The following is a 238,821-nucleotide window of genomic DNA, read 5'->3' as shown; positions in this document are numbered from 1 at the left end:
GGGCACAAACTGGAACCCAGCAGGTTCTGTCTGAACAGGAGGAAAAACTGGTGTAAGGATGCTGGAGCCCTGGAGCAGGCTGCCAAGAGAGGTTGTGGAGTCGTCTTCTCTAGAGAGATTCCAAACCTATCTGGACATTGTGATCCTGGGCAACCTGCTCTGGGTGACCCTGCTTTAGCAGGGGGTTGGACTGGAAGATCTCCAGAGGTCCCTCCCATCCCCCACCATGCTGGGATTTGGGAGGTCCAAGCCCAGAATGGTGGTGAATGGTGCCACATTCAGCTGGAGGCCACCCACTAGTGGTGTCCCTCAGGCATCAGTACTGGGCCCCATCCTGTTCAATATCTTTATTGTTGATCTGGACAAGGTGATTGAGTCAGTCATCAGTAAATTTGCAGATGACACTGAGCTGGGAGCAGGTGTTGATCTGTTAGAAGGTAGAAGAGCTCTGCAGAGGGCCCTTGACAGGCTGGACAGATGGGCAGAGTCCAACAGAATGAGATTTAACACATCCAAGTGCCAGGTTCTACACATTGGCCACAACAACCCCATGCAGTGCTACAGGCTGGGGTCAGAGTGGCTGGAGAGCGGCCAGGCAGAAAGGGACCTCGGGGTACTGGTCGATAGTAGGCTGAACATGAGCCAGCAGTGTGCCCAGATGTATCAGGAATAGTGTGGCCAGCAAGAGCAGGGAGGTCATTCTGCCCCTGTCCTCAACACTGGTTAAGCCACACCTTGAGTCCTGTGTCCAGTTCTGGGCCCCTCAGTTTGGGAAAGATGCTGACTTGCTGGAACATGTCCAGAGAAGAGTAACAAAGCTGGGGAGGGGTTTGGAGCACAAGCCCTGTGAGGAGAGGCTGAGGGAGCTGGGGTTGATTAGCCTGGAGAAGAGGAGGCTCAGGGGAGACCTTTTTGCCATCTACAACTACCTGAAGGGAGGTTGTAGCCAGGTGGGGGTTGGTCTCTTCTCCCAGGCAACCAGCACCAGAACAAGAGGACACAGTCTCAAGCTGCACCAGGGGAGGTTTAGGCTGGATGTTAGCAAGAAGTTCTTCACAGAAAGAGTGATTGCCCATTGGAATGGGCTGCCCAGGGAGGTGGTGAAGTCACTGGAGGTGTTTAAGAAGAGACTGGATGAGGCACTTGGTGCCATGGGTTAATTGATAAGATGGTGTTGGGTGGTAGGTTAGACTTGATAATCTCAAAGGTCATTTCCAACCTGGTTAATTCTATTCTATTCTATGTCAGGACACTTCTAGACATTGGTCTCTGCCTATAATGGAGTCTGATGTTAGAACTGAAGTAAGTATTAGGTTTTAGAAACCTAAATTTGGGAGTCCACTTAATTATCTTGTCCCAAGGGTGCAGGTAGCTGGAAGCCTGAATAATAGGAGCTCCCTTCTGGTAAGGAATTAAGCTATTGGAGTTTTTCACATCCCCTAAACAACATAAAAGCTGCTATTGGGGTTCTGAATTGGTTCCCATATCTTTCCTCAGGTGGGACTATGTTGGGGCTGGAGTTAGTGCCAAGCTTTGGATAGCTGAATCTCTAAGAACTTGGTGGATTTTAGTAACCCTAAAGAGTTAAGAGGCATGGCAGCAGTAAGGATTGGGAATTTTCTGTTTAAATGAGTCACCTCCCTTCTAGACTTTGGATTAATTTATGATTTGAATTAAAGTAATATAGGACTAATGATTCAACTTTGTGGCTTTCAGTTTTAGGAAGGTGTCTGGCAAGGCCTGTTTACTCCCATGTAGTGTAGGGATAGAACAATATGTTGATGTTATTAAGCATATATTTGGGCTCAGAGGTGGGACTTGTGGTTTTGAAACTCAGGTACTAAGAGGTTAAAAGGAGGGCTGAGATTTGATGAAGACCTTATCTTCTGTGTTGTTGCAAGAGTTGAACTCCAAAGGAAAATTCAGGTTGTGGGGTTCATTTCAAGGTACTTCATTAACATGTATTTATATGTTTCAGTCTCCATTTTCAGACATTTATGTTTCAGTTGCTTCCTGTGTCACTTGCTCCAAAGACTGACCTCGTTCTCATGACTGAGAAGGATAAGGGTATGGACTGGAGTTAACATTTAGGCATTTATGGCTTTAAGAACCAGTAAGTGTGGGCAGACACAAACCACAGCCCTGTATTTTACTTTTGTAAAGGGATTCATCTCTAGCTATAAAGAAGACTGGGTTTAAGTTCCAAGTAGTTAACGTTTTAACACATCAATATATGTTTTCTTGGGAATTCAGTCCAACTTAAACATCCCTTGGTACAACTTGAGGCTATTTCCTTTCATCCTGTCACTTATTTCCTGTGAGAAGAGACCAACCCCCCACCTCACTACAGCCTCCTTTCAGGGAGTTGTGGAGAGCTAGAAGGTCACAGATCATAGAATTGCCTTGACTGGAAAAAAAATCTGTGAGATTGTCAAGTCCATTGAGTGTTCCCTCAGCTGCTCCTCACCAGACCTGTTCACCAGACCCCTCATCAGCTATGTTGCCCTTCTCTGAACCTGTTCCTGCATCTCAGTGTTCTCCTTGGAGCGAGTGGCTTAAAATTTTTGTTGTACCTGGCATTTCAGAACAAGCAAAAATAAGTCTCTCCCCTGTGCATCTACCAATTTTAGCACAAAGAGTCATAGGATGATTCAGGTTGGAAGGGACCTCCAAAGGTCATCTAGTCCAGCACCCCTGCAGTCAGCAGGGGCATCCTCAGGTTGCTCAAAGCCTTGTTGAGCCTGATCTTGAATATCCCTAGGGATGGGGCCTCCACTACATCCCTGGGCAATCTGTTGCAGCGTTCCACCACCCTCATGGTGCAGAACTTGTTCTTAACATCCAATCTAAATCTGCTCTTCTGTGACCCTCAACCTATCACTGCAAGCCTTTGGAAACAGTCTGCAGCCTTCTCATGGGCCCCCTTCAGGTACCAGAAGGCCCTAAGGGAGATGTTTCTGGAGGATGGGATGTCTTACTTTTTAGAATGAGTCATGTGTTTGTGTCAGTAAAGCAGTTGGTCTAAAGATTAAAATCATAAAGAACTCTTAAACCAGCTCTATTCCAGAAAGAGTAAGACCCTTGGTATCTTTGTAGCGTCCACTGGACTCTATCCAGTAATTCCCTGCCTCTAATATGTGGTGAGTGGAGAGTGTACACTGTTGGCAGTTGCCTTCTGTGTTGACCAGCTGCATCTTTAGGTCCAGTGACAAATTTGGCCAGTTAAGGTAAATGTTAAAGATCAGATGTTATCAAGGAGCTTAGCAGCAGTGTTGGAAGTAAGCTTGAAGCTGGAGCAGTGAAGTTCAAGGAGACATTAGAGGATGTAACTAAAGACTGAGAGACACTGAAGGCACAAATGAATCCCTCAGTACTGGTGGAGATGATGTATTGGTTTGTTTAGCCAGCGGGGCGTTGATGGTAATGGGTTGGGCTGCAGACACAGGACATGTGAGGAGAAGTAGAATTTGGCATCAGTGAGCAGCTACCAAACTGCAGGCAGTGGGCCCTGACTGGAATATACAGTCATGAAGGAACTGGGAATGGCCCTGCTGCCAGCAGATAGTTCGGTGTGTTTTTGTCTTTGGGAATCCTGGGGGGGTTGGATGAGATGGCTGTGGAATTTGCAAAGATTGCAGAAGTTTGGCATCGGTTTAGGGCTGATGTTATACTCATAACATTCTGTTCCAGGGCTCTGGCTTGGGCTGATGACTCTGCTTTACTTCATGGTAACGCCCTGGAGTTCTTTTCCTCAGGGTCTGGGTTACTCAGCAAGTGGCCAGATAAAACTTCACTATTATTGTGACATGTTGTTGAGATCTTTCTGGTGACATTTAGATCAGCACACTTAAGACATTCAGGGTCCTGGATTCAGTGAACATAGAGAAAGTAGTCTAAAAATATTAACCAGACCCCATGGCTTTACAGGGAATATTGGGAGCATTTCTGGCTGCCCATGCATGAGTTACTGAAACTAAGACAGGTGGAAAGAGAGGCTGCCATAATAAAGAAAGTAGTGAAGAGATGCAAGTGGAAACTACAGAAGAGTTTAATACTAGCAAAGAAGGGCTTTGACTTCTGTGTGCTAACACCTCCAGGAGATAAGGATGGGGGGGGCTGAAAGGAAGAGAGCTATTTGAAGAGCAACAGCAGCCAAAAGTCAAGCAGTTATAAGCAGTTTGTGAGTAAGATTATACAGGAAATTACAATCAGGTTATTAAGGGTTATATCACTGAGTCTTGAAACAGCCTGCTGATCAAATTGGACGTGGCACTGGGTGCCATGGTCTAGTCATGAGGTCTGTGGTGACAGGTTGGACTCGATGATCTTTGAGGTCTCTTCCAGCCTTGGTGATACTGTGAAATGAGTTCTAAGGTGTAGCTGGATGCATTTTTGAACAGTGAAATGCTGTGGGAGAAGGACCTTGGTGAAACAGGAGTTCCTTCGTGGTCTCTCCCTTGCTCTCGTCCTGGTCTGTATCACCGAAAGGGAGCCGTGGAAGTGAAGCTGTTGTTGACCTGTTGTCATTTTGTGTTGATGTTACTGTAGGACAGTAGAGCAGTGAGTTATTCTAGAGACATGACTTCACTGTCAGTGGTTCTGGTCCATTTACTAAGCCATGTATCATGGCCATCTGTTGAAAAGTCCTCTTTGGGCAGCCAGTAAAACTTTGCCATTACATAATTATATGAAGAGGCAACAACAGTCATTTCCCAGCTCCTGGCACTGGAGCATGAGCACAGATGGCCCCAGTATTTTACTTTAATCCCTTTCCTACTGGGGGTACCTGCAGCTGTATTAGAACTTTAAGGTACTTGGGATGAGGAAAGGAAGGCTCCTCAGTCTGAGCTTTGGTATAGAATCATCGAACCATAGAGTTGTTTAGGCTGGAAAAGACCTTTAAGATCTTCAAGTCCAACTGTTAACCCAGCACTGCCAGGTCACCACTAAACCATGGCCTCAGCACCACATCTACTTGTCTTTGAAACCCCTCTGGTGCTGGGGACTCCACCACTGTTCTGGGTGGCCTGGTTGGATGGGTGGCTTCCAAGGAGATGGAGACTCCCTTTGTACAAGAGAAGACAAGAGGCAGTGGGAACAAGTAACTGCTGGGGAGATTCCCGTTGGACTTGAGTAGAAAATGTTTCCCCATCAGAACAGTTAGGGATTGGAATCATCTCCCAAGGGAAGTAGTAGATTCCCCTACACTGAATGGTTTGAAGACTCAGCTTGACAGGGTGCTGGGCCAGCTCATTTCAACTACACTATCATCTGGAAAGGTTGGGCCAGGTGATCCTTGAGATCCCTTCCAACCTGGCATTCTGTCATTCTAAACCTCCCATGGCACAACTTGTCCTTCCATGTGTGTGAGCTATGTGCATCACTTACTGCTTTCCTCTTGCTATCCATGAAATGTAAGCAAATTCTGATGGAATAAGAGTAAAAAACACTACAGGGGTGAGAAAAGATCAGAGATCATCTGCAGCTTTCTGTATCATATAAAAAGTCATAAAATAGCCATTCTTGCTGTTCAGCAACACTCCTACCTGCTGAACATTTGTAGATCAGAAGGAATGCATAAGTTGATCATATTATTGCTGCAGGTGATGCTGTTACAGTGTTTTGATCACAGTACAAGGCTGTCTTTTAATCCAGTTTTGGAACCAAAGCTGAATTTAAACTTTTTTTATCTTCTTGGTGACCAAGATGATGCTGAACTGTAATGTTGTACATTAGTATCTCTCTGAAATACCATTTTAGGATAATACAAGATAATTTAAATGCAGCTTTCCCAGTTCATATTTTGTAGCAAAATCACATCACTAAACAGTGAAGGGATGAGGGCCACAATGATGATCCAAATGCTGGAGCACCTGCCCTATGAAGACAGGCAGAGAGAGCTGAGGTTGTTCAGCCTGGAGAAGAGAAGGCTCCAGGGAGACTTCAGAGTAGCCTTCCAGTATTTGGAGAGGGCTACAGGAGAGCTGGAGAGTGACTTTTTGCAAAGGCATGCAGTGACAGGACCAGGGGTAATGGCTTCAGACTGGAAGCAGCTTGATCTAGATTAGCCATTAGGAAAAAGTTCATCCTTATGAGGATGGTGAGGCACTGGAACAGGTTGCCCAGAGGACTGTTGTGGAGGCTTCAAACCTGGGAGTGTTCAAGGCCAGGTTGGATGGGGCCTTGAGCACCCTAGCATAGTAGGAGGTGTCCCTGACTGTGGCAGATGGGTTTAGACTAAATGATCTGAAAGGTGCCTTCCAACCCAAACCGTTGTAGGATTCTTTGAAGTGTGAGAATATGTTGATGTTTGCCATTAGTCCCTTCACATAACTGCTGAAAGAAAAGAAACGCTCGTGTTGGCCCAAGTGTAAAATAAGGTCATGTTCTTTTTGAAAGCCCCTCCAACCTACATTTGTTGGTGGAAGCAGTTTAGTTCACAAGTCTCTTGGCTGTCTCAGTTAACCTATGAATAGTTATTTGGAGAATGAAGATGTCCATAGAGCACAATAACTATCTGTTGTGGTTTTTCTTTAATTTCCTTTTCCCTTGTTGTTTTCCCCCTGTGCACACCATCAATGTTCACTCTTTGGGACCTTTGCCTCACGCCAGGACAGTAGTTGACTTGTGATTCATATGTGAACTTCAGAAGATATGGATACTTGGTGATGAATTTGGGGATGTGGTGTTGCTTCCACCCTTTGAAGCTTTTTACAGTTCTGTAATCACTGTGTCTGGAACAATATTAAAGAGCACTGCAAAGAGCATTGACTTGGAGAGATTGCTCTTTCTCAAGGCTGTCTGGCAGACTGCAGGCTTTTACCAGATGTTCTCATTTACAAGTACTGTTGCTCATCTCACAAATAAACTTATTTCAAATCAGACCAAAACAGCTTTTAAAAACCCTACTGCATAATAGGTAGAGCAACCAAATATTTCCTTTGCTTACAGAATCAATCTGAAGAAAACTGGAGTAGAGAATTGGTTGAATAATTGTGGTATCAATGTGGCTACTGCAGCAGGAATGGCAGCTTTTATAATGTCTGATTATGATGGTTGGGGTTGCAGTACATTGGGTATAAATCAATGTCTTCTGAGAGCATCTATCAGTAGAAAATATCTACCCTGTGATAATACAGGCAGTGGCAATGATTATTTTTCTCCTCAGAATCTGTCAGGAACATAGGGCCAAATACTGCAAATGAAGTTGTATAGCAACTAATAAAAAATGGAACAAGTAGGAAGCTTTTTCCATCTTTTAACTGCTGATCCTCAGTAAATGCATCTTTAACCAGGCATCAGGCACAATTGTATTTTCCTGTCTAGTGTGTGAAGTTTTGGGTTTGTCTTTGAACAGCATCCTGGTTTGGGGAGGAGCATTTTCAATTGACCAATTTTCTTCGCAGCCCGAACCCTATATTTGGCCTCTGTTTTTCAGGTCATCATTTTGAGGTGCTGGAATGTATCAAAAGAAGGGCAATGGAGCTGGTGTGAAGGGTCTAGAGCACAAATCCTATGAGGAGCAGCTGAGGGGACTGAGGTTATTCAACCTGGAGAAAAAGAGACTGAGGGGAGACCTCCTGGCTGTCTACAACTCCCTGAAAGGAGGTTTGAACCAGGTGGATGTTGGTCTCTTCTCCCAGGTAACAAGTGATAGGATGAGAGGAAATGACCTCAAGCTATGCCAGAGATGTGGTGCTGAGGGATGTGAGCCTTGGTAGAGTTAAAGAATGGTCAGACTAAAGAATCTTAAAGGTCTTTTCCAGACTAAATGATTCTTTGATTCTCTGATTAATGAGCATTGGTGAACCTCAGTGTGGTGCTGAATGTAAAATCTCACCTGGAGCAGAGGTTGAAGCCCAAAAGGGTGGAAGGAGCCTTCATCGCCCCACAGCTTTCATGAGACCTTCCCATCAGCCCTCACCCATCTATATATGTTTGATCACCACAGCATGTGGGCAGGGTTTGGTGTGCAGGGAAGTGTGCTAGACAGCTTTCTTTTGCCTTTCCTGGCCTGGGCGGTTAACCACAACCGGCATGGTGCTGGTGGTACTCCTGAGAGTGCTGCATGTCCTGTGCCCCCATTGTGTGCAACAGGGGGGCGGGTGGCTGGATTCCAGCCTCATCAGCTAATCCCTGGCTTGCAGAGGTGACGTGTCATTTTTCTTGGCAGCAGCCTTAGACTTGAGCTGCCAGATGTGGAAATACCTCAGAAGTCAAAGGGTACCAGAGCTCCCACTTGTACCCTGAGAGCAGAGTCCTGCTGGTAATCACCACGCTGCTGTGAGAGATGACGACCACTTTACTCAGTTTCCTTACCCTCCAAGCTCTGCTACTCTCATTTTTTCTGATTTCTCACCTAATAACCACTTTTCCTTTTAACCCACAGCACTCTGTATTCTGCATCCATTCATTGCTGTACCTGGTCACAAGCTTTTAAATTCAGCCAGCTCACAAAGGAAAACAAAAACCTGGTGGAATTTCTCCTCAAGGGATTGGCAAGGTGGGTCTCTGAAGCAGGTGTGACGGAGGAACCTTACTTGTCTGCCACGGAACAGGGGGTGGTTGCAGCGTTTCCTATGTAGTAATTTGCCCTGGTTTTGTCCCTGACCTCCCTTTTGTGCCTTATTCCTCTGCTAGAATCTAAATTTGGAAGGGATTGTGCAATTTTTGTGCAAGGTGCTGCATCTTGAGCAAAGGGCTGGGGGAAAAGTGGCTGGAAAGCTGCCCAGTAGAAAAGGAACTGGAGCAGTTGGTCAGGAGTGACTGAACATGAGCCAGTGAGTGCCCAGGTGGCCAAGAAGGCCAACAGCATCTTGGCCTGGATCAGCAACAGTGTGGCCAGGAGGACCAGGGTAGGGGTAGTCCCCTTGTACTCAGCACTGGTGCACCCACACCTCAAATACTGGGTTCAGTTTTGGCCGCCTCACTCCGAAGACATTGAGGTGCTGGAGCAGGTCCAGAAGAGTGCAACAAAGCTGGTGAAGGGTCTGGAGAACCCTTCCAGAGGGTGAGGAGTAGCTGAGGGACCTGGGGTTGTTTAGCCTGGAGAAAAGGAGGCCCAGGGCAAACCTCCTGGGTCTCCACAACTCCCTAAAAGGAGGCTGGAGCCTGGTGGGATTCAGTCTGTTCTCCCAAGAAACGAGTTGTAGGACAAGAGGAATGACCTCAAGTTGTGCCAGGGGAGATTTAGGTTGGCCATGAGGAGCAATTTCTTCCTCAAAAGGGCAGCCTGGAAGAGGCTGCCCATAGCAGTGGTGGAGTCCCCATCCCTGGAGGGTTTTCAAAGCCATGTAGATGTGGTGCTAAGGGATGTGATTTAGTGGTGGCCTGGCAGTGCTGGGTTAATGGTTGACTTTAAGATCATCAAGTTCTCTTCCACCCTAAATGGTTCTATGGTTCTATCTTAACATGTCATTGCGTTTGGGCTTTAGTAAAGGAGGATCCTTTGCAGGAAGGGAAGTGGGTCTGGTTGTGCCCTGGCAAAGGCTCAGGACTGCAGGGTATTTTCCTGGAGTATGCACAGGGGCTGTGCGCTCTCAGGTGGCGCTGCAGCCAGCAGGTAGTGGCTGGTGTCTTGTGGGTGCTCACCTGGAGGGGAGCTTCATGGAGACTTGTGTGACCATCACCATCTGTAAATCAGCGCCTGCCATGTATACACCACACTTGCTGTCTCTGCTGGTTGGACTCTATGATCTTAAGAGGTCTCTGCCAACCAACACCAATCATTGCTCTGCAAATGGGAAAGACTTTTTTTTCAATGATACAACTCAACACGGTCTCACAGACAATGGGAGCCTTTATTTGGATTATTTTCACTGTACTGACATTGTCCTCTTATGCAACCTTAACTGTAAAACACTCTTGAGATACTGCTTAGAAAATACACATGGAAAAAACCCCAAACACAACATATATACACTTCCATAAAAATAGAATACATCTTGGCAAAATCACTTGTGTACAGTGTATTGACATTATTGAACCAAACTGACATCATCTGGGGAGAAGAATGGTTGTTCCATTTGCCAAAATAAGAAAACTAACCCCAGACATGTGTTAAGTGAGCTGGGAGTACTGCAATGAATACGGGTTGGAGCTAAATAAATGGCTATAGCAGAACATCAGAGTAAAAAACCAAAAAGTTATAAAATACCTGCTGTATAAAGTAGAAGTAGCCATGTTGGGTTTTACTTCCAACAAATCATGACACCTCTAAGTTGCACAGAAACCAAACAGTGCCAAAAGCAACTCTAGATTCTCTGGCTGAGTTTTCATATCTCTTGTTTCACCGTTTGCAACCCTTAGGGGTTGTGGTGATGGTTGTAGGGAGCACCTGACAGAGCATAGTATAGCCCTCATTGTATCAGGTATTTGAGAAGACAGAACCACATCTAATAGAGGTGACACTGGCAAACACTCGGCAACCTTTAAAAGATGGGGACTGCTGGAAGTTACAGACTTGTTTTCTTCTGACTTGCTTTCAGCAGAGGCTGCTCCTTGCTTACTGCTTGACCACATCAGCTCATACTTTGATTTTCTGCTGGGAAGTGACTACTCCAGTGTAATAAATAAAGTAAGTGGGAACGGGTTCTAAAAGTCGTGGCTTTTCCTCCTGAATTGGAACAACAGGGCTGAAGGGGCAGCCCTGGGGCAAAGAAAAGAGCATAGCACCACTTCCAAGTGAGGTGTTCACCACTGTTTGGCAGGCAGCAGAGTCAGGCTGGCAGTGGTGATGCCCACTGGCATTTGAGAAGGTAGTTAAGATAATGAGGTGGGTGTTCAGTAGGGGTAGGCTGACACAGCTATATAGACAATGAAAGTGGTCTGGTACTCGACGTTCCCATCAGCGCTGTAGGACAGGGCCCTGACTCCCATGCGGTAGGTCTTGGGCTCTCGCAGCGGGCGGGTGGTGAACACCACCCCTTTCAAGTTCTCATCTCTCAGGGCAAAGGGGATGGCTGGGTCCTCATCTGCCATTAAGAAAGTTGTCCTTGGGTGCACAACTTGATCGTGAGTATAGGCAACCAGCCGGATCAAATCCTGACCGGCAGCTATGCCGAAGGGGAGGGAAAGGAGCTTGTATTCCAATGCGTAGGTGCTTAGATCACACTCCAGGTCGTTGGCTGGGCAATTCTTGAGACAGAACCTAGGAACAGCAGAGCATGTTAGCCCTGGAGAAGGCAGCATTGGTCTAAAAGGAGAAATTCTTCCCCTGACCACCCTGTTTCTGCATGCAGTTTGCAACCTCTCTATCAAGGTAGTATGTTCATACAATCCTTAACCACTGACCCTTTGAAGCTGCAGCTTTCATGTCCCAGTTTGCTCATGTGTCCCATAGATGCAGTTTAATGTCCTATTTTCCCTCAACAGGATCATGTCAGTAAATATCAAAGAGGTAATTTAAAGATATTGGATACAGTATTTGTCATCAAAGTCAATGGTGTATGTTGTAGTGACCTCTCTCTTCATGTTGAAAAGGTTGGTTTGAACTGTACTGGGCAGTGCCATTTGAGGTGTCTGTGTTAGATCATAAAATGAAGACTTGGAATGAAGAAGGGCAGAGTAAATTGTACTTTGTTAACCAAAAGTCAGGATAGGAGCTCTTAGCTGGCTCTGATTGTCAGGGCTAACAAAGGTCAAAGAACATTACCCATGTCAACTTAAGTCTCATTCCAGTTGAGCTTGGTCACACAAGGTGGTTTGTGACTACGAAGCAAGTTATTTCCTTGAGTATATTAAAAACCAAATTAATATGTTTTTCTGGAACAGGGAAACAGAGTAACTTACAAACAACAGAAGTTACTGTAGCCTTATTGTGATGACTAAAAGAGTATTTTAAATGTTTTGCAACTGATGGTGAGGGTCAAGAAGCCACCAATCATCAGCCTTACCTTTTGCTACTGTGACCTTTACTGCTGTCAATCAAACTTGGGTACGGTTTCTTCTGATGGATACAAGTTAAAGATGATCTTGGCGTGAGCAAAAAGAGGCTGCAAAGAAAACTTACCCAGAAAGAGGCTCTCGCTGGTAGTTTGGTGGACAAGGTGTGTCTATGCACTGGTAGCTTCCCCTCATGTTGAAACACATCTGATTTGAGCCACAATTAATGTTCTGCTCGAGGCACTCATCAATATCTGAATGTAAAAAAACATACAAATAATCAGCTGCTGGTACTTGGATGAATTCATCACAGACTGCTTTGGGTTGGAAGGGATAATTAAAGCCATCTAGTCCAACAACCCCCAGCACTAAGCAGGGACAGCTACAACTTACTCGGAGCCCCAAGCAACCTGACCTGGAATGGTTCCAAGGATAGGGCATCTGCCACTTGTCTGAACACGTTGTTAAGGGTTAAATCTAACTGGGGCAGCAAAGGCTGAGCAGACAGCAGAGTGTACCTCTGCACATAGGGAAATCCTGTCATGGTGTTTGAGACACAGGAGCCACTAGTTCCAGTAATGTCCATTCATTGCTGTTGGCATTTTACCACTGTGCAGGATGGTGGAGTTGTGTAAGAGCTGCCCTACAGCAACCATCCAACATAAACCATAGCTGTCTGGTCACCAGTGGCTAATTAGGCCAATGTTATTTTATTTTGTGCACCAGACAACCTGACAGTATCATTTATTGACTGAGGTGGGTTAAGGATGTTAATGAGTTTGCCTCTAGAGCTGCTGTCTGCTTGGCTGGAGTTCAGTGTGTAACATAAGGTCATATGAGGGAACACCAGAGATGCGAAGGTCTAACTGCCTCATTTGCTGCTGGGTTATGAAGTGTGAAAGTATGAAATACAAGCACGTCTGAAACTTGACATTTTGAAGTTGAGTCTCATCTAGCAGACTCAAGGAGGTGGCACAAACATGAGCTGAACATGGTTTGTGTCTTGTTTATTTACAGCTTGCTTTGGGCACACCCAAGAGGATCTCCATACCTTGACAGGTTTTGCCGTTGGGCATCAGGCGATAACCAGCTGGACAAAGACACTGGTAACTCCCCAGCGTGTTCCTGCATTCATGCTGGCAGGTATCTCTAGTTTCACATTCATCAACATCTGTGGAGAAGAAACACAAACACAAGCAGGTACCCATCAGGATTATGTGAAGCTGGAATTGAACTCAGGTATTTTTTGTACTATTTATATACAAGCTTATGAACAGAGTTGGTGGAAGCTGTCTGGATCTCGTTTTCTGGTGGGGGTGGAATGTGTGACACCAGCATGTCTTTTCACACCTTACTTTTTGATAGAATCATGGAATCAATTTGGTTGGAAAAGACCTTTAAGATCATCCAAGTCTGGGGCTAAACCATGTCCCTGAGCACATCTCTGCCTCTTTAAAACAGCTCCAGGGATGGGGATTCAACCACCTCCCTGGGCTGCCTGTTCCAGTGTTGGAGAACACTTCCAGTGAAGCAGTTTCTTTTCATGTTCAACTTAAACCTCCCCTGGTGCAACTTGAGGCCATTTCTTCTCATATCACTTGTTACTAGGGAGAAGAGGCCAACCCCCACCTCACTCAAACCTCCTTTCAGGGAGTTGCAGAGAGCAATAATGATTAGTCACCTCAAGTATTAAATTATTAGCCTCACCTTTTTTGATAGCACTCGTTCTAGCTGAAGAGACCAGTCCTGATACAGTTCTGGGAAGAAAGGGGTGTGTGCAATCTGTACACATCATTGAGGTCATGCAAAGACCTCTCCAAAAAGTGAGCTGGGCTGGGCTGCCTGCTCATGAGGTTTTAGTAATGTGCTCAGGCAATGCCCAGATAAGTTATCTCAGAGGAAGCCCTGACAGTGCAGGAGTTGTTCTTACAGTTAATCCCTCCTCCAGTGCAGTTCTTTCCCTTCTAGACTGATATTCCTCATGCCATGGGGAGGATTTAAGCTCCATATCTGAGAAGACTATCAATAAGTGAGGCTGGAAGCCCTCTGCTGTGAGGACTGGCTGAGAAATTAGGAGTTGTTCAGCCTGGAGAAGAGAGGGCTTCAGGGAGACCTTATGGGGCCAAGAAGAAAACTGGAGACAGACCACTGAGCAGGGCCTGCTGTGACAGGACAAGGGGTGATGGTTTGAACTGAAAGAGGGAGATTTAGACTGGAGAGAGTGAAGACATTTTTGACACTGAGGGTGGTGAGACACTGCCCCAGGGTGCCCAGAGAGGTGGGAGATTCCCCATCCCATTTGTGGCTCTCAGCAACCTGCTCTAGTTGCAGGTGTCCCTGCTGACTGCAGGGAGGTTGCATTAGATGACCTTGAAAGGTCCCTTTCACCCCAAACCATTCCATGATTCTGTGGTGAAATATTCTTTCAAACTTTGTTTCTAACCTCCCTGTCAAATGGGAGTACCAGAGCACCTTATGTAAAATGTCCAAAGCAGCCCACATCACACAGATCAGGCACACATCATGTAGAATTCTGATTTCTTCTGAAACATCTGCCTAGCTCAGGAGAGCAATAGGTACCCCACTTGAGTTAGTCTTGTGCCAGAGTAAAGACTTGCACAATTAGAACAGTGGAAGGAAATGTTTTGCTTCCCCTCTTCTGGTCTGATATACAGGGTCATTTGGGTGTCCTTTGCAAACTAAGCAGTACTTTTTCAATTCAGATGTTTGTTCCAATGAAACAGAAGGATGAGAATATTCACCAATTCCAACTGGAAGCTGGGGTGAAGACCATGGATTGTAGCTTAACCCTTTCAGCAGCAGTAGCAATATTCCTAGGTCTGTCAATTAAACACATACTAGCACATCCTATGGCTACTGCCATCTCTTTAGAATGAAGGTACAGGTTTTGATGTCTAAGTACCTGGACTTTTTATTCATAAAAGTGTATTTATATTGTTTTATCATTATATACTGGGAGATAATTGTAGCAATAACTCTGGCTATTAGAATCCAGCTGTCTTTGTCCTTGAAGGATATTGTGTCATTACTAAGGGTGCTAGGCCACAAACTGGTGTCTTAAACACACTGGGCCAAGCACTAGTGAGCCTCACGCTGCGGAACCTCAGCCCTAAACTCTGCACTATTAGCACAAGACAACTTAGATGAAAATGTATTTTTTTTCTCTCAAGATACTCAAAACATGAGCAAGTTGGCAAAATCTGGCTTAAGAGAAGCATATTTCAAAAGATGCCTCATTTTTATGTCACTGTCTGTGTGTAAAGATCCCTTCCTGCAAGACAGAGCAAACCCTAGCACAGAGCAGGGCACAGCCCAGGTCTGTTTGGCTCTCAGGGCAGGACATGGACATGCTTCAGGGAGGCTGGGTGGTGCGAGTACCTGGCTCTACACCAGCACGTACAGAGGGTCCGGATCCACAGACACCAGATACTGCTGCAGAGAGAAACCTGACATCTCTAGCTTTTTAGCAGTGGTTTGTTGGGGTCTTTGTTGCTTGCTTTGGTTTTAACAACTTGATTTAATTTTGTCACATTTAGTACAAATCAGTCAAGCGCTGCAGGCTGCTGTTCCTTTTGCCTTTCACCAGTGGCTGAATCAAATTTTCAATACCTGTAAAAATGGCAGCACTGAAAAACCCCAGAAAAGCTCCTTAAGTAAGAAGTGAGCTAAATGCCTGGTAGTTCCAGGTGCCAAATTCCTTGGTCTCCTGTTGGTCTCAGGGTATGCTCTGAGGGTTTGCACCTCTTGAAAAGCAAAAACTGGGGAACATCTTGCCCGTTCCCACAACTACTCTGCTCTCCTCATAATGGGACAAGAAGGGGCAGTGCTGTCATTGTCACAAGTCAGGACAACCCCCCTATCTGTGCACTTAGAACCACTTTGAATGTGTTACAATCCACTCTACACAGTAACTACCGGGAGTTGCTAAGCTTCTGTCTCTATAGCCCCTATGGACCTGAGCAACAGTGCTGCAGCAGTGCTGGCACTGGCCCTAGTGTGCCCAGGGCCAGTGCCATCAGTGGCAGTCTGACAGAAGCTACATCCCCAGGATTAAACTGGGCCTACTGTCGTTTGTTGAGGTGCGATAGAATGCACAAAGGTGAGCTGCTGTAAGCAGAAGAGTGAGAACAGCAGGGAGAAACAAATTACAAACACAACAAGCAGCACAACCAAAACAGGTTACAAGGAGGAGGTTTGAAAACATTTTTGCTATGCCATGCTCAGGAGAAAACAACATGCAACTCTGACTGTTTATCAGGACACCATGGAAACCCCACAGCACCACAAACCATCAACCCCTGGTGCATGTGAAAGAGCACCTTCTGGGTAAGGCCCAACACAAGAGAATTGCATAGATGAGACTGACATTTACCTACACATCTGCCATTTCTTGCCTCATAGCCTTCAGGACAAGTTTCTCTAAGGTTCCTTCTAGTCCTGGAGAAGGGGATTCTGCTGTTCCTATACTCTGAGAAGGAGCTGTAGAGATTTGAGGAGTGCCTGTAATACTGTTGAGGTTGATAGTTGTCTCTCAGAGGGGAGAATTGAGCACGGTTATAGCTATTGTAATAGGCAGTGTAACTGGGCAATCTCTCCAGTCCAGCGCAAGATTTCCCATCACCTAATAACTGTTGCCCAGGCGGACAGACACACTTGAAGCTGCCGGGGGTGTTGGTGCACTGAAAGGCACAGGGCTTAGGCACTTGTTCACATTCATTAATGTCTGCTCATGTGACATGATCCAGAGCCACAAACCATGTGGAGAGGAGAAAAAACAAACAAACAACAACACGTGACTATACATCTGCATATACATTTGTACTTAGCTCAGGCTGTGGAACAAACTGCAGACAGACAAGTCAGAGCTTGAAGGCAGCAAAACATGGAGAACATGATGCCAAGTAGGCAGGTGAGGCTGTCCTCTACAGTAATACTCATTCATTCTTCCTCTAAGGCTGCTTGTGATGGAAGGAAGGACAAGAAGTCTTGCCTTGAGTGTTACTGAAGATTAAGTGTGGCTATAAACTGGGAATCCAAGTCTGCTCCCCTGCTTTTGAAGAAGCAGGGCTGTGTGATAGCTTGAAAGCTGCTGGCTGTGGTTCCTGCTGGATATCAGAACAGATGCACCCTAAGAAAGAACTGACCCTTAGGCTAGTCATAGTGCCAACCATAGTGCCGGCCATAGTGCTCCACAGATGGGTGGGAGAAGCTGTCAGGCCCTTCTTTAAAGGAGGCCACTTACCAGGGAGTATTCTTGAGAAGTACAGCATGAGAAATTCACTCCAGCTGGCAGAGAAGGAAGTTTCAATGCTCTGATGGGGTTACTGTGCTCTGCATCAGGGGTAAAGGTGGGTCTCAAGGAGGTGTCACAAGGCCACAGGGCGAGAAGGTCAGGTATGTTCTAACCTTTGCTGCTGTTACGGGGCGCTCTAGCTATGGAAGAGTGAAGCCTTAACTGGAAATATTAATTCACTTTTGTACAATTAAAAAATAGATTTATTTTCCCTAAGGAATTTTGTGTAGGTTGTTTTTGTTAAAGCTCTTTTCCCTTTTAAATTGTAGTCCACAGTCATTTGGCCACCTTGCGTCAGAACAGAGCAGTGAGCATACAAAGGAATGGAAAGGATATAAGGTGCAACATGGTGAGTGTCCTTCACACAAAGTAAAGTTAATGTGAGTGCCCTCGGCACTGTAGGACCAGGGCTTCTCCCACACACCAGCAGAGACATGTCCTAAGATTGTCAGCAGGCCCAGGTGAAAATTTGACACATATGGTGTTTCTTTCCAAACTTAGTCATTCTTCACTAGAGAAAGAGAAAAATCTCATTCCAAAGAGGCATGTGCACCTCCACAACGGCCACAAATAACCTGTTACTAACCTCCATAACAATCTCTCTAATGCTGACATCCACTAGAAACCTTTTCTTACTGGAATTGAAAGATCTTAGTAGTGGCTCAAAGTAAGGGTTGAATTATTTAGTATTTGTGGAAAGTGTGTGTCCTTTAAATTATTTACTATTATTATAGTTGCTAATAATTTTAAGTCTTATTTGTATTGCTATTATTAATAACAACAATTACTTTATTGTAAATATGCCATTGTGTTATTGCACTTCATTTTGGATGCCTCTGAGCACAGATTGTACCTCTCCAAGGCACATGATAATGGTATTTTTAAAGTAATCCTGTTCAGAAATGCAGTAGAATATTAGATTGTGGTTTTATTAGGTGTTTGATACTTACTCTGTTTTAAAGTTTTAAACAGTTTTTCACAGAATCACCAAGGTTGGAAGAGACCTCAAGGATCATCGAGTCCAACCTGTCACCACAGACCTCATGACTCAACCATGGCACCAAGTGCCACGTCCAATCCCCTCTTGGAGGCACTAACAATTAAATACTTAAGAGCTGGAAATCCAGGGATGAATGCTATGATTCCACAAATCACTGCAGAGCATTGCAGCTCCTCCCAGCTGCTCTTTCACAATCACACAAGTGAAATGTTCTATACTAGTTGAAATATCATTAGGGTGATATTGTCAGGTCTTTGTTACAAACAGGAGGACTTAATTTTTAGTGCAGACTTTATGTTCTTTTGTTGTGGGCTGAAGATGAAACACTTACTACTCGTGTAAAGCAAAAATACTGAACCTGGCTATTTCCTTAGCACTGTTTTCTAACTGCTGAGTTGAACATTCTTTACCTGCACAAAGCAGACAAGAGATGTGTGCTGTACAACAACACGAGTCCTTGGAACAAGTTGTGGGTAAGTAATACAGAAATATTATAGAAATAACAAAAGAAAACTGGTGAAAAATGGAGCAGTTTCTTTTGTAGGATGGCCCTGTGCAACAGAAGCAAAATGCAAAGCAGCAAGTGGCTTGCACCGACCCTGTGGCCGTCCCTGTGAGCAGTGATCTCTTACTGGTAAGCCTGAGTCTCCACTAGGCAGCATCCCTTTGGATACACACTGTGGATATTAAATACTTGCAAGAACAAGGGAAAAGAAATGACACTGAAGCTGAAAGAGCTAAACCTTCCTGCATTCTTTACCTCAAAGACTACAAATTGATTTTAAACTCCAGATAGCCTTGCACCTGTCACAGGCCAAACTGCTTTATATCAGCTTTTGTCGATGCCCTTCCCTCTGTGTTATGGGATCCTGAGTTCCAACATCTCATCTGGGTAGTATCTATGTGTGTTGTGACGGCAAATGAGCTTCTTGTCTTCATTGTACAAACAGGGAGCTGAGGCTCAAAGAAGTTTATACAAGGCAAGAGTGGCACAAAGTTCAATTCTGCTTCAGTCTGGGGCCCAGTTTCTTTTCAGCTGTTCCTTGTGTTCATTGGAAGAATACAATCCAGAATACAATCTGGCTTTTATGAACATATCTGAACTAATATCTTTGATGCATTTTCAATCTGCTTTTAAGCAGAAAAAAATTCAAAGGTGCATAAAGGTCATACTTTAAAGAGGGAGCATTCAGTGGTCCTTGATCAGAAGACAGTTTTAGGGCAGCTGCTAATGTTTTATGTAAATCTGTAGCCCTAGACTCTCTCTCATTACTGTCAGAAATTTAAATGGGTTTAATACATGTTAAGGAGCCTGGGATTGATTTTTAGTTCAGCAGAGGCACAGTTGATGGAAGTAATGTCTTGGTCCATGGCCAAACAGTTTCTTGCTGCAATCTAATCTCTGGAACTGGAATCAACTTCACTTAGTGTCACACACCATCATTCATCAAATCATTATCAGGACCGATCAGCTACTCCCCATTCTACATAAATACAGAAAGAGTGACTCTACCTGACCCTAGTGCCATCCTGAGGGTTGTTAAATGCCAGGGAAAGTGTTTTATCTCTCTTGCTATCCCTATCAGAGCTCTGAGAGCACCTTTAAATGTGGGGGAGAAAGCTCCACAAGTTTTTCGTCCAAGGCTTCTGCGTAGCTAGCACAGGGGAGTAACTACATGGCCAGCATTCCTCCTCCTTCCCTGCTGTGACCCCACCCAGACCAGGAAGAGGAGCACTGAGTGATCAGTGTGTAGCAGCTTCCTCCACCCCAACCACAAGGGAAACACCATGGAATCACAGAAGTGGGTTGGAAGAGACATTAAAGATCACCTAGCTTCAATCCCCCTGCCATGGGCAGGGACACCTCCTACTAGGCCTTAGCCATCCAGGCTCAGAAGATTTCCAGGCTTGGAGCCTCCACAATTTCTCTGTGCAGCCTCTTTCATTTCTAGTAGCTGGTGAGTGTGTTTGTGCTGTTTGCCTGTAGAGGTGAGTTCTGGGTGTATCATGCCTCTGGTGACACACTCCCTTGGGATGTTCCTTAGGGAAATCCACACCACTCCCTGCTCAACTGCCTTCAGGTGTGAGTCACTGCAGTCCAAGGTACAGCCAGACAGGCACATTCCATTGTCCAAGCAACTAATAAATCTGGCTGGATTTTTGCAAGTGAAGCTTCATGTGGAGCCAGTAGCTTGCCACCAGTGCTCTGAGACCTTCACATGGTTTCTTTTCAGTGTCTGGACTTGTTACCATGTCCATTTGGAATAACTTATTTCCATTTGTTTTGAATGGGCCACTTTGGGCAGTTTTGAACTTCAGAGCAAATCTGTCCCTATAGCACAGTCATCCAATGGCAGAGCACTGTTGGATGTGTTAGAGCAGAAAGGCCAGCCAAGAGCAGCAGCAGCTGTGACACTGATGTGACTGGACAGCTTACCCACACAAGGTCTTCCAACTCCCTGGGACCGATATCCCCTGGGGCACACGCAGCGGTAGCTCCCTCGTGTGTTCTCACAGAGCTGGTTGTAGCGGCACTGGTGGGTTCCATCCCGGCACTCATCGATGTCTGCAAGCAGCAAGGCAAGGGCAAGGAGTCAGGAGGCTTTTCTTGAAGCTTCCAGCTTAAAACCTCTTCATTTAGGAAGAATGCAGCTGAGCCACAAATGGATTTGGCCCTCCAGATAGATTTGTGCCTAAATATGTGCAAACCTAGAACTAGCTTGTGTCCCAAGATTACTTTAGGGCAAGACCTGACCATTGTGCCCATGTTTACCGCCACTGTGCAGCACATCAACACTTCTACTCACCAACACAAGTTCCATTTTCTGCTTTGGTCATTCCACTGGGGCACAGATCGATGCACTTATAGCCACCACGGGTGTTTTTGCAAAGCTGATCAGGCCTGCAGACGTTCTGCCTGCACTCATTCACATCTTGGTCAAAGAGAAACAAGAATGGAAATGAACTTGCTCCCTGTGCTCCACTCCTACAGAGCAGAGCAGTCCCACTGTGTGCATGCATTTCATGCATACTAAGGCTCCCTTCCACATCACAGGTTTCATTTACAAAGGTTTCTGATAAAAATATAACAACAAACACATGAACTATGTCCAGGGGGAAGTGGGAATGAGTAGGCAAAGATCCAATCATACCCATGCATTTTCTGCCCTTGAGCTGGTATCCTGGATCACAGCCACAGTGAAAACTTCCTAGAGTGTTGAAGCACCGCTGATGGCAGGGGTTGGACTCCTGACACTCGTTGACATCTGTTGAACAATAGAGATCCTTGGTGCCACAGCTGGGAATTGTCATTTACCTGAGTAGCATTTTGGCTGAGTCACCATTTGGGACTCTGCTTTGAGCTCTGGTTATTACCCCAGGGTTTGCTTCTCTCACTTCCTTGTAAAATAAAATGCAGGTGGAACACACAAGTGTGACCGTTTGAGGTGGTTTCTTACTCTGGGGGGGAGGGAGAGCTAGGCCCTCTCTCACCTTACCACAAGCAAGAACATTGGGTGATCCCCTGATAAGATTTTAAACTCATTTCTAAAGGAGGAAACAGCAAAAGGCTTAAACCCCCCCAAACTCAAAACAAACAGCCTCCCAAAACTCCAAGCCCCCCAACCCTAATAATGAACATTTAGAGACACCATATTGAGAGCTGCATCTATTAACAAGTTCCTCTCACTTGCGTGAAGGACAAATGCTATGAGTTGATGACAGGTGACACCAAACCCCACAGGGCTCTCCATACCTTGGCAGCTGAATCCATCAGGTGTCCTCCTAAAGCCACTCCTGCATCTCACCACGCAGCGGTATGAGCCAATGGTGTTCTCACACTCCTGGCCAGCATGGCAGCTGTGTCCACCTAGGCCACACTCATCAATGTCTGCGATTAGAAACAAGCTGTAAACCTCACTGAATCGCCATGAAACACAGGGGAATGGTGGCATGAGCATGCTCAGCTGTGAAATGCTTCATTGCAGGTATGTTGGATTTAGGAACAAGCAGGCATTGGAACAGCTGCCCAAGGAGGTCATAGAGTCCCCATGCCTGGGGGTGTTCAAGAAACGTGTGGACATGGCACTTTGGGGCATGGTTTAATGGCCATGGTGGTATTAGGTCAATGATCTTAGAATTTTCCAACCAAAACAATTCTATGACTCTATGCAACAATTAGAACATCACCAATAAAGTATGGTAATGAGGGAACCCAAAGAGAAACATTTCCCCAGCAATTTAAGTGTATCCAGCCTGCCCACAGCAACACTTCTCTTACCCTGACATGTTCTGCCATCTGCAGAGATGGTGAGGCCTTTGGGACAGGAGCAGTAGTAGGAGCCCATGGTGTTGTGACAGGTGTGGGAGCAAGGACTCCACACAGCACATTCATCTTCATCTGGAACAAGGAAACGTTTGAGAAACCAGGGAGGTGGTGTAAGATGACAGACTATGAGGGCAGGCTGAGAGTTTGGGTTAGTCAGTCTGGAGAAGAGAAGCCTCCAGACAGACCACCTTGTGGCCTTTCAGTGCTTAAAGTGTCCAATCAGAAAGCTAGGGCCAGACTTTTGACTAGAGTCTGTAGGGGCCCTGGTAAAGAGCCAGGACAAGGGGTGATGGTTTTAAACTATGTGAGGGAGATTTACACTGGAAATAAAACCCATGATTTTTTCCCATGAGGATGGTGGGACACTGGAACAGGTTCCCCACAGAAGCTGCTGTCCCATCCCTGGAAGTGTTCCAAGCCAGGTTGTGACTCGGTGGTTATACCCTACCCTTCTCACCTGAGCAGTAAGGCCCCACTGAGTCCAAGCCAAAGCCAGCAGGACACTGATTGCTGCGGTCACCTGCAGGGTAAAGGAAGCACATGTTACCTGGGGAGGAAAATGGGCTCCTTTCATTGCTTTTGAAAAGCCTTTAACACTTAGCATTGCAGCCCAGCTATTTGTAAAAGATTTCTTACCCTTGGACAATAAAAACTTTTTAAATCCAGACTTGGGTGGATTTTACAATGAGAGTGGTCAAATACTGGAACAGGTTGCCCAGGGATGAGATGAGGCCCCATCCCTGCAGACATTCAAGGTCAGACTTGACATGGCCCTGAGCAACCTGACCTAGTTGGACATGTCCCTTGCTCACTGCAGGGGGATTGGACAAGGTGACCTTTGGGGGTCCCTTCCAACCTTCTGTGATTTTCTACTTGGGCATTACAAGCATTCAGCAGGTGAGGGGAGTTCCCTCAGACTGCTGCAAGTTGCATCCCGTTCTTGCACATCCTGCACAATTCCCCCATAAAGTTTTCATCATCAGAAGAATAAAACCCATTCAGTTTCACTTCATTTAAAAGAGGGAAATAAACCCAAAGCAAACCAATCACCATGTGGGAAGTCATAGTAGAAGAACACAAGTGCATACTGTGAACAGCCTGGCAGAGGCTGCTCAAGGACCATTTCTGCTCCTTGAAAATGGATTCAATAACTATGACATTTTAAAGACAAGCAGCACATCCATTGCTGGAGGAAATAAATGCAAAGTCTGTCAAGGTTTGGCCAGATTTATGCATAGGCATAAGCTGACTTGGAGACGTCCTTTTAGCAGGCCTCTTGTTAAAATGGGCAAACATCTTACTTGGGTTTCACAGCATATGATGAGTTCCTAGGCTGGCAAGTGGGGAAATCCTAATTTACTCAATTTAGAATGTTGCCATTGAGAAGGAGGACTGAGACAGGCAGTGCCACTGCTCTCTGGCTTCCAAGCCTGAGCCATTTCATTTGAGAGGTGATGTTAAACCTTGCTGTGTGAAAACGACCCACACAGCCCTTCAAAGATAACAGGAGCCTCTGATAACCAGTGACTTCTCTGAGGAAAACCTGCTTACAAAGTTATTCCTATCTGGCCTGAAAAAAATACATCCAGAAAGAACCAGCCAAATTTGCAAGCTGCAGATTAGCATCACATTTTCAGCACATGCCAAAGAACTCCAGAGAAGTTCAGTCTGAGACTGAACTGGGACATTCTACCATTTTAGTGCTGAACTTTGAATGCTCTCCCACCTCATTGCTGCTTTACACCAATGGTTTTTTGAGATGAGAATACACAATCCTTTGCCTGGCTAGGTAAGCAAACCCAAACACAAAACCCATTAACACCTCATCCTCCACAAGACTGACAGGAGTTTCCTTTTAGACAGTCTAAGGTACACTCCTTAGGAAATGGAAAATCTGTCAGTTTGGTTGTCTGAAGCTCCTGGTGATGCTGGCAGCAGTGTCATCAAGTGCAGACATACATTAGTGATGAGGACTGCAGGTGAAGAGCAAGTGTAGACTGCAACAGCTTTTACCTATCAGCCTGTGGTACATTAACAAGACAAGGAGGTCCTGGGGTCTACAATGAAGTTACCCAAATTTCACAGCATTCCCACTTTCAAGGCCATAACCAGCTTTTGAGAATACAGGGAATGAATTCTGGGAAGTCAAGAGATTGTTATTTCCATTGTTTCATGTCTGTGGGAGGTCAGAACAGCACCCTTGGTGGAAGGAAGGTCAGAACAGCACCCTTGGTGCAAGGAAGGTCAGAACAGCACCCTTGGTGCAAGGAAGGTCAGAACAGCACCCTTGGTGGAAGGAAGGTCAGAACAGCACCCTTGGTGCAAGGAAGGTCAGAACAGCACCCTTGGTGCAAGGAAGGTCAGAACAGCACCCTTGGTGGAAGGAAGGTCAGCACTGTACCTTTTGCAATGGACGCGTGGATTTTGAAAGCCACAGTTTCCTCCAAGGGGTTGTACTCTGATGCAATAGAGGAAGCATGGAGGGTTTCCACCAAGAAAGGCATCTTTCCTTTGGTGTAATCATAGGTGATGGTGTGGTTCCACGTGTAGGGAACACTGACTCCATCAGCAGTGAAGAGACGGGTAGAATGGGCGTACAGCTGCCCAGGGCCAGTCTGAATATAGTCTTCTGTGTAATCCTGAAATAGCAAGATCCAGGTGTCAGCCACTGAGGAGAGCCACCACCACTGGGCTTCTTTGTAGTTTGATCTGGTTTGAACGCCCTCCCAGGGGAGGGTTAGATGGTTGATTAGGAACAATTTCTTTACTGAGAGAGCAGGGATATGGTGGAGAAATGTGTGGATGTGGCACTTTGGGACATGGTTTAATGGCCATGGTGGTGCTAGGTCGATGGTTGGATTCAATGACCTTAGAGGTCTCTTCCAACTGAAACAATTCTACGATTCTGTGTGTTCTGAGAAGGGCTTTTTTCCTTAACAGCGAAACAAATCAGATTTCACCCCAGAAATGCTCTTATTTTAGCTGTTGAACATTAGAAGCATCTGCTGTATTTCTTTCTGTATGAAACAGGCAGTGGTGGTGAAGGTCCTGATGATGGGGGCCACAGCAGAGCACTGCCCAAACCTCTAAAATTATCTTGTTGTTCAATACCAGTGTTTTTAGTTCTAAATGTTATTAGTTTTATTTTAACTCAGATGTTGATAATCTGTGATAAATAAACAACTGGCAGAGAAAAATCCTACCACTCACTAAAAGCCAGGATCTTGGCCATGCTACATATTGGACTGTATAAAAACATCAAGAACTTTATAGATGCTTATAGTGTATTGTGGGATTAATACAGTAAAGCCTTAAGAGAGCAAAACATTTGCACTGGTCACTAATTGTCACCTTTACAGGAACAGCTTTAAGGAATGTTCTTTCTTGTACAATAAAACCAATTACAATCATAGAAGGGCTTGAGTTGGAAGGGACCTTACAGATCACCTAGTACCAACCCCCACTTTCATGGGCAAGGACACCTTCCTCTAGGCCTGGTCACTCCAACCTGGTCCTAAACACTTCTAGAGATGGTGTCCACACCTGGGCAACCTGTTCCAGTGTTCCACCACCCTCAAAGAATGTCTTCCTAATATCCAGTCTACATCTACCCTGCTCTAGTTTAAAACCATTCCCCTTTGTCCTATCACTACAAGCCCTAACACGAAGTCCCTCCCCAGCTCTCCCATATCTCCCTTCAGGTACTAGAAGGCTGCTCCAAGGTCTCCCTGGAGCCTTCTCTTCTCCAGGCTAAACACCTCCAACTCTCTCAGCCTGTCCCCACAGGGGAGGTGTTCCAGCCTTCTAATCATCTTCATGGCTCTCTTCTGGACCTGTCTAACACTTCCATGTCCTTCTCGTGGTGGGGACACCAGACCTGGATGCAGTACTCCAGGTGGTGTCTCACAAGAGCAGTGTGGAGGGGCAGACTCCTCTCCCTTGACCTGCCGGCCATGCAATTATCAAGTTAAAACCAATAATCTGGTTTTAAACTAAAACTTTAATACCACACATTATATTAAGCAAACAGTTTTTCACATCTTAACACTAAAGCAAGATGTAGTGTCTGCTGATTTACTATAGATGAGAGAGGACTTGTGTATGGGGGAGAGAAGGGGCTGATGTCTCGAGCAGCATTACCTTCACGCTCACGTCGGCTACCGACTGGAGCTGCAGCAGGTGGCCGCTCACCACAACATCCAGCAGCAAGGCTCCGTCTGAATCCACCCCCCGGGCAATGTGAGTCATCCGCAGGACCTCCCCTGTGGGTGTGAAGAGCACGCTGATGTCTGAACCATCTGAAGCAGAGGTCTCTGTTAGCCACAGCTGTAGCTGAACTGAGATCCCTTGGCCAGTTCTATTTTATAAAAGACACCATGCCTGGAATAGAAAATGCTTCAAAGTACAGTTCCAAAAGCTGTATTTAAGCTGCAGAAAACACTAGTGTGAGCACAGGACTCTACATTCAGCAGCAGCTAGATGCTGTTTCTCAGCTTATCAAGCTGACAGGACACAGAGCTGGTGTGTCACAGGCAACTAACCAGTGGCAAACTCCACTTGTGTTTCTCTCTTGAAGATGGCGTCAGTAAGCGTAAAGCCGTTCATTGCTTCCCCCAGCTCTTTTGCAGTTGTCCAATAAACTGGGCTGAGTATAGAAACAAGCTTCCTCATCGCTGGGCCTGCAAGAAAGGCAGCACAACATTTGAGGACATCTTCCCTAACATCATGCAAACTGAATATGAGCCCTAAAATAATGCCAGTCTGAAGATTTAAACCAGAAAGCCTTACGCATTGGTACAGTGGCTGGAAAGCTGCCCTGGGGAAAAGGACCTGGAGGTGTTGGTCAAAGGCTGGCTAAAGATGAGCCAGTGTGCGTCCAGGTGGCCAAGAAGGCCAACAGTATCCTGCCCTGGATCAGCAGTAGTGTGGCCAGCAGGACCAGGGAAGCAATTGCCCCTTGTACTCAGCACTGGTGATGCTGCAGCTTGAATACTGGGCTCTGTTTTGGGGACCTCAGTGCAACTCAGATGACTATTAGCCTATATTCAGAGCAATCACTTTACAAATGGCAATGTATTAGAAGTCACTATTGATGACTCTTGGGGTTTTTTTTCCTCTCTGTGAAAAGTTTAGAGCAGTTCTTTCAGTGGGACTTAATGAAATGCAGTGGGGAATGCTGACATTGCACCCAGGTCAGTCTGGATCAAGGAGAAAGGTGATAAAAAGCTCTACAAAGCCTACCAAGGCTCCGAGGGACGTTGGTGATCTTTGCTTGTATGACTCTAGTTTGAGAGTCGGGGCTGTCCGTCACTGTGGCATTCAGGAAAGCAGTTCCAAACTCCATGCCATTAATGTTCCCAATGATGCTGCCTTTGGCATGTGAAGGGCCACCTGTGAAGGAAGGGAAAACAAGGCCCAGGTGCAATCTCCGCTGTCTGATATTTTGGGGGACAGAAAATTTGGAGATACTGTCCAGCATCTACTGGAGAGAGTCAAATGGACAGCTACAAGGATGATTAAGGGACTGGAACATCTCTCCTATGAAGAAAGGCTGAGAGACCTGGAGAAGAAAAGGCTGAGAGGGGATCTTATCAATGTCTATAAATATCTGAGGGGTGGGTGTCAGGCTCTTTTGGGTGGTGCTTAGTGATAGGACAAGGAACAATGGGTACAAGCTGGAACACAGGAAGTTGGCATGTGCTGCCTGGGGAGGTGGCGGAGTCACCATCATTGGAGGTGTTCAGGAGGAGACTTGATGGGGTGCTTGGTTGCATGGTTTAGTTGATTAGGTGGTGTTGGATGATAGGTTGGATGAGATGATCTTGAAGATCTCTTCCAACCTGGTTTATTCCATTCCATTCTATTCCATTCCATTCTATTCTAAATACATTTTTTTAAGGTGAGGGTGCTGGAGCCCTGGAGCAGGCTGCTCAGAGAGGTTGTGGTGTCTCCTTCTCTGGAGAGATTCTAAACCCACCTGGATGCTTTCCTGTGTGACATACCCCAGGTGATCCTGCAGGGGGGTTTGACTTGATAATCTCTATAGGTCCCTTCCAACCCCTAACAGTCTATGATTCTATGAAGTAAGGATGTCTCTGCACATATTACTACATTATTTGCAAGAGTGAAGCTCACAAGCTGAAAATAACAGTCTGAGATATGTGCACAGTAAGGTGGCAATCACCTTTTGCATGCACCCCTGTCTGAAAAGCAACAAGTGCTCAGCAGCATCCTCTAGTGTTACAGAACAGGCTGACAAAAAATTCACCCAGCTGAAGTCACAGGGGAGGATCTAAGTCAAAGAAATTAGATTGCTTGGACAGCTGGCCAAGACACAGGAGAAAACAGTGTCATTAACTCACCAGGACAGGCTTGGGTGTTGCACCTGGATATCTGGGAGGAGTCTCCAGCACAAGGCCGTCCTCGGTGTAAGGGGGCTGGGTTGCTGCACTGGCGTGTGCGGGTCTGCTCTCCCCCTCCACATGAAGCAGAGCATTGGCTCCAGGTTTGCCACTGCCCCCAGTTTCCATCCACTGAAGAAAGGAAAAATGAAGTGAATGGTTTTTTCATTTTAGAAGTGTCAGCCTGGTGTCATTCCTTCTTAGTGGAACCAGTGTGTTAGAGAAAAGAAACAGCTCAAAGGGTGACACAACCACCTTGATGGGCAGGTGGTGAACACTTCAGAAATACACCACCTCAAAAACTGTGTTTGTCTACCAGCTGTACTGCAGGCAAGGAGGCTCCTCCATGGGATGATTCCAGTGTAACGGTTGGGAACTGAGCAAAGAGTGGGTCAAATTCTTCCCTGTGTCATGTGGAAGAGGTACCACTTCATGGCTGACCAGGAAAGCTTTGTACAGTGTAGACTATACATGTCCCTCTGCAGTCATGAAAGGCTCCCCAGAGGTGGCACACAGAGGTCCAGCGTGCAGATGAGGAGCTCAGCTGGCTCTGGGTGGCTGCTCTCTGGGGAGAAAAGCCATCTGCTTTGGCAGGGAGGTTGGACTGGATGATCTCTGGAGGTCCCTTCCAACACCTAACATTCTGTGATTCTACAATACAGGAGCATTCCACATTGCTTCTTTTATATGAAGATCTCACAAATGCCATGTGCAGCCTGAAGGCTTGCAGGGAGAGCTGTGTTTACCTTCTTGGTTGGTGTGAGCACTCACCAGGGCACAGGTCGGTGCTGCATCTCTGGATCTGCATGTCAGCCCCTGCGCAGGCTCTGCCACCGCTGGCGGGCCGAGGGTTGTCACAGCTGCGGTACCGCCTCGCCTGGCCTCCGTTGCATGTCCGGCTACAAGTTCCCCAGCTACTCCAAGGGCCCCAGTTGCCATGAACTGTAAGAATAAGTCAGATTTTACCTGTCTTTATCTTAATAACAGGCAGTTGAAGTAGGAAAATACTCCTTTTGGAGACTAACTTTGTAATTTCTTCTCCCAAACTGAAATCAAAACCCAGACGATTAAAGATCTAAGAGAGGTACCTTGTGCAGCATCCAGTGAGTGCTCAGTACAACTAACCAGAACAACTGTGTGCCCAGAGAAGCTGTGGAGTCTCCTTTGAGAGATTCCAAACCCACCTGGCCATTGCGATCCTGGGCAAGCTGCTAGTGGTGACCCTGCTCTTGCAGGGGGATTGGACTGGATGATTTCCAGAGGGCCCCTCCAACCCCACCACGCTGGGATTCTGTTGCTTGTAGGAAAGCAGGCAGCATGTGGTTAACCCACACTCTGCTGTGAGATCCCAGGAGACTGACTCTGCAGGTTGTTCCAGCTGCACAGTCTTAACTTCAGAGAGCTGTGTGACCTCTGACAGTCTGGCAGGACCTCATGGACCAGCTGCTGCTGGTTTGTGCTCTCAATAGTTAATGTTTAAAACATCCCAGTCACAGTGGCTGATGAAGAGATGCCTTGCCTCTAGTCAAGAAGCCAATGCCACCCCCTAATTTCTGTGGGAGCACAAGATGCTAGGAGGGCTTACTTCCTGCTGTGCATCCCTGCAACCACAGGGAGTGGACAGGCAGGCGGACTCAGAGCACTTACTTGGACAAGGATCATTGTTGCAAAAATCCATTTGTATGTCACTTCCTTCACACTTGTGCCCCCCAAACTGTGGGGCTGGGTCTGAGCAGTGGCGTGTCCTCTGCCTGCTGCCTCCTCCACAGGACACGGTGCAGGAGCTCCAGCTGCTCCACGTGGCCCACTTGCCATCCACTGGTGAGAGAGACACAGCATGGCACTGTTACAGTCTCTGATGTCAGAAGTGACAAAGCGAATCAGTGCTGCATCAGGGTGAAACTGAATGTAGAGAGTTACTGTCTGTGGAACATCTCAGCTGAGGGATTTCTACTTGGGGATTTCCAGGAGTGAAAGCTGAGGAAAGGCATGACACCTTGGCATCGACTCGAAAACTTGGCTTGAAAGCTGTCTAGAGAACAAGTCTTGTGAAGAGCAGCTGAGGGAACTGGGGTTGTTTAGTATGGAGAAAAGGAGGCTGAGGAGAGACCTCATTGCTCTCTACAACTCCCTGAAAGTAATTTGAAGCAGGGTGGGGATTATTCTCTTCTCCCTAGTATCAGGTTATAGGAAGAGAGGAAATGGCCTGAAACTGTGCCAGGGCGGGGGGGTTAGGTTGGAGATCAGGAAAAAATTCTGTGCTGCAAGAGTGGTCAGGCATTGGAACAGGCTGCCCAGGGAGGTGGTGGCATCACTCTCTCTAGAGGCGTTCAGAAATATGTGGACATGACACTCTGGGACATGGTTTAATGGCCATGGTGGTGGTGACAGCTGGACTTGATCTTAGAGGTCTTTTCCAACCAAAACAACTCTATGATTCTCTTTTAAACTACCTGTAAGCCTGACCAGAATTACGGTGAGGATCGCTCAGTCCTCACTCTCAGTCACTCTTCACGTTTTCAGGTGTCCATAAGCAACCCTTGGCACATACAAAGCAGTCCCAGCTTCACTTGTGCATCCAGAGAGGTTATGAAGTCTCATCTGGAGAGATCCCAAACCTACTTGGATGTGGCCCTGATCTAGGTGACCCTGCTTTAGCAGGGGGGTTAGACAAGATCATCCCCAGAAGTCCCTTCCATCTCCCACCATGCTGGGATTCTGTGATCCTTTGGCCGCAGCTGCACTGTCTAAAGATGTAACCATCACCTCTCCTTCCTCACCAGCCTGTGAGGAAGAGCTCAACACTTCATAGGAGTTATTACTAAATTATCTGACATGTGCCAGGTCTAAACAGTTGGTAGTAGGGGTTTGATCTCCCCAGACATGGGGACACAAACTGTTATGGGTACATCCATGTGAGCACTGGAGTTGGTAGCTGAGAAGAGGCTGAAACAGACACAAACTCACTGTAGCAACAGCATTGAGCCTTGCATAACCTCAAGTCCTCAGCTGCTCACCTACCACAAGTTCAGTTCTTTCTCCTACCAGTCCAGAAGGGACTCTGGTATGTGCACAACACAGCATGCAAAATAGGAGCAGCATTAAGGTGCTGCACATTCCACTTGCTGAAATTTCCCTGCACTCAGCCAAATACAGAGGTCAGACTTCAAAAATCTGAGTTTTCCTGTCCAGTCATAAGAGACTCATTGAAATGTGGAAGAAAAGGATAAATGGGGAACAGAACCTAGGACATTAAAAAAAGAAACATTTAGGAAATGTGCAGTTGAGCTGCCAAGGATTTTACATGTTGCTTTTGCACAGTAGAAGGGGAAAGGAAGGGAGATGAGGATTGCAGAAGAAACCCCACATGTTAGATCTCTGGAGAGATGCTAAAGATAGTGATGGGGGCCAGTGAAGATAAAAGGCTTGAACAGAACTTTGTTAGGTACTACACTTGGTGAGCAAATTACAAGTCTGTGCTTGGTCTCTTTGTGTCCCATGTGTTTTGGCCAGCAGGTGGAGGAAGGGGATCCTGCCCTTCTATTCCACCCTGCTGAGACCCCCACCTGCAGTGCTGGGGCCAGCTCTAGAGCCCACAGCACAGCAGAGACGTGGACCTGTTGGAATGGGGACAGAGGGGACCACAACAATGATGGGAGGGTTGGAAGCCCTCTGCTGTGAGGCCAAACTGAGAGTTGGGGTTGTTAGCCTGGAGAAGATAACACTCCAAGGAGACCTTAGTGCAGCCTTGCAATATTTGTAGGGGGCTAAAGAGAGCTGGAGAGGGACTTTCTACAAAGGCATGGAGGACCATGGGTGATGGCTTCAAGCTGGAAGCAGGTTGATTCAGATTAAACATTAGAAAGAAATTCTTCTCCATGAAGGTGGTGAGGCACTGGCACAGGTTGCCCAGAGATGTTGTAGAGGTGCCAAGCCTGGAATTTTTCAAAGCTTGGATGAGGTCTTGAGCAGCCTGGTCTAGTGGGAAGTGGGCAGGGAGGTTGAACCAGATGATCTTTAGGGTCCCTTGCAACCCAAAATGTTCCATGACTCCATAGCCTTACCTGGGCAGCGTCTCTTGTTGCAGACCTGCATCTGGACATCAGGCCCCTCGCAGTGGGACCCGTCGTGTGATGGAGGAGGGTTGTTGCAGAGCCTCAGCCGTGTCTGAGTGCCTTTCCCACAGGTCTCACTGCAAGGACTCCAGGGCAGCCAAGAACTCCACTCGCCATCCACTGCAAAGGCAGCACAGCTGTAAAACTCTTCAAACTGCACAGATGCTTCAACTTGAACTTACAGCTCCACAGCTCAGGGTGAAAAGGCTTCATTGTTTAATATCAGTAAATGAAACTTCCTCAATAAGCCCTTGGAAAAAGCCCTTGCCTTGAGCACAGCCAAAACAGATCAACAGTTTCCAAGAAAGAGATTAATCCTTCCCTCTTTCTTTTCTGAATACTTCACCTCACTACAACCTTGGAACAACAGAACTGAAAACCTGCCCAAATCATCTGTTTTCTTAAGTGACCTGGCCCTGGCTGTCCTGGGCTGGGTTGCAGGTCTCAGCTGGGAAGGGGAACACCAGCTAAAGCTGGCACACAGCTTCTTTCAGTGGCTACCAGTAAGCAGGAGCCAGGACTGATTTTGTTGCCAAGATGTAGAGCAATGAAGCTCAGGCTGGTGGATGAAAAGGAATATAATAGAAATGGTACAGCAGAAAACACACTGGTGGTGAAAGGTGATGAGTAAACTACAACCTATCAAAGGTGGCACGTACTACTGAGACAGGAAGGAAACCTGAACATGCAGCTAGTTAGGAGAAAGAGGTGGCTGGAAATTAAACCCAAACATGCAGATATTGTCTTTTATTAACTGGCATATTTTATGTTGTTTTAATAGTTGGTGGTTTGGTTGGGTTTTTCTTCATTTTAATTGGCTTTGCAGAATAGATTTAGAGTAGTTGTACTCTCTGAGAACATGGCTATTAAGTACTGGAAAAATGTCAAAATACATAATTAACATTTTTCTTGTGGAAAAGGGGGAAAAGAGAAATTGCTGAGAACTTTCCTTGCACTTACTTCTGTGGCTTCCAAGAATTGGTGCTATTCGATAAACCACATCCCATTTGAAAAGAAAAACATTGAGAACTGAATTCTTTTTAAGTTAATCATTTGGAACTAGCTTAGAGAAAATTTGGGTTGGAGAACAAAAGAAACCCAGGTGGGAAGCCCCTTGTTCACCTGCTGTGAAACCACTCTGCCCTTACCTGGGCAAGGCCTGATGTTACACATGACTGAATCCACAGCGCTGCCCTCGCAAGGCTTCCCGCCGTGCTGAGCTGGGGGGTTACTGCAGGTTCTGCTTCTGCTCCTGTTGCCTTGTCCACAGCTCTTGGAACACTCTTCCCATAGCCCCCACTCTGACCAGCTGCCATCCACTAGAATACAGAAAAATCCCACAGTGGTAATTAAGAACTTTCACTCCAGTTTCTTAGGAAAACTGCTTGAAGATCTGCGTGAGGGTTGGGAGGCTCTGCAGAGGGACGTGAACAGGGTGGATGAGATGAGAGAGGCCAATTGCAGGAGATTCAACAAAGTCAAGTACTGGGTCCCCATGAATGCTCCAGACTTGGGATGGAATGGCTGGAAAGCTGCCTGGTGGAAAATCACCTGGGAGTGCTGGTCGACAGCAGCTGAACATGAGGTGGCCAAGAAGCACACAGCATCCCAGCCTGAATCAGCAATAGTGTGGCCAGCAGACCAGGACCATGATTCTCCTGTACTCAGCACAGGAGAAGCCACACCTTGAGTACTGAGTTGAGTTTTGGGCCATTCACTCCAGGAAATATGTTGAGGTGCTGGAGCATGTCCAGAGAAGGGCAATGAAGCTGGTGAAGGGGGACCAGGGGAAGTTTAGACTGCACATGAGAAGAAACTTCCTCACTGAAAGGGTTCTCAAACATTGGAACAGGCTGCCCAGGGAGGTGCTTGAATCCCCATCCCTGGAGGTATTTCAAAGATGCAGAGATGTGGTGCTAAGGCACATGGTTTAGCACCAGCCTTGGCAGAGTTAGAGAACGGTTGGACTCGATGATCTTAAAGGTCTTTTCCAACCAAAACAATTCTGATTCTCTGACTCTATGCTAAGGGCTCACTGCCAGGACACAATACAAGGCACACCAAAAGAGCCAACCCATTAAAGAAATACCTGGACAGGGCCTGCTGTGGCAGCTGCGGACGTCTCTGTCAGGCCCCTCACACCTCCTCCCGCCGTTGGCTGGGACAGGGCTGTTGCACTGGCGGACTCGCTCCTGGACACCTTGGCCACAGGTGACGCTGCATGCCTGCCATTCCAGCCAGTGGGAATATCCCCCGTGCACTGCAACGGGACAGGGATGCTGTTAGGAACACACTTGTGCTTGGAGCTCTCTCGGACTGACACAGCAAAGTGACAAGCGTGCTCCACGGCTGTACCTGGAAATCCAGCTTACATCTGCATTAGCACAGAAATATCTTACTACAGTTCAGAGAACACTCCAGCTCTTCTGGAAGATCTACTGCTTATGCTTTTCATCAGAGGCACAATAAAGTTGTGAGATCTTCTGAGGATGGGACCTAGTTCAAGATCCTCTCAGTATTATTTATGTCTCTCAATCCCTCACACTCCTCCATCTGGATGAGTATAATGGAGGGAACAAAGTTACATGAAGTAAAAAGTCACTGATGTCTTGGATTGATGAAAAGGAATCTATTGTGTACACTGAAGGTCAAATGTGCTATCCACAACATGTGGATAGGATAAAATTGTGACCATATTTATTCATGAGACCTACCAGTCATGAACTTCAATGAGGACAAGCATAGGGTCCTGCAACTGAGGGTTGATTTGCTGCAAAGAGTAGGACCAGGAAATGATGGGGGACAAGCAGTTCACCATGAGCCAGCAATATGCCCTCATGGCCCAGACCAGTGGGCTCCTGGAGTGCATTCAGAGGAGTGTGAACAATAGGTTGAGGGAGGTTCTCCTCCCCCTTTACTCTGACCTAGCAAGGCTGCATCTATAGTCCAGATGTGGGAGGTCCAGTTCTGGGGTTCCCAGTTCAAGAGAGACAGAAAACTACTGGAGAAAGCCCAGTGGAGGCTACAAAGATGCTAAGGGGCCTGGAGCATCTCTGTGAGGAGAAAAGGCTGAGAGACCTGGGGATGTTTAGCTTGGAGAAGAGCAGCCTGAGAGGGGATCTGCTCCATGGCTAAGGGGTAAAGGGCAAGAGGACAGAACCAGACTCTTTTCAGTGGTGCCCAGTGACAGCACAAGGGCCAGTGGGCACAAACTGGAACCCAGCAGGTTCCATCTGAACAGGAGGAAAAACTTATTTGCTGTGAGGGGGCTGGAGCCCTGGAGCAAGCTACACAGAGTGGCTGTGGAGTCTTCTTCTCTGGAGACATTCCAAACCTGCCTGGACATTGTGATCCCAGGCAGTCTGCTGTGGGTGACCCTGTTTTATCAGGGGGCTGGACTGTCTGATCTCCAGAAGTCCCTTCCAACCCCCACCAGGCTGTGATAGTCATTATCATGCATTTTGTGCACCTACCCTGGACAGTCAGTGGTACTCTAACAAGAACAGAGCCCATCAGGTTCCTGGCTACACACTCATACTCAGCTGTGTCTTCCTTCTGGGCTGCAACAATACGCAAGGAGCCGTTGGACAGGAGAGTCACTCTCTCATCATTCACAACTGAATGACCTTGGCGCGACCATTTGATGGTTGGAGGAGGCTCTCCATTTGCCTGGCAGTTCAGCATTGCTGTGGCACCAGCTTCAATAACTGTCTCTACAGGTTCAACAGTAATGACTGGAGGACCTGAAAGGGAGAGGTTTCTTTAGGCAGCAGCACATGGTTAGGTGTTTTCATTGTACTCAGTATCAGAGGCCTGATGAGAACAAAGGCAAAAAAAATCTTAAGTCAGTTAACTTCGACTAGAATTATTACTGCTGATCTTCCAGTATCACAATATATAATCTTAGTATGGTTTGGGTTGGAAGGGACCATTAAAGGTCATCTAATGCAATTCCCTGCAGTCACCAGGACATCTGCAACTACAGCAGACTGCTCAGAGACCCAAACAACCTGACCTGGAATAGTTCCAGGGATGGGACATCTTCCACCCCTCTGGGCAGCCTGGGCCAGTGTCTCACCACTCTCAGCACAATCAATTTCCCACTTCTGTCTAGCTTGAATGTCCCTCTTTTATTTCAAACCATCACCCCCTGTCCTGTCACAGCAGGCCCTGCAAAAAAAGTCTGTCCCCAGCCTTCCCATAGGCCTCTTTAAGCCCTGAATGGTCTCCCCACCTCACACATGCAAGTTAAATGCCAGTGATAGGCTGGTTTTAATATTTATCAACCTGAGTACCACAGCTGGGCTTGAGGCCTGACTCTATGAGCACACAGTTGTCTTCATTACTGACATGTGTTGCTCTTCATAAAACCTGGAGGAAGATCCTGTTAAGCACATCCAGAGGCAACTGTGCTGTGAGTAACAGATGCATACTGCTTGAGGCTCTAATAGAAACGGGATGTTCAGAAACTCCTCCACTAGTGACAAAATAATTCTCAAATATTATTTCTGCCAAATATAAAACACTGCTAGCAAATGCTGGGTTCCATCTCATGCAACATGCTTAATTCCAAAGTCAAGCCTAGTTTAACCCAGTTAAATGACATCCTTTCTAGTCCGAGTAGCTAACTAATGAAACCACTAGTAAAGAGCTATGAGGGCTTGATTAGGAAAGACCAGCCAAATGAAGACATGGATGATGGGCAGCCCACACCAGAGGGATTGTGTGATAGTTGACTAAGAGGAACAGGCCCTTTCAGAAGGTGGTTCACCCCACTCAAGTTGGTTCTTCTCTATATGCTTCTCTTTGACCTCAGTCACCAGCTCAGACTAAGCTCTTGAAAGTTAATGATGAAAGATGAGAAGAGCCTTATCCCACAGTGCAGTGCCCAACCTGCAAACCTGTCCAAAGGTAGGTTATCACTCCCATCTAGCAGCATTAAACTTATCTCTTGGAGTCTTACTCTGAAGCGTCAGCGTCAGGCTGCGTTCCACCACGCCTGCATCATTGGTAGCCACACAGGTGTAGTCACCAGCATCTTCATTCTAGAGAAATGAAAGTCAAATGGTCATTTAACCTGCCAAGATCTAATGAGGGTTTCAGTTCCCAGGGCACTTCCTGGAGGTGAATCTTCCACAACCCAGCATGATGTGCACTGGATCATAAGAGGCATCCAGTCAGTTTCCACAGCATCCAATCATTTTGCTTTCATCAACATTAGGCTGATACTGGGAATTGTTTTTACTGACATGTTCTCCATAAGCCAGCAATGTGCCCCTGTGGCCAAGAAGGCAAACAAGTGTCCAGTGGTGCATCAAGAAGAGTGTGACCAGCAGGTACAGGGAGGCTCTCCTCACCCTTTACTCTGCCCTGGTGAGGTCACACCAGGGATATTATGTCCAGTTCTGGAGAGACAGGGAACTACTGGAGAGAGGAAAAAATTCCTTGCTTCAAGGGTGCAGAAGCCCTGGAGCACGCTGCCCAGAGAGGTTGTGGATCCTCCTTTTCTGTCCACCTGGACACTGTGATCCTGGGCAAGCTGTTGTGGGTGACCCTGCTTTTAGCAAGGGGTTTGGTCTAGGTGATTTCCAGAGGTCCCCTCCAACCCCCGCCACGCTGGCATTCTGTATGCTGTTCCATTTTGTATTTCCTTCAACTCCTTAATTCTGAGGGTCAATTTTTCTTTTATTTATTTCAATGAACTCAAGGGAGGTGGTGGTTTTAGCCCCATTTTAGAAGACTGGTCTTGATTTACAGGGCTAAAGCGGGCCTGCCACTCATCTTAGGAATTTAGATACTAAGAGCTATGTCCACAGAAACGCAATTGCTTTTCAGCTGGCCTGACTTGGCAGAACCCAGGCTCTTTTCAGGTCAAAAGCAAAGGTCCCATTTAATTGGGCATGACCAGAGTTTCAGACACTGACTTATGACCAATTGTCATAATTATAGATTATGACAAGAGAACCACAGAACCCTGAAGTTTATTGGTCGCAATAATCTGCGTCTAACTCTGGTCTCAATTAAAACACCATTTGTTAAAGGCCAATGCCAAAGTGGGTTCAAAGCCCAGCCTCCCTCTTTAAAGCAAGGTGAAACCCAGAGCAGTGACCCACCACAGTGCCGTAGATGGCCAGAGAACCATTGTTGAGCTGTCGAATCCTGTTGCTAATTGGAAGGCCAACACCTCTTTTGCTCCACTGGATCGTTGGAGGCGGATCTCCTCTGACTTCACAATTCAGCATAGCATTGCCACCCAAGGGCTCAATTCGACTAGAGTGGTAATCCCCTTTGAAGACTGGAGGCTCTGAAGAAACAAGTGATGGCAGAGAAGTCACAGAGTCAAACCAAAATGCCTTTAATGAAATTGCTGGTAGGGATTGTTCACCTTTGACTTTCTGAATTATGCATTTCAACCTGGATTGATGTTTGCCATATAGCCATTCACAAAGCATCAAATCCTAGGGGGGATGGTTTCAAGCAGAAGGAGGAAGATTTAGATTAGTTATTAGAACGAAATTCTTCTCCTCACCACTGTGAGGGTGGTGATATAATAAGTTGCCCAGAGACACTGTAGATGTTCCCTTTCTGGAAGCATTCAAGGCCGCGTTGAACAGGACTTTGAGCAGCTTGATCTAGTGGAAGGTGTCCCTGCCCATGGCAGAGGGGCTGGAAATAGATGATTTTTAAGGTCCCTTCCAACCCAAACTATTCTGTGATTCTAGTCAAGGTAGATAGCTGTGTGAAACCATCCAAGAGTGACCACAACTACTGTTACTGTACATACCTTTGACATACACAAAACCAATAGCTTTGATGGAGCCAACTGTATTTTCTGCTGTGCACACGTAGGTACCAGAGTCATCTTTAGATACTCTTTCAATGAGAAGCTCACTGTGCCCATTTACGTCATCGTATTGTGCTGAAGACAGAACACATGACAAAGGGTTACTTCAAGTCACTTTGAATGTGTACCAGCAGAAAAGGACCTGGGGGTGCTGGCTGACAGTAGGCATAAGATGAGTCACTGTGTGCCCAGAGTGGCCAGAAGGTCAATAGCGTCCTGGCCTGGATCAGCAATAGTGTGACCAGCAGGGCAGGGATTGTCCACTGTACTAGGCACTGGTGAGGCTGTGCCCTGAATGCTGGGTTCAGTTTTGGGCTCCTCACTACAAGAATGACATTGAGGGGCTGGAGTGGGTCCAGAGAAGGGCAAGGTGGTGAATGGTCTAGAGCACAAGTCTTTTAAGGAACAAATGAGGGAACCGGGATTGTTTAACCTGGAGAAAAGGAGGCTGAGGTGAGACCTCTTGGCTTTCTGCAAATCCCTGAAAGGAGGCTGGAGCCAGGTGGGTGCTGATCTTCTCTTAAGAGACAACTGACAGGAGGAAATGGCCTCAAATTGTGTCAGGGGAAGTTTAGGTCAGATATTAGGAAAAATTTCTTCCCTGAAAGGGTTTTCTAGGTGTGGAACAGGCTGCCCAGGGCAGTGGTGGAATCATCATCCCTGGAAGAATTCAAAAACCTTCTAGATGTCGTGCTGAAGTGCATGGTTTAGTAGTGACCTGGAAGTGCTGGATTAACAGTTGGATTTGATGATCTGAAAGGTCTCATCCAATCAAAATGATTGGATGACCTCAGTGACTGGTGTGTTGTACGACTGTAAGCCTAAGCTGCAGAGCTATTCAGTCAGCTCAGTGGCACTGAGACATTTCAGCTGAGACACCTCAGAAATGCACTGAGAATTCCCTGCTGTGACATTTGCCCACATCCATGCATTCACTTCAGCTGCCCCTTTAACTGAGCTTTGTGCATCTTCATTCTCAGAACTGCTGGGGTTTGCTTCTTATTGAAGAGAAACAGCACTGGGTTTTGGATGCTGCGTAAATGCCATCAGACACTAAATGTTTCTGTGTGATATATTATTGGCTACAGAGCTCTTCATTTCCTTACAGCTTTGTCTCAGAAGCAATTTAATGACATGACTGCATAACACTGAAGATTTTCCCCAGACAATCACTGCCTAACAAGTTTGCTCCCTCTAGATCTTTATTCTTCCTTATCTATTATCTTCCTTATCCATTTTTAACTTCTTAATTGCAACCAATTCCAGCTCTAGAGTGGAATGGCCAAGAAGAGCTGATGTTACTCACCTGGAATGATGTTATTGTTAAAGGTCCATGTTATTTTGGGTACAGGTATCCCAGTTGCTTTGCAAGTTAATCTGAGCTGCTCTCCTTTTGTCAAAGCTACATCTCCAGGCAGCTCAGTAAAAGCTGGCAGTACATGAACTACCAGGGTGACAGTGTGTGTGTCTTCTCCTGCAGCATTGGTAGCAATACAGGTGTAACTGCCAGAATCTTCAGGCTGAAAGAAAGCATGTTGAGGACATTTCAGCTGTGATACATCCTCCACAACATTCTCTTACCTTGTAAGGATAAGAGAATCTCAAAGGGTTGGGAACAAGCATTCAGCACAAATCTGAACTCTTTCCCTTCTAAATTTGAATGACCTGCACTTCTTTTTGCCCTTCCTGAGAACTTATCACTAGAAATTCTTCACAGATTTTATTCTGCAGTGAAAAATTAAACACTTAGGAAAATTTTGGAACATTAAGAACAAGAAATCAAAATAAAACAAAGACTAAGCCAGTAGTGGGTGAAAATGAATAGAAGCAGGGTGTTAATATTGCTAAATCTGTCAAGTCATAGCTGAGATTTAAGGAACTTACAACAACATTGTCCAAAATAAGGTCTCCATCTGGCACAGCCCGGTATTTTCCTGATACTTCTGTCAATAATATGTTGTCCTTCTTCCAGTTCACTGTTGGTGTTGGAATCCCCTCAGCCACACATGACAGGACAGCCTGGGAGTCCTCCATGGCTGTGTACTGCACCTCTGTGCTGCGAATCCTGGGTGGAACTGGGAGAAAGTTGATTAAAATGATTCTTCCCTGTGCATTACCCAAGCACAACTGTTGAAGCATGCAGCACTGGGCTGAAGGAACCATTGGCAGCATCTTCTGCAGTGTTTCTCATCTCTAGCAGCAAGCACCATTTAGCATGCCAGAGAAATGTGTGAAACACTTGTAATGTGCTGATCATAGATTGGATGGGTGGTGACTTTGCTGGGTGAAAACTGGCTGAAGACCAGGCCTGAAGAGTGGTGAGGAATGGAGTTAACTCCAGCTGGAGGCTGGTCAGTAGTGGTGTTCCCCAGGGCTCAGTACTGAGGCCAGTTCTCTTTAATATCTTTATCAGTGATCTGGATTACAGAGCACAATCAGTAGGTTTGCAGATGACACTAAACTGAGAGGTAGACTTGTTCTGCTTGAGGGTTGGATTGATGGGCCAATACCAGTTGGAGGAGATTCAACAAGGCCAAGTGCCAGGTCTGGCATTTGGGTCACACCAACCCCATGAATGCTACAGGCATGGGGCAGAGTGGCTGGAAACTGCCCGGGGGAAAGGAATTGGGAGTGTTGGTCGACAGGGGCTGAAGACGAGCCAGTGTGTGCCCAGGTGGTCAAGAAAGCAAACAGCATCCTGGCCTGGATCAGCAATAGGATTAGGGCACTGATTGTCCCCCTGTAGTGGGCACTGTGAGGCTGCACCTTGAGTGCTGGGTTCAGTTTTGGGGCCCCCAATCCAAGGACATTGAGGGGATAGAGTGTGTCCAGAGAAGGGCAGTGAAACTGGTGAAGGGTCTACAGCACAAATCACTCACCCAGTAAGCAGCTCTGCCTTACAGTCTAGCTGCTCCCCCTCCTCACATCGGGTCACCCACATTGTTTCTCTACAGCCCCACTTACTGTGCACAGAGAGCTCCATGCTGGAAGTGCTGGACCCTGCTGGGTTTGCTGCTGTGCATGTGTACTGGCCAGCATCTGCAGGCTGCACAAACACAATCTGCAGAGCACCACTGCTGAGAATTCTTCTTCTCATGGACTCAGTTATCTGCTGCCCATCTTTGTGCCAGCTGATCTCTGGCCCAGGGTAGCCTTCAGCCTCGCATTGCAGAGTGATGGGTTGATCAACAGGAACAACATATTCCTTGAGGTGGGACTTGATAACAGGAGGGACTGAGAAGAATGAAGAAAATATTTGAAAGAATTAGATATTCTAAGAAGCTTGGGACACTTTGGTTCTTGGTAAAATCAATCCTAAAACCATATTGTGATCCTCAAGTAGCCAGACAACTTCAGCAAATAAACCTCCTGGGCTCTATTCACACCAAACAGGAATTCATTAGATCCCCAGTCCCAGAGACACTCAAAGTCAGGCTTGATGGAGCTCTAACCAACCTGCTCTAGTTGAAGATGTCCCTGCTACTGCAAGAGGTTTGGACCAGATGAGCTTTAAAGGTCCCTGTCAACCCAAACCAGCCTGCAATTCTGTGATTAATTTCTATTACTTAAAGAGTTGTGTTTGGCTAACAGAAAGCACGCACACATTTCTTGCCTGTAAATCACTACAAGAGTTTAAAGGATGAGTTACCTTGAACTTTCAGTTTGATCTTGCCCAGAGCAGTGCCAGCTGGATTTTGAGCAACACATATGTAAGTGCCAGCATCTTCCACAGCTGATTTTGCAATCTGTAAACTGCCACTTGGAAGAACTGTGTAACTGTTGCCTACAACAAATACAAGCAAAGTATGACACTTTTGTTGTGTTTTTTTTTTGTTTTAATCAATGGATTACTCAATATCTGTGTTTCAACATTCAGAAAAGAGAAAGTAAGCTTCTGAGTTCCAGCAGGCAGGCTGGAGTTAGATGCTTTAGAAGGCTACCTGTTGTGATGACATTGATGCCCTCCTTTTGCCACGTTATGATGGGTTGAGGTGTACCCGTCGCCTCACAGGGTAGTAGGATGGGATTGTTCACAATGACATCCAGTGTTCCTGGTTGAGTTTGGATAACTGGTGGTTCTGTGGAATGACATGAAATGAAAAATGCAATAGGTTTAACCTTCAAGGCCAAAAAATACAGAAGATACTAAAATTCCATCCCCTGATGAATAGCTCAGTGGAAGAGCTCTTAAATGTAACAACATGCTCAGTATGGATAGAGGGTCTGGCCTCCCTTCACGCAGTTTGCCATCACAGACACACTAGCTTACCAAAAAGCAAAGAAACACAAATCTTACAAAAATAAAGGAGAGCAGCATGGACTGAGGTGTTCTATCCAAGGTGTGAGAGTTGTAATGCACAGAGTAGTGACTGCACCCAGAGGACAGTTTAGCTGAGCAGGACACTACTCATGATGATCCCCATTCCTCTGCATCATACGTGTATTAGAGTCAAACAGTTGTTTGGGTTGGAAGGGACCTTTAAAGGTCATCTAGTCCAAACCCTTGCAGTAAGCAGCATCATCTGCAGCTAGAGCAGGTTGCTCAGAGACCAAAACAACATGACCTGTAATGGTCCCAGGAATGGGGCATCTACCTCCTCTCTGGGCAACCTGTTTCAGTGTCTCACCACCCTCAGCATAAATGATTTCTTTCTTCCCTCTAGTCTGAATCTCCCTTGTTTAGTTTAAAGCTATCACCCCTTGTTCTATCACAACAGGCCTTGCTCAAAAGTCTGTCCCCAGCTTTCTTATTGGTCCCTTTAAGCACTGAAATGCCACCAGAAGGTCTCCCTGGAGCCTTCTCTGTTCCAGGCTCAACAACCCCAACTCTCTCAGCCTGGCTTCACAGCAGAGGGCTTCAGACCTACCAGCATTGCTGTGGCTTTCTCCAGCCTCACTCCAACAGGTCCATGTCTCTGCTGTGCTCAGCAGAGTGGAGCAGAGGGGCAGTATCCCCTCCCTCCACCTGCTGCCCACGCTGCTGGGGGTCAGCCCAGGACACAGCTGGCTCTGGGCTGTGAGCTCATATTGCTGGCTCATGTCCAGCTTTTCACCCACGAGCATCCCCAAGTCCTTCTCCACGGGGCTTCTCCATCCTTTCATCCTGAGCCTGGACTGATACCAGGGATTGTCCTGACCCAGGTGCAGGACCTTGCACTTGGCCCTGTTGAACCTCATGAGGTTCACATGGGCCCACTTCATCAGACTGTCCAGGTCCCTGTGGATGGATCCCATCCCTCAAACATACTGCTTGGCACCACTTGCAAATGTGCTGAGGGTGCACTCAATCCTTCTGTGTCACTGATGAAGGTATTAAACATCAGCAGTGAGCAATGCTACTGACAGAATGTGCTTCTCTTCAGCTTCCCAGCTTACCCTGCACGTGAAGGGTGACGTGTCTGTGAGCAGAGCCAGCTGCATTCCGGGCCACACAGGTGTACCGCCCTGCCTGGGCCAGCTGAGCAGCAGGTATCTCAACAGCCCCTGCAGCACAGAGAGAGGACATTATCACACACAGCACTAGCCTACAATCACAGTAAAACTCTCTTGATCTCAAGAGGTCTACATCTTCAGTCTAGGAAATTGGAGAGGGGTTGTTTGGGGATTTGTTTGCATCCTTTCAGATGTTCTCCATCACAGCCTTTCACTTTTTGTCTGTGGCTGAGCTGTGGTCACACAGTACCTGAAGAGAGGATTCTGTAGCCACTTCCTCTGGGAAGCAACTTTATGCCGTCTTTGGTCCAATGAACAGAGGGCACAGGAACCCCTGAGGCAGTGCAGGAAATCACCACTGGAGACATCTTTGTTACCAAAAGGTCTGTGGCTTCATCTGCTATGGATGGGGGCACTAAAAATGAAGATCAGTGTAAAGGTTACTTGTCCATTTTAATGAATTCTTAGTAATAACTTCATTTTTTTGGTAAATACCAGAAAGTTATGGATAGCAGTATTACAAAGAATGACATAAAAAAAAATCATCTCATCTCAACATTGGAACACCCCAAAGAAATTCTGTGGGCCATACACACATATATATATACAGCATACACACATAGACACATATATACAGCAATAGCCCCTCTACCTTGAACAGTGAGCTCAACTGCTCTTTGATCTTCTCCTGCGTCATTTGACACAGAGCACTCATAGATAGCAGTGTCATCCACATTGGGAGAAATAATTACTAAGGAACCTGATGACAGAAGTCTGAGCAAAGAAAAGAGAAGAAAGGAAAAGCCATTGAAATCTTTTCTGCTCAAGCAAGCAGACCACTGAATTTGCTGGCTATACAAGATTACAGTTAAGCGTGGCTAGATTTTTGCAGTGCCAAAATCAGCCCTGTACAAGTTAAACCCCCAGTGAAAAGCAAACCCCACTCACCTGTACATATTCTGGTTCTGGTCAACACTAAGCAGATGACCATTCTTTTTCCAGCTAACTGCTGGTCTGGGAATTCCTGTGGTCTCACAAGGCAAAGTGGTCTGCACATTTACAGTAACTGTGATATTTGTAGGTCCAGGAGCAATAGCTGGAGGAACTAAAGACAAACAAAGCCTAATTATTCAGGATAATTACACACATGTGCCCAGACACCCCTCTCATATACACTATATGTACAGAGCTGAACTGTCTGAACATGTTCACTCAATTGATAGGAGTGACTTGGCAGTGGACACTTACTAACCACGCAGCATGGGACATGTCAAGGGTTTCTAGCCCCAGTGCATAAGGAATAAATCTTTTCTTGGGTTGTATTCCTAAGGCCATTGATTTCTTCTGCTTTTATTTTAACTACAGAAGCTTAAAAGGGGCTAAACTTGAAGCTGGATCTGGCAGAAGAAGAAAAATGATGTAATTGGACTTCAGACTTGTAAAAGCACATCTAGTCATCTAAAGCCCCTGCTTTTACCAAGAACCTGCAGGTCAGTTCGCTTGCGCTCGGTGCCAGCTGCATTGGTGGCCATACACACGTATCGTCCCGTGTCACTGACGTGTGCTGAGTGGATGTGCAGGGATCCATCCTCCCACATGGAATATCTGAAACAAAACCAGGCATTTTTCTCTACTATCCAGCCAACAGAGCCATAGGCTACTCTGGCAGTGCAGATGGAAAAGATGACTCAGGGTACACAAAAACAGCCTAAACGCATGGTGGCTTCGTTTGGACGCAGAGACCTTTCCCATTTATTGCACTTGTCTGACATCACTCTTTCCCAGCACATCCAGTTTCCAAAGAAATTATGAAATCTAAGTTGACAAAGTGATTCTGACAGCTTTGCAGAAAATTTCCCAAAGCCCTTTTTTATGGTTGCTCATTTAACCTTAAAAAAAGCCCAACACCACTTTTGCTGTTTTCCTTGAAATACAGCAGAATTGTTTAGTGTTCGCTCGGTTCTAGAAAAGTATCTAACCAGACTAACTCTGCTTCCACCACCAGAAGACAGAAGCCATTCACTGCAACAAAAGCTGAAACTAAACATGGACAGAAAGCTTTATATATTAAAATCTACAGAGTACACTCTAGTAGCTTTTGGTCTGCATGGAATTGCTTGGCTTCACCCCCAAACATTATATATATGTTTTTTTACATATTTTTGTATATATATAATAAAAATAAAAAGGTCTTTCACATTTGCTGTTCAAAATCTTTACTATTAGGGTAATTATTATTACATTTGGTTGTCAAAGAAGTTTTTAGTTCTTAACCTGGCTGAGCTGAGAGGCATCCCAACCTGTGGCAGGGAGGTTGGAGAAGGTATCTCTAAGGGTCCTTCCAACCTGAGCCAGTCTAGGAAACTTTTGGTGCTGCTACTTTTCTGCAGAACAACTTTGTATGACTGGTTCTACCACCATATTTTCCTCATTTGGAGCTATTCAAGATGACAATACAAATATTAGTTCTGATCTGTGAAAATAAAACTAATTTACAAGTCAGAGATGTCTAATTAAGCCAGCAATGTGGCCAAGAAGGTCAATGGTCCCCTGAGGTGCATTAAGAAGAGTGTGGCCAGCAGGTTGAAAGGAAGTTATCTACTCACTCTACCCTGCCCTTGTGAGGCCACATCTGGAGTACTGGGTCCAGTTCTAGGCTCCTCAGTTCAAGAGACAGAACTACAGGAGACAGTCCAGAGGAGACTATGAAGATGCTGAGAGGCCTGGAGCATCTCTTTGAGGGGAAAAGGCTGAGTGAACCAGGGCTGTTTAGCCTGAAGAAGAGCAGCCTGAGAGAGGATTGGATCAATGCTCAGCAACAGCTAAAGGGTGGAGGGCAAGAGGATGGGGCCAGACTCTGTTCAGTGGTGCCTTGTGACAGGACAAGGGGCAACAGCCACAAACTAGAACCCAGGAGGTTCTGTTGAAAGATGAGGTGAAAATTCTTTGCTCTGAGGGTGCAGAAGCCCTGGAGTAGGCTGCCCAGAGAGGGTGTGGAGTCTCCTTCTCTGGAGAGATTCCAAACCCACCTGGACATTGTGATCCTGGACAAGCTGCTGTGGGTGATCCTGCATTAGCAGGGGTGTTTGGACTGGATGACCTCCTGAGGTCCATTTCAAAGCACTCCCCCACAAACTGGGATTCTGTGATTCTTTAGTTAATATATTCATAAGAAAGCAATGAAAAATATTTATGCTGACTTGTGGAAAATACCTTGTATTGTTTCCAGTGAAAATAGCCCCATCCTTCCTCCAGGTAATCCTTGGAGCTGGTACTCCTTCTGCAACACACTCCAGAACCACAGAGGCATTTACATGCACAACAGCACTCTGAGGACCACTTTGGATTATAGGAGCCACTGTATGGGGGGGAAGGGGAAAGGGGGAAATCACAAATGATTTAACAAACAAAAATTATGCTGCAATGATTGAAATGAAAGACATAAAAATAGACACAGTGGCAAGTATGGGGATCACTGCAGAGATAGAAACAAATTTCTTACCATTCTATGTAGTGCAGGGTAATTGCCTTGATGCAGCAAGGAATGAAAAAGAAAGTTTGTCTGTAAAGAGCATCTTTGCAAGTTACTGCAAAGGTTATCAGACAGCTAAAACAGTTACAGAGTTCAGCATATTTAACTCAGCAAAATAAGCTTCTGGTGACATCCTTGCTTCTTAACAATACATTAAGGAAAAAAAAAGACTTTCAGCTGGACCAGCAAAGGCAGTCATTGGGAGGTACATATGACTGGGGTGTTATCAGAATAGGAGCAAGGAAAGAAGCTCCTTGTCATCACCCCAATGTGAGAATTGTTTCTCATCAGACTAGAGGTGAGAAAATAATTAAGTTGAAAATGAAATTCAGGCCTTTGGTAGTACAGGACAAATATTGACATGTGTAGGGCACTTCAAGTCCTATCTTCCTGCTATCTCCTGCTTACAGTAGAGAAGTAGACACAGTTCTCACGTAACACTAAAAACTGGTGGCCAAGTGTGGTGGGTTGGGATTGCCCCCCAACATAAACTTTGCCAACCACCATACCAAGCCAGCTATGAAACCTGATCCCCAAGGTGCCAGTCAAATGCTTTTAAGAATTTCTCTGAATTTATCCAAGAGCATTTCTGGGAGTTCACAGTGGATGTACCAGGATGCTGGCTAGATGCACAGCACCCTCTATCAGCAGGGAGCACAGACAGGAGTGTGAGCCATGGCGAGTCCCCAACAGGTGCTTTAATGTGCAAGACAAGTGTGGACTCAGATGGCACCACACCTGAGGTAACACACATAGCCTCACAATTTCGTCACAGCCTAGAGTGGACAACACTTGGCTAGAAACAGACTATTCATGTGTCTTCCTTGCCATGTGAACTCCTGCAGAAGTACCATGCAAAGATGAGAAAGCAGAAGACTGTATGCATGAATTTACCATGAACTGTCAGCAGGAACTCCCTGGTCATCTCTCCTGCCACATTACTTGCCACGCAGGTATAGCTTGCTGTGTCACTGAGGTCAGCATTGTTGATCTGCAGGTAGCGCCCGCTGGAGAGGATTCGAACTCGAGGAGTTCCCTAAGGGGACAGAAAGTTTGACAAATTTAACTTGACCATTGTTCTCCTGATGAAGAGAGAGCATTCCTTCCTTGCAGAGTAATAAAAGCCATGAAAGAAAGCCAAAGATAAACCAGGGATTGAATTCATTGCTTCTTTAACTTTGTTTATATTCATGAAGGGTAAAGAAAGTTTTCAAGCTTGTCACTCATTAACGGTATCCCTTGAAATCCCTGCTGGATCTTGTGCCTGAACAGGACAGCTTTTTTTGGGATTATGTAGCCCAAGGGCTTCGGAGTTTTTATGGAAAGGGGAAGCTAAGGATAAAATCAGTTCATGATGAATTTTTATTTTCTCAAAAATCCATGCATACTCAGGCAGAAGAGATAAAAGATTCCCTACACTGCTCTCCAAACACCACATGTGGTGCTGACTATGTGGGAGCCAGCATAAATTTAGCCTGCTAAGTTTACCAGCCAGCATTTCTGAGTATGAGGCTGCCACTTTTCTCAGCTCTACAATGAGTCTACAGCATTTCCTAGATATTCATTTGAAGTCAAAGCATTTTCACCATAGATGTTAGGTTGGAAAAGACCTTTAAGGTCATCGAATCCAACCATTTAATCAGCACTAAACCATGTCCCTCAGCATCTCATCTACACAGCTTTTCAATCCCTCCAGGGATGGGGACTTCACCACTGCCCTGGGCAGATTGTTTCAGGATTTGACAACCTTTTCAAGGAAGAAATTGTTCCTAATGTCCAATTTAAACCACCCCTGGTGTAACTGGAGACCATTTAGTATGATGAGTCCAGGCCGTATCTGCATGAATGACTGACAGTAATATCAACTACAAGCTTTCCAAAATCCTGACTGGATGAAAAGCAGTAGAAAAAGAAGAGAAATTCAAACTTTTCCACTTTGGGAAAAAGTCTCAAGGTGTGTCAGAAACTCCATCTTTGAAAAAGAAACACAAATCCAGCAACTCCCTCGGTATTCACATAAAGCCAGATTAGGTTAAGATGTTCCTGCCTACTTCTGTTTTTAACTCTCCATGTGCATTTCCAGATTGATGAAGAGGGGGAGCACTTCAAAGCTGCTATTGTCTAGATCTTTCTATATTCTGCTACCAAAAATGGTGGTGCTGCACAATTAGATCATCAAGCACACAGAGTACACCTCAAAATCTGTACAGCTGAAGACAACATAACCAGGAGCAATGACACCTTCTGCCACAAGGTGTTTCACACACACACAAAAAAGCAATCTAAGAACCTTTCTCCACTCCTCTGATTACCATGAAACGTCTATTTTTCAAAAACAAGGATGATTAGCCACAGAGCACTTCACTTTCTGCATCCAAGGAGAGGTCTTTTCCAGCTGCTGTATTAGTTGGCTATTACATTGCTTTGAGGTTGAGAAAGTAACCAGGCACTCAGGAGGATGCTGCAGGAGAGGGACTTTAACAAAAGCTTCTAGTGATAGGACAAGGGGTCATAGCTTCCAGCTGGAAGCTCAGTTTAGATCAGACACTAGAAGGAAATTCTTCCCCATGAGGGTGGTGAGACACTGAACAGGTTGCCCAGAGTGGAGGCTCTAAGCCTGGAAGTGTGCCAAGCCAGGTTGGCTGGCATGACCTTAAGCAAGCTGGTCTAGTAGGTGTCCCACACGGCAGGGGGTTGTAACTAATGATCTTTAAGGCCCCTTCCAACCAAAACGATTCTATGGTAATGTTCTCCTGGTATCTACAGTATATATTAATACATGCTAAACTGAAGAATGAAAAGGAGGGTAGGGTACAGAATAAACCTAAGTCTGCTACTTACAGTACACATGAGAAATCAAGAGTGCTGGCTGAACTAATTTTATCATTTCAGTTTAGTGCTGGAGGAGAACTAGGTCCAGAGACTGAAACTCCCTACTTTATTATCATAGAATAAATGGGTTGGAAGGGACCTTGACCATACTGTACAAGCATGATGCCTCAGCCCTCACCTACTGGCATGAATTCATGAGGGAAAAGGAGAACTAGTACCACAAAAGTGAATTCACAAGTTACCAGCTGAGTACCTATGTCTGTCACACTGCTCTTCTATTGCTTTGGTTTCTGGTGACTGTACCAGTGGCTGCTTTGCACAGTTTATTTTCCTTGAGTAGTGCATTTATAAGACAGGTGAAGACTACTGATGGACTACAGTCAAAGGAGACAATTCATGAGCTGAATTTGTTTCCTCTTTATTAATAAAGATCAATTGAGGGGAAACTATCAATTCCACTAATAATGGAACCTAAATTGTTCATTTGGAAAGCAGTTGGTTCCTAAGGGATCCCAAGGAAGAGGATGGGAAGTAAATTCTTTCTGTGTACACCATTTCAACCAGCAAAGGCTTGATGCTTTAAGAGGACACCACATGGAATTCTGAGTGAAAAAGATGCATTTGATACAGAACTGTGGTGATTAGCAACCCGTTTTCTTTGCCTTTTTTTTTCTCTAATGTAAATAATTTCAATTCCTTTCTAAATGCTACTAGAATAGGAGGATGCATAATATACCCAAAGGAAACATATAGTGTAGGCTTTTCTCAGCTACCTTTCCTGGGAAGCCATTCAGGAGTATACCGAAGGCTTCTAGCATTGTTCAGAGGATCCAGGAGGAGCAAGGGATCCCCCTAAAGGAAAAAAGAACAAGTAACAGCGGGATGGCCACTTCACATGCTTGCTGGCTTCAGGTGCTCGGTTAGGACTAACTAGATTTGTACTGGGGCTACTCAACTGCTCTTGAATTCAAGGCACTGTGACTTGGACTGCACTGAGGGGGTAAGTAAGCAGAGCAAGAAACCTCAAGCACTGTGTGTAAAAAATAAAGGGAGCAAAAGACTAATGGAAATAATGTAACCACTGTACCTCTAGAAGTTCTCCATTTTTAAGCCATGAGATTCTTGGAGGTGGCACAGCATCTGACTTGCATTCCAGTATAATCTGTCTGTTCTGCAGCACAGTGAGGTCCTGTGGACCACTGGTCCCAGCAATGTTAGGAGGAACTGTTGCAAAAAAAAAAAAATCAGAAAAAACCCTCACCACATATCTGAGCTAATTTTACTATTAGCCATTGACTATTTCCAGTGTGTTGCTTCAGGTTAAAACCAATGCAGAGCCACAGTTATGACTAATAAGTTCTACTTTTCAACACCTGTGAACTGCTGAACCTTATTCCCCAATTCACACACACTGGAAACCACTGTGACAGAAACTCAAGTCCATTCTCAGCACCAGCATTTAAGCTAGCGGAGCAGAGATCGCCAAAGTTCCATCAACTGTTCATCAATAGACATGAGAGCTGTGATCTTCAAGAAGAAACCCAAGGCATACTGAACTGTAGGAGTCTCATTTACACCTCCTTTACTTTAAACTTCTTAGTTTTTCCCAAAAAACTAAGCTGATCACGGATACCAGTATACTTCACCTGCTTTTCCAGTAAGCACAACAGTAATGTATATAACTCTTCAAGGCAAATACTGATATGTACATTAGTAGTTTATGCTTTGAAGGAATCATTTTTTGTCCTAAACTGAACATACCATGTACTCTTACTAAATACTCCTTATCATCATCTCCTGCTGGGCTAGATGCCAAACATGTGTATCTTCCTGTGTCTTCCACCTAGAAACACACAAAAAATTTCATCAGAAACCTCAGTGATAGGACAGGAGGGAATGGATTGAAGCTTAATGAAGGGAGATTCAGAACAGAAATTAGGGAGGAATTCTTTAAATTAAGGGTGGTGAGACACTGGAACAGGTAGCCCAGGAAGACTGTGGATGCCCCCTGCCTGGAGGTGTTCGAGGCCAACCTGGAAGAGGCCTTGAGCAATATATCTAGTGGAAGATATCCCTGCCCATGGCAGGGTGGTTACAATTAGATGATCTTCAAGGTCCCTTCCAACCCAAGCCATTTTATGAAACTATGAACTTTGAAATGAACATGAAATAACTGTGCTCAGAAGAGCCAGAAGTGCTTGGGCACTCTCAACCCATAATACTGCTGCTTGTTTTGTATGGAAAACTCAAAGGCCAGGCTTGAAAACTCTATTCTCTAACTGCAAATGCAGGTAGATGATTTCATAGAGGTTTCTTAGGCTGTCTCTTAGCATGGTCCTAATTAGCAGGCAGTTCTGTGCACTCCTCCAGGTTTGAAACAAATTCCCTACCTGAGCACTGGTTATTCGAAGGCCTTCTCTTAGGACATGAACATTATCATTTAGCAGAAGTGGGCGCCCATCCTTCATCCAGGAGATTTTGGGGACTGGAATGCCAGAGGAGATGCAGAGAAGTTCAAGAGGGTTGTTTACGATGACAGAGAGCTCTTCTGATTCATCTGAACCATTGATGTGAGGAGGCTCTGTGGAAGAGAAAACATTTGAGTTCTTTATGGACTCAAAAAGGCTGTAAGGCACAATACACAGTCTTGTGGTTAGAGTCTGTAGAGTTAGTGTTGGTTTGTATTACTTCTGACTGTGTCCTGACATCACCAGTGCAATACAGACTACATTACCTAAAGCTATGTGGAAGTGTATCTTCTCTTTCCTTATTTCTCGAAGTAAATATTTCCTGAAAGTACTCTCTATTTTAGTTGTTGTCCTGAGTAGCTACTCATTTATAGCTCACATTTTGTTCATCTGAAAGGTTTCCACTCACCCAGCACGTTCAGGGAAAAGTGCTTGCTGATATCTCCAGCTTCATTGGAAGCCACACAAGTGTATTTGCCTGTGTCACCAATCTTGGCTGTTACGAAATGAAGGATCATTCCCTGGTTACTTGATGTCAGATGATCTCCAGGGCTTAGAGGATGTCCATCTTTAAACCAGGACATAGTGGGGACAGGAGTGCCATCAGAGAGACACTTCATGGAAGCTGAACTGCCTCTTACTACAGTCACGTCCTCAGTTCCTCCAGCATTATCCAGGTTGGGTGGCACTGCCGAGAACCAAAGATCCCAGTCACCCTTTTGCTCTTCCCCAATTATGTTCACATTTAGCACGTGTTAAGATCCACTTAGAAATGATACACTGCTATTCTGTCTAAAAGCCCTATGGCACAGTATGGCTGCCAATTCCAATAAAGACTCTTGTAGGGTTCAAATACTCTCCAGTAATAAAACACATTGAAAAATTAATGTTTCCCCAATGATTACCTGCACAATATATACTCAGGGCTGTCTGCACCTTTATGCTAGTGAGAAAAGGGTCTGTATATGAGGTATAGGAAAATGAAGAAATTAAATCCTTTACTTGAAGCATTTCAGAGAAACTCACCAAAAACTTGAAGGCTGTAATGTTTGTTGTCCACTCCAGCCCTGTTAGATGCTACACATGTGTACACACCAGTATCAGATATCTGCACTCGGGCAAGTCTGAAGAGAAAATAATTTTAAGCAAGCTGTAAATGGAATACATTATCTTTATTATGGCATATTTTGGACCAAATATTGTTCTTTCTTCTGAAAACACTAGCATAATTATACTGATATAGCAAAAGAGAACAGAAAATTCAGCTAGTTAAAAAAGATGGAAACCAACCTGAGAATGTGCCCAGCTGACAGCAATCTGATTTGGGAGGAGACTGACAGCGGAAGGCCATTCTTTAGCCAGTTTATCTGTGGTGGTGGGGTTCCAGTAGCAGTACATTCAATATTTAGGGAGGTGTCCAAAAGGGCAGTGAGGTCCTCAGGTTCATCTTTCTTATTGGCTATTGCTGGAGGAACTACAATTTGTAAATGTTGAAAAGGAAGATATTAAAACTGGCTCTGAATATCATTCCACGTGTGTTGCCTCGCAGGGAATCTTGCACCTAATGCCCCACAGGCAATGCAGTAAGAGCCCCATTGTTTTAGAGTTAATCCTCTAACAATAATACTGAGCACTAATAAGTCATCTGTTTACATATTTAACAGAGTATTATGTATTAAAATATTATATATTGAAAGAATGATGGCAGAATGATCTCTTTGATTTGTCAGGCTATGGCAAATAAGAAGTTGCTCAGAGCCTGTATCTCAACAGGAGAGTATGACAGTGAAGGAGGAGCAAGTGGACAGCCTCAAAGGGGACAGGCTGAATTGCTGAAGATGGGACTTAGCAGTTTGCTGCCACTCATGCTTAGCTCCTTAAACAAATCTTACCTAAAATGAGAGCTAGAATCATGCAGGAGGAAAGTTAGCTTATTACCTTCTAGACGTGTATGCTGACTGCATTTTTAAATCAGGACAATTTCAAGATGCCTGCTTAAGTATTTCTGGCTCATTCTGGTTTGGAGAGCAAGAGGGGACTTGCTATATAAAGAAGTCCCAGTCACATGCAGCTCCAAGCTCTGGCTGACTCAGGGTTCCATCACATACCATGACAGTTGAACCACTTAAGCTGGTTATTGCTTGAGCCACAACCAATCAAATTGACCTAAAATAAGGTCTCTACTGTCTCACTCTGTCCCCAAAAGATGATGTGATCATGCAGCATTGTTATTTATGATATCAAACGTCATCTCTTGCTACTCTGATTCTGAGCCTCTGTACCACTGGGACAGATACAGGACTGTGAAACACTGTCTGTGCAGTACACTTCACTCTTTCACACTAGGCATTGTACTTCATGAACACAGCTATAACAAATTAAAATGTCTCCTTTCTACAGTGCTGAAGAAGAGCTATGCTCACCATCATCTGCATGTCAAACTGTGCAAGAGAAGAATTTAATACAAACCTTTACCTTTTTTCTTTTAACCTCTAAATAAACTATTGCTCAGGGGAAAGAGGACCTTCAACATTCCCAGCATTCTACTCTGATTTTAGCTGATGTACTTTGATTGGAATTAGTGAAGATAAACTATTACAGTATCAAAGGAAATCAGGCCCAAGTATATCTTCTTCTACAAGAAAAAAACCCCAACCACTGCAAGCAGAATTCCTCTGTTATGAAAGACACCAAAGGAATTAATTTCTGTTTATTCCAAAACACATTTAGCAGAGATTTCAATCCTGCTGTCATTGACAGAACATCCTGTGTACCACACTGTGGTATCTACAGAACATGAAATGGGAAACACATGGGTGCAGCACTACACTGAAAACAGGCATTCCCTCCAGCTGCACATCTGTGAAAACTCACCATACACATTCAGGTTGAAGATTTGGTCTTCCTCTCCTGCAGGATTAGTAGCCACACAAGTGTATTTTCCTGTATCAGAGCTGAGAGCTCTCAAAATCTTTAAAGTGCTGCCATCTGGAGTTACTCTGCAAAAAAGGTCATAAAACACAGTGGGTTTGTTTATGTAGTCCTATGACCTGGCAAATAAACATTCAGTTTTGTTCATTTCACTCAACTACCTCCAGCCCCTTGGGAATTTAGTGAGAGAACCATTGGGGTTTTTTTGCAAAATACTATTACTAGAGACAGGCTGGGAAGTTTTTTCCTAGAGATGTCCTTGTATTAGGATTCAGTTCCAGCCAGGCTTTGGAAGAAAAAGCATCAAGAGCAAAATGTCCCTTCCAAAGGAACTTAATTGGAACCTCCTGACCTGCAATACTTTAATGAACCTGATGAACTGTAATGAAATTTATGAACTGAAAAGGAAATAGGTATTATGTACTTATCTCTGTACAAAAACCAAAACCAAACCCAACAAAAATCACCACAAAGACCACAGTTGTAACAAAACATACTAGATTTACAGGCACTTGTGGTGGGTTGAAGTTTCCCCCCCCAACATTACCTTTGCCAGACCAACTCAGTTAGAAGCAAATGAATTTGTTTAGAATAATATTTTGTTTTCCTTTTTACACCCAATAGTGATTTATTTATATTCTTCTACTTTTCTGCTCAAAATCTGTAACTAAATTTTACAGGCATAGCCTAAAACCACCACAGCACTAAAAAGGGAATTAATGGTCTTAACCTGTCTGAGCTATGACTCAGGCTCTCTTGACACTCCTGCCTTAGATCCCTCTTTCATGCTCCTTCTTTAAGGCCCTCTGAGGTTTACAAAGGAAGAAAAAGCATTATCTGCTTGGTTTTGCTTGCCTTATTCTTTCTAAATCATCATTGGCAATTGGTTTTCCATCTTTCAGCCACTGCAGAACAGGCGTGGGCACTCCATGGGCATTGCAGATGAGCTGGAGGCTTTCTCCCAGGAGGACACTGACCTCACTAGGCATTTCAGAGCCAACAATATTAGGAGGAACTGGAAACGTGTGATGGAGGAAAGAGAAGATTCATCAGCAAGAAGCATAATCTAAATTACAAAAGGTTCCGCTGCACAACTAACTTTCATTGCAGTGCACTGCATTCCAATCTAGAATGTGGATGATTGGATTGTTTCAAAGGGGGCTCTGCAAAGACAAATTCAGAGTCACTTTACTCATGCCTTAAACCAGCTAATTTACAAAAACTCTAAAAGCCATGTGGCTTTGCCATTACATTTAGTATCTGCAGTTATCTGCTCAGTGCTGACACACAGGAGTACTATGACAAAAATCCCATTTCATTCACCATTGCAATGTACGGTGACAATTAAATGCCAGTTTTACTCCTGAGCATGTGCTTACTGCACAGCTAAATGCTCTATTGCATCAAGAGCCACACTCTTACCTCCCCCCTAACCAGCAGCCATTGTTAGCCTGTTCAACATATGGGTGAACATATGGCAGTTCAACATATGGCAGTCAAGACTGCCAGTGCCACTAGTGCATTTTGAGCGCTTCAAGCAGTTTTAGTCACAAGCAGCTTCACTCTCAATTCCTAAACTTGAGTAAAACCTGGCACACCAGCAGGGATGTGTTTGCACACCAAAACCAGCACCCCCAAAGAATGATCACAGTGACACTGTTCCTGGCCAGCTATCACACATGGGTGTGCCAGCACACTCAGCTCCCAGATGATGATGCTCCCTCTTCTTCCCCCACCAGCAACTGCTTGCAAGGGATGATGGAAGCAGAGACGATACACGCCAGGAATCTTACTGGACATGGGAGGAACTAGTGCAGTTAATGGGGATGGGTCACTAGGAAAAAAGGAAAATACAGACAGCTGCGGTATAAATGCAGCTGCAGCATAACAAAGGTAGTTGCAGGCTGCCCTGAGAGGTTGTCGAGTCTCCTTTGCAGAGATGCCAAACCTGCCTGGACATTGTGATGCTGGGCAACTTGCTGTGGGTGACTGTGCTTGCACAGGGGGGTTGTGGACTAGATGATCCCCAGAGGTCCCTTTCCAACCCCCACCATATTAGGAGTCTGAGATTCTGTGACACACAGTGAAGCAAGAGACAATTCCATAACAAATGAGAGTTTCTCATTTAAACAGGGTGAAAGAAAAAATCATTAAGAAATTCTGCCAGTGTTTCTTTGCTACCTTTTCCTATTTGTTATGACAGAAAATCACTGCTTCTGAAACCACCTATGTGTGGTGCTCCACACTCATCAACCAGTGTAGCTTCAATGATCGTCAAAAGGAAAAAAGTGATCAGCAGTACATGCACAGAGCCTTCCTGGTGACTTTCAAGCTCTCCTACACTCAAAGGTTAAAAATACTCTTCTTATGCAAATGTTTGACTAACAGTGAAATCCTCTAATCATTTTTTCCCACTGGTTGCAACTGATAGAAACAATGGTCCAAATTCCCCACTTTTGGAATCATAGAATTGTTTTGCTTGGAAGGGGCCTTTAAGAGCAAGTCCAACTGTTAACCATTTTCTACATGTTTCTTTTACCTCAGTGTCTCTAGTACAGACAGTGTTATAATCAACCAGGTACTAACCAGCCCTGCTCATGGCACTCCCATGCCTTACCTTGGATAGAAAGTACATAGCTTTTCTGAGCCTTTCCCTCTGTATTTGAGGCAATGCACGTGTAGGTCCCACTGTCTAGAAGCTGAGAGCGAGCGATCTGCAGCTTGCTTCCACCAGATGCAATATGAACTTCAAGAGAATCAGGGTTGTCTGAAAATAGAATCATAGAATGCATTGGGTTGGATGGGACCTCCAAAGCTCATCTAGTCTGACCACCCCACAACAAGCAGGGATGTCCCCAACTAGATCAGGTTGCTCAGAATCCCATCGAGTCTGACCTTTGATATCTCCAGGGATGGGGCTCCAACCACCTCCCTAAGCAACCTGTTCCAGTGTTAGCCCCTTATAGTGAAGAGCTTCTCCTAATGTCCCATCTAAATCTATCCTGCTCTAGTTTAAAACCATTGGCCCTTGTCCTATTGCTACATGCCCTTGGAAACAGTCCCTCCCCAGCTTTCTTGTAGGCCCCCTTCAGATACTGGAAGGCTGCTAGGTCATCTCCCTGGAGCCTTCTCTTCTCCAGGCTTAACCACCCAACTCTCTCAGCATGTTTTCATAGGAGAAGTGTCCCAGCCCTTCTACCTGTATGTATGTAAACAGGCATCAAAACAAAACCAAAATTCCAATCAATTAACAGAGGAGTCTGTCTAGAGATAGATGAAGAAGAAATAAAAAATAGACAGCAAATAGCACAGAGATGCCCCAAAGGGGGAAAACAGAAAGGAAGCAGGAGAGACTGTTACCTATTGGTTTCCCATTCTTAAGCCACTCTAATGTTGGTGGAGGAATTCCAGTGGCATCACACACAAAGGTGACAGGATTACTGATAGTTTCGTTGACCAGCTCTTGTTCAGGACCTTCTATATTTGGTGGCACTATAGATGGAAGCAACAAGAATAGTTTGGTTACCAGCCATTCTTGTCAGCTGATACTGAGTTATGTACTCCACAATGTTATAACAACTCGTGCAGATAATACAGGCTGTGCTCACCATAAACATTCAGATGGAAGTGTTTGTCATCTCGCCCTGCAATATTTATGGCTTTGCACACGTATTGGCCTGTGTCAGAAACCTAAAATAAAAATAAAATTAAAACCCCCAATTTATTATGGAGTCTTACTTTAATGCTACAGTTCCAAGATTAACAGCTTTTAATGTCCTTTTCAGAGAATGAAAACCTTCCAGCAAATACATCTACATACAGCTAGTAAGATACACAACTAAAGAGCAAAATAATTAATAGATTGGTTTGGATTGGAAGAGACTTTTGAAGATCTAGTTCCAACCTCCCTGCCATGGGCAGGGAATCTTCCACTAGACTAGGCTTCATCCAACCTGCCCTTGAACACCTCCAGGAAGGGGGAATCCGTGACATCCCTGGACAACCTGTTCCAGTGTCTCACCATTCTCACCACAAAGAATTTCTTCCTAAAATCCTAATGCCCTTCTCAAGTGTCAATCCATTCCTCCTCATCCTATCACTACAAGTCCTTGTAAAAAGTCCTTTCCCAGATTTGATAGAATCATAGAATCAATAAGGTTGGAAAAGACCTCAAAGATCATCAAGTCCAACCTGTCACCCAACACCTCATGACTACTAAACCATGGCACCAAGTGCCATGTCCAATCCCCTCTTGAACACCTCCAGGGACGGTGACTCCTCCACCTCCCTGGGCAGCACATTCCAATGGTGAACGACTCTCAGTGAAGAACTTTGAACGTACATTCTGGAAGTCATTCCAAGGTGACTAATCACAGGCACACAAGATGCCACCTCTGAAAAACTTAAAAGCACCTAAGAATGTTAACAAGCCAGCCAAAGAACAGACCCCTGCTCCTGTTTGCTTTCCTGACAGTAATCCCCTTTCTAGCCTTCTTAAAGTGAAAAAAGTAGTGCAAATCCTTCATGTAGTTCTCCCACTACTTACTGGTAGGTTCCTTTCAGGTACTTGAAGGCTGGTAACCGAAGATACTGGCTAAACAACAGCAGAGTAGTGGTAGAAGCCCCATCCCAGTAGCCTGGCTCACCTCTGCTCCCTTGATCCGTAACGTTTGCCCACTGGCCAGGGTCTCCAGGTTTGCAGACTCTGCAATGAGGTGCCCGTTCTTGTACCAGGTGATGACAGGTGGAGGAATAGCATTGGATTCACACTCTAACACCACCGGGGTGCCCACTCGCACGTTCAGCACTGTCACTGAGCTTCCACCATGGTCTTTGATGCTTGGGGGCACTGCAAGAGAAGTTCAGAGTTACTTCTGCCTTTGCTTTGTCAGAGGGCAGAAAACAACCTCTTAAAAATCACTACAGAACGCTGCACTTTCAATAGACATAATTTCAGAAAATAGTACAAAACAAACCCAGAACAGTCAGGAAACTCTTCTTCTGGCTTTCCCCAGCTTGGTTTCTGGCAACACAAGTGTATTCACCATTATCTGGGAGTTTGGCTCGGGGAATCTGCAGGGTCCGAGCACCTGAAAGAGAGAAGGTTTGAGATTTATTCTGCGGTTATTCTACCAACCTCAAATGCTGTTTGAAACTTGCAGACTGAGCACAGGCACTGAACTAACCCCAGGCTCAAAAATCACTGCATGATCATGGCACTCATTGATCTTTAAAAAAAAAACCCAGCCAGGAGAACTAAAATTTCAGGGTGGATTTCATTAGCGCTGTCAGTTAGAAGTTTGGGCAAAACCCATGCTTTTTAGACCTGATTGTTTTGCAGCTGCTAACTGCTACTGGCTAAGACAACTAAACCCTTTCCACTACTCCATTTTTTTATTCCCCATTCTCATCTGTCAGCACCGGTGGTGCTCCTTACTGCCTGTGCCACATCACTGACCTGTACAGATGCCTCTGCTGCCATTAAACCATTGCCATGTCTGTGCTGTAGTCCAGCCCCCAGGCACATTATACCAGCAAGGCAGGTCTGAGCACCACAGCATGCGATCTTCACTCCACACCTTGGGGTGAAGACCAGCAGAAGGAGCAGAAATGGACTAGACACTCATGGACCTCTATGAGGAGCTCTGAATGGCCACAGAAAGGCTGAGAGACCTGAGGCTGTTTAGCCTGAAAAAGAGCAGCCTGAGAGAGGATCTGATCAATGTTCAGCAACAGCTAAAGGGTGGGGGGCAAAAGGATGGGACCAAACTCTTTTCAGTGGTGCCCACTGACAGCATAAGGGCCAATGGGTACAAACCGGAACCTAGGAGGTTCCACTGAACGGGAGGAAAAGCTTCTTTGCTGTGAGGGTGCTGGAACCCTGGAGCAGGCTGCCAGAGTGGCTGTGGAACCTCCTTCTCTGGAAAGATTCCTAACCCACCTGGATATTGTGATCCTGGACAACCTGCTGTGAGTGACCTTGTTTAGCAGGCAGGTTGGACTTGATGATCCCCAGAGGTCTCTTCTAGCCCCCACCTGTGCTGGGATTCTGTTAATAGGACCTCAGAACACAAGGATTTCTTCCCAGATGCTCCTCAGAGTTAATCCAGGTTCCCACTGAAGTCAACAGGATGGTCATCTAAACCAGCAGAATTTACCTCAGCCTCATCACAATTTCTGCTCATTTCTTTGAACTGTGAGTCAAAGTGACACACCTTTATTCAACACCTGTAGTGATTAAAGCCCTCTAGGTTGTTTGGTTTTTTTTCCACACAATTTGCTTCAGTGCTTCCAGTCTGAGCAACTGAGCCCTTCCAAAAGTCAAGAAGGTATTAAATACAGTAGGCCCAGAGTTGTCCACTCACTGTTAAGTATATACAGGTGCTGTAAACAGTGACCATTACTATCATCAAGACAAAAAAAGACAAAAGTTGAGTCCAAAGGCTGCAGAAATAGATGAGATTCCTCACCAGGAACAATGAAAGTGTTGGTATTTGAACGGATAGGTTTTCCATTCTTGAGCCAGCTGAGATCAGGAGGTGGAAAGCCAGTGACCTCACAACTCAGAGAGATGAAATTATTTACCACCACAGTCAAATTCTCAGGATTGGCACCAACAACACTTGGAGGAACTGTGGAGAGAAATGCATTATTAGTATCTAACACAGCACCAGCAAACAATATTCCATGAGATCCTGACTTACTAAAATACAGCTGAATTGCTGAGTTGTGCTAAAGGGCCAAGTGGCAAAACTCATTCTCATCCTATGATCAGCTGCCTTTGGGATGTTTCTGGGACTGTGGCTAAAGCCAATTTAATGGTCATTCCTGTTCCCACAGCTCACAAAAACTTCAGTAATTTCAATTGCAGTTCTTCAGTGCTTGAGATTTGGGAAGGCCAATGAACCTAGAAGAGACCCTACAGCTCCTGACAATGCACCACATCACTTTTAACTTGCAGCACTCACGGATCATTTGCTATGTAAGGTAGAACAGATGAAATTTACCTTGTCAGGAGATGTAGGATGACTAAGTATCATTTCTTCTTGCTATTCTTTCCTGAAACAGTCCATTTCCTCATTATAGAGAGCCAGAAAAGATTCCTTCTGACAGGTCAGAGTTCTTTTGTTAACCACAGTTGTCATTTAATAGTGAGCTAAGCAGTTTACATGCAAGCAAGCATGCAAGCATTGCTCTGAGGGGTGTGTTTTGAAGCTTCTAAGTCCCAATATTTTTAAATACAAGATATTTTTGACATCTGACCTTTCCACAAGAACTATTTAAAATGAAATAACAGTAAATCTCTTCCATTTAATAAGCCCCAAGTTTTAGTTTCCATGTTTTTGCAATATAAAACACTTAAGAGAAAAGCAAAAGCATGTTCTTGGCTCTACTGGTTGGAAAAATCATTCCAAAGAATCCTCCTCTTCAAAGACAGAAATGTTAAAGTATTTTGGACTATGTCCACCAGAAAAACTCCAGCTGCTTTCTGTCACTTGAGTGACACCAAACAGTCATTAAACCAAGTTTATTGCTCCTCTGTGACACTGCAGAAACAAGAGGAGTCAATGTCAATGGGTGAATTCAGTCCATCTTTTCCAACTTGGATTAACCAACCATTATTTCCCTGATAATGAGCATGAAATGAGAATAAGTGGAGTATTGTGATCTGATGACATTTTATAGTTATCTATATTTATTTACTTTCACAGTTACTCTCCCACAGATGGGATCACTGGCAGTGCAAACCAGTGGGCAGTTTAGCACACAGGGCTAAACCTGAGCTAAGCTTATAATGAATTTTTCTTGAACCATCACAGAATCCCAGCATGGTGGGGGTAACCTGTATATGACAATATATTTGTATGTGCATCCAGATGGCTCACTTTCAGTCCTCAGTGTGAAAACTACCTATTTATCACATCTTCAGGTTAGAGGTGGAGATTTTAAAACTGAATGTTTATTTTCAATGTTTAAGAAGGTCATCTTTTATGAATCATCTTTGAGACAAGGACATATCTTTTCCACTTAAAGATCATTATCTTAAATACTTTTTTCCTATTTATGAAAGTAGTGCTATTGAAAACATACCAAAAAAAAGCCTCTTTTTTTTTTGACACTGACAAAACAAAGGTCATGCTGCTTAGTGATAATGCAATTTCATCAATGCTTCACCCTGTGTGGTCCTTTCCTGAATAGCTGAACAGATGAAAGTATATTCATGGAGAGAAAACAAAAAAAAGACCTAAACTGGGAATGTTGCTAAGCTAGAACTGAAGCATCATGCAAAGGTTTCTTTTGAAATAACAGTATCAGACTACAAGCATAATAAATATTTTAAAGAAAAAAACATTTACATTAAAACACAAGCCTCAAGAAAAGCAAAAGATTCTGATTTAAAAACAAAACTGAAACATCAGGATATCTGGATGGACTGCTCTGAAAGAAAATAAACTTCTCAGAGAAGGGTCTCCAGGGCAAGTTCTCTCCACGACAACACTATTTTTGGCTACTTGTATTCCTGAGTAGGAAAAAAGCACTAGAGATTTGTTTCCTTTAGCACATAAATTTGCTCCATGTGTGAATAAGAAAAAATCATAGTTTCTTCTGCATACAATAACCTGAACCATCAGATTCCTGGGATGCTGGTATCTCATTTAAGCAAAGGAGAGAAGACAGCACTATTTTCCATCTAATATGTAATGCAGAAGATTAACTGGCTAACAAGGGAAAGGGGTACTGATCATGTATAGAACACTGTGATGAGACAAATCTCCAGACCATACAGGGAAAGCAGTCAAAGATGTTGCTGCCAGCACTTCTTGTTAGGTTTTAAAATGTAATGGCATGTGGGAATAATGTGCATTTGTTCTTCAGCTCAGAATGGAACACTGAAACAGAAATTATAAAGGATGGTGGTGGAGAGAATAGTTTTTAGAATACTGGAAAATGTCTTAATTTCTTGACTATTGATTTGTAGATTTATGATTTGGGTTGGAAGGGACTTCAAAGATCATCTAGTTCCAACCCTCCCCACCATGGGCAGGGACACCTTCCACTAAACCGGGCTGTTCAAGGCCTCATCCAACCTGGCTTGGAACACTTCCAGAGAGGAAGCATCCACAACTCCCACAGGCAACCTGTTCCAGTGTCTCACCACCCTCACTGGAAAGAATTTCTTCCTAATCTCCAGGCTAAATATCCATTCCTCAAGCTTTTATCCATTCCCTCTTGTCCTGTCACTACAAGCCGTGCACAAAGTCCATCCCCAGCTTTCCTCTAGCTCCCCTTCAGGTACTAGAAGGCTGCTCTAAGGTCTCCCTTGATCCTTCTCTTCTCCAGGCTGAACAGCCCCAGCTCAGTCAGCCTGTCCCCATAGGGGAGGTTCTCCAGCCCTCTGATCATCTTCCTGGCCTCCTCTGGATCCACTCCAGCAGTTCAATTTGTTTTAGACTTGTGATGCTGAAGATCAAAGTTTATTTTAACCCTATCCTAACTCCACAGTGAAACAAAAAAGGAGTCTTGAAGAGTAAATATTTACAAATTAAGCTTTTACAATGTCCTGAATCTTCATTTAATGCTTTCTAATCATTCATTTTCTTGGAATATGCATTTTATGAACATACCAAAACAGACTATAACCCAACCAGTTGGTAATTCATAACTTCAGGGCTTAGCAATCACTACACAGTCAGTACAAAAGGGTCCTTCAACAATAATTTTAAGCTCTGTGGAATATGCATAAGGATCTGAAACCATGTGGTATCAAAACTATTTGTTACCAGGGTACTTCAAACTTACATCTGATTTTTGTTATGCCAGAATCTCCACTGCACCCAATAAGATGACTTATTGTTAGGAACAAGTTCTTTACCACGAGGGTGGTGAAAGACTGGAATGGGTTGTTCAGGGAGGTGTTTGAGGCCCCATCCCTGGAGATATTCAAGGTCAACAAGGCTCTGGGCAACCTGATCTAGTAGAGGATGTCCCTGCTGACTGCAGGGGGGATGGACTAGATGAACTTGAGAGGTCTCTTCCAACCCAAACTATTCTATGATTATTAGGAGCTAAGTGTGTGTCTAAACACTCTGCTAAAATTATCACATTTAAGGTAAAGTAAACTTTGAAAGAAGACAAGGAGACATCGAGGGATTATTGTACTCACTATGAACATTTAGGTTAAAATACTTCTTGGCACTTCCAGCTATGTTTTCTGCAATGCAGATGTACCTGCCAGTGTCTGTTATTTGGGAATTCAAAACCTAAGGGAAAAATAAATAAATTGGTTAATACAGAAGACAACTTCATGTCAAAGAATCAGGTAGAGACAACTGAGCTCAGTTCTCTGTTTTAAGAGTTTCAGCCAATTTCATTTATCAAGAGGAAGGGAAAGCTCTTCAGAAGACACCATCTTCTTTACAAACAAAAGCAGTATATTTTGCAATAATTAAACTCTATTAAGGGAATTTAGACAAATGGCACCAACAGGTTATTCTCCACAAAAGTCAACATTATTTTAAGCCAAATGATTTCACAGCACGACCCCAAAAATAGTTGGGTCAGCACCACTACGGGAACTGCATGGGAGAGAGAAGCAGCAGCTGAAAGAACAAGGAATAAAAACTCTTTGGTTTGCAGGACCTTGTAAGGAAAAAAAATCCCTCAGAATCATACACTCAGCAAACCTAAACAGTTTTGTCTTTGTGGGCAGCTTGTGTTTGTGATGCTAAACCCAAGCTTTTCCCCTAAGAGCTACCTGTAACCTCCTTCCATTGGACAAAAATGTGTGTCTGTCATCTTCTGCTAGGAGGTGGCCATCTTTCTGCCAGGTAATACTTGGAGAAGGGCTGCCACTGGCAGCACAGTCCATTGTTGCAGCCTTGTTGACAAGCACAGTCACCTCTTCAGGCAGATCACCATGAGCTCCACTGATGGATGGTGGTACTACGAAAGAACAAAATGTGAGAAGAGTGTGGTGACTTAGAATCTCTTTTGTTTTCTGTTGCTTTGTATGACTGCAGACCAATCTTTAGATCAGGTTTTTAGAAGAGAGTGGTGAAGTCTTCAGTGAACACAGATAAACAAAGATAAACAGATAAACAAAGATAAAAAAGCCTCAAGAACAAGCCAGTATAATTCAGGCTTGCAGGAGAACTCTGCTTGTTCACAGCAGCCACAAAGAAGAGCAGGTGAAAATCAATTTTCCAGTTAGTCCATCATGTTCTTTGCTGTCAGAATAAAAGAGGATTTCCAAGGCAGGACCGCTTCACAAAAATAAATCAGAGTTTTCAGTGGCAAATACAGAAACAAAGAAATAAACATTCCCCAAGATAAAAACCTTGAGTCAGTCAATGCAAACAGCATAAAAAGCGTTCTGTAAGATATTTGCAAACAGACCATGAGAAAATGGATGCTGTATGGATTCCATTATCAATTCCCTTAAGCCTTTGGGAGTTTTGTAGGTATTTTTGAAAATGATAACCAAAATAAGGAGAAAAGTCCAGTAGGACAGAACTTTGAACAGGGAAAAGGAATAAGAGATACCAAGATGTGGATTTCTACACATACTTTTCTTTCTGGTGAAGTGTGGTAGAGGTAATGTTGGGTTGCTATAACAATCACCACAACCAATACTGAACCAACACCATTAAAACTATTTGAAAGCAATTCTCTATAATTCTGCAAAGCTCCAGCTCCTCACAGGGCTCAGTGCTAATCAGAACAAGGGGATTAAGAGCACCCTTAGTAAGCTTGTATACACCACCATGTTTGGTGGATGTGTTGCACTGCTTGAGCATAGGATGGGTCTACAGAGGGATCTAGACAAGCTGCATCAGTGGGCTGATGCCAATGGGATGAGGTTTAACACAGCCAAGTGCCACATCCTGCCCATGGGTCACAACTACTCCATGAACATTCCAGGCTTGGGGCAGAGTGGCTGGAAGTCTGCTCAGAGGAAGACCACCTGGAGGCATGGTTTACAGTCAGCTGAGTATGAGCCAGTGTGTCTGTCCAAATGGCCAAGGAGGCCAGCAGCGTCCTGGTAAGGATCAGCAGTAGTGAGGCCAGCATGACTAGGGAAGTGATTGTCCCCCTCTACTTGGGGGGACACTGATTAGCATTGACAAGGCCACACCTTAAGTACAGGGTTCATTTTTGGGCCCCTCACTACAAGAAGGGCATTAAGGTGCTGGAGTGTATCCAGAGAATGATAATGAAGCTGGTGAAGGGTCTGGAGAACAGGTCTGGTAAGGAGCAGGTGAGGGAACTGTGGTTGTTTTGTTCAGAGGCTGAGGGGAGACCTTATTGTCCTCTACAACTCCCTGAAAGGAGGCTGGAGCCAGGTGGGGGTTGATTTTCTCTCCCATGAAAGTGGGACAAGTGATAGGACAAGAGGAAATAGCCTCAAGTTGCACCAGGGGAGGTTTAGGTTGGACATGAGGAACAATCTCTTCCCCAAAAAGGTTGTCAAGCCCTGGAACAGGCTGCCCATGGCAACGGTGATGTCTTCGTTCCTGGACAGAATTAAAAGCCATGTAAATGTGGTACTGAGGTACACGGTTTAGTGGTGGCCTGGCAGTGCTGGACGGGACTCGATGATCTCAAAGGTCTCTTCCAACTAAACCAATTCTATGAACACTTTAAGTTCATAGTTTACAAATATGCAGAATCTATAATCCGTAAAAACTTTAAGTAAACCTGGACTATAATGGTTCAGTAGTTTTCCCAGAACTCTTTTTGCCATTAAAAAGGGACGCAGAAGAGCTCACAGAGCACGCGGACATCGTAATGGATGGAATCCTCCCCGGCTTCGTTCACCGCCACACACATGTATCTGCCAGCATCTTCAGCCTGTGCCCGTGGAATCTGCAACATTCGGCCTCCTGGAAGGAAAACACATTCAAGATTTTAGTGCAGCATCAAGCAGTTTCCATCAGTTCCACACCACATTTCTCCAGAGACTTGAGCAAGGAAATTTATGAATGGTCAGCATTTGTTCTGAATTATAACTAAGCAAAGATTTTTATTTCCTAGCTACTTTTTCTGCTGGCAGATACTTGGAATGCAGCAATGTTCATACTGAAATGTTAGAAAAGAATAATTAATTCCACAGAAGGGAATAATTTTCTTCTAACTATGCAGCCAGACATGGTTCTATAATCAAAAACAGTGATATCTTTCAGCAAGGTAACCGAGAACTAAGAGGAAAAAGGAAATATAGGCACAGAATATTCTGGTAGAGCTGTTCCAAGCCAAAACCCAATTCACTTCTGGAGCTTTTAGATCCACATTTAAAGACAGCCACAGAAATAGCTTCAGAAAGAGGAGGTGTAGAAGGAATACATTTTGAAAATGGTTGCCAATGGTTTCCCAACAGATGAGCAATGGGTAGACAAAAAGAAATTATCCCCACCACTGCCCCCCATTACACATTCCATCCTAATCCACCCTTCACACAGAAAAGCTCCCTTTTTGTACTCTCAGCTCTGTAAGGACCTCTTTCCCTTTCCCACAACAAGGTTCAGCAGGAGCTGCTGACCATTTTTCTGCTGGAAACTTTATTTCCACGTCTCACTCCCTGGTTAAGAGGCTTTTCTCCTCCAATGATGATTTTGCCAAAGAAGATAAATTAGGAACTTGTCATCATTGTACTTTATTTTTCAGCACATCATGTGAAAGTTAAATGGTCACATTCACACCATTTTAGGGACTACTTTGTAAATGAAACAATAAAACTTGTGTAAGTGCAAAGATGGAGAGAAACATTCCTGTCAAGAAAGTCTGAAGAACAAATGTTGGTTATTACTACACAAATACTGGCACTAACACCATTTCTTGAGGTCAGAGTGTGGTACCTTTATACTCACCTGGTAATATCAGTACTTTATCACTGGAGCTCAGAGGATAGCCATCTTTATACCATGTCAAAACTGGAGGAGGAACAGCATTGGTCTCACAGTACAGCGAGAGGGGATTGTTGACAATGACATCTTTACTTTCTCCACCTCTTCCTGCATCTACTGTGTTACCCGATTCCCATTCCTTCTGGAAACTAGGAGGAACTATGACCAAGAAGGGAGAAAACATTACAATTTTACAGCAGAAATGGCTAGTTTAAGTGCCAAGGAAATTAAAAGATACTATGGTTGTTAAATAGCAGCAATTAAAATTCTGTGTATTAAACTCAGTCCTTCCCCATGTTCAGATTAGCCAGGAAAATTCTAATTCTCTTAATCAGAATGAACAACTGAGCAATCAGCTGAATGTAAATAACAGTGTAAGAAGATCTGATAAAACACAGAAGGTACTAATCAACAATAATACTTAAATAATAAGCTAGCTGTTTTCACTCAAGTTCTAATTTTGTCTGTATTTTCAGAAATGACTAAGGATTGTTTTCTTGTAGTAGGCCAAAAGGATGATTCCATCTGGGGCCACAAGTACTACTCAGTACAGATAAATAAAATATAATGACCTAGTTGAAACCGAATTGTGACATAGTTTAGGGGAAGATCAGTGTTGCTGTGTCAGTCCACTGACTTCAGAAACACTGCAATATGTCACAAAATGAGAGATTCCAAATAATCAAAATTCAGTACTGAATAATCAAATGCAATCCTTAAAGATATATATGAAATAAAAACCACACAAACAAAAAAAATCACTGGATTACACCAAAGAGGTGTGAAGGATACAAAATTATACAGAATTCTAACCACCCAGAACATCAGAAAAGAAGGATACCAGAAGAACTTTATGATCTGAAGTCTGCTTACCTTGTATATTTACATCAAACTCCAGCTCATCCTCTCCAGCAATGTTGGATGCCACACAAGTGTAACGACCAGTGTCTGACACTTGAGCCTCCTTAATCTGCAGCGTGTGGCCATTAGTTTGGATCATGATGTGAGCATCTGGCTTAAGTGGCTGCAAGGTCATTTTAGATGGAAATTAATACCTGGCAAAACATACACTAGAAGTAGCCATAATTGTGGAATTCATACAACATCCTCTCTCCTTTGGTCAAATTCAGGTTGTTTCAAAATTCCTTCTAAGGCAGTTTACAGGGACTGAGCACATTTCAGTTTTTGTATTCCCTTTCCTTTGACTCCACATGCAACAGAACACCAATCAATTTTTGTTTATGCTTCCAGCAAGGTCAGCTTTCCATTTATGCAGAGAAAGCAGTTGCATAGGACACAGAATTATTGAGGGTCACCACTCAGGACACAGTCCTAAGCCTGGGATGGCAGCCTTCAACAAAGGAGGTGCAGTTCAGCTCTTCTCTCATCTGCCCTGGTCCTGCTGGCCATACCTGACAGCAGAACCTGCATTAACACAACTTGTATCACTTATTAGTGAAAACATAATACATTAGGGAGTCAGCACTGAACTCTTGGCCTGCCAGGGACAATTAGTTTATACTATGGCTGTAAGTGAAAGCCATTTGCCCAGGGACAATCTAAGAAGCAGCTGCTGGATGGATCAATTGCTCTGATGGTGGCAGCAAACTGCTTCTAGCCACCATCCCTCACTGGGAACCTCTCAACTCTCCCCAACATCATTATTCATTGGCAAGGCAATCAGAAGATCCAGGAGGTCCCAGAATTAGAGCACATGCCTGAAACAGATGGAGGGTGTACACAGAGTTTCTCCAGAGACTCCAGGCTGTGTCTGCATGCTCAGTAAACCCAGCAAGGGCTGCTCCAGCCGCAAGAGGTGCAGCAGTTTGCCACATGATATGTCCCACCGAGAGCAGAAGAAATGAAATGAGATCCTTCTTTCCTACAGGAAAGTTTCACCATTTCTTTCTTATTTATGGCCAGCCCCCAGCAGAGTGCACACCAGTATGACTGCATGGCACTGTCCTTCCAACCTGTCTCTCCTCCAGACCGATGTTGTTGTGAAGGCTGCGTGTGGCATGGACCACACCTCACCCCCCAAAGAGGAGCCAGATGCTTCTGTGGCTTTGTGAGCTCTGCCAGAATCAAGTGGGAGGATTTCTGCAACTTCTGCAAGGGCAGCACTTAGAACAGCCAAGTGTTGGGCCATTCTGTAACACGGCCTTTGGGGACTTTATATAACAGCAGAAGAACATGTGGTCATACCAGAGGATGCTACTGCTAGGCAGAGCCTTCCTAGTTGAAAGTGCAGGCCAGTGGTAGACCCTGGAAACTCCAGCACTGAAGTCTCAGTGGCACTGCCAAGCGCCCACAAAAAAAGCAAGGGTGTCAATTTGAGGAGGGCTGGTCAACAGCAAGCATCCTAAGATCATAGAATGGCTTGAGTTGGAAAGGACCCTGAAGACCATCTGGTTCCAATCCCCCAGCCATGGGCAGGGACACCTCCCACTACGCCAAGCTGCTCAAAGACTCACCCAGCCTGGTCTTAAGCACTTCCAGGGATGAGGCAACACAACCTCTCTGGGCAACCATTTCCAGTGTCTCACTACCCTCATCGTAAAGAACTTCTTCCTAATGCCCAAACTGAATCTAGCCTGCTCTAGTTCCTAACCATTGCCTGATATGTGAGGGGTGATCCTGCCAGCAGGACAGTGGCAGGACAGACATTGCTTCCTGCTGTCTTCAGCAGTGTGAGCCCATTACACTGTGTGAATGTTCACTACCAGCAACAGTGGACACGCAGTTGTGGCTGTACCAAATCCACCCCTTAGAAGGAATTAAGTTGTGACTGGCCTGTCCATCCTTGTACCAGATGATGGCAGCAGGAGGAATGGCATGAGCTTCACACTCCAGGGTAAGGCTGTGGTTCACTCTGATCTTCACTTCCTTAGGGGACAGAGCCATCCCTGAGACATCTCCTTTGTTAATGGTGGGTGGAACTGCACAAAACCAAAGGGAGCGAGAGGGGCTTTCGTGACTTACACTCTTCAGTAGCATTTCAAAATTGACTGGCCAAAGAAAAAACCTGGATGATGACCTCAGGGAAATAAGTGCATTCCTTCTACAATCTGCCTCCTCCCCATAGCTGAATTTTTTTCTTTATATAGACATATCTCTGTGCATTTTAAAGTATTTTTAGTACATATAATATATATAAACATACAAAAATGTGTTCAACAGCTGTAGAAGTGCAAACCTGACTACAGCATTACCCAGCCATAGCACTTTAGTATGTGTTTGCTTTCATTCTATAAAATTCAGTATACTGTAGTCATTTTAAAAAAAAATATTAATGGAAACTAATACCCCATAAAACATGTTTGAACTGAAGTCCATGCTCAGAATAGCTGGTCAAAACCTCAGCATTTCCACTCCATTGAAATCCCAGTGTTGCAAAATCTTGTTTCCTACTCAACCCAAATGAAAACAGAACATTTCAAAATTCTGAAGCTACCCCCCACCCTGCTCTCATAAGACCTTGTTAATGGTTTTAAATGCTTTCAAAGCATTTTCCATTCATTTTGCAATGGGAAATTTTCAATTCTCCCTAATGCTTCCAGTACCAGAACAACTGAGAGCTGCAGTGGCATTAGGGGGTGAGGGGCTTTATGTTGCTACAAGGCCGCACTTCAATAATGAACTCTTTTATCATCCTCTCATTATTCTGAATCCAGTGGGGCCTTATTAAGGATTGAGTGTAATTAAAATAACAGCATGGCTACTGTGAGGGAGCAAACCAAACTCCAATTCAGACTAAGAAACAAAAAAAGCTGAAAAATCATGCCTGACTGAGCCAATAATAAAGAGTTTGAGCTGCTTAGGGGACAACGTGCTAAAAAGAATCCTTGAATGGGAAAGCTTTTGTGCATATGGTATTTTGTGGAGGGCTATAAAAACAGTATCCTCTTGCTTTACCTGACTCAAGAATGTTTTCCATTAGAAGTGCGGCAGTTTTAGGCTATGCCTTTAAAATTTAGCTGCAGATTTCGAGCAGAAAAGTAGAAAAATATAAATAGACCACTATTGGGTGTAAAATGGAAAACAAGATCATTCCAAACAAATTCACTGGACAAAATGTCTGGGATAGAAGAACAATATTTCACATTTCACTTCCATTCCCATTCCTTTACTTTCCTCTTCCTGGCTGTTCTGCTTCGCGTGGGAGATAACAATGCTTCTGGCTAACCTTCAGATAAGAACTAATACTCCTTTCTCTCAACTCCTCTTTTTCCTCTGGTACAAGGGGGAGGGGGAGGTTTTGAGGGGGGCAGTGGAGCAGCTTCCCTGGTCTCTTCTGGGGACCAGGGGGGCTTCTGTGTTATTTGCTAATTGTAAATATCTGTATAATATTGTGAATACTGTATATTTTGTACCTATTCATTGCATTCCATTATAGAGTGTCAGTTTTGCTTGTAAATACAGCTTTCATTTGCTTCTAACTGAGTTACTCTGGCTGAGTTAATGCTGTGGGGGAAACTTCAACCCACCACAAGAAGTTACGAGTCTTCTCCCCTCCTATTTTTCTAGAATAGTTTCTTTGCTCATGAGAGTCTCTGCTCACATCTCCCACTGTGCTGAGCTTGTTTGGTTTAAAAATCATTACCAGAAATCTTTTCAGAAGAAATTGGAGTTCAGCATTTCTTAAATGTCTTTCCCTGAGTGATACAAAGATCTTTAGCCCCACAGCAGCACTTGCAAATAGAATGCAACAGACAACTTTTCTGGTGTCTTTCCTCAAGCAGTGCCATGGGGTAACGCAGATGTTTGCTGAACAAGGCCACTAACAGAAATCCTTGTGTTCACCTGGATAGGTAACTCTGCAAAGAGGGAAATAGAAGGATGAAAAGAAAATACTGGAAGCATTCCCTTACTGTAGACTTTCACTTCATAGTGTTTCGAAGTCTCTCCAGCCTCATTTGTGGCTATACAGGTGTATCGTCCAGCATTGTCCTCCTGTGCATTTAGAATCTGCAGGGTTCTTCCACCTGCCAGGAGACATCATTTTTAAATAGCATCTGTATTCTGCTCTTGCTTCCCAAAGATTTAAATTTTCTGCAGCACATTTTCAATCCCTTGGTCCAAATCTTGCCCTTAGAATAGCATTAAAACCCAACTGCTTCCCCCCCAAGTATGTCATGCAATAAGCATACATAATTTGCAGGAGTCCTTTGGATCATGGATCCTGTTGCTTACAGATTCTTGGAGAAATTGTTAGCATAGTTCTGTACAAGACATTTCTTGCAGAAGGCTCTGCACTTCATTCATGGGCAAAGGAAGAGGCGTAATAAACAAAGACTAAGCAAACACTCAACTAAACCAGCCTACTCAACACACAGGGGTGGATGTGAGTGTCTGAAGTACTTTCCTGTTTCAGAGCAGTCCTTGGTAAGAAAAAGGCCCTGAATTCCCCGAGGAAGGCACAGAAGCAACAACCACAACATGAGAACAGTAAACATGAATATACAAGCAGAGTTTAGGACTCCAAGTGACCTGTTCTCCTAGGACATCCATTATTTTCCTTTCTGCATTGCTAGAAACTGTCCCCCCACAGAGTATTTCAATTCCTCACTATGTCAATTCATCCTTCCTCTGAACGCTTGCAGTTAACAATCCTAAAGTACTTGTTCATCTACATTACTTCAGTGTTACCAGTGAAGCTTCTTCCTGTTTTCCACCTCCATAGATTTACCAGGTAAGAGTTACTGCAGAAATTAAAAACAGCAAGCTACTCATAACCTAGACAAATTCCACCTCACTCTTTTTCACAACATTTATATCTCACTCCATCTAATTTCCACACCTCATTTCAAGTTATTTATATTTTATTCATTATTAACTCCAAAGATTTTTGTTTGCCATCACTGAGCTTCACAGAACAAATGGATAAGTACCTGAACACAAACAAAATGTAAATAAATAACCAGTGAAACACTTAAAAAATAATGGAATGGGAATTTCTACAAAAGTATAAACTTTGTCCTTAAAGAAATATGTCCTTTGATTTTCCAAAATAATCTGTAACAGGAAACTAAGCAAGAAAAGAATCAAGGGTTCTTATTTCTCAATAACAACAAAACTGTTACCTGGCAAAATGCGGATGTTTCTGTTAGATTCCAAGAGTTTACCATCTTTCAGCCAGGTGATTGCAGCTGGAGGATAGGAATAAGCCTCACAAACCAGTGATGTTGGGCTGTTGAGGATAACAGCAATGTCTTCTGCATTTCCATGGCCGTCTGCACCCACAATGGTTGGGGACACTAGGAACATCAAAGTCATTAACTAGATGAAGGACCTCTATAAAACCCCAACTTTCTGTTCCCTGTTCAGTTTAGGAATCTGGAGGCAGCCTTAAATAGCTGGAGGACATTCCTTTGAGAAGCACTGAAACCCAGAAGCAGACAACGTTCATCAGGTTTCATGACCTGCCCTAAAGTCAGCCCATGTTTGGGGAATCCATACCCTACGGCCTTTGTCAGCAGCATTTGGTAGGAGGCATGAGGCTAGGAAATGAGGAAACTTGCCACTGTTTGTATTTGGTAATGCAATAAACCCTCATGACAAAAGCCAGTTACAGATGGGTTTGGCTTTTATGAAGGGATCTCCACCTGCAGTGCTCTTCAGATACCTCTTCCTTGACTCAGAATAAGCCAATGTACTGTCCTGCTCATTCTAGTCTGTTATAGTTCCCCATTTTCCAGCTCTTTACTGAAGCACAGAACTACTGCTCCTAATGAACTACTCTTCCTTGTCAATTACTAAGCTATGAAACTTTAATTGTAGCCAGGCAACTTAAGCACTACTGTAACCAAAGTGCTACAAAAATTCCAGTGTGATTATGTTTTCTCCTGAGATGAATATTTTCTTAGCAAGAGCCAGCCCAGCTGCCTTACCAAGTACATTGAGAGTGTAACTTCTGCTCTTCTCTCCAGCTGCATTGGATGCAAGGCACGTGTATCTCCCTGTGTCAGTGACCTGAGCGTTGGTGATTTGCAGGAAACGCCCACCAGACAGGAATTTGTGATCTTCATCCTCAGTTAGAGATTGCCCATCTTTTATCCAGGTGATTTGTGGCACAGGGTTCCCTTAATGGAGTGAAGGAAACTGCAAATATTAGTTGTTGCACAGCCTCTGGGATACGCCAAGGTTTCTGAAGCACAGCAAAATGCAGTTTCAGATGCTTTTTTTAAAGTGGGTCCTTTAGGGAGATGTTTTGGAATATCTATTCTAAAGTCTTCCAAGCTCCTGAGGTAAGATACAGCTGCTCTTGGATTCCACAGGCCTTCAGAAAAGAAACATCACAGCCACTATTCTCTTGGTCACATTTTATACAGCCCTGGGTCCTGCTACAAGCACCAGGTCTAACCTGAAATGTAACAATCCCACTGAACTGAAAGTTCAGTTAAAAAACATCTCTTCAGAACCAATGCTGATAGACACGGTGGGGGAGGGGGGAGGGCAGTGTCAGAAGATACCATATTGTAAACTTTTACCTATGGCTTCACATGTCAGGGTAACTCTGTGATGCTCTTTCACCTTCACATCTTCCAGTTTATTTTCACCCACAATTCCTGGAGGCACTGCAAGCAGACAAGAAGATTACAACCAAGTTAAACACAAGGGCACACTCAGCTCCGTCTCAGCAAATGCTTCTCTTAAGCACATCAATCAGTGAAGAGTGGTCTAGATGTGAGAGGCTGACCTGCATGGACAACATTCACACACCCTGTTTTGTGTCCCTTAACTACACAAGTCCACACAAAAGGCCAAAGATCACAGATCAATGAAGCACTCGCCTCACTTCATCTTCAGAGCTAGAGAGATCCTCAGGGTGCTGAAGAATATGGTCAGTAGGGCAATGTTTCTGAGAATGAGCAGTGGGCCATGGTGAGGAGCACTAGTTGGAGGGGGGCAGGTTTAATTTCATGCACCAGCAGATTTTAGAAGTTTGTAAACCAGTTTTGTCACTTGTATTAAGCAGCAAGTGATTTACTGGTTCAAAACTATGTTCCTCAGTTCAAGAGTTATTTGGTTTCCAAGACCAAATTAAAGTATTTGTGCCTACAAGAAGGCTGCAGAGGGACTATTTCCAAAAGCCTGAAGTGATAGGATGAGGGGCAATGGTTTGAAATTAGAGAAGAGCAGATTTAGACTGGATGTTAGGAACAAACTCTGCACCATGAGGGTGGTAGAACACTGCAATAGGTTGCCCAAGGAGGTAGTTGAGGACCCATCCCTGGAGATATTCATGGTCAGGCTCAACAAGGCTCTCATCTAGTGGAGGATCTCCCTGCTGACTGCAGGTGGGTTGTTCCAGATGACCTTTGGAGCTCCCTTCCAACCCAAACCATTCTGTGATTCTACACAGAACTCTAAGGAAAGAAGTAATTTATTAAAAAGAGTCCATGTGTCTACTCAGAGACCATGTGGGTTGGTTTGTTTCCTTACCAGCATGCTCAAAGAAATACAAGCGATCACCACCAAGTGTGAAGGCATATGCGTGTCTTGTGCAAACACAGCTAATTCCACACAGACAGATGAACAACTATTTGGGTCTTGCTGTGCTACAAACTATGTTCCTCTTGGGAAGCAGAAGATAAAATTCTACCCTTAAAATACCTACCCAGCCCCCAGATAGCTAACTCCGTACAAGGGAACTCTTACTGTATGGCTAACTGTTGCAGGGTGCCAATCCAAACACTAACCACTTGATGACATGTTTCCAAACAATCTTGATCACCAGGACTACACAGACATATGCTTTTGGATGAGGGAGAGCAGGCTATGACTGCGCTGGTGAGGAGCTCTGATCAACTATTTCTTTCAAAGCAGTGGCCAAAAGAAAATGGCACTACAAATCAAAGTAGGCATGAAGTGTTACAGGTTGAAAAATTAGGTCTAGACATATAAGAAAGCAACACCAAACTCCAAGGGATTTTGGCAAGTTTTATGATAAAAATGCCAGATGAGGGAGCCAGAAATTACACTTTCATAATCCCATAACATGCAAACTTTCAGTCCAGACAGAACTCCTACAGAGAGAAGAATTAGAATATATTCAGCAGCTTATTTGTGATCTATCACTAAGCCAGCAGCAAAAGTTTCGTAAAAACAAGAATCACAATAATTGCAGAATTTATGGTCAACAGAGGAGAATAATGTTACACCAGAGTCTTCACAGAATCATGGAACTGTTTGGGTTGGAAAACACCTCAAAGATCATCACGTCCAAACATCAGCTTAACACCACCATGGCCGTTAAACCATGTCCCAGAGTGCCATGCCCACGTGTTTCTTGAACCAGGGAGGAGGTGCTGCCACCTCCATGGGCCAGCATGCTCCAATCCCTGACCACTCTTTCAGGAAAGACATTTTTCCTAATCTCCAACCTAAACCTCCCCCAGCACAATTTCATGCTAATGAAGGCTACAGAAACTAGAGTGGAGAATTAAAAACTGAAAGAGGTTTGCATTCCACTCAACTGGAATGGCAAAGATACAACTTCAGCATGGCTAAAAGCTGGCCTCTGAGCAGGACATGTGGTGAGATGTGGGTTAGCAGAATTAGGCCTGCAGGAAGCTGTGGCCAGTGCTGGCACTGTTAGCAGTTTGTGATATAGTTATGATCAAATTCCTGGCTGTGACTCTACAAGCAATGCAAAAAAGCACTTCTGAATGGCTTCTGGTGTCTAAATGCAAGGAAACAAAGACCTGTCAGCTAATGCAGGAACTAGAGTGGGAAAAATATAATCTAAAATTATAAACCTTGGGACTTCTAAATAGGTCAAAAGTTACTATTCAGAAACAAACAGAGCAGCTGATCACTTTGGCCCCAAAATAATACAGTGAGATATCAACATTATTAATTTCCAATTGTAACAAAGCCACACCAAAACTTTTGCAAATATTCAAATATTTTTATGCTTACTACCCCAAGTCCTCTATGCAAACTGGCTCACTTGCTGCACCTCCTGCACTGCTGTAGAGAACCACTGTCTCTGTACTGTTCCCCTTTACAGTGAGCTGGTGAATATTCTGTGTTGCTATCAGGCCACATTCCAGTAACTTTCCTCCAGAAAGACAAAGAAATTACCAGGGGAAGAGGACAGAAAACTGAACAAAGGAATTTTCCACTTAGATCACTTGAAATCAGCTTCATTGAGCGTTTTTCTTCAAGGCAAACAAAGCCTGTGCAATAGAGATTCCCAGAATGCCTAAGAACACCCTGCTACTAAATCCCTCCAAAGAAAACAGTAAAACAATGAATGCTTTTCAGTGTTGATCCATCTCTTCCATTCTACCAGACTGACAGATCCATGAGCTCATCAAACAAACACGAACTGACATGAATGTGAGCTATCCTTTACAGGCTGAACATGCCAAAGGCAGCTGAAGGCAAGGGAAGCTGATCAGCCTGCAGCATCCCAGAGAAAGGAGACACAGCAAAATTGTCTCCAGTAGGGACTGTAGGGCAACTGCATAAGGGTTGGTAATTACAGACACAGGTGTTTTCTGGGTAAAATACTGTAAGTCACAGCAGGAAACTACACATTAATGGTTCCAAACAGCCATTTGAAGAATCTCAGAATCCCAGCATGGTGTAGGTTGGAAGGACTGAAAATGCTGTAGGAACTGAAGCATCTCTGTGGGGAGGAAAGGATGAGAGACCTAAGGCCTGGAGAAGAGCAGCCTGAGAGGGTATCGAATGAATGCTAACGGGGAGGTTGTGGGGGAGAGGAAAGAGGATGGGGCCAGACTCTTTCCAGTGGTGCCCAGTGACAGGACAAGCAGCAACAGGTACAGACTGGAACCAAGGAGGTTCCATCTGAACAGCAGAAGAAACTTTGTTGCTGTGAGGGTGCTGCAGCAGGCTGCCCAGAGAGGTTGTGGAGTTTCCTTCTCCAGGGAGACTTCAAACCCACCTGAGCATTGCGACGCTGAGCAAGCTGCTGTGGGCGACCCTGCTTTAGCAGGGTGGTTGGACTGGATGATCTTCAGAGGTCCATTCCAACCCCCACCATGCTAGGGTTCAGTGATTCTGTGAAAACACACTTGACCCAGAAAACACAAAATCCCACCTTTTCAGATCACCTATGAACTGATTCACCTTTTTCATCATGCCCACAGGAGTATCCAGCTATGACCATCAAGAAACAGAAAAAAGCATGGGAGTCCAGCTCTGGGCATCTCCCAGACTCCTAGGCAACTGAATCAACCACCTAACAGAAGCCAGTTTCATTGACATAGTTCCTTTCTAGTTAAGAAACAAACAAGCCACAAAACACAAGTAGCTGCCAGTTATACAACATGATGCCTACAGAATCTCCACTTCAAAATATAAACCAAAAAATTCACACAAAGTGGCTTCTCTTTAAGCCCCAAATTTCTATTATCAAACTCACTCCTCCCCCTCCTCCCCATAAGAGCATGTTTTAATAGAATATTTTTTTTAAATACCAACCAAGTATACAGTAGATCTCCTTCTCATCTTCTACTGTAACAAAACTGACCATGCACTTACCTAGAACAGAAAGGTCAAAATCCTTCCTCGCTTCTCCTGCAGCATTGGTCACCACACACGTGTATTGACCTTCATCTGCTACGCTGGTGTGTGTCAGACGGAGTGTTCTGCCCCCTGAGGAAAGCCAGAAAACATCCAGTCATTGAAGTCCTGCTCCCACACCATCATAACTTTTGTGCTTTGGTTACATTCCCAGCTGTATTTTAATTTCATGTGATCTATTTTGATATGTTGAATGAGTAATAAGAGAAGGAGCCCCCAGGACAAGAAGGACATGGATCTGCTGGAGAAGGTCCAGAGGAGGGCCACTAAGGTGATCAGAGGGCTGGAGGACCTCTCATATGAGGACAGCATGAGGGACTTCAGTCCATTCAGTCTGGAGGAAAGAAGGATCCAACTCAAGCTGTCCTGTGATTCTATAATTCTTACTCCTAGTCTGACCATTTCTGCACAAGCTCTTCCTCAGTGCTTTTACATTTGTGTTTAATATTGATCATACTACTCCTCCTAACCAGCAACTTCCAAACTACTCTGATGTATCCCTTTTTTTTCCCTCCAGAAATTACACTTAAGAAGACTTTGATACATTCAGACATGTTGTGAGAATTTCTAGAGCAAGTCAGAAACCAACAGGAACAATCAGTGAAAATTCTGAGTTTAGGCAGAGAAATTCAACCTAGGCAGAGAAATTCAACCCTGCTCCACACAAGTCACTCGAGCTCCATGCAGAGATTCAGAGCACATGGAATTCATTGATCAGCACTCTGGATGTGGCAGCATGAGTGTTTGCAACGTGTGTGATTTGTGAACAAACTTCTAAGCAGGAAATAGGACAGAATACAGTATACAGCAGAATTTTTATTCCTGAGTGCTTGGCTGTACTGAGAATCTAAATGATATAAAGATAATAAAGCCTTGTTGCCGTGTGTGTATGTGCGTGCAGAAAAAAAAGTCTGTTCTTACAAACACATAAGAACAGCACTTACAGGTTGAGGAATAAAAATCCCATTGTTCTCTTCCAGCATTTCTATCAGTTGTAACAACAGCACTGGTTTCCATGCAATGTTTTAAACTAACACAATTCTCTTAACACTGTACAGAGCAGCTGTCAGGGCACACTCACTGGCTTAAAAGAAAGATTTGCAAGTATGCATGACCTGCTGGAAATCAGCTCTGCAGAGAAGGAGATGGTCTCCTGGGATAAATTCAGAAGAGTGTGGCTAGCAGATTAAGGCTGTCTTTCTCCCCCTCCCCACTCTGTCCTTGTGAGGACACATCCAGAGTATTGTATCTTTATGTCCAGTTCTGGGCTCTGCAGTTCAAGAAAGGAAACTATCAGAGTCCAGTGGAGATTGCAAAGGTGCTGAAGGGCCTGAAACATCTCTGTGAGGAGAAAAGGACCCTGGGGCTGTTTAGCCTGGAAAAGAGCAGCCTGAGAAGGGATCCAATCAATGCTCAGCAAGAGCTAAAGGGTGGCAGGTCAAGAGGATGGGCACAGACTCTGTTCAGTGGTCCTCAGTGACAGGACATGGAGCAACAGACACAAACTGAAACCCAGTAGGTTCCATCTGAACAGTACGAAAAACATCTTTGCTGTAAGGGTGCTGGAGCAGGCTGCCCAGGGAGGTTGTGGAGTCTCCTTCTCTGCAGAAATTCCAAATCAATCTGAACACTGTGATCCTAGGCAAGCTACTGTGGGTGACCTGGCTTTAGCAGGTAGATTGGACTAAAAGATCTCCAGAGGTCCCTTCCAATCCCAGCCCATTTTGTGATTCTGCAAGAGCATCAAGAATATCCTCACTTTGCTGCAGCAGAGCAAATTATCTTTTCTTTCTTTTTGGCAGAGGAACAGCAAAGCAAACATCATTGAGTATTTAGAGTCAACAGTAAATGTGGTGGCCATCGTTTGCCTTTCCCAGTTTCTCGTTCATGGTCATTACCCCACCATACATCACACACGAACTGTGCAGCTCCTGCCTGCAGATACCCATAGGGCCTCATTCTTGGGATATATCCCAGAAATTTATGTTCCTGGTAATGTGCTTTGAAAGAAGAAACTGTTTACCTGCTTCAATGGATATGCCTCTCCCCAAGGAATTCTGCCTGCAGTGTGAGACTGAGGAAGGCCCAGTTACAGTCTTGCAGCCTCATTGTCACACCTTGCATAAAGCCTTGTAACAAAAAGAATGAAGTAGATATCCTGCTACCTGCAGGAGACTAACTTTCTCTAGTATCACAAACCATCTCACACCCAGAGACCCAGTGAGACAGGATATGATTTTCCACATTTAGCTAAAACATAGTAAAAGCTTTTCTCCCTCCTATACCTACTACACAGCTTGGTGTATGGTCTGCAAGGAAAGCAGATACTGTAGGGTGGACTGTTTTCTTCTTTTTCTCAAGGCTATGTAGGAAGCATCATCAAAAGGAAACAACAGCAAAGTATTTGAATTAGCAGATTAAAAGCTGCCAGCAGTGTGTCCACACATTTAAATCATCTGCAGTGCCAAGCATGTTTTCCATCAACAGAACCAAAATCCTCCTTTGGCAAAGTGTTTCACCTCCTAAATTGGTTGAAGAGGGGGATTTGTGGTTGTTGTTTGGGATATTTCACAGCTGCACAAACACAAATAAAGTTCCAAATGCCATGCTGGTTATGGATCACTATCACAATGTGAAGTTCTGAGATGAGCTGCACAAAAGCACAGGGTTTGCTGGGAAGCAAAACACTGAGTTCTGGCCTGTTTCCCCACTCCCACTGCAGCTAAGGTTCAAGAGACAATAAACATCTTTCTGTCTCTCACCCTTCCTGGCTCTGAGATCCGGGTGGTGCTGTCAGTGTGGGTGTAGAAATCAACAGACAGAAGGCAAACAACCAAGCCCAGCAGACATTATTTTTGTTGATGGCAACTTTGCACAAAAAAAGAATGCATGTCAACTCAGATGGATTTATTCTGGATACTATCATACACCCACTCCTTTTCCCATGTGCCAGATGTAAAAATGGGAATGCAGAATACAGGACTACCTGTAATCACAGAATCCCAGTATGGTGGGGGTTGGAAGGGACCCCTGGAGTTCTTGTTGTCCAACTCCCCTGCTAAACCAGGGTCACCCACAGCAGGTTGCCAAGGATCACAGTGTCCAGGTAGCTTTGGAGTCTCTCCAGTGAAAGAGACTCCAAAACCTCTGCAGGCAGTCTGCCCCAGGGCTCCAGCACCCTCAAAGCAAAAAGTTTTTCCACCACGTTCAGACGGAACCTCCTGGGTTCCAATTTCTGCCCATTGCCCCTTGTCCTGCCATTGGGTGCCACTGAACAGAGTCTGGCCCCATCCTCTTGACTCCCACCCTTTAGCTCTTGCTGAGCACAAATCAGATCCCCTCTCAGGCTGATCTTCTTCAGGCTAAATAGCTCGCAACCTTTCCTCCTCACAGAGATGCTCCAGTCCCCTCAGCATCTTTGTAGTTTCCACTGGACTCTTTCCAATAGTTCCCTGCCTCTCTTGAAATGCATATCTCAGAAACAGACCAGATGTGGCTTCACTGGTGCAGAGTAGAGTGGAAGGAGAATCTCTCTTGACTTACTGCTGGCCACGCTCTTCTTCATGCACCCCTAATATGAAAAGATATATGAACACAGAAAATCCTGACAAAAATCAATCCAGCTTCTAAACTCTTTCCAGCTCCTATACCTGATAGTGCTCTTGTGCTCATGATGTACTGTGTTTTGGCTTTGCCACAGTGGCTATACCAGAGCACTAGCAACTTCATCAAAACTTATGAAAATAAGATTCCTGGCTGTGAGTGGCAAACCCAAGATCAAAGCAACACCTTAGTTGCTGTCTACACATCTCAGCTGTAACCAGATACTTAAGTAGTACACATTCCACGTGTCTGGGGATCAACTTTGCAAAGTCAACACGAGCATATTGATTGCTTGGTGTGCATTTTTCGTTGTAATCTCAAGGGTTGCCACCTCAATTTGCTACTGCAAACACCAAGGTTTGACATCACTGCAGCTGCAAGTCAAGTACCCTCACTTCCCTACGGTACCTGAAGACAGATGGTTTCAGGAACAGGCACCAAAACCCTCCTATTTTGGACACCTCTGTCAATTACCACTGCCAATTACCACAGGCATCTGAATTAATCCTTTGTAAGTTATTCCATCTTGAAAATTCAATTTCCTGATGAATTTGATCTGTTTTGCCATTTGCCAATCAAAAATTGTTCCAGATCCCCCAGACTAGTCTTGCTAATGCTGTGTTCTCTGCTGTCTTTGACCACCTAATTCCAGCTTTGATTAGACATCTGACCATCAGATTCAGTTAGCTCCAAGACCAGGAAGTATTTACTTCTAGTTTCTGAGGCTCACCAAGAAGTTTCCCCTTCTTTCTACATACAGACCACAGAAATGAAAGATATTTTGTTTACTGTCATTTGTATTCATTCCCTCAAAGATTTTTCTTCTTTAATGGGTAAAAAAACAGTGAAGAGAAAAACTAATCATGTGAGAAAGCTAATGTAGTATTTGTGCCCTAGTGAAACAAGTTGACAGAACCACAGAATTGGTCCAGTTCAAGAAGACCTCTAAGACCACTGGGTCCAACTGTAAGCCTAAGACACCCATGGTCATTAAACCATGTCCCAAAGAGCCCTGTCCACATCTTTCTTGGATCACCTCCAGGGATGGTGACTCCAGCCTCTCCCTGGGCAGCCTGTTCCAATGCCTGACCACTCTTCGCAGGAAAGAAATTTCTCCTAATATCCAACCTAAACCTCCCCTGGCACAACTTCAGGCTATTTCCTCTTGTCCCTCCTGATATGAGGGACAAGAGCCCAACTGCACCTCACTCCAACTTCCTCTCAGTTGTAGAGAGCAATAAGGTCTCCTCTCAGCCTCCTCTTCTCCAGAACAAACTACCCAGTTCCCTCAGCTGCTCCTCAGAAGTTCTCCAGACCTTTCACCAGCTTTGTTGCCCTTTACTAGACATGCAACCAGCCCCTCAATGTCCTTCTTGGAGTAAGGGGCCCAAAACTGAACCCAGTATTTGAGGTTTGGCCTCATTAGTGCCGAGAACAGGCACACAATCACTTCCCTACTCCTGCTGGTCACAGTACTGCTGACCTAGGCCAGGATGCTGTTAGCCTGCTTGGCCACCTGAGCACACTGCTGGCTCATGTTCAGCTGGCTTCCCTCCTTTTTTTTCTCCTTTAAGTGACTACAGCTTTTGTACCTGAGAGGATTCGAACTGAGTTGTTCAAAGTGAGAGGCCACCCATTCTTGAGCCATGTTATTGATGGCAGGGGAATTCCTGAAGCTTCACAAAGCAGGGAGATGGGATTCTTCTCCACAATGGTGATGTTTTCAGGTGTCTGCAGGTAACCAGCAATGCTTGGGGGAACTGGAAGAGCATAAAGAAAACACATGCTTCAGAACAAACAAAAAATTTGTTTTGCCCTCAGTGGTTAAATTAGATTTGTTCATATGATGAAGAGACTTGGACATCTCTGCTATGAAGAAAGACTGAGAGACCTGGGACTGTTTAGTCTGGAGAAGAGAAGGCTGAGAGGGGATTTTATCAATGTCTATAAATATAGGAGGGTTTGGTGTTAAGATGAAGGGGCCAGGCACTTTCCAGTGGTGCCCAGTATAGGACAAGGAACAATGGGTACAAGCTGGAACACAGGAAGTTCCCATTCTGCACATACTCACCATGAACATTCAAATCGTATTTTCTATCAGCTAGCCCTGCCACGTTGGCGGCCACGCAGACATAGCGGCCAGTGTCTGACACCTGGGTGTTTTTCAGCTGAAGAAGGCGACCACCATGAAGTATCGTGATGTCCCTTTCACTGAGCAGCGGGTGGCCATCCTTCATCCATGTGATCACTGGTTCTGGAATGCCCTCTGCCCTGCACTCCAAGGAAATTTCCTTTCCTTGCGTGACGATGACTTCTGATGGGTGGCTGCCACTGTTTAATATAGTTGGTCGAGCTAAAGGGGAAAAAGAAACACAGTACAGAAATCAACTGGAAGCTGCAAATCAGCATCTTCACCTGCTTCTGAACAGAACAGCCACCAAGTTTGTTGATAAAGATTTTAATAAAGACCAAGTATTGTAGGCTACTGCTGGCAAATAAGTTAGGGGCACTCTGTGATTCACAGCGATTTCCACAGAACCAAGAAATAACAAATAATCTCTCCCCATCCTCTACCACATGAGGTACAAATGCTTTTTAAAATATAATTTGCAGGCAATTCTAAAATGCCAACACAAGAAAAGATTAAGTTAAAGATGACTGCCCTAAATGTCATCAGTGCCTACAGAGTTTTGAAGATTTCCTCTTTCACAAGGTTGTTTAAAAATGCCTCCTTTTACTCCTGACCGAAATACAGAAGTACCAGTAAAATCCAAAGAAATCTGAATTCAATTACTTGACATACTATACTTTGGTGACAAGTATGTTCAGGGAGGTTCTCCTCCTCTGTTCTGCCCTGGTGAGACCACACCCGGAATACTGTGTCTAGTTTTGAGCTCTACAGCTCAAGAGAGACAGGGATCTGCTGGAGAGAGTCCAACAGAAAGCTGTGAGGTTGATTAAGGGACCCGAACACCTCTCCTATGAGGAAGGAATGACTGAGTGACCTGAAGTTGTTCAGTCTGGAGAAGAGAAGGCTGAGAGGGGATCTTATCAATGTCTGTAAATATAGGAGGGATGGGTGTCAAGATGAAGGGGCCAGTCTCTTTCCACTGGTGTCCAGTGATGGGACAAGGAACAACGGGTACAAGCCGGAACACAGGAAATTCCACCTCAACATGAGGAGGTGGAACCTCTTTACTGTGAGAGTGATGAAGGACTGGAACAGGCTGTCCAGAGAGGTTGTGGAGTCTCCTTCTCTGGAGACTTCCAAAACCCACCTGGATGCATTCCTGTGTAACCTTCCCTTGTGATCCTGCTTTGGCAGGGGGATTTGACTTGATGATCTCTGGAGGTCCCTTCCAACTCCTAACATTCTGTGATTAAAAGCACTTTTAACAGGCATACGCAACGTGCTGGTCAAGATTTGAGTCCTAATTGTCAATATTTTAATTAGGATCATAGACTAGTTTGGATTGGAAGGGACCTTTAAAGATCATAAAGTCCAGCCCCCCTACAGTCATCAGGGACATCTGCAACTAGAACAGGTTGCTCAGAGCCACAAACAACCTGACCTGCAACGATTCCAGGGATGAGACATCTACTACCCCTCTGGGCAACCCAGGCCAGTGTCTCACCACCCAAAAATTTCCTACCTTCTCTCTAGACTAAGTCTCTCTTAGTTTAAACCATCCCCCCTTGTCCTGTTGCAACAGGCCCTGGTAAAAAGATTTACTTAATGTTCTCCTCAGAGTGTCCTTAAATGATCCTATAGCTGAAAATCTTGCAGCTTAACACCACTGTGCTTGTAACTCTCATAGCTTCACTCTCTTGCAGCACTGGTAAACCAGAAAGAGAATTTGTCATGGTAACTTACTGTGTACTTGCAAACTGTATTCTTTCGTTGCACTTCCAGCAACATTTGAAGCAACGCAAGCGTAAGATGCCGCGTCAGACTTTGCAGCAAGTGAAATCTGCAGCTGTCTGCCTCCAGACAATATCCGCACCCTTCCCGACAGGTCAGCCACTACTGGAGAGCCTGCAAGAGACATTCTTTGAGACAGAACCACAGAACAGGGTACTGAGCTTACTCGTGTGCTGTTAAGTCCAGTGGATCATTCAATAATCACTGAGCTGCACAACTGTCCGTATTAGAGCTGCCCTACTAGAGTTTTGCCAAGCACCAGGCTCTGAGGGCTTCCCATACGAATTGCTGACTTCAGGACCTGAGCTAAAGCACTGCAACCCTCACTACACTCACATCCATCCAGAAAGGTTTGGACACCTATACTGAGCAGCAAATCCCACACTTTCAGTTTCTAATTGTCCCAACCCAGCACAGCCAATGCTTAGGAATGTGTCATTTAGTTCTCACAGCCAACCACCTATCTACTGTGTGTCACACAGAGTATGTCACAGACTTCCACACAGGAAGGCCTCAGCAGAATCATGACAGCTAAGTAAGGCTGCAATTAGGACAACGGACAACAGGCATAAACTGGAAGTGCCACATCAATAGGAGGAACAACATCTTTGCTGTGAGGGTGCCCAGAGAATCTCTCTCTAGAGAGATTTCAAATCCACCTGGATATTTTGATCCTGGGCAAGCTGCTGTGAGTGACCCTGCTTTAGCAGGGGGGGTGGCATGGATGATCTCTAGAGGTCCCTTCCAACCCTCCCCCCACCATGCTAGGGATTCAGTGATCGAGAGGAGTTAAGTGCCTCACAGTCTATTTTTAAGTCAGCTCAGGAGGAGTCTCTGCACTTTGCTTCTCTTGCACACCTTTGAGAACAATGATACCTAATCCAAGCAGAGCGGAAGGGAAGAATCTGCTGCTGTAGTTCATGTAATTCAATATCAGGACTGTTAAGATAACTCTGTGCCTGAACTCCTCACAACACACCATCTGAAATGTTCACAGAACAAGAACAACAACTTGCAGAATTACCACATTTGCTCTATAAAACAGAAAACAGACAGGTACCCACCATTCTTTTTCCAGGTAAGACTGGGTGGTGGGATGCCACTAGACTCACACATCAGGCTTATCAAGCTCCCTTCAGTTACTGTCAGTTGAGTGATGTCATCTGAGCCATAAATACTTGGAGACACTGAAAAGAAAGGCCAAGCGATTGCAGTACTTGAAATACAATGTTACCAGCCAACAGCAAGACCCCTGTGACCCTGATACACATGTAAAGTGACTCCGACTCTAACAGCCTGCTTCCTTCATGGCCTTAGCTAATAAACCTACAGAGAGCATCATAAGATGTTCACTTTTAAAGTTCAGTCTTAAGCTTTTCCTTTGACTGTTTCCTGCATTAACTCACTGGCTGCCACATGAACACTAAGGACCCCACACTGCAATCACCCTACTGTAGCAGAGTGCCAGTTTTGCTCTGCGGCCCTGAGACTGCAACCTAGGTGCGAATACAAGGGACCACTGTTTAAACTCTGACTCTCAAAGTCTTAAAGAATTCCATTTCAATCACTAGGTAAAAGATATCTGCCTCCTTGAAGCAGGGGAACCAAATTAAAAGAGACCAAATGAAAACATGATGGTACAGAAAAAAACCCCAACAAACATACACTCAAAAATCATTGATTAAAATAAATACCCTAAGCCACATTCAGCACTGAGCCACAGAAAAATGCTATTAACACTCTCTTTATGATTCAGTATTGATAACTTGATTAATTGATATTGATTGGACCAAAGCTGGAGGAGGGCAGATTTACACTGGATGTTAGAAATTCTTTACAGTGAGGGTGGTGAGACACTGGAACAGGTTGCCCAGGAAGGTCATGGATTACCCCTCCATGGAGATGTTCAAGGCCAGGGTGGTTGAGGCCTTGAGATACATGGTCTATTGGAAGGTGTCCCTTCTCATGGCACAGGAGCTGTATCAGGATGACCTTTAAGGTCCCTTCCAACCTAAAGCATTCTATGAATCTATGAACTTTGCAGAGCAAATAAAGCTTTTATTTATCTGCATTTCCTGCATTAATAAAGTGGAAAGTGAGTAGGTTACTTACAGCATTAGAGTGCACAAATAGGAGGTATGGATGCAAACCAAAGTAGCTGCAGCTCTGACCTACTATCACACATCCAAACCCAGCAAGACAAAGGCCTGGGAAGTAGCTGACATTAATTTAGAACCAAACCAAAGTGAAATGGCTGCAGCTTCTAGGGCCCATTAAGTTACAGCACTGATAATGACATCTGCCTGGCTGAAGCTCTGCAAATGAGTGTTTATGAACTACAGAGGAGTTCAGTGCCTCACATCCTAACCTCACTCTGCGCTCCTTTCTCCATTTCTGGAATAAACTTAATAAATCTTACCCCAAATCTTCACATTATAGTTCTTTTCAGTTTTCCCAGCAACATTCGTGGCTTCACAAGTGTAACGGCCAGTGTCCTGGACTTGAGCTCCTTCAATCTTGGAAGAAAATGGAAACCTGGGTGATTTCTTCTGACACTGTTACACACAAAACTTGCAGGGAGAAGTGGCCCAAGTTTCAATTCTGTTTTTACATTAGTCTCCAGATATTTGTAATACGAATACTACACATAACTCCTGCAAAATATCCAGGGCTCCATAACCTCCCTCACTCCTCACCCTCAATTGCACGGGGGGCTAATGGCTATTCAAGCTCTAACAGGTGTCTGGTGCCTTTGTGGTGGGTACAACCCCAGAAAGCAATTGTCACCAGGGCCCACCTGCCCAGTTTACCTTCAGCATGCTTCCGTCTTCAGAGATGCTGAGACCTGGCTTCTTCAGCAGGGGTCGTCCATCTTTAAGCCACGTCAGCACAGGTGGGGGAACAGCATTGCTCTGGCAGAGCAGCTCCATTGCTTGACCAAGGAGTGCTGAGACATTTTGCTCCTCTCCCATGATGTTTGGTGGAACTACAGCAATAATCAAAACAAAGGACCTTTGGGCATTGCAGGCTTCCCAGAGCAAGCATACTATGGAGTTAACAGTCTTCATTCAACAAAAATAAAACCACGGAATTGTTTTGGTTGGAAAAGATCTCCAAGATCATCAAGTCTGTGACCTGCTCCAGGGGACCCTGATCTGGCATGGTGTTTGGACTGGACCTTTCAAGGTCCCTCCAAACCCCTAACATTCTGTAATTCTGCAAGTCCAACTGTTGACCTAACACCACGATGCCCATGGTGGCCTTGGGTAAAGCCCTCAAATAACCCACAGGGATTCCCTTGGCTTTCTTGTAATTAAAAAACATACAGCATGATCACAGTAAACTCTTGACATGAATGCCACATCAGATATGCAATTAAAAGGTAGACAGAATGAAAACACTGCTAGCAGGAGCTCCTTTGCCTGGTTGCATGTATCCAGTGGGATTTTTATGCTTGTTGTGTAGTAAGACTGTTCAGTTTCCCCAGCAAAACATAAGAAGCTTTATTGTCACATTTCCTTTGCTTTGCAATCGTTTTGCAATCGATTACTCCAGAAAATGAGTCTCTGATGGCATAAAATATTAGGGTAAGAAGAAGGGAAGCAGTGGGATTGTCTGTGAGAAATACTCTGGGCCTCTCTCTGAAGAACAAGACATTGAACTAATCAGCACACATAAGAGTATAAAACGTCCCAGAGTGGTACTCAGCAAAGCAGTAACACAATTCTCAAGATGTCCTGGAAAATAACATGAACAATGAAGTCTTGGTTTTCTTGCACAGGCAGTACTAAGCAGAACAGCTTATTTCACAGTTTGGAAATAATTTAGGGAAAAGTCTGGTCCCTGTGGATAAGAAATATAGTAACTGGGAAAAAACTTAAAAATCTGTTTATCTTAATCTGTTTGTAGAATTCCCAAAGGCCCAGGGTCTTTATGGGTGTTGAGGAACTGAAAATTGGATGCTGCAGAAGGCAAACTGATTTCCAAACACTTTTCTACCAATTACTTTTCCTCTCAGCTTAATGAACCGAAATGTGCACAAAAGGAAACTGAGTTTGTGAAACAGAGAGGCGGACACTAAAGCATTTGTTTCTGGAGGGTTTAAAATTACTCTAATTATGCTCTTGGTAACTGTATGTTACCCAGATTGCTAGGCTGGCTCAGAGCACTGCACATTTCTAACAACCTCAGCTCCAACTGCACTCCAAATTATTTTCCTCCTGTGACTTCTTAATTAAATTACCCACATGAGGATAGTCCTGAGACTAATATTCATTTTTGGTGACAGCCTCACTCAAGATGGTCCTGCAGCTGAGTTCAGTGCTGGCCAGCTTCTAATACAACAGAAAATTTAAACATCCACAAGTTCTGTTGGAAGAAGCCCAGAGGACAGCCACAAGGATGATTCAAGGGCCGCTACAAGGATAGGCTGAAGGAGCTGGGGTTGTTCAGCCTGGAGATGAGAAGAGTCTGGGGGGACCTTATAGTTACCTTCCAATGCCTGAAAGGAGCCTATCAAAAGGCTGCAGAGGGACTTTTCATGAAGGTCTAATGATAGGTCAAGGGGGAATGGTTTGAAGCTGAGGGAGAGTAGGTTTACACTGGATCTTGGGAAGAAGTTCTTCAGTATGAGGGTGGTAAAGCTCTGGAATAGGTCACCTAGGGAGGCTGTGGATGCCCCCTCCTTGGAGATGTTTAAGGCCAGGTTGGATGAAGTCTTGACAACCAAGTGTAGTTGAGAGGTGTCCTCCTGCCTATGGCAGGGAAGTTGCAGTAGATGATCTCTGAGGTCCCTTCCAATCTATTAATGCTTCCAACCAACTCTTTACATTTCATCAGCTAAAGTGGACAGAGGTTTCAGGAAATAAGAGAGAAACAATCAATACATCCATGCCACTTCTGAGGTTACACATACATACACACCTCTATTCCCAAAGGGACCTTGATATTCCCTGCTCTAGACATAAAACATTGGCCATGCCAGAGTGCTGACCCTCCAAACTGCCCCTTGCAGATACAGAAGCACAAGTCACAAGTATCCTAACCACAGGGCATTTACAAGGAAGACAATTTTGAAAGCCAAAGATAGCCTGGCCAACCATCCCTATTCATCTTATAAAACAGGGAAACTTCTAGCTTCTCCTGCAAGATTTTCCAGTCTCCCGCTGAGGATTGCCATAAAGCCAGAGACTGTTAGAGCCAAAACAGTTTCTTCTCCACTGACCTCCTGAGAGAAGAAGCAAAGCCTCTCTCCACATCTGGTATCATAAGATCTCTAAGACACATGACAGATCACTGGCCATGGCAGGGGAGTGTAACTAGATGATCTTTGTGTCCCTTCCAAGCCAAACCATTCTGTGATTCTATCCTTCTTTACATATTGAACTTGTAAATTCACTGTTGTCACTGCAATTCCTTGTGGACACAAAGAAGAACATACTCACATATGTGCATATGTATAGCTTGTACTTACACACCCACACCTCCCCATCACTATACCTCCCATTATGGGTTGGAACCATTTTAATCACTTTACCTTCCCGGGGGTGTTCAAGAAACATGTGGCCATGGCACTTTGGGACACGGTTTAATGGCCGTGGTTGTGTTAGGTCAGTGGTTGGACTTGATGATCTTGGAGGTGTTTTCCAACTCAAACAATGCTGTGATTCTACGATAGCAGCTGGAACATTTTTATCCAATGTTGCTAAAGGTCTAGGCCACAGTGTGTTTAATGAAAGCTTTGTGAGCAGTTCTCATGCCCCCAGAACAAATGGATTTGTCATAAAATCTCACCATAGACCCTGAGGTCAATCTCTCTCTGGCTTTCCCCTGCAGCATTCACTGCCACACAAGTGTACCTTCCTGTGTCACTGATCTGAGCACTGGTCAGCACCAAGACTCGGCCCCCAGACAGAACCTGCAATGCAAGCACAGCACATTCAGAGTACACAGCTCAACACATGACAGGAGCAGAGAGAAGGATTAGGTTTCATTTCACATTTAAATATTTGCTTTGCCATTGCTCCCCACAATCTCTTTGTTCCCTACACACTGCCCTGTGCTCTGTTGTTCCCTTTCGATGGAGACTCACAGAAGCAGAAGTCTAACCCCACACAGGTCCATAGGGAACTCCTGCCATTCCAAGTGTTCACAGGAGCTGGACATTTCTGCCTCTTACCGAACATTGTCACAACTTGTGTCTGTGACCTGTGAGCTGTCCCAAGAGAATACAAGTTTCCCCTTTTCCTTTGTAGACCATAAAATTAGCTCTCAAAAAGTAACCATGCCCTCTCATTCTAACTGAATATTTTTTTCTGAATTCCTATTTTATGTAACAATTTATGACATGACCCTGAGCTATATGGATGCCTTCAGCATAGGAATACAATCCAATTTCCTCCTTTTGCCAGTAAGTGAAAAAATTGTTGATGCAAACTCTTGCTCAGTATGAAATGAAGTGAAAGGACCATCTTATTTCAGTGTATCTGTATCTTCGACTTCACTCAGTAGTTACTGGACCTAACTCACATCAATAACCTGGAGCAAAACCTCCCCTATGGGGGCAGGCTGAGAGTTGAGGCTGTTCAGCCTGGAGAAGAGAAGGCTCAGTGGAGACCTTTGAGCAGCCTTCCAGTACCTGAAAAAGGCTTACAAGAAAGCTGGGGAAGGACTTTTTACAAGGGCTTGCAGTGATAGGATGAGGGGCAATGACTTAGAGCTGGAAAAGGGTAGACTTAAACTGGAAATTAGGAAGAAAATCTTTACAGTGAGGATGGTGAGACACTGGAACAGGCTGCCCAGGGAGGCCCCCATCCTGGAGGTGCTCCAGGCCAGGCTGGATGAGGCCTTGGGGAACCTGGTCTAGTAAGAGGTGTCCCTGTCTATGGCAGGGAGGTTGGAACTAGATGATCCTTAAGGTCTACCCAAGCCATTCCATTCCATGATTCTATTAGACTTTCATTTACAAACCTCTAATTTATTCTGCAGCAGTTTAAAAGCCTCTCAGCACAAGAGGAAAGACCACAGATAGCAGGATTTGAACCCAGTACCTGGAGTCCATCACTAAAGCTGGAAACAGGGCTACCATCTTTAAGCCACGTCAGAATAGGGGCAGGGATGCCTCTTGCTTCACACTCCAGTCGCACTGGGTTATTAACCACCACTGTCACCATCTCACTGCTGCCAGAGATTGATGGTGGGACTGTAAAAAATCAAAGAAAACAAAGCTGAATCAGCTACAGGGTAGCATTAATCACACTGAAATGAAATGGGCTGCTTACTTTTGGACATGACTTCTCTTTCTGCAAGGCACTACATTGCTGGAAAGGTTTCTCATGTTGAACTCCTGTCATTTGTTTGTTCTGTGCCAAATCCTGCTCTTTCTTTGCATAAGCAGTCAGATAACTTCAATGAAACTACTGTGAGCAAGGTAAGGAGGACTGGGCCTGCAGCCCAGAGGACAGCTGTGAAACACAGGAACCACAACATAAAACCAGAAAACATTCCCGCAGACTTTTATAGTATTCCATTTAGGCCTCATGAAAGGCATTAAGAGTGGTGAGGATTCAAGAAAGAAGCTTGTCTTGTAAACTGCATAAAGCAAAGAGACACAGAGAGTAATAAAATGGCCTTGCAGAGCATATGGGAACATTTACCAGATGAAACTGTGTAACATCTGCCTGTCTGATGATAAAAACCAGCTGAATGGAGCATCTCAAAACCCTCACTAGAGGTATACAGCCTAGCACATTTTGTAGAGCTGTGTTAAAAAGGAAGACAAGGAGTATTTAAAAAGGGAGATACTTCATTTATGAGGAGAAGCAAACCAACTGTATTTGCTCCTACCACTAATAACTTAGTAATAAAGCTTGAGTCAGTATCGATACAAAGTTTAATACTTGGAAGTCCCACCTAGAAAGATGTAAGAGTGGTGTGATCTACTTACACATATCCTTTATGAGGGGAAAAAGAATAATGCTCTGTGCTGAAAACAACATTCATTAATAAATTCAGCCTGTAGCTCTCTTAGATCAATTCCAGTAATAGCAGAAAAAGTAGGAAAAAACCCAAGTGTTGTTTTATACTCTTCCCACCCCCCCATGCACACAGTTTCCCTCTTTCTCTATGATAATATCCATTGTTCTCAAATGCCTGAAAAGCCTGGAGTGGTGAGAAAGAAGTGGAAAGCATCAATACAATGAACTCATGAATACACTAAAGTGGAATTCAACCTGCTTCCTGCAGTAGGCCTGCCTGCTTCCATTCCATGCTAAACTGCAGGATCAGGCGTTGCTTTTAATGCAAAAATGATCTGGTAACTTTCACCATAGCTACTGCATCCACAACACTGCTAACAACAGAAGTGGTTTGTATGACCAGGAATGGACCCACACAGCTGCTCATTCACAGCACCAACTGCCAAGCAGAGATCCAGAGCTGAGGATCTGTAAAGGCAGTGTAACTTCCACAGGATCCCAGCATGGTAGGGTTGGAAGGGACCTCTGGAGAACATCCAGGCCAACCCTGCTGTTAAACCAGGGTCACCTGCACCAGATTGTCCAGGATTACAATGTTCAGGTAGGTTTGGAATCTCTTCAGAGAAGGAGACTCCACAACCTCTCTGGGCAGCCTGCTCCAGGGCTCCAGCACCCTGTCTCTCTTGAACTGCAGAGCCCAGAAATGGACTCAGTATTCCAGATATGGCCTCATGAGGGCAGAGGAGGAGGAGAACCTCCCTCAACCTGCTGGTCACACTGTTCTTGGCATTTGACACTCCAGTACGTTCTCCATTAAGTAGGCAATTCTTGCTTCCACTATTTAGATGGAAAACCCCTCATGTTTTCTGCCCTCAAACTCACAAACTCTAAATAAACTGGATAATAAACTGTGATTTTTGAATCTGCCACACTCTACTGTATGCTTGGCAGAAGGCAAGCTGAATTAAGTAGGTCATGGATAGGTGTTTCAGCTTCCTTTGCAGAAGGGGAAACAGTTTTATGTCTTTAGGTCAGAAAATCTTAGTTCCCTAGAAAACTCTGGACACATCCACTGAAATTCCACCACCCATAAAAAGACACACATAGATGCAGGAGTTATTATTAATTTTTCAGCTTAAGCAGAATAATGACCTTGGCTTTAAATACTTCCTGGTAATTAATCCCTGGGTGGGGTTAACCTTTGTCCACATCTTGAGCCATCTCTTTTTCCCATGATGATCATTAATTCCCTGGAAATGTACTGCCTAACTCATTATTTGTTAATTAATGTCAATAGCAACTGCATACTCTGCCTGTGTCTCAGCTGGGGACACTGCCAAATCTGGGCTACAGTTTTGCATGGAAGCCTCCCACAGAAAGCCAGCTACATGCATATGCATGTTTCAAAGATAAGAATTTGGATGATATCCCCATCCCAAAGCCACTGAAATCAGTGGAAAAGCTCCAATTTGGCTTCTGATCAGGTGTCTCGTGTCTGCAAACACCCACACTTCATCTCACTAGAAACAGTATATTTTTCTTCTAAACTCTTAGATTATGAAAGAGCATTTGACCTGTGTCCTTTCTTTATCTACTGTGAGCTGTAAACTCATCCGAACCGGATCAAAACATTCTTGTGAGGCTGCTGGAGCCCTGCAGCAGGCTGCCCAGAGAGGCTGTGGAGTCTCCTTCTCTGGAGAGATTCCAAATGCACCTGGACATTGTAATCCTGGGCAAGGTGCTGTGGGTGACCCTGCTTTAGTAGAGGGGGTGGACTGGATGATCTCCAGGGGCCCCTTCCAATCCCCACCAGTGTGGGTTTCTGTGATAGAGCATAACCCAGCAATTGCAAGGTCTTTCAAATTGCTGAAATAAGCAAGTCATATGCTGAAGACTTCTACAAGTCTGCTGTCTCTGCTCAGTCTTCCTAGAAATTATTTCCCTACCTTTTCTTAATTAAAAACCTTTATTCTAACAACACTGAAAAACAGAAGAGTGACTTATCTTCTCTCTGACCCCTGCTGTGTCCCTCCCAGCATGATAAGTGATGGTAAGCTTGCTCAGCAGACTTGAGAGTAAATATTGGTGGGCTTTGTACAGTTTTTACTACTTACCATGGACCTGAAGGCTGTAGAACAACTCAGCCGTGCCTGCTGTGTTGACAGCCACACACTTGTAGACACCAGTGTCAGAGATCTGAGCCCCCTCGATCTGCAGAACCTGCCCTCGGTCCAGGAGCGTGGCGCTGGCAGCGCCGCTAAGGGGGCGGTTGTCTTTGTACCACGTGATAGCTGCAAAACAACAGGGAAGGTGGAAAAGTTCCCCAAAATACTCCCACTGCAAGCAATGGGACCAGAGCCTTCCAACTTGCCATCTTAGCTCTCAGATACTGAACAACATTAGCAAACCAATAATGACAATCTCAACAAGAGCCAGCAATGGTTGCTGGCAGCCCAGAAGGCAGCTGTGTGCTGAGCTGCATCCAAAGCAGTGAAGGCAGCAAGACAGGGAGGAGACTCTACGTCTCAGCTCTGCTCTGCTGAGACCCCCCCCATCTGTAGTGATGTGTCCAGTTCTGGTGTCCCCAGCACAAGAAGGACATGGAACTGTTGGAGCAGGTTCAGAGGAGGCCATGAAGATGATCAGAGGGCTGGAGAACCTTCCCTATGGGGACAGGCTGAGAGTTTGGGCTATTCAGCCTGGAGAAGAAAAAGCTCTAGGGAGACCTTAGAGCAGCCTTCCAGTACCTGAAGGGGAGCTAGAGGAAAGCTGGGGACTTTTTACAGGGGCTTGTAGTGATAGCAAGAGAGGAAATGGATTGAAGCTGGAGAAGGGGAGATTTAGATTGCATATTAGAAAGAAATTCTTCAGATTGTGGGTGGTGAGATACTGGAACAGGTTGCCCAGGGACGTTGTGGATGCCCCCTCCCTGGAGGTGTTCAAGGCCAGGCTGGATGAGGCCTTGAGCAACCTGATCTAGTGCAAGGTATCTCTGCCCATGGCAGGGGTGGGGCTGGAACTAGATAATCTTTAAGGTCTCTTCCAACCCAACCCATTCTATGAATCTATTCTACAAATCACCATTAATAACAATTAGTAACAAGTAATGATTCATTAATAATTACAAATAATTAGTAACAATTAATAACCAGTAACTAGAAAATGAGAAAAATCTGATATTTGTGGCAAAATACTGACCATGCCTACAGAATTCAACAGCAAACTTGACAATATCATCCATATGCACTGTACAGTTGTGAAAAAAACACGTTTTGATGTTTAAAAAACTATCACACAAGGCACACTGAGAGGACATTTACTTGTATCAAGGTCAAGAGCAGCAGGTTAAAAACGTGCAATATGGTGATGTATGTTGGGGTTTTCATCTCCTACCCTGAAATACTGCAATGCAAGGAATCAAACCAAAGTTGAACTGGCAGGCTGAAAAACTAACATAAATCCCAGAAAACCCCTACTACTCTAACAGTGAATTTACCATCAACAAAATTTGAGGACTTTTTTGCATCTCTGCCAAAAGATGGCCCCCTCCATCAGCAGAACGTGTAACTAATGCTGCACTGGCATCACTGCTCTGCTAGATGAGAGCAGAAGTCTTCTGAGAAGCAGCTGAGGGGTTATCAGTCTGGAGAAAAGGAAGCTGAGAGGAGACAAGCAACAAGTGATAGGATGAGAAGAAACAGTCTCAACCTGCATCAAGGGAGGTTTAGGTTGGACATTGGGAAGAATTTCTTCCCCAGAAGGGTTGTCAAGCCCTGGAACAGGCTGCCCAGGGAAGTGATAGAGTCCCTACACCTGGAGGGACTTAAAAACCATGCAGGTGATGAGGAACATGGTTTAGTGGTCACCTGGCAGTGCTGGGTTAACAGTTGGACTCAATGATTGTAAAGGTCTTTTCCAAGTAAAATGATTCTGTGATTCAATAAAACTGCCACTTACTGAAACATTTTCCACAGCACACAAGTTTTCTGTGAAAAACAGACAACCAAGAGGTAACTTGGCATGACCGATGGACAGGACTGCACACAAGCTTCTTTCTTTTTCAGTGCGCTGTTGTAATATCACCTTCCTTAATTAACGTTATACCTTGACATTAGTACCAAACAGCACATCATAGACAGAAGAGCTGAATAAACTGGTTTCCCTGTCTAAATTACATGAGCTCCACCATGTAAAAAACATGTAGATATGGCACTTCAGGCCATGGTTTAAAGGCCATGGTGGTATTAGGTTGACAGTTGGGCTTGATGATCGTAGGGGTCTTTTCCAAACAGAACAATTCTATATTAATTGTTTGTCCTAAAATAACTGGCAATTTGCTGAGGAAAAGTGTGCAAAATGGATATGAAATCCTTATGTTTTCATAGCATTTCACATATACTCCAATAATTGCGTATCTTGTTTCACGGAGGTATAAATTGTTCTTGAGAATAATATTTTGCTGGGAATTCATTGTTTAAAATGAGGGGAAGGTGAACCAGAATGCTCCTCTAAAAATGGGACACAGCACAAGAAAAAAATTGCTATATCAGTAATACATTATTTTTTGCTGCACAATAATTGAGAAAATTATTCTCCTAATGCTACAGTATTTTTATGTCCCATCAGAAGAAGGTAGGAACATAAACCACACATTAGAAAAAAAAGGAAGAACGTTTTATCTGCACACCTCAACAGCAAGAACAACAAAAAAAAGACTAACTGTAAAAAAACAACCAACAACTAATCCAAAAAACCTATTGCTGAAAGAATTCCAGCAATGAAACAACTCAAATCCAGATTGCTCTTCATTTTTCTGTCATTTCAGAAACAGTTTAGAAGATCCAGCAATTTAAACAGAAGCCAAACTCCTTCAGCTTTCACTTGGCTATGATTTCTGTGGGAAACTTGCTGTAAAAAAAATAAATATTCTAATTCCACAAAATGAGAGGAAAATAAAAGACAAACAGATATAGACAGCAGAGTTATCAAAGCTTAGAATACTAGGAGAGCCCACAAGTTCATTTATCACTGGGGCAAGCCACAGACAGCTCTGTACACACACAGCAAACCTACTCCTTTTCACAGGCAAAGAACCCAGACTAAACTGTTGTAGTTTGAGCTGGGTGCGCCCCTGGTGCATTCACTTCCTGTGTCCAGAAGTCCAGCCCAGAGGGATGGACACAGGAAATTGTGTATTTCCTACCATAATCCTTTGCACCACTATAAGATCCAGTGCGGAGTCTGGCACTTCCTCTTTCCTTCCCTCTCCGAGACTTGGTAACTGGGGGAGAGATCTCCCGGCCATGGGCCTGATTGGGCCCAAGGCCACAGGGGGATGGGCAGTCTCAGGCCTGGCCAGCTGAGACTAGCCCAGCAGAGGGAGGGGGAAGAAGGAGCCCTGGGGGTTTTGCATGCACCCTCAGGTGGGGATGGGATCTTTCTTTGTCACTGCGCTTTGGGTTTTCTGTAACATTCACTGCTTTCTATTTAAACTTTCATCACCTTTGCAATCCGTTTGCCTGAGTCGTTATTTCTGCCTGTGGTGGGGAGGGGACCTGCCCCAACCCATTACATTTTTGGCGCACCAACGTGGGGCCAACTGCAGCTCGGATTGCAAAAGATGGAGAGTTTAAATTTAGTTCTGGGCGTCGGTTTGGGTTTGGAAAGTTGGGGCTCAGGTTTTGTGTTACCGGGGCGACTGTGTGAACTCCTGTGGGCTGCAGAAGGATAGCTGGTGCGTAGCTGATGGCATGGAATTCCCTCCTGTTGTTTGGGAACAGCGAGGGGTGGTTCTTTCTGTGACTTTCTGCCCAGGGTAGCTTAAGAGTGCTCTAGTAGCCTAAGAAGGCGAGACCTGCCTTCTCCTCGTTCTCTGCGGAGCGGCAGGGAGCGGAGGAGGGGCAGCGGCAAGCAGAGTGTGGTCGGCCCGCGGCCGCTGCGGGGAGCGGACACCCGCGGCGAGCGGGCAAGCGACTGCTGGAGGTGACTCGGACTCTGCATCGCGGCGACAGAGACGGCGGGGGCCGGGCCGGGCCGCGTTCAAGCGGCGGCGGCGGCACCGCCCGAGCCGGGCTGCGTTCAGGCGGCGGCGGCAGCTGTAAATCTTTCCCTGGTGTTTTCGGACGTGTTCCGAAAATGGCGCCGAGCACCTGGCTCCGCCTCCCTGCTTCTTCAGCGGGCTGTGGCGCAGCTCCTCCCTCTTCCGGGGGTGGAGGTTGTGCAGCCGGATGCTGTCCTGCCTCGGTACGCGAGCGCCCAGCCGGGGGGTGCAGAGTGCCTCTGACATGCATCCGTGTAGCTTTGGTCCGCGTGAAAGCGGTTGGTTGCGGCACCCTGGATGGATTGAAAAAGGCAGTCGTGGAGCTAGATTGTTCCGACTGGCCTGCCCCAGGGGTGGAGAATTTGCCGCTGAATAGGAGAGTAAAGGCTTGGCTGAGAAGTTGTGAGGTATTTCCAGGTGACCAGGATGTCCCAAGGAGTCCACAAGGAATTCACACTGCAGGAGGACTGCGTCGCTGGGAGGTTCCATCACATGAGGAAGAACAACTGGAATGGACTGATGCTTGAGCCTGAATGAGAGACTGTTTGAGTGGACGCCCAGATGAAGATATGGACTCTGCCGGACATGTCATCAGAAGTTTTCTGATCTGATGATGTGTTTGGGTGCAAAGATTATGGTATGAAATACAGGGGTGGCATGTTGTAGTTTGAGCTGGGTGCCCCCCTGGTGCATTCACTTCCTGTGTCCAGAAGTCCAGCCCAGAGGGATGGACACAGGAAATTGTGTATTTCCTACCATAATTCTTTGCACCACTATAAGATCCAGTGCGGGGTCTGGCACTTCCTCTTTCCTTCCCTCTCCGAGACTTGGTAACTGGGGGAGAGATCTCCCGGCCATGGGCCTGATTGGGCCCAAGGCCACAGGGGGATGGGCAGTCTCAGGCCTGGCCAGCTGAGACTAGCCCAGCAGAGGGAGGGGGAAGAAGGAGCCCTGGGGGTTTTGCATGCACCCTCAGGTGGGGATGGGATCTTTCTTTGTCACTGCGCTTTGGGTTTTCTGTAACATTCACTGCTTTCTATTTAAACTTTCATCACCTTTGCAATCCGTTTGCCTGAGTCGTTATTTCTGCCTGTGGTGGGGAGGGGACCTGCCCCAACCCATTACACTAAACAAAGAGACTTCTATTACATTTCAGTAGACTCAAGGTCCCACACTTGACAGGCACCCTCAGAACACAGGGTGTTGTTTTAATCTACCCTACACTATGAAATATTGATGTGACAGGAGAAAAGAGTGGAGTGTTTATAGCTGATTTCTGGAGCACCCTAAACAAGGACATGGAACTGTTAGAGGAAGCCCAGAGGAGAGTCACGAGATGGTCAGAGAGCTGGAGCACCTCTGCTGTGAGGACAGGCTGACAGAGTTGGGGTTGTTCAGCCAAGAGAAGACTCTGGGGAGACCTCAGAGCAGGCTTCCCTAGTCTACATGAGAGCTGGAAAGGGACTTTTTACAAAGGCATGGAGTGACAGGACCAGGGGTGATGGCTCCAAACTGGGAAAAGCTTCATTAGACACTAAGAAGAAATTCTGCCCCATAAGGGTGGTGAGGCACTGGAACAGGTTGGCCAGAGAAGTTGCGGAGGCTCCAAGCCTGGAAGTGTTGGAAGCCAAGCTGGATGGGTCCTTGAGCAAAAAGTAAGAGGTGTCCCTCCCCATGGTTAGAAGGTTGGAACTAGATGATCTTTAAGGTCCCTTCCAGCCCAACCCAATCTACAATTCTATGATTTAGCTGAAGTCTAACAACACTCCTGCCTAGAGACAGGGTACCACTGTATATGCAGGACAGCAGATTGTCCTTGTGGTTTTCATCCATTCAATTAAAAATGATGAGGATCAATGGATTCCTCAATGCTTACACCACATCATTTGATATATTGACATTTCCCATTATATATTCACTTAGTAACACTTTGTAGACAGTTTAAAAACCACCTTCAAAATATGTATTACTTTCAAAAGACAGACAAAAGTGAAAAACTTTACTCAAATCTGCTTCTTGTTCTCAAAGGGGCATGGACATACCTGGCAGAGGGTTCCCAGATACTCTGCATTCAAGATGGATCAGATTGTTCACCACCACTGTTTCATTTAGTATTTTTCCTGCATCTTCCAGACTGGGTGGTTCTGGAAAAAGACAAAGGCATCAGGTTTTCATTAATTCAGCCACCCAGTTAGTAGAACATCCACTCAATGTCATCTACCCTCTGAGAAACTCTGGGCAATGAATTGCACAAGTTTCAGCTAACAACTGGATGATCAAGGAATTTCCCACAAAAGTGGGTCTTTGAAACAGGAATACTCTTTAATTACATAACCCCTCTACTCTGCCTTAGTGAGGACACATCAGGATTACTGGGCTCCCAGTTCAAGAGAGACAAGGAATACAGGAGAGAGTCCAGCAGAGGCTTCAAAGATGCTGAGGGGCCTGAAGCATTTCTGTAAGGAGAAAATGCTGAGACCTGGGGCTGTTTAGCTTGGAGAAGAGCAGCCTGAGAGGGGATCTAATAAATGCTCTGCAAGAGCTAAAGGGTGGGGGGCAAGAGGATGAGGACAGACTCTTTTCAGTGGTAGCCAGAGACAGGACAAGGGGCAACAGGTACAAACTGGAACCCAGCACGTTCCATCTGAACAGGAGGAAAAAATTCTTTGCTGTGAGGGTGGTGGAGCCCTGCAGCAGGCTGCCCAGAGAGGTTGTGGGGTCTCCTTCTTTGGAGAGATTCCAGATCCACCTGGACAGGGGGCTTGGACTGGATGATCCTCAGAGGTCCATTCCAATGTCTACCATGCTGGGACCCTGTGAGAAGTCATCATCATGTATTTTGTGGCTCTACCTAAGGCAGCCAGTCATACAGCACAGAACAGTAATTCCTGCAATGTGGCAAGCTCCTCTCACATGACCTGGTGACATCATACTGAATGCTGTAGTTGGCTTTAACAAACCATGACTCTTCACCTTATGGAATTTGCCACATGACGGAAACATCAGATAGTGTCACTGAACACGGAGGAAAGGAGATATTTCTGAGTATGAGAGTGGCACTAAAACTAACTGTTATGCAAGTATCATGCTGTAAGGCAAGTGTGGTTTCTCCTGCTAAGCCTCATCCATGGAGATACTGCAGTCTCTCTGTTTCAGTTCAGTATTCTCCAGTTACTGACTTGGTTTGACAATAGAAGTCAACACCATCATACTCATCAACAGCATTTTGCTGGAGTCCATTCCTGCACCTCCTGTATCCTCTGAGGACTGTGTCACATCAAGAATGCACAATATTTTGTGGTCACCACTAAGGCAAATATACATAAATCGTGGTGAGACCGTTTATGAAATTCACATGCCAAATTTCCCTGATTGTTTCAATAGTGCTTTTAGCTGCAAAATGAAAGTCATTTGAAGCAGGCTGGGAAAACCCCTCATAACAGAATGCTTCTTTCTCAGAAAAGCCATTCCTGCCAAATTTCCCCATTGCAAGGTCACTGTTACCCCAGAAATTAGTAATGCCAACAGTGGTACATCATCTCTTGATTCAGAAACAGAGTACCCTTCTGTGGTATTGTTTCTTTGTTTCAGAGTGGTGGGTTAGTGTCGATGAGTCTGGCTTCTCGGGCTATCTCTGAACAGAATGGTCAACTGGGACTTTCTTTTCTGTGCCCCTTCGTGCCACACACAGAAGCTTAAATCTCAAGACAGAAAACTCTTGCCCTGCCTTCTTACTCATGGAGTGGGACAAACAAAGAAAACTGAAAGATGGATGTGCAGAGTCAACAAAAATGCCAGAGAGCTTAAAAGAGAAAGAAATTCAGAATAAAAAAGCTGCCTTACACCAGCCACATTTAGTATCAAACCAGAGGCAGAAACATTACCATGCACATGTAGCCGAATGTGCTGCTGGGCTTCTCCTGCAGCATTTGTTGCCACGCAAGTGTATCGGCCAGCATCTTCCAGCAGGGCCTTGAAAACTTTCAGAGTACGGCCTGAAGACTCCAGCTGTACCAAAACAGGAAGCAAGGAACCACTTTACACAACGATCCCAGGCAGTCACTAAGTGCAGTGGCAAAGCAGACCTTGGCACTGAGCACAACCAGCCTCATCTTTCGTCTAACCTGGGGCTAATACTCATGCAAGAGGTGTCTTGGCAGTTCAGAGCCTTTGGTGGTCCTGGGACATCAGGATTATTAGCTGTAAAGAGGCCTAGATGACAGAGGGGCAGGCAAGCAAAGTGAAGAGAGGGCTGCAGGCAGAGGGAGCTGCAGCTGGCAAGATGTCACAAACTACTCCAGCCTAGAGTAAATCAAAGCCATCAGAACAGCTCAGGCCCCTGGGGCATGCAAGCACTGGGAAGGGCTGTTCTTCCAAACTCAGAAAGTGAGAAGGGAACTTACAGGTAGCTGCTGCAATGGCAGTACTTATAGAAAAAAACACATGTAACCCCATCTCACAGTGGCAACAGGTTAGAGACACCCCTTAACTAGCAGACAATCATACCTTGAAGGTAAAAGTACAACAGAAAGAGACAGAGCTGAAGCTAGTCTGACAGGGAGGTGTCTAATGGGATTCAGTCACTAAACATTGCTTTGCAACCTGAGATACCCTCCTAGTCAAGTGCAAAGCCCATTGCTCTCCAGGATGGATTATCAGCATCTTCATAGCAACACAAGAAGAAGAAAAAGGAAAAGAAGCAGAAACAAGTGTAATTTATAGTAACTATCTTTCACAGTTTGGATCCCATAAAGGAGCAGTGCTTACCCTTACATTTCCTCTGGCTGTGTTTACTGGTTGACCATCTTTTAACCAAGTTATGGAAGGGCTGGGAATGCCATTGGCAATGCACTGCATTGTCACAGACTTGTATATCACCACAGTGCGCTCAGAAGTCCCAGCTGACTTAATGGTTGGCGGAACTGCAAGAAGCAACAGAGACAACAATGAAATAGCATTTGAACATATGAACTGAAATATATACAAGCAATATCCCACAGGTAAAAGTAGCTCTATTTCTATTCCATCTCATCTCCCATTTTTCAACCTATTAATAGAAACAAGCGTTTACAGAAGGCTTGAGCACCTTCTTGACATCAATCTAAAATACAGGCAGTCTGCTGCTTCCCCACTTCCTGAGGAACCTACCATGCACTATAACATCAAATTCCTTCTCGTGTTCTCCTGCCTTATTTGCAGCCACACATTTATAGCGGCCAGCATCTGACACTTGAGCTCGAGAGACGACAAGCTTTTGTCCATCTAATAAGATCTTATGCCCAGCTCCTTCTTCGACTGGTTGACCATCTTTGAACCACCTACCAAAAAGAGAGAATAATCTGAAATTTCTAGGAAAGTAAGGTCAGCAAATATGCATAATTTTATTAAACAGACTGTTTCAGTAACTCTCTTTGCACTTCTGGGAAGGTTTGGAGATGTCAGGTAGCGTTTTGCTTTTCTGAGTGCCACACACCAAAACAGTTTGTGAGTAGAAAAGAGTATAAGGGAATAGGCACTAAGGAAGAAGTCAGAAAAGTGACAGCTGGGAAGCAGCACCAGAGGATGATAGAAATCTCCAAAGCAGAAGCAGTCACTGGTGGCAGGAGAAAAGCGCATGATTGCATTAGCAAGGGAACGAGGGTTTTGGCAGCTCTTGTTAGCTATTTCAATTTCCAGGGTATATTGTCACAAGCATACCAAACCACTTCAAAATAAAATCCTGATCCTGCTACGTGTCTGCCTGATGCACAATCAAGATAGGACTTTCTCCATCACATATTAACTGCCACTAAATACCATGGTCAGTTCCTAAAGACTGTCTCTAAGTTCATGTAATTAACCAGCAGATTGTTATCTTTTTAACACAGTCATACCAATCCCCCTACCTGATAGTTGGTGAGGGTGTCCCTGTTGCTGAACAATCCAACTCCAAAGGGCTATGGAGAATCACAATGGAGTCCAAGAGCTCATCCCCACCTTCCACAAACGGTGGGACTGTGAGAGAGAAGAATCCATCACCAGAAATATTTAAGCATACAGAAATATCACAGAAGTCTATCTCAACAACCATGTTAAAACCCAAACAATCTTGACATTCATCTTATTTTGGGGAAACACTGATTTGCTGTTCACTATGAACCACTGTCCTATCTGAAGAGAAGCATCTACCCAATGATCTTTTGCAGCTGGACTGGGGAGTAAACACCACCATACTGCCCCTCCCAGCTCCTTCACTGACTAGCAAGACCAGTGAGATATCCCTGGAGTGGCAAAACGGATGCTGTACATGCAATAGCGTGCAATGCTCCTCAAAAGAACGGTTCAAACCCTAAAAAACCAAGGCTTTATAGCTCTTAAATAAACCTTGTGAGGAGAATGTGATTAACATGTGCGAAGTTCATTGACCTAGAGACATTCAGAAGGGACTGAAGAGATGCAGACCAGGACAACAGTTTCAATGGGAAAAGAATAATAATAAAAAAATAATAATAAATCTTCCTCATGAAATGTTCCAAACATGCACAACACAGCTCAAACTCAGAGAAAGATGTCCTCTCACCAGAAGCAACTACTCAGTGATACATCATGATACCGACAGCAATAAGAACATGTTGTATTAGGGTTATGGAAATCTGATCAACTAGGAGTTCTGTTGCTCACACACCTAAGATTTCCACTTCATATTTGATTTCTTGTTCTCCAGCAATGCTTGTGGCCACACACAAATATTGGCCACGGTCAGCCGGAACAGCATTCACAATCTCCAGCTTCCTGCCCCCAGCTACCACACGGAGGTTGGAGCTGGCTTTCACAGGCACACCATCTTTTAACCAGGTAAGGAGGGGCGGAGGGTTGCCAGCAGCATTGCACTCCAGTGTCAGTGAATTGCCAGCCGTCACCTGCATGTTTTGGGCTGTGGCAGCATTGCCCTCAATTACTGGAGGAACTGCAGAAAGGAAAAAAAATGTATTGCAAGTGAATAATTCTGCAGCCAGAAAATATATTAAGAGCAAATCGGTTAGTTCCTCCCCACCCACTTTGGCTTTATGCTCCATTATGTCATGCACAATTTCATGTGAGAATTTGCCGCTGGGGCAAGCCAAGAACAAAGGCCAGAGAAGTCAATTGATGCAGTTAAGTATTGACCAACTGTATAAAACAGAGGACCTGCAGGGATTTGAGATGGATGAATTAAATCATAAAGACTGTAAAGACCTTTAAGATCCTTGAGTCCAACCATAACCCAACTACCATGACCACTAAACTGTTTCTTGAAGCACCACATCTACACACTTCTTGCACACCTCCAGGGAGGATGACTCCACCACCACCCTGAGCAGCCTGTTCCAATGCCTGACCATTCTTTCAGTGAAGAAATTTCTTGCTAATATACAACATAAACCACCCTTGCACAACTTCGGCCCATTTCCACTCATCCTGTCACTAAGTTATTTGGGAGAAGAGACCAGCACAAGCCTCACTCCAACCTCCTTTCAGGGAATTGTAGAGAGCAGTAAGATCTCCCCTCAGCCTTCTCTTCTCCAGACTAAACAACCCCAGCTCCCTCAGGCACTTCTTGTACAACTTGTCCTCCAAACCCCTCACCAGCCTTGTTGCTCTATGAAGGTCTTAAACAGTACCCTAAAGATCCCACCCAGAGTGGCTATTTCAGGTAAATGTTGTTTGGCCTACACACTGAGAAAGAGAAAGGCTACAGTGAGCAGATATAGTTCTGTTATTTCACTAAAGCATGTTATCAAAGCCTGTGAAGTCAATAGCTTCCTGACAGTCACAAAGCACGAGGTGTAAAGCTCCTTCTACATGGTACTGCTAATGCAGGTCAGTCTTTAAATGCACTGCTGTGTACTCTTGACATGCCTGCAAGGCTGCTGACCTAATGAAGACAGAGAAGCTTTCCTGTAATGTGACAAGCAACCAAGTCAAACAAACTCTCACATACCGTAGACATCCACGTCATACATCTTCTCAGCAGCTCCAGCAGCATTGGTGACACGACAAGTGTACTTGGCAGAATCGGCTACCTGGGCCCGGGGTATCTGCAGGAACTGCCCTCTGTCCACGTACAGAGCTTGAGGGCTGGAAATAACTGGGCGTCCATCTTTGTACCACGTAATGGTGGGAACAGGGATTCCCTTGGTTTCACATTCCAAGTTTATCAGATTGTTGAGAAGTGCTGATACCTCTGTGGTGGTATTTCCTCCTTTAATACTAGGAGGGACTATTTCAAAAGACAAAACAACATTACAGCCATGGAATACAGGTCTCTGCAGATTTAAATGGAGTAAAAGTTAGGATGGGGCAAGAGCAAAAGATTTGGGAGCAATCAGATTTCCAGCCCTAGTGGGTTTGTATTATTTCCCCAGCAGTCTTATACACTGCTGGTACAACTCTCCGGGACACAGAGTTGAAAGCAGCTGCAAGGGCTCTACAAGAAAGCTGGAAGGGACATTTTATAAGGGCTTGTAGTGATAGGATGAGAGGGAATAGATTGAATCTTGAGGAGGGGAGATTTAGACTGGAGATTAGGAAGAAATTCTTTACAGTGAGGGTGGTAAAACACTGCAACAGGCTGCCTAGGGAGGTTGTGGATGCCCCTTCCCTAGAGGTGGTCAAGGCCAGGATGGGTGAGGTCTTGAGCAGCCTGATCCAGTGGAAGGTCTCCCTGCCATGGGCATTTGGAACTAGATGATCTTAAAACTCCCTTCCAAACCAAACCATTCTATGAATTTATGAAAGCATGAAAAGAACACAACAGAACCATCTAATTAGAATAGAATAGAATAAACCAGGTTGCAAGAGACCTTCAAGATCATTGCTACAGCAAGGGGCACTGCACAACATTGCTGCCTTATTAGAGGAATGTGGAAACACTTTAACTTCCAGGCTCCAACCTGTGCCATGTTAGGACAGCTGGGCCTCCAGGCACCTTTCAGTGCATGTAGGCATGGCTCTACATCTTCCCTGCCTCTGCAGGGTGAAGGAAGAGCAATCCCTGTACACCTCAGGAAGTGCATCCTCCCAAAAATTAAACAGCAACCTGCTATTTAAAATGCCAGAGACACCTAAGAGCCTCTACAACTGTAGTAGGAACTGCTCAGGACTCAAAACTTCCGAAGATGAAGTCACTTACTTGGAGACTAAATAGGAGCTTAACAGTCTAGCTTCACTCTCTTATTTTTGAAACTTTTGGCCTGTGGTCATTCCCTTGCTCTCTAGGCAGCAGTACTGGGATTTTTCTAGCAAACAAGTCTTCATGTAAATCAGCCAATATAAAGAGTTTGTAAATCTCTGTCAAAGTAATAAAAACACAGTGCAATTGGCAACAACTAAATTCATGACTGCTGAAAGTACCCAACATCTGCCAGACATATTAACTCCTCTGCTGCCAAGCATGCTCAGTACATCCCAGCCTTTCATGGGCTTCCATAATGGTCATTTTAAATGTCACTGCAGAAATGTGAAGCAAAGTGGCAGTGAGTGGACCTGCACCTATGAGATGCGTCTTGCAGTTTTATTAAAATCATGATGAAATATTTTTCTATTTCAATAATTTCTGTGCAAAACCACCCCAAATCTAGCAAACCTGCTGAAACACACTTGGTTCAAAGGTGAATGCATTTCTCTACCAACACTAGAGGCATATTTCTGTGCATGGGGATGCTCCATGCTTCAGAAACATCCCAGATGAGGGAAATGTTATAAATTCACAGATATCAGAAGACACAACCAGAAGCAAATTCATAGCAAATGAGGACTCAACAGATCAAGGGCTCACAGAATCAGATTCTCTCTCTCATGCTTCAGACACAAGAGTGTTTTGCCACCTAGAGATATCTGCACTTGTTTTCCCCTAATCTCTGCTGACACTGTGCTCACTCTGTTTTTCAGGTCTGACTGGGCTTTCATATAACTCCCAAACTGAAAAGCTCTTCCTCCTGCCTGCTTTGAAGTCCTCCCTCAGAAGTTCCTTCTTCCATGAATCTTTCTCCTCTTTTTCTCCCAAATGATGATCTCCTAATTTACATTAAACCTAGCTACACCCATCACAGGAACTGTCCATCCTCCATGTCTTTGCCAAGACTCCATTGTAAAACCACAAAAAGTGTACTCTGTGTGCTATAAACTTCACCAAAATAATGTAGTGTCCTTATCTCAAGCTAGTAATTCTTATCTTACTACAAATGACCTGAGTTTACAGCAATTTAAGTGAGGTGACATGCCACACTACCTGAAGATCACCTGGAACATTCTTTTTCTAAGACTATTTGGGTCTGATTCTTAGTGGGTTTGCAATTTGCTTTATACTTTTGCACTAGCTAACTTTTTCCTGGCTCAGTTTACTTCTAGCACCAGATTAAGGAAAAGATCACCATGAGTGTCTGAAAATAATGAAGACAATGTGATAATCACATAATTCAGTTTAAACTAGCCAATAGCAAAATTCAAGATGTTGGGCTTTCAGCAACTAGAAACCAATTTAAAAAACACATACAAGCCACTTAAAAGCTAAGCTTGCAAAGTCTATATCCATACTTGATACATACAAACACTCAAAAATATCACTTTGAAGAGGTTCATAGAATGGTTTGGGTTGCAAGGGACCTTAAAGATCATCTAGTTCCAAGCCCCCTGCCATGGGCAGGGACACCATCCACCAGACCAGGTTGCTCAAGGACTCATCAAACCTGGCCTTGAACACCTTCCTGGGCAACCTGTTCAATTGTCTCACCACCCTCACTGTCTAAATCTGCCCTCCTCAAGCTTCAATCCAGTCCCACTCATTCTGCCACTATAAGCCCCTTTTAAAAGTTTCTGCCAGGCAGAAGCCTTAATTTATACTTGCCTGAGTATCTCCAGAAGAGAGATCTTATCAGTAAAATTAAAGGATCCTCTAGGATAAGGCAACCTATAAACTTACCATGAATGATCAGCTTGACCTCCTTGACTTGTTTTCCAGCAGTGTTGGTGACACTGCACTGGTAACGGCCTTTGTCAACCCTTCGAGCACTCTTTATGTGTAGAACTTGACCTCTGTCCAGAAGCTCAACATTGGGATCACCCAAAAACAAGGGCCTGGAATAGAGATTGTTTTGCTTCACAAAACTTTCACAGACTCAAGGAATCATAGAATGCTCTGGGTTGGAAGATGCCTCTAAAGGTCATTTCAACGTTAATTTCAACTGACAGTGATGACAAGGGCTCCATTGTATGGCAGTAATTGTACCACTGAAGAGAACCATTAAGCGCTAGATCAAATGCATTAACCCAAAAAACCACCACAGAGTGACCAAAATACAATTAATTTCATTCCTGACTTTTTAGATGAAACCAAAGCACAGAAGTAGTGTATTCAAGTCATCCAGGATGCCAGCATCAGAGTCCTGCTGCTGATCTCAGTTCCCTTCCTAACTATTTATCTCATGACAGTCCTTTGAGGATAATAAGAAATGTCACTATATCACTAACAAAAGTAAGGAATTGTCACATCAGAATACCTATGAGTACTAACCAATGTCCATACTGACCTGCACTGTTTTGGTATTCAGTTACTATTTACATTGTCAAGAATTCTTCTCTAGGTTTGCTTTCCTAGGGGATGGGATGAAGAACTGAAACATGCAGGCTGCAAATGGTTTAAACCCTTTAACGTATATATGCTAGAGCAATGTTTGACCAATGAAAAAACCATGTTGGCAAAACAACTGTTTTAACTAACAATATGTTTAAACCAATGCAGATAACATAAACTCAAAGAAATGTTTGTGTTCCTCTTGGTTCAAGTATTATCTGGCTTCAAATACTGTAGAACTGTTCTGCAAGTGCCAGCGTCACAAAATAAAGCAGGATGCTAACTTTTGACTGAAGAATTTACCACCTCGCACCCTCACAAATTATATCCAATCTCAGTAAGTTAACACTTAATAGTTAAAAGCAGAGCTTGCTGCTATAATGCACTGTGGTGGGTTAGCCCATCCTGGGGGGGGGGGGGGGGGGGGGGGGGGGGGGGGAGGGGGGGGAGGGGGGTGTGTGTGAGAGCCCTGCTCTCCCCAGGGATTAAGGAAACCTGATCCAGGCGGATTTGGTTCCTTCCTTCCTCCCCCAGGAAATCGAGTTAGCCTGTTCCACTCCACCTTCCTGCCTAGCAGAACTATAAAGGGGAGGCTACTGCAACCATTTTCTTTCTCTTTTGCTCCTGCCTTGCCTGGGTGAGAGGACCAAGAGTTGCTGCTGGCTTCCTGGTTCTCTGCCACGTGGTCAGGCCTGGTCTTTGTCCCTGCCACATTCACATTTCTCCAAAGGACTGTTTGTTTTGTATATCTCCCTATCCCCTTTCTTTCCCCATTTTTCCCCCTTCCCTTATTTTTTCCCTATTCTTTCCCCTTCCATTTTCCTTTCTATTGGGAAAGAGGAAGGGTGAGTGGGGGAGGGGTTTTCCCATCTTGCCCCTCATCTGAGCTCTTAAATTCCAGTTAAGGCTCAAACCATAACATGCACTTTGCATGTTCTGAGGAGCAGTAACCTAGACCAAAGCACAAAAACTATAATACACTTACTTGCCATCTTTGAACCAGTGTATATCAGGAAAGGGGAAGCCTTTGGCTCTACATTCAAGACTGATCTCCTGGTTGAGGATGACTGTGATTTCACTGGGGGTCTCAGCACCTATTATATTTGGTGGGACTTCAAAAAGACAAACATTACAGGAAGAACTGGTTTTTTTAAGCAGAGGAGGTTTGTTATGAAACTGGAAGAAATGCTGTAGCAGATCATACTGCTCCCTCAAAACAACTTTAGCTCACACTGCAAAGTAAATCCTGCTAGATCACATCATTTCTACCACCACAAGCACTTCCACAGTGTGACAGTTATGCTGGTGAACTCTGCATAGTCGACTCCTTGTATTACATGGCAGTACATCCAAAACACAAAACAAAGGATCAAAGACCAGAGGCCATTCATGAAGAGCAGCATTTTGCCTCTGTTACTACAAGAAGGGTCAATTTTAAATATTCAAAAGCCATTGTAATGAGTGCTTCAGCAGCCATTGTTTAATGGGCAGTAAGGAAAACTTATTTATAATGGGTTAAATTTTATTTCCTTCTTGAATTATCAATTGCTTTTCCAATCATAAACTTAAACCCAAACAATACAGCAAAAAGAAACCCAGGGAACTAACCTAGTACATCGAGGTTGAACAGCTTCTCAGAACTTCCTGCTACATTTATGGCTTTGCATGAATATTGTCCAGCATCATCAACAGCAGCTTTAAGAAGCTTCAGCATCTTCCCATTGTGCAAAATCTGGAGTGTGCTGCTTTCCACAACCTTAAAAGAACCCGAGACATTAGCCTTATGTGATCCAAGTTACATCAGCCAACTATCACAGCTGGATTTTCATAAGAAAATGGCAGTTTTAGTCTGAGGATAATATGTTTCCCCTTTCAGTTAGAGCACTAATCTCCTCCACTTCTGCAATCTATTCAATATGGCTTGTAACCCAAAATGCAACAGAGAGTGGGGAAAAAACCCAAAATTCCTTGTTCATCAGTAATGCTCTGTCACAGAGGTACATAAAGGGGGTCTCTCCTCATCTTAAACTATCACTTCTCAGCTTCAAGCAGATGCACAGGACTTTGAGGATAATCCTGAGGAATTCAGATCGTCTGCAAGAGTTCTTATTTCTCCATCTACAGAATACAGAAAATACCATTACTGGTCTCCTCTGCAAGGACTCTGGCATCGAGAACACTGAGAGATTGCTAAGGTTAATTCCTTGGGGAATCTTGAAAGTAAGAGTTTACTTTTGCCTTACTGACCAGCTGAACTAACGGATTAGCCATACTTAGCCTCCTTTCTGTGTGGGTGTTCTCAGTGCACATACAGGCAAGCACATGTATTTACTTCAGATGAGCTCTCACAGCAGCCTCTCTAAGTCAGTACAAAACTGGCTGCTGATGGCCATGTTACTTCACTTAGGTTAGTCATACGTACCTGGATATCTTCTTTATACCAGGAGGTGATGGGGAAGGGGCTACCAGATACTTCACAGAAGAGACTTACAGGGTGATGGACTACTACTGATGTGTTTGTCACCTTTTCTTGATCTCTGATTTCAGGAGGAACTACAAGAAAGTTCAAAGTCATGTATTAAGCCTCCTGTTCCAGTGATTTCCCCTTTCCTCCTTCTCCCTAAGTTAAGGAAGCTAAGGACAACTGTAATCTAAATTTCTCAGATATTTTTCATTCCTTCCCCAATGCTTCCATTTGCCTATTGGATCTGGATATCTTTCCCCGTGTCCTTTCTTTATCAAGAACACTCTCTTGCCCAATATGAGTGAGACACTTTGAACAGGTTGCCCATGGAAGTTGTGGACAGTGTTTAAGACCAGGCTGGATGAGACTTGGAGCAAGATGAGCAAGATGGTCTACTGGGAGGTGTCCCTGTCCACAGCAGAGAGGGTTGGAACTGGGTGATCTTTGAGGTCCCTTCCAACTCAAGCCGTTCTATCACAGTATCAGACTCCCAGGGAAATACACTGAAACACACCTATGTATTTGCATGCATTTCCACATAATCACCATCACCAAACACAATCACCATCACCATTTTAAGGGAATAATCTTAAAATTTATTTAATCTTAAATTCAATCTTAATATCCCATGTTATCCCATGGAGAGAAGGAGACTCAGGGGTGACCTTATCACTCTCTACAACTACCTGAAGGGAGGCTGTAGACAGACGGATGATAGTCTCTTCTCCCAGGCAGCCAGTACCAGAACAAGAGGACACAGTCTCAGGCTGCACCAGGGGAGGTTTAGGTTGGATGTGAGGAAGAAGTTCTATACAGAGAGAGTGATTTGCCATTGGAATGGGCTGCCCGGGGAGGTGGTGGAGTCACCATCATTGGAGGTGTTCAGGAGGAGACATGATGGGGTGCTTGGTGCCATGGGTTAGTTGTTTAGGTGGGTTGGATTGGTTGAGGGGTTGGACACAATGATCTTGAAGGTCTCTTCCAACCCAGTTTATTCTATTCTATTCTATTTGTTTAGCATATAAAGGAAGCTGTTTCCAGAGAGTCAACCTTCCTTTTCACTGCTCCAGTCAGCCCCAAGATCATCACATGTCCCACTCTGAGTGCAAAGAGGCTGGCCTTATGTGGTAGATTAGAAAATTCAAACCCCACTGATGACCCTGCTGGCACAAGAAAGATTCTTGCTTTTCTCAGAATAAAGACAAGGATATAATTCTATCAGGCACCAGAACTAACATGGCAAGTGAATTATGCTGGACTAAAGGCACTCTGGAAGAAGCAAGATGCCAAAACATATCTCAAAGCCACTTTGCATTTTCCAATTAGGATTCTGGAAGAAGAGTATCAGGAATAAGAATTCTCCTCATCTCTGTTCATTCTGACAAATATTCTTTCCTCACATTTCTATTTGAAATGGAGATCTATCCTCCTGTCTTTAAGTGCTACAGTATGGAAGTCTTCATCTGGTATTTGCAGTGCTCAAGTGTAAGTAGAGCCCTGTACAAATAAGATGCACCCAGATCTTTGGGCAAAAGAAGATGGTTTGCACATAAAGAGAGAACAACAGGAAAAAAAATACAGGGATTATATAACAATAATAGAAATGCAAGTACTCAAGGTGAGATGTTCCCATTTAACTGCACACAGGGAGATCTGAGGCATGCAATCTCCACAGCAATACAAGAGAAACTGTTCTGCATAACCAGTTCTCCAAGCATTGTATTTATTATTTACCATTAACTTTCAGGTTGTATTTTCTTTCTGTACTTCCAGCTTCATTGGTTGCCACACAGACATACTCTCCTTTATCAGAAGGTGTAACAGAAGCTATGACCAGCAGTGTCCCAGCCTCCAGAATTGAAATCCCTGGTTCACTGCCTGTCAGCTCTCTTCCATTCCGGAGCCATTTGATGACAGGCTTTGGAATACCTGACAAGAAAAAGGTGAAACTTCAACAAATGGTTCACTCACCTCAGAACAAGAAAAAGTCACACAATGTCTGCTGCTTGCTGGAAGTCGTCTCCCTCGTATCAGTGATAGGAAAAGAGCAAATTGCCTCAAGTTGAGCCAGGGGAAGTTTAAGCCGGATATTGGAAGAAACCTCGTCACTGAAAGGGTTGTCAACCACTGGAATAGGCTCTCCAGTGAGGTGGTAGAGTCACCATCCCTGGAGGTGATCAAAACCAGTGTAGACATGGTTTAATGGTCATGGCAATGTTGTGTTAATGGTTGGATTCAATGACCTTGAGGCCTTTTCCAAGTGAAACAACTCTATGATTTGTACTGGCAAGGACAATGCACAGGAGGCCATGAGCTTTCAAACTGGGAGGAAACTCCAACTGTTACAGTATCATTTTAACATTAACAATTTTAGTCCCAAACATCATAATATCTCTGCTGGCTAGCAATGACTTGTCACAGAACTTCCACACATGGTGATGATCGAAATTACTGATGGTTTGAATTTTTCTGCATATGTAAGTACATATGGAAAATACTGCACAGGCTGCACATTTTTACAGTAACAAGGCACACTGACACTTTCAATGGTCAATAACAACAAAAAATTATACTTCTGTCACTAAAGCAACACTTAAACACACTAAAGAAAGTGTTGACCTTCTTGAGGGTCAGGAGGCTCTAAAGAGTGACCTGGACAGGCTGGATTGAAGGCCTGAGGCCAGCAGGATGAGGTTCAACAAGACCAAGTGTTGGGTCCTGCACTTGCGTCGCAACCACCCCATGCAATGCTCCATGTTTGGAAAGCTGTCCAGTGGAAAAGTACCTGGGGGTGTTGTTGACAGCCAGTTGAAAATGAACCAGGGTGTGCCCAAGTGGCCAAAAAGGCCACAAGCATCCTGGCCTGGATCAGCAATAGTGTGGCTAGCAGGACCATGGCAGTGATTGTCCTCCTCTACTTGGCACTGGTGAGGCTGCCACCTTGAGTACCTGTGTTCAGTTTTGGGGCACACACTCCAAGAAGGACATTGAGGTAGCAAAGTCTGTCCAGAGAAGGGCAATGAAGCTAGTGAAGGGTTTAGAGCACAAGTCACAGGAAGAGCAGCTGAGGGAACTGGGGCTTAGCCTGGCAAAGAGGAGGTTCAGGGAAGACCACCTCGCTTTCTGCAACTCAATGGCTTGGATGGGAGCACACTGCGATGGGTTAGGAACTGGCTGGAGGGCCGAGCCCAGAGAGTGGTAGTGAATGGTGCCACATCCAGCTGGCAGCCAGTCACCAGTGGTGTGCCCCAGGGATCAGTACTGGGCCCCTTGCTCTTTAACATCTTTATTGATGATCTGGACAAGGACATTGAGTCCATCATCAGTAAATTTGCTGACGACACCAAGCTGGGCGCAGGAGTTGATCTGCTGGAGGGTAGAGAGGCTCTGCAGAGGGACCTCGACAGGCTGGGCAGATGGGCAGAGTCCAACGGCATGAGATTTAACACATCCAAGTGCCGGGTTCTGCACATTGGCCACAGCAATCCCATGCAGAGCTACAGGCTGGGGTCAGAGTGGCTGGAGAGCAGTCAGGCTGAGAGGGACCTGGGGGTGCTGGTCGACGGTAGACTGAACATGAGCCTGCAGTGTGCCCAGGCAGCTAAGAGGGCCAATGGCATCCTGGCCTGCATCAGGAACAGTGTGGCCAGCAGGAGCAGGGAGGTCATTCTGCCCCTGTACACTGCACTGGTTAGGCCGCACCTCGAGTACTGTGTCCAGTTCTGGGCCCCTCAGTTTAGGAAGGATGTTGACTTGCTGGAACGAGTCCAGAGGAGAGCAACAAAGTTGGTGAGGGGTTTGGAACATAAGCCCTACGAGGAGAGGCTGAGGGAGCTGGGGTTGCTTAGCCTGGAGAAGAGGAGACTCAGGGGTGACCTTATTACTCTCTACAACTACCTGAAGGGAGGTTGTAGACAGACGGATGTTGGTCTCTTCTCCCAGGCAAGCAGTACCAGAACAAGAGGACACAGTCTCAGGCTGCGCCAGGGGAGGTTCAGGCTGGATGTTAGAAAAAAGTTCTATACAGAAAGAGTGATTGCACATTGGAATGGGCTGCCTGGGGAGGTGGTGGAGTCGCCATCACTGGAGGTTTTTAGGAGAAGACTTGACAGGGTGCTTGGTGCCGTGGGTTAGTTGTTTGGGTGGTGTTGGATTGGTTGATGGGTTGGACGCGATGATCTTGAAGGTCTCTTCCAACCTGGTTTATTCTATGTATTCTATGTATTCTATGTAACTCCCTGACAGGAGGTTTTAGCAAGGTGGGACTTGGTCTTTTCTCCCAGGTAACAAGCAATAGGACACAAGGATCTCAGTTTGTGGCAGGCAAGATTTCAACTGGGTATTAGGAAAAAAAATTTCAGTGAATCAGTGGTTAAGCCCTGGAACAGGCTGCCCAGGGAAGTGTTGGAGTCACCACGCATGGAAGTGTTCAGAAAACATGTAGATGTGGTGTGAGGGCCATGCTTTAGTGATGACCTGGCAGTACTGGGTTAATGGTTGGTCTCAATGATCTTGGAGGTGTTTTCCAACCACAGTAATTCTACAATTCTAAAAGTGGCAACGAGGACACCCACCTCTTGCTGGGCACGGGAATGCAACGCGCTGATTCGCCACTCTTTCTTGAAAGGGACTGTTGTATGGCGGGTCCAGGTTCTCAATAACAGGAGCCTCTGAAAGAAAAATGAGACCCTCAAAAAATCCTTGACCTCTGCACCCAAATGCAAAAATACAGCCTAGCTATACACAGCATGTCTAAGACTTTCATGCAGACAAAGTCAGATTCCAATAACCCTCTTTACACTGAGGAGCATCGAACATACAACCTGGATTTCAGTGGGAGCATTTAAGAAGTAAGCAGTATAAAGAGGCTTTTTCCCAATTTGTCTCTACTTGAATGTGTATGTAGTCTGACAGTCTACAAAGAACATTATTTATAATTCAATAAAGTTACTGTCAGTTCTTTGTTGTTTGTAACAAGCAGGTCTCAGCACCTCTGATCCAAAGGGATTAGAATGTTGACTTCGGACTGCTACAAAGAAGAAATTATTCCTGCTTAGCTTAAGTCATTGATATACGCCAGTACATCAAGTGAGGAGTTACACTACTATTTAAAGTGGACCACTGTTGCCCCAGCACCATTTCCACAATACACAGAGTGAAGAGCTCAACCTCAGCTCAGGGAAATCTCTTATTCTATTTAAAGATTCAGTTCAGAAGACGTCTCTGAAATTGTCAGCTACCTGAATACACACACATAATGGTTGAAAATGAGGTTTCCCATATTGGAATCTGATTTTAATTCCCTGCTACAAAACAAAATCATAAGTAGCTTGAAGACAGATTTTCCTTAACTAACACCAGAACATAGCATCTAAACTAGATTTGGGGTTGCACAGCAGCAAGGACCATTGCCCTCCAAAACATAAACCAGGCAGCACAGGCATGAAATTGCACAAAGCCAGGGCAGGAGGCAAGATCATGGCCCTAACAGAAATACCTTGAACTTGTACCGTGATCTCCGCTGCATCGCTGCCTGCTGCATTATTAGCCACACACTTGTAGATCCCAGCGTCAGGAAGCTGGACATTGCTGATGCTTAGAGTGCCATCCAGGCCGTGGGTGAAGTGTCCACCATCTGTTGGCACAGCACTTCTGCCTTTGAACCAAGAGATTGTTGGGGGAGGGATCCCCTGAGCACGGCAGGGTAGGTCAACTCTGTGGCCAGCCTGGACTTTCAAAACACGAGGCCCATGCTGTATCTTTGGAGGAGCTAAGGAAGAGAAGTTTAGTCCATCAGCATATGAGAAAAATGATGTACAAGACCATTTCTGAAAGAAATTCTTCTTTGGTTTTGTCCTTTCAGAGAACATCCTGCCTTACCCACTGACACCACATTCCCTCAGGTGGGTAAGGAAACAGACCTGCATGGTCTCCACACAGGATAGGAGGCATGATATCTTACTGCTCAGCTTTGAAGAAGCTAAATTTCAAATTCTGCTTCATGACTTCCATACAAGTAGAGTAACATTATTATACTGAGTACATCTGAAGAACCATGGGGACTGCTCTTGAAAACACAAAACAATTCAAAAGCTTTTACGCTGAAGTTAATTTTCCTTTCGACATTTTAATTTCCTTCCCTTAATCTCTGTTCTTTTATGCTTCCAAACACAAGTTCAGTCAAGGAGATAAACATGACTGGAAGAGATTTTGCTGGTCCTAAAAGAATAATGTAAAGCCAGCATAGCTCTCTGCCACAGTGTTTTTCTTTCTAAGGATCACTGACAATGACAAGGCTTGTAAGTAATGCCTGATACAATAACAAGTGCCATTTTTCCAGGCTCTCTGCTAACGTATACTTACAGAAAAACAAAGGTGTGCAGTGATAGCAGCCTCCTCCAGCCCCAGTCGCAGTCTGCCAGAGCTATTGTTCCTCAACTAGCATAGTCTAAGGTTTCAGAGCTACTAAGGGCAGGAGTTCCAACCTGGCAGGCTTGTGGCATGTGATCCACTTCAAAGACATGCTGGCAAGGGCAGTGGCAGCAACACTTCCAATCTCTCCATGAGCATGAAATATGGGAGAACTATCTAAACACCCACAGTATCGATCAGGCTCATGTGGGCTGTGCCAGGCCATGGCTCCTAAATACCTGTGCCACAGTGTTTCCATCTGACACAGGTGATGAGGAAGCATAGAACTAGCAATATGCGACACTGTGTCAGTGGTTAAGAACCTGTGGTTGGGAGCCCAGCATGGGACAAGTAGGAGAGAGACTAGGGCATAACTATTGATGATCTATGGTAAAAAGGAGAGGGAAAGGGTACATGGCTCCTGTAAGACACCTTCACTGCTCCCAGCTACTATATGCAAACTTAGCTGCTGAGAAGCCCCTTGCACAGAGAGCATCCAAATGCATTAGGACAAGTTTTCAGCTCTTAAAATCCCTCTGGCTACTTTCAGGAGTCAATTGTCCTATTGTGCTGTAATTCTTCCAGAAGTCTAAGAAGGATTATATGGAAGGAGTGAATGTATTTATTATATAAGTATACATGTGTGTGTATACAGTATTTCCTTTTCACATAACAACAACTATTTAGATATGAATGTGGCATGATCTGAAATAATAGAAGGCAATAGCATTTAATGTACATAAGAAAAAAGGTTTGAAAGGCTCTGCATGATGCTGAAGTCCATGTGGAAAGTTGCAGATGACTATGCTTTAAGTTAAAACTTACCATGAACACTGAGCTTTACTGCCTGAGTCACATTCCCAGCAATGTTTGTGGCTACACAGATATACATTCCACTGTCTGAAACTTGTGTCTCACTGATCTTCATTGACCCTGAGGGGAGGAAAGTGTGTCTGGAAAAGTAAGAAGCAGATATGCTGTAAAACATGTATGGAAAGGTGAATGACCTCTGCTTACAGATTGATAATGGCTGCATGTGTTAAATAACACCATTCTACAGGGCACACTGAGCTGTGCTCAGCTATATCACTTAAATTTACTCATTCTCTTTACTTAGCCACTACACTCAAAATACACATATCCAAACATCCAGGTAGCCAAACATCCAGAGAGATCCCAACTACAAAATTTTGTTCTAGCCACTTACAGGACATACGAAAATCTGTCTTGTTTCTAGAAATGAAACCAAACAAACCAACCAAACCAAACACCAAGAAACAAACCAACCCCAAAACCAAAAGGTAAGAGAAACAGAGTTCTTCAACCCAGGTCAGTGAGTCAGAAAGTTAAACAACTTCTGATCCTATTACATCCTGGCAAAAGATGATGTTACACTGATTTGAGATGGAAGAGAGGATTCTGAAGAGTATCCTGATTCAAACCTGTCAGTTCTGGTGTTTACAGAAATTGCCATTATTCATCAGAAAACAGTTCACTATATAGTGTTAGTTTTTACAACAGTTCTGGTCACAGGCCTATAACATCACAGGATACACTGGTCAGCTAAGCCAAAATCATCTTATGTAGAAGTTAAAAGCAATAGAGACAGAGGAAATAAATGAGGAGGGAAGAAAAAAATGACAGCTATGAACTGCCAAGAAGAAATACAAGTCTAGCACTTGAGGTTATACACAGCCTTTAGAAAGTTGGTGGGAATTGGTGATATCATCTGTCTCCTTTTCTCTGGCCCTAGTCAGCACAGTGTTAGCATATGAGTTTAAGTCGTGAATTCTTGGATTGCAATGGCCCAGAGAAACAGATGGAAAGGAAGAGAAGTGCATCTCCTCCAGGCCACCCAAATCTGTCTGATATTATGATTCCTCCTCAGCTCCCCATATCTCTACAAACCTCTTCCCTCCCTCACCCCCCAAATAACCCCCAAAAGACTGATTGCTGGGGCAACTTATCTGCCATTATTTTGCCCAGTAATTATATGTGCTGTCTGACAGAAGTTCCTTCATTTCTGGTATCGCTCTTCTTTTGTTTATTGGTTACATTTCTAACATCATCTTTGGGTGGTCCCAAACAATGTTATTTGGACAAATTCTTTAACTTTTGCTGACATCTGTAAACAATTTTACGGAATGGGCTGAGCTGGACTTCTGTTACTCTGGACAGTTGGATCTCTCCACAACATCCATGAGGAAGCAGGCTAATTCATCAGTGTCTCCTGAGGTAAAGTAAGGACAAGCAAGGGACCAAGAACGTGGATTCATTAGTGCATGCAACATGCTCACCAGACACAGGAGAAAATGCCACAGAGATTACCAACAAATCAACTCTGTGTACAAGCCTCCTTCCCCTAACATGCTGGTCCAGTTGCTGAGGCTGTCACAGGCTCACAGGTATGGCTATAAGGAAAAGAGGCTTGAATTTGGTTCTGTAACGTTCCTTAGCTCAGCTCAGGCACTTGGTGATTCCTTCCACTTGGATCCCTGAGATGCTAGGCCACAGGCCCAGCAATTGCTACAGTGCAAACCTGGCCATCATTACCATTCCCTGGCTCATGACTACAGCTGTAGTCTTCATCCCTTCTGAGGTGTTTTGAAGTTCAGAAACCCCTGTGATGATACCTGACACTTCACTGAGAACACACAGAGAATAACCACCTACTCATCTCCCCTCTTATTTGTATACATTAAATAATGAAGAAGAACTCCAACATTGTGGCTCAAGCTGAACACGAAGCAGTCTCCAAATCTTCATTCTCTAGGGCTGTCAACTCAGCATTTTTAGGAGCATTTTGCTGTTTTCACATTCAAGAATACCTAGAGAATTTTGGGATCAAAATCACAGTGAGCAATGACCCCTTGTAAGCACTCCTAAACACTTATCATCATCTGTATTGTACTGGCAGCCCAGATATCACATGAATAACAGACGGTGGTCCCCTGAGCAGAAACATTAAATACTTATGAAAAGAAAAGCAGTTTTTAAACATTTATAATCAGGCACAGATTCTGTGGGTTGCTGGGCACCACCACAGCATAAATAGAACCGGATCTCTCTTGCCTTGGCCTCCTGAGACTGTCTATAACCATGCACTGGTATGGGAGCTGTATGAGGGATGGTTTTAGGAGGCACATTTGGTTTGGGCAAGAAGAGTTTCAAGACCTAGTAAAACAACTTGACACCTTCTGATTGATCATGTGGCAATTAGAAATTATACACCCTTCCAAATCTTGAAAGCTCAGATGCAGTTTCACTTTTCGTTTCCACCAGACATTGTTACCTTGGAGAGAATGGAGAGATAAGCTGCATTTCTCTGGCCCAGGTAATTATGGGGGGTGGCAAGCTCTTTACTTCACATGGAAGTGTGACATCTTCCCCTGAAAGTACTGAGATCTCTATGGGTTTATCATAAGCATTTCCTTGCTGGTCTCCAGGCCTGGATACTCTAGGTTTCACTAGAACACAGAACATGTTAAGAAGCTGCAATGAGTATACAGATTCATGCAAGAGTAGCATCATATCATTTTACTTCGGGTACCTACTTTTTTTTAATCAGGTATATAACATCACAAACCTATTGTTAGTGACATGTCTGCAACAGACAGAACTCACTGCACTGCTGATGTACAGTGCCTGTGGCTCAGCCGCTGGCTGATGCCTACATGCAACATTGCAGATCCCAGCAAGACTGCACTATCCACCCAGAAAGTAGGGTAGCAACAGGTAGATGTAGTTCATGCAGATGCTGAGCTGTATTGCATACATAATTTGCAACCAAAACCTAATCTGTGTTACCCGACAGCACTAATACCTACAAGCCATAAAAGCCTTGCAAAGCAAGCCTACACCTAAGCAAATTCTGAAGGCAATTGAAAGATTGTAGGAAGCTCTGGAAGTGCTGTGATTAATGGATCTTAATTCTTTTATCAGATATCAGAAGGTTTGAAGAGAATTGTAATGGCTGAAGGATGAGCCTTTCAGTATCAGCCATTTGTAAAATTGCCTAATATGTGGATCCAGGGACCTAGGGCAAAGTCAAAAGCACTAGAGCTCAGTTTAAATCCCATTTACACCTAGCTACAGATCCACCTGAGCAGGTTATATCGTCTAAAGCAGAATACAACAGGAGGAGAAGGATAACGACACTATAATTTGATTTTAGCTCATCCTTACCATAGACAGTCAGCTGCACTTTCCGTGTAGCGTAACCAGCAGCATTTGATGCAGTGCAAACATACTCTCCAGTCTCTTCACCCCCTGGTGAAACTACATACAGACTTCCATCAGACCCTGCAGAAAAGTTCTCATTGCTGTGAAGAATTACTTCTCCTTTCTGAGGGGGGGAAAAAAAAAAAAAAGGAAGTCCATAGAGCCAGGATTTTCTAAAATAAACTCAAGTGCAATGATTTCATTCAATAAAAGCTAAAACTGACAGCAATACAAAAAGATTCATCTAATGAAAATATTGAAAGTACAGAAGGAACATAAGAATTGTTATAGCCTGTAGTGTCTCTCCTACCTTACCCTACTGCTGTGACCAATTTTTCGTGTGAAGATGGATTTACTGTGCAATATGTTCCATGCTCTTTAATGCAGTTCTGTAGCCCAAACAACTCACAGGCATTCTGACTAAATCAAGCAATATGTCCATTTACATGACCGCACTGCTTCTACTTTTTATGGCTGAAATGGACAAAATATCTTATAGCAACTAATAAACCTGGCCCCAAAATTCCAGCCAGACGAATTAACTGACTTTTCACGCTTTTTATCACTATCTAGGCAGTAATAAGAGCAGAAGCACAGAGATTCTTATGCAGAAAACCTGTTACATTTTACACACCCTAATTCTTAAATAAGTGGAATCAAGATTTCAACTGAGTAAATTTTTACTTTGTTTTCTGATTTACATAAAATGTTAGCAGACTCTTCCTTGTCTGTACTGTTACAAGCACAGAAAGAAAAAACCCCTCTGCTCTCATGTTTTCTTCCCCACCAAACCAACATTTAACTGTGTTCTACTCCTTTGAAACAAAGCTCTTTGCAAGGTCCAATCAGTTACATCTGCACAGCTTCTGAGGCACAGCAATGCCCTCACAGCAATGTCATGCAACCCAAATAACTATATTATCAGAAACTCTCTTGTTCAAATAGAGAATAAAAAAATGACTTTCGGAGAAACTCCCCCAAAAAGGCTGAGGTCCCCTGGCTGTTTCTTGTGTATAGTTTTCATGACAACCAAATGACATGTTCACCATGAACAGCTCAAATATGAGAAAATACCTTGGACCAGACAATAGATGGCTTTGGAACTCCGCTTGCTTTGCATGGCAATGTGACTGGGATTCCTTCAATGGTGCTGAATATCTGCTGTCCATGCTGAATAACAGGCAGAACTGGAAATAAATGCAAATATTAGACGTGTGCAGGAGGCATCTCAAACCATGGTACAATAAAATCCTTCTATTCAACTACTGCTTCTTACAGGCTGCAGGGTTTGGGGCTTTTCAGCCTCTCTTCTTCTCTGAACTCTAACACTGGCCAGTCACCTTCCCCTCCACTCTCCAATCCTTCACGGCAGAATATATACCTGTGGTGGATCCAATTGCCCACCATGTTGCTCTACAAGTAACACCATTACAAAAGAGCAAATATGAGAAACTGGTAAGACTAGCAAAAAAGTTACAGTGAAAGCTGCTGGAAGAAAAGGCAACTGGACCTTGCTCCTCACCATAGACATTAACAGTGGTGGTTTTGTTGCTCGTCCCAGCAACATTACTTGCCATGCAGGTATAATCGCCGCTGTCCTGCAGCCGAACCCTCTCCAGGTGCAGGCTTCCATCACTGCGCACAGTAACGTACGGGTTGGGAACCAGCTGCCAAAAGAGTGATGCCATGTTTTACTGAAGAAAGTGTGTATTCCTGGATCCACAGAATGGTTTGGGTTGGAAGGGACCTTAAAAATCATCTAGTTCCAACTCCCTGCCATGGGCAGGGACACCTTCCACTAGATCAGGCTGCTCAACGCCCCATCCAATCTGGCCTTGAACATCTCTGGGGAGGAGGACCTCCCTGGGTAACCTGCTCCAGTGCCTCACTACTCTCACTGTAAAGAATTTCTTTCCAACATCCTCTCTAAACTGGCCCTCCTCAAGCTTCAGTCCATTCCCTCTCACCCTGTCACTCCAAGACCTCGTAAAAAGTAGCTCCCTAGCTCTCCTGTAGTTCCCTTCAGGTACTGGAAGGCTGCTCTAAGGTCTCTCCGAGCTTTCTCTTCTCCAAGCTGAACAGCCCCAGCTCTCTCAGCCTGCCCCCATAGGGGAGGTGCTCCAGCTCTCTGATCATCTTTGTGGCCTCCTCTGGACCTGCTCCAGCAGCAACATGCCCTTCTTGCAGAATTGTTCCAGTCACATGGTGCTTGGAGAAAGCTGCTTTCTTCTCTAAATATAACTCAGTCCAACACTTTCCCTGGAATATAGCTTTTGCCCCGAGCTTACAATTACAGGAACCTGGCACTACTGTACAGGGGAATTAGCAACTCAACAAGCAGAATCCTGCCAGAATTTCGTCCAGAAGTTACAGTCTGTGCTCCTTGCATTTACAGAGTCTAAAGGAAAGGCTAATGATTGCCAGTGATACAAAAACTGAGCAGAAAGCTCAGTGAAGGGTCAGGTAGGGTCAGCTTCTGCTTGGTGAAAATAAATTTTCATATTTGCTATTGTTTTTTAATTACAGCTGTGGAGAAAGGGCTTTAAGAAGAAATTGGCAGGCAAGATAAAAAGCAGAGATTCATAGGGGTTAAAGTCAGTAATGGGGCTACTGCTAAAGAAATGAAATTTCACTTAGGTCAAGGGAGGTGATGCTGCCCCTCTTCTCTGCTCTGCTGAGACCCTACCTGCTGTGCTGTGGTCCACCCTGGAATCCTCAGCACATCAGAGACATGGACCTGTTAAAGCATGACCAGAGGAAGCCACAGCCATGATGGGAGGGCTGGAAGCCCCCTGTTATGAGGCCATGCTGAGACAGTTGGGGTTCTTCAGCACAGAGAAGGCTCTGGAGAAACCTTAGAGCAACCTTCCAGGACCTGACAGACTGCAGAAAATCTGGGGAAGGACTTTTTACAAGGGCTCATAGTGATAGAATAAGGGATAAAGTCTTTAAGCTGAGGGAGAGGAGATTTTGATTAAATACAAGTTCTTCACTGTGAGGTTGGTGAGGCACCACACAGGTTGCCCAGGGAGGTTGTGCCCCATCCCTGGAAGTGTTCAAAGCCACAAACTGGCAACACTAGGGTCCTCAGAGGAAAGAAAACACTTTCTCTCTCAGCAGTGCACCACTAGGGTACAGGGATACTGACCACCCTATCAACAACAGTAAAAGTCATCATGTTAAAACTCCTAGATCTACAGACATGTTCTGGTACTCTTCTTTTTGAAAAACGGGGTGGGGAAGGGGAAGTGCTTTTCAGTGCCCAGGGTTTAAATGCCAGCACTTTCATCATTTTGGTAGGTATATTTCCACTAGCATTCCTATGTTCAAAGCACAAGAATGCATAAAATTGCTTTGAAAATAAGTAAAACAGAAGAATTAAGCTCTGTTCAGTTTTGGGCCCCTCACTCCACAAAGGACACAGAGGTGCTGTTCCAGACAAGGGCAACACAGCTGGTGAGGGGTCTTGAACACAAGGCCTGTGAGGAGTGGCTGAGGGAGCTGGGGTTTCTCAGCCTGGAAGAGGCGGAGGGGAGAACTTCTGGCTCTCCAGAACTCCATGAACAGAGTTGGAGTGAGGTGGGGGGGTGCCCTCTTTTCCCAGGTAACAAGTGATAGGACAAGAGGAAATGGCGAAGTTTAGATTGGATATTAGGAAAAATTTGTTCACGAAAAAGATCATTGGGCACTGGAACAGGCTGGCCAGGGAAGTGGTAGAGTCACCATCCCTGGGGGGGTCTAAAAGATGTTTGGATGAGGTGCCTAGGGACACATTCTAATTGTTATGTACAGGGAGATGTTAGGTTACAGCTGGACTCAATGATCTTAAGGTCTTTTCCTACCAGGTAAGATTCTACAATTCCATGATAGAAGAATTCAGAAATACTTTGGTTCCCATTTGTTTTGTAGACCTTCACATCTATCTCCTTCATCTATGCTCCAGTGAGAAATTTGCTAGCATGGGCAGTGCTCACTGAGATAGAACCATCAGGATGCAATACTTCCCTTACCATTATTTGAGCAGCAGTTTTTCAGGAGACTGGCTGTACTCTGGGAGACAGCACCTGTAGCACCTCAGAAACAGCTACCACCTTACACATACAACCAGTTGGCGTTCTGCTGTAATTCACCTCAGTGCCACTGGACCTTTGTTTCCAGTCAGCCACTCCAATCTCCTGAAGCGTCCTTATTTGTCAGCATAAAATCCATCAGACTATTTTTGCATCCAACTTCTGTAAACTAAGCCAAGTTGCTATTGTGGCTTGCAGATTTTCTCTGCCAATTACTCTTACAGGAAACAAACCAGTCTTACCACCATACTGTTCTTAATCCATCTCCGCTCTGGAATGGGGTTTCCAGAAAGCAGCACACAGGGCAAAGTGAGCTGCTGCCCCTCAATCACATTGGCTGTGGCTGGACTTGCTCCAATCAGAGGTATAACTGCAACAGAAGAAAGAATTAGAAGGAATTGTTAGGAAGTTTAAAATATATCAAGTGTTACCTTTGAATTGTTATAATTAGTCCTGTCACTAATGCTACTTGCAGCAGCATCAGACAAAGGTCTCTTTGTGCAAGGAAACATCCAAGTATAGTGCAAGATACATTTAGTGATTTAAATAGATTTATGATTTAAATAGAAAGAAGAGGGGGGGAAAAAAGTGGGAAAAATCCTTCATTATCAACAAACAGCACAAGAGTTTCAACAGGCTTAATTTTAGGACAAATATACCAGGTGAGATTCTGGTATCTGAAACATCAATGATGTAGGGTAGGGAAAAAAGAAAGAAACAAATGGATGAATGGGCTAGCATAGGAGAGAAAGGAAGCCGGGAAAGTACAGGAACAATGATCCTGAAATTAAGGAATGTCAGCAAATGGAAGACATTGTCCAGCTAATGTTGGATCCAATCCAGCATTTCCCTCAGAATTCATGTCCCCCTGATGCTAAGTTGATACATTACTTTTATTCTCCTGTATTTTTCTCAAGTAAGGAAAAGCAGCCAGTTTGGAGAGGATGAAAACCAAATAGTAATGTCCTTCAGGCATAAAATTTTAAAGGATTAGGAGAGAGGTCTACAGCCCAGCAGAACATTCTGGATGCTCTGCAAAGAGCCAACAGAAGGCACTCCTGGGCACATGTGTGGTAGATTAATTTTAAGTACTGGGAATTAAATAACACTTTGTAATAAGTAAAACCATCTCTGTCAAACATTACTAGCATTAAAGATTCCCACTACATCTTTTAAGCCACCACATGGTTTCTCTGATGGCAGATGGACTCCATCCTTATCCTCTCACAACTGTATATGTTCCAAAGCATTATTTTTCCTTTCACTGCCAATTGGCCAACTAAGATAATAAAAAACTCCTTAAGAACACAGCTATTGTCAAAGCAGGACATTAACTGTATTCTTGGATCACTAAGTTATAGCAACACACTGACCTAAGCAAGTTCACTGCTGCTTCCCACCCCCTCAAACCTCATCATTAGCACTCAGCATTCTGGTGATTTTTCATTTCTTGATAAATTTACTTAAGAATAAGAAACAGAAGAGAGGATAAATCACTTTTTTAAGGTTCATGCTATCAAGTGTAGATGGAACTAATCCAAACTAATGTAGCCAGTCAAAAGACAATGTTCTAACAAGCAAAATTCACTGAAACCAATTGAAAGTCTTCTGAATCAGTTTGTGTGGATGACTACATGTATGTAAATACAGAATCATAGAACTGTTTCATCTGGAAAACAGCTTTAAGATGATTGAGCCCAACCATCAACCTAATATCACCATGGCCATTAAACCATGTCCCCAAGTGCCATGTCCACACCTTTCTTAAACACCTCCAGGAATGCTGACTCCACCACTTCCCTGGGCAGCCTCTTCCAATCCCTGACCACTCTTGCAGCAAAGAAGTTTTTCCTAATACCCATTAACCAGACTTACCCAGTCCAGTCACAGTGATTGTGACTGGCCGTGACTGAATCCTTCCAAACTGGTTTTCAGCTTCACAGATATAAGTTCCTTCATCACTGACCCACAAATCTAGAGGGAGAAAAAAAAATTATGGAGATTTGATTGTAGCAGCTGAAATTACATTGACATTTTTGCAATACCTGGATAGCCTTTTTTTTAATCATTCATTTCACACACTAGGTTCTGGACAGATCATCCCTTTCTGTCACCACGTGAAGAAGCAAGGACTGAATAAAAAAAAAGACTATAGCAACAACTGAGTATGAACACTGGAGTGAAAAAAAATGCATTGTATCACATATATATATGATACTTTACATCACTGTATCCACAGTAAGAGAATATGCTTTACTATAGAAAATACTAATATGCATAAACAATATAAGGTAGGACACTACATATCTACATACACTGTCATATAGTGCCCTGGCTATGCAATATTGCCTACTACAGAGAACAATGTGTGCCTGTGTGAGCAGACACCCACAAAATGGCACATAAGACAGGAGTTCCTGCACTCTATGTAGAGAAGAATTACTTCACCTTACACAACTGTGTCTAGAAAGGAAGGAAAAAAGGCCACAACACAGAGTAACATCACTTAATGCAAGGGTGACTGAAAATCTCCAAGCAACTGAAATCACAAAGCCATTTGCAGACTTTTTAAGTTATGAACCAAATTAGGGCTTGCCTAAAACAGTGAGTTTAAAAACAATTCCCTCAAAGAAAATGCAAACCCAAAACTCCATGGCTCCTCAGTACCAAGAGAGACCAGAATCCACATATAAAGCTGTGGAGGTTCCAAGCCTGGAAGTGTTCCAAGTCAAGATGGATGGGGCCTTGAGCAACCTGGTCTAGTAGGAGGTGACCCTGCCAATGGCAGGGAGTTGGAACAAGATGATCTCTTCTAACCCAAGCCATTTTATGATTCTATGTTCTACAATATATTGAAATAAAGGTGTAATAATTTCTCTGAAGAAGAGTGAAACCAGTAATCAAATAGCTGAATTCACAGACTCATGGGAAAACAAACTGTGTGCCAAAAGTCATGAAGTCAGTATCAGAAGCACAATCCCTGAAAAAACCCAGCCTTTTTACACTGTTAATTTTATACACTAATACAAGAACCTAAACATTCTGCCTATGTCAGATTTCCTTCTGGAGTTTTCTTTGTAAACAACTTCAGTCTACTTACTGTTAATAGACAGAGCTCCTGTCCTGAGCTGGCTGACGGAGCTAGGTGCGAATGGTCTGGAGAAAAGGGCAGCACCATTCAGCCGCCTCCACTTCACCTTTGGTTCTGGGTAACCCTGAACATAGCATGGCAGCGTCAGGTTTGAGCCAATGTCTGCAGATTCATCACTGGGTTCCTGTGTGAAAACTGGGGGAGCTAGGAGGAAAAAAGCACACAGAAAAATGAGCTGAGGTTGTGACACAACGTTTGCATTCTGCTCACACCATTGAGACCCATTATCCATGATCGTTCTTCTAAAATAGGAGTCCCCACTGTAGCAACACCTTACCAAAGCTGTCTTAGCCTTGCATGCTCTGTCCTTACAATGGCCAGCTCAGAAGTGTGCTAGTGCTAAGCATCTCAAAAAATTCTGAAGATACAATCATCCCCACCAGACAAACATTCATATTCAAGTGTTAGAGTTGTTAAGTTCCTCATCTCCCTCGAAGAGTGGGAATCACAGCTTCAGAAAAGGCATGTGCCTGACATGAACATGCATTTAACAAGACATCATGTGTCAGGCCACAAGCAGTTAGAGTGAATTAGGACAAGAGGAAAGGAAAAGCTAAATTACAATAAACTTGCATAGCAATAGCTAGTATAATATGTTCTCTACTAATATATTCTCTACATGAGAACCACATTACATTGAGGTCTGAACAGTGTCCTCCTCCTGCACTCTCTTCCTCCTCTTAACTTCAATGCTTTGCAAAAGAAGAGTGAAGAAACAGACAGGATAAGGAAAGAGCTTAGCGAATGCCACCAAATAGGTGTTCCTAGCACATGCACAGACCTGAACACTTTTGTAAGATTTATCTGACCAAGGCACCACTGACCAAATACAGAAACACCAAAATGAGAGAATTTCCTGCCTAGATTGCAAGCTACTTACAGCCAACATCTAGAGTTATCCTTCCAGAAGCTCTCCCTGCATCATTGGTAGCCACACAGCTATAGTCACCAGCATCCAGGTCTTGTGTTTCTTGGATCTTCAAAAGACCCCGATGAGCATCAATACTGAGAAATGCTGAAGCCCTCAACTCTAAGTCACCTGAGTCCACACAGAGAACAAATAATGAAATATAACAGGGTATTTATCAAAATGACTCCAAGTTTGAGATCAGCTCACAGCATGGCCATGTTCACCCAACAGATGAATGCCCTGACTCCCACCTATCTGAGTGGAAAAATTCATTACTGCATCAGACACAAGCCTTTGGTTTTTTGTTGCACAAGGAACATAAACCCCAGTAGCTTTGGACAGAGAACTGCCATTAGGAAAGCATGCCAGGCTGTGTTTCTTCTTCCCAAATGAGAGGCTACATGTGGTGGCCACACATCTGCCAGCTCTATACCAAGCTAAGAACTCTGCAAAACACAATAAAACAGCTCTGCTATGTCTCAAGTTCAACAGGAGCCCCAATACTGATGTGTAACATTAAGAACTGGCCCAGATATACTCCCTGGGAGGAGTATCAATGCCCAGTGATTCCTGCTTTCAAATATAAGCCATCCATTAACTATAGTGAGTTCAGAAGAAGCTTGTTTTGAGGTAAGGTTATTTACAAGCAGATCACAAAGAGTTTTGGGCTTCCCTCCAGCCACTGTCAGAGCTGAAATATTGATCTAGATAAGCTGTTGGCAGTATCTACCTATAAAGATTCCTGGTTTTCCAGACTATCAGCAGGCAGGTTCTTTATACAACCACACACAGGAGTCAGCTGATTTTTTTCTGATATGTGGGATTCCCTGAGTCCCCTTTAACTCTGCAACTTTGCAGCTCTGATATCAAATGTATTGCCTCACTGCCAAAGAAATTGTAGGAGACACCTCTGAGTTTTGGAAAAAGGAACATACTCATATTCCCTAGGTGTTGCAATGGGAAAGCCAGATCTTTATGCCATACAGCTACACATTTCCTGGCAGAAGAATGAACCTTGATGAAGCAGGCAGGAGGATCAGCTTTTTTTCATTTATTAGCAATGCTACAGTACATTCATTAGCTGTGTTTAAACAGGAGCATGAATTTATGCCCTAGAGTTCTGTTTCTTCCAGATGCAGAGAATTTCATAGGTCAGTCACTAGCTGAATGTTACATAAAGCTTTCGAGATCATTATTCAAAGTACTTCTGTGAATGTAAATACAGCAAACACAAAGTAATAAGTGCACCTTTAAACCATTTAACTTGGGGATGAGGGATTCCAGTTGGTTTACACTCCATAACAGTTGTGTCTCCAAGAGCAACCAGAATTTCACTTTGAACTATGGTCAGTGTAGGGCCCTCTAAAAAGAAACAACATAGAGAAAAATGAGCTCTTCATCCACAGCATAAACCATTTAAAAGAGACATACCGTGAAACACTACTATTTTCTCTTGCTATATGGACAAATATTTGCATTAAAAGGTAAACAGGCTTAAAAATCACATAAGGTGACAGATAAGGAAAATCTTCTTTGCTGTGAGGGTGCTGGAGCTCAGAGCAGCTGCCCAGAGAGGTTGTAGAATCTCCTTCTCTGAAGAGATTTCAAACCCACCTGGACACTGTGATCCTGGGCAACCTGCTGTGGGTGCCCCTGCCTCAGCATGGGGGTTGGACGAGATCCACAGATTGCATTGGGTTGGAAAAGACCCTCAAAGGTCATCTTGTCCAACCCTACTGCAGTCAGCAGGGAGACCTCCAACTAGTTCAGGCTCCTCAGGGCCACATCAAGTCTCATCTTGAATGTCTCCACGGACAGGGCCTCAATCACAGGCCTGGGCAACCCGCTCAAGTATTTCACCATTCTCATTGTAAAGAACTTCCTTCTGATGTCTAACTTAATTCCCTTCCAACCCTCACCATGCTGGGGTTCTGTGACAGACACTGGGAAACACAAAAGAGTAAAGTCTGGTCCAGAGCCCCTGGATGATACTTAGAATACACCGGGTATTTAAGGATAGATTCAGAAAAGTTTCATGACATAGAAAATAAGAAGATTAAGCAGACACTATGCCTTCTCCAGTTCGATGTTGGTCATTAAGAATTCTAGTCCTCTGCTATTAATATATTGACTTGAGCTTGAGGAGGAGAGTTTTAGACCGGATACTATAAAGAAATTCTTTACAGTGAGGGTGGTGAGACACTGGAACAGGTTGCCTAGGGAGGTCATGGATGCTCCCTCCCTGGAGGTGTTCAAGGCCAGGTTGGATGGGGCCTTGAGCAACCTGGTCTAGTGGGAGGTACCAGCCCACCCCACTTAGATTCCCAGTTTTAGGCGTTTTGGTGTTTTGTGGTTTTTTTCCTTAAAAACAGCACAAGAAGAAACACTAACCCCCAAATACCACCTAACAATGCTACTTAGATTGGACAGGAAACAAAAGGGACATTTGTGAGCTGTTCAACACCTTTTCTGAGTGTCTGTGAAATTTCTATCACTATGTTCTGTGTGGTTCTACTACTTTGAACAGTTCCTCCCTGACAACATACAAGTTTACTTCCTTCATTACATGAGGTTGGTTCCTTTACTAACCAATGTACATAAGGGTGGATGTCTGCTTTTCTGTCCCAGCTGAGTTACTTGCCAAGCAGCCATAAATTCCTGCATCTCTTGCAATTGCCTTTCTTATGATTAAGGTGCCTTCTGGGCTCAGTCTGTACCTGGGAACACACAGGGGACCGACCAACACGATTAAAGAAAAGAGAGTAACGGTTACACCCACACTCCAAGCAGCACCAGCGTGGCCAGATGGTTTATAAACAGGTATTGCTGTTTGGCTTTTTCTCCATGATAAGGAATAATATCAGTATTATATCTGCCACAATGCATTTTGTGAAGTGGTCAAATTCATCCTGTGAAAAGCCTTCTGAAGAAGAGAACTAAACATGAAGCAAAACTTCTTTGGTGGGAGGGTTCTGGAGCCCTGGAGCAGGCTGCCCAGAGAGGTTGTGGAGTCTCTCTCTTGGGAAAGATTCCACACCTATCCGGACACTGTGATCCTGGGCAGCATGTTGTGGGTGACCTTGCTTTAGCAGACCCAGGGGTCTCTTCCAAGCCCTACCATGCTGGGATTCTGTGATTCCCATTTTAGAGACAAGGAAATAGAAATTAAAGGATTATGAAAGCAAAAGTCAAGGTTCTATTTTCAAAACTCACAGATTCCCATGGAAGAAATACGCTGAATATTCTGCCACTCCTCAAAACTTCTTACTCACATAGTAAAAAAAAAGAAAAACAAAGCTCTAGGACCTACCTGTTTGAACCAACAATAAACATATCATTGTGTGTCCATACTACTGTTGGCTTTGGATAACCGGTTGCAGAACACCTGATAGACACTTCAGAGCCTTCTGTAAAAGTCTGATTCATAGGTGAAATGACAACCTTTGGTGGTTCTAATAAGAGAAATTAAAGCCAGTAATTAAACATTGCCATTTAGAAAACATTTAAAGATTATAATAATCACTTTAGTCCCATTTTCAAACAGCTCTATAGTAAGTCAATCCTCATAAGGGTCAGAGCCCACTCATTTACTCACTTTCTCATGATGAAACAAGCCCACCCTTACAAAAGTTAGTAAGTCAGGATTCAGAGATCAAAAGAATTCACATCTACAGTATTTGCTTTGGTCTGAGATGCAGAATTTGGAGCTCCCAAAACCTGCCAGAACCATACAAAGTTCATCAACATGATCCATCAAGGTGACAAAGCCTTGGAAATACATCCAGTTCTGGTGTGCCCAACATAAGTAGGACATAGAACTGAGTAAAAAGTCTAAGCCCTACCTATTCCCTTTGGGAGAATAAAAGCAGCTAAATAAATGCATCACAGAGGTACCTTGAATCCAGGGCTGCTCTGCACAGCTCTTTTTTTCACTAGCTCCAGTGGGAATTACACCATGCTATAGGCTGAGGTACTGTTTGACATGTTTTCATGCTGCCTATGAGCCAGCACACAGAGTCTGGTTACGCGTGGCATCATCTGCCAAAAGCATGCTGAAGGTGTGATGCTACACAACCTTCAGGCAAACAGCATCAGTCTTTCTAGTTCAGGCTGTCACAGCTCAAGCAGAAACAATGCAGAATGCTACTGCAAATGGCCTTCTGGAAAAATTAGCACTGTGCCCCTTTCATTAGCATTGTAGGGAGGAAGATTTTCTGTGTTGTAATACCTTTTGCTTAAAAAGCTGCTAAGTAAAAACCACGGTGTTTCTGACCTGGAAGATGAATTTCCCTGCGGAAGATTGTTTCTGACCTGGAGAGGAATCCCCCTGCAGATTTATGCTGCTTCTAGGACAGAAACAAGGCAGGTTCTGCCTCCCTGCAGGGCAGAAAGACTGTGGAGCTTTGTCAGCAGGTTTTAAAGCAAATGGCCTTAAATCACAGAACTTAGGAATCAATTTTCCTCCCCACAATCTCATCACAATTGAATGACTGATAGAAAATGAGCTAATGGGAAATGGAGTTTTAAATGTTTAAACATCAGATTAAGAGCACAGGTAAGAGCAGCAGGAGAACTCTTTGCCTTTTATATGGAGGGGTTTAGCAAGAATAGCACAAGTTTGGGAAGCACAGGCTGGCAATCTATAGATGTTATCAACTGAGACACACTGCTGACTTCAACAAGGTGCCTGTGCCTCTTGCAGGTCCCATTTCACTGGATAATATGGACTAGCACATCACAGCAGCAAGGCAGGGGAGTCCTGGGGACACAAGACATTTTATTGCTGCCACAATCACAGCTACTATAGAATAATTTGCCCTGTAGTACATCTAACTGAAGACTGAGGTTCTCAAGGAGAAGGGCAGGTTGGAAACACAATTTGTTGTAACATCAGTATACAAGCCACGGGCACAACTTTGATTTACCCTTTTGAAAAGGCCTCTATTTAAAATATTTGCACTGTGTCTTCTGTTTGAGTTTCATAACAATTCATAACTGTTAGTGCTTCATGCAACCTGATCTGCATGCCCCTGTTAAGCAGATAAAGCCCCTCTTTTCAAACAGAACTCTTGTGAGGAAAGCTTTTTGATGCAGCATGGCACCTGGCGCTCTGGGGAGCAGAACTACTGCTGCCAGGACATGATGACTCAGTTTTCAGCCATTAGCCAGAGGTGTGAGCCTGTAAAGGATTCTGAGATCTGCAAGTAGAAGTGCATGCAAAATGACACAGCTGCACTGCCAAAGACAAGCAGAAGATTAAACAAACAGCAACTAATTTGCACACAGTTGCAAAACTGTAAACACAGATGCACAGAATGCCTTTCCTTTCTTCTATTTCTGCCCATTAACCTTCCCCAAGTTCATTAGTTTTTCACTTGTAGATTTAACAAAAGAGCTGCAGGGTCCCAAAAAGCCCCTCCTCTATTTCATAACAGGTCCAAAACCTCTGAGCTCCCAGAGGAAAGGCACCAGGGGAAGTTTCAGAAATACTGGGATTAAATCCAGATACAAGGGGACAGGGAGAGGCAAGAAATGGATGCAAGAGACAGAACAGTCCTCAAGTGATTCATGATGTGCACAACTTTCACGGCTGTTTTTATTTTGTTATAAATCCTACCAAGAGACACTGGGAGATATTCTGCATGCCCTAGTCTTCAGGAAGGTATCTTCTCATGTTGATCTTAAGGAACTGTTTGCCTCCAGTGGCAGTTAGACATCCTGATGTGGCAACACATATTGCCCAGACAGTTATTTTCACACAATAACGAGGACACCTCATTCCTGGAACTATTTGCGACTAGGTTGGATGAGGACTTGAGCAACCTGGTCTAGTGGAATATGTCCTTGCCCATGGCAGAGGGGTTGGAACTGGAGGAATCTCCTGAACTGTGGCTGGCTATGTAGGCCTTCCAGCAAATATCTGGGTAGTTAAAGTCCCCCACGAGAACCAGGGCCTGCAATTGTGAGGCTGCTGTAAGTTGCCTTAGAAGGCCTCATCAACTTCATCAACCTGATCAGGTGGTCTGTAATAAACACCCACAACAGCATCAGTCATGCTAGCCTGCCCCTTAATTCTCACCCACAAACTCTCAACTTGCCCCTCAGCCACCCCTGGGCTGAACTCAATACATTCTAGCTGCTCTCTCACATAGAGAGCAACTCCACCACCTCACCTGGTTGACCTGCCTTTCCCAAAAAGGACATAGCCATCCATGACCACACTCCAGCCATATGAGCTGTCCCACCATGTCTCTGTAATCACAACCAGATCATAATCCCTTGACTGCACGTGGATTTCTACCTCCTCCTGTTTATTCCCCATGCTGCATGCATTGGTGTACAGGCATTGCAGGGAGCGGGCTGGGCACACCAATTCCACCCTGCTGGGGTGGGAGGCCTTCTGGTCTTCATTAGTACTGGCACACTGCCCCACTGGTGCAGGCCCAGCAATAACCCCCATCCCCTTTGATTCTAGTTTAAAGCTCTGTGAATGAGCGCTGCCAATTCTTGTCCCAGAAACCTTTTCCCACCACGAGATAAGCCTTCCCCATGTACAGCCATCCATCCTGATGTACTATAAAACCACTCACTGTCCCAGAACCTGAAGCCCTGCCTATAGCACCAGTCTTGGAGCCAGGTATTTACAGATCGGATTCATCTATTCCCTTCTGTATTGCGGCTGGGTACTGGAAGTACAGAAGAGAAAATGACTTGTGCCCCAGGCTTTTTCACCAACTGTCCCAAGGCCTTGAAGTCTCTTGTCACCCTCCTCACACTACAGGTAGCAGCTGCCTGCAATGATACTAATTGAAAAACATTAATATACACAGCTGCAAAACTCAAGCTACCAGCTAGAATCAGTGAGACCAGATTTGCCCCTCATTAGCCATCTTGTTTTCTCGCTCCAAGGTCAGGAACCAGGCAGGCACATAGAACAGGTCTTGTATGACAGCTCAGTCTGATCTCTTTTGCTTTGGTTCTCCATATCTCAGGGAAGATGTAAGTGGGCAAGAGAAGCACAAGATCCTTAGAATGCCAATTTCATTCAAGGCTGTAGAACAAAATCTTTTAAAGAACACAGATCATGTGTGTAAGAAGAGCCTCACTCCCTTCTCAACAGGCATCCTTACTGGCCATCTGATTTCTATTAAGTTTAAAGCACATTTTACCAATATGCACTGGAATTCCTATTCCATTTTCTACTTTCATTCACAAGCCAAATGAAAGCAGCTTAGGTGAAATATTGCACACAAACAGAAAAACTGTCAGAGGCTCCTGTGTGAATAGCAAGCTGAGAATGGATTTCTTGCAACATAAATAAAGATCAAAACACTCAAGAGGGATAAACAAAAAATAACCTTCATCATTAATCAGCCAGTCACATTCATCTCTACTTCTGGCATCAACCAAGTGAGCCCAATTAAAAAGGAATATTTTCTTTGGACATCGTTATCTTGCTTCAGTCACTTGCCAGCTCTCTCGCCTAGCTGCCAAGTTCCCACTGCACTCCTTCCTAATCCAGCCTCAGCCATGCAGAGGCACAGGGTGTGCTGTCTGGAGTCATCCCTCGCCCTGGCACTCTGCAAATGTTACAGTATAGCACAAACCATGGACACCCCATAACTGCTTATGCCTTAGCTCAGGTAAGTGACACAGAGCAGTTACATTCATGGGTGCTCCTGTGAGACTCTTCCAAGCACAAATTCAACATCTTTAAGCATGGATCTATATGAACAATATTGAGAATACCTGGTTAGGGCAAATCTGGAGCACCCTGTCCAGCTCTGGGCTCCCCAGTTCAAGAGGGACAGTGGAGGGTCACAAGCACAATTAAGACACTGAAACATCTGCCTGATGAGGAATGGCTGAGAGACCTGAGGCTGTTTAGCCTGGAGAAGAACAGCCTGAGAAGGGATCTTATTAACATTTATAAATATCTGAAGGATGGGTGTCACAAACCCAAGAGGTTCCGTCTGAATATGAGGAGAAACTTCTTTGATGCGAGGTTGCTGGAGCCCTGAGGCAGGCTGCCCAGATAGGTTGTGGAGTCTCCTTCTCTGAAGACTTTCAAAACGGACCTGGATGCGTTCCTGTGTGACCTGCCCTAGGTGACCCTCCTTTAGCAGGCGGTTCGGACTCATTTCCCAGAGATCCCCTCCAACCCCTAACATTCTATGATTCTATACACAGATCTCAAAGACTGACATGTTTCTTTCTGGACTGTCTCTTTTCAGAGAAAAGAGAAGAGGAAACAGAGGGAATGAAGAAATGGATTATGCCAAGGAAATAATTTACCTCTTGCCGATCTATGCCGTCTCTTCCCTGGAATTACCCCTGACATAAATACATTTGGGCTGCTCGTTCAGCTCAGGTTTCTGCCCTTTGGCTGAAAAGTACCCAAGTGTTATTACTGCTGGAGTTGAGCCAAGTCACTTACATTGTCTCCTGAATGATTGTTTTCCAACCTGGAGTTCAAGCTGTTATTTGGCTGAGAAGTATCCACAGCAGCTCCCTACAGCAGGCAGCATGCTCACATCTTGTCAGGTGGATCAGTCCCACATTCCCCTGCTGCACAGCTCATGTAGTTGAGTCCACTGACAAAAGATCACTCAGCAGACTTATAACAGCACTGGCAGTTCTTCAGGGCCCTTTATCTCTTAGGTGGGCAGGTGGAACACATCAAATGTGCACACCAAATTATTCCAGGTGTGGCTCAGAGGCTTCTAGCACTTCAACACTAGCACAGATGACTAGTTATTTAACAGCACTAATTGTAAGCAGCTGCTGAAACTGCATTGCAATTGTGATGGTGATACCAGACAGGCATTTAACATTTTTTAAAGTGCATTAAATAAGCAGGCAAAGGAAACCCACCATATCACTGAATCCCAGAAGGGACTTCTGGAGATCATCCAGTCCAACTGCCCTGCTAAAGCAGTGTCACCCACAGCAGCTTGCCCAGGATCACAATGTCCAGGTGGGTTTGGAATCTCTGCAGAGAAGGACACTCCGCAGCCTCTCTGGGCAGCCTGCTCCAGGGCTCTTGCACCCTCACAGCAAAGAAGTTTCTCCTCATGTTTTTCCACCTGGCCAGAGCTGTAACTACAGGATGTATGAATTTATTGTACCTGTACATTCAGATCAAGTATACCCAGGTGGCAGGGTGCCCTGCATACTGCTCATCGGTGAGCTTTGGGGCACAGCAGCTGTTACTTGGTTACCTTACATGGTTCCCAATAAGACAAATGCTGAGTGTTGACTTCTTGTTAACAAACTGCAGGAATTCATCATGTACTGAGATGACTAAACTTAAATATCTCTACTAATCACCACTGTAAACACAAGCAAAAGCTGTAAAAGCCTCTACATACTACACAGCTGTGTTGGAGACACAAAGGACAGTTGCAATCATTAAAAGCGCTTCATTCTCTTACTCATACCAGAACACAAGCAAAACTACCATAAATATCACATTGAGCATCACCTGAATTCCACAGACCTGGGGTTTCAGTATGTATTTGAAATCTCCTCAGCATGCGTACTGTTTTAAATGGGGGAAAAAAACACCGCAACAACAAAACAAAAACCAGAAGGCAAATTGCATCATAGGCTGCATCAAAAGCAGCATGGCCACCAGGTCAAGAGAGGCAATTCTGGCACTTTCCTTTGCTCTGGTGAGACCTCACCGGGATTACTGTGTCCTCCAACACAGGAAGGACATGGACCTGATGGATCAGGTCCAGAGGAGGGCAGTGAAGATGATCAGAGGGCTGGAGCACCTCTGCTACAAGGACAGGCTGAGGGAACTGGGATTGTTCAGCCTGGAGAAGAGAAGGCTCCCAGGCAGGCCTTCCAGTACCTGAAGAGGGCTGCAAGAAGGCTACAGAAGGACTGTTTCCAAAGGCCTGCAGTGACAGGACAAGGGGCAATGGTTTGAAATTAGAGAAGAGCACATTTAGATAGGATGTTACGAACAACCTCTGCACCATGAGGGTGCTGGAACACTGCAATAGGCTGCCCAGAGAAGTGGCTGAGGCCCAATCCCTGGAGATATTCAAGGTCAGGCTTGACAAGGATCTGAGTAACCTGATCTAGTGGAAGATGTCCCTTTTCACTGCAGGGGGTTTGAACTAGATGATCTTTGGAGGTCCCTTCCAACCCAAACCATTCTCTGAAAACATCAAGCTACCAAAACATAACATATTAATCCAAGCTGCTAAATACACACATAGCAAACTCTTATTTTGCCTACTAGACCGGAACAGACCGGAAAGAAAAAGAGTTTGCATGCTCTTGGAATTTCTCTCACTTCAGTGAGATATGTATCATTGAAAAGTTTACAAGACCATCAATGTTTCACACTCCTGGCCAATCTCCAGCCTCACCCAGCTGCAATATGCTCCTGACAACTTAGAGGAAGGATCTGACAAAGCAGGGAATGCCCTTATAAATTCCACATAAAAGCAAACTGTTGGGAGGACTTGAGCAATTCACACACTGCAGCCACCATTTAACAAGGTCCACAGATGAGGGTGTACTTTAAAGGTTAGTCACAACACTCAGAAAGCACTAATATGATCCTAGAAGGCTATAAAACTGCATTCAGAGACATTTCAGACTACTCTGAGCAGTATCAGCACTCCCGAAACAGGCAAGAGTCTTAAACGGGATCTTTGTCTAGCTGTGGGACAGTTACTGACAGAGTTTAGCATGTTCTGAACGCAGAACACGCAACTGGGGGGAAAAGTCAGCTCTCACTCAAGATCTCAGTTTGTATTTGTACAGCTGCTGGCACAGAAATCAGCTGAATGTTCTCTTTCAGAAACAGCAGCACCAAACTCAAAGCTTTCAAAATAAGGCTTTACTACAATCCACTTCAGCATGTCAAGCAGATGCTGGGTTATTTTTAGAGCTACCAATATTCACTCACTGCCTTAGCTCCTACTCCAGAAGGAAAATGGGGATGAAAGCAGTGTTTATTCTCTTATGATCCAAAATTCAGAGATCTTTCTGGAACTGTCCCAACAACAATAACAGGTTTCAATATCAATTTAATTTGACATTCTCAATTGCTTTGCAGCTACACAAAGCGTGAACCATCTCAATCTATTAACAAGACTTTACATTTCCTCCTTCAGAATGTTAAAAATGACAACACTAATAAGCTCTTACTCCTTGCACATAGAGACCCTTTATACTGTAGCTGCCAAATACAAACTGTTTTTTTAAATATACTACTCCAGACTCTGTCAAGCAGTGCAGGTCATATATGACACAATCACACAACAGAAAACCTGATAGAAATAGTTTTGTCGCAGCAAACCAAAAGGATCACAACTAACAGCACACAACCATCCTGATAGCATTCAGCTCCTGCACATAGCTGTTGAAAGGCTGGCAGCAGAGTACTTTTTCCAGGGGGAGGCAAAAAAAAAAAAAAAAAAAGAGAGGCAGGCACTACTGCAAAAAGCTGAATTCAGCTGCAGCTTTGTGTTCCCTACATATTTATTCTAAGCACGTTCCCTACGGATCTACGGATTTATTCTAAGTGTGTTCCTTATGCATTTACGCTGTTCTAGGCATGCTCCCTTCTTATTTATCCATGTTCTTATTTTGTCTTTAATCAGAAATGAAAGAAAATACAACTCAGACTCCCAACTGAGCCTGTCTGAACTGTCCAAGAGGGTTATCTCAGACATATTTCAGAGCTGTTCACAATAACAGGACCAGCCAAAATCTAATTCCCAACTATTTGATGTAACAATTCCATGTATATAAGTGATTTGAAACTCAACATTCTGCTATGGCAGCAGGAAACTTCTTTAGCTTTACCATAAAAAATTGCCAGAAGTAATCTGGTCATTGTGTTAAAGCTCCCAGCTGCTCTACAGGCAGCTACAGGGGGGAAAAACTAGATCCCAGGCGGAGCTCTTCTCTGGATGCCTTTGACACACTTGAGTGCCTCCATGGAAAAAAATCCTGCAGAATTTCAAACTAATTTTTTTCAAAAGCATGGGGAATTTGAGTTTTTTTCATGGCTTTTTACATTCATCCTTGCTAGAAATTTAACAGTTGGAGAGGCACTGGAACAGGTTGCCCAGAGAAGCTGCGGAGGCTCCAAGGCTGGAAGTATTCCAAGCCACAGTGGACAGGGCCTTGAGCAACCTGGTCTAGTGGTAAGTTTCCCTGTCCATGGTGAGGGGGTTGTAACTAGATGATTTTCAAGGTCCCTTCCAACCCAAACCATTCTATGATTCTATGAAATTTGTTGCTAGCATGAAGCAACAGCACAGATCTAGACCTTGTTTGGTCTCACCCATGCTGTCCCAGTCCTGACAGATTTTTCATGTCCTTGCCTACATCAAATCTGGTCCTTTTCAAAATCATGATGAGTTTTTACCTTAGCACTATAAAACAGATACAAGAAGAAAATACATAGAAAAAATCAGAAGTACTATGCTATCAAAAATATTCCACATAGCCAGCCCATAAAATTTCTCAAAGTAGAGGCTGGATACAAATACCAGGGAGTGGTGGGGGGTGTTTAAAAACATAAAATAACATACAGAAGTTACTAAAAGAGACAGCTCACAAGACAAAGAAAACATAAACCACACCAGGCTTAACATGCAGCTTCCTCCTTACCTTGCACTGTAAGGAAAACAGATGCTGTGGTGGATCCCCCCTCATTAGCAGCAATGCAGTCATACTTGCCAGCATCTGTGAGCTTTACAGCCTTCACCTCTAAAGACAGGTTGCTCATCATCCTCATCCTCAGGGGCTCCGTAAGCCTCACATCCCTGCCATTCCTATGCCAGGTGAGGTTGTAACGCACAGTGCTTAATGTCAGGCAGGTCAGGATGGCTGCTTCACCAGGGACAACCGTGATGTTATTTGGAACCTGAATCATGGGTGGAGGCTCTGTGCAGAAAAAAGAGCAAAACCATAGGAGAATGATTTGGGAACTATTACTTCATGGGTGCATTCCTGGTAAATAACTTCAGTACAATACAGTGTAAAAAAACCCAACACACAAACTAATATTGGTTTAATCTTTAAAATCATAGAATGGTTTTGTTTGGAAGAGACCTTTAGGATCATTAAGTCCAACCATTAACTCAGCACTGGCAGGTCACCACTAAACCATGTCCCTCAGCACCAAATCTCTCCAAGGGGCAGCCTGTTCCAAAGCCTGACCACTCTTGCAGAAAAGAAATTCTTCCTCATGTCCAACCTAAACCTCCCCTGGTGCAACTTGAGGCCATTTTCTCTTGTGATAGGATTTGTTACTAGGGAGAAGAGACTGACCCCCTTCTGGCTCCAACCTCCCTTCAGGGAATTGTAGAGAGCCAGAAGGTCTCCATTCAGGCTCCTTTTGTCCAGGCTAAATAACTCTGGGTTCCCTCCCTGCTCCTCACAAGACTTGTGCCTTAGACATGGCTGATGCAGAACCCAGGGCAGAATCCCAGTTTCCTGATGCTACCTGACAGGAGCTTACATCATAAGAACACACCTGATTTAGGTCGAAACTACTGTATCACATAGGATGGAAGCTCACATCATGTATGAGAGAGGATACAGGACTGTGTTACTGTGGTATTTGAGCTCATCTTGCCCTGTGGAAAGTCAAGAGTACCACAGCAAGAAAAGGAAGAGACAGCAAACACCACCAGGTCCCACAGTCTGATCTCTGAGGTGGAATCTGAACTACACACCAGATTTTTACATGCTGTGTATGAAAAAGAACATGTCACTAGCAACTTCTTCTTACAGCAACAATGAAACCAAGTCAGAAGATGCTAATTTACGGGCTGTCAAGGAGCAACCAGCAGCATTTCAAAGTTAGGCCAACTTAGACTTTGCTACTGGTACAGACACAAACCCAGTGGGTTCCAGATATGGCAGGGAAGCTGTTGAACCATGCAGAGTGATGGAAGAATCTGAAGAGGAAGTGAATTAGTGAGAAGCAAAGGGGGAGGCAAAAAGGGATATCAAAGGAGCCTGTGGCACGTTAGTACTCTGCCTGCTCCTGATCACCAGTCTGTCTTGTCTTCCCAATAAATCCACTGTCTGTATGTGATGGGTTGAAATTCTGCCTCCCCAACATTAACTTTATCAGACCAACTCAGCTGGAAGTCAATGGAAGCTGTATTTACAAGCACAACTACGCTCTACAATGGAATGCAAAGAATATGTGCAAAATATACAGTATTTACAGTATTATACAGCTATTTACAATTAGCAAACAACACAAACCCCCCCCAGTCAGAGACCAGGGAAGCAACTCCACTGCCCCCCTGCCACCCCCATCCCAAGAGAGAAAGGAGAAGAGAGAAAGCAGGGGTTAGACTTAACTAAAACAACGCAGCCAAGGTCAGCCAAAAAGCAGATTAATCTCTCCTGAGCAAAGCAAGCACAGAAGAGATCAGAAAAGAGAAAGAATTGTTTTGGTACAGCCAATCTTACAGCAGATATTTCTCCAATGAATTTGTTTAGAATAATCTTTAGTTATCCTTTTTACACCCAATAGTGATTTATTTATATTTTTCTACTTTTCTGCTCAAAATCTGTAACTAAATTTTAAAGGCATAGCCTAAAACCACCACACCGTATCAGCTCACTTCCTATTCCTTCTCTCTGTGTGTCCTGCAAGAACTAACTGCCAGCTACTGTGGGGACCAGTGTGAGTGGACTGGGTGCCAGCTACTGGAGTTAGACCACAGGGTGTAGCACTGTGGGACCAGAGTCTGAGTACCAGCTACTGGAGCAGGCAAGAATCTGGAGCAAATCTGGACCTTCCCCAAAATTGGTGTGTGCAAATTTGTTAGCAGACTTCAAGCTGGAACAGCTGGCAAGAGGATCTGGACAGAGGTACTGGGGAAACAGAGGGGTGTGGCAGTACTCAGATGATCTGCAAACACACATGTGGCTCTAGAAAGCAGTGCATGTATGCTCTCACTAGAGAGTTTCAATCCTTACATCCAGTAAGAAGGATGGGAGGTAGCTCTTCCATGCAGTGCAAAAAATCCTACACATAGCTGCTGCTGAAGGCAGCCTCCTGTCTGTGGCAGCATGTGGAGCTGGCTGCATCACTGTTGCCCTCTGTGTCTGCAATACCTGCTCAGCTTCACCACTAACAAACGTGTAAACATGAAAGCAGAAGCAGCAGTTTCCAAGTTTTGGGACCAAGACTCTCAGGTCCCTTGAGTTCATGGGACTGAACTCCAACAGCAAGGCAGGAACAATTCCTGGGCTGGAGCTGCTCTAGGCAGCAGCCACTTATGACACCCCTTAACAGTTTCCACTGCAATCTTAGGTAGATTTCTAATCTTTTCCATCCTCTCTGTAGTACTTTATGTTGTAACTTTGATGCTTAGAATCACAGAATGGTTTAGGTTGGAAGGGATCTTTAAAGATCATTTAGCCCAAGCCTTCTTTGAAGGGCACAGATAAAGGAGACAACATGTAAATGCTGGAGAACAAAAATACACTACATATCAATTGACACATTACAAGCATATATATATATATATTAAAAGCATATATAGTTTGTGAAAAAGGAAAGTTTACAATGAATAATGTTCTTTGTGGGATGCTTTAGCAGAAATATGACAGCTGGGAGAGCTGTGAGGATAGCAGGGAATTAAAAAGTCTGTATTTATTAGGAGTGAAAGTTACTTCTAAGCTCAGGGGCAGTCATAACTCCTCCTCACTTTAAGTCTCAGATGGGGTCACAGATGAGGTTCACAAGCTTTATGCTACATCTAGATGTGTGCTGAGGGACATGGTTTAGTGGTGACCTGGCAGTGCTGTGTTAATTATTGGACTCGATGATCTGAAGTCTCTTCCAATCAAAACAACTCTGTTCTTCTGTCTCTGCATAGCAGTGGATCACTCACTCTGCATGCTGGGTGTGCAGCTCTGCTCCCACACAAACACTGCCCCTGACAGCAATCACCTTTATTACCAGAACTGGGTATTTTAACACATGCAGAGGAGAAGCAAGAAAAGCTACACTTGCTTACATAGAATGGAGTTCCTCCTCTACAGTTTAGGCTTAGGATTGGTTGGAAGAAAAGACAAATCCTTTCCATGGGCATCTCACCAAGTGTATTAGTTAAACAAAAAACAGAGAGAGATGAAGGCCAGCATAGAACCCAAATCCTGTCTTTTGATTACCAGCCTGGTGGGGCACATCTTTTGGATGATACCAGCCCCTTACCCCAACAGTGTACACGCACAGAGCAACCCCCAGCCAGACTCCAAGCTGAACTCAGAGCACTTCTTCACTGGTACTTCAGTTAAGGAGCCTGCAAAAACCTAACAAGCCATTTGGTATTTTAAAGATTTAACATCAGTAAGACAAAGGCAAACTCAAGTGTTTGCTTTTTCTGAAGCTAGAAAATGTTGGCACAACTCCAATACTTTTCACACAGCAGCTGACAAGATGGATTATCTGTGATACTCTGTCTGTCAGCTGGGCAAACTAAGGAGGCTTGAACAGATTGTTTACTTTGCTTAATGAAGACATTTCAAGTAATTTTCTTCCAAATATTTGTATACAAGGATTTCAAAGCATCTCCCTCACATTAATCCTCTGCATGGCTCAAGACAGAACTAATTACTGATGTTTACATAGTGAGTCAGTCTCAGTTGCTCTCTCAGTGCTCTGTAAATAAGAGGATACAGGAATTTTTCCCCTCATCACTCTTGACTTTAAAGTGCTACCAGTATCACAAGGAAAAAGTTAGGGTTCTCTTTCAGTTTTCCCTGGAAGCATGGCTGTAACTTCTACAACTACTTCTAACTCTCTACAGTTCCCTGAAAGGAGGTTGTAGCCAGGTGGGTGTTGGTCTCTTCTCCCTAGTAACAAGTGATAGGAGGAGAAAAAATAGGCTCAAGTTGCACCACGGGAGGTTTAGATCATATATTAGATTAAACTACTTCACAGAAAGGGCTTTCAAACACTGAAACAGGCTCCCCAGAGAGGTGGATGTGCTTAAAAGATGAAGAGATATGGTGCTGAGGGATGTGGTTTAGCCCCAGACTTGGTAGAGTTAGTGAACGTTTGGACTTGATCTTAAAGGCTTTTTCCAACCAAAATGATTCTGCAATTCCAGACCAAGAATCTTTGTTCCCACAACTTCTGGGACAGAATATAAGCTTCTTGTTCTCCAAAACATAGTTTAAAACAAGCATCTAGGAATGCCCCATCTGCCTGAAGGACTTTCATAGACAATATATGAGTGGTCTAGTTAAGCTTGGGTAAGCATGGATATAACTGCCTTATTCTATGAGTACTTTCTACAACTAAAAGGATATTGGTCTCCTCAAATTTACCAGTTTGTGTAAAAGCGTAAATGATAACCCACTTCCTTCACTGAAAGGGTTCTTAAAAGCTACAACAGGCTCCCCAGGTTGAATCCCCATTCCTGGAGGCATTTAAAAGATGCAGGGATATGGTGGTGATGGACACAGTTTAGCATCAGCCTTGGTGGAGATAGAGAATGGTTGGACTCAATGGTCTCAGAGGTCTGTTCTCAACCAAAACAATTCTATGATTCTAAGAGGGCTGTTTCTGTACAAATATTGCCTTGCATGGAACCAATGGTATCACAGTGGTTTCTTTGAACTTGTCATACTGCAGGGAAAGGAAGACCTTTGCCTGGAAAAGAGAAGAACTGTTCAACTACAGAGTGGGTTATTTCAGGGAATACAGAGTCAGAGTCTTCTCACAGCACACACACACACCAAAAAAAAAAAAGCCAAAGAGAGATGAGAGTCTGTGGTCAAAACACAGAGGGGAAAATTCTGACTAGACATGCAAAATACTTTTCTAGTTTCTAATGGGTAGTTAAGCACTGAAGGCTGCCTGTGGAACTTGTGAAATCTTTATCCTTGGAGAGGCTCAAAGTTTGATCGGATGAATTCCTCAGAAATGCAATCAAGCTTGGAAGTTAATTCTGCTTTGAGCTGTGAACTGCAGTAGGTTACTTCCAAAGTTCCCCCAGCCCAAATTGCTTTGTGATTCTACAATTCATAACCCAGGTTATGAAGCCAACCTGAATTAACTACTACAGGAGATAAATTACAAGGCTACTTTGATGTCAAATAGTTACACAAAAGCCTGAGGCAGAATTCCAGCTGCTGTTCTGAGCTCTGCCATCCTCACTGCCACTCTAAATGAACTGATTCAGCTGCAGTGGTTTCCCTAGAGAGGAGCAATAGCTTACACTTCTGCATGACACATGGCTGACCAACACAAACAGAAGGCTACAGCTAATGGCTTTGTGTTTCAAAATAGGAATTATTTTACCCTTTCCTCCAGACTCCACAGCACCTGTGAAAAATGAAGTGACAAAATTTGGGTTTCATCTACCCATCCGCAGACATAAATAAGCTGCTCTTCTTGATTTTTCCTACAGTCAAGGTAGTAAAAAAGATTTCCACCACTCCACATTACATGAAAGCCCTCCACACCCCCCATCCCAGAAGGGCATCATGGTGCTGTAGTGTGTCCAGAGAAGGGCAACAAAGCTGGTGAAAGGCCTGGAGCACAAGCCTTGTGAGGAGCAGCTGAGGGAACTGGAGCTGTTTAGCATGGAGAAAAACTGAGGGGAGACTCCATTGCTCTCTACAAGTCCCTGAAAGGAGGTTGGAGCCAGGTGAGGGTTGGTCTCTTCTCCCTGCTAATAAATCATAGAACAAGCAAAAACTTCACAGCAGTGTTGGAGTCCCAGTTCCTGGAGGGATTTCAGAGCGGTGTAGCTGAGGAACATGGAGTAGTGGTGACCTGGTAGTGCTGGATTAACAGTTAGACTTGATGATCTTGAAGGTCTTTTACAGCCTAAACAGTTCTATGATTCAAAAATTACAATCATTCACTGAATGTTGTTTAAGAAAACCCAAACTTTTGAATGCTGCTTTGGTAGTTCCTCATCTCTCAGAAAAACACATACACACAATTGAGTAAAGGTAATTGCTACTACAGGTTGAAATTAAAATGAGAACAATTGAAATTTGAGGTTCCATTTGCTGCTTCTACAGGCCATGTCTTTTCTGCAAGCCCACCTGGTGGAGGGAACTAATTAAAACAAATCCAAGATAAGTATTTAAAACAGATGTGTTGAAAAACATCAGCACACTCATGTACTTGGGTGAGAAAAAGCACAACACCCTTAGTAATGGAAATATATTTTAGTAGCCCCAAATGCTCCATTCTCTGTTCTAGCAGGATGTTTTAGCACACTTGATGGACCTCGACCCACCTGACACATCCAGAAATGTCTGTGCACGGCCGCTTCCTGCACTGCTGGTTGCTATGCATTCATAGAAGCCTTCATCAGACAAGGAGACCATGGCAATTTCCCAGCTCATACTGGATGATTCTCTGGAGGAAGAAAAGGGCACACTCGCTAAATTCCTGAAGGAATCAAGAGGTACAAGGACTGACTGCAGACTTTTAGGAAGTTCTCACAATAATGAAGAGGAAATCTAGACCCTCTGATAAATTAAATTGGACCTAGCTTTATGCATTTTACTTCAAGAAACAGCATAACCATTGTCAGGATTCTTTCAAGTATTAAGTTGGTGCAGAATCTCTCCCCTGCACATTATAAATGTGCCTTTAACAGGCAACTGCTTTTAACAGTCAACAGTTGTCTGACAGTAACTAAATCTAATGTATCCGCAGTCATTAAAACAGTTTCTGGCACTCTCCTGTTGCATTTACTACCTGAGAAGACACCCTTCTTTAATGCCAACGAGTTTCCCTGTAAAGCCAAACCTGTGACTCATCCTCCCAGACTGAACATCTCAAACTCCCAGGCACAAAAAGGGACTACACATAAAGGAGAGCCCATCCCTTACCAGATACAGGCTGCTTTTCCCTCTATATGCAAACCCACTGTTGGGTTCACACAGCTGAGGGGGCAACAGCATCTACCCTGTCTACAAGATGACTACATCCAGGCAGTTCTCTGTGCTGTAGAGACCATCCCAAACATTTACAATGCAGCAAAATGTGAAGGATCAGTAGGGAGATGACCAGCTTCTGCTCTGCAAGCTGCACCTCTGAACATATCAACAATAACTACAATAATCTACAACTGCATGTTGACTGCCTAACCACGCAAAAATACACAGCACAACACAGAGAGAAGCAGAACTGATGGATTCAAGACTGAAAATGGAGGGCTTGATACAGGAGAGGTGTGAGCAAGATAACATAAAAGGAATCCAGAGAAATACCAGCAGGTTTTCTATAAACTATAGGAAGGGCAAAGCAGTAACACCACCTATGTATCACACACAGTGTTCAAGTACATAAGAGACTAAAAGCATAACTACACTGCTGGCTGCTTAAAAACAAACATTCTGACTGCTTCTCAAGGCACAAATCCACATCTTGTACAACTAATGGTGCAACAGACACGCAGATGAGGACACAAATGAGCAAAACAGTGGTGGTTCTGCAGTGTCCCAGTGCTCCCTGTGGCGTGTTGCTATGGTGCATAAACAAAACTGATGGGTGCTAAAATATCCACCATAATCTTGGCAAGTCTTCCCATGTTATGGGAAAAGCACTGAATTAGAGAAGCCTTTGTCTCTCTTTTGTTTGGCTGGATAGATTGATTTATCAACCTGTAAAGGACAGATAGAATAAAACAGACTTGGAGTAGGCATGGAAATTCACTGCTATAGCAGCATGAGACAGGCAATGCAACTACCCCTGAGAACAGCCTATAGTGACCTTAAATGGCTTCCCACTTCTCTCTTACTTTATACTTACTCTAGATATCCTGTATATCACACACCAAACCTAGGACATCTTCCCCTGCAGTGCTGGCAAACAGGCATGGCATAACTACCAACACTACAGTGTTTCTTCCAAGGGAAATGTGAGAGACTTCTCTTTTCCATGAAAGTGTTTTTAAAATTAAGTTATGCAACTCTGTTCTTCCTCATTCCTGATTTTTGCTCTATGCCAACATGGAAGCCTTCAGAACAGAAGAATACAAGGAAATATGTCCAGAGTGGAATACCATGGCAAACAGAGACTTGGCCAGTGGAAAATACTGAACACATGGCAGCAGTGAATAACACACACCTCAAGGCATCTGCTGCACACCTTGGCACAGACTCTAAAAAGCACTAACTGCACACGAGTCTTTACAGCATGCCTTATTGGAGTAACTTAGCACATTTCAGCATCAAGTCATTTATTTACCCAAATCATAGAATGGTTTGGATTGGAAGGGCCCCAAAGACCACCAACCCCCCAGACAAGCAGGGACCCCTCCTATTAGACCAGCTTGCTCAAGGCCTCCTGGCTTTCAACACTTCCAGGCTTGGAGCCTCCACAACTTCTCTGGGCAATCTGTTCCAGTACCTCTCCACCCTCATAGGGAAAATTTCTTCCTAATATCTAAATTCCTAAATCAAGCTGCTTCCAGTTGAAAGCCATTACCCATGGTCCTGTCACTCCATGCCTTTATAAAAATTCCCTCTCCAGCTCTCCTGTAGCCCACTTCAAATACTTTTGGCCATGAAAAGGTCCTCCTGGAGCCTTCTCTTCTCCATGCTGAACAACCCCAACTCTCTCAGCCTGGTCTCACAGCAGAGAGCTTCCAGCCTTCCTATCATTGCTGTGGCCTCCCCTCTGGCCCCACTCCAAAAGGTCCCTCTCTCTGCTGTGCTGAGGACTCCAGAGCTGACCCCAGTACCGCAGGTGGCATCTCAGCAGAGCAGAGGCACAGAATCCCCTTCCTGGACCTGCTGCCCATGCTAATCATCTATACAAAGTGGACATCCTCCTCAAATATGTGCATACATGTACATTATAAATCTCTCCCTAATTAATATCACCTAAAATAACAGAATGGAAGCAAAAGGTTATAAGCAGTATGTAATATTGAACAATTGATAGAAATCATAGAATATAAATAGGAACTAAAAACAGGATTGGGAAACAAAAGGTCCCTACTTACCTGAAGAACTGATCCACTCCTAGTTTTACTCCATTTTTAGTAAACCGCTGGGTAAAAGGTATAAGACTTTCTACATGGCAAGGAACAGATCCTGGCTGTAAATAGTATCCTGGAGTCATGGTGGGCATTGTAACTTTTGGAGCATCTGAAGAAAACAAATGGTCCCCAAAAGATTATTAATTAACAGGTAGCATAAATCCTATCTTTCCCTTTGATGAAAAGGAAATGCCATTTCTGATAAAGATGTACTTACTAAATAACAACATTAATTTGTCCATCACAATCTAGAGATAGATTGGTTTGGGAAGAAACAGCACAGAAAGTACTTGTACAGATTAGATAAAGATACTAAATGTCAGTCCTAACTGATACAGATGTAGAATCAGTCAGGGTTGGAAGGGACCACAAGGATCATCTAGTTCCAACCCCCCTGCCATGGGCAGGGACACCCCACACTAGATCAGGCTGTCCAGAGACTCATCCAGCCTGGTCTTAAACACCTCCAGGGATGGGGCCTCAACCACCTCCCTAGACAACCCATTCCAGGGCTTCATCACTCTCATGGTGAAGAACTTCCTCCTCATGTCCAGCCTGAATCTCCCCACCTCCAGCTTCATTCCACTCCCCCTAGTCCTATCACTACCTGATATCCTGAGAAGTCCCTCCCCAGCCTTCTTGTAGGCCCCCTTCAGATACTGGAAGGCCACAATAAGGTCATCTTGGAGCCTTCTTTTCTCCAGACTGAACAGCCCCAACTCTTTCAGTCTGTCCTCATAGGAGACAAATATGTCAAATACACATTCAAATTCAAATCAAGCTGAAATCTCTTACCAGGAGTAATACTAGAAAATGAAACACTTGAGACTCTCTGAAAAAGGTAATCATCCTTGTCATAGCCAGTGATTTTAACAAAAAAAGCTTCATCTGGTGGAATGAAGTCAGAAATATTCCACAGTCCATAGGGCTTTCTGTCAGGATAGTATTTCACAGGCAAGGTCTTAAGAAGCTCCCCTGTAATGCTCAGAAGTTCCAGCCTGTCTACTCTTGCTGGAAGAAAGATCCCTGTGGTATTCAGCAGAACAAAGGTAGGAATCCCTAGAGAAAAAAAATAATGAAATAAGTGCTATTTTAAGTGTTAAGAAAAATAAATAAGTGGGGGGGGGAAGGAAAGGTTAAATTCCACAGGTATGGCTCATTACCCCATGAATGCACCATTCAGTTTCAACCCTTGCTAAGCAGCAAAACCTGAGGTTATGCTAAACTGTGCTCTGCTGATTAGCTGTCAGGAGACACAAGGCTGATGGGGGTTAAATTACTCATTTCCAACAGGTGTTTCTGAAATAGCAGCCTCTTTATTAACCCCTCACTTTGCCCCACAGCCAAAGGTGTCTTCTGAAGCTCCAAAAGCAACAGAGAAAGCATTGTAATTTTGAGGTATTTCACAGTTAAAAAAATCTGGATTAACAGGCATAAAAAGCTCAAGCTAATAAGAAAACAAAACCCCACCCATAATGTGGTCTCACAAATTCAAGGCTCAAAAACCAACCAATAGCAACCCTGGATTTATCTCAAAATTCATCTGAGAGACCATCATAAGTTCTACTTTTGGGGGCTCAAAACCAGTTACTGCTTAGCATGGACTGAAATGGAAACAAACCTTGCACTGGCCTGCTGGATGTTTTTTTAAAGTCTAGGGTTGGCTTCCTAGAGAACCCAGCTCGGAAGTCGATAGTGCTGAGCCCTGTGATCCGAACGGAGTGCCGACCGCTGCTTGAAGTCTGAAAGGGCAACAGAGACCACGTGCATGAGGAGCAGTTCAGGGACTGCAACAGCTTTGAGCCAGCCACTGAGTTCAGTGGACAGACTTCAGCTTTCAGGCAGAAAGGAGGTTTATGTCAGAAACTGTACATAAAAACACCTTTAATAAAGCTTTACTTTTACATACTGGACACTACAATTGCAGTATCAGCAGAAAGCAACAACTGGGGAAACACACAGGAACCACCAGTGCTTGTCGCATGCCAGTGACTGCAATGGGAAACTGAAGGATTTTGACCATTACAAAGATTACTATAAAACAGCAAATAAAACACAAGTCAACGGAAGGATCAGTGTAACATTTTTACTGATATTGGAGCACTGGAAATAAATAGTTCACTAAGCATTGCACCTTTTCATTTATTAGTAAGCTTCCTTCTGAGATGTACACAAAACTCATTCTACCCATGAGGCACACAAAAGCACCACTGGCACTGCGTATCATCCAACAAGCGCCAAGCACAGACCAAGCTCAATCAATCCTGTGTATTAAAGGTTCTTCTCTTTTCCAGCCAAGGTCTCAGTGGAAAGCAGAGAGTGCAGAATTACCTCTGACCTCTGCTCTCCACCACCCACCTTGTTATTCTGGCCAAATTTAGCAAGAAATGAACCACCCACTCTGGAAAAGCCTTTGCTTTTCTATGTTTGAGGGTACAGGTGCATTTATGCAGGTTCTCAATCTTAAAATTATTTTGAGTTACCTTCTTTAAGTCACTTTCTTCCATTCTGTGATGAGAAAGAAAAGAAAATCTGCTACTTGCCAAGACTGCACAGGAACCCAAGGCTTTTTGTTCTCACCTATCCTACAGCTTCCAGGTGTTAGGAAAAAAGCGAGCAAAAAAACCCAAACAACTGCTGCAATGAGCCTGGAGTAAGTAGGTTTTTTTTCACAGACCCATGGGCAATTTCAACCAGAATAGAAGGACAAAATAAAGATCAAAAGGCTGTGAAGAATGATATCTAAGCTATCTGATGCCAAGATCAATCTGCAGTTAGTAGAAGCTACTCTGAGGTTTTGTTCTGGGAGATGACACAACACATGAGACTTGTAGTGTGAACTAAAAATCAGTATTGGCATGAAATCATTCCACCAAGCTTTACCTGTGCAGAGAGCATTATCTGATCCATTCTCAAGTACATGATTCCTTCAGCTCAGTAACCACCTCTGGGAACACTGTATGTGAATATTCAATTAAATAGTTGTTTCTCACAGCCAACAGCCTAGGGACAGCCATTTAGACACTGTGACAAATCGATGTCTATCTGATTTAAACAGCCTTTACTTGCTTCTATTTGCTTAGCCTTCCACCACCAAAACCTCCCCACTAAAGCCTTTCTGATACAAACCAGCTGCTAACAATACAAAGAAATACCTCAGTCTGCCAAACAACTCATGTTATCGAGTGTTAATTGGCAATTAAAGCTTCATTAGACAAACTCAGTGGTAAAGTTTTCTTTTTATAGCTTTGGGTATCTGTATAAAGAATTTATGACATGAATAAACTTTGTGAGAAGTTTTTTAAGTCTTCAGTCACAGCCTTAAAACCTTAGTGCAAACAGAACAAGCCAGTGACTAAAGCCGAGTAAACAATCCACAGAAAAAGACATGAGGAAATTATGGCTCTTGCCCAAAATGCCTTTTTTTTCTTCTCTCCTTTTCTTGTTCACACAGATGAGATAACTCTACACAGCAGGGAAGTCTTCAAGGCATTGCTCAGCTGAAGAAGTTATGGCCTATTGATTAACCACAGAACTGAAGGCAGCTGATGGCCCCTCCCTTATTGCTTCCTCTCCATCACTCACTCCCCATTTCAACTGAAAACACACAGCAGGTAAGAGCTTAAGAGGAGGAATGAGAGCTTCCAGTGCTGCTGTCTTGAAACTTGCAGGTTATTGTGATTTGCAAGATGCTGGATGCCTCCCAAACTGCTCTCAGGAAATCTTTTAAGAGGAGTCCATAGTACAGGTCTGTGTGGGAGGGATTTACCAAAAGTAAACTTCATGGAACAAAATCCTAGAATAGGTCATAGAATCATAGCTTAGGTCACTGAGTCTAACCATTAACCCAGCATTTCCAGGTCACTACTAAACCATGTCCCTCAGCACCACAGCTACACGACTTCGAAATCCCTCCAGGGACAGGGATTCCACCAAGGGCTTCCCAACACTTTTGAGGAAAAAATTGTTCCTAATGTCCAGTCTAAACCTCCCCTGGCACAACTTGAGGTCATTTCCTCTTGTTTTATCACTTGTTACTAGGGAAAACAGACTGCCCCCACTGGCTCCAACCTCTTTTCAGGGAGCTGCAGAGCACCCCTCGGCCTTCTTTTCTCCAGGCTGAAAGGCCTCGGTTCCCTCAGCTAGTCCTCACAAGACCTGTGCTCTAGAACCTTCGCCAGTTTCGCTGCCCTTCTTTGGACATGCTCCGGCCCCTCAATGTTCTTCTTGGAGTGAGGGATCCAAAAGTGAACCCAGTATTCATGGCCTGTCTTCTATTAAATGAGCCCAACTCCCTGTTGAGGCCCCATCTCTTGGTAGGTGTCTCAGCCACAGGAGCAGCAGATAAATTTAGGCCCACAGCTAGCTGTGGAAGTGCACAGGCTCATCTCATGTGATTGCTCTTTGAAAAGACCCTGTCACCTTGTAAACCAAGGGTGCTGCAGCAGACCTGGAAGGAAAGCTTCTTTATAAAATACATACAGATGCACAAGTTTGATGTCCTCAGAACTGAGGTACATGAAGGCAGCTGGAGGCTTCCTGCAGCACAGGTGTGTGGTTTACATTATTTGAATCTGTGCTTTCAGAACTTTACTGAACACTAACATTTGTTCATGCATTAAGGTGGGATCTTTTTGGACTGATCATTCTGCAGTTGATTTAGTAGTGGTTAATACTGTTAGCTGACCATGATTTAGCATACTAAAATGACAAGTTGTTCCACTCCCAAACGGCAAAACAAGACTCCATCAAGCTACACAATTGAATACTAAGGCACTGACTGTAGAAGAGTTCTCTCAATATCCATTATGTCTGATGTTACTGAATCCAGCAGGATACAAACTTTTGCCTGTTTGTTGGCATCTCTGCATCAGGTTTTTCAGCATTTCTGGTCCAGAAAGCCTGGAGTTGTTGTGAACAAAGTGCAGGACTTGGCACTTGGTCTTGTTAAACCTCATTCCACTGACCTCAGCCCATCTAACCTGTCCAGATCTATCTGCAGAGCCTTCCTACCCCTCCAGCAGATCAACACTCCTGCTCAGTTTAGAAATGTAAATACTATCTTGTCATTTTTGAAGGGGAAGTCACCCATGAAAGACACCTTTATAGCTAGGTTCCCAGTGAGGTGTGTGGTGTCTCTGCCACATGCACAAAGGTATTTTGAGAAGGATTGTTACTCCACATACAGCACCTCAGGAGAGCAGCCTCATGGAGAAGGCCTTGTGGCTGAAAAGCTGGACACAAGCTGGCACTGTGCACACTGCCCAGAGCCAACCACATATTGGGCTGATCCCCAGCAGCATGGGCAGCAGGTGGATGAAGGCAATTCTGCCCCTATGCTCCACTCTGCTGAGACCCCACCTGCAGTGCTGGAGCCAGCGCTGGAGTCCTCAGAATAGGAGAGACATGGACCTGGTGGAGCAGGGCCAGAGGAGGCCACAACTACAATGTGAAGATACTAAATCATTATACAACCCCCTTACATAGGCTATAGGACAGGTTATTTGTGATGTCTGCAATAACTTTACCGTAATTGTCCATGTTCCAGGCTCAGGATCTCTGATGTTTACCACCTTTGCAGAGTTATGGATATTTAACAACTCATTCAGTCCTGATTCTTTACTGATCTGCTTGCCTAGGAAAACAGGAAGTAAAGAGAGTGTTGAGTAAATACAGTATTGCCTAAAAACTAGAGTAAATAGAACACTGTTCTTTTGTACTCATGTATTTTTGGGACTAACTTGATACTGAGCAGTCAATGACATTTGGAACACTCAAAATTCCCTGTAATTCTCTGCCAGAATACTAAAAATGCTTATTTGTTTTCACTCTTTTCATTCAGTTAGGAAATTTAATACAGCCTGCAACAAACAGAGCTGTAGGAAACACAGAAACTGCAAGTAAAACAAGTCCTCCATGGGAAATACTCAGCTTTCAGTGAAAAGAAGGAGCACAGAAGCAAACTCCCTCAAAGGAGATCTTAGAGCAGACTTACCCTAACCTAGATGCCAGCTGCCAGCCTGCTCACTCCTCCAGCCTCTAGACCTACTTCAAGTGGGATAAAACCCATAAGTAAAAATATTGATAAGCCAGGTTCTCCTGGCAGTGGTAAAGAGTGGGAATGCATACAAGATCCTCACAGGGAATTCAGCCTGTTTGACATCACAGACATCAGTAAGAGAGTGCAAGTCTTCACATTGCACCACATCACATGTATCTTGGTTTGGAGAGCAAACATCTTTCAAGCAAACAAAGAAGAATGCCTCAGTCAAAAGCAGACTAGATTATATTGCAGGGAACCCATCTTGTGCATAAAATATTTCCAAAATACTAAAACTTAAGCTACATCCTTAGCCAAAAGCCATTCAGAGAACACAAAGCATGATCTCAGTTTATTTCTGGAATGCTGTTTCAGGTTGCTAAGACATCAACATAACAGTAAACAGTAGATTTGTTCAAAACATCTTCAACTACTAATTAGCATCCGAATCTGCCATTGCTTTCCCCATCACACATGGTTCAGCTGGAGATAGAATAGGCACAAGGCAGGGTTTGATTCCAAATGCTCTCATAATTCAAAGAATCCAGACCTTGATTTACCTTTCACCACATAAAAAAACCAACCATCATGCATAACCCCTAACTGAGAGTTCAGTGACTACATAAATATTTGAAAAACAAAAGTGTCACAAGTTTGGTGCAAGAAAGCAGATGGAGGTGGTCAGAACAGGAGGATGCCCTGTTTTCTCCAAGTCAAAAACCTGAACATTTGGAACAATTCAGATGTCAGAAGCACATCCATACAAAGATCATTTATTTCTTACATAAAATCAAGTTTAAAAATATCCTCAATCACAAATCCAACCTTCCCTAGTGGACACAGCAGAGGTGATTTTTTCCCTCTCATTCACTTTTTGCTATCACAAAAGAAGGTATAAACTACTTCACCTAATGGATTCTGAATTTCAATTGCTGGTGAAGGACCACTCAAGGACACTGTGACCTCTCTCAAACTTGGATCAAAAGGGATCTGCCAAGTATTGACAGCCATGGTCAAATGGTCTGTAGACAAGAGATGCACTTTGGAGGCTTGAACTGCTTCTTCAACCCATTTTAACACCTAGAAGAGAAAACAACAGTTACTGCTATACTGGCAACACTATTTGCTGATGAAATACTCTCTCTGCTGTCATGCTAATTTTTATTACAGTAGAAGTTCACTGCTTTCACCTATGGCCTTCTCACTACAAGAAAGACAATGAGATTCTGGAGAGTGTCCAGAGAAGGGCAATAAAGCTGGTGAAGGGTCTGGAGAACAGGTCTGGTGAGGAGCAGCAGAGGGAACTGGGGTTGTTTAGTCTGGAGAAAAGGAGGCTGAGGGGAGACCTCATTGCCCTGTACAACTCCCTGGAAGGAAGCTGGAGCCAGGTGAGGGATGGTCTCTTCACCCTAGTATCAGGTGATGGAACAAGAGGAAACGGCCTCAGGTTGTTCCAGGGGAGGTTTAGGTTGGATATTAGGAAAAATTTCTTTCCTGAATGAGTGATCAGGGATTGGAGCAGGCTGCACAGGGAAGTGTGGAGTCACCATCCCTGACATATTTTAATGGCCATGGTGGCGTTAAGTCAATGGCTGGACTCAATGATCTTAGAAGTGTTTTCCAACCAAAACAATTCTATGATTCTGTGAAATATGACCATGTAAGAGCAGGGCCACATGTCCTCTCCACAAGGGTCTGCATAAGCAAGGGACTTAGGCAGACTTTGAACAGAACACACAAAAATTGCAGTAAAATTAAGTATACCACTCTGAAGCCCTGCAGTAACACGATGCAAGAGAGTACAGTTTCTGCAACAGCTACTGAGCAACTCTGTTTACTTTAGACAAGCCTGGAAGAGGAATCACAAGGCTTCAAAAATATCCATGTAAATGTACATTTTACCTTTAGAATTGATATATTTGAGTCCAAAAATGCTTCCAGAAGTAATTTCAATCTGTTCTACTCACATATATTGAGACAAGTACAACACCTTTTTTGTACTAGGTATATGGAAAATTTAATTCCAGGATCTCCACTCCACAACTAAGTTTTTTTAATGAACTGTAAAATTTAATGAACCTATATGAATTTTCACAAGAAAGGAGTCTTCCAGTCTAGCTTAAACTCATTTTGACAGACTTAGGCAAAATAAATGAAGTCAAAGGTAAAGCATCATCGCAGGAGCTTTGCCAATATACATAAGAATTGGAATCACATTGGTATTTACACACACAGTCCTTTCTTAGACTCAGAAAGGTTAATATTACATACCTGAAAATTTGGTAAAATGACATTGTAACACAAATATGATGGAGAGGAAAGAAAAAATACCTGTTATTCCCAAACTGCTTTTGTTGTTAAAAACAAAACCAACCAACCAAAATGTCAAACAAAACAAAACAAAAAAACCTGCAACTAAATTAGGGAACATTCTAGCTCCCATGACATATTTTTAGGGTCTTCTAGTCACCACTACCTCACCCCTAACTCATGATCATCAACCTGGGATGCCTCTTTCTGAGCAGCAGTCACAGTAACTGGCAGAGCGGAGGTGGCAACCCACCCATCCAGTAACCTGTTCCAGTATTTCACCACTCTCATTGTGAAGAACTTCCTCCTGAGATCCAATCTAATTACCCTGCTCCAGCCCCCAGCTCTCGCAGCCTGTCCCCATAAGGGAGGTGCTCCAGCCCTCTGATCATCTTTGTGACCCTCCTCTGGACCTACTCCAGCAGGTCCATGTCTCTCTCTAATTTGTTCAGTTTTCTACTAAAAGCACTATATTACAGGGAAAATAAACTAGACTAGAAAAAAGAGATGGAAGAACTCACAACTCTACCTAGGTTAATCTGTAAGCAATACTAATGCTTATAAAGCATCATTCCACATAAAAATCAACACAAGGTTCAAGACTGCTCTAAGCCATTCCTGCATTGAAAGAGAAGGGATTTGTTAGAATGAATGATAAAATTACTACCACAGAGCATGCATGATCTCAGTGATCCCAAAGCACTGCGCTGACCTCTGATAGCTACCCCAACAAGAAAAATGCAGAGCACTGGCAAGGGCACTATTCCAGCAGCTCTTACTAAAAGATACAAACCAACATCTAGAAGCAGTCATGCTGATTATGGAATGCATCAGGAGCCAAACAATCATCTTCTCATTGGCTCTTTCCTTGGGGTGCTCAGGTTTTATATGTTCATGAGTATAGATAGGGATGGTGAGTATAGACACATGAAGGAATTGCTTCTGAGGTGAAACTGGCATGAGTCCACCAGGAAACCTTTCTCATCCATCCTTGGTGGTTCTCATCCTTAAAGTTCACTACTCCTACTTAATTGTTTCTGGGGCCATGCTGCAACTCACATATTAGAATCATAGATTCATCAAAGGGATCTGGATTGAAAATAGCCCACCAAAGAGAGGGAAGATGTTTCAAACCCCAGTCACCAAAACTCCACAGCACACAACAAAAGAGTTTCTTACAGTTCCTTCCATCCTTCCAACTCTAAACCCCTTTTTGTGTTTGCTAATTACATCCTTTGGTCTACAACATCATATTCATTTAATTTACAAGGATTCTGACTCCATCTCCCCCCTTTGCCCCAAATTTTTACTCGCATTTTATAAATAAGAATGCTCACTCAAAAACTATCCAACTCCAGCAGACTGATTTAAGGTTTGAGTTAGAATGTAAATGTGAACTTAATGCAGTAAATCTCACATTGTTAAAGCAGTAACACAAACTGAAAGAAAAAAAAATCATCTATTTTAACACCCCTTTGCTTTCAGGAGGTTTCAAAATGTCAGCTTCAAAGAAAAATAACCCTAACTCTTGGATCTTTAGATCAGTTTAAACCAGAGGAGTTTAATGAAGGGATTTTTCAACTGGATGGCTGAGTACATGCTAAGTTTTGTGGTCCCTGCTGGAACTAGATAATTTGCAGGGAATGAAAATGAATTCTGGGAGATGTAAAAATAGTTGAACATTTACCAAGATCCAACAAGAGTCCAGAACAAAGACTCAGCTCAAATTTTCCTTTTTAAATCTTTAACAAGTTGCTTTTTTTCCTTCACAAAAACCAGTCTGCTACTATGTAAGAGCTTTCCAGACACCTTTACTCATCTGCTACAGTTCGGGGATTTAGGCAATGGAATAGTTGTAAGATCAAAAGCGTTGCCATAGTTTCATCTCAGATGGATAACCTGAATCTCGAGGATACTAAATTTCCATCTGTGTATCTACCAACATGAGGGCATTTACCTGCTCTTGAAGCACATCACGAGGTTCTTCTGTTTCTGATTTTACCTTTTAGTATCAATGGCACACACTTCATTCTGTTATCAATGTGGAAGGTGACAGGGACCAGTCAGAATGCATTTTTTCAAAGGAGATAGTGGTTAGTGGGTCACACTCTTCCACCCAGCACAACTTTAATGGGAGTTAGCTCTTTCATCTCTCATTCCAACAGCTAGGTGGTCAGATGAGGACAGAAATATAAGAACCATAGAATGGCAGAATTGTTTCAGTTGGAAAAGACCTTTAACATCAAGTCCAACCATTCTCTAACTCTACCAAGGCTGGTGTTAAACCATGTCCCTCAGCATCACATCTGTGCCTTTGAAACACCTCCAGGGATTCAACCACCTACCTGGGGAACATGTTCCACTGTTTGAGAATCCATCAAGTAAAGAAGTTTCTTTTAATGTTCAACTTAAATCTCCCCTGGTGCCTCCCCTGGAGGCTATTTCCTCTCCTCCTATCACTTGTTACTAGGAAGAAGAGAAAAAAACTTGCTCGGCTCCAAACTCCTTTCAGGGAGTTGTAGAGAGCCAGAAGATCTCCCCTCAGCCTCCTTTTTTCCAGGCTGAACAACCTCAGTTCCCTCATCGGCTCCTAACAAGACTCATGCTCTAGACCTTTCACCATCTTTGTTGTCCTTCTCTGGACATGCTCCAGCACCAAAGTGTCTTTTTTGTAGGGAAAGATTGATGTCACTGCCAGGATTCTAAAGGTACCACCTCCTACTTCTGTAGCTCCTACCACTTGCTGCTTGTAAAAGATAAAATAAGAAGAATTTGCATCTTCTTCCACTTTTGACATCTACAAAATAAAAGCAAGGAAGCCCACAAACACGTACTGTTTCTGAAGAATCCTAGCATATTTGGGGGTGGAGGGACCTTTAAAGGTCATGGAGTTCAAAGAGCAGATATATGCATTTGATATTTTGACCTGTTCTGAGTAGAAAGTGAAGTGAAGCAGGGAAGGCTCAAGATCTTCGGGAAGTCCAAGCAGCACTAAACATCAGTCATGGACATGCCAACTATATCTGAACTTAGGTATATGGAAATGTATTTCCTCATGTAAATACATATTGGTCTATTCATACAAAGCATGATTTTTAGATTCTCCAGTTCCTACAGCTGTACATTGACTAAGCTGCTGAGGGTTCTGTCCTCACTCTTCTGTTTTCAGGCTGTGCAATTACTTTGCATAACAAACAAGTTGCTACCTGAGCAACAAGTTGCTACTTTAGCCACACCACCTTAACCTATCTACACTCCTTAACCAAAAAGGGATCAACATCACATTTCTGCCTCACAGGAGTGTTATGTGAACACATACCATCAGGGAAGTACTTGAATTCTACAGCAACTACTGTAAACCTTAGCTAAAATTCCAGTTTATTAATTGTATGCAGGCTGGCTGATGAACCTGAGGCTACCTAAGGATTCTTTTAGAATAGAAATTGTCCTTAAAACAGAATGCAGCATCCCATGGCAAAATCACGGTGTGCAGCGGCCATTTCGGGAAGTAGAAAGCTTTGGCTTTAACCCAACTATATCTCAGAAGATACTGAGAGCAAGTAAGGGCTTTAAATTCAGAGTGGAACCCAACTTCAGCTTTTGGGAGTTTTTCAAGTACAGAAATGAAAATGGAAGGCAACAGCATGACCCAGCTGTCTGAAGCCTGCAGTGACTTGTTTCTATAGTAATTTTTTTCCCCAAAGTTCAATAGGCAGTTCTGGGAGAGCCATTTCCCAACCCTTCCATTCCAAAGAGATTTGCAATACTGCTGTAACATGGGGTTGGAAGTAGATATTTTTGTTAATCTTCCCTTTGAGATCCTTACAAAAAGCCCCCAAAACAACAGCAGCTTTTGTTGTTCTGCCAAAGTGTGACTTGATGAATATTAGTCAAGGAGGAAAGGAAAATATAGAAATAATTTATAACTCTTCCCCAGAGAATTTGCTCTTGCAACCTGCCCTGCTGTCAGGTCATTTCTTGGAATGCATACTGAAACCTGGAAAATCTATGGAGCATGGTCTCTATTCCCAGTTGTTTACCCTGGGTCTCAAGAACATTTCTCAGTCAAAGCAACAGGATTTGAAGTTAACTGTTTCTTTGCTGAACTATGTGTAGGTTCATGCTTCCACCCAAAAAGGAAAGTATTCTAATAATGCTTTTAAAGGCACATCTGAAAACATGACTGAGAGAGTGCATGTGAAAATTAGACTATGAAAATAACTCATAAATTATGCAGAACTGTAATTACACAACTGAAAACTTTCTTAGTGTTGACTCTCAAGCTCTTCAAAGTTGGGAAACACAAGAATTAAGCCTGCCTGCTTTCAACTGTCTTGCAAACATCCTTTTGTAGTTGCTTTATGGCCATCCTTATGTACACGATGACAGTTTATTTTTACTGAGAACCCAAGTTCCTTATAAAACAGAGAAAGGACAGCTGTGACTACTTTTTTTTCTTTGTTTGGCATTCACTGTACAAAACTGATCTTATGAGTAGAAGCATACTCCCCAAGGCAGCATTCAGCTGCTTCTCTCATGAAAACATTCCTTTTTTTTCTATGAAATTGGATGTTGACTGTTTGGGATGGAGGGAGAAGGAAAGGCAAGCAGCAGGGCTAGGCAAGGAACCTTAATTCTAAGCTGTCATTTTGAGCTTTTGACTTTGTCAGCTTCAGTGGAGTGGTCTTTTACATTTTTAACAGAATGAAACTAAGTTTTAAATTACTTCCTCATGTAGCACCAGAATTTCACTGTCCCCTGTACTCAGCACTGGTGAGACTGCACCTCAAATACTTGGCTCAGTTTTGGGGTCCTCCATCCAAGAAGGACAATGACGGACCAGAGCATGTCCAAAGAAGGTCTTTTCTCCCAAGGAACAAGTAATAGGACAAGAGGAAATGGCTTCAGGTTGTGCCAAGGGAGATTCAGGTTGGACATGGGCAAAAATGTCTTTCCTGGAAGTGTTGTCAAGCCCTGGAACAGGCTACCCAAAGAAGTGGTGGAGTCCCCATCCCTGGGGAGATTTAAAAATCATGTAGATGTGGTGCTGAGGAACATGGTTTAGTGGTGGACTTGGTAGGGTTTCATTAATGGTTGGACTCAACAATCTTAGGTCTTTTCCAGCCTAAGCAATTCTGTCACTGTCGAAGCACACACTTGGTTTGTACACACTCGGGACCTTTAGGCCAAGCCAGGCAGGAGTATCTACTAGGTAGCTGACCTCTGTGAGGACCAACAGCCAGGAGAAATATGCTCTTCCAGTTAGTTTTAGACATTTCTGTTCACAGCAAAGCATTCACAAGCATGAAGAACTCTGACTCTATTCCAGAACCACATAATCTTACAGACATTAACCTTCTGCACCTTCCTGACCAGAATGATCCCTTTTGCACCATTCCTTTGAACATGCTGTTTTCAGTCCCTTCCCAGTCGCCTCTCATTCACATCATCACTTTTATTCACAGGCTTCTGACACAAATTCCAAACTCCTCGTTTTTTTCCCCCTATCTGATCCATGTTTCAAGTCACTCAACAACACCCGCTTCCTTTTCCCACCAAAAGTCAACACCATTCCTCTGGTCTCCTTCACAGTCAGTCTCCGTTCTCCTCTCATCAATGTTCTCTATATGAAACATCCATTTCTACTCACTTAAAAAATCAGGAAGAAAGCTTCATTTTTAAGCAGTCTATGGAAAATTTCCTCTTCTTACAGGAAGGTTAGAATATGAAAAATCAAGTAGGTGTTTAATATTGAAAGAAATGGAAAACCACTACTCACTAGCTCAGTCCTTGCAAACTCCCAGCTTTAGCCATACTGCTCAGTCCAAATCCTCAGACACAGTCATGACTCATTTTTACCACAAACAATCAAAAAGACCTGGAGGCATGATCTGAACCACTAATTAATCTCCACTAGTTTTAAGCTGTACCAAATTCATACTGCACTGATCACCATTATTCTTCTTAACACCAGTTCTGGCATCAGTACAAACCTTTGGGCATCAGAATCAGTTACAGGAATTTCCTTAGAACACTCCATTATGAGGGGAAGCAGTAAGTGTGGTGTAATACAGCTCCAAGTCAAAATTAGACCCTTCTGGAAAAATACAAATAAAACTGGATATGGTTAGGAAAATACGGAATCTGTTCCTAAATGCTTTGATAGAACAAGGAGAGCAACTTTTCAAATACACTGGAGACAAAATGAGAATGGTAACACTCCTTGAGATGGAAGGACATTGCATTTAGAAACTGTTCAGGAAGATAAAAACCTCTGAAGTTGAGAGCCGCTTGAAAAATCTCAAATTGAAGACTAAATGAATTTCTGGGTGGTATTCACAAGTTGTTAAGAGTAATAGAACTTCCAACCCAGAATCTGAACAGTAAGCTTTTCCTTTTCAAGGATGCTGATCACCAGGGCTATGAAGATGCTGAGGGGCCTGAAGCATCTCTGTGAGGAGGAAAGGCTGAGAGCCCTGGGGCTGTTTAACCTGAAGAAGAGCCATCTGAGAGGGGATCTGATCATTGCTGATCAACAGCTAAAGGGTGGGATGCAAGAGGATGGGGCCAGACTCTCCTCAATGGTGCCCAGTGACAGGACAAGGGACACTGGGCACAACTGGAAGCCAGAAGGTTCCACCTAAACACAGGGAAACAAGTTTTGCTGTGATGGTGCCTGAGCCCTGGAGAGGTTGGGGAGCCTCCTTCTGTGGAGAGATTCCAAACCCACCTGCATATTATGGTCCTGGGTATGCTGCTGTTGGTTACCTGCTTTAGCAAGGGGTTTGGTTCAGATGGTCCTAGAGGTCCCTTCCAACCTCAACATACTGGCACTCTGTGAAATACTCTCCTTCCCTCCCAGACCTGGAATCAGATGACTAACCAAACTGTACCCATTAGGACAAAAATATATTTGGCCTTTTCCTATTAGAAACCTGTTCTGGTTTTTAAGTACAGAGTTACTTCTGGAGCATCTTGAAGAATTTTAGATAATAAAAACAGAACTTGTACCATGGACTTAAAGAATATTCTTATTAGTCTAATGCATAGAAACCATGGCAAATATCCTCTCACTGTTAGAAGAGCTTCATTCACCAAGTAAGCAGAGATAGATCTTTAGTTCACACTCTCTTGGACAGAACCCAACACAATTTTGTCAATCCAGAATAACTGTGACCAAGTTAACTGTGGTAGTTTGGATCATAACATCTTGTTGAGAAGTGAAAAAAAGACAGTAAGTTCTCTTAGTCATTTCAGTATCACATGCTTTGGCTATGTCTCAAGTATTGTTTTGTTGTTTCCTTGTAGCTAGCTTATGATATTGCTTCATTCTCTACTTAATGCACAAAGGGCAAACATGAGAGCAATGGTTTGAAACTTTATACACTAAAAATAGCTTTGTTTGGGTTTTTTGGGGGTAGAACAATCAAGAATGTTTTAACAAAGCAAGACATTGGTTTGGCAGGGTATCCCCAGTCAGGGACTTTGGAGCTCTTTCCTAAGCTACAATTCAGTGTTAGCTGTCTCTAGGCCCAAAGCAGCGAATAAGTTTTAGCATTTCTTCTTTACATATCATTGACATCTCAGATTAAAAGGAGGGCAAGTTTTTTTTCTGTTGAACCTTGCCTAAAGTATACTCCATATATGGTGTAGATTTCTGCTACATCTCCTCTTCATTTGCATCCACCTATTGGTGAATACATTCCTTGAAAAGAGGATTTCTGATCCAGAACTGAGATCCGCAGTGAAGATCTTATTTGGGATGACAGCGTTTTGGTAAACTCCTTCCCACAGTCCCTTAGCCCAGACACAGCTTTATGCAAGGTCATAAAATTGTTCCAGAGTCTGGGGTTTAATGCAAATTGTTCAGCAGTTATTCAGAAAGTGATTTGAAGATGTTGTATTTAACCTAATTGACTTCTCACAGCCTATGGTCACTGTAAGGAGATCACAGAATCATAGAATTGTTTTGCTTGGAAAAGACCTCAAAGATCATTGAGTTCAACTGTAAACCTAACACTACTGTAGCCACTAAAGCACGTCCTGAAGTGCCATGTCTGAGATGCAAGAACAGCACCTACTGATACCATCACTTGTTGATACCAGTCTCTGGCTCTGGTGCAGGCCATGGGCTGTCTAGCCTGCAGATGAACAGCAAAGGAAATGCTGAGATGAAGTGCAAAGAAGGTGAAAATGGCTACTGAAACCTATTTAAAACCTTACCCAGAACTGAAAGACAGATATAATCACCCCAGCAGAAGTCAGCATTCTTAGAAATGGGAATGTGCCAAGAAACTCAGAAAGCAGAAGCAGGCAGCTGACAGCATATGCCAGCTCTGCTTAAGAACTCTAGCACCTACAAGTGGTGTTTTCTGCTCTTTTTTACCTTCCCAAAGTAGAAGAAAACAAACTAACATTATTAAAAACCTTACCTAAAACTTCTGCCCAGTCAAAGAGCATTTCCAATTGGCAGTAGCACCATCCCTTCTGTATTAAGGCATTTCATGGAGTTTTACCTTCCATACACAAACAGCAAAATACAGTTGGGAACTGCACAGTCCCAACGGCTCAGTCCTTCTCTGACTTTTAACCTATCCAATTGTGGAGGATAAATCCTCTGGAAGTTTCTCCTTTTGATCACCTTCACATCATTGCCAGTACCTTAGAACAACTCCAGTAAGAACTTCATTTTTTCTAGGGAACAACAGTAGAGAACTGTGATTTATCTCCATCTTTTGTCATTAACCAAATTCTAAGAAAGAAAGAAAAAGGAACACACCAAAGTAATTTTTTATCTAAAACCTCTACCAGGGAGTCAAAGGAAAATGTTTACAACATTTATAAACAGTTCCAGCTCCCCAGATCACTAACATGTGATTTCAGCTCTCTCCAAGTTATTTTCTCATGCACTACTGGAGTTTCATTTCTGCCTAAGACTCACTGGAGTCTTCAAAGAAAATAGTCACTCAAGGCTGTGGTTCACTAATCACAATGTAGGTCAGCAGAGCTGTCAAAAGCATTGGAACAGCAACCTCAGTTAAAGTTACCACAGTTATCATTGGAAAGCCGCTACACCATACCCATTTGTCCTCATGATGAGGGTCAGGGCTGGGCCAGCCACTACACAGACTATCTCCATGAAGCCCTCTGTCTTCCCAGAGGGAAGAGAAAGGGAAGAAGGGAGAGAGACTGATGGGGTGGGAAAGAAACTAAACCAGCTGGGATGGAAAGAAAAACAATCCAATGGAATAGAGAGACAGAGACACAAACCAACATGGAACCCAAACCCTGATGGCAATGACAGCACCACTGATGCTGGGGGCAGGCACTGGGCAAGCCCCAGATCGAGAACTGGATTCAGAAACACACAGATGAGGATCCAAGGCAGAATGGACAGAGTCCTGCTAGGATGCCAGCCATTTAAGAAGAGGTTTGCCCTGGTAATCCCTCAGCTTTCTCCTGAAGCTGCCATCCATGGGATGCAATCCCTTGGTGGGCAGTTGAGAGTCACCCATCCTGTTTGATCCTCCCTGCAGATGCCACCTCTGACTTCCTGCCCTCCAACATGGGGCACAAGCTGTGGCAGTGCCCTTGGTGTGCAGAGGGTGGTCTAAGGCAGAGCCTTTCTGCCCCCCAGCCCTTGGCAGAAATTCTCTCCCCACCAGCTTCTCCCTGCTAGAAGCAGCCCCTGGCTGTCCAAACCTCCCTGAACTTCAGAAAGTGCCTCACTGAGCAGAGACTGAGCTGAGAACCCAAATCCCTGAACAGAGCTGGTTCTGGTCTAGCTAAACCAAGATGGTCCACAATGCGAGGAACATTTTTGTCCAGGCTAATTAGCAATCTTTTGCTTGCTAACATACTGTGCATTTCAAGCTGATACCAACTCTCATTCAATAAAGCCACTGGCATACTGCTCAAAACTTCTCCTTATTTTCAAGGCCCTGGCAGAGGCAGAGGGAAGTTGGTGAGGTTCTGTTTAGATATGGTAATTCACACTTTCCTAACATAAATAAAAGTCACAGAATTGCACTCTGACATAGCAGGTGGAAAAAAGAAGGAAGGAAAAGGCAGAACAGAATCCACACACCAACAATAGAACATTTAAAATTGCGCCTTACACTCTCTAACCCACAAACAAGTCACACAAAGATGTAGAGTATAAACCTCTGCCTTGCTCTATTTCTGTACTGCAGAGTACAAGTAAAGTTACCTCATTAACTTGTTTCTTGTCCAGGTGAAAAACTTGACCAGAACTCGTTGAGGCAATTTCTTCATAGACCTTGTAACCAATATGATTCCTGTCGTCGCAGTCTCCAGTCAGCACAAACACTACCTGTGTTAAAGAGAAATAAATAACCACTGCCAGGCAAACGCTGCAGAGACAGCACTAAGGCACAGCAACAAAAGAACTGTATCACTGGGTGTGGTATTACTGTTCATAAGGGCAGCCACACTGCACTCACTGCTGCTGGAAAAACAGTGAAGAAGAAAAGCAGGCAAGACTCATGTTAGGAATTATAACTATATATCAGCACTTACACTTCACACAGTACTCATTTCACAGCAATCCAGCAACATCCACACCAGTGGTAAGCTGACTACTAACAGACGGTAGAGGTTTTGGTTGCACTCTTTAATTCACAACATCAAAAGTAATATTCCTCTTAATATTTCTCTTAACCAGATCAGTTAACTCTGTTTCAGTAAAAGTGTTCCCTAGAATGACAGCACTATGGTCCCTTCTATAAAAGGATATCCCCAAGTTTCCCACAGAAGAATTTTTCCATACTGAGAACACAGGGCACTAAGCACCTAAGCCATCTCAGAAAGTGAATGTCCTCCATACCTGTGATTGCTTCTGTTGAATGAGTTGAAGCACTTCATGGGCAAGTCTGTAGTCTTTAGATCGTGCATCAGTAAACACATAGATGAAAGAACCAGGCAAAGAAATTTCTAGAGCAATCTTTATTGCCCCAATGCTCATCTCTGGACAGTCTCCACCACCCTGTTGACAATGAAAAGGAAAGCAAAGCATTTTTCTAAGAAAAAAGAATGTAACAAATAAGTTCCTTTCTTTAGGGATGCTCAGAATAGATACTCATTGCATGGCACTGTCACAGACTCACACAAGCAGCAACTGCAATAATTCCTTAGGGAAGCTGAAAATCAAGGAAAGGGTTGTGGTTAGCACTGAAAATGGTTGGTGTCCCGGTCACTCTTATCTTTTCTGGTAGCACCATGTTTTGTTTAGCTCCAGCTCTTGTGACAGCTCCATTTCCTATAGTCACACGCTCCCTCACTGGCTGACAATTTAATTGCTCTGGTAGTATACAGCAGTCATGGGAGGTCATGGCCACATACACAGATGGGAAATGATCTCAGCCAAGTAGTGATAAGCTCCAGGACCTTTGGATACCAGACTTGCAAGAACTTGACCTAGACTTCACATGGCAGGACAGCCAGTGCAGAGAGCTCAGCAGAGGGGCACAGGTGATGAGTTCACAGTACTGCTAAACAAACAGCTGGATGGCTGGAGGTTGTTCAGACCATGTGTTCACGCAAAACTCTTCCAAGTATCACTTTAGTCAACTTTATATAAAAAGATCAGTTAAGAAGGAAATACTGTTATATAACAGTTCACTTTAACTTACAGAAAAATTAAAACCTTACCCAGACAGAACTGCCCAAAGAGCTGAACATGAACTGTAAAACCTGCCTCTACACACCAGCACATCTCTTCACTTTCGTGACTGGACAGGTAGGCAAAGGCAAACATCATGAAATTCAGCCCAGTAAGTGTAGGGTCCTGCACCTGGACAGGAATAAGCCCCTGCACCAGTACAGGTGAAGGGTGACCTGCTAGATAGTAGTTCCAGAGTGAAGGACCTCAGAGTCCTGGATAATACGTTATCCATGGGACAGCAATGTGCCCTGGTAGCCAAGGCCAATAGTATACTTGGGTGCATTAAGAAGTGTGTCCAGCAGCTGAAGGAAGGTTCTCCTCCCCATCTACTCAACCCTAGTTAAACCACATCTGGAATTTGGTGTCCAGTTCTAGCCTCCCTAGTTCAAGACAGACAGGAAAGAGCCCAGTGGTGGCTACAAAGATGCTGAGAGGCCTAGAACATCTCTTTGAAGAGGAATGGCTGAGAGACCTGGGGCTGTTAAGCCTGAAGAAGAGCAGACTGAGAGGGGAGCTGACTGATAGCTAAAGGGTGGAAGACAAGAGGATGGTGCCCAGTGACAGGAGAAGGGACAACAGGCATAAACTGGAACCTAGAAGTCTTCATCTGTGGGGGTGCTGCAGCCATAGAGCAGGCACCCAGAGAGGCTGTGGTGTCTCCTTCTCTGGAAAGATGCCAAACCCACCTGGACATTGTGAATCTGGGCAAGCTGCTGTGAGTGCCCCTGCTTTAGCAGGAGGGCTGGACTGGATGATCCCCAGAGGTTCCTTCAACCCCCACCTTTTCTGTAGAGGGCACTACTGAGCTAAATGGTTATACTGTGAACAAGCATGACCATTTTTATTCTAACAGAAGAGGGGTAGCAACAAATTAGAACGATGAAACAGAAATAGATTGGCTTTATTAAAACAAAAAAAAAAAAAGACATTTTTCCTTTAAATGTTTCCTGCCTTTCTTTCCAAATTACAATTAAATATGGTTACAATTACCTCTGGAAAGCCAGAGGTGAGTAAAGCTCAGCAAGTCTCATTTTCCATTCATTCTGGACAGGCACACAGCAATGCAGGCTGTTAGCTCAGCTCAGCTGTGCCAGGGAAATTTCACAGGTCTACATTTTGTATCTGTCTAACTATTTACTTAAATGGCATTGTACCCACCTACAACTGGATATCCAATGGATTTAGTATCTGATTTAAAGTGTTATTAGAATATTGGTTTAAGTTTTTGCACTGAGAAATACTCAAATGTCCTTTTCATAACTGTGGATGCCAGTGTATTGGCATCTGTATCATAGGATCATTGACTCTGAAACTACATGAATATACTGTAAGAGATTTGCAGATAGACAAGATTTAAACACATTGCTTATGAAAATGAGTAATCACTGTGAAAGATGAATCTTTCATGAGAACACAGAAAAAATCTGCTCAGCTCTTAGAAACACTCAGAAACCAGTGCTGCCCAAGTGCAGATTACCATCATGCTGTCTGTGAGAGTACTAGACAGTTATTCACTGATGAAACACAGGCAGAAGGGGACTACAAGAAAACCGAGGAGGGGCTTTTTACAACTGCCTGTGGAGATGAGGGGCAATGGCTTTGAGCTGGAAGAGGGGAGATTTAGGCTGGAGATTAGGAAGAAGTTATTTCCAGTGAGGGTGGTGAGACACTGGAACAGGTTGCCCAGGGAAGCTGTGGATGCCCCCTCCCTGAGGGTGTTCAAAGCCAGGCTGGAAGAGGACTGGAACAACCTGGTCTAGAGGAAAGTGTCCCTGTCCATGGCAGGGAAGTTGGAACTAGATGATCTTTACGGTCCCTTACAAGCTAAACCATTCTATGATCAACTTAGGAGTCAAAAGAGTACTTCCTTTGTCACTGTGAATGTAGAATGAACAAGGCCAAGTTTCTTCAGCAAAATGTATCCAGACTGATTTTACTTGATGTCACATAACAGCCAAAAGCCTGTTTCTAATGCCCAGTCATCCTGTGACCACATGAATTTAGTTGGTAAACAAGAGCTGGGCTTACCCTGATGTCCACGAAGAACAATTTTGCAGTGTTCCTGGAGAGCATGTTTTCATCTAATGTATTTTGTACATAAGACTCCTTACAATAATTTATCTTTGCCTGAATTTTAGCTTTGTTCATTAATGATAAATAAACATACCTTAAAATTCTACTACCTCCACAATATTCATTCTTGCATTTTTTAACTTTCTGGGAAAAATACTAATAGTAATTAGGTAGGGAAGTGTTCACATTTTCTGAAAGCATTCACATCCACTGCAGGATGATCAATTAGTCCTTTTCTAATCACTTCTTTAATTCATATTTTGGCCCTTCACCAATGCAATGAATGAATTAAAGTCAGTGACAGACTTAATTTAGACAAATAAGCACATCTTGAAAGTAATTACAAAACATGCAACCCATCAGGAGAAAAGAAATCTTGAATTCCTTAGACAGCAACTTTTAAACAACTTGCTTGTCAATGAAGACCTTCAAATTCTCCAGGAGTTTACCTCAATCACACACCTTGTAGAAAGAACTTCAATTACTTTCTGGTACAGCTATTCAAAAAACCCAAAAATGAGTATTGGAACAATGTTTAAAGGTTTAATTTCCCTGTGAAGGAGAAAAGCAGAATGGCTGGCATCTTCTGTCTCCTTGAATATTTACTGTTGCTTGCTCCAAATGTAGTCTTTCTGCCAACTTTTAAACTGCTTATTCTTCCCAAACTATCGCTACTGGTTTGCAAACAATCCTTTATTATGGAGATTACCCCACATGGCAGTTTCTCAGGGAGAGGCTGACTGGCACTACTGACTCCAGCAAGGCGCTCCACAGGTCAGCAGCATTTTGCTTGATTAAAAAACCAAGACAATAGGATCATATTTTCTTTCAGTAAGGGTAACTCTATTCCAGTATTTCACTTTCTTTCCATCACACAATCCAGATGTCATTTCTGGTTCGTTCTCTCCAAGGGAAGTCCACCAAGGGAGACACGCTGCTGTGCTAGTTCAAAAACCGCCACTTGTCTCCTGAGCACAGCTACAGATGCAATTCAAGAGTGCTTCAACCAGCCAGATGCCTTTGAATCAGTAGGTGCCAAGTGACACGTGGCAGTGAGGGCAGTACATAAGTAATACCTCATGGGTCTTAGAGTCCTTTTGTACCTATCTTAATTAAAGCTAATGAAGTATTTTCATGGGAAGAAAGTTCCAGAACACAAACAGTTCATAAAAGCTTCTGTGAACAAGTGGTAAGACAACTGAGTGTAAAATAAATGTTAGCATTACCTAACTATTCTTTCTTGTGCCATTGAACTGAGCCCCCATATAATGATGCACACTAAGACAAAGTAATTAATCATGATCATAAATTAAGATGACCAGATAACACATGGGTGGCAGTTTGTGCAGGTAAAATGACAGATTCATATTCACAGATTGCATCAGGTTGGAAGGGACCCTCAAAGGTCATCTTGTCCCTGAAGTCAGCAGGGACACCTCCAACTAAATCAGGCTGCCCAGAGTCACATCAAGTCTAATCTTGAATGTGTCCAGAGTTGGGAGATATTGCCCACATCCCTGTTCCAGTATTTCACCACTCTCATTGTAAAGAACTTCCTCCTGACGTCCAACCTAAATCTACCCTCCTCCAGTTTCAAACCACTGCTGCTCATCCTAGCCCTACAAGTCCTTCTAAAAAGTCCCTCCCCAGCCTTCCTGTAGGTCCCCTTCAGATATCAAAATGCAGCTATTAGGTCTCTCTGGAGCCTTCTCTTCTCCAAGCTGAACAGCCCCAATTCTTTCAGCCTGCCTTCATAGGAGAGGTGCTCCAGCCCTCTGATCATGTTTAAGGCCCTCCTCTGGATGGCTCCAGCAGGTCCATGGTCTACCTCCCAGTGACTCATTGTAAAAGAAACATTAACATGAGAGGAAAGATTAGAGGGAAGAAGCGTGGTCTTTGCTAGAACCACAGAAAGAACAAACAAGTACTCACCTGAACATAAAGTTCTCTGAGTTCAAACTGAAATTTCTTGGGATCTGTGGTTATTGTCACTGGACCAATTTCTAGGATGAAAAGAATTGGAAAGTATGAGGAAAACACAAAGTTACTACAAGAAAACTTGAGAAGCTGACTGTTTCAGAGTCATAAAAATCTGGTACCAATAAAAAAATTAATTTGGAAGTGTTTAACAGAAAGGAATAATTGAGAATGATGTACTCGGCACAGAAATCTGACTCTGAATCTAGTAACACTAGATTTGCACAGGCCAGTGGGCACAAACTGGAATCCAGAAGATTCTACCTCAACAGGAAGGAAAACAACTGTCCTGTGAGGGTGCTGAAGCCCTGGATCAGTCTACCCAGAGAGGCTGTGGAGTCTCCTTCTCTGGAGAGATTCCAAACCCACCTGGACATTGTGATCCTGGGCAACCTGCTGTGGGTAACCCTGTTTTAGCAGGGGGTTGGATTAGATGATCCTCAGAGGTCTCTTCCAATCCCAATAGCACTCAGTGTTAACTCTGTTCTAGTATTACCAACTTCTAGATATCTTAAACATTTATAGGTGCATAAAGCATTCTGTGAAACTACACTGAGAACTGGCAGGACACCCAGCTGTTTTCCTGCAGCTATGGTTTCCTGCTGAGTGTACCTTCCTGCTAAGTTAAACTTCATGGTCTTGGCACCCATACATTTCATTCTATTCCTGCCCTGTCCTTGTGCCAGTCATGGGCATTCATTGAGCTCAGTACGCTGGGTCAGGGTGCTGAGCCAAAGCTGAAAAAATAAACAGGCACAAAAAGGGAGCAGGTGAGATTTATGCTAGCTTAGTGCCCCTAACCACTCATAAAGAAACCAGTTGAGCACAGGCATACAAAAAGGGGGACAATTCCACTGTCAGGGTAAAAGAAAAGCCTGAAGCTGCAGTACTGCCAGTTTACCACAGCTTTAGCCGACATGAAGTGCTGCCTCAGCAGCCCAAACACTGTGTTCCAAGCCCTACATAAGTTAATACTTACTTATCTTATAGAATTGAGATATTCCTCTCCTTTAAACTGTGCAAAGTTTGATTTCACTGGAATTCCAACAACAGTCATCACTAAAGTCTACAGTAATCACACACATTTGCCTGGGGGGCTCTGTTAATAAGTGCCTTTGCTAAGTGGAGCTGCTCAGCTGTGTGAAAGTCCCCCAGGAGATCACACAAAACCTTTCTGAGAATATTCCAGTGCCTTGAGTTTGGGTTTTTTTATGGCTGTGAGTCATTCATCTATAAATGTTATTTACTAAAATGCTATACCAGCATCAAAAAAGCCATCACAGGGACTTACCATTCTTCCACAAATTCCCTCCTGCCATCCTCTAGCACTCCACCTGTGACCATTTTCCTCTGGGTACTCTTTCAGTATGTGCCTCTAATAAAACTAACTCCAAAATCTTTTGTTTCAAATCCATCCCCTGCCAACCATTGTTCCAAAGGATAGAAGAGACTGGGGTTTATACATCTAGCAAACCCACCAGATCCATTATTCCCTGACAGCTGAGGGATTGCACTTTTCAATCCCTGAGCAGTAAATTCCTTGGAAAGATTCTCTCCCTGTAAAGTAACAGTCTGAAAAGCAGCATGACTTCAGCTCAGCTAAACCAGCACACCCAGTTTCAATTGGATGAGGGTTTGGCCTTGCTTCTCTGCAGGCTGTGAGGGCCCTCTCCAGCAGGACATGGATGCCAAGACCCAGCCCTCGCCAGGACGCGGCAGGATCATGCCAAGGCTCTGGCTGCCCTCTGCTGTGAGTTCAGTAAAGAGCAGATCTTTGAGATGACACCTAGATTAGAGGTGGGAAAGGCAACATGGCCTGGTCAGCATCAAGTAGAGAGCCATCTGTCATCAAGATAGAACTGAGACCTTCACAGGAATAAAAGATTAATGTGTCAGTACTCAGAATAGGTTCTGGAGTCTGAGAAAAGCAGTGAAGGCACAACTTGGTTCTCTTGTGCATCTTTAAAGGCCATAACCACTCAGCTCACAGATCTAACTACACATTGGTCCACACCCAAAACTACCCAAAGTCGCAGTAACTGCTTGCAGAAGTCAAGCACAGAAGTAGGACATTCCTCAAATCAAACACAGTGGCAAGCATATCACTCTCAATACACAAGATTTAGTCAGAAACTAGATCCTGCAAACACACCAAGCAAAGCAGACAAAACCCCCCAACATTTCTTGGGTTTTTTTAAACTTCATTGGTTGCTTAGGCAAATACATGGAATACTCTAACAGCCCATTAGAGCACTCTGACTATAGAGTCCCCTAAGATGTTAGTGCTGATGCTGAGATATGAATCCATTTTAAGCAGCAATACTGAAATTTCGGGGCTACTTTGTTAGGCAGGTCTTCAAAGTACTCATTATTCCAAAGCAGTCCTCAGGCCTCTAGAGATGATGGTTCTGGGCTCCCCAGTTCAAGAGTGACAGGAAACTAGTGGAGAGAGTCCAGTGGAGGCTACAAAGATGCTGATGGGGCTGGAATGTCTTGGTGAGGAGGACAGGCTGAGAGACCTGGGGTTGTTTAGCCTCAAAAAGAGCAGCCCGAAAGGGGATCTGATCAATGCTCAGGAAGAGCTAAAGGGTGGGGGGCAAGAGAATGGGGACAGACAACGGTATCCAGTGACAGGGCAAGGGGCAATGGGCACAAACTGGAACCCAGCAAGTTCCATCTGAGCATGAGGAGACAGTTCTTTGGTGTGTAGATGATGGAGCTCTGAAGCAGGCTGCCTGGAGAGGTTGTGGAGTCTCCTTATCTGGAGAAATTCCAAACCCACCTGGACATTGTGAGAAGAGGAGACTCAGGGGTGACCTTATCACTCTCTACAACTACCTGAAGGGAGGTTGTAGACAGATGGATGATGGTCTCTTCTCCCAGGCAGCCAGTACCAGAACAAGAGGACACAGTCTTAGGCTGCACCAGGGGAGGCTTAGGTTGGATGTGAGGAAGAAGTTCTACACAGAGAGAATGATTGCCCATTGGAATGGGCTGCCTGGGGAGGTGGTGGAGTTGCCATCATTGGAGGTGTTCAGGAGGAGACTTGATGGGGTGCTTGGTGCCATGGGTTAGTTGTTTAGGTGGGTTGGATTGGTTGATGGGTTGGACGTGATGATCTTGAAGGTCTCTTCCAACCCAGTTTATTCTAGTCTAGTCTATCCTGAGGAACCTGCTCTGGATGACCCTGCTTTAGCAGGGCAGTTGGACTGAATGATTCCCAGAGGTCCCTTCCCACCCTCACCATGCTGGGATTCTGTACACTGAAATTACGGAGCTCAACCTAACCACTCTAGTATTTGATCTTGTACCTAAGCAATTAAATATGACGCCATAAAACTGAGTCTCCGTCCATTCAACAGAGAGCAATAACCTCAATACTTCCTTTCTGGAACAAATCCGATACCAACCATCTCTTTTGTAAATAAGAAGTCCCCAGTGACTCAGAAACTCACCATTCTGAAAGGCCATGCTGGTTTTCCATGGCTTTCTGCACACACCTCAAACGGCTGCATGTGTCTATGCAAGCTGAATAGCAAAAGCACATTGGGAAAACCATAAATTACCCACTGAACCACAATCACACATCATTACCACTGAGGGAGGGTGGTCGCAAATTTGGCAGTCCCTTAATCCTGACCGTATACAGCCTCTGCACCAAATGTCTCTTTTGGACAGCTGGATGCTTTAGGAGATTTGGCAAAGGAATATGGAAGCAATCTGCCTACCTCTCATCAACTCAGAACATTGAATTTGTTTGCTCTGGAAAAAAAAAAAAAAGGCTCTAATTGATACTTGGTAGCTGGAGGAATTTTGGCACAGATGCTAAGTCCTGCAGAGTGCTCTCACCCACAGAATTTTTCCTTCTAATCCAGAGCAAGGATAGTTCCCTGATTCAAAACCATATCCAAGATAATAAACAGAAAACAAAATACGGCCCTAAAATGTCCCCACACCTCTGGATACTTCCAAAGAGCACAGACACTTCAGAAGGGGCACACTAGGAGTGTAGTATGAAAAAGAATCTACAGGTCAAACTAACCAGGCGAGTCACTTGTATCCTCAGGCTGTAAAATAAATGTCTGATTTTCACACCATTTTGAGAGATTCTGGTTTACTGACTTCACTGGGAATACAAGTATGGCAAAGGGCCAGGGATGAAAGAAGGGAGTATTTTGGATGCTGCAAATGGGAATTAGGTGGCGGCAGTCTGGCATACATTTCTAACGTGTGTCAAAACTTCTCTCTTGAGAGGTACTTCTGATGGTGGGAGAAAATACAAATCCCACAGTGGGCATGGCTGCACACATCCATTTCAAGAGTCATCCCAGTTAAAACACTTCCCATCTTGCCTTTCCATCTTTGCATCCAGTGCTGCTTCCTCTGTGGCAGTTTAGCCAATTTTCAGGATCAGAAGTCTATAGAATGAAGTCAATGGAATGAAGCTGGAGGTGGGGAGATTCAGGCTGGACATGAGGAGGAAGTTCTTCACCATGAGAGTGGTGAAGCCCTGGAAGGTGGTTGGGGCCCTGTCCCTAGAGGTGTTTAAGACCAGGCTGGATGAGGCTCTGGCCAGCCTGATCTAGTGTGGATAGGTATCCCTGCCCATGGCAGGGGGTTGGAACTAGATGATCCTTGTGGCCCCTTCCAACCCTGACTGGTACTATGATACTACTACTATGATAATATGGGTTTCATAGACACCACTGCCTGCCCATGTTTTATTTATAAATATAAACATAGTTTTTGGTATCAGATGTGTCTTCCAGTCCTGTTTTGTGTATTTACTCTTGAATACTTCCACCTGCACAAGTGAAGAATGATAAAGGATTGGGCCTGATCAGCTGGGACAGCTAAAATGCCTAAGCCAGGCCTGCTGCCAAGAGAAATCAGTGTGTGATGATTCCCCAGGAACTGTTTACTACCAGTGCTGAGCACTGAGCTTCATCTGATTTAAGGCTCTTCTCAAGCTTCCTTCTCTGCATCCAATTCATCGTAAAGCTCTGCTTATAGTTCTTTTGAAGAGCTTTGGGAGTAGCTACCTTCCAAGGATTAAGAAAATACAACTAATGACAGAGGTATTCCCAGCCAGCCTCCAGCCAGCTTTCCTAAGGGCACATAATCGGAAACCTTTAATTTCCTAACAGCAAATTGGGTCCTATACATTAGAACTTCTCCCCACTACAGGTCACTCATGAGCTGCCATCAGAAATGTTTCACAGTACTCTCTTGACCTTTTCAGCACCAGAGTCTAACATCATGGGTGCAACTAAATCAAAGAACAATACTTTCAAGGGCCACCTCAAAAGACAGTGAAATGTCTTTACTCCTCAAATAGGTGACAAACATATCCATACAGATAGAGAAGATTCTTTTTTACCATTATGTTCTAAAAGCTGCTTCACATTTGACTGACATTTCTTTAGTAGACTACTAAACCCAAGCAGCTGACACAGAAAATACAAGCTAGATATACTTGGGGTGGTAAGACACTGGGCCAGATAGCCCAGTGAGGTGACAGATGCCCCATCCCTGAAAACACTGCAGGTCAGGTTGCTTGGGGTTCTGAGCAACCTGTTCTAGTTGCGTATGTCCATTGGGGGGTGAACTAGATGGTCTTTGAAGGTCCTTTCCAACCCAAACCATTCTATGGTTCTGTGAGTATCGCTTAACCACCACCTCAAAAAAGCAGCAAACTTAAAGCCTTCTACTGAGGTATGAAAGCTCCGACAAAAGATGATGGGTGCTGTGTGGATGAAGATCTCGCTGATGTCTTCCAGATGCAGTGCTGGAGATGCTTCCTGCAACAAGTACCCCGAAGTCAATGCACATGCCACTGGAGCAACCCTTCCAATGGACTCAGAGAGCACTGGAGTAAGCCAAGGTGCTTAGTGCTAGAACATGGAGCAAGTGAATTCAAGTTTCTCCCTGAAGGATGTTCTCTCAAGACTTGGTTGCTTTTAGCTTTCAGACTCTAACCTGGCTATAATTAAATTTTTAAGAGCCCAAAAACTTTCAGTGAGCAGCTTTTACCAGATTCTTAACCAGGCAGGCAAAAGTCAAATAAACCCCATAAGCTCACACTGCATTAATGCAGTCATCTCTTTCTCTTTTTAAGAGCTTTCAGCCCCATGACTTTTGACTATTAACCTCAATATGCAAACTTCAGCTTAAGGAGACAAGCAACCAGGAGTTGGCTGCACACAGTTTTCCTTTAGTTAGCTACCCAAAAACCAGAGAGAAGCCCCCCGCAAAGCACTGCTAAGGTGCCTAACCCAGCTTTAGTGGAGCATCATAACACAAAGAGGAGCATGGGCATCAGGTGGAGGGAGGGGATTCTGCCCCTGTGCTCTGCTGAGACCCCACCTACAGTGCTGGGGCCAGCTCTGGAGTCCTCTGCACAGCAGACACATGGAGCTGTTGGAAGGGGGTCACAGCAATGCTGGGAGGGCTGGAAGCCCTCTGCTGTGAAGCTGGGCTGAGAGCATTGGGGTTGTTCAGCCTGGAGAAAAGAATGTTCCAGAGACACCTTAGAGCAGCTTTCCAGTATTTGAAGGGGATACAGGAGATTTGGAGAGGAACTTTTTACGAAAGCATGGTGTGATGGGACATAGGGCAATGGCTTCAAACTGGAAGAAATTTGATTTAGATTAGACATCAGGAGGAAATTTTCCCCCCTGAGGGTGGTGAGGCACTGGAACAGGTTGCCAAGGGAAACTGTGGAGGATTCAAACCTGGAAATGTCCTAAGCCAGGTTGGATTGGGCTGGTCTAGTAGGAGGTGTTCTTGACCATGGCAGTGGAGATGGAACTAGACTATCTTTAAAGTCCCTTCCAACCCAAACCATTCTAGGATTGTATGATTACTGAAGCTCCATCCTCATGGATGGTGACAGTCATCGCTCTTGTACTTCAAATTCTTCACTAGTCACCTCAGGCCAGTGGCCAAAGCCTGGCTGAAACTCAGGGACCAAAGATTTAACAGCAGTTGTACTGAAAATGTGCCTTGGTATAGTATAAAGTTTTTTTTCCTTTCTGGGGACAAGACACACACAGACTCCTGGCATCTGCAGGACAGCCACTTTCCTCCTCCATCCCTTGCTTCTTTGAACAGCCCTGTAGGTCTGTTCTCATCAAGGGGCCAGCAGCCATCACTTCTGAAATGGTTTTGGCCTTCTCTAGCCAGAACTCAATGGACAATTGCCCGAATCACAGCACACACAGCTGGCAACTCAGTTGACAGTCCCTAAGGGAGGCCATGGAAATCACATGAGTCTGTTATGACTAGGTGGTCCCTCATATGCAAGATTTGAGAAAGGAAGGATGTTCAGAATTTCTGCCCATGCTCTTCTGCACCTCCTCTATGAACAGAGTTTTGGTTTTACACTTGTCCATTGAGTACTGCCAAGAGTACAGAAGTTCAGCCTGCTGCTTTTTCCCCCTAAAGAGACAAAGCACCAGCAGACACAAGAAAAACAAACAATCAAACAAACATTTATGGATGTGATACAAGCAGCTTTGACTGATTTCTTCCCTGGGTCTCCAGTAAAGAATGAAGAGCTGATAAAGACTGCAGCCACAGCCTCTGTACTGTACAGCGTGGGAGCAGCATGCCGTCACTGAGGCTGGCTCCCAGCTCCCGCTCAACATCCGAAAAGGTCATCAGAGTCCCTCTGGTTTTGTTTATTTCCCCTTGTTAACAAAATCTGAACCCAGTAAGCTTCAGTTCATAATGCTCTTTACATTCTTTCTCCATTCTGAACTCCAGTTCAGGCCAGGCCTATTTCTGTCTCATCTTCTGCTCTGTGTATTTTGGCACTGCTCCTTCAACACTTTTAACAGTGCTGGATGAAGAACTGACACTACAGAACAGGGCAGGAATTCATGGAACCACAGATTTTACAGTGCTCTTCGGTCATTAATAACCTTAACGCCTTGAACTCTAATCAAATACTATGCAAAACTCCATTTTTCATTCAACATTTCATTCCAAAGGAACTTGTTTCCTGCAGTATCTAGCAGAGCTTCGTTCTGAGCTGCTGCCCACACCACAGCGGGCGGGGAACAGCCGAGCTCCACCATCGGGAGCCTCTTGGCACTGCAGGTTGCCACAGGCTGGCCCATAAGGCTCCTTCACTTCCTTCACTGAACTCTGGCTCCCACCGTGTCCCCAGATGTATCTCACAGTAGGAGGGATCCAGAGGCTGTCTCACAACTTTTGTTTTTCCAGGATAGATGAATCCAATTACAAAGCCTAATTAAAAGCTTCTGCTGCTTGAAAGATAATATTCACAGATTACTTCCTTCAAAGAGACTCTGAAGATCCTTGGAAAGGGCTACCTTACTGAAGCCAAGTCAGGTTTTGGGTCATGAGACATAACCAAAACTAAAAAAGCAACTGGCTGTCTTGCGCTGAAACTGCACCCATACTGCTTTCATGAAGGGTATGGAATTACTAATGCACTCAGCACCCACCTCTGCACAAAACCAGACCCCATCAGCAAATGACGTTACCAACAGCAACTTAAGTACCCTGAGAGTGGGACAACCCAGAGCTGCTCAGTCCACAATGATGAGAAATACTCTATGTGCACACTTTGCAACATAAAGCACTAGCCCACGTCAGGAACAGTACTTAACATGTGTAATTACTACCCAGTTATTAATAAACCAGGAGTCAATGTTTTTGTGGAGGAGCCATTCTCCAAACAAGCTTTATAGAGACCACAACACTAAGCAGTTGGTGCTTAAATATGCCAAGAGACTATGGAAACAAGAACTTTGCAGATTAATGCTATGCTGTTCTTTACCAAGCTTATGTACTGGTCATGCCTTCACATGGCAAAAAACCCTGTGTTTTTAAAAATCCTAGGTGAATTATGGTGTGTTATATTTAAATGGTCCTGTTGGGGTCTTTCTGAGAAAGGGGAGTTATATGAGGTTCACAAAGGCCAAGCGCTGGGTCCTGCACTCAGGACACAACAGTTCCCTGCAATGCTCCAGGCCTGGGGTAGAGTGGCTGAAAAGCTTCCTGGAGGAAAAGAACCCGGGGGTGCTGGTTGACTATGGGCTGAAGACGAGCCAGCATGTGCCTAGGTGCACAAGAAGGCCAACAGCATCCTGGCCTGGATCAGCAATAGTGTGGCCAGCAGGACTAAAGAAGTGACTGCCCCCCTGTACTCAGCACTGGTGAGGACACACCTCAAATACTGAGTTCAATTTTGGGGCCTCACTCCAAGAAGGACATTGAGGTGCTGGAGCATGTCCAGAGAAGGACAACAAACTTAGTGAAGGGTCAGGAGAACAAGTATAGTGAGGAGCAGCCGTTTGGAGAAGACTCAAGGGAGACCTTCTGGTTCTCTACAACTCACTGAAAGGAGGTTGGAGCCAGGTGGCAGTCAGTCTCTTCTCCCAAGGAACAAGCGATAGGACAAGAGGAAACGGCCTGAAATTGTGCCAGGAGAGGTTTAGATTGGACATTAGGAAGACTTTCTTCCCCAAAAGGGTTGTCAAGGCCTGAACAGGCTGCCCAAAGCAGTGGCAAAGTCCCCATCCCTGGAGGTATTCAAAAGCCATATAGATATGGTGCTGAAGGGCATGGTTTAGTGGTGACCTGGCATGCTAGGTTAACAATTGTACTTGAGCTTAGTCTTTTCCAAACTTAATGATCCTATGATTCTGACCTAGGACAAGGGAGATCTGTTAGATACAAATCTCATACACAGCACAGTAAGCTTTAGGGTTATTTTCCTTCATAAAGGACAAGACAAGCACAAGAAAGACTGGCCTAGAATTCTTTAAGATACTAGATACAATCCTTGAAAAATTATTTAAGCTTTATTTAAAGTCATTTAAACTTAAACATGCAAACTAGCCCTAAAGAAAAAGGTAGTGAGACTGACCACAGAACTACACCTGCATAATTAAAACATAACTCAGTAATGTATTCTCAGTTTTCATACCAAGGCACCTGCAGCCTTCCAGTAACTCAAAGGGGCCTACAAGAAAGCCAGGAAGGAACTTTTTACAAGGGCTTATAGTGATAGGATGAGAGGTAATCGATTGAAACTTGAGGAGGGCAAATCTAGACTGGAGATTAGGAAGCAATTCTTTACAGTGAGGGTGGTGAGACACAGGAACAGGTTGCCCAAGGAGATTGTGGATGACCTCTCCCTGGAAGTGTTCAAGTCCAAACTGGATGAGGCCTTAAAAAAATATGGTCTAGTGGAAGGTGTCCCTGTCCATGGTAGGGGGTTGGAACTGGATGATCTTTGAGATCCCCTTCCAACTCAAACCATTCTATGAAAGAAAGGAAAATTATTTCTTTTAGAAACTTTCAGAAGAATAAATCAAGTGTCCATGAGATGACATACTGTGTGTGCATCTATATACATACATGTCCGTGAACGTATCAAACATTTTGTGAGGCGAATGAACATTTCCAAGCGTAACAGAAATAAAGTAATCTGAGGCCAGCTGCTAGGAGAAAGAAGTAGTGTCACATTCAGTACAAAACTATTAGTATTCTTTATAAGAGTACTCTGCTATTAAAAATGCATCTGCTTTCTTTACAAGTGGATGACAGAGGTTTATTGATTTCACTTAAAACAGGACCCAGGCTCCAGCTACCCTCCGAGCACTACACTATAAAATGAATTGCTCAAGGATTGCCAGTATAAAACCATTATATAGCCAAACCATCCCTTTTAGCCATTATAACTGTAAATTCAACTCTCCATGCATCATTTCACATAAATGTCCACTGCACAAAACTATCCCATATGCAGCTGACAGAACATGGCAGATAACACTGTCTGTAGACACTGAGTGTGCACTCCAACAATACCCGCTTGTGAACATCACACCCAGGCCTCTAACAGCAGTTCAATGGTGTCTCAAATACCACTGTGAATAAAGAAATTTCAATTAGCTTAAGTCAAAGCATCTGTTTAAAGACCATAAAATCCCAGAATCCCAGCATGGTGGGGCTGGAAGGGATCTCTGGAGATCATCTAGTTCAACACCCCTGCTAAAGCAGGGTCACCCACAGAAGGTTGCCCAGGACCACAATGTCCAGATGGGTATGAAATCACTCCAGAGAAGGAGACTCCACAACCTCTCTGGGCAGCCTGCTCCAGGGCTCAAGCACCCTCACTTCAAAGAAGCTTCTCCTCCTGTTCAGATGGAACCTCCTGGGTTCCAGTTTGTGATTGATGCCCCTTGACCTGTCACTGGGCACTACTCACAGGAGTCTGGCCCCATCCTCTTGACCCCACTCTTTATCTACTGATCAGCATTGATCTGATCCCCTCTCAGGCTGCTTTCCTCCAGGCTAAACAGCCCCAGGTCTCAACCTTTCCTCCTCACAGAGGTGCTCCAGCCCTCTCTGCATCTTTGTAGCCTTCATTGGACTCTCTCCAGTAGTTTTCTGTCTCTATTGATGTGGGGAAGCCTCGAACTGGACCCAGTACCACAGATGTGGCTTCACCCGGGCGAAGCAGGAAGAATCTTCTTCACCTTGCTGGCTACATTCTTCTCAATATACCCCATTAGATGTTACAAAAAGGTCAGTTCCTGGTGGTGCTTCTCTGACAGAGCCAGTCTGGCCAGGAGAGGACACTGAAACAGTTCACTTCTATTTTCACAAATATGTGGTTTGGATTGAAATGTCAGTACAAAAAGACAGCTCCAGCAAGCTTTTCATGGCCAGATAAGCCTCTCAAAACTTTCATCAGAGTACTGTTTACTTTGGTAACTGGTGAGTCAGCTGGAAGCAGCTCTCTCCCATCCCTTAACATTTGCCTGTATCATCTGTAACTGTGTGATTTTCTAAAAGGCACCAACAAAAACATTTTTAAGTAGCAGAAATCATTCAGCAAGGGACAAACTTATTGCAGAACTATTGGGAACCAAGCCTGAGAAACTCAAGTGGCCACCTCAGGGTAGGGGGAAAGGAGTCACACAGCCAGGCTGAGGAGATTCTCCACAGCTGCCAAAATAACTCGGTCATGACAATGGCCTTTCTGTGGTCCAAACCAGTGAAAATGCCTTGCAGTGAGCAGTAGCAAGCAAAGGCCCCCATGGTAGTGGTTTGCATCAGCCCCACAGCCAACTCTCCTGACTGGCACACCACAGTCACCAAAAGTTTAGCTGCTGGGTGTCATTTAATAATCACATGGGAAGCAACAAAATGTTCTTCTTCCTGCTGCCCTACTAAGCTGAAGGGCATTGCTGGTGTCTCCACAAAACAGACATAAACACAAAGATATCATAAACTGTATTGATTAAAACTGCATAGACTATCGATATTTTTGACTCCATGGCATTAAAATAAAGACTTTCAGCTTCAGAATCATAGATTCATTTTCATTGGAAGAGACCAACAAGTCCAACCATTAACTCAGCACTGCCAGGTCACCACTAAACCATGTCCCTCAGCATCACATCTACATGGCTTTTGAATACCTCCAGGGATGGGGACTCTGCCACTGCTCTGGGCAGCCTGTTCCAGGCCTTGACAACCCTTTTGGGGAAGAAAGTCTTCCTAATGTCCAATCTAAACCTCTCCTGGCACAATTTCAGGCCGTTTCTTCTTGCCTTTTGTTCCTTGGGAGAAGAGACTGACTCCCATCTTGCTCCAGCCTCCTTTCAGGTAGTTGCAAAGAGCAAGAAGGTCTCTCCACTTGTCGGTCCTTCCCGCCCTCTGAGCAGGTAGACTAAGGGCTTTTGCTGGCTACTAGCAGTACAACGGCACAGTATCTTCACTCCCTGTATAAGCAGCTTCCAAGTAGAGGAGGCAGCCAAACCTACAGGTTTGAGTGTTCAGTAGTTTTTAGGAAGCCGCAAAAATATTCAATTCTCCCTAGTACTGGGTGATAGAACTAAAGGAAATGGCCTGAAATTGTGCCAGGGGAAGTTTAGGTTGTATATCAGGAAAAAACTCTTTCCTGCAAGAGTGATCAGGCATTGTAAGAGGCTGCCCAAGGAGGTGGTGGAGAATTCAAGAAATGCATAGACATAGGGCTCTGGGACATGGTTTAATGGCCATGGTGGTGTTGGGATGATGGTTGGACTCAATGATCTTGGAGGCCTTTTCCAGCTGAAACAATTGTACGATTCTCTGCTAATATTATCTGTGGATTATCAACAGACCTGGCTCAGGACAAACCCAGAACTAAGCACCAGGAGTCTTTTACAATAAGCTAATTTAGTGCCACAAAGAACAAAAATAAGACAGATACACTAAGGGTACAGTGCCTGCCCTGCCACTTGACCTGCAACAGTACTGAGATGCCATCTACAAGTCCCAGAAGTGGCATTATTCTTCTTTTCTCTAGCAACTTACAAACACTTTTTTTTGCCAGCTCTTCTACACATGCAATAACTCCAGGCAGTTCATGGCAAGAAGATTCATGAGAGCTTAACTGGGCAGCTACTAATCCATGCAGATCCAGCCATGCTTTATCTGCAGTCTGCAGCTCAGTGCAGGGGGCTGCAGTCAGCACACTGGCAGCAGCAGAAGTCCAGACTGTGCAGATTGCTATTTGCCCTCTGCAAGGCTCACAGCCCTGGCACTGACTGCAGTGATGTTACACAGGCATACCAGCAGTGGCAGAAGGGCAGGTTAATGGCTATAAGAAAGCTGCTTCATGGCTTTGGAAGGAGAAAATGGAAAATCATGAGAGTATTTCTGCTCCTGCTGTAGGTTTGAATGTTCGGTCTGGTTTAGGAAGCTGTGAAAGGGAGGGAAATGTTAAGTATTATCTGTGGATTATAAAATTCCACTGAGTTTTACTAGTGCAAAAATGCAAGCATGCTCCAAACTAATTCAGAAAGCAGATGTGAGGAGGGAAGGAGGAGAAAAATAAATAAATAAATGAGAACATTAACTTTTTTTACCCTAAACAAAACTGTCCTTTCCCTTTTGCGTGAGGATAGCTTCAATCTGCCAGACAGGAAGATACTGTGCTGACACCTTGCTTTGTTTGCTCACCTTTTAAAATCTCTATAGAATAGCATAGAATAAACCAGGTTGGAAGAGACCTTTGAGATCATCAAGTCCAACCTATCATCCAACACTATCTAATCAATTAAACCATGGCACCAAGCACCCCATCCAGTCTCTTCCTAAACACTCCAGTGATGGTGACTCCATCACCTCCCTGGGCAGCCCATTCCAATGGCCAATCACTCATTCTATGTAGAACTTCTTCCTAATATCCAGCCTAAACCTCCCCTGGAGCAGCTTGAGACTATGTCCTCTTGTTTTGGTGCTGGTTGCCTGGGAGAAGAGACCAACCCCCACCTGGCTACAACCTCCCTTCAGGTAGTTGTAGACAGCAATAAGGTCTCCTCTGAGCCTCCTCTTCTCCAGGTTAATCAACCCCAGCTCCCTCAGCCTCTCCTCACAAGGCTTGTGCTCCAAACCCCTCCCCAGCTTTGTTGCCCTTCTCTAGACACATTCCAGCAACTCAACATCTTTCCTAAACTGAGGGGCCCACGAGTTGTGCTCAAATAGAAATTAGCCTAGATTCATTTAAGTTCTTTACTATAAGGGTGGTGGGACAGGTTGCCCAGGAAGGTGGTGGAGGCCCCATCCCTGAGGGGCATTCAAGGTCGGGGCTCTGACCTTGCAGATGTCCTTGCTAACTGAAGGGGGGGCTTGATGACTCTGAAAGGTCCCTTCCAATCCAATGCATCTCTGATTCCAGGATTCCAATGGCATCCCAGCTTGCATCAGGAATAGTGTGACTGGGATGTGATTATCCTCTTCTATTCAGCACTGGTGAGGCCACACCTCAAACACTATGTTCAGTTTTGGGGCCCTCACTCAAAGAAAGACATTGAGATGTTGGAGCATCTCCAAAGAAGGGCAACAAAGCTGGTGAAGGGGCTGGAGAACAGGTCTGGGGAGGAGCAGCTGAGGGAACTGGGGTTGTCTTGTTCAGAGAAAATGAGGCTGAGGGGGGACCTCTTTCTCCTCTACAACTCCCTGAAAGAAAGCTGGAGCAAGGTGAGGTTCGGTCTCTCCTAACATGCAGCAAGTGACAGGACAAGAGGAAATGGCATCAAGTTGCACCAGGGGAGCTTTAGGTTGGAGATTAGGAAAACTTCCTTCACAGAAATAATGGTCAGGCACTGGAACAAGCTGCTCAGGGAGGTGGAGTCACCATTCTTGGAGGGATCTAAAAGCATGGATGTGGTGCTGAGGGACAAGGATGAGTGGTAGTGGCTTAGCAGTAGTGTTGAGGTTGTGAGCTCTAGGCCAGTGGTTGGGTGTGATGATCTCACCCAACCTCAACAGTTCTATGATTCTAATTTGCCTTAGCTGCCGTATTTCTTAATTTCATCCTCTGTCTGGTTTAGTCCAACAAGACTGGGATGCACTCAGCTGACTGCTGGAAAAACATTAAGCTCTCCCATGGAAATAATCAATCACTAAATAATTACCAAAGTTACTCCTATAGAATTACTAAGTTTTAAAAATTGAAGCATTTACCATGATTATTGTTTTCACTAAATTGTTTGGTCTTTTTATACAGCAGAGCACAAAGCTTTCTTCTATGGAGAATTTGGATGAAGCCATCAAGCTCCAAAAATCAGTGATACAACTTGATTTGTATATGTAGGTCAATCCAAAGCATCTTTTCTTCCGGACACAATGCAGAACCTGGAAAGTGCTCTCATGCAGGTGCTTTCACACACACTCTGACAACCCATGCTGAGATATTGGAGGTGGAGAGCACTCCCCATGTGAGTCAACAGAAGTGAAAGGTGGGTGCTAATTCCTTAGCTGCTGCTGGCAGGCAAGTCCATTAACTGAGGATGCCACCAGCGAACATTAAGATTTTTGTCCCTCACCATTGCTACTGAGGAGAAATAAAGGGGTTTACAGGCTGATCTCATCAGCTGAAGTTTGCTTTCAGTGTTTTTAGCTGTCCTGTTATCACAGTTTCTCACCCTATCTGTGCTGGGAATGGGATGGAATGGGGAAGGTTTCAGTGTTTATTTTTCATGGCCTTTTCCTCTCATATTCTTTTGTCAGACTGACACCACACATTTAGTCTTCTAATATCATTAAGACTTTATGAGAAAAATCCACCCTCAAGTAGTTGGCCACTGCTGTCACATCAGAGGTGGCAAGTGAGCACTCCTTGGCCTCTTCAGAGTGAAGTCAAGTGGCTTAACATAGGATATGGAACCACTTACAAAGTTACGAGAACTTGATGAGATTCCAGTAGTGCTAAAAACCAAAACTCATCCAAAAACTCTACCATTAAAAACAGAAAGGAAAAAAATAATTTTCAGCATGAATTAATACCTCAGTGGGCCCAAAATGCCAGACAATGATGCCACTCGTGTTTAATCTGAATGACAAGATCACTCGTTACACATCTCAGGTAATATATTCTTCTAGTCTTAAAATAGATTAATCTTGCCCTTCTTGACTGGACTCTTTGTTCTGGTGTGGGTTGCTTAGTGCTCCTGCTGTGAGGTCTCTCTGAAAGACCCTTGAGTGCCAAGTTCATGCCTGATGTCCTTCACAGGCAGAAAGACAAGAATTTAGCCATCCAGGAACTCAACATTGAGCTTTCAACTGCCCATTTCACCTCCACTTACATACTTTTCCAAACACACTTCTCCAGCAGGCCTGCTAGTGACAAGAGCTCTGGGTTGCTAGCTATGGAGACCAGACACAACCTTGCCATCCAGATCCTTGAGTACTGTGTCCAGTTCTGGGCCCCTCAGTTTAAGAAGGACATTGAGACACTTGAACATGTCCAGAGAAGGGCAATGAGGCTGGTGAGAGGCCTTGAGCATAAGCCCTATGAGGAGAGGCTGAGGGAGCTGGGATTGTTTAGCCTGGAGAAGAGAAGGATCAGGGGTGACCTCATTGCCCTCTACAACTACCTGAAAGGTGATTGTAGACAAGAGGGGGTTGGTCTCTTCTCCCAGGCAACCAGCACCAGAACAAGGGGACACAGTCTCAAGCTGCACCAGGGGAGGTTTAGGCTCGAGGTGAGGAGAAAGTTCTTCACTGAGCGAGTTGTTCATCATTGGAATGGGCTGCCCAGGGAGGTGGTGGAGTCACCGTCCCTGGAGGTGTTCAAGAGGAGATTGGATGTGGCACTTGGTGCCATGGTCTAGTCGTGAGGTCTGTCAAGACAGGTTGGACTTGATGATCCTTGGTATCTCTTCCAGCCTTAGTTATACTGTGATACTGTCATCCCTTTCCCTCCAGCATGTCTGCCGCACCACACAGCTTGGTGTCATCAGCAAACTTGCTGAGGGTGCACTCAATGCCACTGTCCATGTCACCCACAAAGATGTTGAACAAGACTGGTCCCAGGACTGATCCCTGAGGGACTCTGCTTGTCACTGGCCTTCACTGGGACATGGACCCATTGACAGCCACTCCTTGGGTGCAGCCATCAAGCCAGTTCTTTATCCCTCTCGTGGTCCACCCATCAAACCCATGTGTCACCAGTTTGGAGACCAGGATGTGGTGCAGGACAGTTTCGAAGGCTTTGCTCAGGTCCAGGTAAACGACATCTTGGACACCAATGTCAAGGAACAAAGACTGTAAGCCTCTTTGAACAACAGTCAGTTGTGTAGGATGGAGAAATCAACTGTTTTCACTGAACTGCCCACTGGTACAGTCATGGTGAAGGCTGTCACTCCACGGAATTTAGGAGAGAATCAGGTACAGACATGAATAGTGACTCAGGCTCTCTGTGTGAGGCTCTGGTTCAGGTTTCTGGAGCACAAAATGACACCCAAATGCCTGAGGTTTCAATTGTTAGCTCTGTTAAAGATTCTCCTCATTGCCCAAGGCAAATCTTTTGAGCCTTACTCAGAAAAACCACTTAACCAAAAGTGAAAAACGTACCAAAATCAACACAATATATACAAAAACATTCTTAAGTGTTTTGCTCAATGACAGTGAGTTGTTTGTGCCCAAGGTTTCCAAGCTGTGAAGGAAGTGGTGTTCCCCATCTCCAACCTTTCTATCTCCTTTGAGTGAGAGCTGGATATTCTGGGCAGGATTATTAATCACTATATGAAGGCAGAGATACTGTGACAGCAGAAGTCCAGCTGTAAAAATGTTAATTAAAATGCTATGGATTAATTTCTGGAAAAGACCTCTAAAAGTTGAGTCCAACTATAGAATAGCCAACCAGAATAGCCATTAAGCCATGTCCCAAAGTGCCATGTCTACACATTTCTCAAACATCTCCAGGGATGGTGACTCCACCACCGCCCTGGGCAGCCTGTTCCATTGCCTGACCACTCTTTTTGTGAAGAAATTTTTCCTCATATCCAACCTAAACCTGGCAGCATTTCAGGCCATTTCCTCTCATTCTATCACCTGATACTAGGGAGAAGAGATCGACTCCCACCTCACTGCAACCTCCTTTCAGGGAGTTTCAGAGAGCAGTGAGGTCTCCCCTCATGATGTGAACCAAGACCCCAGTGTTCCAGCTAAATTATATAAATACAGATAAAACTGTCCACACATCCAATCGTAATAAGCCAAATTTAACACAAGAGAATAACTAGATGAAATTCCATCTCTCTCTCTCACAGACGGTAAATTAAGATATTCTGTAGCAAAGTTCAGAGTCCACATCTACAAAGCCTGTGTCATGTCAGGAAATATAAACAAAAACCGGGAAGAATTGAATTCACCTCATTCTCCAGCCCCATCTCACATTTACTCAGCTCTTTCAAGCATGTTATGATGCTGATTACAATAATGCCTTAAGGCACAACTGGGTGTTGTTGGGTGTTTTTTTTTTCCTTTTTCTGATCTTCACTTTAAAACTGCTTTGAAAAGTCACCAAGGCAACACAATTCTTATTTAATGATAAGGTCAAAGAGCACCCTATAATTTAAAACACTGCACTTCTAATTGACAAAAATGAGTCAAGAAAAGCAGGATGAGTTCAGATCCTGTCCCGAGTACAATGGAATGTCAAACAGGGCTGAAAAACTGAAGAACAGTTGAGCTAATAAAAACCAGACCCTGCTTCAATAAGCTTTCAGCAAGAACATTTCACCTACGTTGTTACTTTTGGAATTCGGGAAAGTAGGAGGAGCCATCAAGGTCTGAAGAGGAGATGTAAAAGGGTACTTGGGAAACATGCATTATTTAGGAAATCAAGAAAGCAGAGAAGCAAAGCCAGGGTCTGACCTCAGTGATAGTGCTGTAAACACAAAGCAACATCACTGGCTGCAATGGAATTGCTCGGGATTTACTCTATGTTTAACTGAGGTCAAAACCTGTTCAATGAGACAGAACAGCAAAGCAGAAAACACAGCTTTTTCTACCTACACCATGGGATCTTTGAATGCAAGTAACTAAGAAAGAGCTCAATGTTGTGTAGCCACAACACAAAAGGTGAGATGGGCTTCAGCCATCACATGAACACCCACCGCCACAATTTCTAAAGCTTGAAAGGTTTTATGCGCTCCACATCTGCATGTAAACAAGCCTATGCAAATTAAAAACATGCTTCATTTATTTAGAGCTTTTCTTATTTGCATGTTTTATCTCAAACCATACTCATCATCCCCATGACGTAGGCATGCAACAGCAGCTCTTCAGTTGCTTCCCCATGGCCTCAACCCAAACACATTCAGGAAGTTCCATCTGAATAGGAGGAGAAAATTCTTTGCTGTGAAGGTGCTGGAGCCCTGGAGCAGACTGCCCAGAGAGGTTGTGGAGTCTCCTTGTCTGGAGAGATTCCAAATCCACCTGGACATTGTGATCCTGCTGCTGTGGATGACTCTGCTTTAGCGGGGGCTGGACTGAAAGACTCCCAGAGGTCCCTTCCAACCCCCACCAGCCTGGGATTTCTGCACCTTCCCCCTTACAGAAAAAAAACTGGGCATGGATCAGTCCAAGTGGCTATGCCAAACCACCAACACCTTAAAAGTTTTCCTTAAAGTGACAATGTTGCTCAAATCTTTCAAATGTGGTTTAGCCACTACACATCATTCTCATCTGACTGTACCATGGCTCATTTAGGTAATGGAATGATATTTAATTATGCTTTCAGGGGTGGGAAAAAGGCTGAGCTTTTGCAGTATTGACATGATCTCTACCTTTCACACTCTAAGCATGAGCAACAACAGTAATATTTAGAACAAAGCCTGACACACAAAGCAGCTACATTTTTTCTCCCACTGTCAGCATCCAGAGACTGTCTGGATCAGCACACACACACCGATCCTGGGCAGCTGAATCTTTCCAGTTCAGTTCAGCTCATTAGTGATAGGGACACTCGCTCCCTTCCCACTGCAGCTCTGCCAGCTGAATGAACTGCCAGCCCTGCCCTCCAGAATCACCCATACTCAGGATTTGTTGGTCCAGTTCAGACACAGAACAAACTCTAGAAACATACTTGCTGACCTGGCCAGCACGTGAGGTGACAATGACATGTGTCCTTGCCACACCCTCATCTGAGGCCAACATCAGCCATCACACACACTGAAAGCAGCTAAAGAACAACTTCTCCATCATTTCCATCACCCACCTCAAACAATGCATCCAGTTCTGGTGTCTCCATCATACGAAGGACATAGAACTGCTGCATTGAGTCCAGAGGAGAGCCATAAAGATGATCCAAGGGCTGAAGCAGCTCTACTGTGAGGATAAGCTGAGGGAGATGGGGTTGTTCAGTCTGGAGAGGAAAAGATTCCTAGAGCTGTCTTCCAATACCTGAAGGAACCCTACAGGAAGGCTGGAGAGAGACTTTCCATAAGAGTATCTAGAGACAGGACAAGGAGGAATGATCTTAAGTTGAAAAAGAGTAGGGTTAGACTGGATCTTAGGAAAAAGTTCTTGAGTACAAGGGTGGTGAGACTCTGGAATGAGTTGTCCACAGAGGCTGTGGATATCCCCTCCCTGGAGGTGTTCAAGGCTAGACTGGATGAGGCCTTGGGCAACCAAGTCGAGAGGCATCCCTGCCCATGGCAGCAGGGTTGGAGTAGATGATCTCCAAGGTCCCTTCCAACCTAAGCCATTCTACAATCTCTGGCACAAAGCTATCTGCAGCTAATACAACACATCTTTCAGAGCAAGAATATGTTGTCTTTAGCAGCAACACATTTCATCACCAGGACCCAGTCTGTATATGAAAAAGAAACAGACTGCCAAGAAATTTTGAGATAAAGGAGGGGAGTGCTGAGAAGGGACACTGAACCTCTGAGGGAAAAGGGTCAATGGAAATTTTGAGAAAGAGAGGGGCTGAAGGCAGACACAAAGATAAAAAGATGTGGGAGTCCAACAGATTATGAAAAGAAAACAAGGAGTAAATATTTCAGGGACAAAGAAATGATTTGTGGGTTTGTGGTTGACACAGAGGACTGACTCAGGAGTAAGTCACATGAATTCCTTGCTCTTTGGTTCAGTTTATGTAAAATTTAGAAAGGAATGACATAACCACATCAAAACAAACAAAGAAACAAAACCCAAACAACAAAACCCCCACTCATCTGAAACACCCTATGACACCAAGATGTAGGGGTTTAAGTAATATGTTGTCAAATGAGGAGACAACACTCCTGGACATGAACCACTGCCTAATCACCATGCTATGCTCTCCAAATGCTGCAAGAAAGCTGTCAGAACGTTACCCCACCCAGTCCACACCATGTCCTCCTTCAGCACTCTACCAGGGGCCCCAAAGCTGGGGCTGTGCCACTTGCTGGGGGCTAGCAGTGCTTCTGGAACTCAAACTCTGGTAACAGACAGTAGTTAATGTGTGCACAGTAATGTTAAAGAGCTCTAATTAAAACCACACCACTATTGTGCTGGTGCTATGCAAGCTTTATCACATAAAATGGAGAAGTGCCACAGCGCAGCGATTCACCCAAAGGTTGGCAGCAATCAGTCTCTCCACCTGGGTGCTCCAGCTTTGCTCCCTTACCTAAAGGTATGCGCTTGCCTGTTTCACCTACTTACAGCCTAAAAACTAGCTCCCAGACAGCAACTGTAAAAAGTCACAATCTCCTGAGAACCTCATTAAACAGGGACATGAAAGACACCACAGTATTCCTGGATGTCGGAAGGCAGAGGACTTGCCTTTTTTTTTTTCTGTGCAGCTTTCCTCTTCTTCTGTTGCTCAATAAACTCTAAGTGCAAACACATACTAGTTCAGTGAACTAACCAAGACCTCACTAACTAAACAAAAAGCCCTGTCCTTTGGAAAAACAGCCTCGAACATACCATTGTACAGCTTAAGAGAACTCAGGAAATGTTTCAGTGATACTCAGCATCCCCAGAGACACTTCACTTCAGCTCATGAAAATACACTGGTGTCCAAGGCATGAAAATTGCAATGGCTTCCTGCTTATACCCCCCCCATCCCCCAGGCTATGAACCTAATTCAAACAAGATGGCAGGAATCCAGCAGTAACCTATAGTCACAGATTAGAGCTGCTATCCCATGCAACCACAGCAGACATTCAGCTGGGCCTACAGCAACACAAGACATTCCTTCCTTTTCATTTAATTATGCAAGCCCACCCCCACTCATTCCCCTTCAGCAGGGTTTTCCCAGGCTCAAATCCTGGGGTCTCCTGCTTTTGGTTACACCTCATTGCAGAATGGGCTCTACTGGTTTGTCATTTAGCCTGTTGTTATGAAGGTGATAGTGGGAATTTGGCTCTAACACAGGCTGCACAAAATTCTCTTTTAAACCTGTCTTCAGATTCTGTAGGGACAGAACAGCAGAGGAAGAAGCATTGCAGCTCCCATGAACACTTAAGCACTGAAATAGAGGGATGAAGCCCACTCCCTCTCAACTGCAGTTCTGAGGGCCAGCTGTCATCCATAAGAGCTGGCTCAGACAGGCACCTGGAAAGAGTGAATTAAAATCCTCTCTGCACAATGCTCACACATCCAAGTTTATCTTGGGAGTCCCACTATGTTGCACACAGGCTCTGAGCACCAATGTACCTAACATCACTAACTGCTGTATCACCAAGAGCATGCAGTAAGGAAGCTGTGGCTGCAGAGCACCCAAATGAGTCTGCTAACAGTGACACATTACTGATAATAAATTCCACACTTGGAGTTATCATCTGGTGCATGAGATGTGTGCAGCCCCTTGGCATGGTGTCTGGGAACTGTTATATTAAACATGCATATATTTCACCAGTAATGTTCTGCAGACTGAAATCTGTGGCTCAGTGTGTTTTAGGAACAGGGCTATAACTGGAGCAGAGCTGGAAAACAGTGTCTCTGTGACAAGGAGTACCAAGGATGCCAAAGAAAATAAACATGGAAAAGTACATGGGATAGAGGACAGTAAGCCCTCATACCTTCATAAATACATACAGCCTGCCGCATTTGCATTACACACCAACAATGTGCATCACAGCTCCCACTTCTGCCTCAGCCCCACGAATGATCAGCCTCGTAGCTGCCACAATTACTCCTTCAGTTTACACAGGACAGGCTCTGATGAGCACTCAAGGTCCAAACCCTGCTGGTAAACTGCAGAAAAGGTAAATGAGGTGTAAGGGATTCTGATAAGCCACATCATTAGGCATCCTCCAACACTCACCACAAAGAGGACTCGCAGAAGTCACTCAGTTTACACTGGAGCTACCTGCACAGGTTTCCTCAGCACTACCTGATTTCAGCCCAAAATGCCTTAACAAGGGCAAGTCCTTCAGGGCTGAAGGCCTGGGTTCAGATCAGAGACATCACAGTGTGGGCACAACCTATTACCCTGTGTGAGCAAGGCTCATAGTAAGTATTCAGTATCACAAAATCCCAGACTGGTGGGGGTTGGAAGAGACCTCTGGAGATCAACCAATCTAACCCCACTGCTAAAGCAGGGTCACCCACAGCAGCTTGCCCAGGATCACAATGTCCAGGTCTCCAGAGAAGGAGACTTCACGACCTCTCTGATCCATATGGCAGGATGAAAAGCAGTACGAAACAAACCTCAGGGACTACTATTTGGATAGTCAAACCCACAGCAGGAAAAAGTTAGAAAGCAGAAAGCCTCTCACTTGACTTCATACCTCCTAAATTCAGGGCTTTGGCTGAACTAACCTTTGCTCCCTCCACAGCCAGTGAAAACAAATGAAACCTCCAAAGAGAATTTAAAAATTCACAAGTTTTGAATTGCTCCAGAAAGGTGCCAGCTTGTTTTCATGAATTACAGAAAGAGCCTTTGGGGACACCTAGTCTCTTAGCTGAGGCTCTTCAGTTAAGTGCCCGAAGTGAAACAGGACTGTGCTCAGTGTCATGGCTTCATGTATCTTGACATAACAGGATTCCACTCAAGTGCCTGAGGAACATGAAGTCACTGTGCATGGCAAAAGCAAGGAAAAGCTCAGCTCACATCTACAGCTACCATAGAATAGGTTGCACATGTTCTCAAAAGGCAACAAGAGAAATTTAACCATAGCCCACATGAGGATACGCATGACCTAAACCACTCCAATCCCACTTGAAAATGCAACACTGCAAACTACCCCTACACAAACTGCAAATCCTGGAGCCAGGGTCCACCCAGCAACAACTACAAAGCATGACCCCACAACGGGCAAACTGAAGGATCTCATACATTGGGTTTGAGAGCAACACACCGAAATCAGGAAATCCTAGACAATGGCAATAGTTACAAGAAATGCAAACACATTCTCCCTGGCAGGAGTAAAGAAAGCCTGTGAAGCTGCCAGCCCAGAGCACATTTCATTAAATCCATCCTATTTCTTCTAACGAAGCTGTTGATTGTCAAGGCATGGTGAGCCAGTCAAGTAACACCATCAGTCTCTTTCAACAGAAGAAATTGTTTTGCCATTTGCAAACTGGAAAACATGTGTTCTCAATATTTTCTCTGATGTATGCATCCCCTTCAAAGTCCACAGCATATGCCAAAAAATCAGACCATTAATTTGGAAAATATATACCAACTGGCATCTGAAGGCTTTCTCTGTCTAAAAGGTTCCTCCTGTCACTCTTGAGGCCACATTCAAAACACATTAACTAAATGAAATATCTGCTGCTTTTCCATACTCCTTAATCCAGCTTATCCAGATCCTCAGCTGACTGAACTGAATTCACTCTAGCACAAATTCCAAGCAAACTCCAACATACACAAAGTGCAAAGAGCAAGTCAAGAAAAGCCTGCAGAGACACATATATCAACTCCACACAGCTCCAGGGCTCCTCACCAGCTGGTACAGCAGGATGAAGAATGTCACAGACACATAACAAAGCATCGACCCAATATAAACTCATTTTGTTCACTGCCTCCCTACACAGGACATGTATCCTTTACCCTTCTGCAGCAAGCATGTGGCCCAGCTCCATATCATGCCATAGAGAGCCTTCACAAGGCACATGGGCATGTACTCCTGTGTGATCCAAATCACTGATGGATGGGAGCAAGGGTTAGGGATCACTGAGTCAGTTTCCAGTCAGCTCCTGCAGATTTTCTCCTTCACTCTCCCCTGACATGTTCCCCAACATTAAACTGTTTGAGCAGGTCCAGAGGAGGCCACTAAGATGATCATAGGGCTGGAGCACTTCCCCTATGGGGACAGGCTGAAAGAGTTCAGGCTCTGGGGAGACCGTAGAGCAATCTTCCAGTACCTGAAGTGGGGTAGAGGAAAGCTGGGAAAGGATTTTTTACAAGGACTTGTAGTGACAGCATGAGAGCAAATGGATTGAAACTTGAGGAGGGCAGGGGTAGAGACTAAGAAGAAAATCTTTACAGTGTGGGTGCTGAGAACCTGGCACAGGTTGCCCAGGGTGGTAGTGGATGCCCCATGGTGCTCCAGGGAGGTATTCAAGGTCAGATTGGATGAGGCCTTGAACAACCTGGTCTAGTGGAAGATTCTATGTCCCTGCCCATGGCAGGGGGTTGGAACTAGATGATCTTTAAGGTCTCTTCCAACTCAAACCATTCTATGAATTTATAAACTCAAGCTCCTCTCTTCAGTAAAGACATTCACCAATAACTGTCCACCACAGAAGGCCTTGCTTTTCAGAATTATCTTCTAGCATCACCACTTTAGAAGAGCAAGGTTAGCATTTCAAGAGGCAAACGTTCTCTGGTTAACCTCCTTGTCAGCTTCCCTCAGTGTATTTCCCTTACAATTCACATTACAATGAATACTACTGCCTCAGAGTGAGATAAAGATGTATAGAATATTATGCCTCCTTCTTCATTCCACTCCCATGGCTTCTCAGCAGGCTTAGTCCACTGCAAATGATTTAAAACCACAGTCCATATCTGGAATAAAAGCTACAGAACCCACACACCACCCTTTCCTTCTCAGTGACATGTATGATCCTGCAGCAAAATCTACATTTTGCTGTCTACTAGTGTTGAGAAAATACAACAGTGGTAAGAGATGTGAAGGAAAACCTACTCTCCTGGGAAGTGACAGGGTTTTTCAGGTGCACAGAGGGATAACAGTAAGGTAAAGATTCTAAACTGAGAGACAGAGCTCACATAAAAATCCACTGCAGTGGGGAGTGAATTTAAAGCTCTGTAGCATTATTTGCTGTGTTGTTACTGGTGGCTGAGCTTGCAAGGGCACTGCATCAGTGAGTGGTGTTTGAGAAACAGCAGCATGTGATTCGGTCTGGAGAAAGCATCCTCCATCTGAACTCTAGCATGTGGAGAACAGGCATACACTGCTACACAGCAAGCTTCATTGGCTAAACAACATCAGAAATAATTATTGGGATGCATTACTAACCAGCTACAGAGCTTCTTGTGTAGCTGCCACCACTTGGATCTGAGGACAGCAAAACAAAATAGAACAAATATTTCAGTAGGCAATAGTTTTAAATGTAATATGAAGAATAACAAATAATGCAAAGCAGAAGAAAGTGAGATATTGGAGGCATTATCACTTTTTTCCTAGGGAAAAGACAAACTCCATTGTACCGTCAAGTACACCCAAGGATAAAAATCCTTCCTCTTGAAAAAAAAGATTCAAGAATCAAGGGGAAATTATCCTTGTGCTTACTTTCAGGGCTGAACAGGCAAAGTTAAGGCAGTAGAAAAATAAGTAGTACATGACGTTGTAGCAGGATTTTGGATGCTGTGACAACATTTTGGCTGTCTCATATTTTGGAGCTTCTGGCACTAGCAATACTGTTGTCTGTAATCTACATAAACAGCTTTTAGAGAGACCCCAGATAACTCCTTCCAGAGGAACAAGAACCATGTAACCATATACAACTGTTTTTATAGATACCACAATGCCTCTGTTAATGGTAATAAGGTTTCAAAGTAGGGTTGTAACAGAAGTCTCAGATATAGAAATACCTGAAGATGCTCTAGGTTTTATCCTTATCAACTCAGAGTTGTTCATGATTATATAGTCTTGGTGACTGTCACTCAAAAGATGGCAATAACAATAAAACTGAGCAGCAGTAACAATACAAAAGCAGTATTTGAGCTGTAGGGAAACAGTATTTACTGAAGTATTCAATGGTGAAATAATCAGTAACAGTAACACTTTAACATTTATAGCACAAAAGGGCAGATTTCACAGTTATTGTGCCAAGTTCTGGCTATCATTTGTCTTCAGACATACCAAGACAGCACTCAGCAGTTGTAAATTTACATTATGTCTCCTAAAATGCAAAAGAACACTCAAAACTTGGATGTGCACTCATTGTTGTCACTGTGTATCTAAGGGAGTCCAAGATAAACTAAACCACTAACAATCCAAAACCTTACACAATCTTGAGTTTTTCAGACAGGATGCTCAGAAATTTCTGAGGCCACCAAAGAACACTACTCTGAGAGATCAGCCATGACAGCTTCAGCCTGCTATCCTGTGATGCACCAGTACAGCAACTGCACCACAACAGGGAGATTGGACTTTTTTTCCCCCACTTTGGGTTTTGGGAACTTATAAGCTATCACAATAAGACAAACATTTGAATTACATGGGGAGAATATATTTTTTTTTTCTCTGACCTTACTCTTGATAGTTGGGGCAACTCCTCTTTCTCTTTCTTATAAGAACTATGGGATTTTGATAAGTACCCAGTGCTTGCATAACATCTGCCTACCAGAACTTCATTGGCAAGCAGTTTCTCGCTCCTTGCCAGCATGATAACTAGAACCATAGACTGGGCTGGGTTGGAAGGGACCTTTAAAGGCCATCTAGTCAGGAGCGTCTGCAATGAGAATAGGTTGCTCAGACCCCAGACAACCTGACCTGCAATGGTTCCAGGGATGGGGCATCTACCTCTCTGGGCAACCCGGGCCAGTGTCTCACCACCCTCATTGTAGAGCATTTCTCCTTTCTCTCCAGTCTACATCTCCCTCTTTTAGTTCAAACCATCACACCTTGTCCTGTCACAATAGGCCCTGCTTTTTAAAAAGTCTGTCCCCAGCTTTCTGATCAGACCATTTAAGCACTAAAAGGCCACATGAAGGTCCGCCTGTGAATTAGTTCAAATATTAGACAGCTTTCAAACAGTTCTATGTAATGAGGAAGGTAAAAAGACCTTCTCCCCAAAGACAGGTAGACCTACCCAGAATCCACCAAGTCCTCAGTTCCAATGGGCAGAGATGCTCATTTCCATTTTACTGTGGGGTTTGCAGAATACAGCAGATTGATGAGAGGTCTGTCCAGGACACATACACACAGCAGAAAGCCAGTGAATCTTTTTCTTAAGCAAAAGATATACTGCAAAACACCAGCAACATCTCTCCTCTGCCCCTTCTCTAACCCCTTTAGTCCCATCACTGTGTCAAGTTAAAGACCCTGTTTGCACCCACACAGTGCTGAATGTCACCCACTGAAGCACATTAAGGAAGCTTACACCATAGCACAGCACAGATGACAGACCACACTCAAATAAGTGCTACTGCCCACAAATGCAATGGAACCAACAGCTCTGAAGACCTCCAGAATGAGAAATGCAGGTGAATAGCACACCCAGGAGCTCCCAGACTTTTCCTTATGCTGCCCCATTCCTGCTGTGGTGCTGGCAAACTCAGATACTGGCATGAAACACCATATTGCCCCAGACTTGTCCTCCCTGTTCTGAAAACTACTGCCATACAGTTCTGTTCATGCTCTGCAGTAAAGCTAATACCAAGTCTTGAAATATTTCTTTCCCCATCCAAAGGAAGTAGAGATAATCCTGCAGACAAAGGTCTTCTTTGGAAACATTCAACCTCTCCCAAATGGGACAACTGATTTATACACATTCAACTTTTGCCTGAAAAGTTTAATAGACACCTGTATGCCTGTGAGCAAAGCCTGAGGCCAAAACCCTCAAGTGACAGAAGAACGCAAAAGGCTAAGTGCAGGGGAACATTGAGAAAAGCCATCAGAAGAGTCCAAAGTAAGAAACATTCTAGGGGATAAAGAGGGGGCAATGTAGATACAGCACTGACAAAGTGGTGGCTCTTGTTGGGAGCTGAATTGAAACAAGAGGAATTTCAGCTGAGCAGGGTTGGAATTTTATTGCTACACTCACAGGACAAATTATTCTTCATCACTCACAAATGCTTTTTTCAAGGCATAAGTTCACATGTTAAGGAAAGCTCACACTTCTTCACTGCTGCACACAGTTTTCCATCTCCCTTTGTTACCTACTTGTAGAACCAGAGCACTTTTATAACAGGATGTATGAAATATTTTCATTCCATTAATAGCCTACTTTTAATTTCTTGTGTTCCCCCTCTGGAAAACCCATCATTTCTTCTGCCTTATAACTTCTAAAAAAACCCCAACCCAAATACAAACAAAAAAAGAAATACTATTAAACCTGCAAAAAACAAAGTTCTCAGACCTTTCATATGACCTTCTGAACTTGTTCCAAGCTAGTAAGTGGCTCACAGCCTAACTGCTGTTACAGATATAGCACTGCAATAAAGGAGATCCCAGGTTATCACAGAATCCCAGCAAAGAGGGGGATAGAAGACACCCCTGGAGATCATCCAGTCCGACTCCCCTGCTAAAGCAGGGGCACCCACAGCAGCTTGCCCAGGTTCACAGTGTCCAGGTGGCTTTGGAATCCCTCCAGAGAAGGAGATTCCACAACCTCTCTGGGCAGCCTGGTCCAACCTCAAAGCAAAGAGGTTTCTCCTCCTGTTCAGACGGAACCTCCTGGGTTCTAGTTTGTGCCCCTTGCCCCTTGTCCTGTCATGAGCATCACTGACAAGAGTCTGACCCTATCCTCTTGGTCCTTACCCTTTAGGTTTTGCTGAGCATTGATCAGATTCCCTTTAAGGCTGCTCTCATCTAGGTTAAACAGACCCAGAGCTCTCAGCCTTTCCTCCTCACAAAGATGCTCCAGGTCCCTCAATATCATTATAGTCTCCCTCCAATAGTTCCTCATCTCAAACTGGGCAGCCCAGAACTGGATCCAGTACTCCAGATGTGACCTCGCTGGGGCAGGGTAAAGAAACTTAATTCTGTGTCTTTACTCCATGACATAAACAGAACTTTTGTCTCAAAAATAAAGGAGTTGAATCATAGAATTGTCTCAGTTGGAAAAGACCTCCAAGATCATCAAGTTCAACCATCAACCTAACACCACCATGGCCACCAAACCACATCCTGAAGTTCCATGGCCACATATTTCTTGAACACTTCCAAGGATGCCAACTCCACCATCTCCTTAGGCAGCCTGTTCCAATGCCTGACCACTCTTGCAGGAAAGGAATTTTTCTTAATCTCCAACCTAAACCTCCCCTGGCACAATTCCAGGCCATTTCCTCTCGCTCTACCACCTGATACTAGGGAAAAGAAACCAACCCCCTACCTTACTACAACCACCTTTCAGAAGGGAAAAGCCAAGATACTGTATTTCTAGTTCTCCTACTCGCCTAGGCTGTAACCCTAGGTGGCTGACTGAAGTCCAATGCTATTTTCCCATCTCAACAAAGCAGTAGTAACATTCCCCCTTTTCTCACAGACAAGGCAATATGTTGCCTACCTGATTTGTAAGGAAAAGGGTTAGCAAATGTTCACACTGGAGATCTATTGACATGCAGAATATTGACAGGAAGACATCATCCCATGCACTAGGGAAGTCCAGAGGTTGTATATTCCTCTTCTAATTAAAACTCATTAGTGGCCTTTGGTCTATCCACCACTGAAGGAAGGCTTCATTGAACCAAGTGGAGTTAGTTATTGCTGCTATAACTCCATTAGCTTTACAGAGAAATACTCAGGATGAATTTGTCCCTTTAGGCTTATTTTCCACTCCAAAATTCCTTAATGGCATAAAGAAAAAATAGAAAAGCTGGCCACAGATGTTAAATAGAGACACTGTGAGTCCAATGCCGTTTCCACAGGATACAATGGGAGAGTAGAGCAGGACCCACAACACGCAACTGCAAAAGCATTTGCAAAAGCTTTAGCTTCAATTCAAAGTTTTCCTTTGCCAACTCTTCTGAATTTGGGAATTTTTTTTTTCCCATTTTTTTCCATTGAACATAAGTCTGCCAAGAGACTTCTTTGTCAACAGCCCTTTTCACTGTCTACAAAACTTCTGTGATTGTGTGTAGGCACTGAAAAACCACAACAGAAAATTTTCTGTAATCTGTTAAAGCACTGCACATGCTTACACATGAAGCAGAATTCAAAACAAAAGGTTTTCCAAAATGGATGCCTCAGCATCCCACCAGATGGGACAGAAGGATCAGAACACAAAGCCCAATGGAATTTTATTTCTTTTCTGTAGGCCATAACTCTATGCCAAAAGCCCCAGGTTTCATACTACAAACTTTACTTGTCAATTACTACTCTTTTACTGCCTAGGGCTGGAACACCTCTCCTACTAACATAGGCTGAAAGAATTTGGGCTGTTCAGTTTGGAGAAGAGAAGGCTCTAGGAAGACCTTGTAGCTACATTTCAATATCTGAAGGAGACCTACAGGAAGACAGAGGAGGGCTGTTTGCAAGGGCTTGAAATGACCAGAAGTTGTAGAGAGCAATGCACCTCAATGTCTTTCTTGGAGTGAGGGCTCCAAAACTGAACCCAGTATCCAAGGTGCAGCCTCAGCAGTGCCCAGTAGTACAGGAGCATGATCCCTTCCCTGCTCTGGCTGGTCACACAGTTCCTGCTACAGGCTGTGATGCTGGTGGCCTTAGGAATACAATGGAGTTAAAAGCCAAATCCATACCAACTTCAAATTGTAACTACCCATCAATAAAGAGCATATCTGGATCAAAGCAGCTTTACACAAAGAGAAACCTCCTTGGATCTGAGGTACAACTACTGCACTCCCTGTAGAGTCCTATTTGCTTGACAGATCACAATACCTCACAAAAACATCAAGAAAATGTCTGTAGGCAGCTACATAAAAAGCTCTTTCTGAAGAAAATATGTCAGTTGACAAAATAATCAGACAATCTGGGGGTGAAAAACACAAAATAAACAATCTCATGTTCATCAACTTAGTAGAGCAATCACCAGGAAGAATACCACTAGGTAAATTAACTGGACACTGTGAAATACAAGCCAAGTAATAATCTCTATTATAGTTTTAAGAGTTACTTCTCTATAGATGCAAAAATTATGTTGAAGAACTGGTCACAGCAGTATTTCCTGCATTTTCTTTTCAAGAACCTAAGCTTGGTCATCATGACATGTAAGATCCTGTGGTGTGTCACCCTGACTCTAAGAAAGACACAGAGAAACAGCTTTCAGAAAGTAAGACAAAATTAATTTTAACATTACACATTCTCCACTGTAAAACAGCTTTACAATCTCACAAGTTATCCATCACACTCTAAAGTAAGGCTCCCTCTGGCTGTGCAGGGAAGTTGGACTTCCAAGAGAGACATGTAACGGGATACACCAACATGCATTTGCCAGCGGCTCTTTGTTGTGTAGGGCAGCTCTCTGTAGGTTTAAGTTTCTCCACTGAATGAAATCAAACATTTGCCAAGGAAAGGGGTCTCCTGTGGAAACAGAAGGAATGGGGGAGGAGGAGGAGGAGGTAAGAAGCAAGAAGTCAGCAAAGGGAAAAAATGTGATTCAAGCAGAGGAAGGTGGCAGATTTGTTGCTAGTGGGGTATGTACTGAGCAAGAAGATGCTGGTACAGCAAAGCACGAAGGAAAAAAATTAGTCTGTAACAGAAGCAAAGATCCTTGAAAGCCAATGGAATCATGAGTCAGGGAGATGGGAGAAAATGAATGAAAAGGAGAAAATGTGCAGAACAAAAACTGAACAAGGAAAAGGAAATGAGATAAAAAAGAAAAAACTGGCTATGGAAACGAAGGATTTGAAAGTGGCCTGCGATGAAACCTAACCATTACAAACTACTCAGGATGTAAAAGGTGGGACTTCTTTCTACCAAGTATGCACAAAACCAAAGGGCCCATCCACACAAACCTGCAAACTTGCTCTCATGGCTGGTACAGATACACAAGCCCTCAGCAGATGAGAACTATCAACTCTTACAGTGAGTCACTCGGGTGAGCAGAAAGGGAAGATGGATAATCCAAGTGTGACTGTGGAGAGGGAAAATAACCCAAAACCACTCCCAACACATAATGCTTATTCTTTTTTGCCCCATCCAAGGGGAAAGCACCAAGAACTCTGAGCTTGATTTTCCACTAGGATATAAAAGAGTCCTAAATTCTACACTTGGCCAAAATCTTGCCTTTCTTGCTTATTTCAGTGGCACATGATTTTTAAGTCCCATATGTCTGTTTAATAAAATAACAAAGAGTTAGAGAAGGGGGGAGGGGGGAAGGAAGTGACATCAAAGGTGCAAACAGTAAGGTGCATAAGCAGACCCTTTTGTGATAGGACACTCTGATTATCTCAATGATGGAATCTTTGTTAGAAAAATAAAAACAGATTATTTCTATGAGCTTAGAGACAACAAGCCAGCAAAATTTGCAAAAACAAGTTCTTCTCTAATTCTCCAAGCACTTAGTTTCAGGTATTTGTAACAACACCAAGCACCTGTCTTGTAAGCAGAAGTATCTATGTCTGGGGGGAAACATGAGACACACAGAATCACAGAATAGTAGGAGTTGGAAGGGCTCTCAGGTGGGCATTGAGTCCAACCTCCCTGCCAAGGCAGTTTCACCTAAAGGAAGTGACACAGGAACATGTCCTGGTGGGTTTTGAATGTCTCTATAGATGGAGACTCCACCACCTCACTGGGCAGCCTGTTCCAGTGCTCCAGCACCCTTAAATGAAAGAAATTCCTCCTCATGTTTATATAGAATTTCTTGTGTTGAAGTTTGTGCCTGTTATCCCACATCTCTTGTTTTCACTTGATGACATCCCTGTGAAAACTGAACTCTGAAGAATTAACTTCTGGAATATCATATGCTGACATACTCCATGGAAACCGGAACTAAGAGATCATTTGCAAGGGCTCTTTTTCCCACTCATTGATAATGTTTTCTTATTTTTAAAAAGGAGTTTTTACTGCACAGTACAGCACATGCCACCAGCCTGGGGCAGCCTATTCCTATTTCCTCAAATCACCAGAAGATACTTGACAAGGAAAGAGGAAAAAAGCCAGAGAAAAGGGATAGGAAGGGAATAGAAAACAGATGCTGAAAGAGAGGAATGCATAATGTACAGCAGAAAGAGAGAGGGAAAGGTAAAATGAGGGGGAAAATAAGAATAATAAAAAAAAAAAACACAAAAAACCACACCATGTAAAGTTTTTTGATCATTTCAATGCAGGGTTATCACAGTATCACAGTATAACTAAGGTTGGAAGAGACCCCAAGGATCATCAAGTCCAACCTGTCTCGGTTGTGAATGCAAACATGGGACAAGAATGAAGGAAAGGTGCAATGGTATTATGGGTGTTCAGAAGTGTACTCCCAGGGAAAGGCATCGGAAAACAGTAGCTTTATTAGTAGTATATACTGTGTTGTCTACCAGAAGAGGAGGTCAGAGACTACTCTTCAGTGCAATACGTTACACTTAGAGACTGCTTCGTCTGGATCTGATCGTATTTGCACGGAGAAGCGTCAGAAAACCTTACACGTCCCTGCAGCAGCAGAGAACCGTGCGGCAAGCACGGCTAAGGTGTGACAGAAGTATGTACGCTCCAGTCCCCTAGAAGCGCTGGAAACCCAACCTTCTAGGAGAGCCAGCCCTGAGCAGAGCTCCTCTGTGGTACTTCCCGGGCTCCCCGGCATTCCTTTCCTTTCCCTCCCGCCCCTGCCCCCCCTCGCCGTGTGCCGCGCTTGGGGGACGGCGGCGGGACCCCGCATCTCGGCCGCACCTCCCGGGGCAAACTCCTACCTGGGTCGTGGAAAGGCACCAACGCGAAGTTGTACAGCGGTCTCTTAGGTCTTTTTAGCGATGTCTCCAGGATCTTGGATGCCCCTTCGATAACTTGCACCAGGTCGTCGTACATGGAGCCGGTCACATCAAAGACGAAGGCCAGGGTGGAGGCTCCCTCCGGCACTGCCTCGCCACCCGGCTCCGGTGCAACGCGGGGACACAGAGCGAGGAGCAGCACCGCGCTCAGCCCTGCTGCCCACGCTCCGCTAACCCCGTCGAGAGCCATCTTCACCTCTCGAGAACGACACTTGCAACGCCCGGCCCGGCGGAGCGCACACCCCGGCGACCGCCCACCCACCGCCCGCTCCCCTCAGCGCGGAGGGCAGGAAGCGCCGCCGCTTTTGTCTGCGCGCTGCCGCGGCCCCGCTCCGCCTTTCTCACCGGGTAGGGCTGGGGCAGCACCGCCCCGAGAGAGAGGGCCGAGTCCCGGCCATGCCGCGAGGTGCGGAGCTGCTGCCGGCGCGGATGGGGCTGCTGCCGTCTCAGGAGCCCCCGGTCGCCGCGGACTGCCCGGCGCCAGCCCCAGCCCCACCTCCCATGGCGCCTGCCCTCACCTCAGGGCCCCCTCGCGCCGCGGCACTCGCACCTGGCCGTGACGGCCGGGCCGAGCCTCCCTGATCCTCCTCCAGCCTCCCGCCTGGCCCCGAGCCTCGCTGCGGCAACGGGACACTGGAGGGTGAGGAACCGACCAGCCCTCCGTGGACCGGACTGTGTGCCCTCACCTGCTGGAGGTGAGGAAGGCGGCACTGACTTTAGCTCATCTCCATCAGGGCAGATGGATGTATTTATTGTTTACCTGTTGCAGACGGAGACTGAAAGCTCTCCTCTCTCTTCCACAACCGCTACCTGACACCGGGATCCCATTTCCCGCCTTTCTCAGTTCCTATGAGTATATTCTCACAGTGGCCATTAAAGTGGGGATTAAAGATCCCGAAATGTGGTCAGGACTATGGCTCAGGCACTGGCAGGCTGTGGTGCAAGCACAAGACTGGACAACAAAGAAAGTGACTAGAGCGGTGTTTTCACCCTGCTCAGGAGATGGAAGAGATTAAAGCCCTTGTATATTTCAGAGCTCCATGGCTGTTTAAAGATGCAGCTACATATAAACAGAGACCTTTTGAAAATCCAGTCCTAGATGGCTGGCTCAATGCCAGGGTTGAGTTGGTAGGTCAAAGGGCAACAGGCACAAGCTAGAACCCAAAAGGTTTCATCTGAACAGGAGGAACATTGTTGTGAGGGTGGACCAGGCTTCCCAGAGAGGCTGTGGAGTCTCCTCTGGAGAGATTCCAAACCCACCTGGACACTGTGATCCTGGGCAACCTGCTGTGGGGGACCCTTCCATCCCTCACCATACTATGTGAAAGGATTCAGGAGAGAACCAGAAGCTGAATCCTTGTTGCTTCAGCACACCTCAGGGCTAGTACTAGAATTAACAGCAGCAAAGTTTACAAAGGTACCCACTCAGTACAGAATATGGTCCACCACCATCAACAAGTCAGTCACCTACAGCAGATAGACTAGCTTTCTTAACAAAACATTTTAATTTCTGTCTCTTCCACCCACAAACAGGCATCTAGCAACCAAAGGTTCAAACCTCCATGTAACCAAGAGAAGTGGAGAAAAACCTACAGCACTTCCAAGTTTTACTGCATTTATACCTAAGAAGCTCAATTTAGCTTAAAGATTAGAAGAAAATTCTTCCCATGAGGATGGTGAGACACTGGAGCAGGTTGCCCAGGGAAGTTGTGGATGCCTTCTGCCTAGAAGTGTTCCAAGCCAGGTTGGATGAGGCCTTGAGCAACCTGGTCTAGTAGGAGGTGTTGGAACTAGATGATCTTTAAGGTCCCTTCCAACACAAACCATTCCATGATTCTGTGAGGTTCACAGCTCAGACAGGTAGACTGTGAAGCAGAATTTACCTCATTAGTTCCCCTCCTTATTTTACTAATCTTAAATTAGTAAATTTATTTTACTAATTAAGATTACTAATCTTAAATCTGGTCCTGAAACTGCATACTCAAAACCATCATATTGTGACTGGAAAATTAATTGTGTAGAAATGCTGCGTATCCTAATCAAGTTATAAGCTGGAACTGAATTATAAAAAACAGATGTTTACATTCTTTCTCCCCTTCAGCACTGATGTCATGAGAAGGAAGCACATAACCAGAGCTGTGTGAAGCATTTGCAATAAAACCCCAAACCACGGAAAACTTGCCTCATCTGTAACTCTGCTAGCAGCAAACTCGGACCAGGTTCATCAAAAATATTCACAAATCTTGTAACTAGAGATGCTGTAAAATAGGTTCAAGCCATAAAACAGGAATATGTATTCTGGACACCCTGGAGACTGGCAGCATCTGGATTTGGGGATTTCCTTCCATCCTTTATGAAGATGAATTCCTGAGACACGTTTCCTCACAAAGAAAGCCATCATGTTCTTTCTGTCTTGTATTACTTCTCATTTAGATATAAACAAGCTAGGGCAAACCTAGTGAGAAAAACAACCCTCTTGGGCACATATTGTCACATCTCTAAAAAAGCATCATTGAACATGGGGTTTGAGGTACAACATAAAGGACAACCTTCATTTTGTAACAGTGGAAACTGGTATTTGTTTTAGTTGCCTAACACTTTCCACTATAAAATATCCTTGAAGCTTGGAAGCTCAAACACTATTATTCACAGCAGGCCTTTGAAATTCGCAGGAAGAAAAGCCTGTAGCAAGTGGAACAAGGGTGGGTTTTTTTTCCCCTCTTCACTGAAATTATTTTCATAGTTTGCCAAAGAATCATCTATTGAAAAAAAAAAATCACCATGTTCCTTCTGACATGCTCTCCAGTGAGGTTTTGATGGCATGCCAGACTCATAACTAAGCACAAACACACTGAGGTCAGGCCTGTGCCACTCTCAAAGCACTCTGTAGGAGAAACACCTGGAGATTATTGGGCTGGGGGAGACATGGAAGGGGGAGGAGGGGAGCTGGTTTGGGGTACACCTGGGGGGAATGGATCCTCCATCTTCCTGCACACCTGGCTGTGCCACTGTGGGCTGCCACCTTCACAGTCCCCAGCAGTGTCCCAGCCATAGTCTCTTTTCTATGCACCAATATTACAGGTTGTCTTTCACACCTCATCATATTGAGTGTTTCTAACCTAACCTTGATATTCTTTTCATGCCTGTTTTGGGGCTGGAATTTGACATTTTGTTTATGCAATTTGGTAGCACACAGGAATTCAAAGGATGGGCTCTTGATTGCCTGATTCACTCCCACCACACTCATTCACTACCACTTTGAATGGTAGTGATACCTGTCTGGACTAGAGGATCTTTAAAGGTTCATTCAAAACCATTCAATGCTTCTATGCCTATTTTAGGATTATTTACTACTATATTTTATGATACAATTATATATTTATCCTAGAGATTTGTGAATTATTAGATGAGGTGGAGTAAAGACTTAAGCCCTTGAACTTCTCTCTTACTAACTAGTCTCAAATACAAAAAGCATAAAATTTGCACCTTATGGGGAAAATGTATCAGGTCAGAAGTCTGGGAAGCAAACAAGGTGCTTTTTCCCCTTTGGGCTGCTGTCTGAATCTACCCCATTTTATAATTTGCAGATAAAAATTACTACTATCCAATGGCTGATAGTGAAGAAAGTGCTGCTGGTTTTATTCTTGTTCATAGTAAACAAGCATCCACTTCAAAACCTGAAGTTTCTGCCTGAAGGAGAATATCAAAATGGTTGTTTGTAAAGCTGATGCTACTCTCTAATTACAGAGTAAACTGCTGGTACCAAAACAGATTCTCCTCCTGCGATCCCATGGACCACTCTCAGCAGGCTGCATCTGCCAGAGCTTTTTCTCACGACAGCTCTTTTCTGGTCAGTGAGTTCTGCACGTATACCAGATACTCTGCTTTGTCACACACAGCTGACAATTTTTTTTTGCCGCTCTGGAACTCCATATTCATTTAAAGCTTTTATTCCCACTCCTCCTCAAAGTCCCATCCTTTTTCTTTCTTTCTTTTTTTTTCCCCCCTTTTCTTTTTTTTGTTTGGAGTTGATTAATCGCTGTGGAAAGGGAGGGAATCGTTGCTGTTTGCTTTGGGTATCTGGCTTTGGCTCTGTCTGTGAGAAGTACACATACTGTGTACAGTAAGACCTCTCCAGTTCACAGGCAAGAGTGTTTTCTCAGGCAGACCTTAGCCCTGTCTTTGTATTTTATGTAGACAGACAGACGCTCCAGTCTTGAACATGAGAGGCGCAACTTGGTGTTTACCAAAGCCATTCACTGCTCTAAACCTGAAAATAACATTTTGGCACTCAAATGCTGTGTTTTGAAGTACAGTGCCAGTAGAACCTCTGGTACTTTTAGGAAGGGCAGGGTTAAAATGGAATCCTCAGAGAGGAATGCTCCCACAGGAATTAGCAGGTGTGTTGAGGAGCCTGAAACCAGGCAAGGCAACTCAGGAGAGTTGCTGATAACAGATTGGCAAGGAAAAATAAACAAGGGGCAGAAAAGAGAGAGGACCTGCTGGAGTGTGCCCAGGGATGTGGTTGAGGCCCAGTCCCTGGAGACATTCAAAACCAGACTTGATGTGGCCCTGGGCAGCCTGATGTAGTTGGAGGTCTCCCTCCTGACTGCAGGGGGTTTGGACAAGATGACCTTTGAGGGTCCCTTCCAACCCAAAATCATTGCTAATGTAGCAAAATCTTCAAGTACATCCACAGAGACCATGAAAAGACCAGGACTGCTTTTGCAGGCTTGTGTTGTCAGTGAATGCCATTGTATAATGGGAGTTCAAACTCCAATGTGATCAAAGAAACGCTGAGCCCAAGCCAGTAAACTCTGTTTTGAGCTGTGCAATTGCTCTCACCCTTTGACAGTATATTTTGGTTGCTCAGCTTGTCTTTCCTTTCTGTAACCAAGGTGTTTTGCTTGGTAGAGTTAACAGTCCTTCTGCAGGAAGGACAAGATTATTTGGTATAACCCCAAATTATCCAGAACATCCAAGATACTGGGTGCAACCCAATAATCTCCAAAATCCACACAAGCAGAAACCACCTAGCTTTGTTAAGAAAACAAACCCTGTGACTCCAGCATGATCACCTCTCTGGAGGAATTTGTGCATTTATTAGATAATCCACATTATGAGTAACTGCAAATTTCTGATCTATGCTTTTCCAAAACATGTGTCTGAGTCTGAAATCAAGCTATGGGCTTTGTATCACCTACTCCTACGCATTAGGTATCAGAACTAAGCTGGAAATAGAACTGCATCTTGAATTGTTCACACCACTAATGTATGGCCAAATTTTGACCATCCTGTATTTTATGCTTACTTCTTCCTTTTTAAACTCAGACTGAATCATGATTTGGGCTGTTTCATGGCTTTGATGGTTAATGTCCTACTGCAAAGTCAGTGCAGACAAGGTGAATGCTAGCAATTCTGTGTGTTCCACAGACATTTTCAGATGACAGACAACTTTTAATGTAAAAATGAGACATTTTAAAGGTGCTGTGGATTTTACACTCTAAATATTCTCAAAGTCCCACAGAGGTACCTTTTGCCATTTCCAATCTTTTTCCTCTGCTCCAGTGAAGTTTAGTTCAATATAAATGTCACTTTGATTCACAGCTCAGCACATTTTGAAGTATTACAATAGTGCAAACGAGCTAGACACAAGCAGTAAGTAGCTGTAGCAACTGGAGGAGTTTGTTTAATAAACCATGTATGTGAGCCAAGAGACCATTTCACCCCACTGCAGCACTGAATCATCTGTCATCTGCAAAATGAAGTCACTTTGCTTTTGGGTATAAAACACTTGTTTTATAAAGCAGCTCATCCTGTGATCATGACAGAGAAGTAAAAGTCAGGTGCCAAAAGTTTTGTTTCTGGCTCAGAAGCAGACTGGCTGCTTTTATGAATACAACTGTATACCAAGGCCAGGGCCTGCTCTGCTGCTTCCTTGGGGGAAAAAAACAAACCAAACCAACCAAACAAACAGCAGATAAAATGATAGAGAATCAGAAGAATAGAATAGAATAGAATAGAATAGAATAGAATAGAATAGAATAGAATAGAATAGAATAGAATAGAATAGAATAGAACAGAATTAACCAAGTTGGAAAAGATCTTTGAGATCATTGAGTCAAACCTATCATCCAACACTATCTAATTAACTAAACCATGGCACCAAGCACCCCATCCAGTCTCTTCTTAAATACCTCCAGTGATGGTGAATCCACTACCTCTCTGGGCAGCCCATTCCAATGGCCAATCACTCTTTCTGTGAAGAACTTCCTCCTAGCATCCAGCCTTAACCTCCCCTGGTGCAGCTTGAGACTATGACCATTGAAAGTATGGATAGTATGAAAAGTATGAAAAGTACCTACTGAATAAAGTGATCATGATCTCTTAATCCATCTTTACTATAGCCTAAGCACTTCTTAGCACAAACATGTCTCTAATCATCATCTGTTGATTCCATAACCTTGAATTCTACACAGTTTCCATCACACAAAGGAGGACTGAAATCAGGGAAGGACCACATTCTCTTGTCCCCTGCCCTATAGCTCTTGCTGAGCATTTATTGGATCCCCTCTCAGGCTGCTCCTCTTCAGGCTGAACAGCCCCATCAAAATACAAATCACCTGTTAATTGGTTTAGAGATACCCTTGCAAGTGAAAATATTCTGTATTTCACTGATTTTTTTCCAGGGCAGACTTTCATATGTTCTGTCAGTCTCTTTCTAAAACTTTTATAGCTTGCTTTCTATCAGCTACTAATTTTTTCCTTATTATTTGCAAGATGTTTTGTTGGCATTCTCTTGACTAAAGAGAACCCATACTCACAACCACATCTGGCTTTTAATTGCAGTCCAAATGTTGCCAGCTTTAGAAATACCTGCATCACATCTGAACAGCTACTAAGGAATCTGCTTCTTTTAGTCTGTGTTAGGGTGCTATGGCAAGATACTAAATATCTAATGAAAAAGTACTGTATTTCCTTATGGAAACAATGGCTGTGGGATCAGACACTGAAAGCAAAGGAAGAACCATGCCATAAAGGCCTTTTTCACAGATCACCTCCATGAAGATCAATAAATTCTTGAATTTTTAAACTTCTACACTTGATAAATCCATGCAAATTATCCACAATTCCAGACTGGTTTTAGTCACATTAATATCATTAAGCTAACCTTACTTGTGGTTGTATATTTGGTATGGCTCCTAAGGCAGTGAAGGCTTCATCACACCCAAAATGTTAGTATCTCCACTGACCATAGTGTCCACAAGCAGCTGGGCCCTAATTTATTGCTCATAAAGAGGGTCAGAGGTGACCAGACAGAGATGTCTGCAGCAGATACCTTCATCTGGCCTATGCGTGATGAATGCCACCCATACACTAACAGTTCTATGCAACTGTGTCCCCCTACTTCTTTACTCAGAGATCTCTTCACTTCTGAAGATGATCTTTAAGGTCCTTTCCAACCAAAACTATTCTATGAATCTATAAATCTATGACTTCTCCAAGTTAGGTTTCCATCAAGCAGTGCTAAATCATTTCACTGGAGCTGTAAGAGAAAGCAGAGACCATCACAACAGAGGTATGCCACATAACACAGTGGAGATCTCCCATATCAAAGAGGACAATCACCAGTTGATACCTCCAAGAAATGCCCATGTGTGTACACTACATTGCACTCAGAGCTTTTCATCAAATGATGTTTATAGAGAAATAGATGTATGGATGTAACAAAACACCTTATGTGACAACACAGCTACTGCTGTCACAGCCTGTTGGATTCAGGAGTCTGACAAAGTCCTGCATCATTGCAGGTGTTCTTACAATTTTGGGTTTGACAATGATTATATAAGCAAGATCTGCTAGTCAGGGTTTGTATTCCATAAGGATGTGTTTTAAGACAAGCACGGAAGCAAGGTTAGATTGAGCTCCAAGAACACTATCTCCCTCTACTGGTAAACCAGAATGAAATGGGTCAAAAATGGATTACAATGAGCAGGGATTTTTATTCTGATTTTTAATAAGGTCAGAGAATATAATATGAAATTATTTTTACAGTTAAGCTTGTAGGATTTCACAGGAACACACAGATACCTTACCTATATCAAAATGTTTTGTATGTAGCATTTACACAAGTCTCTTCTACTGGAAAAGCTTCCTGGGAAGTAAACTTAGTTGCACAGAGAGACTGCAGTGATACAAGAATTCAAAAAATGAAGATACCTTCTACATTTTGGAAAATAATTAAGTTCTATTTAGAGGATGTTTTCCAAACTGGCTCCGTGATACTTTTGTTTAATTAATTTATGGAATCACAGAACCATTTAGGCTGTAAATGACCTTTAAGATCATTGAGTCCAAATATCAATCCAGCATTGCCAGGTCACCACTAAACCATGTCCCTCAGCACCACATCTACAGATCTCTGAAACATCTCCAGGGAGGAGGACTCCACCACTGCCCTGGGCAGCCTGGGCCAGGGTTTGACCCCAATGAAGACACTGAGTGATACTTGTCATATGTGAGGCAAGTGTATGGTACACATGGCAGAAAGTGTATGGTACACAGGGAGACTTATAGATTGTGACCTTCAGCTTTTATAGGTGGGGGACTGTCTGTCACTGGCCTTTTTTTATCTGAGCAGGTATTTCTCTGCTTCTCAAAAGAGAAAATCTGAGCCATAATTCTAAGTGGCAGGATGTGTTTGTAGTGGGAGGGACTGGAGTTTCTGACCAGTGGCAAATGCAGAGCCTTGCAGGACATAGTAAATGCAAAGTTTTTTTGTCTGCCTGAAGTGATTCAATTTTCACCAAAGTAAAAGCCAAGAGCTCCTAATAGCAAGGACCTAATTGCCAAGGCTGCTCAAGCTGATTTAAGAATCAAGGATGAAGGACTGTGCACTTGGATGTACCATTGCAATATGAAAGATGTCATCAGCACCAGGCTGAGCACTATACCCAGCACTGGTCTCAGAGTCCCTCTCTTTGGAAAGTGACAGGGTCTGCCCAGTGGGAATTGAAGGAGTTGAATTAATCACTTTTGAGCCCAAAACACAGCTTTCTGATAAAGAAACAGACCCACTCATTGAAATGAAACCTTGGGAGGTGGTAGGGTAGAGAGCAGACAAGGTAAAGGACATCTGTTGTTGACCTGTGTGGTGCAAATGTTTGAAATGCTTGACCAATGACCATTTAAAGAAGTTTTGTGTGGCTGAGAGTGGAAAAGTACTGCTAGAAACAGGCTGGCTTTCAACTGCTGCTAAGAGTATATAAGCTTTATGTATTCTTGCAATAAACTGATCACTTCTGAGCTATCTATGGGTGTTGTCAAGTCATCTTCCTGGATATCTCGGCAGGGGGTCTGTGCCCTTAATATGCCACACTGCCCCGTGACCAAACAGCAGCTGTGATTGGAGTGGTTTCAGACCCCTTGTGCTGATTCAGGCGGCTGTATTCTTTCCATCTTGGATGCAGAGCTCCTGGTACCAAGTGCTTCATGCTCTGGGCACCATTTGGCTCCCTTTGTTGTGCTCTGCACAGTTCTGCATTTCAAACCCATTCAGGGAAGGATACTGGCTTTATCTGGGGCACTGAGTGCTCTTGGAAATACATGGCTGCTTTTGGTTGAACAACAGAAGTACTTCAAAGCAGACATTTCATCTGGCAAATTTCACACCAGACTATGAGTCTGAGAAAACCAGGGAGGCCTGAAAACGTGGGTGTGCTAGAGACTGCCAGGTAACTTGATGACAAATGATGCACTAGCCATTTATGTATGCAATGTGTGCATACATATAATAACTATATTTTGTAAGGGGAAGCTTTTAAAATCACCTTTCCCTGATCATATTATGAATAAAAACTCATGTCCATTCTTCTTTAACTCCTCCCTTTAACCCTAGAAAATTATATTCCTGACAGAAGTCCCAGTAGAAGAAGCATCAGACTGTAATGAAAAAAAGTGGTGTAAAAAACATTCCAAGTTTTAAGAGCATCTCCATTATGCCAAAAAGAGTGTTGCTGCAGAGAATATATAGTCCATTTTGGTAGTAAAACTAGCTTAGAGGTCTTGGAAAGTTACACTTGGTAATTACTGGTGAGGTGCTAACTTAGAATCTGGCAGGCTTTTAAAGGACACTTTGGTCTTTATGGGCTTAAATGTAAAAACAGAAACTGCAGAGTGAAAAATAAAAATCACTCAGAAATGCTGACCTTACAAATTGGGTATCTTCAAATGCTGGGAAAACACACTTCATCTGCCTGAAGATATTTAGTGCTCTCTTGCTGAAGAAATTTAAAGTGGGGTACTTAATAGCATGAGAAATATTTAAATAAACCAAGTTTACACATAAAAAAAAAATTAAATATTGAGGTCAGAACTGTGAGCTAGTTCCTGTAACATTGGCATGGGGAGGGGGATAGGTAGTGGGAAAATTGGCATGTAGTTTTCAGCATAGGCTTAGCCTGTATAGACAGATGCCTGCAATCTGGACTTAAGTTTGTTTTTAAACAAAATAAATGTCTGACAGGCTTAAAAGGAGCAAAGCACATAGCTCTGGAGACATGAACACTCATTTTCTTATTTTCTTCTCTGTTTTGTGAGTGGCAGAAAGACTGGAACTCATCTGTTGTTTCAGGGAGGAGTTTTATGCTATGATTTATGATCAAGGAAGTCTAGATCTCTCTTACTGTGGTTTGATTCAAATATACCCGTAGGGCAGCTCTGGTGACTGGAAGGTCTTTCTGTCATGAAGTGTTAATAGGATGCTGTACTGTAATGAGCTCCTCCTGAGAAATTAAAAATAGAGGCGTTCATTCCAAGGCATGAGGTGCAGTAATTAAGCTCTGCCAGCCACATTCCAAAGGCTCACTGCTGGTATGAGCGGAATGGGATGATGTTATCTGTTATTTGAATATCCATCACTGACTCCAAAACAAGCTGAAGTCTGTCGACCAGAGTGGCAATGCAGCTGCCCTTTGTAACAGAGGATTATGAGACTTGAAGTAATTTCCTCTTCTTTTGGGAGCTTATTCTGGTTGTCAGCCAGGAAATAGTGCTGCTTGTCTGCAAGATAAGAACTGACCGAGAGAGCTACATTGCTACACTAATTCTGCTAGAACTGCATCAATAGCTAATCTAAGATTCTTCTTAGGTTTAGGTTGGACATTAAGAACAATTTCCTCCCCAAAAGGGTTGTCAAGGCCTGAAATAGACTGCCTGGAGCAGTGGTGGAGTCCCCATCCCTGGAGTGATTTAAAAGAGGTGTAGATGTGGTGCTGAAGGGCATGGTTTAGTGGTAATTTGGAATTTCTGGGTTGACCTTAAAGCTCTTTTCCAACCTAAACAATTCTGTGATTCTATATACTAAATTATCCTTATCAGATCCATGGTATTTCTGCATGCAAGTGTCACTTAAAACACATGCTCTGATACATTAAGGATCAGATTCTGTTATTTAGTTGTCATCTAGTAGTCTCCTGGTCCACAGATAAACTCTTCCCCCATGCACAACTGTAGAACAATCAAGTGTCCTTTTCATGATTATAAAATCATAGCAAGGCTTATGCTGGAAGGGACCCTAGAGATCATCTACTCCAACCTCCCCACCATGGGCAGGGACACCTCTCAACTAGGCTCGACTGCTCGAGGCCTTATTCAACCTGGCCTTGAAAACCCCCCAGGAGGAGCCATCCACAACCTCCCTGGGCACCCTATTCCAGAGTCTCACCACCCTGGTACTGAAGAACATCTTCCTAAGATCCAGTTTAAGCCTACTTTTCCTCAGCTTCAAACCATTCCCCCTTGTCCTATCGCTAGACACCCTTATGAAAAGTCCCTTTCCAGCCTTTGTGTAGAATCCCTTCAGGTATTGGAAGGCAACTCTAAGTTCCTCCCAGAGTCTTCTCTTCTCTAGGCTGAACAACCCCAGCTCCCTCAGGCTGTCCTCATAGCAGAGGTGTTCAAGCAAGGACAGGAAAGAAAGAACAATATAATCTGCTGTGTTTAGTGACTAGCTATGTAACTGTAAACACTTAGCATGAGAAAGGGCTTTTGTTGTTGTTTGTGTGTTTTCTTTTTACTGCTCCAGAGAAAGGGATGCTCAGCCTGTGAGCCTGTTAGTCCCTCAGGCAGACCACAGAAAGGACTCCAGGAGGAAGGATATGATATTTCCTAAGTGAAAACTAAAACAATGGGTTTGTTTTGTCACATAAAGCTCTGGATGAATGAAAATTAATTAGCTGTCAAACTCTGCATTTGGTTTGTACCCATACTCCTCACTGAGAGGCCACATCATGCAAAAGACAGACCTCCCTGAGCAGATCCAAGCTGTTGGGCAGCTCTTCCCTCCACTTCTCTTGGTGTCTGTACACTTTGTCAGCTCCTGTGTCTGATCAGAGTTGACTTCTGACCCTGGTACTCTAACAAAGCTCTGTTCATATAATGTTTCCAGACTAATTAAAAGCAGGAGCTATCTAAGAAGTTCTAGTCCCATTGATATTGGCAAGATTTCAAGCTCATTTTGTGAGACTGGAGAAAAATCTAATTGTTTGCATAAATACCCACAGCTGCAGCTGGGCTCCACTGCCCTGTCAGGCTTTGCAGCTTTACCTTGCAAACTACACACTGAAGCCAATGAACTTGTCTGCAGCTCTAGTGGGTGTCAAATGAGGCCCCATGTGGACCTCATGGGGTTGATGCAGCATGGTAAACCCCCCATAACGTAGTGGTTAAAGCCACTTATAAGCAGCACTGGTAATTTTCCTGTGGTCACTGAATCCCTTGGACACTGTCAAAGTGCAGCAGTGATTGCTGTTGCTAGTTTATGACCTCAGCCTAAAGTGGGATTTGCTATGTCATGGGCTGAACTTCTCTTATAATGTCTGACTTGAGAGGGAGAATGTTGATTCGAAGCCAAACCACAGTGGCATGTGAGACAAGCAAGCCCATTCTACTCTAACTCAGTAGAGCACCAAGTGACACTTTGGTCATTGCCTGTGGTTTGTGTCTGGGCCAGAAGAGTTAGCTGCATATTTTCTGTACTTTATATAACTTGATAACAAGCCTTTTCTGAAGAACTGCAGCAGATCTTTGTAAGTTTACATCCTGAATAACTACGATGAGCTGAGCCAGGAGAACCAATTGTTCTACAATTGAACTACAGCTGCTGGCCTAGACACACAAAAAGTTTTTGTAAGAAAACAATCATGGCTATGCTTAAAAAGACAAATTCCTGTTTAAGTATTCCAGTCTTGCCATGTGGTTATCTGCTCATGATAGGTTTACCTCCTGTCTTCAAGTCTCTGGGTCTGAGTCCAAAAGCAAAAGGTTGTTATGAAGAAAGACATCAGAAATAATGTTGATTACAGTTAAAGATAAACAATATCTCATTAGTGGCCTGAACTGCAGCTCACAAAGATTAACAGGCTTCCTCTTTTCAGCCATCTTTGACACAGACCATCACTTTTTATACTGTCACTACAGGCAGGACAGTTGCTTAAGCCCAGAGGTACACTGGCAAAGCTCTGCATAGCTCTCTCAACCTCTCTGTATGCACTGGAATGACCATTCTCAGGAGTTTAAGCACCCGGTCAATAAAATACAGAGACCTCTCTTCTCAGAAGCTTAAAGACAAGTGGTTGACTGAAAACGTTTTTCACATGCCTGTCAGCTACATTTTGTCTGAATGAAAGTGAATTTTAGCTTTCAAAAGGGATATTAGTCATTACTGCTACAAAACTTCCCTTTCCCCCCCTTTTCTGCTGCCTACAGTACATTTCATGTGTCTGTGTATTCTATTTGCCCAGCCTTCCTCAGCTGTTGTAAAGAGTTTTAAGATCTTCACGCTATAACAACATCAAATCTAAACTTCTGTGTATACAATAAAATGATTCATGGGAATGTAATGCAGATTTTTTTCTGTTATACCTCTTGAATGCTAAGATAAAATTTATTGCTGCCCAATAATGCCAGTGATAGTAATGCAGGGGTTGTGAATTTCCTTGTGATTGGAACTTCTTTGCAGCCTTTCCGGGATTCTTACTTCAGTGATTTTTTTTCCACTTACTTCCATTGTTTGGTTGTTGCTTTTTTTTCACTGTTTCTTGCAATGGCAGAGTTTTTTGTTGTGATGAGATAAGAGGCAATGTTTTGAAACTGGAGCAGGGTAGATTTAGATTGGACTTCAGGAGGAAGTTCCTTGCAATGAGAGTGATGAATACTGAAACAGGTCGCCCAGAGATGTGGTTGAGGCTCTGTGACTGGAGACACTCAAGATCAGGCTTGATGTGGCCCTGGGCAGCCAGATCTAATTGGAGGTGTCCCTGCTGACTGCAGCAGTGTTGGATGAAGCAACCTTTTGAGTCCCTTCCAACCTGATGCAGTCTTTGAATCTGTGAATCTTTTGTTCTAAATCCATTTGTCAACAGCACAGTAAATGCATAATGCAGAGCAATACTACCTTTAGGAGTTCTGATTGCATGTGTACCCTTCAAGAATGTTCTTCATCTGATGATTCAGAGAAGGATCTCAAAAAAAAAAAAAAAAGGTTAAAACCACACCTTGTTATCTGTGTTTCTTAATCTTTCTTTCAGTGTAGCTCCACCAATTCCATTCAGTTTTCAGCTGCTATTTCTTGAGACACATTGTTGTTTGTTCAACCTATTACAGCTTGGGGGTTTTTAAGACACGGTATAAATGGGAGAAGAAAAAAGATGTGCTGTGTCCAGGGCAAACATACAGAGAGTGATGATGCTTACAAACGTGCTTACAAACACAGGCAAAAGGCTGCACTAAAAGCAATCCTGTTTTCCATGGCCTGCACTTATCTGGCAGTGATGATGGTAAGAAAGTGGTGAAACCTTTCTCACAAGGTTATAACCTCCTCAGCACAGGGAGCACAGTCCCAAGAAATGTGGAGACCATGGGCACAATGCTTTACTAAGAACCTCAGTTCTTTCCTACTGCCCTGTATAAATGTCATCCTCACTCCCAGAGCTCCAAGGGTAAAGCAAGCTTTAGTTTAGAGGGTGGGTGAGTAGAGCCATATCATGAAGCACGTAGGTCAGTGCCTGTGAACTCTTTCATGAGGTCCCAAGGCCAAGCTCCTGCTGTCCACACATTCAGAGTACAGCATGATGTCTGAGCAGGGACACACACTTGTCTACCTCGATGACAGCTTACTTTCAAGCATAAGAGAGAGAACACAGCTAAACTGCCGCACGCAGCATGTAACTAATCCCTATTTGCCACGCGATGACAGGCATAGTGTCACATTTCCAGTACAGGCTCAGTAACTCCAGGTGCTGGGAATGGATCTTCTTTGTGGATTGATAAATGCTGCTGTGCAATATCTGAAATGTATTTGAGAACAAGTTCTACTGTAGATGGCCTTATCAAGAGACTGGTTTTGCATATCTTTCATGAGAAAGCCTACCTGGAAACAGAAGGTTTACCATTTCTGGCAAAATACAATATTCAAAGGGTTCGTAAGTGGGTTTAGACAAAGCCACATTATCTCACTGATTCTGAACTCATTCTGCAGAAGTTTAAATTATTTAACTAACAAAACAACTCTCAGGAATAGCCAAGGAACAAGATCTTGCTTTCAGGGTAAGACATCAGATATAAACTAGCAAGATAACAGCTATAAACTGGGCTCCCCAGTTCAAGATGGACAGAGATCTGCTGGAGAGAGTCCAATGGAGAGCTACAAGGATGGTGAAGGGATTTGAACATCTCTCCTATGAAGAAAGACTGAGAGATCTGGGACTGTTTAATCTGGAGAAGAGAGGGCTGAGAGAGGATCTTATCAATGTCTATAAATATCTGAGGGGTGGGTGTCAAAATGAAGGTGCCAGGAACAGGTACAAGCTGGGACACAGGAAGTTTCACCCCAACATGAGGACAACCTTCTTTGCTGTGAGGGTGCTGGAGCCCTGGAGCAGGCTGCCCAGGGAGGCTGTGAAGTCTCCTTCTCTAGAGATCTTCAAAACCTGCCTGGATACATGTCTGTGCAACCTGCCCTGTGCTTTGGCAGGGGCATTGGACTGGATAATCTCTGGAGGGCCCTTCCAAACCCTAACATTCCATGAATCTATGATTCTACTCTTTACTGTTTTAGGGTTGTCAACAGATGTAATGGTCAGGCTGTGTGGGGCTCTGAGCGCCCTGCTCTAGTTGCAGATGTCCCTGCACAGTGCATGGGGGTTGGACTAGATGACTTCTAAAGGTCCCTTCCAACCTAAAGCATCCTATGATTCTATGATTTGACCTGCAAATGGAGCACAGTGGAAACTTGGGTTTGATGCACAGTATGGTGTAAATCTTTAGCACATCTCATCTCCTTCATACTGGGCACCACAATTTTGTCACTCAGATTAATCTCAGGAAACAGTCACAGAAGAGGCCAGGAGATCACTGCTTTAAAGCCATCTTTCACATCACTGTATGTTTTTAAGGATTCACAAATGGCTGTTTAGCAAGGTAAGGAGATGATTGCAAAGCATACATCTCGACTTGAATGAAAGAGTATTAACGATGCCATCAGCTCAAGAGGCTGCACATCCTACGGGAGCAGCCACGAGGTGGAGACCTTTACAACAGATTAGTTCAAAAGACCTGGCAGCTGTGAGTACGCACAGCTGCTCACCAGAGCTTCCAGCACCTCTGCCTACGCACCGTTTCTGCTGTAGTGCTGGCGAGGTTAGCACAGGGCAGTGCCAGGTGCTGCTTTCTCCAGTTAAGAGCCACACGCAGTACACAAAGTATCCTTTCTGCCAAGTAATTGCCAGCCTGAAAGACATTCAGTGCCACAAAGACAAGAACAGAAACACTTCATTTGCGTTCAGAAACACATCTGCGTTCCTGGAGTCCCTTTATATTTTTTTCTCAGAGATACTTAGTGAGAGATTGGTTTCCTGGGGCTGAAGGATTTGATTTCAAAGCTATCCATTCAGATTATTTCATAGGTTCCTATTTCTATTTGTTTCTTTTAATTAATAAAAAGGGCTGGGGGAGGGAACAAATGAATATAACCCAGAAACTTCTGCTTCCAAAACAGATTCATTTTTTGGCTTTGAAAGTAGTACTTAAACCTGTGTTTCTCCAGGAGTAAAACAGATGTGGTACTATACTTTCCTGCTTACAGGTTATTTTGAAGGAGTTTCACTTTTTCCTCAAGGTTTAGAAATTACAATGACTAATATTGCTATTTCCTTTATTTGCTCTTAAATAGGAATAATAGGACATACTGCAAGATGTTATCTCTGTCCAGTCTTCTTTCTTCTGCTCCTCTTGAACTCTCTAAGGCAGACAGGCAGGTTGGACTTGATGATCTTTGAGGTCTTTTCCAACCTTATTGATTCTATGATTCTATGGTTCTATGAATGCCTGACTATGAGCAGAACAAGTTTTGTGGAAAGATCGATGTTGTTACTGTTCCTAATCCAAGACTGGCAAAAATACTCAGTATAACAATGAAAGTTAGTCAATTTCTTAATGTTTCTGTATACAGATACCTAAAAGGAGTATAAACATGACCATTTGTGAAAAGAGTATTAGCAATATTATATGAAAAATTATAAATGTAACAGCTATGGAAGATGTCAGACTGGTGTTCATCCCATTAGCAGAGACCCTTTAGGCCTGAACAGGTACCAGCAGTTCAAGTCAGCAATGACTGACTTCCTTGGTTTGGAAGAAGAGCTAAGCGACCAACCCAGCATGAGGTTTGGGGGTTGAGGTGCTGTCATCGATCACTGAGGGCCTCTCCAGAATTTGAGGAAGCCCTGCCCAGGTCTTGGTTCACAGTAGGGACTACAGAGATGCTTTTGGCTTTTGAGTATGTCAGGAAAAGTTTGCAGCATGGAGGACAGAAACGTGATCCCAAGCGGCTCTGCCTTCTTCACTGCCTAGATAATCAAGCACTTGCAGTAAGGCAAAGACAGTTCACAAAACTAAGTCATGCACACACACTTGAGGAGCAACTACCAACCTTCCAGCTAGGAAATTCCAACTGCAAATGAGAAAGAAATAAAAAAGTAGGTATTTGAATGTATTAATTTGGGGGGAAAAAAGTCTATAAATTGCTAATATGGTACAAGGAGACAAAAAATAAAGCCAGTCCAAGTGCTGATGTGTTAGAAACAGCTTTCCATTACACCCACTAGTACTACCATACTACTGACACTGGGAGGCTTCATTTGTACACAATTTTGACCATATAAACTTACAACTTAACCTTTGTTTTGTTCCAAACAGAAGCAAATAGAGGGGGGCTTCAAGGAAGATCACAAAAGGAATCAGCTTATTTATATTAGGAAAACTAGTTAATGAAAATAAAACCAACCACAACAACAAAAACCACAAACAAAACCAAGACAAAACCAAAAAACTAACCAAACATGCAGGAAGCCAACAAGCTGGTCCCAGTTAAGCTTGAGCAGGTACTAAACTCAACTAAAATCTGGTCATTTCGTGGACAGATGGGCTTTATAGCTCAGCAGGTCATTTCTCGAATAATTATATTAAAGTTTACACCCAAAGTTGTAAGAAACAGGAGAATGAGAACAGTAAAAGTTCCACAGATTGCTCTGCATTGCCAGCTGCAGAACTACTGGACTGAAGGAAAGAAAACCTTCTTCAGGGTAAAGGACATTAAGAGTGCTGACAGGGAGTGAAGGGAGTGAAAGGAAAAAAATCTATTCAATAAAGAGTCATGGCATGAATATGGATCTGTTTATGCCTAAAATAGAAAGGGACATTTGATTTCTGAGTCACCAGTTCTGAATATTAGCATGATATTCAAGCTTCAGATTCACTTCTTGTGACGTTCCTTTGGAAACAAGTCTATATAGGTGACAACTGTCACATATTGTGAATGTCTGGACTGGAACACAAGGCTTGAACGTGCCACACAGACCTGTAGGCTTCAACCATTTCAGCACAAGGAGAGTATCTATGGCAAAGATTTTACTCAGTATATATGGGAGAGCAGGAGAAGCAATCCCCCACTCACTCAGAATCAATGTCAGGAGACCACATTCAGATAGCAGATAGCACAGACACTCTAATGTTTAACAACAGCAACTGAATTGTTTTTCCTCTCAGTTCATTTCTAGGTTCTGCCAGCTAGAACATTTCAGCTTTAATGCAAGAACCATGAACACTTGCATATCTCATGAGGAATTTACCAGGTTAAACACAGCAGGCATACGAATCACAGAACCCCAGCATGATGGGGATTGGAAGGAACCTCTGGAGATCATCCAGTCCACCCCTCCCACTAAAGCAGGGGCATCCACAGCAGCTTGCCCAGGATCACAGTGTCCAGGTGGATTTGGATTCTCACCAGAGGAGACTCCACAAGCTCTCTGGGCAGCCTGCTCCAGGGCTCCAGCACCCACACAGAAAATTTTTCCCTCCTGGGTTCCAGTTTGTGCCTGTTATCCCTTATCCTGTCACTCAGCACCACTGAAAAGAGTCTGGCCCCATCCTCTTGCTCACCACTGATATTGATCAGCATTGTTCAGATCCTAAAGACCCTAAAGTAACCACAGGCAGAGAGTTAACCAGCATTCCCTTTTCACAGAGGCTCTCTTTTATTCTCAGACACATTTTAAGAGAACATAGGTGTTTTGTTTTTACCAGGAACTACCTTAAAGGTTTCCACTGCAATAGTTAAACACCTGGCAAGGGCAGTGCCCTGTCATATGACTGAAGCATGGCTGGGATTAGATATTAAATATGAACAATGACAACCATGCAACTTTCCTCTTTATTAGCCAGATATGCAACCCTTATGCAACACAAATCTAAATAAATCTGCAAACAGTGACTCATCCCCATCTCCTGCACTCTAAACCCAATGGTATGCAACCCCATTATTCAAACCTGCAGCATGCCACTCAAAGCTAGCTTTTGTTCCTCTGCTTTGTCAGTCATCCCACTTTAATACCCAGAGAGGCTGCTAAATCTATAAAGCTCCTGATTTTTGCATGGCTCATCTTGTTACAAAAGCTTATTACACAACATAGCAGTTCTTTTCATGGTGCACACTGATCAAGAATGGATAGATGGCTGCTTTGTCAAAGCAGGAGCAGGAAGCTGCTTTGGCCAAGGGATATGTTGAAGGCCACAAGGTACCAGCTGGCTGCAGCTGGCACCCAGGCATTTCACTACAGTCAGCCTCTCTGTATCATCTACTTTGTCAACTCTGATTGCTTAAGGAAGATTAGTTTCTTTGCAAAGCATTGCTGTGTGATGTACTATTAATCTTACCAATCTATGTATCCACCTTCTTGGTAAGGACAGACCTAAAACGTGACCCAGCACTGTAAAGACAAGTGACCATTTCCACTAAAAGGTTCTTTTGGGAAGTATTTCCTAGGACAGATGACAGGACAACAGCTCAGTTTCAAGGTTTCTGCATGTGGTCTCAGATGTGGACCTTGGGAAAGATATTTAACTGTTTTGTGACCTGGGCTGCTTTGCTG

General features: G+C 44.1%; 1 protein-coding gene across 1 annotated transcript; it reads right to left on the bottom strand.

Moving 5' to 3' along the window:
* Positions 1-10,642: 10,642 nt before the first annotated feature.
* HMCN1 (hemicentin 1) lies at positions 10,643-218,550 on the bottom strand. The gene is made up of 107 exons (XM_009902656.2): positions 218,255-218,550; positions 182,965-183,035; positions 178,123-178,281; positions 177,487-177,609; positions 165,875-166,046; positions 164,455-164,561; positions 160,548-160,668; positions 159,722-159,985; positions 158,891-159,035; positions 156,170-156,291; positions 149,547-149,822; positions 140,212-140,353; positions 139,491-139,618; positions 138,150-138,263; positions 136,872-137,030; positions 135,941-136,135; positions 134,716-134,814; positions 133,083-133,210; positions 130,293-130,437; positions 129,845-129,957; positions 128,735-128,894; positions 127,842-128,016; positions 125,375-125,502; positions 123,636-123,908; positions 122,713-122,808; positions 119,873-120,067; positions 118,097-118,227; positions 117,283-117,430; positions 116,660-116,786; positions 115,024-115,178; positions 112,045-112,323; positions 110,749-111,030; positions 109,970-110,078; positions 109,233-109,402; positions 108,852-109,006; positions 107,969-108,092; positions 106,127-106,228; positions 100,159-100,335; positions 97,118-97,269; positions 95,862-95,985; positions 92,879-93,054; positions 92,488-92,584; positions 91,133-91,255; positions 90,021-90,182; positions 88,218-88,499; positions 87,739-87,906; positions 82,502-82,615; positions 78,475-78,561; positions 77,875-78,066; positions 77,068-77,241; positions 75,856-75,969; positions 73,778-73,923; positions 71,858-72,008; positions 70,949-71,143; positions 69,851-69,964; positions 67,837-68,024; positions 67,246-67,342; positions 63,551-63,712; positions 62,057-62,170; positions 61,727-61,929; positions 60,689-60,770; positions 60,441-60,572; positions 59,698-59,847; positions 57,936-58,095; positions 57,024-57,148; positions 55,440-55,623; positions 55,176-55,273; positions 54,559-54,837; positions 54,072-54,262; positions 53,443-53,524; positions 52,769-52,905; positions 49,744-49,885; positions 48,531-48,675; positions 46,795-46,922; positions 46,266-46,422; positions 45,970-46,091; positions 45,568-45,732; positions 45,261-45,368; positions 43,826-43,963; positions 43,534-43,668; positions 42,849-43,118; positions 41,769-41,959; positions 41,191-41,404; positions 39,825-39,959; positions 39,154-39,344; positions 38,004-38,085; positions 36,514-36,783; positions 35,130-35,300; positions 34,189-34,359; positions 32,990-33,160; positions 30,573-30,743; positions 29,697-29,867; positions 28,887-29,057; positions 27,766-27,915; positions 27,066-27,203; positions 26,665-26,786; positions 24,926-25,163; positions 22,982-23,044; positions 22,477-22,596; positions 21,952-22,086; positions 21,350-21,463; positions 21,005-21,130; positions 20,635-20,763; positions 16,277-16,627; positions 12,935-13,054; positions 12,011-12,137; positions 10,643-11,149 (listed from the first exon to the last, which is right to left on the bottom strand). Exons 1-107 carry the CDS (start codon positions 218,520-218,522, stop codon positions 10,783-10,785), a joined length of 16,911 nt encoding a protein of 5,636 aa, XP_009900958.2. The 5' UTR covers positions 218,523-218,550; the 3' UTR covers positions 10,643-10,782.
* Between the last annotated feature and the right edge of the window lie 20,271 nt (positions 218,551-238,821).

Source organism: Dryobates pubescens, chromosome 11 (genome assembly GCF_014839835.1).
Source record: "Dryobates pubescens isolate bDryPub1 chromosome 11, bDryPub1.pri, whole genome shotgun sequence".
Taxonomy (NCBI): domain Eukaryota; kingdom Metazoa; phylum Chordata; class Aves; order Piciformes; family Picidae; genus Dryobates; species Dryobates pubescens.
This window is presented reverse-complemented; position numbering and strand designations above follow the sequence as displayed.

Bases quoted from the DNA above. Each gene is read 5' to 3' on its own strand.
- HMCN1 (XM_009902656.2), bottom strand. From the start codon at position 218,522: ATGGCTCTCGACGGGGTTAGCGGAGCGTGGGCAGCAGGGCTGAGCGCG. The intron at 75,970-77,067 runs GTAACAGTTTTG...GTCTCCTGGCAG, and splicing joins AAACATCCGCATTTTGCCAG to GTGGAAGAACCCTGCAGATT. The intron at 39,960-41,190 runs GTGAGTAACATC...TTCTGTCTTCAG, and splicing joins TAACAATAACATCATTCCAG to CACAATACGATGACGTAAAT.